Source organism: Oryzias latipes, chromosome 14 (assembly GCF_002234675.1).
Source record: "Oryzias latipes chromosome 14, ASM223467v1".
NCBI lineage: Eukaryota > Metazoa > Chordata > Actinopteri > Beloniformes > Adrianichthyidae > Oryzias > Oryzias latipes.
The window spans coordinates 14,793,161-15,010,414 of NC_019872.2; the positions used below are offsets into that span (position 1 = coordinate 14,793,161).

A 217,254-nucleotide genomic window follows, 5' to 3' on the forward strand; every position below is an offset into this window, starting at 1 on the left:
AGAGTGTGAGTCATCAAAATAAAAATTGAAGTCACCAATAAGGAGGATAGATGGTGATATGGCAGAGAGTTGGGTCACAAAATCAGTCAGATCAGAGAGGAAAGTGGCATTTGGTTTGGGAGGTCGATAGATTACAGCAGTGACAAGGGGGGCAGGGCCAGGTAGTTTAAAGACTGTATGTTCAAAGGAGTCTGTTGTTGGCAAGGAGATAGCCGCTATCTTAATGTCCTTTTTATAAATGAGAGCGGTACCCCCACCACGGCCATCCGTGCGGGCATTTTCAATGTAGGTGTATCCTGAAGGAGTGGCTTGGTTGAGGCAGAAGTAATCCAGAGGTTTGTGCCAGGTTTCAGTTAAACAGAGAAAATCAAGTTTTTTGTCCGTGATACATTCATTTAAGATGACAGCCTTTTTGTTGAGGGAGCGGGTGTTGAGAAGAAAGAGTTTAACAGAACGCTGCTTTGTGATTGGCTGAGAGTGGCGAGGGAGGGGACGCAGATTGCCAAGATTCCTCTGCCTTTTGTTGTGATGACATTGTGGGGAAATCTGTGGACGGCGACATGACCAGAGAGATGGGATACTATTTGGGGATGCCAGACTGTGGGAAAATGAACGTCCAGACCCGCGGTGTTGAAGAGGGCGATGTGAAACAGTTTCATGAGAAAGCGGGCGGCAGTTGTTCCAAGAGAGAGCAGAGGTGGAGCATGGCTGCAGAAACATGCTCGTCTGGTAGACTGGAGCTAGCACTGGGCTAACGCTGGCCGTAAAACAGGGTGTATTTAGGAGTCCGTGTAAAATTCAGATAGTCTGTGGAAAAGTTGTCCAGATGAAGAGCAGTGAGACAGCAGGATAAATCCCCGGCATATAAGGCATAGCAGCCTTAAAGACCAAGAGGATCCGCAGAGAGATGGCTAAGGAAGCTGCACCGGCAAAGTTAACTCACTGAAGTTAGATGGTAGCTAACTGGGCAGGCACTGAGATATTGCCCTGAGCTGTGAACACTGGAATGGATTAATCCCAGGAAAACACAATCCATACGGGTTGAGGCGTGCAGATGGTTTCAGTGAGGGAGTGTCCCGATTGACGAGGGAGAAAAGAGCAGGAGGAGGCCAAAAGGTGGGTCGAGCTGAGATCTTCAGATGCAAATGGATGTTCCAAGTTTGACTAAAGCTTAGACAAAACTATAAAACTGAAGTCTTAATATTCCACAAAGTAGGCTTCCAGAGAGCAATAGAGAAACTTAGATCCAGCAAAAATCCAGTAAATTCAGTAAAAACAGTTAAATCCAGATCAGGAGCGGCAGCCAGTGTGTGCCAGCATCCACCATCTGGATATAACTTGATATATTGATATAAAATATAAAATAAATGGGAAAGAATTAAAAGGTATCAGACCGGACCTAATTTGATGTTACTCAAGACCATCCTATATACTGTACATACTGTACCGCTAATACTACAAATCCCAAAATTCTTTGCCAGTATGTTGGCAAGCAGTCAAAACCGGCAAGCGCTCCTTTTTGTTGACAGTCATTAACAGCCATGCTCCAGTCACATCAGACAAATTAATTTCACCCTCCACAAAAATGGCCAAACGATAGATGGACAACAGCACCTTTGAAGACAGGGAGGCAGATTATCTGTTCACGAATATAAAGGACAGACCTGTTCGACCTGTGTGCGGAGCTAACGTGGTTGTAACAAAAGAACACAACATAGGAAGACACTATATCAAAAGGTTAAACATTATAGTTGTAGTAATTTTTTGATAAATATTGAGTTTGGCCCTTGACTTTACTTCACTGCTTAATTTTGGCCCACTGTGAATTTGATTTTGACACCCCTGTCTTACACTATTGCTATCCATGACTACTTTATAAAGTCTACCACTGACATTTAAAGTTGGTGCCACTGAAACCCCCTAATAAAGTTTATTTTTTGTTAAGAAAGTAACATAAAATCTGAAACCCTCCGTCTTCTGCCCCTTTTCTTCCCTTTGGGTCCATATATGCGCTTGAAAGAGTCATCATAGTTTCCGGGTGGCTCCATCCCAGCTCCAGTCTCCTTGTTCTTGACATACTGATGAAGGTTGGCCCTAAGCCACAATCGCAATGTCTCTTGTTGCCTGAGGTGAGCCGATAGCCAACTCTGATCTTGTCATTGATACACACTTGACTCATCCCATTCATTGTCCAGAAAGATAACACCCTCAATCCTGATGTCAACCAAAGATGTGATGCCATAACTTGTCTTTGTTGGAAGCATCTTCCGCCCAATTCAGTTCCAGTCCTCACTTGTAAGGCCAACCCCCTTGCCAAGATCAGTTCTAGCTCCTGATAACTGCTCATCCTGTTTTTGCAGCCAAACTGAATGCAGCCTAATCAGTTTGGCTGCATTCACCTGGATCTGCGCTGACAGCATGTCTCTGAACACCTCAGAATTCTCTGGGCTGCTTCTGTCCAGTGTCACGTCATCAATAAACACTAGTGTCCCAGTGCCACTAGCAGCAATGCATGCCTTGGCCATCACACTGCCTCCACAGTGTTTTACTGATGATGTAGTGTGCTTTGGATAATGAGCTTCTCCACATCTTCTTCATACTTTTCTCTTGCCATCATTCTGCTAAAGGTTGATTTTGGTTTCATCTGTCCAAAGAATGTTTTTCCAGAACTGTGCTGCCTTTTTTAGATGCTTTTTAGCAAAGTCCAATCTAGTCTTCCTATTCTTGAGGCTTATGTGTGACTTGCATCTTGCAGTGTACCATCTGTATCTACTTTCATGCACATTTGTTTTTTTTGTAGTCTTGGATATTGATACACCTACCTCCTGGATCCTGGATTTTTAGATGCTTCTTAGCAAAGTCCAATCTAGCCTTCCTATTCTTGAGGCTTATGAGTGACTTGCATCTTGCAGTGTACCCTCTGTATGTACTTTCATGCACTCTTCTTTTTCTTGTAGTCTTGTATATTGATACGCCTACCTCCTGGAGAGTGTTATTCACTTGGTTGGCTGTTGTGAACGGGTTCTTCTTCACCATGGAAATGATTCTGCCATCATCCACCACTGTTGTCTTCCGTGGACGTCCAGGTCTTTTTGTGTTGCTGAGTTCACCAGTGCTTTCTTTCTTTCTCAGGATGTGCCACACCTTTTGATTTTGCCACTCCTAATACTGTAGCAATTTCTGGCATGTTTTTTTTTCTGTTTTCTCAGCTTAACGATGGCTCCTTCCACCTGCATGGAGAGCTCCTTTGACCACATGTTGTCTGTTCACAGCAAAATCTTCAAAATACAAGCACGAGTCCTCTAATCAACTCCAGGCCTTTTATCTGCTTCACTCATAATGACATAACAAGGGAATTGCTCACACCTGCCTATGCAATAGCATGGAAATCAATTGTCCAATTACTTACGAGCCCATGAAATGAAGGGATTGTGTTTAAAAAATGCTTTAGTTTTTCACATTTTTATGCATTCTTTCTGTTCAACCCATGGAATAAAAGCTGAAAGTCTGCACTTCAATGGCATCTGAGTTGTTTTATTTCAAATTCACTGTGGTAACATACAGAAACTAAATTAGAAAGAATGTGTCTCTGTCCAAATATTTATGGTCCTGACTGTATCAGTTTGTCCCTGTGTAATGGGAAAGGCTGAAAGGTCTGGCCAACCATAAAACAGTAAAGTGTTTTTTTCTAACTGCATTGGCCGCTCAGGTGAGCCAATGAAATCATAGGGTTGCTAGACATGTCATTTCATTTAAAAATGGTGAACTATGGCGTTTCATGGCTGCCATTAATTGAACAAGCACAACGATAACTGAGCGAGTGTATTCAGAAACTGAGTGAGCAAACCTTACAACTTGATGGCAGCTTTTAACTGATACTTATGGGCTGCAAAATCAAAGATAGGAAAAAGTGAGATGACACACCATTTTGCAAAAATTGCAAAATGCAAAAATAATTTTGAAAGCAAAAAAATAGAAAGCAAAAAATAAGTTTTTGAAAGAAAAAATAAATAAATGTGAAAGTTAAAAAAAATTTAAAGCAAAAAAGAAATTGAAAGCAAATATTTAAAATTGTCATTTCCATGTAGAAAATTTTGTGTGCAACGTGGTGGCATAAATATCACTCCATAGACGCTCCTGCAGCCTCCTGCGCGCTCGATGGGTTTGAGAGCAGTGTTCAGGGGGGGTGTTTGTCACTTGGGGGCGGTAACCTTTCTGGTTGATCTGATTGGCTGAAATTTAAACTCTTAGAGGCTTTAATAGAAAAAAACAGCTGATGTAACGTGAATTCAAACGTTAACGAATGGGCATAAAGACCAAGGTAAGAAAGTGCAGGGGGTTTTTTTTTTCTGTGCTTTAAGTTTTTTCATTTGAAAATCACTTTATTAGGTAAATATACATGTACAGTTTAGTTACCCCGAGACAGCGCTACAACACAACTCAAAAGTACAGGAAGCGTGTGGTGAAAAAATGCTAACAATGGAGCAGCATCTCACTGTTGCTGATCTAATGTTGATCTATTATCCTTCATTACATAAGCTTTACCTCTTTCGGGTCTGTCATTTCAAGACAAAGGAAGATGATCGGAAATCAAAAGTTAAGTAAGACACCTATGTAACTAACGAACAAACAGATATAACTGTATTTAAAAACAATCAGGAATTAAAAAATAATAATAAATGAAACAACTTTAAAACCATTTATTAAAAATTAAGCAGTTAAACGAAGACTCATTTTATACTACAAGGGTGAGATGCCACTCAATTAGCATTGCACTTGCGCAGTTGTAAGGTTCGCTTACTCAGTTCCTGAATGCACCTGCTTAGTTATCTTAGCGCTTGTTCAATTAATGGCAGCCAGGAAACGCCATAATGAACAAGCTTACTGGTTTTGTAAAGAAGATGCAGCTTTTTCTGGCAGAACAGTGAAGAGTTTAGTTCAAGTCACTGACCATCAGAAGATCATCTTACACCACATGTGTCAAACTCAGCCCCCAAGATCATATCAAATGTGCATTAGAGCTGACCCGCTGTACATACTGTACCGCTAATACTACAAATCCCAAAACTCTTTGCTAGTATGTTGGCACGCAGACGAAACCGGCAAGCACTCCTTTTTGTTGACAGTCATTGACAGCCATGCTCCAGTCATATCAGACAAATTAATTTCACCCTCCACAAAAATGGCCAAACGATAGATGGACAACAGCACCTTTGAAGACAGGGAGGCAGATTATCTGTTCACGAATATAAAGGACAGACCTGTTTGACTTGTGTGCGGAGCCAACGTGGCTGTAACGAAATAATATAACATAGGAAGACACTATATTTAAAGGTTAATTACACATTACAGTTGCAGTAATTTTTTAATAAATATTGAGTTTGGCCCTTGACTTTACTTGCCTGCTTAATTTTGGCCCACTTTGAATTTGAGTTTGACACCCTGTCTTACACTATTGCTATTCATGACTTCTTTATAAAGTCTCCTACTGACATTTTATAAAGTTGGTGCCACTGAAACCCCCTAAAAAAGTTTTATTTTTGTTAAGAAAGTAATATAAAATCTGAAACCCTTTATAGGTTCCGGGTGGCTCCATCCCGGCTCCAGTCTCCTATTCTTGACTTGCTGATGAAGGTTGGCCCTAAGCCACAACCGCAATGTCTCTTGTTGCCTGAGGTGAGCCGATAGCCAACTCTGATCTTGTCATTGATACACACTTGACTCATCCCATTCATTGTCCAGAAAGATAACACCCTCAATCCTGATGTCAACCAAAGATGTGATGCCAAAACTTGTCTTCGTTGGAAGCCTCTTCCGTTGAATTCAGTTCCAGTCCTCACTTGTAAGGCCAACCCACTTGCCAAGATGAGTTCTAGCTCCTGATAACTGCTCATCCTGTTTTTCTACCATCTTAAAGTTTATAAGCTATCAAAGCTTTGACAACTTGACTTATTGATTGGTGTACTGATTTCATTCTTGGTACTTTTTTTAAACTGTTAAGTTGTGTTTGAATAGAAGTGAAATCTTAATATATGAGTTTCCATCTAGCTTTTTTCCTTAGGCTGCCCATATTACTACATTCCCACTTCTATGCTTTACATAGTTAAACATTTCTTCCTGCATATATTCCTAACCATCCTCACAACTAACAAAATTCATCTGACTGGAAAAGATTCTTTTTTTTTCACTGTTTACCAAAGAATGTGCTCAATACTGCTCGCAATTTTTTGAGTGTTCTTTAGTCAGATTGCTTGACAACCTCCAGGTTCACAATAGCAGCTTGATGTGGATGAGCTTTTATCACCACTAAAGTCTATATAATGCACTCCACTGACATCTTCTGTTCTTTTTTTGCTTTCATTTTTGCAGGTGGGTTTTTATTTCAGTTTGGAGAATTTGTATGTCTTTTTATAAGGAGACTTAAAACAAATATGCATCAATATGCACTTGATTTTTTTAACTTAAAAGAATCTTCCTGATCAGAACCGGATTACAAAAAACTATGTAAAACTATAGAAGGGATTAACTCAGTAGAGGTGAGATTAAATAAGATCCCCGATTGAATTCAATTTTATTATTTATTTTATGGCAGTCCTCTCAATGGGCTTCGTACCGGTAATAGTAAAGTGAACATAAAATCATAAGGATGATGAATACAAAGAAATTCAATAAAAAATTCTAAACTGAACTAGCTAAACAGACTTAGCTAAACTAAACACTCCTTTTCAAGCAATAGATCAAGATCAGCAAGTCTTTAGTTACTACATATAATTAAACAAATGTGATTTAAGTGTTTTTTTGTCCTGTTTTCTGTTTTTTTATCTATGCATTTCATCGTTTCTGTAATGACTTTGATAAATCTATGTGAATTCTATAAGCTTTGACTACAATGCTTGAAATCAATCAATCAATCAATAAAAGCAACTCCTCATACCACTTTCAAAATTGTTATTATGCTACATTTTGGGCTCATTCTAAAATAGCATTTGGATAATTAATTGTAGTCTTTGGATTTGCACATGTTCATGTATCTTTTCAATGAAACAAATGCTGAGATCTTAAAATCTATTTAGTTTGCATTTGTCGTAAATTTTGAAAGCAGCAAGAAGAGCGAGTTTGTGCTTGTTTGAGTCACTTTTCTTCTTAAGATATTTCTTCAGATGAATGCATAAAAACAATAAATCCACCTTTGTGGAATAGTTCAAGCAGTGGCGGAACTAGAACATTCAACCCTTGTGCTATCTTAGATGACCCCACCCTTATTTTGACGTGTTATTCCTACCATGACAAAGGTGGATAAAGGTGAAAAGATTTCATGTAATCCATGGACACCAGTGAAGATCACAAATCATTGAAGAAAAAAGGTTCAGAGCACTGTCTAGTGGGTCTAGATGACCCAACTCCCAACTTTAAAGTGCCTAGGATAGCACAAGGGTTAATAAAGGGGCAGGAGGGGGGCAGAAGACTTTGGGAGGGTAGCAAATAAGAATAGCAGAGTGGAAAGCCATTACAAAGGAAAGGATCAAGAATACATATTTCAAAGTTTTATTTATTTAACGCTCAAAGAAGCTTGTATTGATGATTTCTTCATCTTTGTCAACGATGATACTAATATGGACTCAAAAACTGTGGGGCAAGTTGGGGTCAAAGCTTTTTGCTGGGGGGCAGCTGCCCCCTCATAGCTCCGCCTTTAAGTTTAGGTCTTTTTACATATTTGAAACTTTAAGCAGATCTTTCTATATAGAAACTGTTTTCAGTCAAGCTTAGGAACAGAAGCTGGTCTTCTGTTTGGGAGCTGCATTGTAGCAGGTATGCTGCCTTTTGAGATCTTTAACAACTGGACACATCAAATGTTCTTCACTAAGCACTTTTAATAGCTTACAGTAATAACACAAACTACTTTACAGAATAAAAATATCTTTCAAACATAAAAACCTATAATTAACACACAGAATTTCACATAACGCCCTCCAGCCCCTGACCCCCAGACTACCATCACAGTCAAGCATAACATTACCTAAAAAAGAAATAATATAGAGAAAGGAATCTGGCCTGATGCTGTACAGTAAAACTCATTGAAAGGTCTCTGATGTGAGTTTGACAAAAGTTTGCTCCTTGAACTGTTCATCAAATAATTCTTTAATTTACAAAATGGAGGGGGGGGGGGGTAAGACAACAATGGCAGATCTGAGTGGCAGTAAGCTGAAAGCAAGAGGTGACTCGTTCACCAACTTTAATGTCTGAACTGCCACACCTCATTATTAAATCTTAGGCAAATTACGGAAAACATGATAGCACTTCTTCCTGAGAAGTATTTAAGGTCTTAACATTGTATTAGATCTGGCTTGTATAAATTACCCTCCTGTTGTATTTATGTAATGATAAGTGGGTAATAACGAAAGCCAGGATTTTTTTATGTTTTTTTTTTCCTTGAGGTCAAAAAAATAATAAGAATTCAATTGAAATTAGCATTAACCGCTGAATTTCAGGACAAGTATTTTCTGTTGGCATAAACTCTATCGAAGTTAAACTTTTAAACCCTGGGAACTCGCAATCTGTTTCACAAGATCTGACAAAAACATTGTGAGCCCTTTAAAGACCTTTTGACGGAGGAGAACAAAATATTGAAGCTTTAGAGCACAAACACGGGTGGAGCAGAGTCTGATGATGTATTTCTGGCCGCTAGCCATAAACCCCTCCAGTATTTTGCAGCTGTAACCCTTGTGCCATCCTAGGCACTTTAACATTGGGAGGTTGGGTCATCTAGACCCACTAGACAGTGTGCTTTTCACTGGTATTTCCCCAATGGAGCACAATTGAGTGTTGAAAGAAATGGCAGTATTTACATGAATGCATCATTGCATGCTTGGATGTGCTCCAACCTGCTTCCTTTTTCTAAAAGTCGTCTTGTTTTAGGGAAAAATGGATTCCTATATTTGCCAAAAAATACACAACATTTAGAATAATCACTCTCTTTTAAAAAGTAGTAAAATGAAATAAAGAACATTATTGATGGTGTTTATCAGAAGTTTAAATCCCAGAACACAGTAGGACAGATACTTCTTTCAAATACTCAGTCATAAATAAAAATGTATTTCAGTATCATTTATTGTAAATCGTTAAAGCTTTTTTTATGAAATGCAAGAAAAAAAACAATAATGATTCAAACAAAACAGTCTTGATTCAAAATGAACAAATACATTTAAGATGCTTTAGTGTTTTGTTAAAGAGACATGCAGTATCAGTTCAAACAAGGTACGTGAAGTCCAAATGAAGCAGCTAGAAAAAAATACAAAGACTGAAAACAATCAAAGCACTGTTTAAATTGTGCAGCAAGAAGGGTAAGTATATCAGGTTGGAGCAGTCTGCAGGGATATCGCAAGAAAAACAAAAAGGAAAGACAAACTGACATCCCTGTTTTCACTAATCTACAGTAATGAAAACATGTGTAGTTGAATTACTTTGAACATGTCTTTTTCTTCTTTTCCCTTCAGCTTTTCCCTTCAGGGGTCGCCACAGCAAATCAGCTTCCTCCATCCAAACCTCTCGTCTGATCCACATTTCTAAGCCATCTATATGAGTCCAAAGAAGCTACTAAACACTTCACCTTGTAAGTCAACCAAATAAAAAAAAATACGTTTCAAAAAAATTAAATAAATCGACAATCTGGTTGCATCTTTTTAAAAATGGATGACAGCATTTGTTGCTTTGAAGACTTTAGGTAAGGAGGGAAATAGTGAAGTATTGATTTGGCAAACATGACATTTCATTCAAAGGGATTCTTCACCAAAGTGAAAAGTACTGGTTTAACTTTGACTACTAAACTATTTTGGCAAATAATAACCTAGGGAAGACTAGCAAAAGATTGATGAAGGTGAATGTGTGGTAAACACATCATAGTGAAAAGAAAACAGTTTTATCAATTGAAGAAAAAAGTTTCTTCTGTTTTGAATCGTAGTAGCTGGCAATATTTGACTAGTTTTTGAGTGAACACTAGTTCTTTCTCTTTGAAAGATTTTCGGTCTAAATATATTGGTGAAATCCCATAATTGGGCTTTTGTTATGCTCACTGAGCAGCTGGGTAGATGTGTGAATATTTTATCTTTCAATGATCGTGCAGTTCACTGTGCGATCATTTCTGCTGTCATTTAATTTTTTGTTTTTTAAGAAAAGGCAGACCCAAAAGAAAGGCTAAGATGTTTTATTTTTAATCTAAAAAATGTCGGTTTGTTTGAGGGTTTTCCTTCTCGTTATGTGGACTCCTCTCTGTCATCACAACACCAGAACCCTTTGAGGAAGCTACAAGTTCAGGAGAAGCTGTCGATCCCAGCCACAACCTCTGCTTTGCTCTGAACAGTGAAATGCATAGATCTGACATTTACATTAACTATTTTTATTAATTTGTTGGCTTGTTATGATCATAGTGTAATGTCAAGTGAAGTTGAGGGCCTCAAACAAGTCACCAGTTAACCACAGGAGCACACAGAGACAGATAAGGGAACAAACACATGCATGATTACACCTCCTGCTAACCCAGAAGGCCTTAAATCACATGTGTCAAACTCAAGGCCCGGGGGCCAAATGTGGCCTTCTATGTCATTTTATGTGGCCCCCGAGAGCATAAATGTTTTTAATTTCTTAAAATAAAAATTGGTGTGTCTTTATTCATATCTAGGGGGAATTGTACTTGAAATATCAGATTGGGCAACTATACATTAGGACTTAAACACTGTCAATATAACTTAACCTGAAAGAATCAAATGTAAAAGGATTTATGCTAGAGTAACGAACAAACATTTGTTTTCTATGCAACTGTAATTGTCATTTCAAAAAGTTATAATATACTAAATACATTTAGTTACATGTATAAGTTACATATGGCCCTTTGAGGACAACCACTATGCTGATGTGGTCCTCTGTGAAAATGAGTATGACACCCCTGCCTTAATGACACCCCTGCCTAAGACCCCATCCTGTATTAAATCAACCGGACAGAACACTACGCTCACAAAATGCAGGACAGTTTGTGGTTACCAGAATTTGTAAAAGTACATTTGGAGGTAGAGCGCTTTAGCCACCAAGCCCCCGCTCATGTAGGAGAGGCCCATTCCCCTGCTTAGATAAATACTATAGTGTATCAATATTTTTATCCTAAAAGTGTAGGTTTTCTACTATTATTATTATTATTATTATTATTATTATTGTTATTATTATTATTATTATTATTATTCTCATCTGCTATAAGTCCCATAGTGCATGCCACTTACTATTAACATGTACGTGGAGCTAAAAAACTGTTGGAGAAACTTGCGTAGCGATGTGTGAACTTGACCGTTTTGGAAGTGGCCATTGGGTGCTCCCCAGGGCAGTCTGAACATAGATTTTGAGATCACAACTACTGTACAACAAAAAAATCAATCCGCCTCGCAATATCTGGGATTGTGACCAGTTTATGGCTGTTCACTGCTTGTGGTTTTTAAAAAATATATAATTTTCCTCCAGCATGTGCTTAATTTATAGAAGCACAACTTTAAAAAAAAAACAGTTTGATTGAGTGGATAACCAAAAAAAAAAAGACATACAACAATAATTGATCAGTGAGGATAAAATCATGGAATTGTACACATCAAAAGCAGAACCTTTTTAAAGAAATGAGGTTTACAAGTCATGAAGGCCATGTTATGCATCTGTCCAACTCCCAAGTTTAACGTTCCAGTTCATCATCAATGATTATTGATGCAGATCACCTGATCCTGTGACCTTTTACCTAATTAACACATTCACCACACCTGCTCACTTGTCTTGGTTTTGAAGATGGAAGAATCAAGTTTTTTAATCAACTTCTCCCTCATCATTGGGTGAGTTGCTGTCATTACACACAAGTCAAAAGATCCAAAATTTCACCTCTCACGTCATATCCACTATTGAAATGTTTGACTAATTTACAAATGGAGTCCTCCACCAATGCTCACTTAAATACTTCATACACTTTGAATTTATCACTTGATTGCAAAAACTACAAATTCCAACGAAATTGCAATATATGTATATATATTTAATGAAAAAAACAAAACTTCTTTCAGATGAATTTCAGTCACTTTAATTGTGGTTAGTAGATGGTAACAAAATTTCACAACAAGTGAATATATGTCATATTTAAATACTGTAAAAAAAACACACCACCATCCGTCAGCAAATTTGTTTTTTTCTTTGTATCTCTCTAGTATAATGGAAAAAAAATAACTACAAATATAAAAGCTTAAAAACTGATAAAGGTAAGCTCAAAATGGAAATTTACATCCATCGAAACAGTGAAGCTATTATGTCCAAGTAATAGCTACAAATTCCAAAAAGAAAGTATATTAAAAAACATTGTTATTAGCTGAGGCATTTTAGCTTGTATTGCAAAGTAGTCAAAGTTACAGTTTAAGTTATAGAAACCGTTTTTGCAGCTTGTTTAGACTTAAAAAAACAACAATAAAAGACGAGGTTTTGGCCTGAAAACACTGGTACACCCGTCTGATTTGCAGCTTGTAACCATTTCGGCTTAAATCTACCTCTGCATCCACAAATACTTAAACATTTTAGTTGCACTTAAAAGTGCAATAATGACATTTGACAAAACACAGATTCTTCCACCATTCATAAAACACTTCAACTTTTAGATGAAAAAAAATATGAGTGTATTTGGTGATCTATAACTGGCAAGAGTTGAGGCAACAAAGTAAACAACTACAAAAGCATGATGTATAAAATTATTATAAAAATATGGAATATATAGGTAGTGTAAAGTATTATAGTTCTATAAAATAAAAAGAACAAAAAATTGGCAAGCTGTGTTGCAATTTGTGAAACATCAGTACAAAAGTTTTCAATGGATAACTGACTGTAAAATGAGTACAACAGGTGAAAACCAACTTCGGAGTCAAATGGCAAGACTGTGACTGTGGAGTGTCCTCCAAAAGTGGTTCACACAAACCATACAAAAGTTTGTAAATTCAAGCATTTCTGTAATATTATGTAAAAAAAAAAAAGAAACTCCTGGCATTTTTGAGTAGTAACATCTTAGTACATGTTATAGCTAAAACTTGAAAACCAAGCAGTGCAGCAGGTGTTCTTAGATTTGGCAGATGTTCTCACATTAGACATCTGGGATAACACGCGTAGAGCTCTTGGTGAAAAGATTGGTCAGCACGGAGTCCAGCTTCTTCTCTTGTTTTGAGTTTCTCCTGCAATGGAAACCAACTTTGAACTTAATGCACTTTGAATTAGAATAATTTTTACTATGCAGAGTTTTTAGTTTGCATGTACTGACTCACATTTTGATCATTGCCCACACACACAGAGGCAGCATCAACATGGCGATCATGGCAGCAGCAGCGCACAAGTACACAGGAACCCTGTACGGCTCAGGGGGAACTTCGGTTTTCTCTAAAGATAAAACACAAAACAGGCTTTATTTTACACATGCCTTACAATGCAGAAATATCTAGCCATGATCAATCATTACAGGAATCCAAAAGCATAGGAAATTAAATAAAGAAAGAAGGATCATGGTCGCCTAATACCGCAATAGGATTTTTCCCTCAAAATTTTGACATTAATCTCAGAATAATAAATCACTTTGATTTCTGAGCAATCAAAACTATGTCAGATGTTTCCCCCCTAAGTTTTTCTATTTCAATTCTAGATTTTTTTAACAATAAAACCCTAATTATGATGAACTCTGTGACTTTAATTTTAGAATTTGGATCCCACAGTACTGACTCTAATAACGACTCTAATCTTAAAGACTTTACCTTTTCTTGGATTAAAACTATAAACTCAGATATCAACTATTTTTGGACCTCTGTTTACAATAATTTACATTTTTCATTTTGTATCAACATTTAAAAATATTTTTTTTCTTTTTCAAACTAAAAGCTGGAGTTACTCTCAAAATTGGGACTTTACGTAAAAAATTTGATTCAAGCACAATGCTTTTTAAAATTCTAACACTAAATACAGAGTTGTTTGATAATATATTTTTATTAATTTACTTGAAATATGGGGAAAGTTCCCCCAGTGGACTTAAATACTTCTTGCAAAACAAACTGTATTTTTGTGACTCTTACCAAGATTTTATTTGCTTTACCAAAATTCAAATATTCAAATAATAAATAGCAAAAGGAACAAACGTTTACCCGCAAATAAATCTTATATTTGGTAAGATGTTTTTTATACATGTAAAAAAAAGGAACTTCGGAAAAACACTTGTTTTTTGTAATTGAGTAAATGACTGCAATTGAATGCACTGTTTTGTCATTTGCAACAGAAAACAAACTGCATTTGTGTTTCAAACATTTATTGAGTTTCAAAAATATGACAATCAAATGACATTAAATATATCAAGTGAAGGCACTGATATAACATCTGAAATCATGCAATTACTCAGGGAATCTGGATAAATTGATTCAAATCTTGATGAAAGATTTGCTCTGTGCATAAAAAATAAATATCCAGAATGCAACATATTTATAAATAAAATAAAAAAGTTTCCCACAAGTTGTGATCAATAATTTGACTAAATAATTATTAAACATTTTTGTTATTACTATTCACATTTGAATATTTGCTTCCTCTTGACACAAACGTTCCAGTACGTTAAAGCTGTTGCTTCACTGTTGCTTTCATGGATCTATAGGATGAAATCTACAGCGGTACCTTTTTACTTAACAACTCCCAGCAGTCAGACAGCCTTACAACCTCATAAAAAGTGAATCAGGTTAGTACATGCTGTACTGCTGTGACTGCACACATAAGGGGTTGTCATCAAAGGTGTCATCTCCTTGCTATTTTTCTAGAATTATGTTAATGGAATAGACACAAGCCGTCTGCACGGATGCTTTAAAAGCATATCTGAAGAACAAGCAGACACACAGGAGGTGTGGAACAAGCATGATTCGGCAAAGACTGCTCACACACCTGAAAACGCTTAATTATTGGATTTAAGGATTGTGGTAAGGACATATTCTTACACTGCCTCTATTAATTTTCTTCTTTTGTTGTCATGAGGTAAGTACTCTCTGTAACCTTCAAGGGGGAGGCCCAACACTGTACAGCATGGAAAAAATTGACTGACAGCTTTGCTTTTTGGTTCATTTCTGTTACAATCATTTAGTCTTACTATTTCTCTCTCCTGAATGTGAATCATTCAACACAACTAAGACTGAGGGCAAACCACTATATATTCAAACAAATAGAAAAAGAAAACTGAATTCAGTCACTAGGCTATTAGGAAGACCATAATACTAAGGGAAACCACCGTGAAAATAAGAAGAGCCATAATAAGCTTTGGGGGGATTCCGGCTGGATACAGCTGGTACGCACAAACATTTGGATTTACAAGAGACTCAGCACCAAGTCATCACTATATAAGGGCCTCCACTCGATTCACATGGAGCCCTTAAAGTCCCACTCTGATGAAACTTGTGTTGGAGGAAATTAAGGAAATTAAGCTTATTAGTATTTCTTTATCCAAATCATTGTGAATCAAGGGCGTTTGAAAAAGCGTATTTGTTACGCTGGGCAGGCCACAAGCTCCCTGCTCGGCTCTGTAACAGGGAAAGGGAAGGGTCCCGCAGAGGCGAATTTCTGATATATTTCTAGTGAACTACTGCCACTGCAAAAACCGTGTCCTAAAATACAACACAAGTTTTTTGTTTGTTTTTTTCCCAAAAAAACAGCATAAAGGAAAACCACTGGGAATGCTTTTAAAATAGGTCAAAAGATGACCGGAGTGGGTCTTTATTGATGTCTGGTAGGTCATGGACAGGCAAAAGGATACTTCTTTCCATCCATTTTCCAAACCCACTTAATGGGTTCGCCTTGGACAGGTCGCCAGTCTGTTGCAAAGTTACTTCCATGTGAATTGTCATAATTACTTGCCTCCCCATTAGTTTTGGCTCAGTGAAGCTCTATTGTTCCTGTCTGATGAGGCATCACAGCATCCTGTTGAACTAATCCAAAAGGCATTTGTATGCAGTCTCATCCTTAATACTATACTCCAAACAGTTTACCTAAGATGGCTCATTAAATAACAAACGTAATATGAAGATGAAACTTCCATCCTTCCTTCATATGAATCTGCCTGTTATATATTATGGAGAAAATACACAATAGTTAACACAATTAATGTATGAATGTTAATATATTAAGTCCTATGTTTTTTCCTTTTGGTGGTGCTACAAGTTTTCATTTAAAGTTCAAAGAAAAGTAAAGAAATGAACAAACATAAAAATGAATTATGACAACTTACTATTCATAATCATCCAGGTCTTGGTGGAAATGAGAAAAACGTTACAATTACTCATGTCTTATTGATGTGACTTTAAATGAAAAATTTTCTTTGCAGCTTAGCTTTTTCTCAAATACAGAAAGTACATTCAAAAGACCAAAAATACACTGGCTGCAGTTACAATCTTTAGCCATTTAAAATGACACACTCAATAACATGAGAGATAATTGATCCATTCAAACCAAGAAAACTCTTTTTCCATCTTTGAGAATGAGCTGGGAAGAAAATCAAAGCGAGTCATGACTACCTGGATGGCACACTTGATGACTCCAGTCACTCCAGAAGCCTTTATCCACACAGTACTTGCTCATTTTGGATCGAACTCTGAAGCAGTTTTTCTTAACAGTTGTACTCAACGGGAAGGCCAGACTGGTGTCTTCTACCAGAGTCTCATCCTGTCAAAAAATAAAAAATAATAAAAAACATTGTATTTGGGCCATTGAAAAAAAGTTATGACTTCACAAAGATGGATTTTGACAAATGTATTTTGCTTGAAAATGATTGCAAGCAGTGCATGTTAAAACAAGTAAAACAAGTGACTGTCTTTCTGTCTACTTTATCATTAAAAATAAAAAAAAACCCACACCAACCCTTCAGTAGAAGGAAATGACAGTAGCTGCAGCCAGGACCCCTCAGACACTGGCGTGGAGAAGCAGATCGAAGGAGTCTATCTCCTTGGCAACCCAATACCAGTCACCCATGTCAGAGTTAGAAAGACTGCCGCAAGATCAACCCTTGGAGAACCCAAGACCCAGGCCATCACAACCCAGGAGTCTTGAGCATCTCTTGGACCCTCCCAACGCATGCATCAAAGTACAGTCAACTACCCACCCGCCCTGTGGAAAGTCTACCAGGATGCCTGGCAGGAGCTAATTCCTAGGACCGCTGAAACTGCTGGGGTTTTTACCTGTTAGTTTATGATGTGTACTTTTACTACCATTTTTACCACTATTTTTATTCTTACTCTTGCCATTTGTTTTTCTAACTGTTGCATTTCTTGTTTGGCTGCTGTAACATAATTTTCCCTCTAAGGATCAATAAAGTCTTATCTTATCTTATCTTCCTCCAGCAAGAGGCAGCATTCTGTTCACCAACAATACATTTCTGTATTTTAATTTAATAGACTGTTAAATGTTTAAAACTGTTCAATGCTCTGCAGTAAAAAAGATGATGCCTTACTGAGAGCTTTTCAAAACTTTAGCAATTATAAAGGAAAAATATTAAAAGCCGGGTTGGTGAGTTTAAAATACAGTACCGAATTTTCCACACTATAAGTCGCTTTTGAGTATAAGTCACACTTTTTGGAAAAAGTGTGATGTTTCAGAACAACTTTGCCAAGCCTGGCATAATGCTGCATTCACACTGAATGCAATTCACATGTCAAATTCATGTCCACCGCCTCTCTGCTTTATGAGATACTATAAAAGGCTTTTGGCCTCATCGCTACATGAAAGCATTGGCTGTATATCTCATTTACAATGCACAGAAGACACTAATGATATTGAGACATCAGGTTTATTTATTTTAAAGAGCTCTACAAAAGCATCGGTAATCATGTCTCCATGACTGGGTTCATGAGATCATTCAGAGATTCTCCTCATATGTTGAGGTTCAGTCATCTACTGCAGGAGCTGATTCCATAGGACGGCCGCTTCCGGCGGTACTTCTGTCTCTCTGTGACCAAGTTTGACGACTTGCTGTCCCGCATTAGTCAGAGGACAAAAAATAAATAAAGATAAGAATAAAATTAGAGGATCTTTTCTTGTCTCTATGCAAGTAATTAAACTATCACAAACGTCAGGAGAAGAACAACCCGATTCTCCTCCATGTTGGTTTTGGACTCCACCCGCTGATCAAACTGAGCTGGGCTTTTTCTTCTGCACTGCTATTGATAGCAAACACTGACAAACACACCTACAGTGCCCTCTACTGGTTGTTAGTGGGAAGATAAACATATGAGCCTATTTTTTGTAACCCTTGTGCTATCCTAGGCACTTTAACATTGGGAGTTGGGTCATCTAGACCCACTAGACAGTGCGCTGAACTTTTTTCTTCAATGATTTGTGATCTTCACTGGTGTCCATGGATTACATGAAATCTTTCCACCTTTATCCACCTTTGTCAAGGTAGGAATAACACGTCAATGGAAGGGTGGGGTAATCTAAGATAGCACAAGGGTTAATCACATATAAATCACACCCACGGCCAAACTATGCAAAAAAACAAAACTTATACTCTGATAAATAAAAAATTTATTGAAAAGCTGCACGCTTGCCTTTGATATTTTGCCATTGGGACCTTCTTGATTATGCTCCACTTGCCACTCCAGGCACTGCCCAGGTACTGACCCTGCAGGGTTCTCCCATTGCAGCTCCAGCTTATCACCACCAGCCTGCAGATAAAGCTTCTCTGTTGCTGCAGGCTTCACTGTGAAGACATGAAAACATCATAACAAAACAGGGTGGAAACAGATTTACAGAAAGACAGATCAGGAAGATAACAGGACAAGATAGACCAGAACAGTGACGTGCGGTCAGGTGAGGCAGAGCCTCACCTGTCAAAATCGTGATAAAATAGAAAAAGGTAAATTAAGTGAATATTATTTTCCACTTATCTGTGTTAAATATACATTTTTAGTCAACTCAACATTTCTTCCACAGTTTCTGAGGGTAAAATCGCTGAATTTGAGTGTTGCGCGATTACAGACGGAGCAAAAACTACGGGTAAGGCTCTGAGGCGCTGCGCCTCATGTCTGACGGCAGGACTCAATGTTACCAGAGACATGCGCTGAAAATGCTGCTGTAGGCCCGCAGGAAAGGCTTTAGGTGAGGCAAGCTTCACCAGCAGGGGACGTGAGCTGTCCGCTGCTTTGTAGCTACACTGGTGCCGTAGAAACAGAAAACTCGAATAAAATAAAAGAAAATATGGAAGACTTTTCCAACAGATCATAGAGCTTTTTGTGGAGAAGGATCGGCGGTCAGACTCAAAAAGTAAGGCCAAACATGTTTTTCAATGTTTGTTTTTTAAAAATAACATGGGAGTAAGTGGATAGAAATGTAAGTAAAATCATTTATTTTATTTTTATGATCATTTTCACAGACAACATTTGATAACACTAATTAAAGCACCAGAATTTGAAGTTGGAAAAATACCAGAAATAGTTACTATTTGTTTACAGTATATATGAATAATTTATACACAAGAAGAGTGTTCTATCTATGAAATAAATATTTTCTGTAAGACAAATATGATCTGGTGTGTATTTTATAAGCTGTCAGCTGCTTTTGGATGAATGGTGAAATATTTAGTTCTTTCATAGTAAATCTGACTCCAGAGGGCTGAGTGCCTCACCAGTCATCAACCTCAATGCACGTCACTGGACCAGAACATCTTTTGAATCAAAATAACAAAGAACTTATGTGGTACTTTTTTTGTGCAGAGAAGCAATAGTACACCTAAGAGCTAAAATTTTCCATCAGTGAACATGTCTGTACCTTGATTTTGGATCTTTAAGGAAGTAAAAGTTGTCTTCAATGGTCCTTCAGGCGAGGAGCCGTTTACACAAAAAATGACATCCATGAAGTTTGGAAGTGATTTCTTTGAGAAGTTGCATCCAATCCTGACTCCATCTAAAAAAACATAGTTTGGGCATTCCTTTGCCAGTTCCAAAGATTTATACCTGTAGAGGAGACACACCAAAGATCATGTCTTTCTTTCTCATTCATACAATCTTTGTTTGTCATAACCTCACTTTTGCACAGGTCATTGGCTGGTTTGTTTATCTCACATTTTTAGATGTCAGATACATGTAGATAGTAAAGCATATTCCACCTTAATTCCGCAGACTTGTTTACACCCTTATCCTAAACTACAAGTCCTCACTGTTCTGCATTTGCCTCTCTAGTTCTCAGAGGAGCAAATGTAGAATAACATTCTTCCTTGGGTCACTGATTATCCTACCAAAGGATGCTGATTTAATGAAACATGTGTTAAACCATTAAAAGTTTCCATTACAAAGTCTGGCAGACCACAGCTCAGACCGCTCAGAGCTTTTTGCCTTATGCTTCCAGACCTACCAGTAATAGAGATTCTGCTTTGAGTTGGCGGGCGTCTTTGGACCTCTTCTCCACTCGCACTCCACGTATTCCATGTTATGGAAGACACAGGTAAAATCCTGGATTTCGGTACCAGTAACACCTGAATGTAAATACAGTTTCAACAAAGGTCGGTCAGTCATTTTCTACAAAAGAAAAAAAAAATCATTATTTGAATTGTAAATCTGCAGCACTTGAAAACTTACCGGTGTTAGGAGGATTCTGAATCAGTTCGGTGTAGTTTTTACTTTTAATCACGGTGTTGTTGGTGCACGGCCCATCCAGCAAGGTGTACACCCTTACTTCTACATTCTTCATTAGATCAAACTGAGTGGTGTAGGTTCTCCTACTGGTTCTTACAGCCTAAAAAAGACAGTGAAACATGCCATTACATGTCAGTCACAGCACTCCACATTCATTAAAAATAGACAAGCTCTTTATTTTCCAAAAAGTAAGTTTCATTCATCTTCTTAACCGTTTATTCCCTTTCGGGGTCACGGGGTTGCCGGAGCCTATCCCGGCCACTTGGGCGTAGGCAAGGGATACCCTGGACTGGTCGCCAGTCTGTCGCAGGGAAAGTAAGTTTCCTCAATATTAAATATCCAGTCACCTTATCAAAAGGCCGGTGTAAAGGATCTACATTGAGAGTTAACTGATTCACTGGCTAGGCTGATAAGTTGGTCAGTATTTGGTATTTTTGTGTACATTGATGTCTGCCTTTTAATGAATCTAGTGAGCCAATAGGAGGTCAATTTCAAACGTGATTATTATGGCTCAGATGAAGACGCGGAGGGGCGTGACTCCATCATTATCGTAGTCACTGCTCCATCTGATTGATTATTCAAGCTACAAAAAGGGTAAGAGCCAATCAAAAGCAAAAGCTACATGATTAAGGGTAATGGAGTTGGAAGTGGGGTCCTCGTTCATTGAGAAGCAGAACTTTTTAAGCTTGGAGAAACTGTAGAACAGTCACATAATATGTTGGAAATACGTAAATACAGTAAAAACTTTCCACAAAATACACATCGATATAGGAGCTATGTCTAAAACTTGAAGATACTAAGCTACTTAGGTGTGCAACGTCAAATAAACTGTTGTTTTCCTGTACAACGAGCAAAATGAAAGTCTTTGCACTCCGATCCAATTTCCAGATAATAGTTGATTTTATTGATATTGTCAACACAGAATCTAATTTCATTCATATATTTCTAACCGCAACAACTTTTTGTCCTTCTGGCAGAAACACACCTGCCTGGGGTCAACTCATTAACCTGTATCTTTGACTGCCATCAAAGATGACATGGCGACACCAACAGGATAAAATGATTCGATTTGGCTCCTACAGTCAGTCTTCTGACTCGCATCCACTAGTGACAATACTTACTGTGAGCAGAAAACTGTAACCTTATACGGTAAGCATTAGCGGCAGCTACGCTAACTTGCAGCATCTCTATTCATAAAACAATGATGCTGACGATACAGTTATGAAAATAGATATGTGTGGTGGAGATTGTTTACAAACAGCAATTCGGTCTTTTTTTTGTATAAAAACGTACGCTAAAGTGGACTATGTTAAAAAGGTAGCAAGGTAGAATGGTAATCTTTGTGAATCAGGAGCAGATGAAAAAACGCTGTTTGAAAAACCTTGTCGCTGTGACGTAGTTGTTACAATGGGCGGGCCACAACCTCGCTGTCTGTTCCATTTCGATGCAGCCACTTGCAGACAAACAGATCCATGTACGTCTTTATTTACCCTCATCCTAGCTGGTAGCTGGCTCAAAACGGTACGGCTGGATAGCTCCGATATTACTCATCATTTTTGTTGCACCACTAATGTTAGATTGGGGCTGTAAGGGGTTGTAAGCTAGCAGGAGAACTTTTAAACAAATGGATAATGGGAAATGGGGGCAGGCTTACACTACACCAATAGTCCCCCCCACAACTCAGAGGCAAATTTCTAACAAACTTCTGCCGCTCTGAAAAAGCTATGTCCTAGAAAACTACACAGGTTTTTGGATTTAGGCTAAAAACGGCATCATCATCATTTCAAAGACTACTGGAAATGCTGTTACAGTAGATCAAAGATGATCGGTAAGGAAATTTAATAAATTAGGCACCACACTACCTTTGTGGTTTTTCAATTTGACCTCTTCTCAGTGGAGATCTTGCTTGTACAAAATGCCTCACATCCTACCTTCAAAATTGTTTTTGTCCAAAAGGGTTAGTCATTGGGTGATTGTGAAAGAGCTGGTCATCACTGTCACGCTCACGTTCAGCAGCAGTTGTGCAATTAACAGTTAACACAGACAAAGAAAAGGTTCTTAACATTGCTTGGGAACGCCTCATGAAGTCCTTTTGTTCCTTTTCTGTGTGTGACTCAGAATTTTATTGACGCAATATAATTAAGAGTGTGAAATACTTCAGAATGTACTGTGGGTACTGAAAACATGAAATCCCTGTCAAAAATGATTTATAAATGTTGCTAATTATTACCCCTCAGGAGCAAGAAGTCTACTTTGAAAGGATTTTTTTGACACCAATTAGATTTTGTATTGCTTAATGCGTATTAGAAATGTCATATATTGAATTCAAATGGTCGAACTGTTCACGTAAATAGGGGTTAAAAATGTATGGAGCTCTTTGCTTTAGGTATTTAAAAACTTTTATTTTGTTAAAAAAGAAAAAAAAATCAGTAAATGTTCTGTTTTTGTCTATGTTCCGACTATTAACTCATATGCATTTTATGCTATACAATATGTGTTGTTACATGGTCATTTGACCATTTAAGAGAGTTGAACCTCATTCTGAACAGTGACACAGACTCACACTCCATCTGTTCTTGTAGGTGTTGAAGTACTCCAGATGATAGGTCACTGAGCACTCTGCCATGTCAGTTAAGCCTTTTGGAGGGTCCCAGGTAATCTCTAGCTGTCCAAGATGACCAGGGTCTGTCACAGAGATGCTCTCAGGGGGGTTAACTGTAAATTAAAAGGCTGCTCTTAAATTCTTGTGATAAAAAATATATTTTGTTGCACAAGTTAAATATATACAGAAACTAAACCTATGACACACAAATTCAGCAATCTGAAGCATCCAAATGTTATTTTTCCCCCTAAATGACTATATATATTCCCTCTGTGTTATTTATACCTACAAATATGTTATTATGTCTACAAGAGAAACACACCTTAAAATAAACTAATAATATACCAAATCAAACAACTGACCTGTGAATCCATTGCATTGCATGCTTTCATTCCAGATTATGAGCAGCAGCAGTACAGGAGGGTCAAGCAGCCAACATTTAGTCGCCATCATCAGTCTTGTGCGTTAATCGAGGCTGGGTCAAATAAAAGGCGAAACTAAATTAAGCAAATTTTGGAATAAAAATGTGATTAAAACAGAGAGATTATACGAGATATATAGATCGGTTAAAAAAAAACTTTAACAAAACACAGACGCGAACTCACTAAGAATGAGAGAAGCGTGTTCCTTCCTTCTGCTCGAGGTTCAGGGGAAATTATGCGGCAGGCTTGTCGTAGGAGGACTTTATAGGAAGCCGAAGTCAGCTTCCGATTTGGAGTTTCCCGTTTACTTCCCAGGTAAAATGCTCCAGGGAAAGATTAGTCTCGATTAAAAAAAAATAAAAAAGCTGCGCACAACATAGAAATCCCATTACAGCACTTATATTGAATTTATAATGAAACCTGTTTCTGTCTTAAAACAAACGGGAAAATAGGACTTAGCAGACTTTTTGCTTGTTAAACTCTGGTGACACAAATCATGCGCTCCAGATAATTCGTTATAAAAATACAATATTCATATTGATTTGTTTTTTGTTGTTGCTGGATCTAATTTAATCAAAATTAACAAATCAGATACTGACTTCATCCACATGCTTTTAAACGCTTCTGGTTGCTGATGTCTTTGATCAAATCTCTGATGTGATGTGAAGATGTGAGGAGGGAAACGCTCCTCAGGGTCTCCCGGTGGAGCGGGAGGAAGTGGCCGGGGTGAGGGAAGTCTGGGCATCTTTACTTAGACTGCTGCCCCCACCACTCGGTCCCGGATAAGCGGAGGAAGGTGGATGGATTACATTCAGAGACTCTGCAGTTAAAATGCTGTCACAACCTCATAACTCTTTAGCTAAACTAGAAAACAGTATAAGTGTGTGTTGGCTTTACAAACCAACAAATGGCTGTTCTGGTGGTCAGATGTTATGCCTTTCTTCAGTTTTCTTGCCTCAAAAATGTTCATTTTTGGTAGCACTGCAGCAGTCCAGCCACCATTTGACATGTTTAGCTTCGTAACCATTTGCTTTGCCTGAGGAAATTTGACCCCATTCAAATACGAGACAATTTAAAGCAGTAATATAGCGTACATCCGCACTGTCTGCTATGCAATTTTCCCACTGTGACACCAACAATCCTTGAGGATATTGAGAGTGTAAACCCACAATTTCCACCCACAGTTTTTGCACTTTTTTTTTTTTGCATGGCCAAGTCAGATGTCCTTGCCTACAGTAAAAACGATGAAGGCTCCATTAGCCTTATTTTTTTAGTTGCATGTTCCTGAGAAATTCTCATGTAAAACATCTACAGGAAATTTCAGAAAAAAAGGAAGAAAACCATTTAAATTGTAAATGAAGTATGTGTTGTGCATTATTCATTATTTTAAATAGACCATGTACTATAACTATCAGGAATATCTTGACTGTGGGACAATTAAAGGCATTATTTACAGTACGAAGCCCATTGAGACGACTGTTGTTGTGAATTTGGGCTATACAAATAAAATTCAATTGAATTGAATTATTTAATTAGTGATCAAAGCACGCAGTCTTTCTGAAAATTTGGATACACCACCACTATTTTTGAATAAAAGCGTGTATGCAAACGTTTTGCATGTACCTACTGTAGAAACCTGCGTATTTATTTTTATGATAGATTCTCTGATAAACTCTCTCACTTCAGTTGTGTGATGCAACATAAAAAACTGCAAAAAATAATAATAATTTGTTAAAAACAATAAAACAGAAGCTTTAAAGCTCTCTTGAGACTGCGGCTTAGCAAAATAAAACAATCTATATGTGTGTGTAAAATTAGGGCTGTTTTTCAAAGGAATTCATAAATCAAAGCACACAAATATTTCCTAATATTTCCACATTTTGAAAACTTATCACCTGACATGCATGCATCAGCCACACCATTATGACTGCACATAGCCCTAGGGTTTTTGGGGGGAAACCCATTTATCATCGAGCTTTAGCCATCAGCAGTGACTTGTGCTGTCAGGTCATTTATTACCAGCATTCCTAGGAGCTCTTTTGAGTTGCTTGTTGGTTTTTGAAAGTGTTAAAACTGGTTATCCCAAAGTCTTTTTCTGTGTGTGAACTGTTGATGTTGACTTTCAGGTTGACAGCGTAGAGAGCCGTTCACAGTGACACACCCAAGGCAAGATTCATCATTTTCAACATGGGGCTGTTGGGAACGCCTCCGCTGTGTGGGTGCTGTGAAGCACTGTGAAGTGTGAGAATGATCAAATCAGGGGTTTCTTCATCTGTTTTGGTTTTTTCCCCATATACTATGAATAGTTTGTTTTTCTTCTGTAGTTGTTTCTCTCACCTGTTTGGAATGAGGATTCTTGTCATTGATATGAATGTCTTGCACTGTCTTCAGAATGATGCTGTCATTATGTGCTTCCAGTATGACATTCTTTCTCTTTGGTAAACAAATTTACAGTCAAACAGTAGTTTATGTTTCGGCAGGAAGCATGAGTGGGGCAGTAGATTTTGTGAAGTGTGATTTATACCTCTGATGCTACAAAACTCAGCTGTATGCCCTTCAACAGGACCAGAAAGAAGGAGCACATTGCTGAAAACTATTTGCACTGGGTACCGGTTAGCTTTAGGATGGCTTTAAAGGTTCTTTTATTGGTCTAATATGGAAGCGATTCTGTAGCATAAATAAAAAGAAAAGTCAAGATCAGAAATGCTTTTTCATTTTCAAAATGAACCTGCATTTTGTGACTCAAAATTAAAATTAAAAAGCAATCCACCAAAATGCTTTTTCATTTCCTTCCTCAACACTGCTTATTCTGTCACTTAATTTAAATGATAATGAAAATAGTATTTGAAATTTCATTTTCAAAATTTTCGCTGCTAAATATGTAGCATAATTCATTAAGAAATGTGTAATTTGACAATTACAATGGTTTAATAGAAATTCTTTTTAATTTTCGAAATGAACCTGCATTTTTTGACTCAAGATTAAAATGACAAAGCAATACTTCAAAATGCTTTTTTATTTCCTTCCTCAACACTGCTTATTCTGTCACTTAATTTAAATGATAATGAAAATGGTATTTGACATTTCATTTTCAAAAAGTTATCTGGTAAATGTGTAGCAAAATCCATTTATAAATGTCTAATTTGACAATTAAAATGGATTAACAGAAATGCTTTTTAATTTTCAAAATGAAGCTGCATCAAATGACTCAAAATTAAAATGAAAAAGCAATATTTCAAAATGCTTTTTCGTTTTATACTTAAAACCGCTTATTGTGTGTCATAATTAAAACAAAAATGCAAAGAGGGGATTGTATTTGCATCATCATGATCGCCAAAGGCGGAAATGCTGTTTCTGAGAAACCATCATATGAATTTGTGTTTCCAGTGATGTCCAGAACAAAAATAAAGACTAATGTAATTCCCACATATTTACAAATTTATTTCCAGCTTTGCGCTGAATTTGCTGTTTGATGACAGCCCATCAACAGATAGCAGATTTCACCATGCTAAACATTTGCTGGTTGGACCAAAAACACTCACTCAGCGCAAAGCTGCAGGAGACTATCTTCATAATGTGCTTTTATTACAGTTATGATTATATTTATGGACCTGCTCTGCTCGATCATATGTTTTTATTTTTATTTTTTTTATTTTTTTTACTTTTCCTGTCCAACAGCTGGGCAGGCAGATGAGAGCTGACGGCCTCTTGTGTTGGACATATTTTACTTTAACAACAGGGGTTATTAATCTTCAGACAAAGCAAAGGTATGTCTGAATAAACCCCTTTTGTAATCGAGGCCAAACTTTATTAATTTCAATCATGTTTGAAAATCTTTGGTGTTGGACCGGACGGACAAGGAAAGAAGCGAAGAAGAGAGAGGGATGTAAGAGAGAGGGGGGGGGGGTAAGAGGGTGATAATAGTGGGGGGGGGGGGGGGATAAGACCATGAAGCAGCATAAAGCAACAAGTTTACTGGTTGTTTATCATTACGGTAAGGTTCAAATGTAGTACAAAAAGGGCGGGCCTGTCCATACAGACACTCAAATGTTATTATCAACACACCTGCTGGCTGAAAAAAATGTCCACATGTCAACATATACACAAAACCGATAGTGTTCACACACGCATGCTTATGCCTTTAAACCAACTAGTGTGAAATATTTCAGTCATTCAATCATGCAAACTCTTAGTGCAAAGGTGAGCTAACACCTGTGCTCAGGTGAGTGTTTATGTTTTTCTAAAATGGACGGTGGAATATGAAAAGAAGGAAGGAGGGTGCCCAGCTATCCCCACACCAAGACCCCTGCCGCAGCAGCAGCGGCAGCCGGAACCCCCAACGCCACACGGGAGCAGGCAGGGAACAACCCAGCCCGCCACCCAGGCCAGGGCCAGCAGGGCCGCCGCGAGACCCCCAGAGCCAGAGAGCAGGGAGGCACGGAGGGAAAGGGAGCGCCACCCCAGCCCAACCAGGAGAACAGCCCCCCCCGCCGCGCCGGGAGAGCCAGCGCAGGGCCCCACCCGAGAAGGGCGCCCACAGCCCCAGACGAGCAGCCCATCACCCCCCAGGAGTTCCGGGCATCCCCCCGCCCCAACCCCAGGTACGAGCCAGGTTCGAGCATATGTTTTTAAATCGGTGCGGTCAGACGACGCTGAAGTTGGCTTGCGATTCACAGCTTCTGACTCGAGAGGGCACTAAAGCAGTGTTTTTCAACTTTTTTTGAGCCACGGCACACTTTGCCCTTGAGAAAAATCCCGCGGCACACCAGCATCCCAAAAAAAAAAAAAAAGCAGAAACTCAGTCTGTTTTGATCTACAGCCCCCCCCCCCCCCCCCCCGGCAATCTGACGTCCATTTTTGTGATAATTGTGGCAGAAAAAGCAGGAAGTTGCAGATGTTTTTTCTAAAAGATGTAATAAAAGTTAAGTTACATACAAACTGTATGTTCGTTGTGGTTTCAAGACGTGTAAGGACGACTTATTGTACGCTGAGGCGCTGTCCCTTTAAGCTAATGCATCATGGGAGATGTAGTGTAAAAACTGCGACAAAAAGGCAGAAAGACTCGCGTCTCTGAGCTTCATGGTTTTGTTCACTTGTTCCAGTCTGATACCTGATTCTGTGGATAGCTACACCGCTAAAGACGAGCTTTAGCCGGTGTTTTTGTTGGAACTGTGTGAGTTATGAGCTAAATTGGAACAAGGAAGTGAATACTTTAAACACTTCTGATTGGTCAGACTGATGACATGTGATTAAGCCTCAAGAATGATTGGTGGAGTCGTGGAGACAGTAAAAGCTGCGGGACTTTTCATAAAACAGTTATAGTTGCAGCTAAATCGCGTTACCGTCATTCTTATAAAAATGTCTTTAATAGAATCAAATAAACACAAAGAAAAAAGTATTTTGTGATCTTTCATATTCCTAACTACTCAGTGTTTTATCAGGACCTGTTTGGATGAACAAAGAGCTGATTTCCTGGAGATGGGAAATGTTTTTAGATCAGTGAATGAGGGCAATTTTCCACGGCACACTTGACCATCTCCCATGGCACACTAGTGTGCCGCGGGACACTGGTTGAAAAACACTGCACTAAAGGAACATTCCGCTGCATTTTTCACATTAAGATCACCTAAAACCGGGTCCTGTTCACAAACCGCTGGACCTGGACTGCTCATACCTGGATTCCTGGATCTTAATGCGAAAAATGCAGTGGAATGTTCCTTTAGTGCCCTCGCGAATCAGAAGCTGTGAATCGCAAGCCAACTTCAGCCGGACAGACGGAGAAAGCAGTGACGTCATCGCCCCGCCTCCTCGCTGGAAATGCTTTTTCTAAATGAATATTGAAACAAAGTTCGCAGGGCGGATGTGAAAATGCAAATGCAATGCCCTCTTTGCATTTTCGCTTTAATTATGACACAGAATAAGCGGTTTTAAGTATAAAATAAAAAAGCATTTGGAAATATTGGTTTTTCATTTTAATTTTGAGTCATTTGATGCAGTTACATTTTGAAAATAAAAAAGCATTTTGAAATATTGGTTTTTCATTTTAATTTTGAGTCATTTGATGCAGTTACATTTTGAAAATTAAAAAGCATTTCTATTAATCCATTTTAATTGTCAAATTAGAAAATTTCTAAATGAATTATGCTACACATTTACCTGATGACTTTTTGAAAATGAAATGTCAAATACTATTTTCATTATCATTTTAATTAAGTGACAGAATAAGCAGTGTTGAGGAAGGAAATGAAAAAAGCATTGGTGGATTGCTTTTTCATTTTAATTTTGATTCAAAAAATGCAGGTTCATTTTGAAAATGAAAAAGCATTTCTGGTTTTGACTTTTCTTTTTATTTATGCTACACAATCGCTTCCATAGTCTAAATGGTCTAAATGGAATTAGACCTTAATTTTTTTACTTCTAGTTTATGGCCCTCCCAGAGCCCTCAGGTCCTGGGGTGCAGGTCTGCTTGTGATACAAAAAAAGTCAGCACACAAAAAACCACGGCGAGGCCACATTTCAGCAAAGTCTGCATGAAAATGTGAGGGCTTCATCCACTGTGGAGGTTTTTAAGAAAAAAATCATCTTTTTATCTTAGCTTTCATAGATTTTACATGTCCGCATATTTTAATTTGATTTTATGGACGGATTGTTTTTGTGCGATGTGTTTGCATTTTGGATTTTTTTTAAATTATGATTGCCATTTTTGAACTACTCTTTTTATTATTATTTAATATGTGAATCACTTTGAGGGGTTCTGTAGCAGAAAAAGCGCTTTAGAAAAAAAAGTTGAATTTGCTTTTATGAGAGTCTTCATAGACATTTGCTTTTATGGTTAACAACAATAGTGAAAACAGAAGCAGGTCTGCCAAAGACCTTTCCACACAGACTGCCAAATGCCTGTCTGTTTTTAAATGATTACATTACTACTTTCAGCTGACTAGTTGATGCAATGTGGGTTTTCTTTTTAAATTATTTTTTACTTCTGTCAGATTTCTGTCATGGCATACAACGCGTTGAACATTAACGCGTTGAATGTTCAACTGGTTAAACATGTTCACGCATAATCGCAGCAACACGACGCTGCGACCAATCAGGGACTCGGATTTAGTTGTGACATGTGGGTAGCTTCCTTTTCAAAACACGGCAGTGCCAACCGCTGTAAACATGATCACGAAGGAGAAATTAATAATTGGGGTTAGTGCCCGGTCGGATTAATATGACGCCTAGACAGGACATTTATAGGAACAGAGCTGGGAAAATAAAAAAGCTAGAGCAAGATTTGCAGCGCTTTGACTTTGTGCACTGATGATGGAAGACATTTAAAAGGAACATTAAGCTCAATTTTGCATTTCTAAATATTTGCTTATTCAAACTGTGAATACTATTTCTAACAGTCCTACCCACAACTAAGAAGCAAATTTCTAATAAACTCCTGTAGCCCTGCAGAAGTTATATCCTGTAAAACTACAAAGGTGTTTGTTTTTAATAAAAACTAATGCAATCTTTCAGGGTTTTTTTGTTTTGTTCTCAGTTTGTTCTTTTCTGTGCAGGCTGGCTGGTGCTTTCCTCAGAAGGTTCCGCCAGCTCACCTGCCAATCACCAAGGAGTGGCACACAGCTGTCTGCACTTTAAATGAATTAGTTTGTGTTCGATTAAGGCTCCTCTTTTTCTGTGCTCTGTGTCTTAGTGTCTTTTCTTTCTAGAATACGTCCTCTTCTCTGCTCTATGGCCTGGTTTGTTGCCATGAGGATGTTGAGTTTTATTTCTGTTAATATTTCCCACTTTGAGTGGCACCTTCTGTTCAGTAAGATTATTATCACTCCACTTTGACTGTTCATTCCTATATCTAGGTCATACCGATGCATTAAAACCAAAAGGGCATAATCATAGTTAAAAGACCTCTGGGAAGGCTTTGAAAATAGATCAAAAGCTGATAGGAGTGGGTCTTTAAGTATGGGCAGTTCAGTTATGGATGTTAATGCACACTTACCGATTGGCTGAACGCTAACAAGCAGCACTTTCTTGAATTTATTTGGAGGATTTTTGCACTTTTCCATTCAGCTTTTTTCCAGTTTCCAGGGCTCTCACTATTTGGAAAACATTATTTGATTTTATGAATGTGTTACCTCATCTAATTGGCACTACAGGAGTCTTCATTCTTGTAATGTCTGTCATTTTAATGGGTGACAATACTGTTGTTTGGTGACATAATGTGCACTACACTCGAACATGGATGAGAAGGTTATAATTTCCTCAAGAGGTAAAGCAGAAAATCAGGGATTATGTTGAAGGTAAAGACTGTAAAACCACTTCTAAGCAGCCTGCTGCTTGAAGACCACATATTATTCAGATCTTCATGGCCACAGGACCTTAACCAGATCCCACAATGCTTTGCTAGTATGTTAGGACACAGTCAAAACGGGCAAGCGCTGCTTTTTTCTGTTGACAGTCATTGACAGCCATGCTCCAGTCACATCAGACAAATTAATTTCACCCTCCACAAAAATGGCCAAACGAGAGATGGACAACAGAATTCAAGACAGGTGGGAAGCAGATTATCTGTTCAGGAATATAAATGACAGAGCTGTTTGACTTGTGTGCGGAGCTAACGTGGCTGTAACAAAAGAATATAACATAGGAAGACACTATATGAAAAGGTTAAAGATTATATATCAGTTGCAGTTAATTTTTTAATAAATATTCAGTATGGTCCGTGACTTTACTTCACTGCTTAATTTTGGCCCACTGTGAATTTGAGTTCACACCCCTGCTTTAAAGGTTAACTTCAAGTGAATATCCGTGTCAGATTTCACCATCTGTCGCAGTTTGAGTCAAAGTGGAGGCAGAAAACCAAGGAAGATAACGTTGTTGAAAGTAAATCATGAAAAAGAGAACTAGAATTTCCACATTAGTCTTGAGCAAAACAGAAAGCTTTTGGGTGGATGACCTGTTAACAGAGGAGAAAAAGAAACTGGCGTTTGTGGGCACATCCACTCTGTGTTCACTGATTCAAAAATGCATATCAAGAAAAGAAAATAATTCCTCAGGAATTGCTTATGAACAATGGCACCACAACATAAACCTTGTTGCTTCACAATAGTGGAATTACTAGAAAGGTTTTAAAGTCCCACTCTGATTATCTTTTCATCGATTTGTAAAAGCATTCTTAGTGGTCTTTTAATTCTGATTATTGGTTCCTGCCTTGGTTCCTATGTGTAAAAGTGTTCTTGGGCAAGACACTGAACCCCACATTGCTCCTATTGGTGCTGGTTTCAGAATTAAGCAGCAAGGCCGCTGTAGTTACCATAACCATTTGGCCTGCAACAACCCTTCGGGGTCCTTCGACGAGTGTGACGTCACATTATGTGATTGGCTGTCCGTTGTCAGATAGTGATTGGTCTGGACAAATTACGATACTACCTGAGAAGAAATTTTATGCGGTCCGGTATAAACAAACAGAGCTCCGACACGGAGCGAAATTATCTTCTAAACGTGCTTTTATTGTTATGAACATCATGAAATGCATTGCATCTGAAAGGACTGTGGAACCCTTCTCCGGACCGCACACTATTACAAAGCACCTTCCCTGCCTGGGAACACGAAGACTCCAGCTGCTCTGCTCAGAGACAACGGTTCTCTTGTGTGGAGCAGCCGGTTCATTCTAACAGCCACAGATCTTTTTTACAAAGGGTGTTGTGGCAAAATCTATGTATAAACATTACAAAGAATAATGTCAGACACAAGGTATGAAGGAAAAAACTTCAGGTTATAAAAAGTAAACTTGAAATGAAAATATGTAGAGCCCGAGCACATCTCCACGCTACGTAGTTTGTCTAAGTGGGGTTACCGTAGTGTGACGTTACCTTCAGTCGAAAGGACTCCGAACGGTATTTGCAAGCCAAATGGTTATGGTACCTACACCGCCATCAGTATGTGAATGTGTGTGGGGGAATGGGACTGTAACTCTAAAGTGCCTTGGGCATTTAGGTAAGGTTAAAAAAAGCACTATACAAGTACACACCATTTACCCAGTATTTTAAACTTATAGTTTCTTTGATCTGAAGTGTTATAACAGAACGTTTCCAAAGAAATACGACCTTTTTATTCAACAGTTTTACTGTCATGAATCATGTCTGAAAGGCAGTTGTGCTGTTCAGAGCTTGTAAAAACAAAAACAGATATAACCGTATGAGGTGGAAACAGTTGTTCTTTATTTTCTATTGACAGTTGTTTGTTATGAAACCTTGGATTTTGTACAATTTATATTTACAGAAAGTCTGCAGATGCACCAGACTAGCTTGGAAAAACAAGGTTTTTAACATAACCTTAAATTGTTTTGGCAGTGTTGTACCAAGATATGAGTCACTGCATGATGTGGAGATTAACTGACTCACTAAAAAAGCATAACCAAACCCAGATACGTAGCCCAGGAGGAGGATGTACACATTTAATTATTAATGGTTTCTATTTTAGATTGCAGTAGATTTTGCTGAATACGGTACTTTTTAAAGGGTGCTACTACCCAGCCATGGAAACCTGCCCTGAAGCTCCCAAAGTGTTTATTGGTTAGTCAGAACGGGACAGCTTAACAAAATATAGGAAGTATATGTTAACATACCGAAATATTCTTCCCTTTAGCACTTTTTGTTATTTGCAGCCTCTCCAAATTTCCAATGAGGGAAATGATTTAGATTCTGAGTTGTAAATTAAGACCTGGCAACTTCCAAGTCAAGAATCAGCATAAAGAGGCCTTATAACAAATGTGTCCCACAAAGATGAAATGTTTCCATTTTTTCAAAGATAGAAAGAAAAGCATCTCTTTTGAAGTGTTGAAAAATTACTCCTGACAACACATGTGGGAGTCATTCCTTCAAATATGAAGCCCTGTTGACATGTTTGACATGTTTTCAGAGAACTTCTTGAGGGCTGCACGGTGGAGAAATGGGTAGTACCCTTGCCCCAGTTCAAGTTCTGGCTGGGGGACCCGAAACAGAACACCAATGGGGTCCCTGTGCATGCGTGGGTTTAGAAGATGAAAAAATGCATGAAAATCCTTATTATTCTTTGCTCAACTACTTGGAGGCATTTTCCAAAACAAGAGTTACATTTTTTCCCCAAAACTAAAACTGTTTTCTTTTTGAAATAGCTGCTGATGTTGGACTAAAAGGGTGAGATAAATACAATGTGTCTGAAACAGATTACTAATGTGGTCTTTGACTTCATTTCAGAAATCTATGTATATATTCTCTCAGCACATATCAACATACAGTGGACTTTGAGTGGAGTTGCCCAAAGCTTGCACGAACATGACAAAAGGGTCTTTTCAAGAGTTTGTATATCAGTTCATCCATTAACAATTTGAAGGCCTTAGTGTGGTGAAAAACAAGATGTCCTGCCTTTCTGAACTTAGCTAAAGCAGCGGTAAAGATGACTGGGTTTAAAAACTAATGCACATCACAAATGAACCAAATCAACAGGTGTATCTTTGCCTGATAATCTTTGGCATGCCTGTGCAGACAGACATTGATGTTTCTAAAGAATGAAACCAGGCAGAGATTCTCTTTTGAAACTCCTCAGGAAAAAAGACACACCTTAAAAACAGTGTGTACTGATGTAAAGCACATACACCTTCATGTTTTCGCTGTTTTACCTGCAGGTCCACAGCTGCAAGCTGTCATGAGACTATTTGACCTTCGAGCAGGAATAAAAGCTCCCCAGTTGTGTGAAAGTGTCCATTCATCATCAACGGCTAAAAGTGATTGATGATTACTCCTTCAATATCAGCCACACGCATGTTCATGTTTGTCCTTTTTTCAGCAGAATTTCTGACTTAGCTTCTTTTTTTCAGCTGAGAAGAAGCTGCCTTCTCCTCTTGCAGAATCCGCCTTATCTGTAAATCCAGAACAGCCCAGCGTTTAAGAAGAAGTCACAAAATATCCCAGATCCATGTTTAAAGTTGTTCCAAAATTTGCTATACTAATTTGATTCATGTTTTCTCTTGATTTACCTGCAGGCAGAAAAAAAAATTCCTTTTTACTTTGGGAGTGTCAAGAAGAGACAAAACCATCAAATGATTTTTCCAGTCTAGTCATTATTAGCACAGTCAGTTAGAAAAATGCATTTCCACATAAATGACTCAAAAACAAGAGGCAGCAGCATGTTCTCTGGCAAAACCCAACACAAGTGACAAAAGCTGTCATTGAACCCACCAGTTAATCACAAGAATAAGGTTCAAGTAAAGCCTCCAAAGTTTAACACAACAGGCCAGAGGTAGGTTTGTAGGTTTGCTCACTTCCAACTGCAAATCTGCGTTTCCATCTGCAATTTATTTTTCAGGTCGGCACCAGCTGCTGCCTACAAATAAACTTTATTTCAGTCTACATCATAAGTCATTCATGTTGTTTATACTCCTGCTTTCTTGGTGGACAAATGAACTGCAGAGGACAATCTAACCAGTTTAAGTAAATATGGAATTTTCTTCACAAGATAAACTGAGACCTGAGACTGTGGTTCTTTCTGCATATTTGATCCTCAAAGTACAAACTGGAAAGTTTGTGTCTCTTCTCTGGTATACAGTAAGTACAGCCTGTTTTGGCAAAGTATGTGCTATCGTGACTGGAGCACTTTGCAATGCATATAAAGGTTTTGTAGCATGAGAAGCTGAGCAGCAACAAAGGCAAAATTGATAAAATTCTCCTAATAGACTTTGAACAGATGATACACACAGACATAAAGCGTGTATTGGCCATGTTCCATCACGCAATTGGCATTTTTTTATGCAGTTCCAGATGTAGCTTTTAAGAACAACCTCTTCTGCTTAATCCCAAACCCTTAAATGGAAAATAAACACATGCAAGAGAACAGAACCGACAAACAATATGTAACTGTGAAGCTGTACGCAATTCAAACAAGGCAGAATCTCTGCAATGCATCAGAAGTGAAGAGCTTCATATAACAATGATGCAAAGTTTCCTGGAAAAAACAAAAAACTATTGAACTCATCAAAAAAGAAAAGAAAAAACTTTTCAAGGCACGTTTTTGAATGTTTTCAATGCTGTGATTCTGCAGAACATTTGGACTGACTTTTTATGTTGAAATGATGCCAGGTCTTGATACAACCAATTATTAACTCCTCTAACCTTTAGAATTGGTTCATTCGAACCTAAACTGAAACTTGGCTGATTTCAAATTTGATCCTAAATTAGGTTAATGAAATGCAAAGGCATATATTTTTCATCTCTATAAAATAAATCATTCAACAGAGAAATATTTTGACCAGCATTGCTGCCATCCTCAATTTTACAACTAATGCATAGTTTAACTTGATTGCTTTATCTAGACTAGAGCAAGCTCCCAATTCTTCAAATCCAATAAATCACTCAGTTCGCACTCTAATAAATCCGTCTAATGTTGTTCATGTTGTAACCGCCCCTTACACTTTGCATGGTTCATTCCTGGGAATACTTTGATCTCAATGGGTCTACACATGGCTGGAAAAGGAAAATTCTTGTGCAATAGTCTGAGTCCCAAACTCTTATCAAAACAAAAAAATTACATTTTTTCATATCAACTACAAAAACAAGTGCATGAGTCCTGGCTGCTTCCACTGATTGATACTTTTTTCCATTTTTGGTGCTGGGAGATGTTTTCCCAATTGGATTACAGCTGATTTATTTGAAGTTTGTCCTGTCCTGGTCCTGCACACAGAGCTGGGGGACACCAGAACAGTCTAAGCGGCTCCTAGGTTTTAACGACTTGGCAATACCAAAATGCAACACATGGGATAAGTAAATAAATAAATACATAAAAACGTCCGATTCCATGAAATGATCAAGTGTGTCTGACGCGTTTAGAGCAGACCAGTCTGGATGTAAAATGAGCTCATTTGGAGGTTTGCACCAATAGTTGCAGCAAAGAAGCTACTATTCCTCCCCTGTCATAAAACTCCAACTACATGTTCCAAACTGAGGTTATCACAGTGGTCAAACATCACAGTCCCAGCTGAGAGCGGGTTAGTGACAGAGTAGTACATGATTGGAGCACCAGCTGAAAGATGCTGAAACCACATCAGAAATTCAGCACAGAAAGTTAGCTGAACAGCACCAAAGTTGACACCAGCCATAAAAAAACAGACAATGACAGTGAATGTGTGTCTCTTATGCAGCAGCCTTGGCTTTCAAAGTACCATAAAGGCATTAAGAACTCCATCAAAAAACAAAAACACAGATCAGAAAAAGTTTGGAAGACTCCAAATAAAGAAGGGACTGATTCTGACTTTAAATTTGTTTTAATTGCAGATACAATGAAATATAAATCATTTTAGCCTTTTCTTTTATGTTAATATAATTTATTTGTGCTCCTTCAAGGCAGCAAGTTAGACTGTTTTTTTATAGAGTTGAATAATTAAAAAACTCACTTTTAAAATGCAATAAATGCAGTTGGACCTGTGGAGACAACTGTCCACTTGATATTGTATTTAAAAACTAATGCATCAAATCAATTTATCAGTTTCATTGCTTCATTTTAATTAGCCCAATCCAGTTGAATCAGCTGGTCAAAAAAACTTTAGTTTTGTTTTTTTTGACACTTGGTAACATAATCACTTTAGTAATATAGCAATTTCACAGATTTTGAACTATTTCTCTCAGTAGTGTCTTCATGTGATTTTAAAAAGAAAGTTGATGCAGAGCATCAGAGGAATGTGAATTAACCAGTGTTGGTCTCTGGCTCTTTTCATTGGCAGTTGGTTGAACCAACAGGTTGAGTCAACTAAAGCCTCCCTTTAGTTTGCACTGTCCACTTATCCTCTTTTGTTGAGTTGAGTGGAATAAACTCTAGTCAGCCCCACTTTAGGCTTCATTTTGGCCGATCAGAATCTTAAGCCTTAAGCCTTAGTTATAAGGCCTGATACAACTACACCCGATACATACAGGCTGTCTGTGGGAGAAAAAATGGGCAAACCTGTCCAAAGCAATGCAGGTGCAAGTGTCATGGTTGTGATCAATTAGTGAGCCCGTAGAGAAAAACTGTTCACGTTGATTTTTTCTGCAGGCATGCCCCAGGCGACAGATTGTAGTGAATACAACGCACAGGGGTAAAGTAAGGGTGCAGTGGGTGTGACGCAAGCATGTCATTTTTTTAACCAAAACCTGCAGACTGAGCAATGACCCCGTCAGTGCTGTTCGCATGATAAGAACGCACTCCTTATGTGAACCCTGACTGTTAAAAATGAGGAAATTAGACAATCAGATCATTAATTTGTGTCGGCAATCCATCTGCGGCCTACAGGCACTTATTTATTACAGTCAGAAATAGGCCGGTACTCACACATTACTAACAACTAGAGGGAGGCGTAAAGGTTCGTTTGTGTGCAACTTACGTTTGCCTTACAGACATACAATACACCTAAAACAGGCATGTCAATTGTATGTTCCATTTTCAAGTCTGGGTCCCCCTGTGCCGGCCCCAGTCCGGATACAATACAAGGTTGCGTCAGGAAGGGCATTGGTGTAAAATTCTTTACCAAGACACCTGTGTGGAACAGTGAAAGCTGATTTCTGTGATGACTCCTTAAGGGATATGCTGAAAGGTGAAACAAACCTGTACAGGTAAACCCTCCGTACAGATGCATGTGACTAAGGACTTAACCCTTGTGCTACCCTAGGCACTTTAAAATTCGGAGTGGGGGTCATCTAGACCCCACAAGACAGTGCGCTGAACTTTTTTTCTTCAATGATTTGTGATCTTCACTGGTGTCCATGGATAACATGAAATCCTCTTCACCTTTATCCACCTTTGTCATGGTAGGGAGAACACGTCAATAGTCATCTTGACCCCATAGGATAGCACAAGGGTTAATGGAAGACATCAAAGATGGCTTGTCAAGTAAGTGTAAGTCTACGCTACAGTGAAGTAGTTTGCAGATGATGCTGCCCTTTTGGCTTCATCACGCCACCTCTACAGTGTGGAGCTTTTCAGATTAAAAAAACGGTGGAATGTCGCTTCCTGGTAAAGACTGGATGAAGAGTAAGATTGACTGACAGATCAGCACTCTGTTCCAGAGACCGAGCATTGGATTGCTCAGAGACCCATCCTTGTAAAATCCAGTTACGGCTAAACGACATGTCCTTGCTTGAAATCTGCTAGATTATAAACTCTGTTTACACATGTTACGACTTAATTTGACAATTTTGACAAAACATGAAATATCTTTTATTAAAGTCAGTCCCAGAGGGTTTTTGAACTTCGCCAACTTCTTCTGATTTGTGCAAACAGAAAAATAATAAGAGAGCAGAACATCGCTGCAGGACAGCAGAGTTTACTTCAATAATAAATTGAATAGTCTGTCATCATATTTCCTCCATTGCGTGCAATACTAGCACAGGCATGCCGTCAGTGCTGCATTTAAAGAATAATCCCTCATGTGTAGAACATTCTGCCACCTTCATAAGACTTTTGTCCTTAGGGCTCTGCAAACGTACGTGAAAAGTGAGCAGTACAACCCTCATTACGAAAAGATGATGGTCACGAACTGGATACTTGCTGACGTCATGAAAGAAGACATTTTCCTTTTCTCCTTTTTCGGTCAGGCAGAAGCAGACTCTCATTGGGTCCTCGCCCCCTGTGGAGTTCTCTGGTCCCTGGAAATGCGATGTAAGTCTGGGCTTATGCTTGGCTAAAACATTCATTACGACTTGTGTCAAACAGAGGACAGATGTGGGGACTTTGACATCGGCAGGTCCAGTAGAGCCTGAATGGTCACGCCCACCTTCACCAGACCGCGCTCTTCTAGGATGTGATGCGGCAGACACAGCTTGTCCTAAATTGATGTAAAGACATCTTGTCACTTAGTGATTCATTTATCAAATAAGGAAAAGTTTGGTCCACAGTGACCTTGGCGTCAGTGCTCTCTTAAGCTACGTTCACACCACTCTCAGCAACGTGCATTCAAGTGGCCACTTCCATTGGATAGTCTATGTAAACGCACGTAATTATCCGTTCCAGGCTTCTGCATTCAAAACTCTTGCTTTGGCACGTTCGCTTCGCAAATTTCAATGACTATGTTTTCGTACTCTATGTACAAAACGCATGTTAAAAATTAAAACAGGTTGGATTTTTACCAATCAAGGACTCAGATTTGATGATAATGCATGGATGGCGTCCTTTTTTAAGTCACAAAAGTGTAAACCGTATCAAAACCGGTTTGTGCCCAGCCAGAATAGAATGACAGAGAGTCTTTCAGAATAGAGCTGTAAAAGAAAAAGCCTGGAGCAAGATTCGAGAGATTTGCATCATTTTAGCATTTCAAACCAAATCTCTTCCAACTAGATGGACAAGCGCCAGTAAACAGTAGAAAAAGAAAAAGAAAAAACCTTCCCTGCTTGTCCTGTGTGAATAGCATATGTTGAACCAATTTTTGAACACCCCTCGTGTGAACGTAGCATTAGAGCAATTTCCCATCACAAACAAAATAAAAAATCACAAAAAACTTTTGGAAAAAGCACCATAAAGTGTTTCAAAAGCGTTTTTATAAAAGAGTAGAAATCCTCTTGCAGCAAACAGACATAAACACGAATTCACAGAAATGTGAAGGAAAGATGTTAAACATACCTGAGGGACACCAAGCCTCTTACAAGCATCCAAGAAGTTCTCAACGTTCCGCCTGCATTTCGCCATGCTTAACTTTGGCTAAAAGGCAAAACATGAAGTGTAATAATCCATTAGGCATAACAAGTACAATAACTCAGCACAAATAACTGAAATTATCTGGCAATAAAATATATGTTAAAATAGCTCTTCTTTTTTTTTTCTTACCACAGCAGGTGATGGTACGTGAATGCTGCACACAGAGCGAGGAGAAATATGGTTGGCCAAATGGCAAAGGACCACTCCATCCATCAGAGCAGCTCCAACATCGTCTGGAAGCAACACCTTCAGTCTGGATTCAATGTTCTGCACACACATCAAAAATGACTTTGTTTTATCATTATGATGACAAAAGGTTCATCTAGACTCAATTACTTTTGAGATAAACCTGCACATTGTTGACTGAACTTGTCTTTTTCAGATGATGATATAATAATTACATATTTCTACTAATTTCCAAAAACAGGCCCCTTAGAAACAAGTGAACATTTTTTACCCCACTGGCAGATTTGCTTAAAATAAGCAAAAAAAATCTGTCGACAGGGCAAGAAAAACGATTTTACCAAGAATTTTTCTTCTAAGAACAAAATTCTTATCAATACGACATGCTTTGAAGTTAAAGTTGAAGTTTATTTGGTTCTATAAATGTAACATTTTACAACTTTTAAATGATAAATCAACAATAACCAAAAAGGAATGGGCTGAAGCATCATGCTTATCAAAGCCCATCCAAATTAAGATCAATTTGCTGCTAGAAAAGTTCTTGGTAAGATTACTGTATTTTAGTTGGAAGACAGAAAAAAAGCTTTTTTTTGTATTTATTTCTTCTGATCATTCCTGCTCCATGTGTTTTTCATGCAAATACCTTATGACAATTATTTTTATGAGCCGGAATAAACGTTCTAGTGCGTGTTGGGTAAAACTCGCTTAAGGGAGTTATCGGCTAAAACAAAGTGAGCATCTGCAGGCTGTTCTGTCAAGCAAGACTTCCCATGATTCCTGCCAAATATCTGAAAAATAACCTACTTCAATTGAAGGAAAAATAAAACAGTACATAAGTACATCTGAGGATGAATGCAACCCCACATAACATGTGTTTCCTGTGCCCCTCCCACGTCCAGGTAAAAGTAGAGTGTTGTGTCAGGAAGGGCACCTGACATGACACCAAATTTATATCAGTTTTGCAAATCACAAACATCCATTCAACCATTTTTTAACTCGCTATATTTGGGGTCACAGGATTGTCGGAGCTAACCCGGCTAGTGTTGGCCGAAGGCTGAGGTACAACCTGGTCAAGTGACCAGTCTGTCGCAGGGCATACCAGCACTCCCACACTCTCACATGCACACCTAGGGAGACTTTAGAGTGACCAATTACCTTATGAAGCATGTTTTTGGACTGTGGGAGGAAACTGGAATGTCCGAGAAAACCCATGTATGCACACAGAACGGTCAAAGCCGGGAATTGAACTAGGGCTAACCACTGCTCCACCGTGGAGCCCTCGAATCACAAACAGAACTTTGATGTTGGATAGTGTTAATAACAAGTATTACTGGTGCTGTTGACCTGAAGGGTCTTAGTGGAAATTGGACACCTCTTGGTTGAGTCATTGTTGAAGGAAAGGAGGAAGGCGTGTTTGTTGGCAGAAAGAGAAAAGCAAAGTCGTGGGACTTTGGAAAGGACAGGCGCCATGATAAAAAAAAGAACGCTGGATGTCCTGTGTGTTCAAGAGACCAGATGGAAAGAGAACAAGGCTCATAGTTTGGGAGAAGGTTCAAACTGTTGTATCAAGGTATGGATGGAAAGAGGAACAAAATTGGAGTGTCCCTGAAGGAGGAGTTTGCAAAAAATGTTCAATAGGTGAAGCGTGTCAGAGAGGGTGATGAGTCTGAAGCTAGTGGCTGAAGATGTGTTGTTGAACGTTGTCAGTGGTTATACCCCACAGGTAGGATGTGGGCCATAAGTAAAGAAGAATTTCTGAAGGGAGATGGATGAGGTGATGACATGACGGGGTGAAGTCATGTGAAGGTAACATAAGTCACAAAGTGATGGATGTGTTTGATGTTTGAACAGGAAAACAGAAGGAAAGATGGTGGTAGACTTTGCCAAAAAAAAAAAAGAGATGGTAGTGGGAACACGTTTTTCCAGAACAGAGAAAAGCATGGAGTGACATATAAGGGTGGAGGAAGGAGCACACAAGTTTATCTCATCTTGTTCAGATTTTATTATCTGAAAAGAGATCAATGACTACAAATCTGTGACTGGGGAGAGTGTAGCCTGTCAGTATAAGATCCTGGATGTAGGATGAGACTGATGGTGAGGAAAAAGGCAGAGCAAAAGTGCTGTGTGATTTTTAGAGAACAGTTGGAATAGACTCCAGGGGGTTCTCCCATGAGACTACAGCCACAGCCAAACCGATCAGGCAGACTGGGAGGAGGGTACTTGGGGTGTCATCTGGAATCAGAAAAGCAGGTAAGAAGACTTGGAGGCTGAATAAAGAAGTTCAGGAGTGGGTTACGAGGGTTAGCTAAGAAAAACTGAAGACACTGGGATGACAGAAGACAGAAGGACAAAGAGATACAGGCGATGAGGGAGATGGAGGTGGCAAAAGCCGGACAAGGGAAGCATGAGATGGAAAGGGTGTGCAGCAGGTGAGGTTGATCAAAGACAGTAATGAAAAGATGTTAAAAAGTTTCACAAGTGTGATGGAAAGATGGAATGAGAACAATAAAGAGCTGATGAATGAGCAAAATATTAGAGAGCACAGAGTAGAAAAAAGATGTCTAGCTGTGTAGCCACAGTCTGGGTCCCCCTGTGCAGGTGAAGAAGGTGAAGAACTTTAAGTTCTTATGGTCAACAGTTCAGAACAGAGTGTGAAAATGAAGTGAAGATGTGTGTGGAAGCAAGTTAGAACAAGGAGAGGAAGGTTTCAAGTGTGTTGTTTGACAGAATAGTGTCAGCAAGAATGATAGAAAAGGTGCAGAAGACTGTGGCGAGAGCCGCCATGTTGTTGGTTTAGAGACAGAGGCAGAAGTGTTATGTTGAGGACCTCTTTGGGAGTGACGAGGATGGTTAGGATTGGGAATGAAAACATCATGTTTGATGCTTTGGAGATAAATGAGCGAAAGCAGATTCAGACGGTTTGGTCACGTTGGGAGGAGAGACAGTGATAATGTTGGTAAAAGAAAGCTTAGGTTAAAGGTAAAACAAAAACAAAGAAGAGGTTCACTGATGGAGTCCAGAAGGACATGAAGATAGTTGTTAAAGGTAAGGAGGATGCAGAAAATAGGATTAGATTGAGACCGCTGTAAGGCAAATGATAAGATATGTTCTGAGGATGAGGATTCCCTTTCACTTTTTCATAATCAGATTAGTCATTTCAGCAGAAACATAAAACTTCCAGTAAGGTGTGGTTTATCTCGGCCCATTCAGTCATGACTGAAAACTTGACTGTTTTGACGCCAAAAGAAAAAATGTCTTACTTGAACATCAACATTTAAACTGCACTACTTTGTTTTTTTTACTTAACTTTACTCAAAAGAGCATTTTAAGCATTTACACAATGAAACATTCTGAAAATGTCCCAAAGTCTTTACTCTGGATCTTTGAGTCATAATCAAAAAGCGTGTCAAATTCTCATTTATTTTGTGCTCAAATATAGTCAAAGTTAATAGAGAAAAAGGAAAAAGAGAAGAGAAGAGATAAAAAATAAATCAGTGACATGTAAATTTAAAAATATAAAAAGAACTAATAGATTCCTCGCAATTCAAACCTCAAATTGTGCATCCTGTAACAACATAAAAATTGTTTCATTATAAATATGTAAAAAGCATTTTGGTATTTAGTTAGTTGTTTAATTCATCCAATAAATGTTGACTTTATAAATCACGAATGACTTTAAATTAACTTGTCAAAATTAATTTTTACAAATATGCAATAAGCTTTAATCTTTTTTCGATAGTAAAACCTTAAATATTAGACATATGTTGAATCAAGTTATTCCTACTATCAGCCCAGAGCAGGCTGAAGCGGTAGAAGTGGAGGCATCCATAGAAACCTCTGTAACATTAGACTGCTTCACTGCTGTGGATCAAGCAGAAATAGCATCAATTATTACGTCCTCCAAATCCTCAATTTGTTTGTTAGACCCAATTCCCACTGGACTTTTTAAAGAAACCTTTCCCCTAATTAATGATTCCATAGTAACGATGATAAATACTTCTCTGGAAACGGGTTACGTGCCACAGTCTTTTAAATATGCAGTTGTTAAACCTCTTCTGAAAAAGCCCAGTTTGGATCCTAGTAACTTGGCCAACTATAGACCAATAACAAATCTCCCCTTTATTTCTAAAATCCTGGAAAGAGTTGTAGCTAAGCAGCTTTACCGCCACCTACAGGACAACAGCCACTTTGAAGACTTTCAGTCGGGGTTTAGACTTCACCACAGCACGGAAACTGCTCTAGTTAGAGTCTCTAATGACTTGTTATTGGCCTCAGAAAAGGGACTACTTTCTATTCTGGTCCTGTTAGACCTCAGTGCAGCCTTTGACACCATCGACCACCAAAGATTAGAGCATGACATAGGGATCAGAGGATCTGCTCTTTAGTGGTTTAGATATCAGTTCGTTAATGTAAATGGACATTCCTCTCAGTGCACTCGAGTTAACTATGGAGTCCCACAGGGCTCAGTTTTAGGACCCATCATCTTTATGCTTTATATGCTACCCTTAGGAAACATAATCACGAAACACAGCATTAATTTTCATTGATTTCCCGACGATACGCAGTTGTATTTATCCATGAAACCTGACCAGAATGACAATATAGAGAAACTGAACGCCTGCATCAGAGACATCAAGACCTGGATGACAATTAATTACCTCCTCTTGAACCCAGAAAAAACAGAGGTCATTATACTAGGTCCTAAAAACCTCAGAGATGCTCTGTCTGATCAGATAGTCTCCCTGGACGGCATAAGTATAGCCCCCAATTCCACAGTTAGAAACCTTGGGGTTTTATTTGACCAGGATTTATCATTTAAGGCTCACATATCTCAGGCGTGTAGAACTGCCTTTTTTCACCTGCAGAATATTGCTAAGATCAGAAATATACTTTCTAAGAGTGATGCTGAAAAACTCATCCATGCATTTGTTACATCTAGACTGGATTACTGTTATTCTTTGTTAGCAGAGTGTCCTAAGAGTTCCTTAAGAAGTCTCCAGCTTGTTCAGAATGCAGAAGCTAGATTGTTAGCAGGAACTAGCAGAAGAGATAACATCACTCCTGTGTTGGTTTCGCTCCATTGGCTCCCAGTTGATTCTAGAATCAAGTTCAAAATCCTCCTGCTAACCTATGAGGCCTTACATGGCATGGCCCCGTCCTACATTAAGGACCTCATAGTCTGTTACCACCAAAACATAACACCTCGCTCACAAAATGCAGGACTGCTTGTGGTTCCTAGAATTAGTAAAAGTACGGTTGGAGGTAGAGCGTTTAGCCACCAAGCCCCTGTTTTATGGAATAAACTCCCAGCTCTACATTCAAAGTTAGACTGAAAACATTCCTGTTTGGACAGGCTTATTATCAGACTAGTTAGTATTCAGAGATTATTTAACTTAATGTTAATGTGTTTAAATTAAAATTAATAACAATAACAATTTGTTTTTAGTAGGCTGCTAGAAGTTGAAGCTGGAGTAACTATGGTGCTCTGGGGTCTGTCCTCTATTCTCATCTACTTCTACCCTTCCTCTCTTCTCTATTCTTGATCATTATTCATCATTCAGATCTCCATGCCTCTGTTTGGTGCAGTGCGATTCATGTACTGTCCCTCTTTCCCTCTCCCCTCCTGGGGAGTGGGAGTGCTTCCAGACTCCAGTTGGCCGTGTACCTAGTCTTTGCTCCTGCTCCTACTCCTGGCTGTGGATCCTTCCTCTGGCTCGTCTCTGCTCTATACCTGCCAGTGTACCTCGTCTCTGCTTCTGCTCTGACACCTGGCTGTGGATCCTGTCTCCGGCTTGACTCGCGCCCCCGACTGTACCCCCAACTCCGGCTGGATGAAGCTCGTCTGCTGGACTTTAAATATGTAGTTGTAGGGTTAGATAAGTTAATTCTTCTCTAAGAGTTCTTAGTTTATCGCCTGTCCGTCCTGGGGGAGGATCCCTCCTTCATGTGGGCACCAAAGAGCTTTCTTTGTTTTTTCCGGAATCCGTTTCTTTAGGAGTTTTTTCTTACCGCGAAGGGGGGTCTAAGGGCAGGGATGCCAGTATAGCTTAGTCAGTTTGTTAGTTCATTTTAGTATTTTCCTATTGAACTCTATGTATTCATGATCCTTTTGACTTTATGTTTCACTTTTTCAATTACCGATACGAAGCCCATCGAGACGACTGTTGTTGTGAATTTGGGCTATACAAATAAAATTGAATTGAATTGAATTGAAATGAATTGAATTGAATGGGTAAAGATACAGTAGTCATACTTAAAAGTCTAATTCTAAACGTTTCTCAGAGAGTATGAGGTGCTCTTATTTTCCAACATACAGTATTGCATAATTGTTATTATTTACAGTCTAGCATTTTAAGTACGTGGATAGGAGGGGATTTTTTAAAGTTCTCATGGGCCCAAAATGCTGAGATTTGTTTACCGAGACTTTATAATCAATTTAGACATAAAAATCTGGTGTGAAGTAAAAGATCACTTCCATCAGCTATGACAATTACTCCATTGAAAGCCATGAGAACCATAGAAATTAGACGTGGACAAGCACTGCTCTGTTCCAAAGATCATAAATTCCAGTGAATATCAATCTGGCTCTTTCTCTGCGTAGCTGACCGGATCAAACCCAACTGTAAGGCTTCTCTCATCCAAGATCACAGATATGACCTTGGTTGTTTTTTTGGAAAGCAGCGTCCTGGGAGGTTTTCCTTCCAAACACGATCATCCAATGGTTTTAATCATTTGTTTTTCCATGGAGTCAAAATCTGTTATAGCGTAAGTCTGCACAATTCGCTAAGCTTGTTTTCAGTAGAAGTAAAGCAGGTTTACAGGAAAATTAGATTATCGACTTCCCCTGGGTAAGATCCTGAGCCTTTGCCTTCATCATAAATAAACACAAAGCAGTCCTGCATGATTTTCTTTGCATTTTTTATGTATGATTTAACCAAAGTTAGCTAATCTCTGGCAATATACAAAAAGGCACTCGTGCTTGCCTTGAGTGCCTTCAACAAAGAATGACTAGCTCACATGATTAACTAACATTTTGTAAATGATTAGATGCACTCAAAAGTGATGAAAAAAAACAATTGCAATTAGTTACATTCTTAACCTGTGCAGAACATAGTTATAAAAAAAAATATTATAAAGAATATGAAATATGCACTCCAAAAGAAAAAAAAAATGGTTTTAAAGAGTTTCTGAATGACAGCATGTGTTCATAAATTGACAGCTGTTTGAATTGACAGCTTTCTCACGTTCCCAGCTTAGTGAGACACCGCAACCCATGCATGACGTTCCTTTTTGTTTTTGTTTTTACAAGATGTCACACCTTCAAAAGTAGTAAGAAAGCATGAATTTAATGACGTCTCTCCTGGATTAGATAACGTGTTCTCGAAATGCCAAAAGTTTGGTATACCCGTACTGGAACTTACTTTCAGAATGGAAAAGCATACTTTTTTTTATGACTTTGTGTCTGCTGGGGTAGATTACATCTTTCTGTTGCCCCTCCCCCGACTTTCTTAACTGTTTTACATAAAGAAGAAAAAACGTTTTTTCAGATGTAACAATTTGTTCACCAAAAATGTCAACATTTTAATTCAAATTGTATAGTGGTGAACTGGGATATTTGACAGAAAGGCAACAAAACAGCATATAGTATCTCATTGGCTCAATTGCCAGAAAGATTTTTACCTCGATCAAGAGTCAAAAGTTGCCACAAATAAAAATAATGGCAAAAATGTACAACTTCTGCAGATTTTGTTTAAGCATAAGAGATGATCCTTTTCATAATGTTGCACTTTCAACACTTGATACGTGTTATTTGGTGATATAAAAAGGAACTTTGTGATGTTTGCTTACACGATATTCAGCTTTTTTTTAACATCATAACAACATCTCAACTTTCCCGTATGAGTTCTGGACATGAGGTCACACCTACTGATAGATGATAAACAGGGCAGCTTTCCAGCATAGTGAGACTTCTCTCCGGTTTAACCTTTTTGTTGTAAGTGGGTGACTCAGACAACGCATTGTCTGAACATGTAGCTCTGATCATTTGTCTTGAATAAGCAAACAGCGGGCCGCCTTTTTGACCTCTCAATGACTTCTTTAGGGCTTGAGCAAAAACAAAAGTGTACAAATAGGCTGGAAACGCATCTGACCTGCCGTAAGAGGCCTATCTGCTCCATTTCTTCCCTCAGGTGTTCCATCTTCCTCCTTATGGTGAAGCTGGGGTCTGTTGAGCTGTACTCCTGACGGTTTCCTCTGGTGAAAGCTGAAATCATACAATCAAATGATGTGTTTCAAAGGACTATCTAAAGGCTTCTTGATTTTCCATTTTCTGCTTTTCTGCTTGCTTAAGACATTCCCAAAGGCAAAACTTTTTTATTCAAAGTCAAAAAGAAAAAAGAAATCATGTGGAAATGAATTATTATTCACATCAAAAAGTATGCAGTAAACAAACAAGAAAACTACGTGATGGACGCAAGCAAGGAATCCTCTTTAACTGTCTACAGAACAAACCTAGATTTTTGTAATTTAATACTTAATGAACACTGTGGGAGCCTTAATTCGCCTGTCAAAGCTTAATTTGTGGTTTGTGTTGATTTACACTTGCAAGTTGGTGGAATAGGTTCCAACATGAAGCAGCCATGACCTAATTTAGCCGTGAAAAATGTTGGTTTACAAGCCTTCATCAGAACTTCATTGTCTGGCTGTTATAGAAGTGAGTAAACACAGGTTTGCTCTGAGAACTTTAAGCAATTACAGAGGCATGTGTGGTACGTGATCAAATCTAACTTCATACCGGACACACAGCCTCTTTATGTCCTGTGCAGACTTAGACCTTGTTCTTCAATCCCATAACTACGTCTTATGTCTGGAAATATTCAAACTGACTGTATTTAATGTTGTAAAGCCACAAACATTGTACTTTTGAGATATTCTTAAAAAACGAACATATTTATTGTCAACAAACTAAATTCAAATAAATTAAGTGCAATAGCAGCAAAACATCCACTTATTTGCTTGTTCGCGTAAGAAAAAAAGTCATAATTTCTAAAGCTAAAAACTTTTTATTAAATTTTGTATTGTGAAAATCTTATATTTCTTTTATTTTAAGTGATGTTTTTCATGCAAAAGCAGTACTCATTTTAAATTGTTTAGTGTTTTAAAGCTTTACTGAAGCAAGGATAGTTCCATGTTATTCCCTCACTGCAGACATCTGTTGCCTTTTTGTCATGACGTGTGTGAAATCTTCTGAGGAAGACTGCATATCCTCCCCTTTAGTCTGACAAAAACAAAACAAAGCACCCTCTATATGGAGGACGAAAAAACGTAATTTCTCTACCTGATCAAATTTAAATTCAGCATTTAAAGCTTCTTTACTAATATATATATTCATATTGAAATTTTACTATTTAAATAGATTTTATTGCCATCTATCAGACAGTTTCTAATTCTTGTGTTCCGAAATTGTAAATGATTTTTTTTTTTTTATTTAAATTCACGGAGTTTCACATATAAGACTATTTTTTTTATCTACAAACAGTCTACCGTTTGTTAAATGTGATTGCATTCTTGTATTTTAAGCAGTGGCGTGTGCAGAAACCTTTCATCAGTAAGAATTATGTAGGCCTCAGAGCTAATGGGAGGTGGATGTAATAAATCAAACCTCTATCACCAAGTTGATCAAAAAATATGCAGAGTTCAAGTCTTTGCTTTGGTTAAACTGTTGCACAATTGAACCACTGTTGAATGCTAAGAGTTTGTATTTCTTTTCTGTTTGGGTGCAAATCCTGCAATAATTCTGCAAACCTTTTTCTGATCAATGTCAGTGTTTGTTGTGCAGAAAACAATTAAAAAGATTGCCATACATGCTCAAAGTTACATGCTGTCATACATGCTCAAAGTTGTAGCCATTGTGACTTTTTTGTTTAAAGTCCCCTTTTGATCTATTCTAAGTGTTCCCAGTGGTCCTTCTAATTACAATTATGCTGCTTTCGGGTAAAATAAAAAAAAACTGTGTCATTTTCTAGGACATAGTTTCTGCAGAGCGGCAGTAGTTGTAGGCAGGACAACGGCGGAGTGAGCCTGCCTCCCTTCCCAACATCCTTCTGTTCACACTCTCTCCCGCTAGCTTACAGCTCTTCCCAATACTAAACTAAAGGCCATTTCGTACAGCCACTACGTAACATTTTGCACATTTTTCACATATGAAATTTTAGTCTTTCGTGATACATGCATGATATACGAAATTGATCAGGGTTAATTGCGTTCATCATCCATTAATGTGCACAAATGTCTGTCAAGGGTTTCGGCTGTGAATTTGTGATCTCAGTTTTGAGCTGTTCAAAATTTTTGGTCGGTTGAGAATCACGAGGTTTACGAGTATTTTACATAGTTTATGCACAATTATTGCATAAATCTTATGCAATTGTGTGTCATTTTTTGTGAGATGCATACACAAATTTGTGGCTTTCCACAACCGTTCCGCGTACGTCTAACTGACTCATACCACTAAATTACAACTTTTAAATCGCGTATACGGTGCCCTTATCGTGTTAAAATTACGTAAGTGACGCATGAATCACTAATGAATTTCATATAAACAGCACAATAATCACGCGTAGTTCATGTTCAACCTTTATTTACGTGTTCTCTGTGTGGTTTATTCATACTTCTTCCGTGGTTTTAAGATGGTTTATTCGTAATATATCTGTGAAAATTTCATGCAAAGACCACAACTTTTCTCACTTTTTCCACGTATATTCACGTCTGACCAATATTCATCCATGCAATATGCACAAAATGTACAAAGTGCCTGTGGGAGGGCAAAAGGGCAAGCAATATCTGAGCTATCCAGCCGTATAGTTCTAAGCCAAATGTCAGCTCAGGTGATGAAAATGAAGACGTGCATGGATCTATTTGCCTGCTAGTGGATGTATCAGAACTGGGCAGGGAGCTTGTAGCCCACCCATTGTATATTCTATGTAACAGCCTTTTTACAACCATTTGAATGCATACCCTCCATCAGCAGACAAGTGACACATTTATTGAAGTGGATCTTTAAGATTACGAATCGTACATCAGTAAATGTCACCACATAATTTTGGTTACATCGTGTTGAATCAACAGTTCTAGTTACAGTTTCTAGTGCTTAATTAAGCTATGTCTTATTTCAGTGTTTAGAATTGTTGTTTAATCCTGTTTTATGTTATTTTAAGTATTTTTATGGATGTTTTAATAGTTTGTATCAACCTGTCTTCTGGTCTTCCATCTTTGAGTCATCTATGACTATCAATTCTCAGCTTTCATTGCTCAAAAAGCTTTCGAGATCAGAATTTTTGTAGATTTACTTTTGGATTACTTTGTCCTCTACTTGTTGCAGCCTTGTCTATCTCTAAAAAAAAAAATTGTCAAGAGATAAATCATAACATTGATTAAGGGCATACTGCCATATCTTGTACAATAAATACTATGGCTTGATGCAGTCCCTAAACACACAGCCACGTTTTCATGCAGGCACGTGTTAAAAGCAGCACACTTCTGTCATTGTGCATCACTGCACAACCATTCTCCGGGAAGTATTGAATGCCACATGTCAAACAACAACCCTTTAGTGTCCTGAGTACTTGATCATTATGACTATGATCACAATTTTTGAAGAATGCATTAAAAATTACTTGCCTAAGTCACGCTCTCTTATTTGGCTTTAATATCATATGAAGCAAATCACTAAGCAGATAAACTACCTTACACTTTACAACTGAGTTCAAATGAGCTTGTTCCACAGAAATCCCTCCCCTTTTCCAGGGAAAGCCTGCCTGTTCTGCAGATATGAAGCTGAACATGAACATTACCAGATTGCGTGTGTATTTCTACAGTAAAAGTGCACTGATTCTTTTTTTCGTGTTTACTGGCATGCCAATGGATGTGTTTTTTGTTTGTTTTTTTGCCATACAGAAAATAAAAGCAGTTGATTCCTTTTCATGTATGTGTTCTTCTCATGAAATCCTTCCAAAAACATCCAGAACATAAAAGCAGTCTTGGAAAGATTTCATGTTTTTTGTTTGTTTGGCTTGACTTATCATTCCAACTATCAAAAGTTATGTCACATAAATGGTGACCAATTCATTTCATAAACCTACCTTGTGTCTGCTCATAAAAAAGTTGGGATAAGATTTTTAGATACCAGACAGAGAATGAGATGAAAAGAAGTCAATGTGCAAATAAAGACAAGCATTAAAAGTTTAAAAAAACTGAACCATTTAAGATCAGTTCATGGTGCCAGAAGAAATGATGGATGTTTATTGTATGAAGACAAGGGGATGAAATATTTTAATGTTTTAAATGTCAATCATTGAGTATGAAAAAAAGGTGAAAACATCTGTCACAGTCTGCATTTGTGTCTTACCTGACCTTGGCTTTAACCCGAACACTGATAGTGTAGGGCTGACATCAGAATTGCGCAAACCCTCCTGGTGACAAAGCATGCATTATCCTCAGACAAGGATACTATCACATTTATTTTAGAAGATATGAAAGTAATTTGTTTGCATTCTCATTCCACATGAATGATTGTCACACCTACCTCGCTTTCATCATTCCCGTCTGAGTTTTTACGAGAACTTTGACAGTTGTACTGAGAGAAAAGACAAATATTTTATTAGGATGTTTGTTTCGTGTCATTTTTTGTTGCTGTTTTCTTAAGTGGATAGTTGCTTGACAGCAAGTGGAAACCTGAGGAGACATGCAACGTTTCTGATGAAAAACAGTTCCTTGAAGTCAGGTTACATTATGAGAAGTCCTTGTCTTTTGAATCCGTTTAAAGTCCAGCAGTTAATACTCTTTACCCATAATTCATGCTTCTATTAAAGAGCAGCAGTTTGTTACGCCTAAAAATACATTTTCATTTAGGTTTCTAGATGTGTGTTGTGCTATTAATCCATTACAAAAGAGTTGTGTAAAGACTGAGTTGGAAAAAAGCCCAGCGGTGGACTTTCCAGGTGGGAAAATTTCCTTGGTAACTCCAGGACATCCGCAGACCACTTGGTGATGAGGTTTTCCAGAAATTAGCCAATGTAGTTTTTCAAATGACCTCAACAGTTGCTTACAAAATATTTTTTGACTTTACACTCACTGGCCACTTTCTTAAGCAAACCTATCCAACTGCTTGCTAATGTACATTTCTAATTAGCCAATTACATTTCAGCAACTCAATGCATTCAAGCAGGTAGACATTTTCAAGATTTAAGTGATTTTGAACATAGCATGGTTGTTGGGGCCAGACAAGAATTTCAGAAACTGCTGATCTACTGGGATTTTCACCCACAACCATCTCTAGGGTTTACAGAAAATTGTCACAAAAAAGAGAAAATATCCAGCAAGCGGCTCTTCTGTGGGCAGAAATGCCTCATTAATGCCAGACGTCAGAGGAAAATGGCCAGACTGGTTCCAGCTGATAGAAAGTAACTCAAATAACCGAGGTCTGCAAAAGAGCATCTCTGAATGCACAACACGTCCACTTTGTGGCACATTGGCTACAGCAGAAGAAGACCACACAGCATGCCTCCCCTGTCAGCTAAGAACAGGAAACTGAAACTACAACTCACACAGGACATGGACAATAGAAGGTTAGAAAACATTGTCTGGTCTGTTGAATCTCCATTCTTGCTGTGACATTCAGATGCTACGGTCAGAATTTAGCATCAACAACATGAAAGCATGGATCCATCTTGCCTTGTATCAACAGTTCAGGCTGCTGGTGGTGTAATGACATGGGGGATATTTTCTTGGCACACTTTGGGTCCCTAAGTACCAATTGAGCAGTGTTACAACACCACAGCCCACCTGAGTATTGTTGCTGACCATGTTCATCCCTTTATGACCACAGTCTACCCATATTCTGATGGCTACTTCCTGCAGGATAACACACCATGTCATAAACCTGGAATCATCTCAGACTGACATGACAATGGGTTCACTGTCCTCAAATAGCCTCCACAGTCACCAGATCTCAACCCAATAGAGGACCTTTGGGATGTGGTGGAACCGGAGATTGCCACCATGGATGTGCAGCCGACAAATCTGCATCAACTGCTAAGATGCTATCACGCTAATATGGACCAAACTCTCTGAGGAATGTTTCTAGTACCTTGTTGAATCTATGCCACCAAGGATTGAGGCAGTTCTGAAGGCAAAATGGAATCAAACCCGGTACTAGCAAGGTGTGCCAAGTAAAGTGGGCACTGAGTGTACATTACTCAGTCCGTTAAAGAATAAAAGTCAAAACAGACAACACAGCTTGGTGATGTTTTATGCTAAATGTAGTTGGTTTACAGGGAACAAAATGCACTCCTGTACCTTCAGATAATCTTTCCTCAGATACTTATTCCGCCTTCGTTCTTCATTCTGATTAAAGACAGGTGGAACTTCAGGCCACTTTGGCTCTGAATCTGACTGACTTGTCTTCAAGCTGCCATCAAAGGAAGAGGATGTGGATGGCTGCGTGTACAAACAATGGGATTAAGAAAATACAGACATACACATATTTGTTTTAAATGTCAAAGCCTTTGTACCTGCCCAATCAGCAGAGACGCTCCACTGCTTCCTTCATCCAGAGAGGCACTAAAACAAAGACGTGAATAATATCAGACGAATTTGCTTACGTTGAATCCTTTTGTGGAATAAACAAGGGTACATCATGCTTCGTAATCTAAATCGAACACCACAGGTGTTTAATTGTGTGGGTTTGAGTTTACGGTTACACTGTGTTGGAGTAATAATATTTTATTATTGAACTGAATAAGCAGATCTTGTGGTAAACCCTAGTTACAAAAATCTGACAAAGATTTTCTTTCTTTAAAGTTGCCTTGCGGCCATTCTCACATAGGGGAGTTTTTTGCTGTGCAGACGCAGGAAGCTGCAGTATTAGGAGCAAAAAAGAAAAGTTTCTTTGCAGATAAAAATCATCTGTGTTGTTTGTTCTCAAAGAAAACTGAGCCCCAGTGTTTCCAGTCAGTCATTAAAACCAAATGGCCACTAAACGGGCTCCAGTTATTCTGCTCCAAGTCAGTTTTTTTTACTTAACTCGTTTCGCTTTGCAGCCAACAAACCAGTGATGCATTTTTCTGCTTCCGGCTGACTGATAACAGAAAGAAATTGTTTGTGATTTTGATTTGTGTGTGTGTGTGTGTGTGCAATACTTAATGAGCATGAACGATAAATAAATAGTACAGTAAATAAAATTGTAGAGATTGTGCAAAGATGAACATTTACCTGCGAGCGGTCTGGGGTGGGAGTTTGGGTTTGCTGCTAGAGCTTCCAGAGTGACTCAAGAATCTGCAGACAGAGGATGGTGAAGGTTTATCTGAATTTCACTTTAAAAAGCTGTTAATTCTTATTTACTTGTTTGTACAACTGTTTTATTTATTCTAGATCATCTTGCAGTGCAGGTAATCTGAAAAAACATCATCTGCACTGTTCAGTACCCAGGTATTTATTTCTGAGTCACACTGGTTGAAAGATGTCCTCAATCGATTTTAGGTCAGTGAATCGGATCAATCAAAATGAACCAATATAGACTGAATCGTATCAGCAACCACAAATTGTGATTTGAATTGAAATATTGTTAAAATGAATCCTCAGTAAAAAACATTTATACCTGTGTGCACGACCTGTCACCCTCCGCCTGTGAATAAGACTCTCTGCTCTGCAAATCAAGGAGCGTCGTCTGGAAGGTGCACATCACAGGTGTAGAGCAAGGGCAGAACCAAAAGAGAGGGAAGAAGGGGAAAGTACATTGTTAGAGGTTTGCAAAAGGAAAAGTAGAGGGGAAGGCACACTTTATACACCAATAAGGAAACCAGTGAGGGAGAAGGAGGTAACAGAAAGCTTTACTTAACAACTATCTGAAGTTTTGACCAAAAGAGAAAGGAGGGTTAAAAAGCGGAGAAGAGCATCCACAGGATAAGGCCTGCCCACCTATTCTGCTGCTCCTGCTGCAAGAGCTGCACAGCAATCTTCCTGAGGTCCACCACTTCTTTCAGTTCATCATCATCTTCGTCAGCTAAATGCTCCTTATCAGATCTGACAAAACATAAAAGTCAAAATAAAACTGACACTTACAAAATGTGCACCACATAAAACACATTTCATCAAACTGAAGACAGACAAATTGACAAAACCCTTCACACCTGCATCGCAGAAGTATTTTGGAATGTTTTGGAAACCAGGATGGCAGGTGGTTTGGATTCTATTCTTAGTAGTATAATTTTTTATGGGACAGTGTTGTGAAGATAAGATTCATGAACAAATGCAAAGGTTGCCAAGACACTCTTGCTTTACGCAAAGGGAGCCAAACCTCTCCATCAATCAAGGCTGAGTGCACAGAGTAGACATACGTAACACATAACTGAGGAAATTGAGGCATAGCTGCACGCACTCCTAAGTCCTGGAGAGAATAATTACATGCAAGACTGGCACTATATTATAAAGACAATATTTCCTTTTCGTTCACAGGCATTTTTATTTCCAGCTGCAAAAACAATAAAAAGGTTAAAAGAATTCTTCACAACATTTTCCAGAAACGCTGAGATAAAAAAAAAAGCCACTAAGTGACTTTGTGTGGTTTTCTTAGGCTTTAATGTGAAGTAATTTTGTCCACAAGTTCAAATATACAAAAAAGGAAAACTATTGGAACATTGTTTTATGTATTTACAGCATTTACAGCAATGCGTTCTTATTTAATGAATTACACCCAACACATCGTGACTGGGCGTGACTTGATTGGACTTCCCAGCAATCCCAGTTTCCTTTTTTTGCACTTCCACTGTCACGCAGCTCCACCCCGAAATAGGATGATCTGCTTTCTCAGTGCTTGTTTGACTTTGATCAGTTAAAAGGTCACCCTCTACAAGGCTCCCATCCTTTATTTACAAACACAGAAACAAGCTGTAGATACAGTATTCATTGAATAAGCTGTTAAAACGGATTTTAAAATGGGTCAGACAAGTGGACAGAAGAATGGTTATTTAGCATATATAATATGTTCCCTATAGTTGAGAAAGATTTTCCATGAATTAACCATTAAATAATTATTATTCTTACACCCATCCCCAAAAAAACTAAAGGAAAAGGTAATTCCCCACTTCCTTAGCAAACTTGCTTGTTTTTTTCTTAATACATTTAAATTGGTTTCTGTTTTGAAATGTAAAAGCATTTGTGTGAAAGACAATGGTTATATAGGGCTTCTCATATTAGGCTATGATGATTAACAACACATCAAAATAATCCAAACAGAACATTATTAGAACATTCTACCACACTGTTTGGTCACATGTCTTTGTTAAATTCAAAGTGATGGCACACATTGGACTGGAATGATGGTCGATCAGTTTTTGCTGCCATCACACATGTGTTATCTGCTGTGATACACTTGGTCAGTTTACATTATAATAAATAAACCTACTGTGCCTCAATCCAAATGGTATTTTCCAATATCAATATAATTAATTTATTTTATTATAATTTTATTTTATAATGGCATAGGTTGATTCTAACACAGATACATCTGACTGGATCGTAGGAATATAAATCGATCAATTAATTAAATTGATTAATCGCTATATCCTTTGTTCAGTCGCACAATGCCAAAACTCATACACAAGTGGCAAAATGTTTTTCTATTTAAAAAAAACTACAAACCTTTGTATTACGTCATGTTATGTCATGTTTTTATCGTTGTGCAAGCTTCTTCTAAGTATTTGGCAAGTGTTTTGTCCAAAAAATAAGTAAAGGAAGTTTTTATTTTGGAAAGAATGTAATTCTATTTACAAAATGTCAAGAGTGTTTTTGGAGCAAGCATCTTTTATGAGGAAGGCATTAAGAAAATCAAGCCTAAATCCAAATAAAGGAAGGGAATCATTATGTATTACTTTAAACAGAGCAGCAGCTGCACAGCGCCTCTCAGTAACATCACGTTTACTCCACAGTGTTTTTCTGAGAACTCACCCTGACTCTTCCTTCCAGTTGTCTTTATCTTTGCAATGCTGAGACATGTTAAGAACCTTTTCCAGCTCCTAAAACACAACCGCACACAAAGACGTTGCTAGTCACTATTTTCCATCATTTCCACACACATTCCACACACTTTCCTAAATTAGAGGCGGTCCAGCGTAGAGATACATATAGATTGATAATACCTTTATACAAGCCACATGGCTGCCTTGCTGCCCGTCGCACTCTGACAGAGCAGGATCCTCATCGGGGTTGGGCTCTATAAAGTCATAGAGATCCTGATCTGATAGAGGGAGGAAGCACCCGCGTTCATCATATAGCTGTCACATTTTAGGCACTTCTGTCAAGATGCCCGTGGCTCTGTTTATTGCTTTCATAGGGATTGTGTGAAACTTATTGTCTGTAACCTTTGCAAGAGTCCATTTTGGAGAGAAGAGATAGGGCATCAGCACGAGCTATCTCTGAAACCTGTGAGTGGAGGCTGACAGTGTCATCGTCTGAAGGCTGTGGTGGGAAAAACAGAGAATGAAAAAGACTTTACGGGGATGCCACAATTCTTTGAGATTACAATCCAGCCCGGTTATGATGTTGGTATATGACAGAGTGTCTGAAGATCACACATGCACAGTCTAACAAATGAGGAAAAACTTGGTTGTGTGATTCACCCACAGGATTCCGTCCGATTCATAAAGGTGCTAGTTTTACAAGCTACAAGCTTTTGCTTTAATGGTTTGCACTCACCGGCCACTTTATTAGGCACACCTGTCCAACTGCTCATTTATGCAGATTTCTAATCATCCAATCATATGGCAGCAATTCAAAGCCTTTAGGCATGTAGACGTGGTGAAGATGATGTGCTGAAGCAAATATTATTATATTATTATTATATTATTATAATATTATTAAACTAAGTATCAGAATGGGGAAGAAAGATGATTGAAGTGACTTTGAACGTGGTTGTTGGTGCCAGACAGACTGGTCTGAGTATTTCAGAAACTTCTGATCTACTGGGATTTTCACCCACAACCATCTCTAGGGTTTACAGAGAATGGTCCAAAAAAGAGAAAAATATCCAGTTAGCGGCTGTTCTGTGGGCAGGAATTCCTTGTTGATGCCAAACGTCAGAGGAGAATGGCCAGCCTTGTCCAAGCTGCTCGAAAGGCAACAGGAGCTCAAAGAGGCACTGGTTACAACCGATGTCTGCAGGAAAGCATCTCTGAATGCACAACACATCCAACCTTGACGCACTTTGGCTACTGCAGCAGAATACCACACCGGGTGCTGCTCCTGTCATCTAATAACAGGAAACTGAAGCTACAACTCACACAGGACATGGACAATAGAAGGTTAGAAAAACATTGTCTGGTCTGTTGAATCTCCATTCTTGCTGTGACGTACTTCCAGCAGGATAACACGCCATGTCATAAAGCTGGAATCATCTCAGATTGGTTTCTTGAACATGACAATGAGTTAACTGTCCTCAAATAGCCTCCACAGTCACCAGATCTCAGCCCAATAGAGCACCTTTGGGATGTGGTGGAACTGGAGATTGCCACCATGGATGTGCAGCCGACAAATCTGCATCAACTGCTAAGATGCTATCACGCTAATATGGACCAAACTATGTTTCAACCTTGTTGAATCTATGCCACCAAGGATTAAGACAGTTGTGAAGGCAAAAGGGGGTCCAACACGGTACTAGTAAGGTGTACCTATTAAAGAGGCTGGAGAGTGTATGTAATTATATATATATATATATATATATATATATATATATATATATATATATATATATATATATATATATATATATATATATATATATATATATATATATATATATATATATATATATATATATATATATATATATTTACATAAACATATGTTAATGATGCAGTAGAAAAAGAAATGTTTTTCTAAAGAACCTGTTTCCACTTCATGATTAAAGAGCAGCTGGGCCTCAAGATGTCTGTCATATTAAGGGTGTAATATTAAAAGCCAATTACTGTGACAAAAGTTACAGCTCAAGGCATCATGTCTGCCTGCATAACTAGTTTTGCTTGGGTCTGAAGGCACCGCAGCTGTGAGATCTGCAATGATTTTTGGCAGCTTTATCGGAAAAAAAAAGCACCACTGTTTTTTTCTTCTAACCACACCTCTCAGCTTTGATCACATGCCCATTGTTTGTTTGTTTATCAGACGTCACTCTCAACTGGAAAAAAAAGGATTTAATTACTTACTTTCTGTATATCTTTATGAAGGATTCCTTTGTTTATTTATCTATCAGTTCTTCTACCCTTTGGCATGCACATCTGCTGTGAGCGCCAGCTTTTTTCTGAATAATGTGAGTCAGAATTTAACCGTCTGTTTTTACAACTAATTTCCAGGTAATTTTGATCAATTTCCGTTTTTCAATAAATATTTCAATAACTTGGTCTACTTTTTTTGCATTGAATCATCAGAAACAGCAACTAAACTAAAAGAACAGCTGTTTTATAATGAAGAACAATAATGAAACTGTTTAAAACACATACTGTGGATCCTATCATCTATAATTAAAATAAAAGGATTAAATAAAATTAAATTTATTTAAATGTATAGTTTTAAACCCCCAAATTTGAATTGACTTAAAAATTTTGTGTCCTATCTGAGTTTAGATTAAAATTTATTTTCTGATTCTTTATGGTGCCTATTTTGTAACTTTACGCTTCAAGTATTTTAAACACTACTTGCTTCATCCAAGAAAAAAAAATTCACTTAAAATCCTGAGTAAACTGAGAATGCAGTGAGAGGTTGAATTGAAACTGAGTGTTTAAGAAGGTTAGTGTGCCCGAATATGTCGTCTAAGCAGGACCCATCAGATCACACGTCTCTTTAAAGGTAACAGAATCTGCACATAATCTTTTATGGAGAATACTAAGCGCAACTTCTGCAGCCGTTTGTAAAGAACGTCCTGTGCTCAATCCGGCTGCTTCTGAGAGGTTTGTCTGATGTGGCACATCAGTCTGGTGTGACCACAATGGAACACTGTGTCCATGCTTTTACAGGAGTGTGTTTGAACTCTAACCTCTGTGGTAGAGAGCCTCTTGTCACCATTATCACTGCCGATTCCAGAGTCCGGGCCGGGGTTTTTATTAGGATAGAAATCTTCCATGCTGGAATCACGCAAGAGAAGTTCTGAATGACATTATGAAAAAACATCATGCAGACACTGGATGTGTTGTATACGAGTTTAAGCATCAGTTTAATCAAAACATAAACTTGATTAAAGCAGCCCTCACCTGTCTGTCAGGAAGGGCTGTGGGAGACAACGTTTTCCAAGAGTTGGGAGGTCCAGAGAGTCTGGCTTCTTTTCTATCCTGCAGGCTTGGATGTTTAGATACTTGAATATGTGAACTTTTCCCTTTAGGCAAATCTGAGCATACAAACACACAGAGGGAATGTCCACAAGCTGAGCTCTTGCAATTGCTACAGAACAAAGTGCATCTTTTTATCCACTAGATGGCACCAGAGTTATTTCTATCTGGGACATGATTTAAAGTCATATTCCTTACAGTGGCTTGTTGCAGCCCTTTAAAACAGTAATAACTGGTTTTAAAGCATTTTTGCAACAGTTTGAAAGCACAAACAGAATCCTATAGTGAATCCACATACCTGTGCTGGTGGAGACTGCATAGGATTGTTGTCTAGGATGATGGTCTGCAGCTGACTGAGCTTCCTGTAAGCTGGAGGGATCTCTGTGATCTTATTGCAAGAGAAGTCCAGTCTGATGAGGGGCAGGTCGGCCAACTCTGATGAATATAAAGTAATAACTTTAGATTATTTGAGAGGCTTAAGACTCTGTGTAGAGCAGACAAAATGCCCACACATGAGCTCAGAACAATCAACCTACAACAAGAAGGTTTTGGTATTTCTGTGGAAGGATGTTGAAGCATATGGAGACCAAAGCACCAAAAACCAGATCTCATCACTAGGAGGCCTCAGTTCTAACCTCTTCAACATTTACGTCACTTAGCAGAACAGGTGACAAATATGAGGAACAACAATTAATTGTTAAATCTTATATAAAAAAGGAATGATATTAAAATTCCTTTCCTGAAAGGGATCCAATCACACGTAAGTCTCCACAAAACAAGTTTAACTGTAGGTATTTAATGGATCTTCTCATAAAAAAATCTCACAGTTTAACAAAGTTATACTCTCATAAGTTTCAAGGATCAAAACATTGTTTAGGAGATGGTTGTTCCTCCTACTGAGTTACAGCCACACTGTCTCACCATTTTGTTTCTAACATACATTAATAATCCCAGAGGGTAAATTTAAAAATGTAGTGGCTCATTTTGTGGCCTTCTTCATACAGTGATTGTGGAGGATATCTGTGGGCTCTCTCATAGACATCAGAATTACAGCAGTTTGGAAGAAACCTCTGACTGAACTGTTGTTGAGTTACTGTGTTATGAAGAGAATGATAAATGCTGTCCATAATGGTTTCCTCTTTCCAAGCATCAGTCTTTGAGCAATCACCTTTAGAGGCTATAGAGCAGAACACAGAACAGAGCCAGGCTTCATTATCGGTTTGTAAAGTCATTTGTTCAGATACTATGAGGTAAAAAAATGCTCTCTCTTGTATTGATATGTGTCAGAAATCAGTATTAAGTTTTTGTTATTAAAGACTGCCTTGCTGAAATAATTTGGATAAAATTGGCCAACTTTGGTTGAATTAAAAAAAATGGATGAGCTAAAAACCCACTTGTGAATTCTTTGAGACTTATTTGATAAGCCTTTCAGAAACAATATTTTTAACATCCTTTTTGATATTGAAGACTTCTCAGTCATTTAGGTGACTGATCTGGTGAGGAAAGATCAGAGATCAAGACAACAATACTTTGCACTGAGCAAGGCTCAGTGCGAAGTATTGACTTCCAGAATTTTCAATCTCATTGGGCTGCAAGTACGCCTGCCCTTCAATATGCAAGCTCTCTTGTCAGCAACACCTGCACCAAAACCCTGGGATCACTGTGGTGATTGCTTCACCAGTAGAATGACATGTTTGGAAGCAGTATAATGGTGTGGGATGGCATCCCTTTCCCTAGAAAAACAAGGCTTTTCATCAATGGAGGCAATCTCAATAAAAATAGATACTTAGATGACAAAAAAGCAAATTCATGAGGGACTATCCTAAACATTTGGAAACAGAGATGAGATGATCTACCCACAGAACTGACCTCAGCTCCATTCAACACTTGTGATCTTCTTGACTTTGTATGATGCTTCTACTCTCGTTCTACTACTTGTTTGTTAAATTAATAAATTGCCAATGGTCAAATAAGCTATTTGGCATTGGTAAAGAAAATCTGTCAAGTTCTTTATGATAGCTAGCAACCCCCATACCCCTCTTTGCTGCTCATTCCACAAATGCATGCTCCTGATGGATGTACCATCCTTCAAAAGGTCAACCAACAGGCTTTCTCACATAACATTTACTGCTAACAAGAAGAAAATTAATCTTCCAAACACATTATTGTGTTCGAACATTCAAGCATCAAAGGGTTTGTTTAGTATAGGAACACAAACTTTTAGCCTGTTATTTTTACAATAAATAACTAGGATAGAAATTGTGCAGCCTTTAAGATGGTCTAGGTTTGCTTTTTTAAACATGCTAGCACATTCTTAGATTATAATCTTTCTTTCAAATTTCTAATTTATCCAATAAGTTTTTAACCGTCACCCTCTTCACCTGTATCTCAATTTTGGCACCATGCACAAAGAAAACTTTGTTATTTTTTATAGATGCCAATCAAATTGTCTTGTTAAATCATAACAACATATTGTCGTGTAATGTTTTATTTTTATAGACTGCAAGAAAAGTCAACACAACTTAATTGATCTACTTTGGTGGTTTTGGCAGTGTCAGGTTTGGCGTGCCTGCCAAAAGTTTCATTTATAGTGCATGATTATGCTTCAGCAGACAGTGAAAGGCAAAAATTAGCTTGGTGATTGATGGACTGACCCTCAGGCAGCATGTGAAGACAATTCTTCCTGATGTTCAGTTCTCGTAAGGCTTGCAGCCTCCCCACCTGAGTGGGCAGGATCTGGATCTCATTGCAGCTTACATCCTGCAAGGGGAGACAAACGTGTAGGACATAGGAGAGAATATGGCTTTCAATCCACAGAAGGTTGTGTACAGGGAGGCAATCCCCATCCTCACCAGTTCCATCAGCTCTTTAGACCTGCCAATCTCCTCCGGGATGGAAACCAGCTTGTTGTTGCTCACGAGCAAAACCTTCAGCGGAAGGTTGAACAGGTATTTGGGCAGAACTGACAGAAGATTTCGACTGTGGAGAAAGATGAAAGACTGACCCACTTTTAAAACTGCAAAGAGAGGCATCGGGAGTCGAGCCTCGGCAAAACAGGAAATGTCTCTTTCAAGTGAACTTGCTGCTGTTGTTAGTGCAGTGAAAAAAAACAGGAACAAGGAACTCTTTGCAGGCATGAGGCTGCAAGCGTATAAATACATGAAACAAAACTGAAAGCACATTGCCCGCAAAGCCTCACCTGATGTCAAGGTAGGTCAGCATCTGGAGATTGATGATAGCCTCTGGGATGCATTTGATGCAGTTGTGGTAGAGGTTGAGAGACTCAAGGGGGGCGAAAAGACACAGCTCCGGGGGAATTTCTGTGAGACGATTCTTGGACAAATCTGTAAGAATTGACAACAGAAAAGGAATGTAGAAACGAAAGACCCCTACAGAGGCTTTGAGTTTATTGTAACTATAACAGGGTTGACAGAACGGTCAATACATGCACAACACAGCATGGGATAACATTTCTCCTCATCAAATAAAGCTGGGATATTTCATCTCAGTCCACACCTCTTAATATCACTCCATGTTGGAAATTCCTTTTTAGAGCTTTGTAAGCCATCTGAATAAATACACTCAGTCCTTTGGGGTGTATAATCACTGATTTTACTATAAAAAGTGAATGCATATGCTTTTATCACCTCACCTTTTGTTAGAATTACAATGCTTTAGTTAGACATTTATCAAAAAAAACCTCCCAGTATTAAAAGAGGGAAGCTTTGTAGACCGAAATGCAATCTGATTTCAAGGTTATCAACGTGTCAGACTCAATCTCTGCTTAGAAAACGCCTTAATGCACCTACAACCCACCAAAAGCAGTGATCGGCTTATTGAATTTAAGATAACAGGAAAAACTATGGAGCTCTTGTCAGTATTCTGACAGCTTTTAAATCAGTGGATCAAGAATAGAACAACCACCATCTCTGGTGAACTGTGTAAATAGACTACTGAATGATTTAAAAATAAAAAAAACTAGACACATTTCATTGAGAAGATGTTTAAGTATTCCCTCTAGAATGATGAGAGACCAATCCCTGAGCAAACTCTGCTGTATTTACTGTCATGTACCCCAGTGTTTTACATCTTGATAGGTCCCCCATCAGTAACCCCCAGCCCTTAATAAAAGTTTAATACACCTCATAAGATTTGAAAATTATTTTATATAAGCCAACAAACAACAACTCCTTCACATACAAATGGCGAAAGCCTCAGATTTTTTTACATTTATTACTTTAATTTAATCAATAATTTAAACAAATCCGATTAGGATTCCCAGTCTATGTCTTTCAACTTAAAATGTGTTATTATCAGCAGATTAATACCTCAAAAACTATCAATGTTATGACATTATATGACTTTGAAAATGCAAGCTCAGACATCTGTCCATCCATTTTCCTAACCCCGGATATATTGCCAAAGTCTGTCCCGGCACACCGTGGGTACGCCCTGGACAGGTCGCCAGTCTGTCACAGGGAAGGTCAGACAAATCAAAGGTCAGATCAAATCATAGTTCAGTACTTCTCACTTTAATGTTGAATAAATATATGATAGCTTATTGAAAGGTTTTGTGCACTTTTTCTATCTAAACATTTACCTTCCTGCTGGTATTTTAGTCACGTTTATTTCTTAACTTATACTTTAGAAAATAATTCAACATTCAAATAGATGAATATGGCATGATTGCTAAATAAACAAGATGCTTAAAAAAGTTAGGAGAATATTAGCAACGTTTCTACAAGTTATAAGGAGATCTGATTGACAGCTGAGGATCCTGAGAAGAAGAGTTTGGATCTGCATCTGTAATACACGCTTAGGACAGGTTTCTTACTGCATATAAAAACAAAGTGTTTTGAATGAAGTTCAGTGTCAGGCAGATAGGTAGTGTAATATGCAGCACAGACCAATTAAAGTCCCCAAAAAAAAGACATCTGCTAATTATGGAATCCTGCCCCCAAGAAGATTCACCAAACATCTTTAGGTGATTGGGAAGCATCCTACAAAACTGAAAATTGGTCTAGAAAATCAGAAAGAAAACCTGTGAAAAGGCTTGAATTAGTTTTCCCTGTCAAGGCACAAAGCTGCATATACCTCGAATTCTGCAACAGAGCATTCCTGCATCCCTAAATAGCCCATGAAAGCTCTGCACAAGTACAACTAAAGGTCTAAAAAGAAAAAGAAAAAAACAGTTAGAAGTCTTGAAACTGCATCGCTGCCACAGCTCAGACTGCAAGCTTCTCTCTGCCTGTTACAGCCATTGTTCATTAAGATCCAAACAATTTTTCAGTTAAATCAATGACCAGGCCTTCTCTACAGTAGCCTTTAAGAGTGATCAGTGCCTTTACAATTATGTGTTACCAAAATAAACGTGTTTCCGCCCAAAGCCTATCTCCAGAGGTTGCATTTGAAACCATCTTAATCTGACCGTCATCTATTTTACCATGCTCTGATTCAATCTAAGAATTACTTTGCTCCAGAGCCAACATCAGTTACGTTGTAGAGATGTTTTTATTCAGCAGAAATAAAATGAACCAAACCTTTCTCACAATCAATAAAGGTGTGTGCAGCTTCAGCCTCTTATAATGAAATATTTACTCCCACACAAACATCAAAGTAAAAGGGCCAGCGTGAGCTTCTATCACGTCTAAAGTTGTTCCTGAAATGTTCCTGGTCATTCGACAGAATGTGGACCCTTTTTTATCTTATTTTATTTCACAGCCTTACCTTATAATAAAAAAAATTTAAAAAATGCTTAATCAATTATTGAAAAGGTTTAAATTGATTGATTTCTAATAATATTACTTCATTTGCTCCAAAAATAGAAAAATGGATTCATGATTTTTCCTAATGTAATTTTGCACATATTTTAACTTTGATACTTCAGCATTTATTGCTATGAAGATTTTTGAAACAGTGTTCTGTTTATTTTATCGATATAGTATTATTTTTTAATAATATAAATGACTTTTATAAGTAACATAATCTGCATATTTTTCAGATAACTGATCTGCATTTGCCATGTTGATTTCTATGGGATTATATAAATTCGCTTCCTTCCACTCCCTTTCAAGCAATATTTATTTATATGTCTAATTATCCTCAGTTTGATAGGTCATTGTATGAATGTATAACTGATGATTATATTGTTTTTGTGTACTATTCTTATTTAATTGCTTGAAATAAACCATTTCAAATAAAAAAAATTAAGTTTCTTCCTATTTCTAACACTAATATCTACAAATGTGGTCAAATATTTTCTGATTGTGACCTCCATTCAGAACAAAGGTTTTCTTAGTAGAAAAAACACTTTTGTTGGAAAAAATAGACAAAAACTGGATCTGGTGGTAAGATGTCTTTAGAACATACTGAATAAACTTGATATTTACCTCAAAGGCTTCCAGAATATTCAAATATAAAAGCAAAAGTTACAAATTACATCAGTTTTTGAATTGACTACTAATTTGTAAGAGCAGTTGAATAATTCATGTTCTTGTTTGTTTCATCTGTTTCATTTGTTGTCTTACAGTTAGACTTGTCCTTTATTTGTTCATTATTAGTTCATTAACATTGATTATATACTGATTATATTATTCTACTTTTTTGTTTTGTGGTTTTTGTAAAGAGCTATAGAAATAACATTTGATTGATTAGTTGGTTGAAAAACATTAAAAGTTAAGTGAATGGTAAGATCATAACTCTATGCAATTACCACATTTTCTTTCTCTTTTGGCTTTTTCCATCAGAGGTCGCCACAGTGAAGCAACCTGTCTTTCGAGGATGAGTCACATGGTTAACTTGGCAATGTTTTACGCCAGATGCACTTCCCTTCCTAACCCTCTCAATTTATCCGGGCTTGGGACCAGCACAGAAGCAGAGAAGGGAATAGGGAGCAGCCCGGATTTGAACCCTGGTTTCACGGACAGAAGGCGCCGCAAACCAGCACGAGCTAAACTGGCTCCCCATGCAATTACCACATATAGATTTAAAAATTGTTTTATTACTATGCCATATTTTTATTCAACCTTTTCAAATCTAGTATTAAAAAAGGTCCTTTCAGGTCTTTATTTTTCATTGGAAAACATATTTTTGATTAATTTAGAATCTTTAATAGTAAATACAACATAATGTAACTTTTTACTCCTTAAAAGGGTTTCTTTCGTATTTTCTTTTTTTTCTTGTTTGCACAATGTCAATCAGTGCAAGTGGGAGGGACCTGCTCACCCATTGGCTAAACCTTTGGCTTTCTAAGACACCAACTCATTGTTGTTCAGTGTGTCACCATTTAGAATGTGCAAGGTCAGAGGTCATTTAGAATGGCAAACTGCAGCTAACCTCACGTAGCTTTAAAACTTTAGATGAACCACAGACAGTTTGTTAACAAAATAGGCTTTACGTAATTTTAATCAAATGTTAGAAAATGCTTGATGCAGCTTTTGACCATGTAACAGAATTTCAAAGATGAAGTAATCCTGCACACTATGACACAGACTTTCTGGAAAAAGAAGAAGGATGTAAAAAAAAAAGAAAATTGAAGAAAAATGAATTAAGAATTAAATGATTAAAGACATTTGATAATGTGAAATATTGAGGTCATCTATTTATTAAATCAGAAGGAAACATTTTAATTAAAATCAAGATATCTTTTTAAAAGTTAGTGTGGTCTTAACTCAAAAAATATTCCCCAGATAAGTGTTTGTCAAAAATCATAAGCATAAACTTATTTTTTAATTTATTTTTTCATGTGTTTCATGTGAAAAAAGACATTTTCTGCAGTCTGTCACCGCTGAGGCTGATATATCAAATATCCAGGACGTTTAAATAAACTGTAATGTGATTACACACACTGTGCTTCCTTGACCATTGGTAAAGCCTGACATTAGCTACATTTTTACAAAACAAAGCAAAAACACACACTTTGCACTGTATTCACCTTCAAAACTATTATAGATTCGGCCTGCAAATGTGTGTGGGCGTTTATGCGTGAACAATCCCATTCTCTGAATTATGTCCAGCTGACAAGATAATTAGAGATCTCTTGAGGGGCTGCACAGCCCAAGATAAACACAAGGCTTTCATGAGACCTCATTGAGGAGCCCCCTTCCTCTTTGTTTGAAAAGCAAACGCATCTGCTTCTTAAAAGCAATTACATGTGGCTAAGGCTCTTTATTAAACAATTGCCGCATGGATAGCCACTCTATGACCTGTGGAGGCCACAGAAGAAAGAACAGACACCAATTTGTTTTTTGTTTTTATTAATTATGGACAAATGACTACTAGTTGTTGAAGCTAAAAGATTAGCAGAAATGGGTCCCTGGGCTTCTGTTTTTAAATGCAAACGGAAGTGGATTGACAGGCCTTCCCTCTGCAGCCTCAACTGTCAGCGCTTCACAAGCAGAAGTGAGAAGCAGACGATCAGACAGTCAGTGGCACAAAGGGGAAAGCACATCAGGAGGTTAAAGGGAAACAGAAATGACTGAAGGACAAAGACCAAAGCTGAGGTCGTGGGGTGTGCACGCTCTCCATTACTGACGCCGCTCCCTCAGGCTTGGCTCCTGATGATGGAACCCAGCTGCAGACACACAGACAGTTCCATCCATCCAACCCCCCCTTTCTCTCCCCACAACTGGGAATTTGGTCTACAGCGCTGAAGTTGTGATGGTTAATGATAGAGGGATGAAGAAAGGGCAGAAGGGTGGGGGGGGGGGGGGTCTTCATCCTTCCTCCTCCTCCTCAAAGTGAGCACCATCTGCAGAAGGTCTTTAATCCACCTGCTGGTTGCCTGCAGCTCCCACTGGACAAGGCGGGCGAGCAGCCCATCAATGCTTCACTTCACTGCGCTCGAACACTAAAGCAGCAATCTATTCATTTAAGTGCAGATGATGCCTGGGCTTTTTGTGACACAGCAATATCTGATTTGATAGACATCCTGGTGCATCCTGAGCACAGAAAGAGTTTTCTTGACATGGAGTTACTATCAATCGATCGTTTTTCTGATTTTGCCGTATATCATTTTTCATTTGAATGTTGCATCGCAATGATTGCGTGTCAATGACACTTTTTTTTTTTACAACAAAATGTGGTTATTTGAGTCTAGCTAGTAGATTTTAGGCTAATTCCTAGATGATTGTTCTTCTTTTCAAACAAAATTATGGTGAGTCTTAAAATAAATTGAGATTTCTGCTGATTGAAAAAGTTTGGTGTGTTCACCAGACTAACAGGAGGCCGTCTAAAGTTACTCGTTATGACAGATCTTAACTGTATCAATAGATTGAAGCGGAAGCTTCACTTCCCCGAAAAGACATACCCTTTAACGTATGTGTCAGGTGCAAATTCACACATAGTTGTCTAAAAGTATGTTATGGTGGATGTTATTCACTTCTTCCTGCTCTTGGTGCTTTTTAAAAAAAAGACACAAAACTTAAAACGACTTTTTTCCATCAGTCCACACAAATCGTGGCTGAATGAAATGAAATCCCCCACCACTTGCTCTAAAATAAAAAAGCAGAAGTCAAACACGACACCTCATCTGCACAGACACGCAGGATCACTTCAACAAAACTAGTGGTGCAAGTTTCAATTGTCTGTTCCTGAGTTAATGTTGCTTTACTCAGCCTGGATATAACTGCTTCACTGCCTTTTTTCCAGGCTTGCTTACCGGGCAGCTGTAATCATCATGAATAGTTTTACCCTTATAATTAAAGGTGTGTGTGGTCTGTGGATAGTAGCTTTTTCAGCTGTTGTTCACTCTATTAAATCAGTTAAAGAAGACACCTGCAACTATTTTTTTGTTTTGTTTTGGCATTTTTAGCCTGCAACAAAAAATGTTTTGTGACAAAAAAAATCGAATACGGTAATTTAGAAGTTATTTCCAAACTGCGACAGACTGGCAACCTGTCCAGGATGTCCCCAGCCTTCGCCTGCAAGTGGCCGGGATAGACTCTGTCAGTCCCGTGACCCCGAAAGGGACAAAACGGATTAGAAGATGAATGAATGAAGGAATGAATGAATGAATGAATGAATGAATGAATGAATGAATGAATGAATGAATGAATGAATGAATGAATGAATGAATGAATGAATGAATGAATGAATGAAAGAAGTTATTTCCAAACCTTCTGCACATATGTAAAGAAAGACAACAGGTTGATGTTATAGAGTCGCTGTGGATATCGTCTCTGACTCTGACTATAATTTTTAAGGTCAGATTTTGTGTTTATTTTGCTGAAGATTTTTAATCATACAATCCTTACAGCTAATAAAATGTGATTACTTTTATTATTAGCTTTTACATTTGTTGCATTGCTCTTATTCATGTATCAATAAAATTAAAAAGAACCGCAAAAGCTCTCATTATTTTTTTAGAAGCATTTGCATTAAAGAAATACAATGTAATGTTTTGGCATTGTTAAAATGTTTAAATGCAAATTCGATCTCCATATTAAAATAATGTATATGGCTTGTTTGCACGTGTTTAAACAACCCTATAGGAGCAAACAACTCCTGCAATGTGAGGCATTTTGAACAGACTTTAGCTGTTATTTGTTTTACTTTGATTGCATTTAAAAATAAATGCTTTTTTTATGTATCATATTTATATATTATGGCGTTTTGCATGTGCAAAAGCTGTGATCAACGGTAGGCTCTTGTCCCTCCCTGCACTGCCTGCTATACTGGGCCAGTAAGTCATTAAACTAACCAACAAGGAGGATCAACTTCAAATAGAAGAATTCTAAATGCAAAAAAAGAATAAAAATGTTAAATATAAATCCTTGTCTAAACTCTTCCAAATCGTATGATGTGATTTATTTAATATTGAAACTATTAAAAGCCTTTGCTGAGTTAATTCCATTTTAAAAGGTAAAATCTCAAAATCAGGATTCCACATCTCAAAATGGTTTTGTGTCTTTACAGCACACATACACACATGTGGGTTTTTGTGGCGGATCTTTGAGAGCGTCTTGGATAGAGGAAACCTTTTTAAAGCTTGCTTCTCTCTTAAAAGCAGTGGCCCCTCACAGTGTTTACCCTGGTTGATTATTTAGTCCATGAATACCAGCTTGATGCTTGTCCTTGTGAGGAGGCAGTTTGTTCAGAGATAAACGTCTGAGGAATGTCACCCAGTGAGGTTGGTTTTCTTTAAGAAGCAGAAAATAAAACAGAAGTTCTACATGTAGTCATCAGTTGTGTTATATTTTAAAAGTTGATTTGTGCTACGATACTACTGTTGCTTTCCTGTGTTAATGTTTGTGTTACAGTGCTATTTGAAGACAAAACACAACAAATTTGGAGTAAGATGAATTAAAATCACAGTTCCATTTTCTGAAATATTAGTTTATCTCCAAAAAGCTCAATATCAGCTGTTCCACGCGCTATCAGAACACAAGTTTGACACACGAACAACAGGGGAAAAATCTCATAATCTAATGTGTGTAGACCTCCAGGTGAAGTAAGAGCATGCTGGGATATGAACCTGAACATCTGTCCTGGTTAGTGAGCTGCTGCTCGATCTCAGTGCACAAGGTCAGACCAGAATCACACGTTCTCATGAGGAAAGAAACGGACTGGAGACAAACTGTCAGATTTACAATGTAAATAAACACTGTCATGTTGGTTGGCCTTTTTCAGCAGTCAGGCAATTCTTTTCCCCCCTAAATTTTCAGTGCTAGTTGTCTCAGCATAACCTTTGTAGATTGTCTTAACTCCAGAGAAAAAAAACTAAAGGAAATTTGAAAACAGTTTTTATAACAAGAGTCAAATAAACTTTATTGAGCCCATTCTATCATTACATTTGATAGATTGTAATGAGTGAACCTCAAGGAGTGAATGCAAAGTTTGCACCACAACACTTTCCCTTCACAGCTGAGATTGCGAGCGTTAAAACAGATGGAGGTGGTGTTGACTTGTCAAAGTGTGAATTCCCTCCAGCACACGCTCCACACTCTCCTTTGTTGAAAATCTTTTATAATGTAGGATAGATGAGGAGAAATGGGAGCTTCCACAACGTCTGGAAAAGCTTCAAACTATTTCAAGGAATTAAAGGTGCAAAAGTCTGTTAAACAGCCTTTTCCAAAGATTCTTTAAATATACTATTGGTTTTCTCGACAAATACTTTTTTTGTTCATTTCATTTGATAAAAGTTTAAGATTTTTTTTCCCCCCAAGAGCTTACAGGAACATTCAAGTGGCATATAGCTTGAATCATTTTGGATAAATAAAAATCAGCTAAAAAAGATGATAAGTTATCAGCAACATTTAGCAATATATACATGTATGTATATGTGTTTAATCCTAATAAGTAAAACTGCATTTTTAACCCCAATTATAAGACTAGAGTCACCTTCATCTGTTATTCAGCATCTATTATGCACAGATAATGAGCCATTTGTGTTGCAGTTAATTAGTTCAAATCCCAGAATGTCAAACAAACCTTCCTGGATAAACAGCCTGAGGTACAACACCCTCAAACTGTTCAGAGGCTTGTCGGGAGCTGCACGTGATGAAGTACCATTTGGCACATGGACTCGTCTGAGGGGGAGACTTCAGCATCTTCTATGTCATTGAGAAATAGTCTCAGCATAATATCTCAATCAGACTTGGATGATTGAGATCACAGTTACAAAAATCAAAAACTGTCTATTCAAACCATTGCTCCATTTTCTAAGACTGTCCAGTTGATAATAAAGGCCTGGACAGCTGAGAAGGTCACCCTTTGGAGAACCCATTAAAGTACAAGTCCCAAGAGGAGCACACATGAAACCAAATCAGAGCCGCCTCTTCCCCGCTTCCTCCCTGGAGGGCTGTAAACTACATGTGCGCACAGCCAAAGCAGCCACATCACAGGGTGAGGCTGCAAGTGTGCGCAGCATCTTTTGTCTGTGAATCTGAACGAAAACGGGATCATCTCCACAAAAGGAAATCAACCGACTGCAGGTTCATTCATGTTTTGTACTGCTCAATCAGCCACAGCTCGCAGTTTCAGGCAGAGCAGAGCGCAGCGCCCGGTGGGTGCGTCTGCGTCTCATTCATGTCTCTAGAAGAGGGGGAAGCGGGGGTTGGGTGGGGGGTTCTAAAGCCTGCTTGCACTGGTCAAAGCTGCAGCCAAGCCTTCCCGCGTAACAGAGCTGACAGAATCTCTAACCAGGTTGAGATGCATGAACAGAATTTAGAGCGCGGTCACGCGTTCCTGCGCCCCCAGAAGCACAATGCGAGCATGCACCACAAAGGAACCGGCGCGCTTCTGCAGGAGGAACACGCCGGCGATTTCCTGCATCCCACCTGCTTGTGTGGTGTCGGTCAGGTCGTAGTTGGTGCCAGGATACTCCCTCAGCTTTCTGCCACTCAGGTTTAGTATTCCCGAACACACGGCATCCTCCAGAGCCCGCTCCAGGCTGCGGGCCGTGTGGTGCTGCTGCTGCTGCTGCTGCTGCTGGTACTGGTTGATGCCCGTGCTCCAGTGGGGTCCGCTGGGGATGTGATTGTTCTGTATAGTGACAGCTCCCACGCTTCCCTGACTGGACGCCATTTTCGTCAAAAGAAATAACTCTTACAGTAATAAGAGCGCACAGCCGCTGCCTCTCCGCCCATGCGCATACAAGGGTGCGTTCCCGGGACGGACGCTAGGGGATGGGCTTCTGAGGTGGTGATGATGATGATGATGATGCTGGAGATGGTGATGATGGGGAGGGCATGGGAGCCATTTTAGGCTTTTGCCCCTTTTTTTCGCCTGGTAATAGACACTTCGTTGCGGTGGGCAGCACAACGCAACAATATATAATATATTGCAACAATAAAGGTGATAAAGTTTACATTGGCTGTTTGCCCTAATGATTATGGAGAAGGTAGGGTTTTCTACAGGTGACCTAACCTCAGAACAAAACTGGATCGTTACTTTGCAGGTGGTGTTTATATGGTGTTTATATAGGAATTTTTCTCGCATTCTTTTCCCTTTTCCTTACATTTGTGATGTCATGTAGGTTCCAAAACAAACCAGTTTTATTCCTATTTCTTACAGAAATAGTCTATTTGAAGCACTTCTTTGGTGAACATGGTGTCATTAAAAACAAATCACATTTATTTGAGCTTATTTTCAAGAATGCTCTACCCAATGAAATCTTGGATAAAAACGTACATATATATGTTGTTTTCACCCCGAAATCAACAGTAGATGCCCGTCCTCCTGACCCAACCCTCTGGATTTATCCGCACTTCATGGGACTCGTTCGGTACATGCGCACAGTGGAAAGCGCCCCCACGTGGTCACAGTGGGTTAAAGCACTGTACAAATGTGTGATTTTTTTTTTTTTACAATTTACATCTCTTTTTAAAATAGCATTCAATAAAATCATTCCACTATATGAAGCACACTTTTCAAAAATTCGCACTGCAATATTATGAAAAAGATATTCTATGAATGCCAAACTTTAAAAAGTTCTGAATTGTTTTCATTAATATGTTTGTAATAAAGCCAACATTAACGTGCTTATCTGTCAAAAAGAAAGATGTAAAGTCCACTATTGTCATATTAAATATATGCCATTGATGTGGGAAACAATGTGTTCATGGAAAATATGTAGACATTTCAAAAAGTTATCTAAATGAAAGCCAATAATAAATGTATTAGCTTTATAATTTGTTCGACTATTATAAGTTTATCTGTGTAAACATCCACTGGGGTAAGTTAGGCTAATTTCCGTCTGTGTTTCCATAGCAACAGCAAGGCCTTGCCCACAGATGCGCCTGTCTGTTAATTCATTTTTAACATTACTGATTTAAACATAAATACATATAATTTTTAAAAGATCGGTCGAGTAAATTTTGTTTTAAATACTTATTCACCTCCTTGCGTACACAAATGTCGCACACTTTGTATTTTTCTCGCACTGTTCATTGAAAAAAGAAAGAAAAATTTAAGTAAATGAGAAATGAAAATTAAAATAAAAATAATAATAAAGCCATCTACCACATGAAAATTAAAGGGGAATGCAGTTGTAGTTGGTGACCAGCTATATGTGGCTACAAATCAATTCAGTGTGATGACTGCAGCGGGTGACGGAGTCTCATTCAGGAGGAGCTGATCTGGAGCCTGTTCTCACCGAGGAGCGCTCCGTACCCTTCTGGTAATTCGTTTAGTCACAAAAACACATGTGTCCACAAATGCAACAGCGATAAGCGCACACCGTTCCAGCCCAGGTATGGAGCAGCGTGCACGCAGAGCAGTGCAACGTCTGTGCTACACACCCAGCAGCCACTGTGATGTTCTGTTTGTTAGCTTGCTAAAGTGAGCGTTGCATTTGGATGTTGACTGGGCAGACCCCAGACTCCTTTACACTTTGTATGTGCAAAGTAGCTGCAGCGGTGGGTTGAGGCGATAGCACATCGCTGCAATAGTCGCCTTAAGGCGGAGGATAGCTTCCCTTTTTCCAGGTGTCCAACGACAGGTAGCTATGCTAAACATTAATGTTAGCTAATGCTAGCTAACATCGCGAGCTGATTGCTTGCATTCAGTTCAGGCCTGTTAACACCGCTTCCAAGAAAACAAATGGTAAAGCTCTTATTCTTGTTTGGGGAGGTAACATATTTATATAGTGCTATAATGGTGGTTTATAAACTTTTTTTGCTGTGATTGGTTTTGTTTTTAGCAGCCCTTTAGTCGAGTTGCTGCATGCAAGCGTCACCAGTTAGTTAGCAAAATGTAATCGTGGTTTAGTTTATTCCCCTTTTCCTTCATTCCTGTGTTAGGATGAACATAAAATACAACATGTTGAATTCATGGGAGCTGCTATGGCTTTAAGCTTTTCTGACCCAATAGCCCCCAAAATGTTGCAACAGTTCCCAGCATTACATGAATATAATAATAGACCTCAACCTTATGGCCACAACATTTTCTTTATTGATTCTTGGTCAAATATGACAAATAAGTGAACAAAGATGGTCAACATTTTTTTAAAATGTTAAGTAAACTTTTGCAGGAAGTAATTCAGGAGGAGTTCATTAAAACTATATTTAAGAAAAAAACATAATAATTTTTCAATTATATATATATATATTGCCTTTGAATAGTTTGAGATTAACAGTGTATTACTGCAGTATAAGAATACTGTCAGTCTTTTTATAATATCATAAATGCAGAAATGTCTGGTGTTTATTTTTGGTAACTTTTGTTTTGCCTTTGTCTTTGTTTACAGTTTGAAAATGGCTGACAAAAAGGGAAAAATTGCCACTCCAGTCAAAGTGCTGACAAAAAAAGAACAAGAACAGCTAAAGAAAAAGGTATAGAAAAAGTATTTGCTTTGTGGTTCTATAAAAAAATGCGTTGTTATTATGAGAGGATACTTTTTTCTCTCCCTTTAGAATACATAATAACCAGCTTATTTTAATTACAATGAAAAATGGGTTCAGGTAAAGGGATCATATTGAGATGCTTTTTAATTTTTGAATATTTTTACTTTATTAAAGGAGGAAGAGAAGGCAGCTGAGGTGTTTGAAGAATTTTTGGCATCATTTGAGAGCAATGATGATAGAAAAGTGAAGACTTTTGTCCGTGGAGGAATTGTTAATGCAACTAAAGGTAAGTTTGTGGGTCCATTGCTTCTGCACGGGACTATTTAAGGAGAAATACATGGTGTAGACAGAGCAAAATACGCATCATTAAAAGCTTGGTGCAAGCAAAGAAAATGGACATTTTATGGGATATGGCACATTTATACTTTTCTTTTTTATGCATGTATTAAACTACTTATTAAGGTTAAAATCTATTCATGCTTTTAAATGTAATTATAGTAATGCCAACTTTTTATTTTTTACCCAGTTGATGGTCTATAATTTCAAACGGCTACCAAATAGAAACTGTATTTTAAGGTGACATAGTTTAAGTATTTCATATATTTAATTTTTGTATTTAATCAAATAAATAAAGGTGGGATTTGTTCTGTACTTGACAATAAAACACTCTCAGTATAGTAACAGAATGATATATTTTTTCATTTCATTTGGTGAAGTATTGGTTATGATTCCAGTTTTCTTGTTCCATTTAGTTACCGAACAGAAGTGATATTTGATGGTGTTTTCTACTATGTTATTGTGTTGCTCTGAAAGACATCATGAATGACACACCAATGGGATTCAAGGAATAAGTTGAACCAAACTCTTAATGAACAAAAGCTTTGATTGTGCTTTTTACAGAAGAGGAGGCGGCGGAGGTCAAAAAAAGTAAGCTCTACCGACCAGCAACAAAGTTTTCCCCCGTGACTCATCACGTCTCGGCCTCATCATCTGCCGAAAGCAAAAAAGCTGTGAGTACCGATTATCTTTGAAGTGGACCTCACTCCTGACTCTAGTTGCTCATGACTTCTCACACAGTCGTTGTGAAACTGAACCATTTTAAGTCCCTCTTAATGAGATTTCTGCGTGTTGGATGAACAGGCTTTCAAAAGAAAGGCAGATGAAAAGAGGAAGAGTAACCTGGAGTTGTTCAAAGAAGAACTCAAGCTGTGAGTCTGTTTGCAAACACTTCTGTTCTTTGTTATAGCTTGGTGGTTTTTTTTTTTTTAATAAAAAGCCATTTTTGTGTATGTGAAATAAAAAACAGAATACAAGAGGAGCGTGAGGAAAGACACAAAAGGAAGAAAAATGACGCTGGTGGAGGGGCTGAAGGAGGAACATGTGCAGATTTGGACATTCCACTGTCTGGGAGATCCAGTGAGAGTTTAATTTATGGAAAAAAAAAGGATGCTTTTATTCAATATGTTGCAAACCTCGTCTTCACCTCAGGCCTGTCTTCACCTTTCAGTGTTATATGATGACCTAACAGTGCCGGTCACCACTAACCTCTACATCAACTGCATAAGCCCAAAGGTAAAGACACACCCCGACCTTAACCGCATCCCCACACATCATGTATCTTTTTTATATTTTCTATCTATCTAGATGAACGAGGAGATGCTCTGCAGAGAGTTTTGTAAATATGGCCCCCTGGCAAGTGTAAAGATAATGTGGCCTCGAACAGAGGAGGAGCGAGGCAGGACTTCAAACCGAGCTTTTGTGGCTTTCATGACACGGAAAGATGCAGAGAGAGCCATGGCTGCTCTCGATGGTATAACTGAGTTCTCTTCTCCTCTAATTTTGAAACTATCATGTTATCTCTGTGGCAAAATCTCAGTTTATCATTGATTATGACAGCAGTGATGTCTTCTGCCTTTAGGTAAAGTGATTATGGGCTTTGAAATGAAGCTGGGATGGGGCAAACCAGCCCGCATCCCACCTCAGCCTCTTTACACGCCAATCGGAGTGAGAGCCGCCCCGCCGCCCCCATCCGGACTCCCGTTTAACGCTCAACCAAGGGATCGTTTTCGCAATGACTTCACCAAGCCACTGAGCTCGTCTAAATCAGAGCTGGACAAGGTACAATCCTGTAGAGCTGGTTACGTCCCTCTAGAAGGACTCAGCAGTGTTCTTGATTTAGGATTAAACAGATTTTTTTTTTATTCTTTAGTTTTTTGCTTTAAAAAAAGACACTTTTTTCAGATCTACATTTTGCTGTTAAAAATGTCAAAGATTTGTTGTGAAAGACTTGAATCATATTCTATTGATGTTGGCTCATATGATAGAGTGTGAGTGTTTAGTTTTGATGTTTTAGCCTCTCTAAAGTGAATATGAATGCTGTCACCAGTTTCTATGCTAAATATGTCCTGCAGTACAGGTACTCACTTTTTAATACTCTCACTATTTGATTTGACTTCACAAACAGACTCTGTCCGAAGCCGTAGTCAAAGTGGTTATCCCAACCGAAAGGTACACACACTCTTCTTACTACGACTGACCAGTTGTCACAACACACGTGTCTTAGGACAAAGGGCTGAGCTGCACTTGTATCCACACACATCCCTGAAGGCAGGAGGGACCAGGGTTAGGAGCTGCTCTTGCACATGTGTAGACGCTGCAGTCCTCACACAGTAGGGGTGTGTATCTGTAAGAGTCTGGCGATGCGATATGTATCCCGATACGCGTCCCACGATGCAATACATATCGCGATATTGTACCAGCACACTTTTTTGTTTTTTTAAGAGTATGACTTAGAAAAAAAATCTACCTGAATATTAATGCACCTTTCATTGTAATAAAATTGTAATATTTATTTTATTTATTGATCACAATGTTGGGCACTGCAACTGTATTTCATATATAAGTGGCTTTTACCCAAGCAAATTCATAGTGCTTTTATTTTGGTAACTTAAAATATATAAAGGGAACATTCAGGGCGTTAGAGCAGGTCGTCCAACAACTGAAGGGTTGGCGGATCGATCCCCGCTCTCCCCAGCCAGCTGTCAGCCCCCGAGCACGGCCAGGCTACAGCTCACCGCTCCCTCAGGGGATGGGTCAAAACACAGAGAAGACTTTCCCCATTGTGGGATAAATAAAGTATCAAGTCTCAATTCAACATTGTCTGATTTCCACAAGAAAATAATTTTTAGTATAAGAAAAAAAAATGACATGAATGTGCCTTAACCAATAAGGTTCTAAAAGTATGATTGAGTAAATAAAGTGCTGTTTATTTTCAATATTGCTTAATGTAGCTTATACAGTATTTTTAAATGGTTCAGGAGCCTGAATGGTGCTGCAAAAACAAAGGAGAGAAAAACACAAATTCTTTCCAGAAACAAAGTGTGAGGATGAGGCAGCATGACAGGATGAAGGAAAGTTGCCTTAATGTGGCAAAGATGCTTTGTTTACATGACAGTCTCCACTGCAGCCACGCTTTCTCACCCATGGAAGGAAACTAGTAACGGTCATCGCCATGGTGTCGGCCTGTTTTCAGAGCGTTGGACACATCACTCTGATCCATCAGGTCGCTGAGCTAGAATCTATTGCTGTGAGGTTCTGCAGAACTTTGGCCCGCTTTGTCAAAAACATTTTGGCTGTTGCTGCGTGCATTAGCCGCTGCACTGCTGCAGTGCTTCACTCGTTCCTATCTGAGCTACAAAGCACTGCCATCCGCGTTTTTATATGATACTGGCAGAATATTCAATCCAATCACTGCAAACCGTCTGGCTCCAACATGGCAGCGTCCTTATTGCACAAAAAAATGGCGACTGAATTGACTTCATTTCGTTGGAGCTGAAAGTGAGCTCTTTTCTGTGGGTGACGTCACACACTCGGTCCAGTTCTCACACACACACACACTAAATGCTCCTGGATCAGGTCAAAGTAGGGACACATCTACACAAACATGCATGAATGGACTGATCTGTGATCAGTAAGAAATTACAGAACCACTTTACAGAACTGACGAATGTTTATGGGGCATATTTTCTTTATCACTAAAGCAAATATCGAACAATTGGAATTAATAAAGAAATGGAGACATTTTTCTTAACAGTTAGCATGATTGTGTTTGCCCAAACTTCTAAATGTAAAAACTGAAGGACAGTGAGTGATGCACAGCTGAAAACCAAGTGTCTAGTAGTCTTGTTCTAGATGCTGTTGTGATTGTTTCTGTCAAGATGCCACCTGACAGTCAGACATTTTCTGCAGGCCTTTACCTGATAGTAAAACCACCCCCCAAAAACAATCAAATGCGTTGAGTTAAAAAAAAAAAAAACCCACTCTGATGCACGTCTCTTCGTCCACAGGAATCTATTGTTCCTCATCCACAGGATGATAGAGTTTGTGGTGCGTGAAGGTCCCATGTTTGAAGCCATAATAATGAACAAAGAAAAAAGTAATCCAGACTACAGGTAGGTGGGCTGCTTGTGTTCATGTTCGGTGGGTTTAAGAGAAATGTCTTTTCTCCTGTACTTATTCTTTCCTCTTTTAGGTTTCTATTTGACAACAAGAGTCAAGATCATGTTTATTATCGCTGGAAACTTTTCTCCATTCTGCAGGTGTGTTTTTGAAAAAACTTCAATAAAAAATAATTGTTTTTTTAGATTTAGATCAAGAGTGTATGTCTGTTTTTTTTTTTTTTTTGTCTTCCTGTTAGGGAGAGACTCCCTCAAAGTGGAGGACAGCAGATTTTCGTTTGTTCCGAGGAGGCTCGCTGTGGAGGCCCCCTGTCCTGAACAGCTACAGCGAAAGCATGGAGGTGGAGGATCCGGTTCCTCCTGAGGAGGAACTGAAGAAAGGGCAGCTTAGAGCGGAGTAAGTCCACTCACTCGTTACTATCGTCATTTTGAGTTTTTTTTTTAAGTACTAAAAGATATTCTTCTATCAACAAAACTTAGACACAAACAGAGACTGGAAACACTTCTTAAAGAGCTCACTCCAAGCAGAGAAGACATCGCCAATGCCATGCTGTTCTGTCTTGGCCGGGCAGATGCTGCAGAGGAAGTGGTGGGACTCATAGCCGATTCTTTTTCTTTGCTTCAGACGCCCCTTCAGATAAAGGTTGGTTTGCTGCACCAGACGATGCATAGAAGATGTAAGGTCAAAAATGTGCTCGTGTTGCCTCCTAACCTTTTTTTTTTGTCCTCACCTCCACAGATGGCCAGGTTATATCTTGTGTCAGACGTGTTGCACAACTCATGCGCCAAAGTCGCCGGTGCATCATATTATCGTAAATAGTAAGAGACTCTGCTTCAGATCCACTTCACCGCTGATGCCTTTCTTTTGTCTCATGGCCCTAAATTATTTGTCCTTTCAGTTTTGAAACCAAGTTACCACAGATATTTGGAGACCTTAATGCAGCACACAAAAACATCCAGGCCAGGCTGCAGGCTGAACAGTTTAAGGTAACGTTACTGGTTTGCACCGTAGAAGGACGCTTGCCTAAGAGAGAACAAAAGACCAGGTCAACTGTTTCTTATCTCCACAGCAAAAGGTCATGATTTGTTTTAGGGCGTGGGAAGACTGGGCCATATATCCAGAGCCTTATCTAATTCACCTCCAAAATATCTTTTTGGGCTACGCCAAAGCTGGGGAGGAGGTGACGGAGACCGTGGAGGTGAGCTTATCTCCTCCTTTCAGGCTTCCCTGCCTCACTGTGGCAGTTGGAGGAAGACAGCAAGACAACCAAAGCAAACATGAGCGTTTGTCTGTCTGTTTGTAGGAAGAATCGGCTGAGATTGATGGTGCACCCCTGGACCGAACCGCTCTAGACGGGCTGCCTTTGGGCAGATCTGTGGATGACATCGATGGCTGCCCCTTGGGCTGGGACCCCCTGGATGGAGTCCCAGTTGATGACATTGATGGGGTTCCTTTAGGGGTTTCTAGTGATGACATTGATGGAGTTCCATGTGAGTTCATTATGTAAAATTTAAAGGGGGGGGAAGCACAATTGCAGAATTTGACTTTTTACTTGTTTGTGGTCAAATAAAATGCAGCGTAGCCTCAATAAAATGATTCATACGTCTGCACCGGGCTTGTGTTTTGTTCCCACAGTAGATGAAGGCAATACTCTCTCAAGAATCCCTTTGTCTAAATGGGAGAAGATGGGTGACAGTAAAACTTTTCCTCAAGGTAAGTCAAGTTAGCATTTCCTCCTACTGTAACGGCAGATTTTTCTAATTCTTTTTTCTTTCTCTTTCAGCCAAAACTGAGTCCAAATGGGACACTATTGGGGATCAAGACAGTGAAGATGAAGCAAAGATTCGGTAAGGCTTAAGGGATTCGATTACTGAAGCATTTAGGATTACAGTTGACACTTTCCTTCTTTTCTCTCTCCTGGCAACAGTTCTAACTCGCAGGATGAAAACGAAGGCTCAGAAAGCGACAGCAGTGCCGATTCCTGCAGCTCGCCTAACTATGACAGTGCAGTTTTCCAAAGCTCGCTTCGAAGTTTCCAGATGTCTGAGAGCAAAAGGAAAAAGTTGAGGGAACTGGAGGTAAAATACAGAAACATTTGATCGTCTGACCTGAAGACCATTAAGTTTGGATTCAGGTTCACAAACTCTGTCTATATTATAAGCACGTTAATTAATGTTTACATCTACACGGATGCGACCCAGGTGAAGGTTATGAAGATCCAGGATGAGTTGGAATCTGGCAAAAGGCAGAGGAAACCTGGAATTAGCATCCAAAAGCAAGTGGAGCAGTACAGAAACAAACTTCTGCAGAAGGTGAGCTGACAAGAGCTGTGTGTGGAAAAGTGAACCTCCTTTATTAAACGTATTTGAGGATGGAATTGTCCTTTGTAACCTAGACTATTTTCAAATATTCCTCCAAACTTTAAAGTGTGATCAGGAAACTTTCTCCATTTTTAAATATCAAGTTTTAGTTCTCATAGTCCCACTCCAAAAAACTCTTGATCCATTTTAAAAGCATTCCCAGTCTTTTAACTATGATCGTGCCATTTTTAGCTGTCATTTTTTAGGACCGTTTCTGCAAAGCAGCAGGAGTTCATTAGAAATTCGTTTTTGGCGGCACAGGTGCTGAGCGTTTACATACATGCTCTCCTGCAAGCTTACAGCCCCTCACAATCCTAACCTAACATTACCGCTGCAACACAAAGGGTAAGAACATGGAGGTATGTGTCTGCAGGCAGATGAATCAGAATGAAGCAGAGCAGGGAGCTTGTGGTCAGTGGATCACACACAAGCTTTTTCAAACTGCATGTTTCTGCTCCTGTTCTACAATTTGAATGAAGAAATACTCAGGAAAAAAAAAATCAATATTTTAAACTGAAATTGGCCCCAAAAAAACAAAAAAACACTGGGAATGTTTTTACAATAAAGATGACTTGAGTGGGATTTTAAAAACAATTTTCATGAATGTTTCTTGATTTTGCTGAATTCGCCTCCAGAGATGCTGTAGGAGCCTCCGTGTCACAGTCTGCTCAGGAACCCTACACACTTCAATGACTCCTCTTTTGTCTTTTGCAGGAATTTCAAAAAGATGAAGAAAAGAATGAGAGGTCAAAGGCCAAAGACAAGCCGAGAGAGGACAGAAGAAAGGACAGAAAACGCAGCATTGATCCCGGAGACCGAAAGTCGAGGAGCATTTCTCCTTTAAAGCAAGTGCTTTCATGAAATCACCTGATGTGTTCCTGCATTTGGTAGTGATGTCATCAAACCTGTCATTGTTCTTGCTTACCGTCAGGACAAAGTCCCCCAAACGGTCCAAACGCTCCCGATCACCATCTCCAGATCACAAAGCAAAGAAATCCAGATCCCGCTCGCCACATCGCTCCCACAAAAAGTCAAAGAAGAGCAAACACTGACTTCCAGCAGGGGGCGTCCTCATCCAGGACCGCGCTTCACAAACCAGCTGGTGTCTGCGAGAGGACTTACTGCAACCATCCACCCTAGCTTCACCCTTTTATATAATGACATTAAAACACTGTAACTATGTATATTTTTTTTCATGTTTGTTTTTAAAATTAAAACCAGAAATCCTCCTGCAGACTTCTGACACTAAAAGCTTTCATGGATGAGCATTGGTATTGAAAAAAGAAAAAAGAAAAATATGACATAGTAAAGAACGGAGGCTTGTCCTGCTTTTTGAGGCAAACACAAAGCGACAGTCTAGTTTTTGTGGATGTTTTTTTTAATTGAGCAAAGTACTAGAACATATTTTTGTGCTTACAAAAATCAGTAAATGTCATGAAATGTGCTTTAGGAGAAAGTCATGTGAAGTACTTTAAGAGCCAGTAGTATTTCTGGAAGAAAAAGAAAAAAAAACAGCCCCGATAATAATTAACTGCATCCACATCTGATGAAATATTTTAAAGGAAAGCCTCAGAAGCAGTTAAAAAAAATAGAATTTGAAGGCAAAATACTTTAGAGATTTCATGTCAGTTTTAAACAGCTTTAAATGAAATGTTTTTAAAATATTTGGGGGGGATTTTGATTCTTTGAAACTGTTTTGCTGAAATGTGAAAGCCAAAGAAACAAGTAAGGTGCCCAAAATGCAGCAGGCCTTCCCGCCACTGCATAAATGTTCACTTATGTGAATAGAACTGCTTACATGGCATCTCTGGATATCTAAAAGCAAAATTATTCACAGTCACCTGGTATGAAAGATAAAAAATAGAAACAGAAACGAGGCGTCCCACCTCTAGCTATATAAATGAGTCTGTTTCTCCCATCCATTTCCTTTGAACAATAACCGTTAGATAAATGGATGATCATAGAAGACTCCCGACAAAGTACTCTCAATTCAACAGGACGTCATCTGAGGAGATCAGACCTCCCAAGTGCTCAGTACTTCTTCACATTGATGAAAACCTTGATGGCTCCAGTGAAATCAGCAGACAGAAGAACCTCCGTGTGATCCGTCTTTAGTGCTCCTGCAAGAAAACAAACAAACTGACTTCCAAAAGCAACAACAAAAAAAGCAACATCGTCCAGCTTTGAAGTAAACCACGCTGGCTAACCTGACGGTATGGTTTCAGAGTCTGTGGAGTCCAGGCTCTTGCTGTCTGCTTCTGGCTTCTCTGCTCCAGCTTCCTGTGGAACTATGAGGTTTGGATGGGGGGCAAATATGGCAGAAGTGACCACTGCATTGTGTGCTGTAAGAAAAAAAAAAAGATCCTGCTTTATTACCGGCTCAGATGCAGACAATAATAAAAGGTTAAAGGTCATTAGACCATGAATGCACAAAACATAGTAACCTTTAATCCCTTCCCAGAAGTCATTGCGGTCCCGCCGTACAGATGTGAATTTGCTCAGGTCGTGGTAGGTGCTCCAGACGTACACATATTTATCCTCTGAGCCGCTGACGATGAAGGAGTAGTCATGGCTGTGAGGACAAAGAATAACAGAAATAAAGACAAAAACAATAAAAACTTTTCTGCAAATGTTTTATAACTTGGGGTCAGGGGTCTCAAACTCTGATCACTCAGGGCACCAAAATCCCAAACACGCTGAAGGTTCTGGTACATGGCCTGTCTGTCCTGGGGGAGGATCCCTCCTTCATGTGGACACCCCTGAGGTTTCTTTTTTTTTTTTTTTTAGGAATTTTTCCTTACGGGAAGGAGGGTCTAAGGGCAGGGATGCCCAGTTTAGTTTGTTTAGGGGATCCGTAGCTGATACGTTACCAGTGCTACATTTCGGCGGACAGCGGAAGTGCTGCATCATGGGACTTGTAATGAATGTTATCAGCGCCACATTTCGCAGGGTCATTAAAGACTCTATAAAATGATCTGGCCCACAGAACTTGACTTTGACACGTGCTTCAAGTGATAAACGCTCCACTCACCTGAAGCTGGCCTTAATTTGGCTGCTGCTGTTGACGCAACCCTTGTACTTCATGGACAAAGACAAATCCCTCAGGTCATACAGGCGAATGCGGGAATCGTTCGAAGTCACCAAAATCTAAAGGAGTACAGTATATCTGAAATACAACAGCCCTCACTGTTAAATAAAGTTCTTGTGGAAGGACGGTGTTACCTTGTTTTCTCCTGGCAAAGGTTCAATTCCTGTTATTTTGCGTCCGACTCTGTTCCTGCCTCTGGTGGATCTCACATGGATTTGAGTATGGTATTTTAGACGCTGATAAATGATGAAGAAATGGTATTCCATATTAGAAATGTTTTGTGATGCTTTCATGTGCAGTTCAGAAATACGAAAGCAGTATTTACAGACAGGATACCTCTGTGTCATAGAAGATGCATCGGCCATCATAGGTGCCAATGACGGCGTATTTCCCATTTTGACAGAAGTTAGCAGCCGTGATGAGTCGAGTCTGCCCGTCTACTTCATTCCACAATGCAACTTTTTTGTCCGGAATGTTCCAAAGGCGAAGTTTTCCATCCAGGGAGCCACTTAAAAAGTATCTGTCATCCTAGGAAAAAAAAAAACATTTTAATAAAAGATTTGTACAAATATGAGCAGATTTAAAACGATTCAACTCACCCTGGGGTGGAAAGCGATGGCTGTGACAAAATCAATGTGCTGGAAGCAGCACAGGCACTCCCTCCTGGATATGTGCCATAACCTGACTGTTTTATCCATGGAGGAGGACAGCAGGAAAAAGTTCTGCAGAAGCACAAAAATATGAAAAGTGAGACGAGAAATTGCTTTCTCCTTCCTGAGATTTGAAGGAAAGAAGACCACCTTGGACCAGGAGAGGTCCAGCAGATCAGCCGTGTGGCCTTTGTATTTGCAGAAAGGTATTTGTCGAAAAGGAGCATTTCTGTCTTCACTATCTGGGTCCTCGGGAAAACAACTTGCCTGAAAGACGGAGAGAGTAGTTGGTGAGTAAAACAGGATTAGCTGACATTTTTGAAAACTGATGAACACAAAAAGGAGGTGGTCTTCAACTCACCCCTGGATCAGTGTCAGACTTAGATGAACATAAACTTTCCTGAGAGGGGGAAGGAGAAACTCGACCTGAAAAACGAGCAGAACTCTTAGTGCCGCATTCAATGGTCTTATTACCAAGAATTGGTCAATTGAATCTGGTAGTTATCCCACCTTCAGTGTTGTACTTTATTCTCATGTTGTTGAAATAGTCAAATGCAGTTTTCAGGACCCAGATGCGGACGATGTTATCTTGGCCCGCACTTGCTAACAGTCGCCCACAGTGAGAGAACTTCATGGTCCAAACAGCCCCCTGAGGAGAAGATATTTAAAAATGTGTCAATTCTGGACGACCCGGTGAGTGAACCGCTCAGGGGATCCTACCGTGTGCTCTCCGCTTAAGTCCTGCACAACTTTGATGTGATCAAAGTCAAAAGGGCCCTTGAAGCCATGGGCTGCCTTGAACTTGGCGGGCCGCGTGTAAGGCATACCCTCGTCATCACTGGACGACTGGTCATCCTGATCTGTGTGGAACACTGAGGAAAGACCCGAAAATTATGACAACAGACATTTTGCAAAAAGAAATGAGCAAACCTGATTTTATGTCACTTTTTTATGCAATCAACAGAGGAACACATTAAGATGCCCAAGTTTAGTTCACTCCTGACTTTATTCTTTTCAGTTCTCTTTTGTTCTGACTTAAACATGTTTCCTAGATAAAGTTGCATGGTACATCGTCATTGCTTTCATTTTCTCTTTTTTCCTTCAAACAGCTGTAATTCTATCTTGGATTGTGCAGGTTCTCTCATTTAAAAAGATGACAGAGGCCTGTAATTTTCATCACAGGTAAACCTCAACTATTAGAGACAAAATGGGGGGAAAAAAACATAAAAATCACATTATCTGATTTTTAAAGAATTTATTTGTAAATTATGGTGGAAAATAAGTATTTGGTCAACAAAAGTTCAACTCAATACTTTGTTATATACCCTTTGTTGGCAAAGGGTATATAACTGTTGCTGGTATTTTGGCCCATTCCTTCATGCAGATCTCCTCTAGAGCAGCGATGTTTTGGGGCTGCTGCAGGGCAACATGGACTTTCAACTCCCTCCGAAGATTTTCTGTGGGGTTGAGTTTGAGGTTGTGGACAGGTGTCCTTTATATAGACAACCAGTTCCAACAGGTGCCATTACTACAGGTAACAGGTGGAGGACAGATGATCCTCTTACAGAAGAAGTTACAGGTCTGTGAAAGCCAGAAATCTTGCTTGTTATTGACCAAATAACTATTTTCCACTATGGGTTACAAATAAATTCTTTAAAATGAGACAATGTGATTTTCTGGATTTGTTTGTTCTCTCATAGTTGAGGTTTACCTATGATGAAAACTACAGACCTCTGTCATCTTTTTAAGTGGGAGAACTTGCACAATTGGTGGCTGACTAAATACTTTTTTGCCCCACTGTCTCTGGTCATTTGTAATTCTCTTTTACTTTTTTCTTAGTGGTATTCCTTTTGAAAACTGACATTTTTCACACCATTAAGAATAAAAAGTGATGTTTTTTCTTTTATCAGGGGGGGAGATTACATCAACAATTTCTCATTTCCAACATAGACTTTCTTTTGAAATTAAACCATGAAATCAAGTCAATTAGCTGTTTCCAGGTAAATCCCTAAGAAATTGACCTGAAGATGTTTAAGCTGCCATGTTTTTCTGTACCTTCATCCCGCACGCTCTTCACTTTGTTGACAGCCTTCTCTCCATACTCTTCAGCGAGATGCTTGGCCCTCTTCACAGATTTCCCAAAGAATTTTTTCAACTGAGTTCTGGTTGGAGATCAAAATCAAAAAGCTTTATTTTCCACGCTGCATCATCTTAAGGTAGAAAACCAGAAAAAAAACAATGAATTGTTAAATATTACGTTCTCTGTTTCAGCTTTCCTCCATCGGCTTCGGTCAGCTGAGTCTGTGACTTATCGTCATCATCTGACTGAGCTGCATCATTCCTGAGAGGAAAAAAGAAAGTAAGAGAATAAATCACTTTAAGCACAATTCCCCAATTAAATAAACAGAAATGCACATCTGCTTACGTGATGTACTCTTTGGTCCTTCTCATGATGTGCAGAGTGAGGGGGTTGATCCCTGCAGGAAGTTTCTCTTCTGCCTGAATGAGCGGGATCTCCTCCCCCGTGTCTAAATTCTTGATCATCACACTTGCTAAGATTTCCTACAGAAGGGTAGAAATTAGGGCTCTGACGATAACCGCATCACCGCGGTGATGAGGTCATCACCGCACTTTTTTTTACGCACTTTTGTTTTTATGTTTTGCAAATGGTGCGTGATTGGAACTTTAATAAACACATTAAACACATTCATCTTTGCTGATAATTTCCTTTTTCTGCTAGTCCTGTGTTCAGATTTTCCTTCTTTCTTTCAGACTGTTGTCTCCTTTTCTCCAACCGCGCCCGTCACTCTCTGTCGTAGGTGCGCGCTCTCACCGTCTGCCTCTGCGCTGCACGTGACACGCGGCTCCCTTTACAGTTACACAAACAGGCGCGCGCTTTCAGAAGCACACATCCTCATTCTACAACAGAAGTTTCCATCTCGCGAGGAAACTGCTTTCTAATTATTAATTTCCATTTCCATTGTATTCATTTCCATTACACGCTGCGTGCGTTCTTAAGTGCGCGCCACGGCCGCCCACCGGAGGATTTTGTGTGTGTGTGTGTGTGTGTGGGGGTATTACTGTTCTCCTTCACTCCGTAACACCAAACATGAACGCGAGCTGTTAGATTTCCATGAAAATCACTACATGTTTTGTTTGGGAACTATTTTTTGCAGCGTAACGTTACGTGTCTGTATAAACAAAGGCGGAGCCTCCTGCCCCGCGTTCTTCATGTTTGTCGGGCTTCACAGCTACCGGAAAGGTGACAGTGTCTGCAGTCTGCTTATTACTGGGCAATACATAATATTCTGAGAAGACGTCTGTACCAAAAAGCACAGGTAAAACTTGCGTGCAGCTCCAGAGCGGTCCGCTGCAGAAGAATCCACACCCCCCCCAACACACGTGTGCGCACCTTACTCCTATTCCTACACAAGACGCTCCGCGCTGACACAGTCAATCTACAACACCTATAGTTAGTTCACAAGTTAGATATGTAGTTGTTAGTTGTTACTGTTATTTTTTAATAAAGAATAGTACGTTGTAATTGTATTTGTTTCCGATGCGGCCGCCAGGGGATTTTATGTTTTTTATTTTTTTAGGGGGGGGGGGGGGCTGCGGTTAACTGCGCCCCCTGGTGGTTCATAACCGCGGTGATCAAAAATTCGAAACCGTCACAGCTCTAGTAGAAATGTTACTGTTCAATTATATTGAGAACATGCAGGTGTTCAGACATGATAGAAAACCATTCCAAACAAAGAATGTAGGGGAAACTAAAACCAATAGAGGGGCTCTCACTTCATCTGTCAGTTCTCTTCCAGAGTTGGAGCGTGGACGCTGGGGGCCAGGGGTCTGTCCTCCACCCTGCGATGATGCCTGCTCATCTTCATTTTCCTTCAAAAACAAGAGGCAAAAAAAAAAATGAAATTAAAAACAGTGAACCACTTTCTGACTAAAATAATGTCCATGTTACTAACCTGCGCCGTCACCACTTTGTCCCCACTGGTGGCGCTCGCCAAATCCAAGGAATGCTGCAGCTCTTTACTTAAACTCTTTCCTGTGCTGCAAGGAGACACCAGGCCAGACGGCTCCAGAGAGCCAGAACTGCCTGAACCCACTGCAAAAACTGGAGAGAGAAAAAAAAAAAAAAGAATGCTGACATCTTTTCCAATCTGCTTCACAAACATCTGACAGTTGAAGGGAAAAGTGGCCCCACAGCAGCTGAAGCTTAGTTAAGAAAACAAAAAAGGCTGCAAATTGTCTTGATTTGTAAACACATTGAAAAGAATATTTTTATCCCGGGATGCATGTTGAATACTAGAGTTTTTTCAGTATAACAATGTTCTTGACGTTTTTTTCTGCTTTGTTTTGAGCTCCAAGTGTTAGAGGTGAAAACTCAGCCCATGGTTTATAGTCTTCCCTTGAAACCAAATTTCACAGATGTCAGTTTTTAATAATTGTTATTGTGCAACAGAAGTCACATGGTGAATGATGTCAGTCATTCTGACAAGAACAGACTTGTGTAGGAAAATTCGGAGCAAAACTTTAGAGCATGAAACAGCTTCTGCGCTAAAAACGTTTACTTAACTGAAATAAAAGCATCCATGAATGTGATTTAATCCAATAGGTTTAATTCACCACAAAAACTTTATACAAGAATGCTTGTTTTGGTCCTGTAGCCTACCTTCTAACCCACTGGGCCTTAAGCTTTCCTGTGACTTTTTGGACGGTAAGCTCGGCCAGGCCGGAGGAGGCGGCCTCCGTGGAGGGACCACGCCGGGAGGGGGCGGCCGTGAGGGAGGAGGCTTCTTAGTGCTGGCCACAATATCTGGTTCTACTGTGAACTGCCGTGGAGGCTTCATCGGCCCTGGCGAGTCGGACTGTGCTGGTCTGTCCGTCATAGGAACCTGGTCTAAGATGTCTGCAGGTCTGCAGTCCCGCACACCTTCAGCAGGCACACCAGCCCCATCAGGCTGACTCTGTCCAATAGTTCTGGTGATGTCTGGAGGCTGAACTTGCTCCTGAGATCCATCCGATGGTCCCAGAGCATCCACGGCTTCAGGAGCAGGGGAAGAGTGTTCTCCATTTGCTGCTGCGCCTTTCTCCGGTTCCTCTGGCCTACTGGCGAGTTCTGGTGCAGAAGCCGGTGTTTCCTGCTCCACTCCTTCAGAGTTCTGCTGTTGCCTTGGCTCCGCCTCTGCTCTCAAATCAACGTGGAGATGATCTAAGAGCTGAACTACCTCTCCAACATCTCCTTTCTGACTCTCCTCAATGATGCTGTCGATGATCTGTGAGAAAGAGAAACAAGTTTATTCTACAACAAAAATGGTCAAATATTTGACAAAACATTAAATAAAAGCATCGCAATGAACAAAACCGGGTTTTTATGTGCTAGTAGTAGCTAATCTTAAATGGGAACCAGCGCAAACCTATAATCCACTTGAAAATACAGATACGTTTTAAATACATGCATGATAAGAGATGGAAAGAAAACAAACCTGCAAGGAATCATCTTGCTGAGTTTCAGATGCGGCACATGCAACATCCTGCGCCGCAGCATTACCTGCACCTTGTGAGATCTGCTGAAGAATTCAACGAAAAAAGACAAAAGGAGAAACAACAGATTACGATTGAAGATTTTGATCTGCCACTTAATGCATAATCCAGATCACCCAGTTATTGGCCACATTTTATGTGAAGCTAACCTCGATACTCATGAAAATATCAACCTAAAGTACTGCAGGGGTCTAAAAGGGAAGGATTTTATCCTTTCATAAGGAAAACAAATCTGAATTTACAGAAAGATAAGTAATGCAACACTAAACTATTGATTTTTGTTTTTCATTATTGGTTCAGAACTATGAACATTTAGGTCACAAGAAAAGATAAGCAACTAACTAACTGAAAAAATTGAAACTTGAGTCATTTAGTAACAAGTTCATGACTAACTAAGAATCTAAAACTGATGATTACAAAAAAAGGTAGACAACATTAAACTGTAAGTGGTTTCAAGATTCTTGCATTTATAGGAGTCAACAGAACATAGAACTCATAGGATAAAGGAATAAAAAGCTGAAAAACAATAAGATAAAAAATAGATCGAGTTAGGGATACAAAGAGGACAGATTTCTTGGCCATGGTTACATTTACTTCAAAACAAATGGTTTTAATTTGTATTTTGTTTTTAAATACAATTTACAAAAGCTTTCACCTTTTATTAGTTATTGATGGTAAGTGATATAAAATCTCAAATTGTCAGTTTATTATTTTTACTCAATTGCAACAAAACACAACTAACACATAAGCATTAAAGCGTTGATAAATAAGTTACTTTTATCTATTCTGTCCAACAGCTGCACTCTCTCCGTTTGAAATGCTGGGGATTGGTTTAATAACCCTAACTGGATGTGTTACCTAGCTTTAACCTATGCTTACTAGTATTACAGTACTTTATTTTTTTTAAAAGATTCCGATACTGAAACCATGCCTAAAAATGTATCCATCACCTTTGCTCTGATTCTGCAGGAAAATTTAAATATAAAATAAATTAAAACATACCATATATAAATCTCAAAAAATACAACAAGCAGTACAGTAAACAGTACAGTAAAAGTTTAATCTCTTTAATTGACAACAACTAAAAGCACTGTCTAGACTTGCATTCGGGCACACCTTCATAAAGTAAAATATTTGGGCTTTTTTACATGTTGGTGACCATCAATGCAATTTCAAGCAGCAGTTGCAACATTCACGATAGCATTAGCCTGGATTCAACATTAAAGCTTTAAACAAATATACCTGGGCTGTAGGATAGGCCAACTTCGCAGGCGACCTAAATAGAAACAAGAGACAAAGGTAAAACCACGAATTCAGTGAAGTTCAGAGAATTGATAAGGCGTCATTGATTTGAACTTGGAATCTTTATGAACTTAGTGTTAATAAATAATACTAACAAAGGTGTGGAGTTGTGCAACAAAATTCTGCAGGACATTTTCTTGCAGTGACATTTACATTCTGTTTAGGAAACCTGCGTCCGTTCTGAGTACCACCACCATGTCAGATCATGAATTACCAACGATGTGAGCCAAAAGCTACTTTTCAAACTATTTATTCAATTTCTTTTCGTCTTTTCACAAACATTTCACAATGATTACAAATCTCTTTGCCTTTCTGACGAATTGATTTGGCTTTCAACTCTGGAATTTTCTAGATCTCCTTGATCCAAGTCATTTAACATGTTCACTTTAGCGAAGGAAACAGTTTTTTCAGGAAAATGCTGTGGTGTTTACTGTTTGTACAAGAACCAGCTCCCAGATCACCATAACAGTCCAAGAATGTGATCATGTGACTAAAGTGTCAGGCTTCTTCGTTACGTCTACAAACATTTAGTAAACAAAAATACTAAACAGATCAAAATTTAAGTTTAAATTAAGAAGCAGGTCTGAATGAAACCTTTTCTGTACTCGAATCCAGTTTTTCAAATATCCGGGAAGCTGCTGCTTGACTGGAGGTTTGTGAGCATAGCACCGCCTGTCATTTAGTAAATAATTGAGATACAAAGTGTTGTAGGGAACAATAAGGTATGCTCTTACTCTTTTGGAGATGGTGTAAAAGTTACGTCTTCAGGAGCATCAAAAAACTCCTCGGTGTCGCTTGTATCTGACGCCATGCTAACGCCAAATTAGCTTCCAAGCTAAGGGTCCAACAAATCAGCCAGAGGGCTCCGTAAATCCCCAACCTGTGGGTTTTCAAGTCTTATCCGGGTGTGTTTGTCTTGCCATAAATGTACGTCAATATTAACTATGGAACTCCAGGGACAAAGCCCAGGCGACTTCAAACTTACTCGTCAAACGTCACGGCATAACGTTCCAGCCGTTACTCACAGCTAAAGCTAACGAACTGTCACCTCTTTTAAATGGGTCTACAGCAGAATCTCTTCTGCCATGAAGGCTAAAGCTAAACGGTCCGTTTTGACAACAACGGCAGCTGTTGAGCTAACGGAACTGCGTCGGAAACGATTTACTCATTAGAAAGACAAACATCTTGATGTGATCACTGATATGTTAACATTTAGGCGTAAAGGCGGGGCTGTACAGCTGAGTTGTACTGGCGATCGTAAAAAACAACTGATTTAAGAATGACTGTCCTCTGCTGGTTCGGAGGGAAACGTTGTTTTCCCACGTAAAATATAGTTTCGACACACCCTATTTACTGTAAATAGTTTCCACAATAAGCTTTCTATCTATACAATGTAATGGCATCTAAAAATAAAACTTTTCCTTTCAAATTAATTTGCCAACTTATTTACGTGTGTCTTCATGTGAACATTTGGGGGGGGAATTAACTTATTACTTTTTACCAAAACGACTATTGATTGATTGATTGATTGATTGATTGATTGATTGATTGATTGATTGATTGATTGATTGATTGATTGATTGGTTGGTTGATTGATTATTTATTGATTTATTGTGTTTGTTTGTGTGCATGTTTGTTCATCGAACCACTGGAAACCAAATTGAGACACAACTTTATTATTGTATCTGTTTCTTAAGAATTACAACCACAATAATATACTTACTTTCATTTGAGCTTCAATATGCTTTTTTGAGTAGTTCACAGGTCTAGTGAACTACTAGACAGACAGACAGACAGACAGACAGACAGACAGACAGACAGATAGACAGACAGACAGACAGACAGATAGACAGACAGATAGACAGACAGATAGATAGACAGACAGACAGACAGATAGATAGATAGATAGATAGATAGATAGATAGATAGATAGATAGATAGATAGATAGATAGATAGATAGATAGATAGATAGATAGATAGATAGATAGATAGATAGATAGATAGATAGATAGATAGATAGATAGATAGATAGATAGATAGATAGATAGATACTCTTGCGGAGGATGATTGTATTGTTGACCTTATCTATTAAACTATGTCACCTAATTTAAAAGACTTAAAAAGGTTTATCATTTTATTTTTTTTATCTCAGAATAAAATAAAGATTTTTCCCTAGGGTTTTCTTTGATTGGATGTTTATCTTGCAGGACACTTGTTTGTTGTCCAGTCCTATTGTTCAAAAACCTTGAAGTCAACAACAAATTTTAATCACATCAATGTTTAAGCATAAAAAACCTTCGGGAGATTTCAATTTTAAATTGGGAATATTCTTGTGCAAAACAGGCTTTCTCAACATCTTGAAATGTTATCTTTCTGCATATACATTAGACTGAAAATTACAGCAAAAATGTCTCTTGATTTCAGATTATCTGGGATGTAGAAATGCATGTCATCTCTTTTGGATTACTATTTTTCAAAGCAATAAAATAAAATTGTCATCAAATGTTTTATACACACCCTTAGGTCCTCAATTTTAATACATAAGCCAATAACATTGTATAGTTTTTTAAATTAGAGTTGAACACACACCTTTAGACACAGACAAATGATACAGGGATAAAAAATGTTTTTTTTTTCTCAAACTTTTATTTTGAAGAAGCAGAGTGGACATTTCTCAAAAATGTGAATTTTATACCATCAACACAAGTCTCATGAAACTTCTACAATACTATGATTTTCTTTCTTTCTTTTTTTTCTATCAGAGCATTAAATATGATAAGTTAAGAGCAAAAAACAAAAGACTACAAAGAAAGAAAACACTTAACAAATATCATCTTCCACATTTGTCAGGCATGTTTACATTTCTATATGATTTAAGACCCTGGCTGTAAATGTCCCTGTCTTCTGAAAGGTCAGGTGTTATGTAATGTGATCTACTATTAATATATTACACTCTATAGTGGAAAATATCTGTGTTGTGTTGCTAATACTGAGCTAGTTAAACCAGAACGGTTTTTTTTCTGAATCCTGTTGACCAGCAACACATCCAACCGATTATTTACAAACAAAACAGTTGACTCTTTGCATTTACGATTAAATCTTCATGATATGTATTTGGCTTTAGGATCTACATTTTTTAAAAAGCAGTCACTTGTTGGAGAATACAGGCAATCTCAGGTGATTTCAGAGTACAGGGTGTTCAGCCTCAATGCTCCCCGGGAACAGGTCTCCTCTTAAAACCACTTTATTTAGTAACGGAAGTTTTGAGCCAATGGCTAAAGATTGCCATACTCTACAACCAATCAGAAGTTCGGATGCTCCCGTTCTGCCAGTAAGGAGCGACCCCATTGGATATGGAGTAGCAGGAAAGGCTGTTTCTCTACTCTAAGTGGATTTAAGGGGTTGGGAAGAAGAAGGAGGACGCTTTTTTAACGTTAGTACGTCGTAAAAGGTAAGAAGTCTCTTATTAAAAAGTTTTATTTTAGCATAGCGTGATATATAGAATGACGTTTGTAGCCAAGGAAGCTAAAATGTTAACAAAAGAATGGCAACTAGTCAAAATGCATGTGTTGGTTCATAACCAACCAGACAACTATCTACTAATAACTAAACCAACCAACTCGTGTTCGTTTGATTTTACTCGCTTGGATGCCTCTTTAGAAGTTAGCATAACCAGCGGGTTACACCAGCTGACCGCAGGAGTTTAGAAATGTAACGAAATGACAAATGTAATCCAGCCAATGTGTTAGCAGTAGGTTTAGCTTAGCTAGTTAGCTCGACCCTGGTGCAAGAGGAGAATGTTGTGAACAGCGTGGAGTCAACATGGACAGAAAACGAGCTTCATTTAGCTAGGAGTGCCAACGCTGCGATACCACAGTAGCTTTATCCAGACACGAAACCACCTTGTGTTCCCTAACCGCCCGCCCTCACGTCACCACCTAGCACCGAACTCTCAGCCTAACTCACACAGACAGAGATACAAGTTTGTCCCGACACTAAACTGCAGCACACACCAAGCAGAAGGATCCAGCGTGGCTTCAGTCAGCGTGGGGTGGACAGTGCGTGTTGTAAACTGAGTTCTCTGATGGATATTAACCGAAAAATGTACACTTGTCTCTGTTTACACACTCATTGCTAACCTGAAACTGCGGTGAGGTAAATGAAAGCTGGTTGTAACCGCAAAGAGACTCGAGAGACATCACGTTGACACAATATTTGCCCTAAGTTTTTTTTTTTTTTTTTTTTAATTTATCACTCAGGTGTAAATACATCCATCTGTATGATCAGAAATGTGCTGAAACATGTAATTTAGGCCTGAAGTGTTGAATTCTAAAGTGTGTACTCGTTGTTTTTCCAAAAGTGTGCGTGTATGAGGGTATGGAGCACCCTGCACACCGAGGGGAGACCATGCCCTTAGGACTGCATGACAGGTAACCTTTTAAAAATCACCTTTTAAGTTGTTGCAAAGTTATGCTTTGTCTGGTATTACATTTCCCTTATGAACAAACAAGACCATATTGTTCATTTTGAAGCTCTAAAAACACATTGAGGAACACATCATCAAGCTTCTCTAAAACGGCAGGGTTAACACTTACACCAGGGGGGTATTCCAGAAAGCAGGTTATGCTAGCTCCCACGGTAAGTTTGAGGCTAAGGAAGTTGATAACCTCAGTTTTCGGTTCCAGAAATGGAGGTGTGTTTCAGGGTATGTCAAGTTGCCATAGCAACTCATGCTCTGAACATAACCTGGTCGGAGCAGGTTTAGTTGAAGGTTAGTTTGTTTACAGAGAGGTGAAGCAGCATGGCGTGTCCATTTGAAGATGATTTAGTGGATGAAGAAGCTCAGATAATACTTTTTCCACCGTGAGAGGGTGATAAGACCACATATGGATGTTGGAAAATTCAACTTTTTTACTTTGATCTAACTTAGTTATTTGCTTCAGTTAAGATAAATTATTTTTTTGTTAAGTCAGTTTAAAAATAACACGTAGTTATCAGACAGTTATTTTACTTTCATTCAAATTAATTCAATTAAGTAGTTTGGTGCTGCTGTTAGATCGGCACCGCAAGGGATTGTGGGATACCATTTCCTTTGCCAGTCTGGACGGATTTTGATTTAAGTGTGGGTTTTTGACCAAATTTTTTTAGTTGTTTAGCTGTTTTACTGTGTTTTGCCATGTTTTCCTGAGTTATTTTGTCCTACTGTGCTTATGTCTCTGCACCATGAGTGAGAGTGAAGGAGAGGATGAGTTTATATCACCCCTACCGATCATTAGTGTAATGACAAAGACGGAGAATTCTTTAATGAATTTGAGCGCAATGTGCATTTTTTCCTCGTCCTTTTTATTGTTGTAAAAATGAGCATATCTGCCGGCTCATACTTAGACATATGATAGATCAAGAAATATAATTAATTAAGATGGAAAAAATATTAATTGAATTGGAGTAATATGACATTTAGTTTGATAAATACATACATTTGAGTTGTATAAACAATTATTGAGTTTTATAGACGTAAGAAATTAGGTTGATTAAATTTAACTCAATTATTTGTTACCAATAGAAGTATTTCATTTAAGGTGGCAAAATTGGATAAGTTATATATATGTATGCGTCACAAGGGAAATGGAAATAAGATCAGAAACTTGTGCGTTTACTTTGTCTGTTCTTCTACTACAAGCAGAAACTCTTTCTTTTGACGATGCAGCTGTGTTACTTTTTTGATGGACGTATAATCTTCATACGCCGTCATTAAAATCTCAGACTCCGTCTCACTAAAGTATTGGGCTCTCTTTGGTTCTCCACGCGTTTCCATGGTGACTCCGGAAATCGGCGATCTATTGAGAATGTCTTTATGTACCTTCCGTGCACGAGCATTAACCCAGGGTTACCAAGTCGAGCGTAATTACGCCAACTCGTATCCGGTCTTCTGGAACCGACATACCCAGAGTAAGCGAGTTCAGGCGGATTTCAGCCAGAGTTCAGGCTTAAAGTCAGGCTAGTTTAAACATGCTTCCTGGAATACCCCCAGGGATGTCTCTGTGGATCAGTGGCCAGCAGGACACTTAGGCTTCTTGTTGGTAGAATACCTGATTCAGGCAATCAACTCTAGGTAAGGATTAAAAATAAAAAAAAGGCAAGACAACAGTCCCAAAGAACTGGAATTGGACACTCTAGAGCTGATAAAGAATCTCCACTTGCAAATATACATTGTTTTGAGACTCCAGTGAGAATGTATAGGAACTCTTCACAACGATGAATTTATGCAAGTCTTATTAAACTTTTTTATTTTTTTTAACCTACATGTTCTAAGAAGGTAGTTATTATATTTTCCAAGCATATGACAACAATTGTTATTCCTGTGTTTGACAAAATTCTGCAATCAGTTGAAAAAAATGACACTACCAAAGATCAATGCCTGATTTCCATAGAAATCCACTTTTCTTTTATCACATTTTCCTTCTTTAAAACATTAGTCTGGCATCACATGATTCACATTATTAGTAAAATATGAAATGAAAATATTTAGCAACAATAGGGGATTGTAGATGCCTGAATGCCTTTGTACTTTCAGGTGCTTTTAGACAAACAGTAAAGCTAGTGTGTTGTGTTTAATCATTTGGCTGTCAGCCCCTCTTGTGGTTGTGTTGCGTATGCCCCCCTGAACAGTGATCTCCTGCAAATCAAGGCTTGTGGAAGCAACCGTTATTAAAAAGTGTCTCTTAGAAGATTTAGTTAAACGCTGAACTACTGCACCTTTGGGGGTTCCTTATGCTTTAGAGTCTATTGCATAAAGTTGGCTAATTCGTCACTATGTGACTGAAACCTCTAAGTTGTTTTAAAGATTAACTCTTGACTTATTGCCACAATCCTCGGTGTACAAAGACTGAATGTTTTGTATTTAGCTGAACCTGGCCTTGGTGTGTCAAATAGACTCATCTTTATCAGTAGCTGACCTCCAGTAGGGATTTTTGCTGTAGAGCAAAACCACTATTTACAGACTTCTACTCCTTTTAAAAATGTTAGAAGCAGTTCAAGTGAATGGCGTGCTTGCTTGTAACAGGATTACCATTGTTGTGACACTGGCACAGCATTAAATCCTTTAGTCATCTTAAGGGCTTGTCTTTGGAGGCATCCTGTATGCTGCTGTTGTTGGATTTGTAAAGGTAACACAAATCTTGACGTTAACAAAAAAAAAACTAGTTTTCACGGCATGCAGTGTTCTCAAGTTATGAATTTTAATGTCCAGCTATGATGAAACTGTAATATCCTAGAGATTGTGGGGAAAAAGTGGCTGTGGCCCTTTTTAATAATTGATACTTTATCTATCCCACAATGGGGAAATTCTTCTTTGCATTTTGACCCATCCCCTGGGGGGAGCGGTGAGCTGCAGACTAGCCACGCTTGGGGGGGCCACAGCTGGCTGGGGAGAGCGGGGATCGAACAACCAACCCTTCAGTTGTTGGACGACTGAGTTGTTCTACCGCCTGAGCTAAACTGATTTCTGGGTCGTTGTTGTTTTTGTTTTGTGTTTTCTTTCTTGAACAGGGAAAGAAGGTATGCTGCTAGAAGATTTTTTTTTTTGTTGTTGCATTCATTAGGATGTACGTACGAATAAGAATTAGCCTTAGGGTGTCTATTGTCCAACCCTGTTGTTTGAGGTTGGATTTAGATGACAGTTCTGCTTTGACATAAAATTCTCACAGCTAGTTTCTTACACTGTCAGATGTTTGAGCATTGTTGCATTAAGTAGCCATTCCATTCCTACCTTTTGAGGTGTCTCTGTTGCTTTAAATGCCCAGTTCTGCAACAAAACCTTTATGTTGCATCTCTGATCTGCACCAGAAGCCGTCTTGCAAGCAGAAGAAGTGTGTGACACTTGTGCGACATTGCTGTGAAAGATGGTGATATGAGGACGTTCTGAGATGACACACTTGAATATTTCGTAAGGTTATTGACCTGTATTTTTCTTGGGTTGTTGTTTTTCCATGTTGTGTATAAAACTGCTGGAGAGGAAATTGAAATCTTTCCAACCATCCGTGCCCCTGCAGCTTCTTAACACAAGCACACCTGGTCCAGGTGATCAGCAGCAGGTAGAGCAGGGATAACTGGAAGAACGGTAGGACATGGGCCCTCGAGGACTGGGCTTGAGCAGTCGTGTCTTTAAGAAGTGAACAGAATCACTTTTGCTAGAAACAACAGTTTTTCTGCGGTGCAGCACAGAGACATGAATCACATCTGTTTTCAGACTTTTGTCTTGAGTTCTATCTTGCTTAGAAGCTTATGATCATTGGATGCTCACTGCTGCTAGCTCACACTTACTTTCTCCTTCTAAGGATTTCTAACTGCTGACCATTGTTACAACTTGGTGTTTGCAGTATAAAGTAGATATTAAATGGAAATATAAATATGAAAAATGAATATTGATCAGTTTCCACCAGAATGGTCTCTGTCACTGTAAATGTGACCCCTTTAAAAAAAAAAAAATCACAAAAGTCCTTGACCTTGTAAAATCTATTACTGGTGCATTTATATTTTGCAATAACAACCAATCCCATCGAACCTAAAAATCGATATCTTAACTATGTAAAAGTTGCTGACCAATACTGCAAACCTGGAGAAGGAAATGAGTTCTTCACAAAAATAAACACTCTTGAATCTGACAGCTGTAATGGCACTGGGCTTTCAATATTGATTACAATTTAAGTAAAATTGAGGATTAAAGATGTAGCTCTGAGCCTTTCTACCTTCATAAACGATGGAATGAAAGCAGCCTTTACATTACATGCACTATAATTATAACAGGCTTCAAACCAGGAGGGAGGTGAAAGTGATGGCAAGGTATTATTTGAGGACAGGAGCTGGAAAATGTACTGTTCTGTTTATAGCAGCACTAAAGCTGAAGGGTCAAAAACAACCTCAGAAGCAGCTTAAGTTTTTGCCTTACGGTTTTTTAAAGAATCTTTTTTGGTTGGAAAGTTAGACACATTTTTACCAACATCAGTTTAAATCACAAGCTTTTAAGCTGTAGATTTTTTTGTGTAACACGGAATATTTCAGAATCAAACGTATTAAAGAAAACTTAATGAATTTAACATTTTAAGAACTCGTCTGAAATATTTGCTAATGAAATCACAGATTTTAATTTATATTCAGCAGGTGATTTTAACACATGCGTATTTTTCTGAAGTTTTCCACTGTCGGGTTTAAGCAACAGCAGGAAGAAGGCGACAAGTATTCTACTTTTCTTTGGGGGTGGGGGCCTCCTCAGGCCTGCAAACACTGCACTGATTTAATAAGCGTAATAATAATGGATTCGATTTATCTTTGCTTTTTCTTGGTGCTCAAAGCGCTTACATTTTGTCCATTATTCATTCACTCCTCATTCAAACTTGGTGATGGTAACTACCTCACCTGTCCTGGGGCAGACTGACAGAGGCCTGGCTGCCAGTTTGCGCCTACGGCCCCTCTGACCATCACCGGGATCATTCATATGCGTTCACACACACCAGTGGAGCTGGTGTATCAATTACTTAAGGTGTATCAATTGCTTCTGTATCAATTTCTAATCAATCTTTGTTTGCTGCTCTTTGCGTTTTCACGCCGTCTATGAAATGTTTTGTTTTCCCTCACAAAGGAGTTGTTTCTGTTTTCTTGCTGAAAAACGCCCCAATGAAAAGAGGATAGTCTGTACCAGCTGTAAAATCAAATTCAAACCTGCTGAAAAAACGACAGATTTACTAAAGGGGAGCAGATTAACCAAAAAGTTACCCCCCCCCCCCCCCAGTCTGCATCCAGTTTTTGATACATTTATAAATAAAATTAGAACAAAAACAGCCTAAAAACACAATGTTTTGGATTCTTGCCATTGACCGTCAAGATTCAAAACTCTCACAAGGGGGGTTGGCTCTCCCACACACTTTTCTAGCATGTAGTTGGATCATACACCAGCCATTGATGGATACGCCTCAACTTGAACTGTAATCAGAACAGCAGCACCATGACTGTACTCACTCTGAACCTGTTGACCGCAGAAATGATTACGGTAGTGTCTCTGACTCAGTAGAAGCAACCAGAGTTTGTTGACTGAACTCCTCAGGAAATCCTAGGGGTGTTTTGGTGCTTCCACAAAATATTCATCAAGTTAACTCTGCTAAAATCAATGCAAAATAGACTGATGGAAGGAAGAAAGTGGTTTTTAAAGGGGCACATCAGCATTTTAGGGACTTGTAGGCTTTTGAACATTTTTATATTGGTGGTTTGAATTTGTCTCCCCTAAATATAATTAACTGTTAATTTAATATATAAATTTTTTTTTTTATTACACATTTGTTTAAATAAAGTACATCATTTTACTCTTTTTACGGTTATGTTTTATGATTTGGAGCTATTCCAAAACTGTAATTCTCCTTTTTTCCCAACAAGGTGGCACTGTTGCTCAGCCACCATAGTGAAAGGAGGATGGGAGGGCAGAGTTCCCCCCCCACCTCCTCCTACCATGAGAAAGCTGTGAATGCAGCAGGGTGAGTAGTTGCGCTGGATGCAATCTATTGGCTTCTCGCTGCCGCTGCTGCTAAAGTCGCTACCCTGAGTGTAGCCCGCTCAGCCTTTACAAGTGCGCCTCTGCAGCTGCCGGTGCCACCGCTGCTCTCCCTCCCCCTTTAAATGGTGTGGGCAGAGTGAGATGGAAGACTGCATTGGAAACCTCTTCATGGAAATGGTCTTTGCTGTTGGTACTGCTGTAGCACCATTCTGGTGACAACAACATGCCGTTGAAATGGAAAAGCGGTTCTCCTGTCAGCTGGAAATTCCCAATGCCAGTTCTTAAGACGTCCAGGTCCTCTCCCCTTTCGCCTGCCTACATGTGAGTAAGCGCACGGTGGTTCTGACGATGGGCAATGGCAGTTTATGGATTTTTTATTTTTTTTAAAGATGGTTAGCTTTTTATTTATTGAATTGCTATTTTAAATGAAACTGAATCTTGTAGCGGATTGCGTTCTCCAGCGTGATTGTAGAGGATCCGCAGCAGCGGTTCTTTTCCCAAGCAGAGGGACTCGTTCTAGTCCTGACACGGCGAGCCCCTCATCCCCGACTTTTGCCCTCACGCGTTGGCTATGTTCACGGGGGAGCAAAGCCTCTGCAGCTTGGGAGGAGCCTGCCTTTGTCAGGATGTCTGGCGTGCTCTGGTTTAGAAGCTATTGTCATCTGCTACTGTTCAGGAAGGGGGGGGAAGGGTGGAAAGGGTGTGCTTCACGCCGCCTCTCGCCATCCTCTCTTTACACCTGCAAGCTCCGTTTGACCTTTGAACATTAACACCGCTACCATCCGATGGATCCAGATTTCTGAGGAAAACAGGACTCAACCCAAGATAACTGAGCTGACTGCCCCAAGAAAATTTCCAAGCAACCATGCTTACTCCACCAAATTGGATTTATGCAGTCTCTGGTTCTCCTGGAACTTCACTTAGCAGCTTAGGAGCTTAATTTCCTTTTTTTTTAATTTCATTTTTTAGTCCATAAGTTCCAGAAAATTATGTTCTTACCCTTTTTTTTTGTATATTGTCTGTAAACCCTATTAAAATGGTTTAATCAGGGATTTTTTTTATTGGATATTCTCATTTACAATCTGTTCATAAAATAGCATCAAACTCTATGAATTGGACAGTAAATGCAAAGTTGCAATATTTGAATGTTTGAAAACCATCAAGTGTAAATCCCTGCAGCCCCACAGGCAGGAAGGTGGCTTTTATAGAGGATAAAGACACGATGAATATGTACCTTTTAGTTGGTCTTAGGTTATTAATTAAGAATTTGTTCTGTGCTGCTTCGGCATGAACATCCTGCCTCCCACTGACAAGTTTTTTGCATTGGCACCAGAGGGCTCCTTGCCAGCCTTAGCGGTCCATCTCCCCAGAAGGAGACAGGGTTCAATGCTTCTTCATACAGCAACTTACTAGCTTTAACATTTGTCTGCCAAGAACACATTTTAGAGTGGAAAATCATGGAGTTGATTGAACGTTTTATGCATATCCTCACTGAAAGTACTAGATTCACTTCAGTTGGTCATATTTGTTATTGGTGCTTGCATAAATGCCTTCAAGACATTCAAAAAAAAAAAAGAATTGCTTTGTCGTATTTTTATTTATGCCACTGGGGGGGAAACGTAATTAACCACCAGTTGTTGACAATGTGATGGGTTTGACAGTTTGAAGTTATGTCATTAAAAACCTTTAGAGACTGAAGATTGCAAATGCTGAACATTGACGTCTGTGTGAATGGAGACGTTTTTGAAGTGTGTGTGTGTGTGTGTGGTGAATTGTGCTCTCACTCAAGCAGAATGCTCAGCCATTGCTGCTCCACCTCGCTCTGCTCAGGGTTACCCTGCCCCACCACACCAACTACTATTTTGAAACGTGTGTGTGTGTGTGTGTGTGTATATACTGTGCTGTGTTTTCAGGCAGGCTGATATTGGGTCCCCAATTATAGGATGGTCTGTGGTCAAGGAGAAGTTGCTCTTTACTTAAGACATTTTTAACTTGCTCACTAAGCTGTTGGGAGGATACAGTGTTGTGTATTCTAAGACTGATGGAGCGCACAAAGGAGTGAGTTTTTAGAACGAAAAGGGCAAATCCAAGTCATATTTCCATTTTTATAGTTTTTCATTTAAGTCACAAACAAGTCTACATGTTTATGATTGGATTTTTTTTTTTCTAGGATGAATGTCACGATTTGTAGGAAGTTGAAGCTTTCGGAATACTCTGCTCTGTAAGAGTCGGCTAGGTTTACGTATGTTACTCAAATATGTCTATGAAGACTCTCATTCATCCAGGTTGATTCTATAGTAGGTTTAGGGGCTGTCATTTGGACTTAGTCCAGATGACAGCCCCTAAACCTACTACTATGATGTATTACTCAAAGTTGGAGAGAAAGGACTATCTTGTCTTTACCAATCACTTTGGTGTGGTGCTATTGAGAGCATTTTAGTTTCCCTCTGTTATTGTCTGTCTTTATTTAAAGTCTACTCAAGTCTTTATTTTTATTTTATTTTTTATATTTGCCTTTAGTATAAGACCCTACACCATTTTTAGCAAAGCAGATTTCTATAAACATGTTGGCAGCCTGAGACTGACTTTCTAAAAATGAGAATTAAGCTGACACATTTCCTTTAGAAGTATTTATATATTGTAGCAAGAGAAACGATCTTGTAATCAAAAGAGAATCTGCTCAGATTAGTGAAAAAAGAACAGCTTTGAAAGTTTTTCACTGACAAGTGAAGATGCTTCATTTGTCATGTAATAATGAAATGCATTTGCTGTTGGCGAGGTCTCACTGCTGTGAGATGATACCGTGTTGTGTGTGTGTGTGTGAGTGTGTTGTTTTCTCAGATACATCTCAATATTGCATAATTTCACGTGATTTGCTCTGACTTTCAACAAAAGACATTTTCATGCCTAAAAATACATCAAACTGTGATTATTTTTTATTTATTTATTTTTTTTATCCTCCAAAGTTTCACCACACATCTCACATAATGTGTTAATTGGATTCAGTAAAGGATGTTATATCAGCGATGAGGAGTGAATATGCTAATCACAATCCTTTAAAAAGAGAAGCCGAGTTATCAGAGATTGATGTTGGAATAACGTCTTGCAGATAAGAGGGATTATTGTAAATGATTAATAGGTTCTCAGTGTTTGATGGTTATATTTTCCACTGTTGACATAAGCATGAAAAAGATGAAATATATTTTTCTAAAAGTACTTTTGTCAGTGTTTTTTTTTTTATTATTATTCATTTTTATTTTTATTTATTGTTATATATTTTGTATGGTGGATTATTATTTATTATTCTTTTTTCTTTTTTAATGTGGGTCAGTTTTCCACTTGGAGAATGAAGCTGTGGATGTGTCCTGCTGTAAAAATGGTTTGTATTAGCAGAGGAGCAGTTCCGTCTGACTCGCAGACACTTTCCAGAACAGGAAACGGCCACACAGGGATTGTTTCATTTCATTAAAACGTCTGAGGAGTGGTTGTGGTGGGGGGGGTTAGACACAGGTGGTCTGTCTGGCATAGCAACAAGTGAGTTCACTCTGGTAAAACGGTCATATCTATATTCACCTCCCACATGCACATACCAAGCTACTTAAAGATCACTGATGATGAATTTGGGTCAGGTTTAACTTAAACAGCTTTGTCTATTTTTAGCTGAATAACCACATTTTAAAATTCTCTGAAGAAATCTTTAAGGATGCATTTGAAATGAACACTTGTGCTTCAAATAAGTTGAAACTTTATTTATTTTTGTTTTGTGCATCCTCCCCCTTCTTGCATTTTCCTTCCAGGTAGGAAATATGAGTTCTGAACCCTTCACTAGTCATGTTAAAACTACTTTTGGTGTTTGCGTTCCTTCTGTCTTTTTATGTTTTATTGCTTTGGTCTACCATGGAAGTGACGAGATTCCTTGTTTTGTTTTGTCCTCTTCCGAAGCCTAGGATTTTTTTTTTCCCCCTTTACTTGCATACCTTCACATCCTGAGGCTGTAAATGGTCTTATTCAAAACTGTACCACATCCAAATGTTTACAACAAATGAATATTAAAACAAGCAGTGTTTCTGCTGAACTGGGCTATTGGAGTGAGATCTGCTATTAATCATCTCTTGTGGGACAGTGACGGATTAAGCCCCTTTGTATGCAAAGGCTGCACCTCTCTGCCCATTTGAGTGCAGGCGGAATTCTGCTGACATTTCAGACCTTTATTGCTTTTACTCATATCTTACCTTTTTTTTCTTTTAATTTGTAGTTACGGGTTCATCCCTAAAGTGATTGTCTTCCATTTAGCCTGTAAATGCTGAATCGTTTACCAACTGAACAAAGTTGAGGTCCCTTCGGTCTAACTTTCCTGACAAATTCCTGTGATTCTGCCTTTTAGTTTCACATAACGGGTCTTGCTGGGTCATGTTCCGTCTGCCTGCATTCTTCAAGTTGAGTAAGCATTTAGCACGCTGACAGCATGGCAGCTCTGCTCACAGCATCACAGACAGTTATGATGGTTATTTTTGCTTTCATCCACTTGGTTTCAGTTGAAAATGTGTTTTGGATTTTGGCTGAGTTCTTTTTGATGTACAGTGGCCGTGACTACACGGATTGTATGGCTGGTGAGGGGAATCGGTTGATTTTTTTTTTTTTTTTTTTTTTTTTTTTTCAGCTTGAATAGTCTTTTTAACGCTTACTGGTTCATTAGGCAGTGAGGAATCTGATTATGATTCCGGTCAGTAAACGCATCACTTCATTGTAGTGATGCAGTTGCCACTGGCCAGTAAGCATGTCTTTGTTGTGGGGTGTTTTGGATATATTTTTTTTACCACCAGAACAGACTATAAATGAATATTTTTTTATGAAGAAAATGTGAGCTCAAAAAAAAACAGAAAAATGGATGACTTGGATCCTAATGTTGTACAACTGCTTATGTGCTTCAAAGTCGTCCTAGCTTATTTGGGGTGCATGGATCCATCAGCCCTGATTTCCCTAATTTTTGGTGGATTCTTTGGTGGATGAATTAATAGGCTAGCTTTTTAAAGATCGGTGATCAGCAATGGACCGGAAAAATGTACCCACTCTAATGAAAATAGTGTTTTTGGTGTTTTTAAACATGTTTTTGAAGCTTTCTTTCATGATGCAGGACATAAAGAAAACTAGGCTTGAAACTGTGTTTGAGTATTTCTTTAGTTAAATCGTGGTGAATTGGGAGCAGGCGAAAAAATGCTGTTAGGAAAAGCTTGTAGTTCTGCCACCCTGCTCTGCTCCAGTACAATACATCCACTTACAGACAAATGGATCCATTAACGTCTTTGTTTTCCTCATCTGAGCTGGCATTTGGCTGGATAGCTCCATTATTCCTCTTTGTTGTTTTTTTTTTTTTTTTTTTTTTTGTGCACCGCTAACGTTTGCTTGGGGTTGTAAGCTAGCGGGAGAGAGGCTAAACAGGGATCACTCCCGCAAACATTCCTTCCCATTCCGCTCTGCTGAAACTATGTCCTAAAAATCAATACAGGTTTTTTTCTATTTTGCCTGAAACGGCACAATCACTTTAAAGTAAGTGAAGTAAGTAGATCCATTGTCGCTTCCTAACTTTTCATGTCTGCCTTTTTCTGAAAGCTTTCTTTCTTTAAGGCTTTTAAAATCTTTCTTCGCTCTTTTATGATTGAAAAGACGAACTGTTTTTGGCTTACTGAACGTCACCTGGAGGAAGGATGTTTTCAGGACTTCCACAGACATGAAGCAACTTGACAAACTGTCAGTTTTGTTTCTACATGAATACTTTTCCAACCCTTCACGTTTTCACAGCTTTGTCATGGTTTATTTATATCCACGCCTATAGCTTCAAACTCAGGGAAAATAAAAGCATCAACTGTTACTGTACCATCAAACTCTTTTGGTGGGATGTTGTAAATTCTTAATTTTAATTTGAATAAATTATTTAAAGGCTTAAAAAAAGCAACCCAAGACTCATGCATTAGTAATCTCATCATACGTTTCGTTGGTTGTAGTTTAACCCCTTCCCTTAGGTTTAATGAACAGTCCATATTGAACTCTAATATCTATCTCTAACCCATCTTGGGTTTCTGATTCAACAATAGATTTACTTCATGTTATTTTAGAAACTCTAGCTGTTGTCTTCTGTTTTTCGTTCCGGCAGCCACCAACACACCTTTATAGTTTGGACTACCCATTCTCTCCTGGCTGCCTGTCCGACTTACCGCCTGACAGGGTAAATGTACAAGTGCATTATTGCCTGTGCTCTGTGTCGGTGTGACCGTGACTGCTGTTTTAAGCCATCCATGTTTGGTGGCTATAGCCTTTGATGACTTCTTCTAGATGTAGTCCATGATCATGACCCTGTAGGATGTTTCTTTAGCAGTCCCATTCTCCTTTGTCATTGAAAGTAACATGTAAAAGTTTCTTATTAAAGTTATTGTGAAAGGAACCTTTTAAAATGGGCTGGTTGCATAATAGTTCCCGCTTGCCTCTATTGGTAGATGAAGCTTCCATCTTGTTGTGTCTAGTTCCTTTTTATTGTTTGTGTATTGTGATGTTTTGTTGTTAATGTGTGTTAAATAGTTTAGCATGCCAATGAAATAAGTTGGATAAACTTGAACCTGATCTGATCCTAATTGTTTATTCATCAGATGCCTTAAATGTCTTTGACATATGAAAAACAGTGATTTATTTAAAAACGGCAGAACTGTTTGTTTTGAATGTGAAGAGACATGATCTGTCGGCTGCATATTGCATAAACATATCTGAGGCCTAAAGTGCAGTCTATTTGAAGAATTTAATAAACCCTTCCTTAATACAGTCTTAATTAAAATGTCAAAATCCAGATTCAATGTTTCTAAACATCACTTTCTTGTTTCTTTCAGTTGCATCATATTTCAGAAATACCGCTGACATTTGAGTCTTATAAGATTGTACTTTTTGTTTTTAATTTTAAAAGCCTTCTTTAGAATTGCTGTGGTTTATTTTATTTTTAAAGGATGGGATCTACACTTTGACACTGTATTCCTACATTTACACAAAACCAAACATTACGGCAGTTTTGTTCTAATAAGCATGCTTGTTTCCCTGAGTCTCTCTATTTCTCAAAATAAAATATTTGCTTTAGTTACGATTATAGAAATGCAAATGAGTTATATTGTTTTTAATCATAGGATTTGGGTTGTTGTTTTGTTTTAAATATAAATTAGATTACGGTAAATTTTGTAACTTTGTGTGCAGCTTAGATGTTCAGGTTTTCTACAACTATAACACTCAAAATGATTTTAGATGTTTTTCAAAATTGTGATGGTTTTAGATGACATGCCATCAAAGGTATAGCTGGCCTTAACTGCATGTAAAATGTGAGTCTAGTTATATTTAATATGTCCCTTCAAAATACAGACAACCTGCATTTGTAAAACCACACTGAAATCAAGTGTTCAGTCAGGCAAGGGCCTGGGTTAGTTCATTATTTACATACTCCCATTTAAAAACCATTAGTTCTCCCCATCTGATGTGCTCTGCCGTCTGGTGGGCCTGTTTGAAGACACTGTCGCTGCTTAGCTGAGCCAGACGTTGGCGTAAGAGAAACCGTGATCAGAACTGGGCCAATCATTGAATGAAAAATGATTACTTGTTATACCTTCAAGGCTCCATTGACGGTTCTGTCATCTCTGAACACTCCAGAGAGATTAGAAACCTTCTCTACCGTGCGCTTTGACATAATCCTGTGATACCTAAACTTGTGGGTGTCATGTCGAAGTGACTCGCCTGTGATTATTTTTTATTTTTTTTCCCCCATTACACTTTCATCTGATGCGGTCAAGCCAGGAAACATTTATGCATTGCTGTAAACAGAAAAAGATATTTATTGAAACATCACTTGCTTTAACTATGATTTATCTATCAACATTTAAAACATGCAGGATCTACCACCATCTTAACACCATAGAGAAGACTTAATAACAATAAAAAACTGTTATGACAAGTTAACATGATTTAAAAACTTTTAAAATTATTTTAAAGCCTGGAACGTAGTGTGTCTTTAGTTAGATGCCATCTTCACTGTTAAACTGTGTCATTAAATCTTCACAAGGACATGTAGAGAGATCGTTTTCTAGCTGCTTTCATTTACTGCTGCTTCACAACCACTGGACCTTGAAAACCTATTAAGAATTTTACATCTTTTGATCAGATCAAATTATAAGAAACATACGACCATTGACTATCAGTTCAGGCACAGATTCACACCCAAGTCTATTCACTGTTATGTAGTTAAAGACTTTGTAACTTCTACCACATGTGCCTTTTGTTGGCATCTGAATTTTAGTTTATCTAGTTTTATTTCCAGTTGTCAACACATTCAAAAGCACTAATGTGGAAATCTTATTTGGTTTTTCTGCACAAACCAAACTAAAGTATTTGATTTTACAAAAATCCTACCAATCTCATGTAACACTTGTTTGATATTTAAAACAAAATTCCTCTTCTTTTTTGGCGGTTTGTGTCAAGTTTTTATTGATATAACTCGCTATGCTTGAATATTGGATGGAGTATTGAAACCCGAAATATCAGAACTTGGACTGTCCTTTTCCTTCTGTATTAATAGCCTTTCCATTATGTTGCATGTGAGTTGTGTGAAAAATGCAACTTCTCGAACTGCAATAATTTACCACAAAGCTCCTTTTAATTTTGCTGTAAGAACAAAACGTAACATTTGATTCTGTAATGGTTGGAAACACTGTCTCTTGGAGGTTTTGCAGTGGTTAAATTTGGTAACTATGGTAAAGGAGTCTCATCAATTTCAGACTTTATGAAACATTCATTTCCATGATGGAACTATTGTTGAAAATTTGAAATGTATTTTTTGCATGATTGACTATGAATGGATTTGGAAGAGGTTTAAAGCTTGTTTTTTGTGATGTGAAATGTTTTTTTTTTTCTTTTTTTCCTTCTTCCTTTTAGAGTTTAAAAAATGTCAGCAGTAAAAGCTTCACATTAATGGATTTGTAGGAAGTTTCATTTTCCTCAATGGGGCTTGGATTTCATAACTGTCCACAATTTATGTCTAGAATTCCCAATAATCAATAAAAACAATCTTTTGGGATGAAAAAAAAGAATCTTAGGGCTCCATGTGTGATCTTTTTTTACTTGAGCTTGCCAAAAGACATTTAAGGATCTTGGTGAAATGCCTTTTTGTTATCTCCAGCTTTTTCAGTCTTGCAGTTGGTTTGTCCAACAACTAGGTTACTAAAACGTCCTTTTATGGAGTGTCACTTTGAGAACTTATGTCCTAATTTTTAAACCTAAAATTAGATATAAACCAAAATGCTTGCAACCTTACTTTGAAGTGGGGGAAAAAAAACTTTGGTCTTTTTTTCTTTTTTTTCTTAATAGATCCCTTGTGGAGGACGACGACGCACACATGAAAGTCGCTCTTGGTTATGGTGATATGGGCATTTCTGCTCATCTTCAGGCATCAAAGACTGGAAACACTCGGTTCTTCACAAGCAACACTCACAGCTCAGTGGTTCTCCAGGTGAGACTTCACATCAATGGCACCGTTTCTTTTCAACATTTCAATATTTTCATTGTTAACACAGGTCTAACTGTAATTTTACCCCTCATCTGTTTCTTTGTTCTGCATGTTCACGTGTAGGCGTTAATGACGAACAATATTTTTACAAAGCAAGAAATATTTAACAATTAAGTGGCAGATCTTTCCAACAGAAAAAATCTATTGCCATATTCTGGGCACAGCATAAAAAATGTTTTTATAAAGAATATAAGTGTTGTGTTTTTTTTTTTTTTTTTTATGCTTTTAGTTACCGTATTTTCTTTCTGTTTACTTCCCTGGAGTCACTAAAATATTTACGGTAAATGTTTTTTTTTTTTTTTTACTGATTTGTGGGAAGTTCTACAAGTAAAGGCTACCTATTTTCCTGCCATATTAGGTGACATGACCTTAAAAACTGGGAAAAATTGATTTAAACAAATCATGTCCCTTGTTTACTGTATCTTTATGCTGGTAGATGTCTCCATTCAATATGATTCATTAGGTGCAGAAGGAGGCATCTGTTACACTATTCATTGATGCAATGTGACTATATCTTATTGGGATTTAAATAACTTGTGGAAAATGTTTTATTTTTTGAAACCACAGGACAAGAAGTAGGGAAAAGGGATGTTTAGGGAGAAGGACCAAGATTGGTCCTATAAATGTGTGTTATGAATCCACATACACAGATGCATAGTAACCGACTCTGAGGCTAATCCCTCAGTGGCATTTCATCAGCTCTAATCCTAGGAAATCATTGACATGATGACCATAAAAGGAAAGGTTGTGCGGTCACATTGTGCTGGTTTGAAGTCAGTTTTTCAGCTCCATCGGTTGTACTCCCTTGATTGGCCAGTATTGCAAAACATTTTTTTTAATTGGTCAATAAGTGGTACAAAAAAAAATCTTAAGCCCCTAATGTCAGCCAAAATCAATTGGCATGGATTTAGAATCTATCCACAAAGGTACCAACAATTTCTAATCTAAAGTTGAACCTCTTTACTATCTATTGAACTGGTACTCCCTTGATGTGTATCAAGTCACCCAGGATCATGGTGGAGCTGACCTGGCTCCTGTTATTTCTGCTCTCAAACATGCCTCAGATCAGAAAGAAAAGGTTTGTCCTTTGTTTGTAATGCTACTACATCGATGTACTAGATTATCAAACCTCAATGTTAAGTTCACTCAGGTAATTAAGAGTCAAATCGTATCTGATAACCTGAAGCATCTACAATTTGTGTTGCTGATTTGACAGCCGTTTCTGGCATTGGACTCAGTCCTGCAGTGCTAGTTATCCTTGGTCACCAGCTCCTTTGGCCGCTCATTAATCCTTTGTTGTCACAGCACAGTAAAAGAATGATAACTACTGCTCTCTAGCCTATCTGAGCCAACACACAGAGGGTAGAATCTGCTGTTCTGCATGGGGTTATGTGTTTGCAGGCAGACTTTTCTCAGTGATCATTACTGTTTTAGTTGTTGCTACAGTGTCAGCTTGACTTTTTGCATCCTGGGCGTTTGTGCTAGCTGTCATATCTCTAGTTTCATTAGGTGTAAAAAGCAGCATTTGCCCTGAGGAGATGAAGTTGTTTGAACTGAAGTGTACTTCATGGATTGAAATGATCTTTTTTAAATTTCCTTTTTACAAAAAAATCAACTCTTTCTTCCCTGTCTTCTATTAGGGATTTGACCAGCTTAGGATAGAAGGTTTGCTCTGTGATGTCACACTGGTGGCAGGAGATGGTGATGAAGCTTTTCCTGTTCATCGCGCTATGATGGCCTCCTCCTCAGACTACTTCAAAGCCATGTTCACAGGTTAGTCAGTCTTTCTAGGCTCATCAGGGTAATAGTCTGGGAAGGAAGATAAGTTATGCACATTCACTGTATTCCCTGCAGAAGCTGTGGGAAACTTTAAATGTTATTACTGCTGCTCTGTTTTCATGTGTTTCTTCTACACTAGTCCTGTGACTGTAAACTCAACTTTCCTTTGAATTAATTTTGCCCATCATGTGTGTTTTTGTAAAATGGTGCAACATAGAAAAGTCACAAAAGTAAGTTTAATTATTTAAATGGTTGTTCTTGCTTGAGACCTGAATTTAAGTCATTTTTCTTGAAGTCTTGTAGTTTATTAGTGTTACATTTAGGGTTAAAATATGTGTAGGCAACAGAGCAATGTGCATTTTGGTCGCACATATTACGTGTCGCCAACATTAATTTCCATCAGTTTTGGTGTTTGGCTGCATGTCATTCTGTCCAAATAACATCAGCCTATCCTAAAACCTCATCATTTCAAGTATTAGTTTTTTAAATAGTGTACCGGTATGTTGGCGCAATATGTGGATGTTCCCTTTTTGCTCACTGTTTTTGACCATAGCTGTCTTTTTTTTCTTTCATCTCTTTGTCCTGATTCAGGTGGAATGAAGGAACAGGATTTAATGTGCATCAAGCTTCATGGAGTAAACAGAATAGGCCTAAAGAAGATCATAGACTTTATCTACACAGCAAAGCTGTCTCTCAATATGGAGAATCTTCAGGACACACTTGAAGCAGCCAGTTTTTTACAAATCCTTCCTGTGCTGGACTTCTGCAAGGTTTTTCTCATTTCTGGGGTGAGAAGCCAGGCGCACAAACCACAACTTTCCAACATTAAAAAAAACATCTTTCCCATTGTCCAATCCTAAATTTAGCAAGAGATTTTAGAAGAAGGCAAAATCTAACAGACATTTTTATGGTTATCTTGCAACACAACAAATGATTTGAACTGCATTTCATTTTTAATGTTCACATTTTTGAATGAGGCATTCCTCTGGTTTCTTATCTTACACAAATATATTTCTGCACAAGTTTAATTCAGTTCTTTTCCTTCCATCTTTTTTTTTTAAGGTGTCTCTGGATAACTGTGTAGAAGTGGGGCGCATTGCAAACACTTATAATCTGACAGAGGTGGACAAATATGTGAATAACTTCATCCTGAAGAACTTCCCCTCTTTGCTGGGCACAGGAGAGTTTGTAAAGCTCCCGTTTGAGCGGCTGGCTTTTGTTCTGTCCAGTAATAGTTTAAAGCACTGCACTGAATTGGACCTGTTCAAGGCCGCATGTCGCTGGCTGCGCTACGAAGAAGGTCGAATGGACTACGCTTCAAAGCTCATGAAGAATATTCGCTTTCCCCTCATGAACCCACAGGAGCTCATCAATCATGTGCAGACGGTGGACTTCATGCGCACAGACAACACCTGTGTGAACCTTTTACTGGAAGCTAGCAATTACCAAATGATGCCCTACATGCAGCCGGTCATGCAGTCAGAACGGACAGCCATTCGCTCCGATAGCGCCCACCTGGTCACGTTGGGCGGCGTTCTGCGGCAGCAGCTGGTTGTGAGTAAGGAGTTGCGCCTCTTTGATGAAAAGGCTCATGAGTGGAAGGCGCTGGCACCTATGGACGCCCCTCGTTACCAACACGGCATCGCAGTCATCGGCAATTTCCTATACGTTGTGGGCGGCCAAAGCAACTATGACACCAAAGGAAAAACGGCAGTGGACACGGTGTTCCGGTACGACCCTCGCTACAACAAGTGGATGCAGGTGGCATGCCTTAATGAGAAACGCACCTTCTTCCACCTCAGCGCCCTCAAGGGACATCTGTACGCTGTGGGTGGAAGGAACGCTGCCGGTGAACTTGGTAAGGTCACGTCCTCACTTTTTGTTCTTTTGGAAATACAACAGTCTATTTTTACCCTTTTAATATCAAGCTACACACTTTCAGAAGACTGAACAAATGAAGCTCCAGTACATGCAAAAAATACTCTCTGTAATGCAATGCAACACAAACATTTGAACACATTCTGAGGTAATGACAGGGTTGTGGCTGGATACAGAGCTATGGGAGATAAAGCTGTTGGTGCCGGTTCATATCTGCGTCATTAGGACAATCAAAAGAGGCATACAGATATGTAGATCCATTTCTAGTTCATCCAATGACTAGTTCATAATCCATTTCTTCTAAATAACTGAAACCATATTTGTCTGGATTAACATCCCTCTGTTTACGGCTTTTGTCAACAGATGCTTTTATTTCTGAGATACTTATAGCTTTACTGTTGATCCTGACTAACCAATCTGGAATCCCTGCACCCATAACTGCAGACCACAAAGAGGTGCCACCCAGTACTTAAACTCGGCCATATAACTTCCACAGACAGTCGGAGGAGCCGTTCTCTTCTGGGTTATTATTAGACCAAAGAACAAAGCCCCAGTTCACCGACCGTCTACACGGCTGCCTCTCAGCTTCACGTTCCTCTTCACCACGTGTTATTCAGTCCTGTGCTTTTTAGATGGGCTTGGTGTTTGTTTACTTTGGAGGGGTTTCATGGGTGTGGTTATGCTTTTGCTTTCAAGTGTCCAGATGTAAAAGGAAATGCTCAGAGTGTTGGCATGGATATTTGTAGGGCTTTCAGTCTGCAGGAGAAAGCACTATACTTAATTTGTTGCTACTTTTTTTTGTCAGGTTTTACTTTACTTTTTTTTAAGTCATTAAATAATCTTTTGAAGGGAATTTAAAATAAGTATTTTAAAACTTTAATTAATTTCCTTTAAACATTAATTGTGTAAAGGGCCAGCTAAATGGTGTGCTTCCAGAGAAATTGAATACATTTACATTTCTATTTAATAATTTTTGTTTACTCTTTCATTCAACTGCACTTTCGTGGCATTCTCCAACGCTTGGCTCCTACTGTTTTTGAGGAACTTTTAATCATATTAGTTTTAGCTTTGGCAGCATAAGCATTGACATCTCGTGACATAAAAAAAAAAACGACGTGCATTTAACCCTAATATTTAAGAGGCTGACAAACGAACTCAGGATAAATTGCATTTTGCCCCAAAAAGTACAAATGTGACCCTATTTGACACCTAAATCAGCAAATTCTGTCTATATTTTTCATGTTTTAGCAGGTAAGTGAGATGAGTTGTGCATAAGCCAATGGGGTCTCATGGCTGTCAGTGATTGGATACTGTCACTTCTCATATGTGTTGTGTTGGATTTTTACTCCTTTTGCAAAAAGTCTTCAGACACCTAGATTTGTGTTTATATTTTAGTACTTATTATTTCCTGCAGTTGGTGCATTCTGATATTTAAATCTGTGTTTGAGCTCCCACACTGAGCCCCCCCCCACCCCCCCATGCGTCATTTGCTGCTATTTGTCCTCTTTAGTTGTCTTGACCTACTTTCTGCTAATATATTATTTTCTTCCCCCATTTTTCCCCCCTTAAATTTTTTTTAACCCCGGCTTTAAGCTACTGTGGAGTGCTACAACCCAAGGACGAATGAATGGACGTACGTTGCCAAAATGAATGAGCCACATTATGGACATGCTGGAACGGTCTATGGAGGCTATATGTATATATCAGGTAAGCTGCTGCATTAAATTAAAACTTCACTGTTTTTTTTTAACTATTATAGCAAAGTAGAAAATAATTCAAATCAGAATACAGACATTGCTGTATTTAATTCCATCGTGGATAAGACAGATCCAGAACATTCCGATAAGAATGTGGTTTGCTAAATTTGTATAGCTCTCTGTATCTTAAAAAAATATTGTTGTATTACTTGCAGACATGAGCAAAATTTCTCTACGCGTTGTGGTTTAATTTGTGCTTTGCATACGTTTAAATGCTGTAAGGATTTTGTGCTTCAAGCACCATCTAGATATGAAGAATGGGTGGACCTTTGGGCAGTTTGTTCTTGTTCTTTAAAGGAAGCATCAGCTTCCCCCCCCCTCCACTTCCTGCTATTGACAAAATAATACTGCAGTATGGAGATGAGCCCTAGTTTCTCAGTGTGACTAATCCAGAGCGATGCTACAAAAGAAGGGAAGATTGGTGGCAGAGAGGAATTTGGAAGGATGGTGCAAAGTAGAGGACAGAAGCCTGTGTAGGAGGTGTAACACAGAACGTACACTGGTAATCCCTCCTGGCCATGGGTGCAATAATCCTTCTGCAACACACCAGCAATAAACAGAGGTGTTGGAAAAGCATGGGCTAAAGCTGAAGCTTGTAAGTCTCCATCAGAGGAAGGAAACTACAATAGCAGTTTATTGTACCGTGCTGCAATTTTCAGAACTCAATAGAACAGAGCAGAGTTTTGCAAGAGGGCGGGACTGATCAGAGGGTCTTGCTTTCATCAGCATTCAGGTGTGATCTGAGCTGAACTGATGAAGCTCAGAATAAACCGCCCCACATTGAATGTGTGACTATCATTGTGACCGAGCTTTCCCTTTTGTGTTTACAGATTTATCACTGTGACCCCTTTCTGTTGGGTCATTTCACACACTGTAAACGTTCAAAACCCATCCTGTCTGTATGAATGATGCCTGTATGCGCATGCAAGATTTTTGTCTTTAGAAAACGCTTGAAAGGCTTTATTGAACTAGAATTCACCGTTCTACGTTAATGTACTTGATTTAATGCATCATTCTGGGTTTCTAAAGGGTGGTTTGTTTTTGAGATCTTGTACTGAATCATCAATGCTATCCTTATTGTACTGAATCTTAGCAAGCTGACCTGAAACCAGGAAGTATTGAACAACCTCCCAGAGACTAGTAATGTTCTGCTTTTGACTTTTGACTACATCAATGTGTAGCAACATCTTCATATCAAGCTCAAATTCGGATCATTTGGGTCCAATCAGACACTTATCTAAAGGTGTATTCAGACTGAAAAAATCCTTTATTCCGTATCGAGTACCGAACCTTGTGTTCAGTGGCGCAAAAAGTGGACATGCGGCATATGCGTCGGATAGGGGCCCCGGCCAAAGGGGGCGCCAAACCGAAGTTGTGAAAATTATTTATAGAATTTAATAATAATTTAATTTAAAGAATTTCTTTAACTAGATGTACAAAACACTGAAAAGGTTTTTATCCTAAGACTGAAACGGCACTAAATGATGATAAAGCTGTTCCTATGGGCAGGAGTAGAGAGAAGTACCGGTATGTGTGATGGTGGGTAAGTTGGTGTTTTTTTTGTTGTTTTTTTTTTATTGTTAAAAGTTTGGATAATTATTTTTTATGAGTGACTATTTAGTTTACAGCCTTTTGCTTTAAATATCACTTCGACTGAACGACATTTTGGATTTTAGTTGAACATTTGGAGATGTTTACCAACAATAAAAAATATTCTATTCTAGTACACAACTAACTTATCCAACAAAAATATAGTTTAAAATTAAAAATTTCTCTAATTTTACTTATAGTTTAGTCACTGTATGCTTTGAAAATCTTCCTAACAATGTTTATATGATATAGCTATGAGGATAAGAGAAAGATGAGAAAAGAGAAAAAGAATCAGAACAGATGGAGGAAAGAACCAGGTTGGTCTTATGGTCGAGGGCAAAGCCAGTTAGTACCAAGTATGTCATTTCAAATAGTATTCTTACTAAAAAACATGCATTAGCAAGATGTTTAATTTATTTAAAACATGAAATAATTGTTGCTTGGCCACATGATTTCTGATGACAAAGAGAGCAGAGATGACTTCAGGTAGGAATAATTAAACTATTAATTCACAAAAACCTAGATGCTCATTCTAGTTTAAACTTCTGCTGACCACCTGTTCACTTATTTTGGGGAAATAAGTGCAGACATACATGACAAGTCAGTGCCAACAGAAGAATGAGGAGAGATGTTTAGCTGATGATTAAGAGGGAGAAGAACAGAGAGGTACAGAGGTGGCCGCATACCCCTATGAAATGAGGTAGTTGCGCCCCTGCTTGTTTGGTCTGTACTCAGACTGGCATCAAGCGGCCCATTCTGTTACCGACCAAAGCTTGTGAACTAAACCACGTGACCAAAAATCTCTTCAGTCATTAGCCAGGAACTGTGCTGCGCTTTACAGATCTTATCAGGACAGTTCACTTATTAAAACTCTATATATCAATTACCAGTTTTGAACGTCAGGAACAAACTTTTCTTGTTACTTTGGTACGGTGAAGGCATGCTGCAAGCGGTTACTGGAAAGGAGACGTGCTGTGTTTGCTTTAACTCACAGGATGCTAGCAACTGCAGGGATGAGGGGACAACGGGGAAATGTTTAGGACACATAGATTGTCGGGGAAACGGTGTGAGAAGCAGTGTGTCACGTTAAAATTTGTTTAAATGACCCTACAATTATCAGATCACATGTCAATGAGTTGCTGTGTCTCATTGTTGAGGTTTTATGACATTATTTAGAAGAGAAGGAACTACAAGGTACCTGTTGGGGTGACGCCACGGGCGCGTGCTGCGTAACGAGACACAGAAAAGCATGCAAGAAGCTTTTTCAGAGGTGTTAAAATAAACATTCTAAAAAATTGGAACCATTTTTTTCTGTTTGATAACTTAATATTTGTCTGCAGCTCAAATGTTGCTTCATTCCTACTCGGTTTCCGTCGGCTGCGGTGGCTGTTTAGGTTCAGTTGTTCCGCTCCAAGGATGGACTGTATTCAAACTGAACAATCTTAAAGCGAACCAAGGCTCAGTCCGATTGGAAACGAATCGAGACCACCTCCAAAGATAAGACCGAGAGCGGTTCCTGGTCCCTGATTAGAGTTTATTTGGGTGTATTCAGACTGAATATTTGTTCCGGGTTATCAGGGAAACAAACTCTGGTTCACTTAAAGCAGACCAAATGGGTCCAGTCTGAATACACCCTAAAACTGTAAAATCAGACACTTATTTTCTAAGTTTTGTTTTCATTAAATGCATTTTATGAAATTAACTATGGTTAAGAAAAGTTGAATTATTTTGATTAAACCAGAAAGTTTGTTTCTTTGCTCTAACAGTGTGTTGAATAAGTTTAAGATGTCTATAATGTTCTGTTCTTGGACCAATCCTTGTTTTAAAACAACCGAGATTTAATTTTTTATGCAAGTATTGAAGCTGCCCGTTTTCAAAGCTTGAAAATTCTGTCAAAGTGACACAAAGTGACGCCTTCATATCCTGTCTGAACTACTGAAGTGCAATTCTTTGAAAAAGAACAAATACAGACATTTAAAAACTTTATTTACCTAAATCTTCATAGTTCAGGCTCAAGGCTACCTTAAAAATGTGATCACTTACTTTAACCTCACAACATTTCTGCGCTTTCAGATATGAGCCTTAATTCTTCGTCCCAGTATAAAATAAAAAGCTTTAGTTGTCAGCCTTTTTCCAGAGGAGCCAAGATGCACCATAGTCCAAGTGACTCTACTAATTGAAGCACATCCCAAAACATAGTTTCAAAAAAATGTTGTTTAAACTTCCCTTTTATTTATTAATTGCATGATTACCTATACAGTTGATAACATTTATATATTTGTGTTCTTGACTAATCTGTTACATTTTAATTGTAAAAGGGGAAAAGTTGAAATAAGCTGTTTGATAATCATTTTTAATCTGAGACACAAGGTTTTTTTTCCCTAAAATCAGCCTGCTGTGGCTTCTCTCCATTATTGCTGTAAAGCAGATTACACCCTGGTTTGTTTACATCTGGATTTTATAAACGTATAAGAAAAGGGCTTTTTATTTCAACTCATGCTTAAGCTTTTTGCTGTTTGGGTTTATTTTCATATTGTCCTTTGAACCAATGTGTTCACTGGGTTTCCACTTCAAGTACTTAACCCTGATATATGACGAAATTCTGTAAATTATTATTGCTTGTGATGAGAAAAAACTGCATAGATGCAGTTAATTACGAAAAGAAAAGCTTCAAGAAATGGCAGAATTGAAGAAGTTGACTATAGTCACGAGCCGAGTTAATCTGCCAGCTGTTATTTTATCTTCAGGCTGAGGTGTGCAGTTCTTGGTTTTACTGCTCTCTTTTTATATTTGCATTTCTGCTGAGGATGGCTTATTACGCGTCGGTGATCCAGGTCAAAAGCTTGGTACGTTTAATTTTTTTTTATTTTTTTTTTTACGCTGCACATGTGCAGTCTAAAAATGCACAGTCTGTAGATAAACGATCTGTTACCGCTTTAGATTAATGCATGCGGCCGTCAGTGATCGAAATGTCAGAGCTCAGAGAAGAGTTTAAAGATTATTATGCAGGTAGGCGGTCACTTCTCATCAGAGGAGCTTTGTTGCTGCAAGGGGTTCATTGGAGCACTGCGAGTCCCAGGGGTTACAGTCTCGCTGTGCAAGGTGACCCATGCTGGAGAGCGCCTCTGTCACAGCACATTAGGTCACTTTCTGCGGCTGCACGGCTTTGCTGCCTGAAGGTATTCTGTCAGCTGGATGAACCTGACAAATGTACTCAGCTAGCAGACCATCACAGCTGAAGTGTTGTGTCAGAGATCAGACACGAGCGCTAAACCAGCGCAGTGCCACAGAGATAAAGACCCGCAGTCTGAACTTTATTTAAAGCTTTTTAGGAAACTTTTGAGCCCTTCACTCTAATTTGTCCATCAGGATTAGATTGCTTTCACCCTGAACCCACGAAATAGGATTTTTTTTTTGCGAGCTTTGCTGGCTGAATTACCTTTGGCAGCTGTTGCAGCCTCCTGTCCTTTTGGCGAGACGTGACATGACAAGCCTCGCACACCTGGGCCGGAAGGGTGGACCCGCTCCTCCGTGCTGATCCGCTTGAGCTCTAGCAGTTGAGGTGAGAGCTGTCGCTTGGCAGCCGTTTCCAGGTCTCTTCATGTTTGCTGGATTGGGTTTGAGCTCTTACTCTGCCTGGACTTCTCAAGGACATTTCTCTGCTTTAGGACAGACGACTGAATGTTTTGTCAAGCCGTTAAAAGTTCATTCACAGGAAATGAGGCTTTTAAAAATGTGGACATAGACCTTTGACCAAAGACCAAACTTAAAATTCTTAAATCTTTGCTGCAAAATGTTAAAGAATAAGGTTTTAGACAAAGAAAAGTATAGAAAGTCTAGAAGAATTTTAGAAAGAAAGGTATAACGTTATGAACCCCCTGCACAGAGTGTTGGTAATATCCCCTAATGCTTCCATTCCACTTGTACACAGAACACTGATCCATAATTCTCTGTAGTGATTGAACGACTCCAATCTCTGCTTGTTTCCCTGCTCTGGAATGTTCTAATTGGCTGGACACACCTGTTCCAGGTTATCAGCCGTTAGTCGGTCCCGGATCTCTGGAAAACATGCAGACACACACGGCTCTCGGAGCCACCCTTTGGTTACACAAACTATTACGTTTCCTCCCAGGGAACAGTCGAATTTTTGATAGACTTATGCCAGTTCAAGATCTTTTCTACCTCTAACTAAGAGGCAACTGGGACCAATTTAAGCAGCCTCCATGACGCTATGGGTGTGTTTCTTGATTTGAATTGGGTTCAAGTGATCTGGATATCTGTCTTCCACATTTCAATAGGAAAATTTCCGTTGTAAGTTGAGAAAGTCGTATATACGTTTAATATGGGGACCGACAAAGAGAACACCAGTCCAACTGCTGATGGTGTATTTTGGTCAAGTTGTTGGATCGGAGCTTTATTTTTTCTGAATAGTGCCCTCAAACATCTTTGTGAAGGATAACAGCAGCTGTACCTAATGGAAAGAGCGCTTTTAAAAAGCCTTTTAGTTTATGGATAAATGACATCAAAGTAGCGTCATCACACCTTAACCCCTTAGGACAGAGTTGAACTCTTCTAGAAGATATTTGAGTGTCAGGTTTTAGTTTGTGCTCTGTAACCCTAACATCCTTTATTAGATGAGGTGATTGAGATCCAGACGCTTCATATTTAGGCTTGTTTGCTTCTTCGTGGGGTTTTCTCCACGTTTCAAAAAACTGCTCTGTGGATTTTGCCACTTTATTTAACCAAAAAAAAAAAACATGAGGGAGGAAGCTTTCTTGCCAATTCCTGCATAAAGATAACAATTTTTGCACATAGAATCGCTGCTGCGTTTATGCATGTGTGAGTTTGCACCAGAGAGACCAAATCCTCCAGACATCCTTTGGTGTTTATGTGAAAACGGTCTGCAGGAAAGTTTATTTTTTTCTTTCGCGCTCTAAAAGGTGTGAATTCATCATTTATACTGAACTGCTGTGATGTTCATGATGGCCTGTATGCTCCCCTAGTATAAGGGATCAATACTCTGTGGTCGTAACATCAGGCACGACTGCTGATCCTTAATGGGACGACGTGTTCACAGAATATCAACTCTTAATTATGGGGCATTTGTTAGAAACTGCTGAGCTCCTGTTTACCTCTAACCCGAGTGTCGGTTTTTCATCTTTTCAGGTCCCATGTGGGCCAACACTAATTTAACCGGGTCTCCGGTCGTACAGGCCAACTGCAGCTCATTACACATTAGCGTGTGGAATCAAATAAAACCAAAAATTTATCTTGCCGTGATGTCACCGGATGCATCACATGATCCTTTTTTTTTTTTTTTTCCAATTCTCGCTCTGATTGCGTGTTGTATTACTGGGATGCTGATCAGACATCTTTATTTCAGAGGCGGGTTAAAGCCCTTGAGCCGAGTCAGTGTATCAGTGGGGCCTCCTGGGAGGCATTACAAAGCCGTTTTGCTTTTTTAACTCTAGTTTTAGGACTTGCTCTGAACTGGTTTATAATCAGGCCGTCTCTGAGTTTGATCAGCTCCAGGACAGATGTGACGGTACAGATGTGACGGTACAGATGGCAGGCTCCAACAATGAACATGCACCCAAATCTAGGGGCAGCAGCAATGGAGGGATCCTGCCTGTAAATAGGCATGCGCTGCAAATCTTCACTACATTTGCTCCCAGTCACTTTGCCTGGGGTGGGGGGGCTGGCTGCCGTCCAATTGCATGCTGGGATTGTGTTCCTCTTTATTTTAAGCTTTCCCTGTAGACATGTCCTGTTTTCCCCCCCTCTTTCCTCCCAGTTTTTGCCCAGCTTTTGTGTCCCGGTGTCTACAGTCTGTTTGTGCATATGTTAACGGGGGCTTTGTAATTGTGTTCCGCTTTGTACTGACGGCGCAGAATCAACACAATATCACACCACAGGGGGGAGTCCAAACAACTAATGATGCGACTCTGGTTTCTTTAATTAGTGTTTTAATCTGTGTTCTCATGTTTGATGTGGTTTGAAACGAGGATCAGGAAAAGATTAGTCGTTAATGTATGAAACCCTCGTATTTTTCCTCTTGTCAGATTATTCCAGGGTTATGGCTGCTGCCATGCTGCCCTACTTAAAAGGAAATGACTGATGTGATTGACGTGAAGTGTTTTGGGGTTTTATTAATACATTTTCCTGTCCCACCCCATCTCTGCAGGAGGAATCACTCATGACACCTTTCAGAAGGAGCTTATGTGCTTTGACCCAGATGCGGACAAATGGACTCAGAAAGCCCCCATGACGACGGTGCGGGGCCTGCACTGCATGTGCACGGTGGGCGACCGGCTTTACGTGATCGGGGGCAATCATTTCCGCGGCACCAGCGACTACGACGACGTGCTCAGCTGCGAGTACTACTCGCCGGCGCTGGACTTGTGGACGCCCATCGCCGCCATGCTGCGAGGGCAGAGCGACGTGGGAGTGGCCGTGTTCGAAAACAAGATCTACGTGGTGGGCGGCTACTCGTGGAATAATCGCTGCATGGTAGAAATAGTTCAGAAATACGACCCGGAGAAAGACGAATGGCAAAAAGTGTTTGACTTGCCCGAGTCGCTCGGTGGGATTCGGGCCTGCACGCTGACAGTTTTCCCCCCTGAGGACATGTCGGGCTCGCCCTCTAGAGAATCCCCCCTCTCTGCACCTTGATGAGTAAAGAAGTGGGGGGGGCGAGGGTCCTCCTGTTTTGCCTATACCCCTCCCTAGAACCTGCTCTACCAACACACCTGATGGGACGTCGTTTGCACTTGCTCTTTGGAGACCTGTACCTGTACTGCATCCACGAGAATCCTGAGGTCCACGTCCATTGCAGCTGTGCAGAAACTCCTTCCTGACTGAATAAACCGACATCATAACGCGGTTTGGCAACCTAATTACACTTTACTGTTGCTCCCTTTTGACAGAATATACCTTGACTTGAAACTTTGCAAATCAACTTTTCTACCTGATGTCTTTGAGGTTTTCTTATGTCTCGTTTCCTCGGTGATCTACCTTGAGACGCTGACTACCGTCTGACCTACTTCTAGTCTATGCCAGGTTAATGCAGGTGATCTAAGAGAGCAGCCAGGAGAACGGATGAGCTCTGAAATGGATGGTTTTTAACTCAGGGGTTGGCCCAGGCCCCGTCTGCGTCTCTCACAGTTTCAGCGTTGCTATGAAGCTGTTAACAAAATGTTTTCTAAATTTAATAAACATGGTTTTGAAATTAATTCAAAATGTCATCATTGAGTGAGAGAATCAATGAAGCTTGAAGTCTGCATCTGTTGAATTTGTGACAAGTTTTCCTGCAGCTTCCCACGTTTGCACCAGCTTGGTTTGGTTTTGCCAAACCGTCTTCCAGATAATTGGATTCCAGCCGCCGTTGATCCCAGCGAACGCTCCTGACCAAAGTTCCCGATGCGTGCTCATTAATCAGCAGTGAGACTGAGGTCTGCTTCCTTGACCTGTGTTTGTGAAGCATCTCTGTAATGAATGAGCTGTGGAGGTGAGTCTAAATCAATCCGTGTAAGCAAGTTTGTTTAACTGTTACAAACAATGCAGCGTTCAATAAGCACCAACATTAACCATTTATTTAAAACAAAATCTATGTCTTTGGTCAAAGCTCAGTTCTGAGTGCTGATGCCAGCCGCGGGGAACCGGCGGCACAAGGAACTTCTCTGCGTTGACGCCGGCTTGCTGCAGGTCCGTCCGCCGCAGTCGCCTTTCCTCCCGTCCTCTTGGCAGACGGCGACATCGCCCACAGTCTGCCCACCGGCGATGATGAAAGCCTTTACATGCAGCATATGGCGTCAGAGGCGTCTCTCCTTCTCAGTAACCAGACATGAAAGGTTTGTAACCATCAGGTGAGATCAGGCTGAAGATGTAAATCCTCATTATATTCCTATTGTAGCCGGTTAATGAGCTGTTGCAGCAGGGTTTGATTTTTAGACTTCAAACGCTGGTTTCTGTGTTCCTGAAGACTAGTTTGCATAATGCTTTTTTATTTTTATCAGTATTGTTCGTTTTTTTTATTAGACTTGTCTTGTCTCGACACCCCCCACCCCCACCCCACCCCCATTGCTATTCATCTTTCAAAGAAAGTTTTCGTCTCTAGTCACCAAATTCTATGATTGCCACAAAAGATTGGGGGGGGGGGGGGTAATTCAGCTTAATTTGTTGACTAGCTTTTGAAGAGTTTACCTTTTTGACAGGATTAGGAAATATTCTGATTAAAAGAGACATTTTAGTTTTTTTCTTTGGTTTTTGTGTCCGATCATCTTTTGATTTAGAGGACCGTAATCATGATGATGCAGTTTTTAGGCTAAATCCAAAACCCTGTGTCATTTTCTAGTAGTTTATTAGAAATTCACCTCTGAGTTATGGGGGAGATTGTTGGGGTGGAGTAAGCCTGCCCTGACTTCCCATCATCCCTTTGTTTACACTCTCTGGCGAGCAATATTGGAGCTATCCAGCCGTATATTTTTTTTTCTGCCACTCAGACGAGGAAAACAAAGATTTTCTGCATGTGGACGGACCAGAATGGGGACAAAACAAGATGATTATACCATCTGCTTTGGCACAATTCAAGTGAATAATAAAGTAGTTGAGTTCATTTCTTTTTTTTTGTGTGTGTCTCAGAGAACCTTGTTAAGCTGCAGTGACCTAATGTCTCCTGAATCTGCTTGGATTGAGCTGCTTCACCTGCTGGGCTGTAGTCATACTCCATTATCTACTTTGTTGAGAAAAACATATTGAAATAAAAGGGTTTAATCAGCTTTCATGGAGAGTCTAACCTATTTTGGATCTTGTGAATAAAAAAAAGCCAGATTTTCCTTTTTTTTTGGGGGGGGGGGGGGGGGGGGGGGTAAGATTTCACATAAGGTTTCAGAGCAAAGGTTCAACTCTTGCCTTATGCTTTATGTGCCAGGATTCCATCTTGATTATTGTGAAGGGTCGGTGTCAAAAGTGTGCAACCTTTAGATATTCATGAACAGTAGCACCCCAGACCCCTAAAGGCACGGAGAACTGGAGCAAAAAGAAATTCAAGCCCCGCCCCTCACCTTTACCCCCCCTTCCAGCTTCACAACCTGAGTTCCTTATATTGCCGCGATTGGTGTTGCAGATAGGAGGGTGGATTACGGCCCGACTGCTGACACGTTTTAGCGTCGAGGTGGGTCTCCAGACGACAACTCCTCTCAGCTCATCGCATCCAGGAAGTGACCCAGTTTCTTCAGGCTGCTGGATATGTTTACACACGCAGAACACTGACGCCATTGTCAGTCAGCAAGCGTCTCTGTCAGCAGTGAGGAGCTGGAGGCTGGAACTGTAACTAAAGTTCCAACGTGCACTCTCCATCATGATGAAACGGTCTGCGCAGCATCACTGCTGTCCTCCAGCTCCACAGATATTGATCCTTCCTGTCTGGCAGACGGCCAACACATCCTGATGTTTTTACACTAGATACAGTTATTTTAGTGCGGAAACACAGACAGGTTTATGTTATCTGACTAAATAGAAAGGAAAAAAAAAATCCCTGCATCTCTTCTCACCTTTTGCCATGAATATTCAGACGAGGTCAGCTCCTGGCTGCCCTTGTGAGCTAACAATCCCCCATGGCTGTGTCCTGAATAATCTGCCCTGATTCGTCTCCTGCTTCACAGCTTTTTCCTGCCATGCCAGATGTGGGAGAGGGGAGATCTAATTGGGATTTGTTTTGTTCAACATCTGGTTATTCACCAGTCCTAGTTTTTAGGTGACAGATCAATGCGTTGCATCTTTCATTTAGGCATGCTCTGTGTGCAGATTTCTACTGTGGATCCATAATTATCTTCCTTTTGGCCTAAAAACAGGACGCATGCTAGACTGCATCTTGTGATTAATTAGTTCCCAGTTCGAAGTTGTCAAACTGTTCCAACCGATGTTGATAAAGATGAGCCGACTTTCAGTTTTAGAACTTTTTTTTTGTTTGGGCGCAGCTGGAGTTTCTTCCACCTTTTTCATGAAAGTTTCCTCCCCTGTTCAAAGTGCATGGCAGACTTTACAGACAGGAAGGCTGTCAAAGGTGTATATCTGCCTTCAATTCAATGCATGATGGGATATGCTTCAATGCCTCCCTGACAAGGAAAGGGAGAAGAGGAAAGAATATCAATTGAAAGAAAGTATGAGGAGAGCAATGCAGTCTGTACACTGAGGGGCCTCCAGCCGAGAAGAAATCCTGTCAGGCTGCTAAAACACATTATGGAGAGTTGATTTTGAATTCATCCATGTACTGCAGATTAGCCTCAAGGAAAGAGCCTCCTCACTTGAAGATGTTAGTGGGGGGGTGCAGGATTGGAGCGAATCAGCTGCTCTGGGAACACGGCTTGACCTTATAGGGTTAAATACAGCTTTTCATCCCCGTTAGGTTTTTTATTTCTAGAAATTCATCTGACCGCTCGGAAGCTGGACTCGCTGGAAACGTCTGCAAACTCGCTAAGAGAACAGGTCGGCAGAACAGCTGGCTTTGACCCGCAGCCAGCGGCTTTGATTCAATAACGTGAAGGAAGAGTTGGAGTGAAAGCAGGTCAAAGCACACACCTGAAAGACCTGATCTGAAATGCTATTAATCATTAAACATTATGATGCATTTAAAGGAAAAGTGCTGCAATGACAGTTCTAAAGAAGACTTGAATTAAGATCCACTTAAGAGAAACGTTACTTTTAAACAAAAGTTATTTAGTGGAAACAAAATAATAAGACAAATGCTGAATAACTGAAAAAGATATGCTGGTATTTTATACCAGGAGCACAAATGTATTCATGGTTTTATTTTGTTTTTTAAATAAAGACCTTCCAAAGCCTGCGGTTGTGCACTGAAATTGTTTTTTTAAGTTTTCTCATCATTACAGGAAATTGTAATGCTGCAGCGAATTTAAAATTAAATTGATAAAAATGCTCCAAAATGAGAAGCATGAATCATTCCAATGTAGCGCAGTGAAATATCCATTCATCAATTATCATGACCCCCTTTGTCCTCTGGAAGATCACAGGGAAATGAACGGAATACCTGACAATAAAAACATTGAGGAATTTTTGAGAAAATCATTAAAAGGAAAGTATTTTTTGTAGCCCTGGACATGACATTCAAAAAATAGTAAATTGTTCCCTCAAATTTATATTTTGTGGAGGCAAATTAGTATTTTAGTATCTTCAATTCCTACTATTGATTGGTTCCCGGATAAGGCAAGTTTCTACAATTTGTGGCTTCAAAATACTAATTAGTAGCAACAAAATGCAAATGTGTGTCCACAAATTGATCTGTGGGAGCATTTTTGGGGGGTTCATGTTCAGTTCTCCGTGAGAAATGAATGTGTAAAAGATATTTTGATGCATTTTTTTAATTAAAAAAAGCCATCAGAAATGACTTTGGTCATGTCATTTCTGATGCCAAAAAGGTTATTTTAAGATAATTAAATGCCTACAATTTTTCTTAAAAATAATTTTTAGCACAAATCAATCTTTCAGTTACATTTGTTACCAGTTTACATTTGCTCATCAGTATCATGTAATCTATAAATAAAGTGAATCATAACTGTGCTTTAACTAATAGCCTAACTATGTCCACAAATAAAAAAAGCAGTTCTCTTACTTTCCTCTCACTTTTAGATCCACCACTGAGTGGATTTGTTTGTTGTTCTGAGAAGAAATGTGAAGAATGAAGCGAGAGCTCCAGTTTGAGTGAGAGTGACAGTGGCGCTGACGCCAAACTGATTTATAAGCTTCCTCTCCAAGCTCAGCTCAGTTTCAGCTCTGTCCTGTGTCATGCCAGGTTGCCATGGTTACTCAAGCTCCTCAACCAGAGAAGTGGATGGGGAGCAGTGATAATTTTTCTCCTGCTTTCCTTCATGAAGTGCGCTTGTGGAGCAGTTCTGGAGAATTTAGATGATTTTTTTCATTTTACTTTATTTTTACTGAAGCAACAATTGACCTGTAGAATCTTGTCAAACTTGTTAAATACAGCTGAGCTGTTTACTTCTCCATACTGTTGATCATCTTTGTTTGAGCTGCTAACTTCCACTGGTACAGATATGAGATGAATGCTGGAGGCTGCTCGACTCCACTGTGTTCTTTGCAAGAATGACCTCTAGTGGTTTATGTGGAAACAAACTGTTCTAAACTAGTCTGTAGTTGCTGAAAATAAAGTTACTTTTTGTTTTGTTTTTCATTTATGATTTGTCTAGAAATCCCCCATCCTTTAAGAGGCTTCGCTTCATTTACATAAAACCTAATTATCCGTCAGGTCTGTAACCTCAGCCCTGCACTTCTTTTTATTTACAAGCTTGTTGAGTGAGGCAGTAGTAAACAGGATGAGACGGGGATGTGTGCAAAGAGAAATGTTTATAAAGCCCCCCACCCACCTAAGTGGAGTGTTTCACCGCTGAGGGTCATCGCACCACACGACCCACAGTTCCTCCACTGTGAGCCACCTGGAACAAGCAGCCCGTCCTCTTCCTCCCTCGGTGAGGAAGGTTTTAATGATTGGCACCTTTTCTCCTTATTTGTTTTTCACCTTAAAATGCTAAAGAAGCGGAACGCTGGCTTAGATTGAAGTGATGTCAGCATGTGCGCTTCCCCTGTGCAGTAGTTGCATTAATGGCCACTAATGGACGTCTGACCTACTTTGAACATTTTTTCTACCCGGTCAAAGCCCTGCCTGGCACCGAGAGGGGCCATTAGAGGACCCTACTGGAAGATCACCATAATTAATCATTTATTTAGAGAAATAATCAATTCCAGTGCCAAATTTAAATACCTTTCTATTCCTAATTAGCTTGGACTCATTGCATTACAATCAGACCAAACACATTGCTTCAATAAAAGTTCAATCCCAGCAAAATTCAACAGTAGATATTATCTTTACACAGATTAAGTTAAGAATTCAGTTTCCTAGTGTATGCAAACAATGAATTCAAAAACAGTTTCTGCCTGGAAGTCCAAATTAAGAAAATAAGGGAGAAGATTAACTGAAAATGTAATTATTACCAACAATAAGTCATTTAAACTGGAATTTATAGATTTTATATTAAGAAATTCCTGGTCACGGATGTTGCATTAAATACAGCTGAATAGATCTATACATATTTAGGAATCGTAATTAAAACATGTCAATAAACTTCCCTTTTAAAACGAGAGGGGAAAAAAACTTTTTTGTTTTTTTAATAATTGCATTCCTTAAAAATAGAAGTTATTCTCAGGAGTAAAAAACTTTCAGATCTTTGTATTGAGGACCTTAAAGTGATGATAAAGGCAGACTGGGTAAGATCTTAAAAAAAAGCCTGCAAAGCTTTAACCCGAATTAAAAATACATAAAAAACATTCTATAAACTCACAGAAATACTTAAAATTAAAACATTAAAATGCTGGTTTTAATTAATATTTTTTCGAATAAATACACTTTAATTGTTTCTCTTGGCTTCATTTCTGTTCAAAAAACACAGTCCCCATGGGAATAAATAAAAATTCCTGATAAATCACTCTTGTATTTGAAAACTGCTTTGTACAAGATATTTATTTTCCCACGTCTTTAAAAAAAACAGTCATAAAATCCTAAAGCATGCCCTAATCCATCATACAGTCTAGATAAACAATGCCTTTTCTCTTAAGGCAGTCTACTTCATTAAATACATAATATTCCCTCAACAGAATCGAAAGACTGTTGAATGATGCGTTTGTAATTGGAAAAAAGAATACTAAAGTAATCCAAATGAGTTCAATCATGGACTGTGTGATCAAACTGAGGTTTCTAGAGGAATGTTTTTGTGGCCTGTCCTTCAGTCAACATATTCATGTTGGTGGTGCTTTTTGCCACAGAGCTCAAATGGATCAGGAAACAGGAAAACCAGATAATCCCCTCAAACTCTTTATGGCTGAAAGCTCCTCTGTCGCTCACGACCGACAGAGGGCGATAAAAGCAAGACCTTAATGAGCCGAAAGCCAGAAAGGAAAACATAACCTCATCAAGACTGGCTGCAACGAAGCTGATGAGGAAAGATTGTGAGAAATAGTCCTGGATTACTCGAATACCTTTTTTTTTTATATATAAAAATACGCCACTCCCCTTCCAAAATGTTCCAAAGCCACAGAACATTTTCTCATGGCCAATTCTGAGTCATTTTTCTTCCGCCCGTTTGCATTTAGCAAATCAATACTTGTGGATAAAATCCTAAACAAAGCATGGCAGACATGGGCTCAGGTACATAAAGGCAGAGTGTTGAGCTGACTCACAGCAGTACGTGCAAGCTACCTGGACATGAGAAGAAAGAAATAACTCTTTGTTTGCCATGCATCCCTGCTGCTGAGTGCAACCAGCAGCCCCATCATGCATCTGACACTCATCTGCACTGCTGGCTGCTTTTCTTTCACTGAAATGGTGGAAAAACAAAAAGCAGAGACTTGTTCCTACTTGCATTCTTCATATTTCATGTTTTTCTCCCTGATGACTTTAGTTCTTACCAACATCAAAAGGCTACAGCTGACCTCTCACCCTGCCAGAGGGCTTGAAGTATAGGTCAAACACTGGAAAAACATATTTTTCCATAAATGCAAAAACCCTAGAGGGTCAATTCTCCTAATGGCTCTCCTGAGCACCAAATGCCCAGACAGGGAGCAGCATCAGCCAATGATGTGCTGCTGATTTAAGAGCCTGTGTGCCAGAAGTCCATCAAATATGGTTTAGTTATAAATCTGTTTCTCTACTGACTTTTCCAAATCTTAAAAGTACATCTGAACATTTAAAAATTCTGTGAGAAAATATGGGAAACCAAACAAAAACATGTGGTCACCTTCCCATCATGATTGCTCCAGCCTAAAGTTTAATTCTTGTTTTACGGTCTGTTTTTCTTTAAAAGTTCAAAAATAAAGTTCTTCCTCTCTCTCTTTTATTTTAATATTATTATTATTTTTCTAATTAAAATCCCAGTGAACACGGCAAAATAAAGCGTTTTTCCCCAAAAATACTGTACTCCAGATTCTTTTAGGAAACCAAATTAAGATTTTAATTCAAAAAAAAGTTTTGTTTTTACCAGAAAATGACCGATTAAAGTGTGTAAAAGGAGCTAAATGGCTTACTTGCCAAGTAAAGGATGACTTTACATAAAATGGTTTTTTTAAGGGTTATTTCTGTTGTAGATTTCTTGATATTCTCTGTGAAATGCTCATCAGTGTTACATTAAAGTTAAGTTACTCTGAGTGTTTTCTTGTTTAGAGTCTAGATTTTTGTTTTGTTGAAATGGAAAGTTGGTACAGATTAGATTTATTTCAGGCTTGTAGTCCAATAAACAAACCATAGAATATATTTAAAATGGCAGAAATAGAATTATGTACAAAATAACAATAAAGGTATTTCCACAGCAACTAAGTTAGCTAAAAAGACAGATGAAAAGGCAGCTCTTCCAGAGTTCCCACGTATCTGACGGTGACGGCAGGACTTAAAACATGACTGCAGGACCTTCAGATGGAGGCTCAAATATGATTTAAATATGAGACTCCTTATCATGGCTGGAAATTTTAAACTAAAAATGGAAAAGTTTGCTTGGACCAACACAGATCCACATCTGGTCAGATTTCTATTGTGACAGCTGGAGGAAGAGGACTGGAAACTGGTTTGCTGCTTCTAGTAATGGAAATCAGACAAACACAATTAACTTTTTTTTAAATTTTCTTTATATTTTTTCTCCCTTAATTGGTGAGAATGTGTAACAGCATATTTGTTCCAAAACAAAAACTCATTTCATGATTTTACAATCCATCACTTTACTGTACATGATGCAACTCTCACAGAGAAATTTAAAAGAAATATTGAAGTAGTCATATCATGAGAAATCGATGTTTTCATAACAATAAAATAAATACTTTTATAAAAAATTGTGCTTAAAGACGATGACAGAGTTAAAAACATAAATCTGGGATCAACTACATACCACTGGGTTTTCGTCGACTTTTCATTTTCTGTCAACTGTTTTATTAATAGAATGTTCAGAAGTTCAGATTATGGAAAGTCTTAAACTACTAAATTACTGGCTACTGCACCAGTAATTGAAAAATAACAGGTTAGCACAAAGCGCAGAGGGCCTGTGGCTCCTGTGGGGCCTCATTATTTCAATATGCTGGAGTTCAGTGTCTGCCGTCTGTGTTCCTCATGGAAACGTGGGCCTCCTGTCTCTTTTGTCTCCTGCTCCTCCACAGCAGGACGGCCAGCAGGAGGAGCAGCAGGAAGCCCAGTCCCCCGCCAATGAGCCCCGCCGTCAGAAGCAGGCTGCTGTCCGTAGGCTGGTACACCATGCAGGACCCCTGACTGTCTCCAGCATCATTCCTGGCCACCACACAGACTTCTGCTTTACGCCTTATCCCGTCCACCGCGCTGCTCCGCTTGTCCCATCCCAGTTCCTGCTTCTCCTGTCCTCCAACTGTCACTACGTAGGCTTTGACGTGGGAGTTGGGGGCACACCACCGAACCACCACCTCTGAGCCGTTCCAGGACACTGTTTTGAGGGTGGGCGCTTCTGGAACCTCATCCTCCTCCGTGAACCACGGGCACAAGCAGCCGGTTGACCTGAGCTCCTCACAGGAGATTTGATCTTCACGACACGGATTGTAGTCGCACAGCTGTGAGGAACGGCCATGTGTGGACGCGGGTGCAGAAGTTTCCTCCTCCAAGTTGTTATAATCCTCTGTGATCAACCTGGAGTGATCCTCTGGGACTCCAGACATTGTAGGCAGAGGACTGGATCCTCTGAGGGGAAGCAGGCCGGAGATTATGACAAGGAAGCACAGATTTCTCATGGCAGATGTTGTCCTGGAGTTCATCAGAGGGTAAATTCCAACAGTTGGCTGGAAAAAAAAAAGGTTTTATGATAAGAAATAACAGTTAAGACACTGGCACTGGTTTCTACCAAAAGAAAGACTTTCTGTATTGTTATTCTCTGCTGACTCTTCAGTTGTTATATGTAAAAAAGAAAATGAACACTCTTGATGAATCAATCCCTCAGAAATATGTATTTTTTTAAGTTTGGAAGTTTGTCACTCCCTGTATTCCTGGTGGAGCTGAAAGCTCAAATCTCTGCAGAATCCTGCATGCTCGGCTGGATGTGGTTACTAGCAAAATACCTCATTCCTATCCATCCAAATGTGACTAAAATACGTGCTGATCAGAGAGGACAAAGAAGCCCATTCAGAAAAATCTCCCTGCGCTGGAGCTTCTTTACTCTCTCTGTAAACTGAACCAGAGCTGCCCCCAAATATCAGTTTACTTGTATTATTTTCCACTCACTGGTTCTCTCACATTCTCCAACTTAAACTCAAGTAAACATTAAAAAAATCAACAACTCTGACTTACCTGTTGCGAAAGTTTTTTTCTTTTTTATCCGTAAGTTCTTATCTTTGTGTTTTCTTTGCTTTTGCCTTATTCCGGTCTTTCTCCCCCATTTATACGGTTCTACTCCTCCTCCTTTCCCTCCCACACCATCTGCAGCAGCTCCACCTCTCTACTCACTTAATGCTTTTGCAATGTGTCCATGACTGAATGGCTGTGCAGGAAAAAAAACCAGCCTGAGCGTCTGCCGTTAGTCAGACCAGCGTTATTTAACCTTGACGAAGTGAACCACATGGATTCCGGGTGCTGCCTCTCACAGCGGACACATTATTCAGCGCGTGTCTCACTTGTTAATAAGCACTTGCTCTTCCTTTGTTGGGTTAGGGAAACTTGAACAGCTCAGTGATTCATTTACACTCATTATTTGGGTGAGAGGTGACCCATCTGACTCATTCCAACCTAAATATAGTAAATTTGTTGACTGGAAGGCCCAAAATGAGACGGAATTTACATGTCATTGCCTTCAGAGAAACTTTGTGTTCCAAAAAAATCAACAAAAGAAAAGTTACAATTATTTTATTTTAGGTAAATGGTTTGTTTTAAAACATCAGCAAGCAAATACCAATTTAGAATATTTTTAGATAAAAAAAATGCAAACTGCTGACAAACTCATGGTTGCAATTTTGACTTTACATATATTCAGAAACAAAACTGATATTGTAAGAAATGTTAAAAAATAGGTAAATTTCAGAAAATAACGGTGGCTAATCTTAAAAGTAAATCGTAAAATACATTTTCTAGTTATTTCTGTTTCAGAAAAATTGAATTTTGCATGAATGAAAAGGTCAAAGAGGTCAAAGTCAAGGAAATGGCAACAAGTCAGATGAAAAGTGAGATTAGCCAGTTTGTTTATTTGTAGAAATGTGAGTTTTGCAGATTGTCGGGTTCCATTTAGCTGTAGGCTCACTACTGCAGGTGTAGTGTGAAGGATGCTAAAGTTGGAACAAAAATGCGATGTTTTACTCCCTTCATGTCCAGTGTAAATAGATCTGCTCGATAAAAACTTGTTCAAAAAGAGGCTTTTTCAATACTGGTGTTCTCTTTGGATTTTTTTATTTAGTTTAATTTTTTCGTTGTTGCTAAAATTAGACATTTTAAACATTTGTTTTGTATGCAAGGAGAAAAGTTAAGTCCAACTGCAGGTCTTCCAGTGGAACATGGCGGTGGGAGTGTAATGCTGTGGGCTATGTAATATACAGAGCTTTTTTTTCTTAGATTTATTGATGTGTCAAAAAAAAAGTTTTACATTTTGATGAATTATTTGAAAAAAATCTAAATGTCCTGGTAATTAAATAATGTAAAATCATATTTATATTAGAACCCCCCCCCCCCCCCCCCATGAAGGATGAACAAAATCCAATTCATGAGTAAATATATGTTTAATATAACTGAACAGAGCTACTGTTTTGCTTGAGGCGCACAAAACATTGTGGGTGTGTTGTGAAAAAGAACGCATATATTTGCATCCCGGATGCGTGTGGGTCCATTTATAATCTAATCTGCATTGTGTTAGTGTGTGGTTCTATATCCTTCCACTGTCATTCTTTCTGTACCCAGGCTGCATTTTGTCTTTGCTCTAACCTTCTATTCATGATGGCGTCAGCATGTGGAGTGAGTCAAACGTGGGTTTCCCCACAATAAAATCCCCCAGCGAAGCATTAAATCCTGTGATCCTTTCATTTCAGAAATTTAAAGACGTGGACAATATGAGCACGAAAGTTATCTGGAAGTGAGGAAAATTCAAACAAATTGACTGTTAGGAGATGTTTGGTAGAAGAACTTGCTGTGCTTCTTGAGTGTCGGTTCTTCCACAGCACTGTCATGAGACCAATTTACTGCTTAGAAATGGAACACATTTTTTTGTTTATATGACTAAACTCTATCTGTAAAGTCGTTTTGGCAGAACTAGATGTTCTTTTGACAAAGTGATACCAGTCTAATGCCATTATCTCTTTCTTTCGTTATATAAGAATTTGACAACTTTTGCCTATAACTCTATAATTGTATAAAAGTAGGCGTTATACCTTTTTTTCCTTCTCAAATTTAAACAGAAATCAAAAACATGGTCTTATTAAAAAAGAAATTAAGTATCTGGAGTTTTTTTTTTTCCTCCATTCTTAGTGGTTGCGAAACTTTCGTCAACTAATGCAAGAAGTCTCAGCATAATTAATACCAGCTGACGGCTGTAATTGTGAGCAATAAAAATTTACAGCATATTTGGTAGGAACTCTGGGCGCAGAGGTTTGGAACTATTTTTTTGTAGTAAAACTATTGTATTCAATCTGTTTGACTTTTTTTCTTGTTTCAGCTTTTTACCAGGCTTAAAGCACAGCCCGCAGTAAACTGGGAATGTGCTTCTTAGTAGCTGTTTATCTACTCTAAAAGGGTCTGCATAAACAAATGGTCACTGCCCTGCATGCACTTTCAACACTGAAGACATTTTTTATTTCCCCCCTCAAATGGCTGCTGCACTGAAATGCACTGTGGTGCAAAAATACCCTGAAATTTGACTGTCAGGTTGACAATCTTTTTTTTTCTTTTCAAAAATGTTATTGTTAGAACAAAGAATAGGCCTCTAAAAATGTGCACCTGCACAAAGCTTTCCATGACATTTACCTTTAAGGTTTGACATGTACTTATAGACCATTGTACATTCAATCATTGTCATAAATTTCCTTGGATTAAATCTATTGGATAGATAATTTAATTTTTTTATTAAGTAATCTTGCACAGTTTTTTTTCAAAATTAAGAACATAAAAATTGAATGGATTCAATTTACAGAAAATATTTGCAAAAAAGAAAAGTATTTTTTTTTGGTTGTAATAACCTCGATACATTAGCCTGTATTGTCTTTGCATATGAAAATAACTTTAAGGAAACGGCTTGGATACATATTTTTTCCTGATAAATAGTTTAGATTTAACATAATTTCAGGGATTATGCGCTACAAATGAACATTTCGTTCCTGTTTTTATTTCTTAAACAAACAATACAATGGATGTTGTTTCAGCGTTATGGTGTGTGTGTATATATATATCTATATATCTATGTGTATATATACATATGTATATATATATATATATATATATATATATATATATATATATATATATATATATATATATATATATAGATATAGATATGTATATATATATATAGATATGTATATATATATAGATATGTATATATACACATAGATATATATATATACACATAGATATATATATACACATAGATATATATATACACATAGATATATATATACACATAGATATATATATATATATATATATTTATATATATATATATATATATATACACATATATATATATACACATAGATATATATATATATATATATATATATATATATATATATATATATATATATATATATATATATATATATATATATACACATAGATATATATATATACACATAGATATCTATATATACATATATATCTATATATACATATATATCTATACAGATATAGATATAGATAGATATATAGATATAGATATATAGATATATAGATAGATATAGATATATATATATATATAGATAGATATAGATATATATATATAGATATAGATATAGATATATATATATATATCTATATATATATATAGATATAGATATAGATAGATATATATAGAGAGAGAGAGATAAAAAAAATTTTGTCAGAGTTGTTTGATATCAAATATTGGGGGGGAATTTAGTAGAAAGGTTACTTGTAAAGTTAATTCCGAATAGGTTCAGACTTTGGTGTTTTCAAGTCTGTACTGAGGGAAAGTGACCCACACAACCGGATGTTTATAGACGTAATATTTACGCGACGGGCCTCCACTGACGGAGATGGGTGAGTCTCCTTTGGTGGTTTTTGAACATTGACGTATTTTGGTCAAAATTGCGGGTTTCGTTTACTGCTGACTCTCTCGTTTGTCCCGCAAAAAACTGCGGTGATTGCGGGAGCTCGGCTCTGACGTCACGTCTGTGGGAAAACGTGCAACGTTTCTGACCGCTGCGTTGCTCCGACGGCTGATGCGGTGAATCAATGTAACCGGACTCGCTCGGCCTCCAAAACCAACCCTTGGGGTCCGAACCTCGACGGTTAGTCCGGTTTGTTGGCTCCGCTGTTAGCTTTAGCATCGTTAGCTCCCGTCCTAAAACAATGACGTCGAGGCGGGCAGGCTTCGGCGCGGACTCCTCTCCCCGCAAACAGAGCATCTCCGACCGTGTCGAGGCGTGTTTCGACCGCAAAGCAGACAAATACCCCCAGAGCAGCGTGACGGTCACGTCGCTGAAATCCCGCCTGGCTCCGACCATCCAGACCGCTATGTCCGCCGCCGTGGACACGCTGCTGGGGGAGGTAGTGGTGGTGCTGAGCGAGACCCAGCAGGAGCTGTTTCACAAGGAGCAGGAGAACGAACGGCTCAAAGTGCGGCTGGAGGTGTCGGAGAGGGAGCTGAAGAACCTGCAGGAGTGTCTCTGCAGCGCTCAGAAGCTGATCGATCAGCTCCAGGTCTCGTTCCCGGGACCTCAGGCCGTCAGTCAGTCCGTTTTCGCGCCTTCCTTGTCCTCCATGGCTTCCATGACCTCAGGCTTGGACCGGGACCAACAGAACCCCAGGGGTGTGAATGGAGCCGGTGTGGATTTGGGTCTGGGGGGCTCCGTGGAGGAATCTCTGCACGGGTTCGAGCACAGAGATGATTTCAAAATGTGCCAGCTCTCCATCCAGCCGGATGGTTCCGTCACCAACCACACTCTGGACTCCTTTGGGTCTCCTCATCTGTGCCCCGACTCCAGCAGACCAGGTAATCCCAAACATTGTCTGCATATTTATTTTGCTCCAACACTTAAAGTAAACTTGAGAGTACTCCATTGTTTTTTTTTCAGAGGAGAGGCAGCCTCAGGGACCAGGGGGACCACATCGATTTGAGATCAAGGAGGAGCAGGGCCCTTCTCCTGGTCAGCCCAGCAAAAGGGAAGCTGGGCTCTCCAGTGAAGGCAGAGATGTGGAAAGGTCATCGTTGACCATGGGGGACATAAATTATGCTCAGGGTGGAGGGACTCACCCACTGCGTCACCAGAGAGCTGTGCGAGGGTGTGGAAGTTCCTTACAGCAGGGCAGACCTGATGGACCGCAGAAACCGCTACCCAGGACTTCTGTAAGCAGGAGCTCGCCAGGCAGAGCGGAGGACTCCGCGGGTCCGTCTGCACCCGACACTGCGGGGGAACCCCCCGGAGACCGTCCCCACCACTGTCTGGAGTGCGGAAAGACCTTCCGCCTGATTTCCAGCCTGAAGAAGCACATCCGGATCCACACCGGAGAGAAGCCCTATCCGTGCGGAGTCTGCGGCCGCCGCTTCCGCGAGTCGGGGGCGCTGAAAACGCACCTGCGCATTCACACGGGCGAGAAACCGTACTCCTGCTCCGAGTGCGGGAACTGCTTCAGGCACCTGGACGGCCTGCGCAAGCACCGGCGCACGCACACGGGGGAGAAGCCCTACGTGTGCGCCATCTGTGGGAAGCGCCTGAGCCGCCTGCAGCACCTCAAGCACCACCAGCTCATCCACACGGGCGAGAGGCCCTGCTGCTGCCCCTTCTGCAACCGCACCTTCAAAGAACCCGCCGCGCTCAGGAAGCACATCCGCACGCACCGAGAGGAAGGAGGCCACATGGGAATCGGTCCCACGGAGGACACGGACCCGGACGCTCTGGATGACATCAACAACCTCCACCCTGCTGCTCCTTCCCCTCAGATGAGGTTTGGAGAGTGGGGCGCCACAGAGGACGACGGCCCGGTTGTGGACTGTGTTTGAGCACCGATCAACATTTTTGGTATAAAATGTTAGGATGTCCTTCTGTCACTAATCTGCAAGTGTAAAAACGAAAGTCTGTCTTTCAACGGTTTGCTGCTCCGGGATGTCTTCCCCCAAAAAAGTCAAATGAAATGCAGAGAATAACTTTAGACTCAAAATATTCTGCTAATACATGAATTAAGAGGGCAAACAGCAGCTCATCAGTTTTAATCTGATTAAACTCCTGTTTGTTACATTTAGGTGTGTTACTAAGGTGACAGACACACTTTTTTCCAATAATGTGCAACTTTTATGTAGATAAAACTTAAAAATTATCGCAGTTCTTAAATCCAGTTGTAAGCATGGTGGCGAAAGTATCATGATTTGGTTTTAAACTCGTTATATCAGAGTATTCTCTGGTTAAATTTGAGGCTTGTTCTTCCATCACGAAACCAAACCTACAAGAACAAGACAAAAAAGTTTAAAAGTGCAAATGCTGTGTGAGACCTTAAGGTCTGTTCCAAAAACCTTTTACAAAATGAAAAAACAATATTTTCCTAGAGAAAAATAACACTGTCTCTGCATTTTGTTTTACTTTTTATTCAACAAAAAAACCACTGTTTCATGTTTTCCTCTTAATTCTTTGTAGAAGGAAATGGTTTTATCTCCTCATTAAAGAATTAAACCGCTTTTTAACAGCAAAGCTTTGTGAATCGTTAAGCAGCAGCATTTTGGAATTGAATGTTGGAGGAATAAAAAGTGCCTTGACACATTTTTTTAAGGCCACAGCTGCTGCTGTGTTCTCACTTTTTTCTATTGGAGGAAGAGAATGAAGGTCCGGCTTGTTCTCCATTAGAAGAGATGAGCTGCACCCCTAATATCTGCTGATCAAATTCTTTAAGGGTAATTAATATTAGAAGTGAGTTTTATTATTATTGTGTTAGTAGTCTTTTTTTTTTTGTAGAAAATGTTTATCATTTACATGTTGCAGCTCTCTGTAGTTGTGGAAAAGAGGGCTTAGTTCAAATATGTTTTAAACTAAGTTCATAAAATGGTTCAGGGTATTATTGTTACCCATTTTTTGTTGTTTTTTATTCTAAAACCTCTGGCCTCAAAAAAACAAAATAATCTTTAATCTTTTTTTATATTTAAATAAAGGTTTTACTGTTTCTATTTTAAAGATTTCTACGTTTTGAGACTTTGGCTGTGTCTGAATTCACTCACTACTCCTCAGTTACTGCACCATATAGGGCCTTAACTATTTTATGTCTGGATCTACGATTTCAAAATCTATTGGCCTGGAAATTTCCCAGAAGTCTCTGCAAAAAAAACTGTGTGCATTTCTGCTCACTTGATTAGCAAATATAAACCACAATGCACTGCGTGTGAAAGATGTGTCATTTGAAACTGAAAACAATTCAGGTTTTTATATTTGCCAAAATAAAAACCTAATAAATACAACAAATGTGAGAATATTCACTAATCCACTGTGTTCTAATGGTGATGTCATACTTGGTGTTTTAAAAAAAAGAGCATATGTCTGAATTGCATTCACTGGATTGTCCAGGACTATACTGTCTCGAGGTTAAAGAGTGGGGAGGGAATTTAAGCACAGCCTTGTTATTTTACTGTGAGTGAAAATATTCTTTTAAACTTTAAATAATCTGTTTTTCTCGGCTGCAGTTCACTTTCTACTCTCTTAAATAGGAAAATATCCATTTAGATCCCACTTTAAAAAGTCATTTTACTCTTTGGGTGGAAGCTAGTCTTTCTGGGATCTATAAGCATCTTTTTTTGTGGAAGATTTATTTAGAACCTGACTGTAAAAACAGAATCAAGTCAGAAAAAAATGCAAAAGTCAGCAGTTCTGCTCAGAGGTTGCTCTTCCTGTCTGCTGAGCCCTCATCTTCCTCACAGTAAGCTTCAGATTTCTGTCTGTCAGTAAATGTAATCCAGATGAAAGGATCTGTCAAACTCTTTCTCCTCCCAAGCTTTTTCTGTTTCAAAATGTGTACTGTTCTTTGTTTTAAAGAACAAATGTGCTGAAAGAAAATTAGCTGGAAAACATGAGTGCATGCACGTGCCCCCCCCCCCCCCCCCCATCTGTACATAATAATGTAGTTTCAGTCTTTTTGGGGGGGTTGCAGCAGTGAATGTGCTTTAAGAACTTAGTGTAAATACAACTGGAAAAGAACCCCCCCCTGCCCCCCCCCTCCCCTCCAATGATGTGCTCTCCTCCACAGCACAAGCCCCCCCCATGCCTGCTGTTTTAAAGTCTCCTGTATTCCTGCTGTAATTCACATAAGGTTTCAGAGCAAAGGTTCAACTCTTGCCTTATGCTTTATGTGCCAGGATTCCATCTTGATTATTGTGAAGGGTCGGTGTCAAAAGTGTGCAACCTTTAGATATTCATGAACAGTAGCACCCCAGACCCCTAAAGGCACGGAGAACTGGAGCAAAAAGAAATTCAAGCCCCGCCCCTCACCTTTACCCCCCCTTCCAGCTTCACAACCTGAGTTCCTTATATTGCCGCGATTGGTGTTGCAGATAGGAGGGTGGATTACGGCCCGACTGCTGACACGTTTTAGCGTCGAGGTGGGTCTCCAGACGACAACTCCTCTCAGCTCATCGCATCCAGGAAGTGACCCAGTTTCTTCAGGCTGCTGGATATGTTTACACACGCAGAACACTGACGCCATTGTCAGTCAGCAAGCGTCTCTGTCAGCAGTGAGGAGCTGGAGGCTGGAACTGTAACTAAAGTTCCAACGTGCACTCTCCATCATGATGAAACGGTCTGCGCAGCATCACTGCTGTCCTCCAGCTCCACAGATATTGATCCTTCCTGTCTGGCAGACGGCCAACACATCCTGATGTTTTTACACTAGATACAGTTATTTTAGTGCGGAAACACAGACAGGTTTATGTTATCTGACTAAATAGAAAGGAAAAAAAAAATCCCTGCATCTCTTCTCACCTTTTGCCATGAATATTCAGACGAGGTCAGCTCCTGGCTGCCCTTGTGAGCTAACAATCCCCCATGGCTGTGTCCTGAATAATCTGCCCTGATTCGTCTCCTGCTTCACAGCTTTTTCCTGCCATGCCAGATGTGGGAGAGGGGAGATCTAATTGGGATTTGTTTTGTTCAACATCTGGTTATTCACCAGTCCTAGTTTTTAGGTGACAGATCAATGCGTTGCATCTTTCATTTAGGCATGCTCTGTGTGCAGATTTCTACTGTGGATCCATAATTATCTTCCTTTTGGCCTAAAAACAGGACGCATGCTAGACTGCATCTTGTGATTAATTAGTTCCCAGTTCGAAGTTGTCAAACTGTTCCAACCGATGTTGATAAAGATGAGCCGACTTTCAGTTTTAGAACTTTTTTTTTGTTTGGGCGCAGCTGGAGTTTCTTCCACCTTTTTCATGAAAGTTTCCTCCCCTGTTCAAAGTGCATGGCAGACTTTACAGACAGGAAGGCTGTCAAAGGTGTATATCTGCCTTCAATTCAATGCATGATGGGATATGCTTCAATGCCTCCCTGACAAGGAAAGGGAGAAGAGGAAAGAATATCAATTGAAAGAAAGTATGAGGAGAGCAATGCAGTCTGTACACTGAGGGGCCTCCAGCCGAGAAGAAATCCTGTCAGGCTGCTAAAACACATTATGGAGAGTTGATTTTGAATTCATCCATGTACTGCAGATTAGCCTCAAGGAAAGAGCCTCCTCACTTGAAGATGTTAGTGGGGGGGTGCAGGATTGGAGCGAATCAGCTGCTCTGGGAACACGGCTTGACCTTATAGGGTTAAATACAGCTTTTCATCCCCGTTAGGTTTTTTATTTCTAGAAATTCATCTGACCGCTCGGAAGCTGGACTCGCTGGAAACGTCTGCAAACTCGCTAAGAGAACAGGTCGGCAGAACAGCTGGCTTTGACCCGCAGCCAGCGGCTTTGATTCAATAACGTGAAGGAAGAGTTGGAGTGAAAGCAGGTCAAAGCACACACCTGAAAGACCTGATCTGAAATGCTATTAATCATTAAACATTATGATGCATTTAAAGGAAAAGTGCTGCAATGACAGTTCTAAAGAAGACTTGAATTAAGATCCACTTAAGAGAAACGTTACTTTTAAACAAAAGTTATTTAGTGGAAACAAAATAATAAGACAAATGCTGAATAACTGAAAAAGATATGCTGGTATTTTATACCAGGAGCACAAATGTATTCATGGTTTTATTTTGTTTTTTAAATAAAGACCTTCCAAAGCCTGCGGTTGTGCACTGAAATTGTTTTTTTAAGTTTTCTCATCATTACAGGAAATTGTAATGCTGCAGCGAATTTAAAATTAAATTGATAAAAATGCTCCAAAATGAGAAGCATGAATCATTCCAATGTAGCGCAGTGAAATATCCATTCATCAATTATCATGACCCCCTTTGTCCTCTGGAAGATCACAGGGAAATGAACGGAATACCTGACAATAAAAACATTGAGGAATTTTTGAGAAAATCATTAAAAGGAAAGTATTTTTTGTAGCCCTGGACATGACATTCAAAAAATAGTAAATTGTTCCCTCAAATTTATATTTTGTGGAGGCAAATTAGTATTTTAGTATCTTCAATTCCTACTATTGATTGGTTCCCGGATAAGGCAAGTTTCTACAATTTGTGGCTTCAAAATACTAATTAGTAGCAACAAAATGCAAATGTGTGTCCACAAATTGATCTGTGGGAGCATTTTTGGGGGGTTCATGTTCAGTTCTCCGTGAGAAATGAATGTGTAAAAGATATTTTGATGCATTTTTTTAATTAAAAAAAGCCATCAGAAATGACTTTGGTCATGTCATTTCTGATGCCAAAAAGGTTATTTTAAGATAATTAAATGCCTACAATTTTTCTTAAAAATAATTTTTAGCACAAATCAATCTTTCAGTTACATTTGTTACCAGTTTACATTTGCTCATCAGTATCATGTAATCTATAAATAAAGTGAATCATAACTGTGCTTTAACTAATAGCCTAACTATGTCCACAAATAAAAAAAGCAGTTCTCTTACTTTCCTCTCACTTTTAGATCCACCACTGAGTGGATTTGTTTGTTGTTCTGAGAAGAAATGTGAAGAATGAAGCGAGAGCTCCAGTTTGAGTGAGAGTGACAGTGGCGCTGACGCCAAACTGATTTATAAGCTTCCTCTCCAAGCTCAGCTCAGTTTCAGCTCTGTCCTGTGTCATGCCAGGTTGCCATGGTTACTCAAGCTCCTCAACCAGAGAAGTGGATGGGGAGCAGTGATAATTTTTCTCCTGCTTTCCTTCATGAAGTGCGCTTGTGGAGCAGTTCTGGAGAATTTAGATGATTTTTTTCATTTTACTTTATTTTTACTGAAGCAACAATTGACCTGTAGAATCTTGTCAAACTTGTTAAATACAGCTGAGCTGTTTACTTCTCCATACTGTTGATCATCTTTGTTTGAGCTGCTAACTTCCACTGGTACAGATATGAGATGAATGCTGGAGGCTGCTCGACTCCACTGTGTTCTTTGCAAGAATGACCTCTAGTGGTTTATGTGGAAACAAACTGTTCTAAACTAGTCTGTAGTTGCTGAAAATAAAGTTACTTTTTGTTTTGTTTTTCATTTATGATTTGTCTAGAAATCCCCCATCCTTTAAGAGGCTTCGCTTCATTTACATAAAACCTAATTATCCGTCAGGTCTGTAACCTCAGCCCTGCACTTCTTTTTATTTACAAGCTTGTTGAGTGAGGCAGTAGTAAACAGGATGAGACGGGGATGTGTGCAAAGAGAAATGTTTATAAAGCCCCCCACCCACCTAAGTGGAGTGTTTCACCGCTGAGGGTCATCGCACCACACGACCCACAGTTCCTCCACTGTGAGCCACCTGGAACAAGCAGCCCGTCCTCTTCCTCCCTCGGTGAGGAAGGTTTTAATGATTGGCACCTTTTCTCCTTATTTGTTTTTCACCTTAAAATGCTAAAGAAGCGGAACGCTGGCTTAGATTGAAGTGATGTCAGCATGTGCGCTTCCCCTGTGCAGTAGTTGCATTAATGGCCACTAATGGACGTCTGACCTACTTTGAACATTTTTTCTACCCGGTCAAAGCCCTGCCTGGCACCGAGAGGGGCCATTAGAGGACCCTACTGGAAGATCACCATAATTAATCATTTATTTAGAGAAATAATCAATTCCAGTGCCAAATTTAAATACCTTTCTATTCCTAATTAGCTTGGACTCATTGCATTACAATCAGACCAAACACATTGCTTCAATAAAAGTTCAATCCCAGCAAAATTCAACAGTAGATATTATCTTTACACAGATTAAGTTAAGAATTCAGTTTCCTAGTGTATGCAAACAATGAATTCAAAAACAGTTTCTGCCTGGAAGTCCAAATTAAGAAAATAAGGGAGAAGATTAACTGAAAATGTAATTATTACCAACAATAAGTCATTTAAACTGGAATTTATAGATTTTATATTAAGAAATTCCTGGTCACGGATGTTGCATTAAATACAGCTGAATAGATCTATACATATTTAGGAATCGTAATTAAAACATGTCAATAAACTTCCCTTTTAAAACGAGAGGGGAAAAAAACTTTTTTGTTTTTTTAATAATTGCATTCCTTAAAAATAGAAGTTATTCTCAGGAGTAAAAAACTTTCAGATCTTTGTATTGAGGACCTTAAAGTGATGATAAAGGCAGACTGGGTAAGATCTTAAAAAAAAGCCTGCAAAGCTTTAACCCGAATTAAAAATACATAAAAAACATTCTATAAACTCACAGAAATACTTAAAATTAAAACATTAAAATGCTGGTTTTAATTAATATTTTTTCGAATAAATACACTTTAATTGTTTCTCTTGGCTTCATTTCTGTTCAAAAAACACAGTCCCCATGGGAATAAATAAAAATTCCTGATAAATCACTCTTGTATTTGAAAACTGCTTTGTACAAGATATTTATTTTCCCACGTCTTTAAAAAAAACAGTCATAAAATCCTAAAGCATGCCCTAATCCATCATACAGTCTAGATAAACAATGCCTTTTCTCTTAAGGCAGTCTACTTCATTAAATACATAATATTCCCTCAACAGAATCGAAAGACTGTTGAATGATGCGTTTGTAATTGGAAAAAAGAATACTAAAGTAATCCAAATGAGTTCAATCATGGACTGTGTGATCAAACTGAGGTTTCTAGAGGAATGTTTTTGTGGCCTGTCCTTCAGTCAACATATTCATGTTGGTGGTGCTTTTTGCCACAGAGCTCAAATGGATCAGGAAACAGGAAAACCAGATAATCCCCTCAAACTCTTTATGGCTGAAAGCTCCTCTGTCGCTCACGACCGACAGAGGGCGATAAAAGCAAGACCTTAATGAGCCGAAAGCCAGAAAGGAAAACATAACCTCATCAAGACTGGCTGCAACGAAGCTGATGAGGAAAGATTGTGAGAAATAGTCCTGGATTACTCGAATACCTTTTTTTTTTATATATAAAAATACGCCACTCCCCTTCCAAAATGTTCCAAAGCCACAGAACATTTTCTCATGGCCAATTCTGAGTCATTTTTCTTCCGCCCGTTTGCATTTAGCAAATCAATACTTGTGGATAAAATCCTAAACAAAGCATGGCAGACATGGGCTCAGGTACATAAAGGCAGAGTGTTGAGCTGACTCACAGCAGTACGTGCAAGCTACCTGGACATGAGAAGAAAGAAATAACTCTTTGTTTGCCATGCATCCCTGCTGCTGAGTGCAACCAGCAGCCCCATCATGCATCTGACACTCATCTGCACTGCTGGCTGCTTTTCTTTCACTGAAATGGTGGAAAAACAAAAAGCAGAGACTTGTTCCTACTTGCATTCTTCATATTTCATGTTTTTCTCCCTGATGACTTTAGTTCTTACCAACATCAAAAGGCTACAGCTGACCTCTCACCCTGCCAGAGGGCTTGAAGTATAGGTCAAACACTGGAAAAACATATTTTTCCATAAATGCAAAAACCCTAGAGGGTCAATTCTCCTAATGGCTCTCCTGAGCACCAAATGCCCAGACAGGGAGCAGCATCAGCCAATGATGTGCTGCTGATTTAAGAGCCTGTGTGCCAGAAGTCCATCAAATATGGTTTAGTTATAAATCTGTTTCTCTACTGACTTTTCCAAATCTTAAAAGTACATCTGAACATTTAAAAATTCTGTGAGAAAATATGGGAAACCAAACAAAAACATGTGGTCACCTTCCCATCATGATTGCTCCAGCCTAAAGTTTAATTCTTGTTTTACGGTCTGTTTTTCTTTAAAAGTTCAAAAATAAAGTTCTTCCTCTCTCTCTTTTATTTTAATATTATTATTATTTTTCTAATTAAAATCCCAGTGAACACGGCAAAATAAAGCGTTTTTCCCCAAAAATACTGTACTCCAGATTCTTTTAGGAAACCAAATTAAGATTTTAATTCAAAAAAAAGTTTTGTTTTTACCAGAAAATGACCGATTAAAGTGTGTAAAAGGAGCTAAATGGCTTACTTGCCAAGTAAAGGATGACTTTACATAAAATGGTTTTTTTAAGGGTTATTTCTGTTGTAGATTTCTTGATATTCTCTGTGAAATGCTCATCAGTGTTACATTAAAGTTAAGTTACTCTGAGTGTTTTCTTGTTTAGAGTCTAGATTTTTGTTTTGTTGAAATGGAAAGTTGGTACAGATTAGATTTATTTCAGGCTTGTAGTCCAATAAACAAACCATAGAATATATTTAAAATGGCAGAAATAGAATTATGTACAAAATAACAATAAAGGTATTTCCACAGCAACTAAGTTAGCTAAAAAGACAGATGAAAAGGCAGCTCTTCCAGAGTTCCCACGTATCTGACGGTGACGGCAGGACTTAAAACATGACTGCAGGACCTTCAGATGGAGGCTCAAATATGATTTAAATATGAGACTCCTTATCATGGCTGGAAATTTTAAACTAAAAATGGAAAAGTTTGCTTGGACCAACACAGATCCACATCTGGTCAGATTTCTATTGTGACAGCTGGAGGAAGAGGACTGGAAACTGGTTTGCTGCTTCTAGTAATGGAAATCAGACAAACACAATTAACTTTTTTTTTAAATTTTCTTTATATTTTTTCTCCCTTAATTGGTGAGAATGTGTAACAGCATATTTGTTCCAAAACAAAAACTCATTTCATGATTTTACAATCCATCACTTTACTGTACATGATGCAACTCTCACAGAGAAATTTAAAAGAAATATTGAAGTAGTCATATCATGAGAAATCGATGTTTTCATAACAATAAAATAAATACTTTTATAAAAAATTGTGCTTAAAGACGATGACAGAGTTAAAAACATAAATCTGGGATCAACTACATACCACTGGGTTTTCGTCGACTTTTCATTTTCTGTCAACTGTTTTATTAATAGAATGTTCAGAAGTTCAGATTATGGAAAGTCTTAAACTACTAAATTACTGGCTACTGCACCAGTAATTGAAAAATAACAGGTTAGCACAAAGCGCAGAGGGCCTGTGGCTCCTGTGGGGCCTCATTATTTCAATATGCTGGAGTTCAGTGTCTGCCGTCTGTGTTCCTCATGGAAACGTGGGCCTCCTGTCTCTTTTGTCTCCTGCTCCTCCACAGCAGGACGGCCAGCAGGAGGAGCAGCAGGAAGCCCAGTCCCCCGCCAATGAGCCCCGCCGTCAGAAGCAGGCTGCTGTCCGTAGGCTGGTACACCATGCAGGACCCCTGACTGTCTCCAGCATCATTCCTGGCCACCACACAGACTTCTGCTTTACGCCTTATCCCGTCCACCGCGCTGCTCCGCTTGTCCCATCCCAGTTCCTGCTTCTCCTGTCCTCCAACTGTCACTACGTAGGCTTTGACGTGGGAGTTGGGGGCACACCACCGAACCACCACCTCTGAGCCGTTCCAGGACACTGTTTTGAGGGTGGGCGCTTCTGGAACCTCATCCTCCTCCGTGAACCACGGGCACAAGCAGCCGGTTGACCTGAGCTCCTCACAGGAGATTTGATCTTCACGACACGGATTGTAGTCGCACAGCTGTGAGGAACGGCCATGTGTGGACGCGGGTGCAGAAGTTTCCTCCTCCAAGTTGTTATAATCCTCTGTGATCAACCTGGAGTGATCCTCTGGGACTCCAGACATTGTAGGCAGAGGACTGGATCCTCTGAGGGGAAGCAGGCCGGAGATTATGACAAGGAAGCACAGATTTCTCATGGCAGATGTTGTCCTGGAGTTCATCAGAGGGTAAATTCCAACAGTTGGCTGGAAAAAAAAAAGGTTTTATGATAAGAAATAACAGTTAAGACACTGGCACTGGTTTCTACCAAAAGAAAGACTTTCTGTATTGTTATTCTCTGCTGACTCTTCAGTTGTTATATGTAAAAAAGAAAATGAACACTCTTGATGAATCAATCCCTCAGAAATATGTATTTTTTTAAGTTTGGAAGTTTGTCACTCCCTGTATTCCTGGTGGAGCTGAAAGCTCAAATCTCTGCAGAATCCTGCATGCTCGGCTGGATGTGGTTACTAGCAAAATACCTCATTCCTATCCATCCAAATGTGACTAAAATACGTGCTGATCAGAGAGGACAAAGAAGCCCATTCAGAAAAATCTCCCTGCGCTGGAGCTTCTTTACTCTCTCTGTAAACTGAACCAGAGCTGCCCCCAAATATCAGTTTACTTGTATTATTTTCCACTCACTGGTTCTCTCACATTCTCCAACTTAAACTCAAGTAAACATTAAAAAAATCAACAACTCTGACTTACCTGTTGCGAAAGTTTTTTTCTTTTTTATCCGTAAGTTCTTATCTTTGTGTTTTCTTTGCTTTTGCCTTATTCCGGTCTTTCTCCCCCATTTATACGGTTCTACTCCTCCTCCTTTCCCTCCCACACCATCTGCAGCAGCTCCACCTCTCTACTCACTTAATGCTTTTGCAATGTGTCCATGACTGAATGGCTGTGCAGGAAAAAAAAACAGCCTGAGCGTCTGCCGTTAGTCAGACCAGCGTTATTTAACCTTGACGAAGTGAACCACATGGATTCCGGGTGCTGCCTCTCACAGCGGACACATTATTCAGCGCGTGTCTCACTTGTTAATAAGCACTTGCTCTTCCTTTGTTGGGTTAGGGAAACTTGAACAGCTCAGTGATTCATTTACACTCATTATTTGGGTGAGAGGTGACCCATCTGACTCATTCCAACCTAAATATAGTAAATTTGTTGACTGGAAGGCCCAAAATGAGACGGAATTTACATGTCATTGCCTTCAGAGAAACTTTGTGTTCCAAAAAAATCAACAAAAGAAAAGTTACAATTATTTTATTTTAGGTAAATGGTTTGTTTTAAAACATCAGCAAGCAAATACCAATTTAGAATATTTTTAGATAAAAAAAATGCAAACTGCTGACAAACTCATGGTTGCAATTTTGACTTTACATATATTCAGAAACAAAACTGATATTGTAAGAAATGTTAAAAAATAGGTAAATTTCAGAAAATAACGGTGGCTAATCTTAAAAGTAAATCGTAAAATACATTTTCTAGTTATTTCTGTTTCAGAAAAATTGAATTTTGCATGAATGAAAAGGTCAAAGAGGTCAAAGTCAAGGAAATGGCAACAAGTCAGATGAAAAGTGAGATTAGCCAGTTTGTTTATTTGTAGAAATGTGAGTTTTGCAGATTGTCGGGTTCCATTTAGCTGTAGGCTCACTACTGCAGGTGTAGTGTGAAGGATGCTAAAGTTGGAACAAAAATGCGATGTTTTACTCCCTTCATGTCCAGTGTAAATAGATCTGCTCGATAAAAACTTGTTCAAAAAGAGGCTTTTTCAATACTGGTGTTCTCTTTGGATTTTTTTATTTAGTTTAATTTTTTCGTTGTTGCTAAAATTAGACATTTTAAACATTTGTTTTGTATGCAAGGAGAAAAGTTAAGTCCAACTGCAGGTCTTCCAGTGGAACATGGCGGTGGGAGTGTAATGCTGTGGGCTATGTAATATACAGAGCTTTTTTTTCTTAGATTTATTGATGTGTCAAAAAAAAAGTTTTACATTTTGATGAATTATTTGAAAAAAATCTAAATGTCCTGGTAATTAAATAATGTAAAATCATATTTATATTAGAACCCCCCCCCCCCCCCCCCCATGAAGGATGAACAAAATCCAATTCATGAGTAAATATATGTTTAATATAACTGAACAGAGCTACTGTTTTGCTTGAGGCGCACAAAACATTGTGGGTGTGTTGTGAAAAAGAACGCATATATTTGCATCCCGGATGCGTGTGGGTCCATTTATAATCTAATCTGCATTGTGTTAGTGTGTGGTTCTATATCCTTCCACTGTCATTCTTTCTGTACCCAGGCTGCATTTTGTCTTTGCTCTAACCTTCTATTCATGATGGCGTCAGCATGTGGAGTGAGTCAAACGTGGGTTTCCCCACAATAAAATCCCCCAGCGAAGCATTAAATCCTGTGATCCTTTCATTTCAGAAATTTAAAGACGTGGACAATATGAGCACGAAAGTTATCTGGAAGTGAGGAAAATTCAAACAAATTGACTGTTAGGAGATGTTTGGTAGAAGAACTTGCTGTGCTTCTTGAGTGTCGGTTCTTCCACAGCACTGTCATGAGACCAATTTACTGCTTAGAAATGGAACACATTTTTTTGTTTATATGACTAAACTCTATCTGTAAAGTCGTTTTGGCAGAACTAGATGTTCTTTTGACAAAGTGATACCAGTCTAATGCCATTATCTCTTTCTTTCGTTATATAAGAATTTGACAACTTTTGCCTATAACTCTATAATTGTATAAAAGTAGGCGTTATACCTTTTTTTCCTTCTCAAATTTAAACAGAAATCAAAAACATGGTCTTATTAAAAAAGAAATTAAGTATCTGGAGTTTTTTTTTTTCCTCCATTCTTAGTGGTTGCGAAACTTTCGTCAACTAATGCAAGAAGTCTCAGCATAATTAATACCAGCTGACGGCTGTAATTGTGAGCAATAAAAATTTACAGCATATTTGGTAGGAACTCTGGGCGCAGAGGTTTGGAACTATTTTTTTGTAGTAAAACTATTGTATTCAATCTGTTTGACTTTTTTTCTTGTTTCAGCTTTTTACCAGGCTTAAAGCACAGCCCGCAGTAAACTGGGAATGTGCTTCTTAGTAGCTGTTTATCTACTCTAAAAGGGTCTGCATAAACAAATGGTCACTGCCCTGCATGCACTTTCAACACTGAAGACATTTTTTATTTCCCCCCTCAAATGGCTGCTGCACTGAAATGCACTGTGGTGCAAAAATACCCTGAAATTTGACTGTCAGGTTGACAATCTTTTTTTTTCTTTTCAAAAATGTTATTGTTAGAACAAAGAATAGGCCTCTAAAAATGTGCACCTGCACAAAGCTTTCCATGACATTTACCTTTAAGGTTTGACATGTACTTATAGACCATTGTACATTCAATCATTGTCATAAATTTCCTTGGATTAAATCTATTGGATAGATAATTTAATTTTTTTATTAAGTAATCTTGCACAGTTTTTTTTCAAAATTAAGAACATAAAAATTGAATGGATTCAATTTACAGAAAATATTTGCAAAAAAGAAAAGTATTTTTTTTTGGTTGTAATAACCTCGATACATTAGCCTGTATTGTCTTTGCATATGAAAATAACTTTAAGGAAACGGCTTGGATACATATTTTTTCCTGATAAATAGTTTAGATTTAACATAATTTCAGGGATTATGCGCTACAAATGAACATTTCGTTCCTGTTTTTATTTCTTAAACAAACAATACAATGGATGTTGTTTCAGCGTTATGGTGTGTGTGTATATATATATCTATATATCTATGTGTATATATACATATGTATATATATATATATATATATATATATATATATATATATATATATATATATATATATATATATATATAGATATAGATATGTATATATATATATAGATATGTATATATATATAGATATGTATATATACACATAGATATATATATATACACATAGATATATATATACACATAGATATATATATACACATAGATATATATATACACATAGATATATATATATATATATATATTTATATATATATATATATATATATACACATATATATATATACACATAGATATATATATATATATATATATATATATATATATATATATATATATATATATATATATATATATATATATACACATAGATATATATATATACACATAGATATCTATATATACATATATATCTATATATACATATATATCTATACAGATATAGATATAGATAGATATATAGATATAGATATATAGATATATAGATAGATATAGATATATATATATATATAGATAGATATAGATATATATATATAGATATAGATATAGATATAGATATATATATATATATCTATATATATATATAGATATAGATATAGATAGATATATATAGAGAGAGAGAGATAAAAAAAATTTTGTCAGAGTTGTTTGATATCAAATATTGGGGGGGAATTTAGTAGAAAGGTTACTTGTAAAGTTAATTCCGAATAGGTTCAGACTTTGGTGTTTTCAAGTCTGTACTGAGGGAAAGTGACCCACACAACCGGATGTTTATAGACGTAATATTTACGCGACGGGCCTCCACTGACGGAGATGGGTGAGTCTCCTTTGGTGGTTTTTGAACATTGACGTATTTTGGTCAAAATTGCGGGTTTCGTTTACTGCTGACTCTCTCGTTTGTCCCGCAAAAAACTGCGGTGATTGCGGGAGCTCGGCTCTGACGTCACGTCTGTGGGAAAACGTGCAACGTTTCTGACCGCTGCGTTGCTCCGACGGCTGATGCGGTGAATCAATGTAACCGGACTCGCTCGGCCTCCAAAACCAACCCTTGGGGTCCGAACCTCGACGGTTAGTCCGGTTTGTTGGCTCCGCTGTTAGCTTTAGCATCGTTAGCTCCCGTCCTAAAACAATGACGTCGAGGCGGGCAGGCTTCGGCGCGGACTCCTCTCCCCGCAAACAGAGCATCTCCGACCGTGTCGAGGCGTGTTTCGACCGCAAAGCAGACAAATACCCCCAGAGCAGCGTGACGGTCACGTCGCTGAAATCCCGCCTGGCTCCGACCATCCAGACCGCTATGTCCGCCGCCGTGGACACGCTGCTGGGGGAGGTAGTGGTGGTGCTGAGCGAGACCCAGCAGGAGCTGTTTCACAAGGAGCAGGAGAACGAACGGCTCAAAGTGCGGCTGGAGGTGTCGGAGAGGGAGCTGAAGAACCTGCAGGAGTGTCTCTGCAGCGCTCAGAAGCTGATCGATCAGCTCCAGGTCTCGTTCCCGGGACCTCAGGCCGTCAGTCAGTCCGTTTTCGCGCCTTCCTTGTCCTCCATGGCTTCCATGACCTCAGGCTTGGACCGGGACCAACAGAACCCCAGGGGTGTGAATGGAGCCGGTGTGGATTTGGGTCTGGGGGGCTCCGTGGAGGAATCTCTGCACGGGTTCGAGCACAGAGATGATTTCAAAATGTGCCAGCTCTCCATCCAGCCGGATGGTTCCGTCACCAACCACACTCTGGACTCCTTTGGGTCTCCTCATCTGTGCCCCGACTCCAGCAGACCAGGTAATCCCAAACATTGTCTGCATATTTATTTTGCTCCAACACTTAAAGTAAACTTGAGAGTACTCCATTGTTTTTTTTTCAGAGGAGAGGCAGCCTCAGGGACCAGGGGGACCACATCGATTTGAGATCAAGGAGGAGCAGGGCCCTTCTCCTGGTCAGCCCAGCAAAAGGGAAGCTGGGCTCTCCAGTGAAGGCAGAGATGTGGAAAGGTCATCGTTGACCATGGGGGACATAAATTATGCTCAGGGTGGAGGGACTCACCCACTGCGTCACCAGAGAGCTGTGCGAGGGTGTGGAAGTTCCTTACAGCAGGGCAGACCTGATGGACCGCAGAAACCGCTACCCAGGACTTCTGTAAGCAGGAGCTCGCCAGGCAGAGCGGAGGACTCCGCGGGTCCGTCTGCACCCGACACTGCGGGGGAACCCCCCGGAGACCGTCCCCACCACTGTCTGGAGTGCGGAAAGACCTTCCGCCTGATTTCCAGCCTGAAGAAGCACATCCGGATCCACACCGGAGAGAAGCCCTATCCGTGCGGAGTCTGCGGCCGCCGCTTCCGCGAGTCGGGGGCGCTGAAAACGCACCTGCGCATTCACACGGGCGAGAAACCGTACTCCTGCTCCGAGTGCGGGAACTGCTTCAGGCACCTGGACGGCCTGCGCAAGCACCGGCGCACGCACACGGGGGAGAAGCCCTACGTGTGCGCCATCTGTGGGAAGCGCCTGAGCCGCCTGCAGCACCTCAAGCACCACCAGCTCATCCACACGGGCGAGAGGCCCTGCTGCTGCCCCTTCTGCAACCGCACCTTCAAAGAACCCGCCGCGCTCAGGAAGCACATCCGCACGCACCGAGAGGAAGGAGGCCACATGGGAATCGGTCCCACGGAGGACACGGACCCGGACGCTCTGGATGACATCAACAACCTCCACCCTGCTGCTCCTTCCCCTCAGATGAGGTTTGGAGAGTGGGGCGCCACAGAGGACGACGGCCCGGTTGTGGACTGTGTTTGAGCACCGATCAACATTTTTGGTATAAAATGTTAGGATGTCCTTCTGTCACTAATCTGCAAGTGTAAAAACGAAAGTCTGTCTTTCAACGGTTTGCTGCTCCGGGATGTCTTCCCCCAAAAAAGTCAAATGAAATGCAGAGAATAACTTTAGACTCAAAATATTCTGCTAATACATGAATTAAGAGGGCAAACAGCAGCTCATCAGTTTTAATCTGATTAAACTCCTGTTTGTTACATTTAGGTGTGTTACTAAGGTGACAGACACACTTTTTTCCAATAATGTGCAACTTTTATGTAGATAAAACTTAAAAATTATCGCAGTTCTTAAATCCAGTTGTAAGCATGGTGGCGAAAGTATCATGATTTGGTTTTAAACTCGTTATATCAGAGTATTCTCTGGTTAAATTTGAGGCTTGTTCTTCCATCACGAAACCAAACCTACAAGAACAAGACAAAAAAGTTTAAAAGTGCAAATGCTGTGTGAGACCTTAAGGTCTGTTCCAAAAACCTTTTACAAAATGAAAAAACAATATTTTCCTAGAGAAAAATAACACTGTCTCTGCATTTTGTTTTACTTTTTATTCAACAAAAAAACCACTGTTTCATGTTTTCCTCTTAATTCTTTGTAGAAGGAAATGGTTTTATCTCCTCATTAAAGAATTAAACCGCTTTTTAACAGCAAAGCTTTGTGAATCGTTAAGCAGCAGCATTTTGGAATTGAATGTTGGAGGAATAAAAAGTGCCTTGACACATTTTTTTAAGGCCACAGCTGCTGCTGTGTTCTCACTTTTTTCTATTGGAGGAAGAGAATGAAGGTCCGGCTTGTTCTCCATTAGAAGAGATGAGCTGCACCCCTAATATCTGCTGATCAAATTCTTTAAGGGTAATTAATATTAGAAGTGAGTTTTATTATTATTGTGTTAGTAGTCTTTTTTTTTTTGTAGAAAATGTTTATCATTTACATGTTGCAGCTCTCTGTAGTTGTGGAAAAGAGGGCTTAGTTCAAATATGTTTTAAACTAAGTTCATAAAATGGTTCAGGGTATTATTGTTACCCATTTTTTGTTGTTTTTTATTCTAAAACCTCTGGCCTCAAAAAAACAAAATAATCTTTAATCTTTTTTTATATTTAAATAAAGGTTTTACTGTTTCTATTTTAAAGATTTCTACGTTTTGAGACTTTGGCTGTGTCTGAATTCACTCACTACTCCTCAGTTACTGCACCATATAGGGCCTTAACTATTTTATGTCTGGATCTACGATTTCAAAATCTATTGGCCTGGAAATTTCCCAGAAGTCTCTGCAAAAAAAACTGTGTGCATTTCTGCTCACTTGATTAGCAAATATAAACCACAATGCACTGCGTGTGAAAGATGTGTCATTTGAAACTGAAAACAATTCAGGTTTTTATATTTGCCAAAATAAAAACCTAATAAATACAACAAATGTGAGAATATTCACTAATCCACTGTGTTCTAATGGTGATGTCATACTTGGTGTTTTAAAAAAAAGAGCATATGTCTGAATTGCATTCACTGGATTGTCCAGGACTATACTGTCTCGAGGTTAAAGAGTGGGGAGGGAATTTAAGCACAGCCTTGTTATTTTACTGTGAGTGAAAATATTCTTTTAAACTTTAAATAATCTGTTTTTCTCGGCTGCAGTTCACTTTCTACTCTCTTAAATAGGAAAATATCCATTTAGATCCCACTTTAAAAAGTCATTTTACTCTTTGGGTGGAAGCTAGTCTTTCTGGGATCTATAAGCATCTTTTTTTGTGGAAGATTTATTTAGAACCTGACTGTAAAAACAGAATCAAGTCAGAAAAAAATGCAAAAGTCAGCAGTTCTGCTCAGAGGTTGCTCTTCCTGTCTGCTGAGCCCTCATCTTCCTCACAGTAAGCTTCAGATTTCTGTCTGTCAGTAAATGTAATCCAGATGAAAGGATCTGTCAAACTCTTTCTCCTCCCAAGCTTTTTCTGTTTCAAAATGTGTACTGTTCTTTGTTTTAAAGAACAAATGTGCTGAAAGAAAATTAGCTGGAAAACATGAGTGCATGCACGTGCCCCCCCCCCCCCCCCCATCTGTACATAATAATGTAGTTTCAGTCTTTTTGGGGGGGTTGCAGCAGTGAATGTGCTTTAAGAACTTAGTGTAAATACAACTGGAAAAGAACCCCCCCCTGCCCCCCCCCTCCCCTCCAATGATGTGCTCTCCTCCACAGCACAAGCCCCCCCCATGCCTGCTGTTTTAAAGTCTCCTGTATTCCTGCTGTAATTATGAGCCTCGTCACTGAAACACTGTCATGTGACACTCGACTTTTCTGTTCCTGTATGTTTAGAATGTGAACTTCCAGAATTTTCTTTGCTCCTGATAAATCATATGTATGACTTTTTATTATTGTCATCCCTTTTTAAATAAAACTGCATGTATGTTCCAACAAAAGTACTCTTCTTATTAGTCAAAAAGAATCCTTTTAATGATTTACTCTGGAAAATATACCGTATTTTCCGGACTATAAGTCGCACTTTTTTTCATAGTTTGGCAAGGGCTGCGACTTATACTCCGCAGCGACTTATATTAGAAATAAATTGAAATAAATACATTGTTAACCCTCCTGTTATGTTCATTTGTGAGGAACAGAGATGATGTTTCTGGGTCAATTTGTTGTATGAGGTATGTTAAGTGTTAAGAGTATGTTAAGTGACTCAGAGAATCAGCAAACTTTTTTTTACAGTAAGATCTTGAAGGCTAACAACATAATATTCTATTTTCCAATTATTTCATAGATTCAGAAATGCAATAAAAGTGAAAACTGTTTCTACAAATACAGGATGAAAACAGAGTATTAGTTGGCCAATGATGCTTCATGAAAGGAATAAATAATTAAGTAAGAGAAAGAATTACTGTGAAATTATTAGATAAACAGTCTGCTATGATTGTGTCATATAAGGTTGTGAAAGTTAAAATGCAACTTATAGTCCAGTGCGACTTATCTGTGTTTTTTTCTACTTTATAATGAATTTTTGGGCTGGTGCGACTTATACTCCGGTGCGACTTATAGTCCGGAAAATACGGTACTCATTTAATGTTACTATATTAAAGGGCATTGATTATATGTCATCTTTGGCTCTTATTTGGTTGTTTTGTTTTGTTTTTGTTTTCTAAAAAAAATCCCCTTTTTCTAAAGGAGAATGTTTCCTAACCGACTGTAGATGTCCAGGGGGGTATTCCAGAAAGCAGGTTATGCTAGCTCCCACGATAAGTTTGAGGCTAAGGAAGTTGATAACCTCAGCTTTCGGTTCCGGAAATGGAGGTATGTTTCAGGGTAGGTCAAGTTGCCATGGCAACTCATGCTCTGAACATAACCTGGTCCGGAGCAGGTTTAGTTGAAGATTAGTTTGTTTACAGAGAGGTGAAGCAGCATGGCGTGTCCATTTGAAGATGATTTAGTGGATGAAAAAGCTCAGATAATACTTTTTACACCATGAGAGGCTGATAAGACCACATATGGATGTTGGAAAGATAAACTTTTTTACTTTGATCTAACTTAATTATTTCCTTCAGTTAAGATAAATCATTTTTTTGTTAGGTCACTTTAAAAATAACACATAGTTTTCAGACAATTATTTTCCTTTTATTCAAATTAATTCAATTAAGTAGGTGTAACTTTGATGCTGTGCTGTTAAATCGGCACCGCGAGGGATTCTGGGATATCATTCCCTTTGCCTGTCTGGACGGATTTGGGTTTAAGTGTGGGTTTTTTACAAAATGTGTTTAGTTGTATAGCTGTTTTACTGTGTTTCACCGTGTTTGGCCGAGCTTTTTGTCCTACTATGCTTATGTCTCTGCACCATGAGTGAGAGTAAAGTAGAGGATGATGAGTTTATATAGCACCTCTACCACCCAAACCTGTTATGTCAGTAATGGAATATTCTGTGATGAATTTTTGCACACCGTGCATTTTTTTTCCGTTCTTTTTATTGTTAAAAAATGAGCATATCTGCCGGCTTTACATAGCCTTCGAATGTAAAGATACTGACTGCTAAAGTTAATAAAAGACAAGTCCTGAATATTGTTATTCCTATTCGACCCTAAACTACAATATCAGCTGTCTGACAACAGACCAGCCAGTTGCCCAAATGCCGACATACATGATCAGAGAGCTCTGCGGCGGAGCTAGTAGTAACCTAGCAGGAGCTATCGTTTGACAAAGCAGCCTAGTTATCATAAATCTTTTGATATTTTTCTTATATTCATTGAGACGGTAATAAAGTGATCATTTTTGTTTTTCATGTTCCTTTTTTGAACGAATATGGGTCACAGAGACACGGAAGTTACCGCTGAAAGCGGCTTTTGCCGGCGTACAGAGAGCATATCCGCGTGAATGACTTATGACGTGAATAATTATTGCGTTCGAACGGATTAATTATTGCGTTCAAACGACATAATTATTGCGTTCGCACGAGTTAATCATTTCGAGGGAACGGAATAGTATTTTGAGGGAACGCAATAGTATCTTGTGGGAACGGAATAGTATCTTGTGGGAACGGAATAGTATTTCGTGCGAACGACATAATAACCTGTGGGAACAAGATATTAATCTGTGGGAACAAGATATATTTTTATATCTTAATGTCAGGACACGGGCTCCGTACGTCCCTTATTGTAACCTAAAGTTATTTTCCCTCATAAATTGGCTCTGACAATATTCTTTGTATTTTTTATAAAGACGTGTTGCCACAATCCGCTTGTTATTCCAGTTTAACTTAAGTTCAGCCGTGGCTGAAAATGTTGTCAGCACGGCTAAATGTTGTTCTTCCGGGTCCGTTCTGCCAATAATAAAGCAGTGGGCGCACGGATAAAAAAAACTATAAGCGAACATGCATTTAACAATAATTATAACAATAATAAAGGCACGCTTGTTTACAACAGACTTCATGATATTTTCTTCTATGGTTGGATCGTAATTTGTCCAGACCAATCACTATCTGACACGTCATCGGACCAATGTACAGGCAATCACATAATGTGACGTCAGCATTAGTTCCAGGAGCCCGAACGGAAGTTCCAGGCCGAACGGTTATGGTATCTACAAGGGTTCGAACGGTCGTGTGCCACAGTGGATGACGCAGAACAGAAAACGGGATTAAAAATGTCCATTATGGATACATTTCTGCTATGAAACACCTCCCCTGGTGGTGGCGCTAAAGGATCACAAATGTTCCTCTGTATGTCATCCGTGCTCACAAAAATCAGAAAGAACTGAAAAAAAGTAGAATTAAAATGACCCCAGCTTATCAACACTAGATAGATGCTTTTTTTTTATTGACACATATACAGTTACATTTATCAGTGCATCATTCATCATAAAAGTAAACTTTCAACTAATAAAAAAGCATAATTTAGTCATTAATATACAAATAAATAATAAAGTACATTAATTGGTGATTAATTTACTAATGATATCTACAAAAAAGTGCATCATTTATCCATTAATTTACCAAAAAAAGTGCATTGTTGGGCGATTAATTTAAAAACACAAAGTTTGTCATTTGGCCATTAATATACAAATAATAAATTGCAAAACTGTGTTAATTGGTGAGTAATTTACAAATCATAAATAAAACAAAAGTCTAACATATTGTCATTCAAAAACAAGAAATAACAAATTACTTAAAGGTACCTAAATCCTAAATAACAAAAAGTTGAAAAGTAATGCTAAAATGGTTAAAACAAGCAGTTTTTAATGTTTACAAAGTTAAAGTTACAAAACTCCGGACCCATCATGGGAGAATAGCTTTTCTAGAAAGGATACATTTTAATAAATGTGAAGACAACAATGGGTAGCAGGCAACTGATGATTGAGTCCTTTCATTTACTCAAAGATGCAGAAAAGTCTAAATATATCCATTCCCACCATCAAACACAATAAATCCAGCCTTAATGAGGATGTGTTTCACCATCAGCTCCATGTTAACTTGTTTGTAAAAATGACAAAGATGACAAAGGAAATGTCTCAGCAGGGGCAAAGCTAACAGGATTTCACAAAGATTAAATCCTTTTCTCTGGTTGCTCTTGTTTTTGCAGAGGAAAAGAGAAACCTGCAGAAACGAGGGATGCATGGCTCACAGAACATCTGGTCTTCAACTTCGGCTCCAGGAAAAAAAAAAAAAGAAAATTACACTCAGTGGGACTGAGTGTTATTATTTATGTCCAGGCCTTCCTGCTGCACCTTATCAGCTTTAATTTAAAAAATTTTTTTTCAAGTTCTCCATGTGCGTTTCTTTGTGTTTTCTTTCATTATTAGCCTTTGATTGGCAGCATTTTCAGACGAGCTCTAATTACATTGAACTAATAAATAGTCTGGGTGGCTCTGATGTGACCCACAGCGTGTTTACATTGTGTGTGCATGTGCGTGTGTGCAGCCAATAGGCAGCGTGTGAAGTGCAGGCTCATGCGGTCACTTCCTCAGCGACTGAAAGCAAAGAGCTTTTGCAGAGGAATTCACTCGGCCCTTTCTCTTGACCTCCCTCTTCGCCCTTGTGACCTCTCGCACCGACCCCTCTCAACCTTCCACTAAGGCGCCCTCGCATTTGTATTTCGGTTGAAACCGAACGTTGTAGTTTGATTGAAGAGGAAAGAGCTGTATTAAAAATAGAAGATGAAATATTGCTGGGTTTCAAGCAAGACCCCCCCTCCCTCCCCCCCACCTTTTGTTTGGGAACTTGAGCCAGGAAGTGCTAAATGCTGCAGTTCCTGAAACCACCACTGTTGATGGGTTTCAAAAGAGAGAATTTTCCTTTGACACTCTAAATCCTAAAATTTTGTCTCCCTCAAATCAATTTTAGACTTATTTTAAAATTGTTTTTTGGTGGTCTTTTAGTAATGATGATGTCATTTTTAGGCAAAATAGTAATCACAAAAAAACTGTTGTTTACTAGGATGTAGTTTCTGTAGAGCGTCAGGGGTTCACTAGAAAATTCATCACAGATTTATGGGCGGGACTGTTGGCACAGAGCAAGCCCACCCTCATTTCCTGTCATCCATCTGTTGACATGCTCCCCTGTTAGCTTATGGCCCCTCACACCCGCAAACTAACATTATGGGTGCATCAGAAATGGCTACACTCATTGGAGAGAGTTTTGATTTAATTGGCAATGACATCTGGCCTTTTTCTTGGGCGTGTTGTTTTGATTGGCAGGTGGGTGGACCCCAAACAGCTTTGAACTCTACTTTGTCCCGCCTGGATGCTGATTTTTGGAACATTGTTGAGTCCGGCATTGTAAGCTGCAGTAAATATAGCCGTCCCACTTCCGGCACTATTTATAATAGATGAAAAACTCCATTGATGTTTCAAAAAAGTAGGGATTTATCCAAAGCTTGAATGTTGGATATCCAGCTTGATTTCTTGGGAGGGGGCAGCATAAAAGAAAATAGAAAATGAAAGAACGCCAAAGTATGTGAAGTTATTTTGAGATTGAGAAGAGATATTCACAATAATAAGAGGAGAGGCTTGATGCGTTTTGCTTTTTTTAAAGTCTGGACTCGTGGTTTTGTCTGTGACGGCAACAAATCTGATTTATTAGATTTACATCTCAAGAAATTAGGATTTTTTTTTTTGAAAAACAACCCAATTCCATCATGAAACTATTTGTCTTGCACATTTTTCCAGGTTAAACCCAGAGCTTGGGTTTACACTGATAGATTCATTGGGAAAAGCATGTGATCCATGTCACTTTTCATTCCCTGGTAATAATAATAATTGCAACCCTGAAAAAATAATACTTGAAACATATCAGTTTATACACAAAATGTTTTTTGACTAAATTTCTGAGATAAATATATAAAATTGGTCAAATTCTGATTTATTGTGAGTCACATTGAAGGCCCTTTTAATAGATTAAAAGATTTCTAGAAAGGAAGCAACGTCTAAATTAGGTCTTTTTTTCAAATCCTGAAACAATGTGGTACTGGTTTTAAACTACTGTTTTCTAGTTTATGCACTTTCTAATTCAGAAGATTTATTGTTTGAAACCACACTACAATAAAAAAAAGTGGGTTTAGAAGGAACAAGCTCATGACGTCATGCTGAGGTTCACCCACAGTAGTAAACGTTTCTTTTTGTTTTAGGACAAAGATTTTATGAACAGAACAGAAGTTCACCAGTGATAAATCAACTGCATGAGACAATAAAAGACCCACGGGAAAGAAAAAAGAATCAAAGTGGAAACAATATTATGACATATTCCCATTTAGGAACATAAATGCAAATAAAGACAATTGAAGAAAAATACCAATGAAAGCTTTGAGAAGAAAGATGAAGCAATATCATATCTATAATCATAGCTCGGTTGGTAAGGTAGAGGGCTGCCACAGGAATCCAGGGTTTGATTCCGGGAGGGGAATAAACAATGGTACTGGGGGCAATTACCATATCAATGGCGAGCAATAACATCACCCAGTGAGGGTCCTTGGGCAAGACCCTTAACGCTGCTGTCTCCCGACCGTGGTTCAGCTGCAGCTCAGCGCTCCCCCAGGGGATGGGTCAAATGCGGAGAAGAATTTCCCCATTGTGGGATAAATAAAGTATCAATTATTTATTATTATTATTAACCACCCTCCTATCCCCCCCCTTAACGTCCCTCTTTCTTCTTCCCTCCTTTCCTTTTTCGTCTGGTCCAACACCAAAGATTTTCAAATGTGATTAAAATTAATAAAGTTCGGCCTCGATTACAAAAGGGGTTTATTCAGACATACCTCTGGTTTGTCAGAAGATTCATAACCACTGTTGTTAAAGTAAAATATGTCCAACACAAGAGGCCTTCAGTTCTCATCTGTTTGCCCAGCTGTTGGACAGGACAAGTTAAAAAAAAAGACATATGAAGCAAATAAAATAGAATTCAACGGATTATGACTACAATAAAGCAGACAGTAAATGAAAAGAGAAACACAGAAGATGAATGAAAAATAAATGGAAAGAAAGTCAGAGGAAGTGTCTATACAGTGATCCCTCGCTATATCACGGTTTACTTTTCACGGTTTCGCTACTTCACGGATTTGCTTCGTGCATTGTGTTCTGCATTCTGATTGGCTAAAAAAGTCACTCCGCTTCTTCTCTACATGCGCGTCAATAATGTTGCAGTTTAATATGTACACGTACGTAAATCAGCTTTCCAAATTACGTACATGCAAATCATCTTGCAATTTCAAGTTTCTCTAAAACCCATAGAAAAAGAGCGACAACAACTGTCAGTCACTATATTCTTCTCCTGAACAAACACAGCTGCACCGCGGGCTTGAGAAGGAGAAAACACTGCAGCTTCTCAGACTGAAGAGCATTGAAATACACCTGAGCCACTATTTGTCCGTTTGTACTTTGTATTTTTTTCATGATCATTTTAAATTTTCTCCCGTTTAATCCAATTCTTCGGGTCGCGGTGGGCGGGGCTAATCTCCGCGATTTGAAGCCTTCTGTTCACATTGATGATTAAAATTATTATTTGACAGTACAGTACAGAAGTTATTTGTTGAAAAAAAAAGTTTCTAAAGTACTTTGATTTGTGAAACAAATGTTTGAGCCTGTAAAATGGTTTGTTCTTTCTTTTCAATGTAATAGAGAATTTAATTGTATAATAATTGTTAAAAAAAATAGAGGTTTCTACTTCACAGATTTTGCCTATCACGGGTTCTTTTTGGAACGGAACCCCCGCGATAAACAAGGGTTTACTGTATATGATCTGTTTTCTCTTATATTTCATTTTATTTTATGTTTTTACAATTTTCATTCTCTGGTTGAGGTACATGATGGCGTTTAAAGATCCACTCTGATTCAAATGGTGTTTTAACATGCTTTTGTGGAATTTCTCAGATTCCACAAAAAATAAGACAATTTAGCTTAAAATTGCATTTCTGAGTTTTTCCTCATTCAAATCATTGTGAATCAGGAGCAGACGAAAAACTACAGTTGGAAAAAGAGTATATATGTTATGTAAAATATACAATCAGCAGGTCAGGAGCTTCCTGCGCCGCTCCATTCTGATGCATCCACTTTTAGACGAATATATCTATGTACGTCTTTGTTTTCCTCGTCTGAGCTGGCATCTAGGTCAAAACTGTACGGCTGTATTGTTCTCCTTATTTGTTGCACTGTTAGGTTGGGTGTAGAGCATGTAAACAGAGAGCTCTCAGCAACAAGGAGGGGAAGGGGGGTGGGATTTTTCATACCAACAGTCCGGCCTCAACTCAGAGTCAAATTTTGAATAAACTCCTGTTGCTCTGCAGAAATTATGTCATAGAAAACGACACAGATTTTTTTCATTTTGGCTAAAAATGGCATCATCATAATTCAAAGACCCCTGGCAAATCAGTTTATAATAGATCAAAGGATGATCAGAGTGGGAATTTAATCTTAAAATCCATCAATAATCCTGAAATAGTTTAGTCATTTACATCATAATGAAATTTAAACACTTGCATTCATTCTTTCTAAAGTTAAAAATCTCCAGAGGCTGAGCAAAGTTTGATATTTCAGTCATCACAATTCACTCAATTAATCAACCAAGTCCAATCCCGCACTAAAGGTAAAGTCCAGCTTTTGTGTGAAATGCTGTCAGCTGTCTGGGCAGCATGGAGGAAGGGGCCCTTCTGGGGCCTGAGCCTCGGTCCCTGCTCCCTCAGCTCCGCTCCTGCGCCGCCCGGCTGGCCTGCAGCCAGCTCCTCCAAAGAGGGCTGGCTCTCACCTCTCCTCTTCTCCTCCCTTCTTTCTCTCCCAAAGCCACAACAGTCTCTCTGCAGCAGCAGGCGAGAAAAGGAAGAGAAAAGCGACTAAATTTAGTTCAGGAACTTTTTGGAGAGGGAGCGGACAAACTTCCAGGATGAATAAGGAGGCGCTTTCTCAGCTGGATTACTGGAGGACGCAGGGAAAGTGATTTTTTTCGAAAACAGAAGTGGGAGGCAGTTATTATTTCTTCTTCTTCTAGTTCTTCCACCGCATGAGACGTGAAGGATTTCCATCGGTGAACAAAGCAGGCGCCTCTGAGCTGGAGCCGAACCCCGGAGCCTTGGCTCCCATGCACTCGGATCTCTGCGGCGGACAGTGAAGGATGCGAGGATGTCCTCCCTGATCCCTCGTCTGCTCGTCATCTGGCTGAGCGTGCACAGGCTGGTGTGGTGCGCGGAGCGCCCCTCTGCGCGCGAGCGCATCAAGGTGGTCATCGCGCCGCTCATCTGCAAGCGGATCTGCCTGAAGGGCCAGTGCCACGACACGTGCGAGCAGGGCAACAACACCACGCTGATCGCGGAGAACGGCCAGGGCGCAGACACGCTGATAGGACAGGGCTTCAGGGTCGGTGAGTGACAGGAGAAGAAGTCTGCTGACCCCAGAGGACCACAGGCTTCAGAGGGGCCTGTGGGCTCTGCTCATAAAAGAACTTTCTTTGGGCAATAATTAAGCTCCAATTCCAACACAGGACCTCCACAAAGTCCCTAATTTGACCAAAAGATAATCAAAGTCTGCCGAGATTTAATGGTACTAATAGAAAGGAATGGAAAAAGTGTTCTTTGAGGTGTGCACAAAGCAGTGTCAGCTACACAAAACGTTGCAAAGCCCAAAAACCACATATTACAGGGTTAAAGAAAGAAAAAACATGTTAAAATAGAAGTAATGTCAGTGGGATGTATATTTTCCCCCAGAATGGATTAAAAATAGTAACTTGAGTAAAAATGGAGCATCATTAAAAGTATTTATCCTAATGTTCATATAAAGAACATTCCTGGAGTGTGTGAAAGTCAGACTTCTGAACTTAGTTTCTGGAGCACAGGAATGGCTAAAGTCAAGTAAGGTTAAACTTTCTTAAATTATGTCTATTGTTACTTACACAAATACCTGTGGATCAAAGAAGCAGGAAAACGTGTGTTAAAAAGCTACTTACCGCCACATTTGTGCATTACAAAAATAACGCCATATAAAGAAAAAGATTGCTTTTTAATAGCAAGGAACTGTTTAAAAAAAAAAGTTGGAATGTTGGAAAGTTAATTGGAGGACCACAAATTGCTCATTGTTGCTTTCATCAGTGCAATCATCACAAGAAAATATCTGTTGAAACATTCTAATCTATAGAGAATGTAAAACATAGAAGTTTTTATTAACAATTTTCTTATTTATAAGTGGAACAAATAAGAAAATTGTTGTTTCTATATGAGTAAATAATATTAATCATATTTTCTGTCCCATGCTTCAAAACCGAGGCTTTAAAGCCTGCATCTGAAATCCCACACTGCATGTGCTCCATCAGTGGCAGGAGTTTTTTGTGCAGGGGTTGTTTACAAAAGCTAGAAGATCATTTGTCATCATTCTATAATCATATGTGAAGCCAAGTGAGAGCAGTCTAAGCAAAGAGCTCATTCTGAGGGATTTTAGGAAAGATGTGCACTAAAAGCAACTTAATAAAGCTGTTTGTAACAGAAATGTTGATCATTCCAGAGAATGATTAAGTCAAATGGAAATAGTTTAAGTTTTACTTACTGAAAATAGATCCAAACAATTTTGGCAGAGATTTGTTTTAAGCTTTATTGAGAAAACAGCATTTTTTTTACATGAAGACATGAATACACTGCCATTAGAGAAAGTGTATGCATGTGTGTATGTTTTTACACATCCACACATACATAAAAAACTTTCACAGACCATCAAGCCACCCGTAAGATTTATGTTTTGCATCATTTCTCTTTGTCACGACTTCAAACGTAGTACGACTCCACAACTCTGTTCTGCTCATAAATACCTGGTTATGATGGGGTGAGGTCTCACTGTTGGGTCTAAAAAAAGACTCCCTAAGGTTGCACATTAGTTAATAAGACGTGGCTCATTATGAATGTTCTGTTAAGATCTCTGCCGCCTGATTCGGGGGTCTGGATGGGTTTTTGGGTCGTATCAGATCGGTTGTGGTAAGACTGGAGCCTTGCAGTCTACGACAATCTCTAGACCCACAATGGATTTCACTGATGCTCTGTGCTCTTTGTATGACTCACAGGAGAGAAAAACATGTGTAGTAAGAAGAAGAAAAAAAAACTCCACACATTCATGTTTTTAATAGTTTGTGTCTTTTTTTAGTCAAGATAATTTAGTACTGGCTCTGTTTTGATCAGAGATTATAATCCAAAACTTCTTTTTCAAGCTGTTATTTGAGAAGATGATCAAGCACAGCTTTATATTGGCTCCAGTTTCACCTTCATTCCATTTGAAAACATATTGTTTCATCATCCAACCCAGCTTGTCCCTCAACATTTTTACTATGATTTTATCCAGAACAGAATTTATTTAAAAAAACTAACTTGTTTAAAAGAAATAAATCAATCCCAGATATAGTCCAGTTTGTCTTGTAAGTAATCTGTGTTCCAGATTCCAGTTTTCCCTCTTTTTTTCCCCTTCATTTCCATGTGCTGCTTCACGGTTTGGAGCTTCCATGACAAATAATTCAAGAGTGACACATTAGATTCCTGGGATACTTCACACATTCAGTCAGAACCTACCAGGCATCACCTGTGTCCGCTTTTTCATGGAGAATCTGAAAGGTTGGACTTCAGTGAAGCAAGAGGTGCGTGTTGTTCCTTTGTAAGTCCTGGAATGTGCTGTGGACAAGTGGAAATTTCTCTCTTCCATGTTAAATAAGACATGGTTTTGAGGGAGACAATAAAACAGTTTTCCATATTTGAGAAGTTATGATGTGAACAGAGTTAGGCCAGGAACCTTTGCACCGTAAAGGATTTTTTCTGTTTGTTAGAAGATAGCCATAAAACGCTTCGGTATAGGTTATAGAATATCAGCGAGCAAAACATAGTTTTTCTTGGCAGATATTCTATGAAGGCAATTCATAGTATCTCTACCTTTTCTTTTAAACAAAATGCCCTGAAAAGAGGATTGAGAACATTAGTATGGTGAACATCTTAGTTTGAGCAGCTGGAGAACACATTAATTTGTGCTTCCAGTTAGCCATGCTGTAAGTTGTTTCTTCTGTGGGAAATCCTGAAAAAATACGTTTTTTAGTGTCAAACAGTAAAAGTTCAGTTTTTTCTAGAGGTATGGCTCTGTGATGTTGGTTATCCCTGCCTGCTAAAACTCCACAGTGGCTGCTGGTGGGTTTTGGTGATCAGCCTTTAAAGCTCTTAAGGCCAAAATCTGAATTTTAAAATGTTTCTGAGTTTAATTTTGTGATAGTTTCTCCCCACCACATCACCTTTTGTTTGGACTGTTTGCACATTTCTTCTGGAGGACGTTGAACCATCTGCTTTATGTCTTCGAAAAACAAAAACGTCACCTTTTAAGATTGGTTGAGATGATCCCAGATAGAGGTGGATGCAGTTTATTTTTCACAAACACAAACACAGCTGTGAAGGGCTGAGTTTGTACTATTTTACGGAAGTCAGGTTACCCTTCAAAATATACTTAGTTCTGGTTTTAATAAATTTCCCTAGACTAGACCCCATCTAAACTTTTTTTTGTGCGTTCATCGACCCACCGTGTTTTCAAGCTCGTAGTCCATAAGAAATAAGACATCAAGAGTTTGCCTCAATAAGGACCTTTAAGCCTTGATTACTTTTTAACCTCATCAAACCTGTATAGGGGTGGCCATGGCGCAGAGTTAGAGTGATTGACCTATATGTTTGTGTACATTCAGGCTATGTGACCGTTAAGTACTTTGGGGGCTAAATGAAGGTGGAGAATGGCCATATAAGTTTACACAATTCATTTAGACAAGAAATGATGTCTGTTTCCAGGAAGTCCATGTGTCATTTGCTCTGCACCTTCTGGATCTGATGAAAGCACAGAATTCCTTGCCAGAAAGATTGATTGATGTAAACTTATTTAAGGGCTCCACAGGAAGGGTGAAGTGTGTTTTTAAGGCAACAAAAGGTTCAAATGTGTGCTTTTTGATATTTAGGGGATTTTTTCTTTATAATGTAGATCAGACAAGAAGAAATCAGGGAGCAAGCAATCATTGCCAGGTGATTTTCTCCAAAAACTGCCTAGCAGCTAAATCTAAATCAAGTGCTTTTTCAACAAGAATTTCTTTGAATCTATTTTTTCTTGCCGGTGCTTTCAAAGAAGCATCCCATATTTCAGGCACGCTGCCTGCAGCTGCTCAAACCCCAGACCGCCCTGGTAGCCTCGCCTCCTCTGTCCATCTCTGCAACATCTCTTTATACAGATCTCTAAGCTTCCCCAGATTCTGCCTGTCTCAGAACACGGGCCTCGTGTTGCACGGGAAGCGCTGTTATCATATCCCAGCCCAGGCTTGTCTGCTTCTAAATTGGGCATCATGACGAGTAATATTTTAGGATTTCCCACGTGGTTTTGTATTTGAAGCAACGTGACATTTGTAGCCTTGTGGTTTGTTTTGGTTTTTCCCTGGCACAGGTCAGAGGTCCATGAGAGCCTAAGAATGAAGAGTAGTCAGGTTCAACGCTTAACGCTAGTTTGGTTCTGCTTTTTCTCTAGTAGTTTATTTTAATGCCAAAGATCTCTACTTTGCTGCCCACACATGTATTTTACTCACGCCAAACTTTGGAGAAGGCGGTCCATTGCCAAACAAAAACCTGAAGCGCTGCAAATGTTTGGCCACAGGTTGGACAGAAGTCAGAGTGGAAGCTCTGCACGTTTCCCATGCTCACACCCTGTCATGGATTCTTCATTGGCAGCTTTTTAATAGGGAAAGCTCTTACCTGAGGCCGGGTGTGCCTGGTGTGGGTCTGCGGCCCGATCAACTCTTGTCAAGGCTGAATTTTAACAAGCATGGGTGCACATTCTGTCACCTCTCTGTCTATTTCTGCTTGTCAGAAAAGCCCCACATGGGGTTATTTGTAGATCCTGAAACACATGCAGTGTTCAAATGAATTTATACTTCACAGTGAATGTTTTGCCACCCAAAGATGATTTTTAAGCACAAAATGCACCTTCATACCCTCTCTGTTTTTACTTTTGTTAGTATTGCGACACATTGCTTAGTCAGGGCCTAAATCCACATAATCTCAGCAGGAGTTTCCAATGAATTTAACCTCTTGAATGTCACTAGATTCTCTAAAAACAATTCTTTCATTGTGAACGTTTAGGAAAGAATCACTTTCATGACGCTTGGAAAAAAAGAGTTGCAATTTTTTTAATCATCAGAGGAGAACAGTTTGTATATTTGCTTGTGACTGTGCCGGCCGGGGTAGAGGTGTACTGAGCCCATCTCAAACAAACAACCCTCTTTTCCATCTTTAACATTCTCCTCCCATTTGCGTGGCAAGGGGGAGAAACGCAACAGTTATTTAAAGCCAGTTGGAGGAATGCGAGTCCTGGGGACTGCATGCGTGGTGTGCAGGAGCTTGTAGCTGAAGAGATTACTCAGGGTAAACAGAAAAACGAAGGCAGGAGCAGCCTAAGCAGCCTACAGGCATTACCTGCCCCGCTCCTCATTAAGATACACTACACGTCAGGCCGGCGTTTGATATGATCCCATACCTGCCTGCTCTGCAGCTGAGGTTTCCAGATAGTCATTAAATGACATCACCTGCACCAGTGCCCAGATTCTGCCTGACTCTCCCTCCACAAACATCTCTACCAGATGGGGGAGGGACAGGGCTGGATCTCTGCCCAATCAAGAGCTCTGTTAAACACATCGTGTGGATGTAAAAATAATCTCATCATATCAGATGGAGTGGGATTTGGGTAACTGCAAGGTTTCCAAGTCAAATCTGTCCTGATGTGTCTCTGTTGGGAGCCTTTTGATGGGCCCCTCTCATTCATGCTAACAGTCTCACATTGACTGGAGTTGAATGACTGCCTCAGAAGACAGCATGTGGCACTGCGGGGCAGAAACGGTGTTTGTGAAACTAAAGCCAAGGGAGCTTGAGGGTATCTGGATGTGGACAGAGAAAGCGTGTTTGTAAAGCGTCTCTCTTATGTCATTTTCCACAACTTCTGGCTCGGTGGCAGAGCTCTGACCAACGCCCCTCAGTTGGTGTGGTATGTGGTCTCACAGTGCCAGTTGATGGTAGGTGTATTTAGGATGTGGTTTCCTGTTTTTGGAGCTGTCGGTGAAGGAAAACACAAAGTGCAATGACAGCCATTCTCCAGCTAATGCTGTTTAGTCACTGCTTTGAAAGGTCTTTAAAGTGGAACAGTACTACAGGGAGGAATATTCTCTTAAACAGTTTTTTTTCCATAATGACCGGGAAAGTGGAGGTCAGTGTGGCTTCATTTAATGGAAGGTTGCACCTATTAGTGAAGCTGCAGCAGTTAGTTTAATTTAGCCAAAATTATGTTGTTGTGGTAGCAATTAAACACTTAATAATTTTTTTGGGAATAAAACAGCTTTAAAAGTCCCACTCTGATCCTCTTTTTAATTATGACTATACCGTTTTTAGGCAATTTTTAGCCTAAAAAGATATAGTTGGAGCCGCAGGAGTTCAATAGAAATTTGCCTTTGAGTTATGGGCAAAATCTTTAGTGTTGAGCAACCCCGCCCCCCTTTCCCTCCCAATTACTGAGTGCTCTCTGTTCAAAGGTCTCTCTTCTCACACTAGCTTACAGCTCCTCACACCCCCAACATAACGTTAGTGGTGCAACAAAAATGGCGAGAAATATCGGAGCTATCCAGCCGTACACTTTTGATCCAGATACCAGCTAGGATGAGGAAAATAAAGATCATCTACAAGTGGATGCATCAGATTGGGGCGGAGCAGGACGCTTTTGGCCTGCCCAGCGTATTTTCTATGTAACAAATACAATCTTTTTCCGTCTGTCACACCTTTATTTACCTCTTGACATTTGTATTATAACCTTGTAAAAGCCATCACCCCACAAACTCAGTCCTTTGACTTCACCAACATGATCTCTTTTATAAAAAAAGATGTATTTCTGCTTTCATGAATTTAAATGATTGAGTCCTACATGCAGCAAAACAATCTGAGATACAGATATGTATTTTTTACCAAATGTTATGGTTTTCTTGTCAATGGCTAATCAAACTTAATCATGTCGTTCCCAAAAAGCTGTACAATGTTTGTTTCACTCACACATCATACACATAAAGTGAGCATGGCATTTCTATGAAAGCTTTTTAAGGTTTATTTGAGCTTTTCCACAGTGAAGTCTAACTTGGTAAAGTTAAACAAAAATGTAAACACGACATCTTCATTTAAAATGTAGATTTCAATTTTCTTTTATTGTTCTGTATAAACATTTCTGGCACAGTCAAGCCGTTTTTTGAATTGTCAAGTTTGTCTATGCTTCAGATTACACAACTGTCATGAAAATGACAAAAACTGCAATGTTGCATCTGGAGTATTTTGCGGTCTTTCCTCTGAACTTGTTTGTAAAGGGTGTGTGTATGAAGTGCTAAAACCCTTTTTTATGAACCTAAATTTGCTTTTATTGTTGCAGATTCTAAAAACTCTGTAACTAATTGTAGGCTGTGTGTTCTGGACCAGAAGACATTAGACCAAATTCAGTACTTTTTATTGCTTGAAAAGATGTGCATAAACCAGCACACAAATCATTTTCTTCAGTTTTGTCATCTCATAATCGTCTGGGAATGTCTGACAGCAGAAGTCAGTCTGCTTGTCCTCATGCGGAAAGGTCATGGAAGTGACCACACGTTGACCAGTGAACGCATCCAGTTTTAGATGTCTGAGTGGGTTGGTTCAGGCGGGAGCTGAATCATAGTGAGAGCGTCATCAGGGTACTGTGTGGGAATCCTGTAGACTTGCTATTATAGAGCAGACTCTAAGGACGGGGTAGATGAGGTGGCTGGATCCTTGGTGTGTTTGGAGCTCATGTCTGCTGTAACTTCCAGTTAGCGAGCCCTGGAGAACTGTAATTTGTTGTTTTTGTGCTTGGAGGGTGCAGCTGCAGCTGGAAGGACGTTGTGGATGGAGGCACTGGCAATGCGTCATCTCCAGACAGACAGGAGGGTGTGGCTTTTCTTCTTTTTTTTTCAGGGCATTCAGGGGGCAACTCCCAGACTTTGTACTCTGAATTTTTCATTATCACACACATTTTTCTGTTGGTAATGGATATCTCATTATTTCTGACGTGTAATTAGTTGAAACATTTCAAAAATGTTGAGTATGCCTGTGTGCATTTTCATATAGACATACATGGAGTCTTTATCAGTGTCCTGTTAGTCCCAAACAGATCACTTACTTAAACCCTAGCAGCTTAGCAGTAGCTGCAGATTTGTCGGCTGCACATCTATGACGTCAATCTCCCGTTCCACCACATCCACAAATGTGATCTATTGGGTTGAGATCTGGTGAATGTAGAGGCCATTATAGCCTCAGATCCTGTTCTTAGCTAACAGGAGTAGCACCCGGTGTGGTCTGCTGCTTTAGCCCATCTGCATCAAGGTTGGACGTGTTGTGTTTTCAGAGATGCTCTTCTGCAGACCTCGATTGTAACCAGTGGTTCTTTGACCCTCTGTTGCCTTTCTATCAGCTGGCCATTCTCCTCTAACCTCTGTCATCAACAAGGCATTTCCGCCCACAGAACAGCTGTTCACTGGATATTTTCTCTTTTTTGTGACCATTCTCTGTAAACCCAGAGACGGTTCTGGGTGAAAATCCAACTAGATCAGCAGTTTCTGAAATACTCAGACCAGTCTGTCTGGCACCAACAACCACGTTCAAGGTCACTTCAATCATCTTTCTTCCCCATTCTGATGCTTAGTTTGACTTCAGCATATCGTCTTGACCATGTCTACATGGCTAAAGGCTTTGAATTGCTGCCATGTGATTGGCTGATCAGAAATTTGCATTAATGAGCAGTTGGACAGGTGTGGCTAATAGAGTGGCCGGTGAGTATCGTTGTGTGGAGGTTCGCCTGTTTTTTTAAATACATTGCTTCGACCTCATTATTGCTTTGTTTTTTGTACGTTTACATTTTTATTTTAACTATACACAATTGCTATTAAACAAAAACAGTTTAATCTCAATTTTTGCAGAATAAAATGGCGACATTACCTACTCATAATTTAGTATTTTTGTAAAGTTTCAGGTTTACAAAGGTTGAACTAAAAAATGGATATTAAATATTTCCACAAAAAACAGTTTTAAAGGCAAATAGTTTTGAAAAAAGAAAAAAATGCTCAAAAAGGCCATGGACTACTAAGGGTTAAGTAGTTAAGGAATGGATTGTGTGAATTTCTCTTGAAGGGAAACATCTTTATGGACAAGGTGATTCTACAAAAACACAAGATGTGCACAGAAACCAGTTTCATTTTCGTTTTGGTTCCAAATATAACACAAGAAACCCTTTTGTTCTTTGAGAAGATATTCTGTTGAAATTAACAGAAGGTCAGAACTGAAGAGACTCCTGCCTCTGTCCCCTTCTTGTTTATTATAATAACATTTCCTGGACTTCACCTGTAAGCAGGCAGTCTCTGGTAAACTAATCGGTAAACTTGGAATATTTTTGAAATATTTTGAAAAGTATGATCCTCAATTTCTTCTATGTTTGAATTTAGTCAAAACAGAGATGATTGTTTTTGGCCCTGAGACCATATACTTACTCTGGATGACATTGCAGATGGAATTACTTAGAACTGCCTCTCAAAGAAAGTTTCCAACCACTAAAGTCCCCCACCCCCCACCCCCCATATTTGCAGTGCCAAAGATTAGGCTGAGAATGGATGATTTTGATCTCTTTATCAATTCATCTTTTCTACTTTTATTTCATTATTCAGTAATATTTTCCTATCTTTTTTTCATTGCTGGTGTCCTGCTGCATTCTCAAATCTCCATTTTTTTTCTTTTTCTACAAAACCTGTGGAAATTATCATTTATGATGGTTTTTGCTGCTTTAGCCCTACCACTGCTGCTGCTCTGCTCATACCTCACATTCACTTAGAGCACTAAATAACTTTCAGACACGTATGATTATATATTTTTTTTAATAACACGCCACTTCTAGACTCAGGAATGTGTTAGATCTGCAACGCTAGAAGGTGTGGTTCAAACCTGAGCTATAACTGAGAGTACCTGACAGAAGCAGTCACAGACGTTCATAAATTACGAGATAAGGAGGAAAATACTCATGATCTCAACCTTACAGCTTTGTGCTGCTTTTAGCGTGTGATGTGACTCAGTCAGCTAACCACAACGGCTCTCCAGGAGATGAGACGCCCTGCACTTAAACAGCACACACAAACAGAGAGGAAGATTCCCTTTATGTGATTACAAAACATAAATCCATCACAGTACTTGACAGATCATTATAGCAAAATTATTAAAAAGTGAGTGTGATGGCTGACAGCTGAAGTGTGTCACTGAAGATGCTGCATTCTGCCGAAGCAATACAGGATATTGTAGAAGGCACAAAAATGTTTAGGACACTGGAGGTCAATGGCTAAATTCACTGCACACAGTCAAAACAGAAGAAAGCTAATTAATTAAAAAAAAACTGCTGACCTGAAGATTGGAAGGTGAAGGAGATTTAGAAAAAGTGCTAAATTGTTGCAAAAGTTTAAAGTATTGTGCATAGAGCTACAAATTTTAATAAATGCTCAGTATAGTATATTGGTATATTATTTTGAATAGGTACACAAAAATAGGAAGTTTTGCAAATTTTCAAAAATGTACTTTTAAATATTATAATTTGTAAAATTATAATTAAAAAAAGAAAAAAAAAGTCAAGCAGAAAACATCAAGGTAATTACTAGGGATGCCACAATACTTGGTTTTGAATTGTGGGGGAAGTGTATAGTTGTATACCGTGAGATCTTTGTTAAAAGTGTCAAAATTGTGCAAAATGTAAGAAAGATTTCTTATTTATTGTTTTATTACAGTACACCAGGCCTGGTATAAACCAAATGAATAACGTTTTCTTCAATGTTACTTGCTTGTTAATTAATTTAAAAAGAATTACTTCGGATATTTTTTTTTTTGCAATTCACAAATCAAATTTTAACCTGAAACAAAACTGTGACCCAAAAATTTAGGTTTGAACCAAATCATGATATCACGTTGGTTTAATAGTAGTTTTTTTCTTGTAAAGAGCTTGACAGAGTTTTTGTATCATATGTGCATTTTTTTTTGTACAAAGCTACATTTTTCTACTTGACCCCTGGTTATGTTATTATTGTGACTTGGTTGGTGTGGACATTTACTGCTCACCTACACCTTTAAACACACTAAAGTTTGACTACCGTGGGGAAGTTAAATGAATCTTTCATCTTAATACACTCACACAGATTTTTTTCAGATTTTTTTTTATCCCTGTCAGTTGCCTTGTTTTATGCTTTTTTTCCCACCCCTCCTGTTGTAATTCATCCTTATATTAGGAAAGATCAACATCATTACTCTGTTTTACTTGTTGTGATGGTACAGTGGAAAAAAGTGTTTTGTCGGTATTAATCTGAGCAGTTGCGAAAGCTGGTGAAGTGTAGATTCAATGTACAATCCTCTCCTGTTATCATCATTATCATCATTATCATCATTATCTTGCCTATACCTATAATTTTATTCTGCATAAAGACTGATTTGTGTCTCTTATTAGGTGCTTCTTTCAGGACATTGGCTCCTGTTGGTGGTATGATGCAGTTTTCTGCACGTTAACTGTAACACAACTAAACATGGCAAATGGGCAGGGTAAAGTCAGGTTTAAAGCTCCGTTGGGTCCACTCACTTGGCAGTCACACTCCTAAATCAGACACAATTGTATTCTAACAGTATTAAAGTGACTGATTTAACGAAGTTCCTCTTCCCACAGTTACCATGAATAGATCTTAAGGTGTAATCATATACAAAGCCCTTGAAACCAGACTGTAAATACATTATTGGAGGTTTAAAATCTGACTTTTGACCCGGGAGTCAAACTGACAATTCTAAGTTTTTTAACCCGCATCCAGTGGTCTTTTTAGGAACTACAGCTCTTTACATTGGGAACTACAAAAGGTGGAGGGTTAAGCACAAAGCAAAGTTTGACGGGGCAGCGGTGGTGCAGAGGTAGAGCGTTCAACCTCTGATTGGAAGGTTTGGCTCCTGCCTTGCTCACCCATGTGTCAAAGTGTCCTTGGGCAAGACACCGAACCCCAAATTGCTTCTGTTGATTATAGGTTGGCTCCAGTGTTTGGCAGCGGAGCCGCCATCTCTGTGTGTGGATGACTGTAAAGCCTTCTGGGTCTTCTAAGAAGGTTGTAAAGCTATCTATGAATATACGCAATTTACTATTACATTTTTTTTTCAAAGAATTAGAGTGGATACTAAAATTCTGTGGACGAATTTTTATAATTGAAAATATTGGTTTGCTGTGTAAAGATACAGCTCAAGTCACAACCAATGACTGTATAAATTAGCAACTCAGCAATTAGCGGGAACACCTACACCATGGCTGTCAGTCTAGACATGTATTCATCATTTCAATCTCCATTAGAAAAGTACATTATGAAGTTCATGAAAGTGCAGATATTTTAGAAATTTGACTGAAAATGTATTTAAAAAAAAGATTTGAGCCAGATTGTCTATTTATAGCTAAAAGAACCAATTTTAAAGTCAGTGATTTGATCTGAACTCTATCATGCTGGCCTCAATCTGTGACATCTAAAAGGGTTTTATTCACTGGACCTGCACCACCCAGGAAATGTGACCCCTAGTATGAAACACAACTCCCCTTTTTCCTTTGTGTTCATTAGTGTAGCACAAGATACACCAGAGCTCCCAGTCTCTGTCTCAGACACATTCCCAGCCAGCTGGAGCCTTGGTTCAGACTGCCTGCAGTTTGTCATCTTCTCCGTCTCTTGGTTTAGATTGTTTAATAACATTTGGAAGGAGCTGCTTGTGCTTTCTTCTTCCCATGTCTGCAATCTCACTTTTTCAACCGCCACATCTTTCCTAGTTTCCTCTCTAAACCCATGACGGAGAGAAACTCTGAAGCTGGGAAAGTGGTGTCAAACCTGCAACAACTGGCAATCCCCAGCCCGTTTTTTCTGCAAGGTGACCCTCCTGCTTTAGCTCTGCATGTTGCTTTCTAACTGTGGTTAAGTACAACTGTTAAATGTTTGAATTATTGCACTGTGAGAAAGAAATGTCTCATTGAACTGATTTTTTATTGTTTTACCAGACTTAAGGACGTCCCCACTGAGTTTTAAACGATCAAGTCCGATAACTGTGCTGCAGTCCAGGATCCTTGGCAATCCTCACCTAATTACTTCCATGTGTGCAGAACTCCTCTCCTGTTCTCCACATTCATTTGATTTAAAAAAAAAAAGCATGAATTTCGGAGTACTGGAAAATGGAAAAAAGCACAGATAGTGGAAAGGCTTCAACATGATTTGTTAGCTGCTGGATTTGATGTGAACATACACAAACACTTTCAACTTCAGAATTCCTTTTAAAAGGCCTCATTTTAACTGAGGATACATACGAAACTGAACTAACAAAACAATCCCACTTTAAAAAATGATCTTAGGAAAATCTTTATCTAAACCTTTTCTTGTGAGAATTTGATTAATGTTTAATAACTGTCTAACAGAGAAAAATAACTGGGTACAGTTTTCATACTAAAAAATGTAACTCTTAAACACTTATTTATAGTATTTTGTGCTTAAAACCCTTCAAACACTGACATGGCCTGTTGAACCATCCACCTGGTTCCATCCACCATAAACCCAACAATGCTGGGATAGGCTCCAGCAACGCAGTGACCCCAACAGGGATTAAGTGAGTTTGGAAAATGGATGGATCACTTCAAGTTGAAAGGTTAATTTCAGGTTTGTTGTCTTAAAGATTTAATGTGAGTGCAAAAAAAACATATTTGAATAATTCTAACAAAGTCCATAAGACAGGGTTATTACTAAAACAATTTAAAAAGATTTTTACAATTTTTTTTACATCCATGTTTTAAATAGCAGTCAGACAGGCTTCTTGGAAAATGATCAGCTAAATTATGGATAATGCATGGGGTAAACATTTTCTGAAGTCAGATGGATAGAATTTTCTTCCCACCTGTCTCAGCCTTTCGGGGACTGCTTTTTGTCAGTTGCACCTCTCCATCTTAGTGGTTTAGCAAACAAGTGTCCACCCTGAGACTGGGGGGTTGTGGGGTCGATTTAATTGGGGCTTAAGCCCCCCTATAGGTTGGATTTGAGGGTTAAACTGCCAAGTCCTACTGGAGCACAGCTGTGACTACAAACTCCTAGCTTCTTTAGGAAACAAGAAAAACATGATAAATGAAAGTCACACAGGAAGGTGACAAAAAGTTTACTTAAAGCCACAAAAACACACGGCAACACACTGTTTTTAGAGTCTGGAGGCTGTAAGGTCTTCTTTTGTTGTTGCTTCATGTATTTAGGAAAAAAATGTATTGATACCAAATTTCTGAAAGTCACAAGTTAGTACCATGACACACATTAACATTGTTCAAATGCAAATTCAACATCATTTGTATAGCACCTTTCTTGCTACAAATCATCTCGAAGTGCTTTCCATGATAAAATAGATAATAGTAAAATAAAAAAAAGATGTTAAAGTAGCAAACACAGTAACAAATAAATCAATCAAGACCCAACATATACACATCCCACAAGTACAATTAAAATAAATCATATTAATTGTTTATAACATTTATTAAAATCAAATGAAAACATGTTGGCATGTAAAAACGATGTACAGGCCTTACTAAAAATATGAGTTTTAGGTTTTTTCTTATAAACCTCGACAGCGGATGAAGTCGTCACGTCCTCAAATCCGAGGCTCACAGTGCTGAAATGTGGCTTCGCCATGGGTTTTATATTTGATGAACTGTTTAATTCTTTTCAAATATATCCTTATGTATTTGAAGACACCTCTTCATATCTCCTTTGGTTGAACTTCCTTTATAAATGAGAGAAAGCTCGAGAGGATGCAACAAACCAGAATGTTTTGGCCTGATGGAGAGCCTGCACCAGGCTCAGCCATGGAGTCATGGTTCCTTCCAAAAGGTCAAACTCTTTGAGGTTGCATTGTACTCAGGCTGTGGGTGGAGTCATAGATTGAGCCACTCTGAATGAAGTCCAGCATGAACAGTGGAGTAGGACCACGGCTCTCTTTTGAGTTGGTTTAGTGGCAGCAGGAGAGAAGAAGCCGCTCAAGAAGGATTAGTGGACCAGTGACTTATCACTCCCTCATCGAGATGAGATATACTCAAGATGCCTTCTTTAATGGGCCAGAAGATGAGGGGTGACCCCATTCACCCAGGACACTCAATGCACTGCAGCCTTCCCTGCAGCCTTGAGTCTTCTGTATTCTGGACAGATGCATCATATGCAATAACTGATCTTCACTTTTATACAACAAAAAGAATGTCACTATTTCTCTTACAGGGCTTTATCCTATTTTTCTTGTTTTTTAACAGTATTGTTCAGCTGCTATTTCTGAACACATTTTTGCTGTATCTTATCAGTAATGATAACTTAAAAACGTCTTTTGTTCAGATGCTTATTTGTTCCTGGGGAATAAAAGTGAGTTAAACTTGGTCTCTATGTTTAGAGTACGTCTTTATATAGACACTGTTTATCCCTTCTTTTTCTTATTTATAGAAGTGTTTTGACTGTGGTTTTAAAGGAGGCCATATCTAATCTTGTCTGGAATAGTTGCCTTCTGAGGACAGAACTAACACTTTGTGCCAAAACACATCAAAGATCATCAGCTTTTATTATTCATTTTTTGTGATTTAACGTTGTTGCTCTGTTAGTCCAGTTTTTAATGAGGGATATGAGAATGAGCAGTTCAAAAGTCAGACATAAAAGTAAACACTGGTGTGAAACGTGAAGAAAGGACATGGGGGGAGCGGTAAGAGGATGATGAAGTGTTTATATGTCTGGCTCCAGAGGAGAAACTGTTTTTGTGCCGTGAGATTGCTGTGATTGAACACAGTCTCATTGCCAGGAGGAATGTTGTGAAAAGTCCTGGGGGAGAGCAGTAAGTTGTGATCTTCCCTGTTTGTTTAACAATCCGAGCCATTGACTGCTCCTCCAAGCAGGGGAGATGGCAGCAGATCGGTTTCTGGTGTTTCTGTTTCTGCTCTCAGTATCCCACCAGTGATGGAAGAGTCAGTGATGGAGGTGTGGGATCATTTCTATCAGCATCTTCTTCAGTCGCTGCAGGAACTGTTGGGATAGATGGTTCCCGTTTGACGTAAAGAGTGATGATGATCAGCTGGTTCTGATGATCCAGGTATCGACAAAACCAGCCCTACCAGCGGGCTTTAATCAGAAACAGACAGTTTGTGATCCCCTCACAGATGGAGACATGCAAACTCAACTGAGAGGGTTGATTACTTTGAAGGCAGAGCTGAAATCTGCAAACAGGATAAAGCAGGGGTTCTTCAGGAGTCCAGAAGCTGGAGAACATAGAATGTGTGATTCTGACAAATGATGTCATGACTGTGGGCTTGGTCGGGTTCTAAAGATGTCTGTGAGCACAGGAGATGACTGATCAGTGCAGTGCCTTTGTATGTCTGTCTCATGGAGAGTCTGAATCTGCTCTGGTTTTGTAGGAATTCTGTCTCTGAGCCCGTTACCACACATCTCCATGGTAGTGATCGTGATCCTACCCCCACTATGAGGTTTGCAGTGCACTGTATGAAAAAATTATTAAAATTATTTACTGAACTGGAAGGCTAAACCTTTTGGACTCTTTAAATGTTAAAATTTTAAAAGTGAAGCCTGAAACTGTAAAAGTCAGGTGGAAACCTCAGTCTTATCCTGCATGTCACACGCGTCTGGTTCGTGTCTTTGAGGTTTATGACATGAAGACTCATTATTTGCAAGATAATATTGGTTTTTATTGCTATAAACATCTTTTTTGTGGAATATTGTCTTAGTACTGCTGTTAATTTAATCAATTCTTCAGTTGATTCCTCTGTTTTTTTAAAACTCTATGGCAAGGGTCCCCAAACCTTTTCCAGTGAGGGCCACTTGACATTTCCATTCTCTGATCGGGGGCCAGGGTCAGTTTGAAAAAGTGTGACAGTCGCAGGGTTGCCTAAATGCAAATATTTATTGTTTCCCAGAAAGCCACACATAACCAAACATAAATAACCCGATCTGATATCAAATAATCCTTTCTGGGTTCTCCACCAAAAAAAAGAAAATAATAAGAATCAGCAAACATATAATAACTTAATTGCTTAATAGCTATAATAGCTTTGAGAGTTTGTCATATTTGTCTTTGTGACGGGATTCATAATGTCAGAAGATTGTCTTCTTTGAACACCACCACCGTCTATTGGCAGATGAGACAAACAGCCTTTTTTATGTTGAACAAAAAACCACTTGTTTGTCCACCACAGGTTAAATACCCTGCATTCTGGATCAAATTTTCTCTTCCCTAACCTTTTTGTCATTTTTCTGCTCTGACGGGGTCTGTCCCAGTCGCCTGGGCAGAGAGCCATTTGGCAGTTCTATGACTGGGTCAAAGTGGGCCTGCAGTAGCAACATTTTTAGGTTGGCTGACATTTCAATTCAAATAAGCTTTATTGATGTGAGGAAACAATTCCAGGGACTCCGTTGGGGAGGCCCAGTTCACCAGGCTTCACTTTTCCCTGCTTCCGTGAGTCTCGATCATGTGGCCATGCTAAAAAAAAAAAAAAAAAAAGCCACAAAAAGAAAAGAAAAAGGATGGTTTCATTCAGGGGGCAGGGTCAAATGCATGGGCGGGCCGGGTCCGGCCCCTGGGCCGCAGTTTGGGGACCCCTGCTCTGTGGTGTGAACTGATTAACTCTTACATTTTATCTACCTACCTTAATTAAACATTTGTGTCTTCTATTGGGCCTAAAGGAGATCTCTCTTTGGTTTGACTCATTCGTGCACTGAACAGAAAGACTTCTGCCTGGACTCCCCTGAGACTTGCAATAAAAGCTTTAGGTTGTACCTGTTGGCGTATTCCAGTCCATTCTTTTATCTACTGGCAAATGTAGGAGGATTTGCTCTGATAACCGTGAACCGCAGAGATGTAGCCTCTTAGGTTGTGTTAATCTGCTCTTGCGTGGAGGCCACCGGTTTTCACCGTTCTGGAGCAGCTGGGTGGTCTGAGGTTAAACAGGTCTGTTTTTGGTGGATTGTAAACACTGCCAATGTACAGATAACTGTTTTAAGGTCTGGAGTTTTGTGAGTGAAAAGGGAGACGCACACAAATTTAAATGTATGATACCAAGAATGATTTTGCTCTGGAACTGAGTAAATTGAAGGCTGTGTTACATAGCCACTACATTTTGCATATATTGCACGAATGAAAATTGGTCATACTTGACTATACTTGGAAAAAGTGAGAAAAGTTGTGGTCTTTATGTGAAATTCTCACAGATGCATCACGAATGAACCACGGAAAGAACACGTAAATAAAGGTAGAACATGATCTGTGCGTTACTATTGCTCTGTTTAAATGCAATTCATTACTGATTTAATTTTAATGTGATGGGTGCGGCATATCCGCGACATAAAAGTTATACATCAGTGGTACATGCGTCATAAATGTGTTAGTTATACTTGGACATACGTAGAACTAATTTGTGGATTTCCACAAATTTGCGTTTGCATCTTGCAGAAATTGCAGACAATTGCGTAATTGTAATAATTGTTTATAAACTATGTAAAATACACTTATAACATGGATGGAGATCTGTGCACATCGATAAATGACGAATGCAAGATAGACTAATGAATTACATGTATTGCACATCAAAGATCAAAGTGTCATTCATGAAAAAATGGGCAAAATGTACGTGGTGGCCGTGTTCATGAGCCCTGCAGAGACATCAGGAATGTGGTTTTGGTGCCACTTCACTTTGATTTCATTGATTTTTACGTCATTTTTTTTATAATATTAATCCATTTTCTTTTAGTGATGACTCGAATATGATGAGCCAAATCCAGAAAACAACAAGCACATTTGACTCTAAGTGGACTACACTTGTCTATCTATCAGTACTTAAAGTGCTTTCACACTGCTTCACATCTTGCTTACAGTAAAGTGTGTAACCTAACCTACCAGAGGCAGCTTAACATGTGACTGGGGCAGCTAGGCATTGAACCACCAGGTCTCACTTTGACCTGAGTTACAACTTTGAGTGGTGAGTGGTCTATAAACAGCCACTGGCTGTGAGAGGATAGCAGACCCAAATAGAAGATTTCTTCATGGAATTGAACCTGTAAAACCATTCAATTCTGTCATTATTTCTGTTTTGATTTTTTAGGGAGCCAAGAAACAATATATTTTTTAGATTTTTGGTGTCATGTAACAATTGTTCATCCATTATTAACAGATTTATTTGGACTAATTTCAAGCCTTGTTCCAATTTGTTTCATTCATTTATCGTTAAAACTGTTTTTGTGGCAATGCTTTATATATATCTTTTAGTACAACCTCAGCTTATTATTTTTTCAAATATATATTTTGATTATATTACACTATAATTCCACAACAAACCTGAAACTGTCCAAAAATCTCAATATTGAGTGGTAAATTTAATAAGTTTTTATCTAGAAAAATCACAATACATGAGGTCAAAGATGTTTTACAACAAAAGATCAAACATGTAGAGACAAAACCATGTAAAAAAGAAATGTTTAAAAAAACAAACAAAGCTCCCCCATTTAGCTAAAAAGTTCTAAGGATTTCTCCCAAGCATCATAATTATGTGTCATAATTCTTGTTGTGTTTGTTTTGAACCAAAAATGTCAAAGCTAATCCCTATTTGAAACTCTTACATTACAGTTTTTAATAGAAACTATGCTTATGGGGAGTTGGTTCCATTCCTGAGTCATTTTAAACAGTTGATGTGATTGGTATAAGGATGGTGCTACAAGGGCGACTTTATAGAACTGTGCTGTTTCAACACAATTTCTTTATTTATTCTCCTCTGAATTGTTTTTCAGTTGTTCCTTCACTGGGAATTAACAATAACTGAAGTATGAAGTATTGTTCTCCCTCTGCCTACAGTCGTGTGCCCCCTGACTTGCATGAATGGCGGCGTTTGCAGTTCCAGGAAGCACTGCCTCTGCCCTCCCGGCTTCACCGGCCAGCTCTGCCAGTTTCCACTTCAGCGTTCTCGCCAGGCTCAGGCAGCCCGCGGCAACAAGCAGCCTGTATACTCTGTTCCTCTGAAGTCTGATGGCCCGAAGCTGATGGAGCAGTCCGGTCTGGGCCGCACACAACTGGCTCAAACACACTCATTCTTTACCCTGCCCTTCTCACAGGGAGGGCATCACTCATCTGAAGGTATCAGATTAATGCCGCGTCCCCCTGGAGTTCATAAAGTCCTGTTTCAATAACATCTGCCACCTTTTTCTTCAGTGCATGTACGAGTTCATCACACACCAGACACCTCTGTGGTCATTCACTCTCTCGACCAATCAGATGCCAGGTCTCCTCACAAAATCGGGCCACTTCCAGTCCCTTCAAGACACAAACCAAAGGGGCGATGCTTCCAAGAGACCACACCCAAACAGGCTGTGAGTTTAGTCCAGACAGTGTCTTTCAGCCTCATGTGCATTCTCACTGACAGGAACCTCTGTCAATCTACAGTGCAACAGCACACCACTTCCTGTTCTGACCAACCAGGAGGACTGCTGTGGCAGTGTGGGAAACTCATGGGGACAAAACAAGTGTTATCAGTGCCCCAAACTACCAAGTAAGTCACGCAGTATGGTTTCCGTTCAGAAAAGTATAATTTGTCCTTTCTTGCTGTGATTCGTCTGCCAGTGGAGGCAAAGAGATTGAAATGTCAATGTAATAGAGGGGAACTGGAAAAGTTATTCTTACTTTGTAAATTGCTTTTTTGGTCAATTTGAACCTGGTGACGCTTTTTCAAAGAACCACTCCAATGAATATGTTGTTTTTGGTGTTTTTAACATGTTCTTGTGGCTTTTTTGGAGGATGAAGGACACATCTAAAGAAAATTAAGCTAAAAATTGCATTTCTGAGTATTTCTTTATTCAAAATGTTTTAAATCAGAAGCAGACAAAAAAAAAGACGTTTGAAAAAGATCATATTTGTTTTGTGGAAAATACGCTGGGGGAGGTACAAACTCCCTGCTCCAAGCTCACAGCACCAGGGAGGGTGAAGAGGGGACGGGCTTACCCTGCACCAAGGGTCCCGCCCACAACTCAGAGGTGAATTTCAAATGAACTCCTGACGCTCTGCAGAAACGATGTCCTAGAAAACAACATATGTTTTTATATTTTGGCCAATAACGGCATAATCATATTTAAAAAACCACTGGAAACACCTTTAAAATAGATCAAACAATGTGGGACTTTAAATAACTGCTCTGCTGCAAAACTCAATAGACACCTTATGATGTTTAGACGTAATTTATTCGGGTCCTAAAGCTGAGACCAGGCCATCACTCTCATGCCATGCCACCATATTTTAGAGCTTTTGTTCTTGCATCAGCTCTATCACGAATGTAAAAAGATCTGAAAAATTCAACTTTTACTTTATCAGTTCTTTTTTTTTTTTTTGTCATTGTGAGACTTTACCATACAAAATCCTTTTTTGAGCTTTTAACTGGATTATAATGTTCAATCCTCACGAAAAGAAACCCCAAAGCCGTATTTTGATCCATTCAAGCATTTCTGAGTGTTCATTCCTCTAAAAAAACCTGTGCTCTGAGCACCAGGCCATCCCAACCCACGAAAACAAGCGGGTTCTCACAAGCTGTCATACGTGATACGTGCTAACAGCCCCTTCCTGGAAGAGTCTACGCTGAGCACCGCCCCCAGGCTAACCCCCCCACACACACACTTTTTCCACGGAGCTAGCGGGGATCAGCGAAAAGTATTTTCTTTTATATGCACAATGTGCACATCCATCTTTGGAAAAGTTCAGATGTTGTTTGTTTTCGTGGGCGAGATGCAGACACGCCTCAGAGGCCGACTCTAGGATGACGTCATAAAAAAGGGGGGCCACCCACAAGGAACAAAAGCCGTTGCCTCAGAGATCGAGTCATCTTACTTCTGGGATGGAAAGGAACTCATATTTAATTTAAAAAATTGTTCTTTTGTGTGCCAAAGGTAATATATTATCATATGCATAGATATCTTTTTTACTATAATAAGGCTTAAGAATAGCATGATATAGTCCTGAACTCTCACAGGATTGCCATCAAAGTACAGTTCTTTTCTTTTCTTTTTTTTAAATCTTGACCTTAAGTTAGTAAATCCAATTGGTTCTGTTCTGATTTTTTACATTAGTTGTATTCTTGGTGTCATTTTGGCAGCTGATCAGATCAGTTACTGATTTAAATTTTCTCCATTCCCCTATTCCTATTAAGACAAAAAAAATCTAAATTAAATTTATTGTGATTTAGGAAAATGTTTTTTTTTTAAACTAGACAGATCTAACCAGATCACTCCCTTCAATAATCTTTTTAAAAGCTTCAAGTAATATTACCATTTGTTTGATGGTCTGAGTTATGTAAGTGTTTCCAACAGCAAATGAAAAAGAAAAGTGAGAAGGGGCTTTTTTTAAAATGATAAATACATTACCATAAAAATAATCAACAATCTAGTATAAATGTTCATAAGAGTTATTAAGTTTCTTAAAAAATGAACCTAAAGGAAAGAGATTCTGAGCACTTCATGCAGACATGGAGACAGGAAAACAGAGAGTGGAAAATAAGGCCTCAGCTTCAGCTTGTTCCGATGAGCCTGCCCAGCGCAGGACTGTCATCACCCTCCTGCAGATTGAATTTCAAGAATATCTTGGCTACTCCAATTTTTCCACTCCACTATTATTCCATTCCTCAGCTCTGCCTCAGACATTGCCGCCTTTGAAAGGGAACCAATACTGTACCTCTAGTTGGCCTGAAGATGACTGGGTTCAGTCCCACACGGTTGTCAGTTCTGACATGCCCATGTCCATTATGAAGCTCCTCCCTCTCTCTATAAAACAGTGAACTGGCCTCTCCGTTTCAATATGGCTTCAGAACGTACACTTTTCCCACTCATAAAAGTTCCTCACATGTTTCCACTCTCACAGAGAACAGAGCTCTCCTCTGATTTAGGGGTTGGGAGTAAAACAAAGGACTGAATTTCACAAGTTTAAACCTCATCAAAGGCGTGCTCAGACTCAAAGTCTTTATTAAAACAGACTTTAAAAAATAAAAGCAATATTGGTTTACTAAAAGAAAGAGCATCTGAGTTCAGCAGGAAGATGGTTCTGTCTGAGTGATGCATAGAAGCTTCAAGCAGCTTCGTTCTGGGAAGGTTCTGCCAGCTGATTGCCTACTGCAGATCTCTGAGCTCTGCTGGGTTTTGTTAACCACAAGTAGATCTGACAAGTGTTTGAGTCCCACACCATTAAGTGATTTTACAAACTACCAGCAGTACTTATACTGTGAGGACTTGTGAACAGGAGTGATTAGTTCTTGTGGTTCCGGCTTAAAAGCCTGGCAGCAGCGTTCTGTATGAGCTCCAGCTTTCTAACGGTCTTTTTTTGGAAAAGCAGACGTCCAGCATGCAGGAGATGAAGACATCTTTAAATGTTGATCTCTCAGCTTCACTAACTGGTTGAGATGGTTAAAAGCTGCTACAGTCAGGGTCTTCATGTCAACACTGAAACTTTGATCTGAGTCCATAAAGTTCCACTTTGATCATCCTTTGATCCACTGTAAAAGCGTTCCCAGTGGTCTCTTACTAATGATTTCACCATTTTAAACCTAAATCTAAAAACCTGTGTCATTTTCTAGGAAATAGTTTCTGCAGAGCGGCAGTAGTTCATCAGAAATTTGGGTGGGACTGTTGGCGCAGTGCAACCCCTTTCCCTCCCTGTTGTGGGGCAGAATAGGGAGCTTGTGACCCTTCCAGTGTATTTTCTACGTCAAAAGTAAGCTCTTTTTCCAAGGGCATTTTTTTGTCTGCTCCCTATTCACAATGCTTTGTAAAATGCTCTTGTGTTTGTTTCAGAAATTGAAGCTTATTTTTCTAGATATGTGTCTTTCATAATGATACAAAGGCCACGCGAACATGTTAAAAACACCAAAAACACATTTCACTTGGATTTTTAGAAATGACGTACGTTTTTCCAAATGTTTCTTTATTCTTTTGTTTTTTTTATTTCTATTTTTCTATTAGATGTTGTTTTTGGAATTTTGTTTTGTTTTCTAAAATGTTATGTTCCATTTTTTAATAATTTCTTTTGCTTTTTTATTTATCATTGACATCTTTAATATGTTTTAGCATTGAGTGATTTGATGATGTGATTTTCACTTCAGGGTCACTGTTGAAAAAAAAAAAAGATCCAGTAAATAATTTTTCCCTTATTGCAGCAGATATTTAGAATTTTGCTAAAAAAAAGAAGAAAGAAAGATGTTTAAACATTAATATCAAATGCTGCTAGAACAATGCAATGTAGGTTGTTTTCATTCAAACATGCTGTATTGAGTGTGTACATAGTCATGAGATATTTTTAGTTATGTTTATTCTTATTTTAATGATTTTAACAATTTTTATTGGTTGTAAATTCTTTCTTTTAATGGAAAAATGATGCAGTGATTAGAAAGCACTCTTTGTTGTGCTTGTGACAATAAGAATTACGTATCTAGCTATAAGCCGTGTCACATAGCCACATGTACATTTCGCGCAATTCCCACATGTGACATTTTAATCTTTCGTGATACATGCATGATATACGCATTTCATTAGTGTTTCTTGCGTTTGTCAGCCAACGGGTCTTTACACAGTTAATCCGTCTTTTACATGGTTTATGCGCAATTATGACGTAAATTTTATGCAATTGTGCTGGATTTTTCCGGGATGCATACGCAAATTTTTGGCTTTCCACGACCGTTCCACATATTTCCACGTATGTCTAACACACTTTTCACGCATGTACCACCACTATTAACTTTTATATCGCGTATACAGTGCACATATCACGTTCAAATTGCGTAATTGATGCATGAATCAATATTGAATTGCATATGAATTACATATAGCTGGGTAGCTCGGTTGGTAAGATGAAGGAATGACGTGCAGGAAACCAGGGTTCGAATGAACAAGCAAGCAACTGAATTGGTGAGCAGTTAACACCACCCAGTGAGGGCCCTTGGGCAAGACCCTTAACGCTACTGCCTACCAGCATGAATGTGCATGAATGGTGTTGGTCCCGGTGTTGGTCAGAGGAACCGTGGACACGCTTCTACAATCACCAAGTATGAATGAAGAGTGAATGAATAATGGACACATTGTAAGCACTTTAAGCGATAAATACAATCCATTATATACACAGTGCAATAATTCACGGAAAGTTCATATTCTACCTTGATTTACATGTTTTGTGCATGGTTTATTTGTACTTCTGTGGTTTTAACATGGTTCATTCGTGATACATCTGTCAAAATGTCATGTAAAGACCACAACTTTTCTCACTTTTTCCACGTATATTCACGATTGACCAATATTCATCCGTGCAAAATGCGCAAAATGTACCTTTGACATGGCCTTATCCCAAGATAAGATTTCACCCAACCATGAACTAGATTAGATAAATTGACCAACTTTTCCAACCTGTCAAGAGTGATTTCATGGTCCACTGTATCAAAGCTTTACCAGTCAGTGTTGACGTGGTCATCATTTTGCACTTTAAGAAGAGGACTTCACTAAAAAAATAACTTTCAGTTTCTGCTGAGACTTTCAGCAATTGTGAAAAAATAATAGTTTAGTTGGCAAATAGCAGGTTGATGAGTTTTTATTTTGCTGAATGAATGTCCTTGAGTGTTATTAACACTGATTTCAGTGAATTATTTTACTTTGAATCAGAAAGTTTGCTTGCAGTGTAAGAAATATTTTCACAATATATTCAAAAACACAATAGTCAAACATGTGATGTGCAAAAGATGAATATTTAACCTACTTTATGCTCAGGTCAGTGTAGTTCATGCAACTCTAACAAATCAATAAATACATTAGATTTTATAAAGTTGCATGTGTAAAGTAATGTCACAAGGAGAGAAAATTCTACTTTAGTTGTTTAAGGAACTTTCTTTCTTTGGTGCAGAACAAAGGAGGAGAGCTTGAAAAGGTTTTGGTTAGATCTCGCAATAGTTTCCTGATTTCCTGTAGATGAGCATTTTTCTTGCAGGCTCTTATTCATTTAGATGTCTTCTTTTAGCCTGTAAGGGCTATTTTATGTCTCGTCCCATCATTTTTGTATGCATCTATCACCCTTTTACATTCAGAAAGAGCTGTGGACTACACTGTATAAAAGCCTTTAAGTACAGTTGGACCTCTTAGACTCAAGACAGAAACACCTTGCCGTTTTCTTCCCTTCTGGCTTTGTGCATTGATGTGTTAATAGTAACATGCTTCTTTGGGAACTCTTGGCAAGAGCAGCTTGGGCCCCTTTTTTATTTAAAGAAAAGCAAGTGTTATATTACACTAGGATGTCCAAATCAAAATGTTCCACTTCTTTTCAGTCTTTTCCCATAAACTCAGAGTCTCAGTTGCTCAAGCTTAAAGAGTGTGTGCAAAAAGATGACATTTCTTTGGTAGAACTTCATCCTCACTGCTAACTCCTAAATATTACCTAAGGTAGGAATTAAATAATAGAAACATGTTTTGTATTTTTTGTCATTTACCTACAGTCCTCTCAATTTGTCTTTGTTGTCTCTTTTGTCAGATGCATCAGTCAAACATACTATTGTAGAAGATTACGGCTCTGCGTGCCCACAAGGCTACAAACGATACAACAGCACTCACTGTCAAGGTAACATCAAACAGCATGTTACCGTTTAGAGTGTTTTAAGGGGATTTTCAATATTTTTGTTCTCTTTTGAACCAGATGAAACTGCAGTATGATGCCTTAATCATGAGGAAAACCTTGTGTTTCTTTTGTTTTTCTGTCATAATCATAAAGACATCAATGAGTGCTCCATGCAGGGTGTCTGTCAAAACGGGGACTGTCTCAACACTCTAGGCAGTTTCAAATGTTCCTGCAACTCTGGCTTTATCCTAGAGCGGAACCGATGTGTCGGTGAGCACTGGTGTCCACTGGATGGACAGCAATGTTTTCTTACCCAATCCAATTTATTTTTGTTTTTCTAAATCAGGATATATCATTTCTTAATACATTGCTGTTGTGTCCAACGTTAGATTCTCCAGCTGAGCAGGCTCAGTGCTTCCTGTTGGCATCCGAGTCCAAGGGCTGTGAGCATCCTCTGTCGACGCAGATCACCCAGGAGATGTGCTGCTGCACGGTGGGCAAAGCCTGGGGACGCAACTGTGAGAGGTGTCCTCATGTGGGTACAGGTGAGTGACTTTTATTAAACTACGTCTTACGGGTGGATATGGGCCGTCTGTCGGCGAAACTTGGGCAAAACTGTATGGGACAGGCAGTCAGCCCACAGGAAATATCAAAGTAGTAGACTGCTCATTGTTCATGCACAATTTTCTACGGCCATGCTGGATGAGACTCGGGCACCTTGTACGGATTTTTCAAGATGCAGCCGCTCCTCTCTAACCTTCAACAGACCCACACAACCCAAAAACACGAGCCACACAGGTACATGTCACTAAAACTTAGCATGGTGACAAACACAAGAGCATTTCACAATAAAAGCAGAATCGGCAAATCTTTAAATACCATTTAAAGTTTGGTTATTTATTAGGGTCTGTCTATACATCAAGTGTTGATTGCAATGGAGGGACAAACTCTTTTTTTATCTTTGCACTTTGCTACACTTTGCACCAGATTTTATGAATGGCAAATTAATACTTCTTTAGAACAGTTGTGACGTTCTGTATTTATAATAGACAAAAAATTCAACCTGTTAACATTCTGGATACTTTCACTCCATTTCCCATTAACTACATCTACTCTACCCCCCAAAAAAATGAAAAGCTGGTGCAATTTTAGGCACAGACACTGCTGCTAGACATACAGAACTGTATTTATTTTCTAATTTTCTTAAGAAGCTAACAAGTCATGCTCTCACAGGTCTTTAAAAAAAGTGAAATACCAACTCAATGCAGCTCAGTCTATGTGATCATAGACTCAAACCCTTAATGTTTTTTTTATACAAGTCAACTAAAGTGATAACTATCAATTATTATTTGTCAAACAGGTAAATAACAATAAGATTTAAAATTCTTACTTAATGTGAAACAAGGTCCTGCAAGATTTCTGTGCTTCTTTGATGCTGCCTAATACAGTTATTTAAAGAAAACGCCCTTTTTTAAAACCCAATTTCTCTTCTTAGAAGTTTCTAATCTAGTTTGCAGCATAGTTGATCAAAGGAAGGGCAGTGGCCTAAAATTAACAATAGATCCTTCCTTTCTTTCTTCACATGATTCCAGTGGCTTTTAGTAAGATCTGTCCAGCTGGGAAAGGGTACCTTCTTCAAAGTATAACAGAGACTGTGGCCTTACCTCCCTTTTTCTTACCTCCCAAACCGCCAAAGGAGGGTAAGTCCCTGAATTTTTAAGCCTCAAAGCCCCTGACCCATCTTTGTTTGAACATTTTCTGACCTGATGTCACTTTGTAACTTTTCTTTTCAGAACAAGAGCGAGTGGTACGTTGGGATTTTACTTGTCTATTCAGCAAATGAATAAGGTGATAGTTTTTGTTGTTTTAAAACTTTTTCTTTTCTTCTAAGCCTGCAAACACAACCCCTGTACAGCAGATTTCCACCAGCACCAGCGGTCCTCGTGTTCCTGGTAAATGCACCTTTTAGAAACCCCCCACAAGTAATGAAACATTGAGTGCAATTTGTAGCATTTGAAAAATTACATCAACTGACACACTGAGTGGAATGCTTATTTGTTGCTGCTAACTGATGGAATAGTGTGGAGAAACACTGTATAAAGAAGGAAAAGGACTAAAGTTCAACATGTCATAGTTCCTTCTAAAGTCTGTCAGCTTCATCTTTTCCCTTTGTTGGATCCACAGTTGTTAAACCCACTCCTCCGACAATCATCCGATTGAACCCGGGCAATGACCCCCTCGAAACAGAGATAAAAGTCTCCCGTGAGTTTCACACAAAGCTTTTCATCACCTTTATGAAATGCTGGTTCATGCACCTCCAAAATGAAGAATCCTACTTGCAGCTTTCCTCACTGAGAGTAGATGTGGAGAGCTTGGGGTCCAGCCCCACAAATGACATGTTGACTTTCCCCATGCAGTTAAAATGTTTAACACTGATTGCCATAGAGTTTGCCTCACATATATAACTTCAATGATGATCTATTAGAAAAAGAACTATAGTAGCCTAACCAAAGGTAGTTTGTTGTGCATGATTTGCTTTTGCAGTTCATTGATTTTGCATGTTTTTAACAACCAACAATAAAAGCGTGAACCCGCATTACGGCTTTGTTCACGCTTTCTCTGTTTTTGGAATATTCCATTGTAAGTTTATACATTTATAGCCGTTTTGGACAACATGTTTCTATAGTGTACCATCCATTCCATCACTTCCTCCTGGCTGTTTTACATTAAAAATTCAACAGTATCAAAAAACCTCTATTAGTGTCAGCATTGTTAAGGATTGGTGAATGATGACATTTTTTGGAAGTAGTATTGAAACTTTGCATTGTCATGTGAAAAAAAAATGAAAGGACTCTTCCTTTTAGCTGAATAGTTTTACTTCTATTCATGAAAAAATCATTTGGTCCTTGCTCCGTCTTACATCTTGTTTAAAAAATCGTTTGTTACAAAATAAATTCATGACATTTTTATAGCCAAAATTATAAATAAAAAATACATTATAACAAACCATTTCAGTGTTAACAGCTAATAGCAGCTATCAGACATGGGGGTGGAAGGGTGACGATTTGGGCTTTTTCTGCAGCCTGAGAATTCCTAAAGACGACAAGAATATAAAAGCGAAATGTTGCAATGATGTAACCCAGTGTTTTTCAACCGGTGTGCCGCGGCACACTAGTGCTGATAATATTTTTTCTTTTCGTTTATTTGATTCTATTAAAGACATTTTGATAAAAATGGCAGTACTGCGATTTACCCACAGCTTCAGCTCTGTTTTTGGAAAAGTCCCGCCCCTTCAACTGTCTCCACCAATAATTCTTGGAGGCTTAATCACATGTCATCGGTCTGACCAATCAGAAGTGGTTAAAGTCTTCACTTCCTTGTTACGATTCAGCTTATAAAGTCTCTCAGTTCCAACAAAAATAACAGCTAAAGCTCGTCTTTGCTGTGGAGCTTTCCATAGAATCCAGTATCAGACCGTCGAACAAGTGAACAAAACAAGAAGCTCAGAGAAGTGAGTCTGTCTGCGTTTGGCGGCTTTTGCACTACATCTCCCACGATGACTTGGGTTAAAGTGACAGCGTCTCAGCGCACAATGAGCCTTACTTTGTTAAACGTCTTGAAACCACTACGTACACACATCAAACAGTTTTGAAATCTTCCAACTTAACTTTTATTACATCTTTTGGAAAAAAAACAGCTGCAGCTTCCAGCTTTTTCTGCCACAATTATCACAAAAATGCATGTGAGATTACGGAGGGGCTGTAGATCAATACAGACTATGAGTTTCTCCTTTTTTAAAATTTTTGTATTCTGGTGTGCCGCGGGATTTTTGTAAAGGTTAAAGTGTGCCGTGGCTCAAAAAAGGTTGAAAAACACTGATCTAACCAAAGTGCAAACCTGTATGAACAAGAGTTACTTTGTTTCAGAGAGCGTGATATGGTTAATCCACAACAGTTAGAGACTGATGATTGCACAAAGAAAACGATCATTTAGAGCAATCGCTGTTAAACTCTTTAAACATGAAGTTCTTTATCAATAGTAATTTGAGGAACTGTGATGAACCAAATGATTTTTAAGCCCTGATGCCTGAAGTGAAGAGAAGGGCACTTCCCTTTTCACATGACTGTATATATGTGACACTTGTCCCGTGTTTACCCCTCCTTAAAGCAGAGTCAGATGAATGTAGGCTGAGCAGAAATATTTGTGGTCATGGAGAGTGTGAGAACAGCCCAAATGGCCACATCTGTCACTGTTACCCTGGCTACCATCTCAGCCCACAGAGGAACATCTGTGAGGGTAAGAGCCAGTAGTAGAGAAAAGAGACATTTCGGGCATAGGCTACTTTTTTTTTAATGTGTAAAGGTCACTTTAAAAGCAGAAATTTAGATTTCATTTTGGTATGAGGACTTTTTTGAAAAAGAAAATCTAACATGAATGCTATTTTCCTCAACTTATTTAAAGCTGTCATCATTTTTCCTCTTGGATTAAAGCAACAGCTACACCTAATGTATTTAAAAAAAACAACCTTTTGACTGGGAATGAAACTCAGTTGCTAAATCCTGTCACTACTTTGATTCATGCAACATAAAAGATTACTTTACGTTTATTCTGTTGGTTTTTTTCTACAAAAAGAAACACAGATTTTACTCAATGTTAGCAACAAACACATTCTATTTTTATAACTAAGGTCTAAGCAGTGTCCTATAGATCATTTATAGATATATTTACTGCAGTAAATAGCCTTTATGATTAAGAGTGATGCAAGAGTCACGGGCCCAACACCTTCTGGACGAAAAGAACTTTGCACATCGGAAATCCTCATTTCTGTTCCCATGTTCTTCCCACTACTTTCTGTCACCCAGACGAAAACGAATGCGAGTTGGAGCCGTGCAGCCAGGGCAGAGGCCGCTGTGTCAACACAGAAGGAACGTACAAATGCATCTGTAGCCTGGGATTTAAACACAAGGTGGAGCATGGGGGCCTAAGATGTAAAGGTAAGTTAGCCTGACCCATTGCCTGATATAAAATCACTGTTTCCTTGAAACTACCATATGCGATAGCGGGAATAATATGGCTCCTTCTCAGATATTGATGAATGCCTGAAACCAGACATCTGTGGCGTTGGAGGCCTCTGCGTGAACCTGCCAGGTTCCTATAAATGTGAATGTCACAGCGGCTTCAGGAGCAAGTCCCCCCGATATCCATTCTGTGAAGGTCAGAAGACTCTGCAATAAAATCTAAACTGCTGTGCTCATCATTTATTAAAGCGTATATGGATCTGAACATATGAAAATGTGAACCTTTGACCTTCATTCCAGACATCAATGAGTGTTTGAATCCTGATACCTGTCCCAATGAGCAGTGTGAAAACACACTGGGCTCCTACGAGTGCACTCCCTGCATGCCCGGTTATGAAGCCCACGCTGGCAAATGTTATGGTGAGTGTAATTCTGCCAAACAAAAAATTTATTAGGAACACTTTTACAAATATATTTGTCCATTAAACGAAAACAGCAAAAATCAATAGTATCAAAAAATACATATACAGTATCCCCCCCTGATTCGTGGGGATTAGGGACAAGAGAATGTGCCGAATCCGCAAATGCGGAGACCCCCCCCCCCCACCCCAGAGGCCGAAGAATGTCTGTTCCTGATCCTTACTCATCAAAAAAGGATAAGTAAAACATTTCTGAAGCTTTGTAAAACATTTATTAAAGGACACTAAAATATTGCTCAACATAAAGAGATTTTTTTCCATTCAGAGCAATAGACTTTACCATAGTGTACTTTATATCGTACATTAGGAGTGTCAGTCTGTGTCCCAAAACCAGGAACCCGTGCTTCCTCCTTCATCAGTTAAGTGCGAGAGGGCAGCTTCTTCTAGAAGAAGTCACTTTTATCCATCATTCATTCATCCGGTTGATAATTACCCAGCTAGCAAAGCCAAGTGGGCCATATGGTTTAGAAGTGGGCCGACAATGTGGGCCCCACATGGGTTTTTTCCAGTTTCCGTGGTGGCCCCACCTGTGTTTGCCCAAATTGGCTTAAATGGGCACTTAGTAGGCTGGCTCGCTACACTAGCAGCTGCCCAGTGGACAGCTACGTTCCATCCAGCAACCTAAGATTTAATGGAGCGGAGCTCCTTGCTATCCACCCAGTGTGGGCACTAACTTTTATTGGTAGCGATTCAGGAACCAGTGAAAATAGCTGTGAAATATGCAAGCTCTTCGTCTCCGCTCCCCTCCTCCCTTGCAGCACGTCCTTCGGACGCAAAAGTCTCAGACAATCGTCTTGAGCTGAGTTTTTGTGATGAACCGGAAGAGTCTCTTTTGTTTGACTGGGAATACGTGAAACTGAGAATAGTGAGACGAAAACAAGCAGGGGAACACTGTATCAAACAGGCTTATAAATTGTGATCATTTGTAAGAATAAATACGGGCATTCTTGCAGTTCAGAAATGTGTCCTGTTGGAGTTCTACAAAGAATCATGAAGAGGAAAAGAAAACAAATGACCACCAAAGTTCAAACAAGATGGTTACTAAAGCAGAAAAAAAAACAACTAAGTACCGTATTTTCTGGAGTATAAGTCGCACTGATATCGGTCGCAGGAGCCAAAAAAAAAGGCATTATAAAGAATAAAAAAACATACAAAAGCCACTCCGGAGTATGAGTCATACTTTTGAGAGAAAAGTGCAACGATTCTGAGCAAATCCACCAGGCCCAGAATATTATTATGGTCACTACAGATTCCTGCGTCAAATTTGCATCTGCTGCCTCTTTTTTGACATGCATCAATTTTTATGCTTAATGTCGGTACAAAAATTTGCCTTTATGTTTGTTTTGGATGGAACTTTTTCTTCTGCGTTGCTGTCAGTAGAAAATACTGATGCAAATACCTATAGTGGCGTCTACTGGTTGTTACTAAGTTGTTAGTGGGAAACAACCACTAGTGGGAAAATGGAAAATAATGAACATATGAGCTTATTTGTGTTTGAAACAATTCAAAAATAGGTTGCTCCTGAGTATAAGTCACACCCCTAGGCAAACTATGAAAAAAAAAGCGAATCACTTTTTATTTGTCTAATAAAGAGTAAGAAAAATGCTGCATTAAAACATAGATATCTTTTTTGGGAAATTGTGTTTTTGCTTAGATATTTTCAATGTAATTTTTTGTGGTAATAAACAGTCTCAATCCAAAAGTACTGCAACAACCACACTACCCTTCCCTTTATATTACCAGACATTAACGAGTGTCAGAATCTGGGAATCTGCCCTAATGGGCTGTGTGAAAACCTCCCTGGAACTTACCGGTGCCTGTGTCTGGACGGCTTCCTCCACTCTGCAGATGGTAAAAGTTGCAATGGTAAGTACTGCCCATATATTGTATTTCACCATGTGCCTTTTTCCGCTAACCTTTAAATTGAAATTTCTCTACTTAGATATAGATGAGTGTGCCGATGTTCGACTCTGTGCTAACGGCCGCTGCATCAATACGGATGGGTCTTTTCAGTGTCAGTGCTACGCAGGATACCAGCGCACACAGGAGGGCAGCCATTGTGAAGGTAAAATGGCAAACTCTTAGTTTGGACTCTTAAAAATGATTATCTTATTTTCACAAGAGGACTATATACAGGCTTAGATCAGTATGCTTACCGGTAACTTACCCAACTGTAGATGCATCGGGTAGGTGAAACACCATTTTTTTTTGGTTTCAGTTTGTATGTCTAAATATTTGATTGTGTTTTTTTTTGCTTACTGAACAAAAGTAGCTTGCATAACCAATACCCTTTTCAGTATAAAGTGGTTTGAACTGTATTATTTCAAAATAAAAGCATATACTTTATACTACATATATATATATATGCCATAAATGTTTTTTTTAATGCAGATATTGATGAGTGTAAAAGGTCCTCGAATTGTCTGAGGGGTCGCTGTATAAACAACATGGGCTCCTACCACTGTGAGTGCCAGAGGGGATACATGCTGGTTGGAGGGAAGGAATGCCAAGGTCAGTGTTTTCACTTTGTTTTTTATGTTCAAATTTTGATTTAAAAAAAATACAAATTTCCTAAAGATTTTGTTTTTCTGAAGCATTTTAATACTGGCATGTTCTTTGTGACCCACTTTTTGCGTTTCCTGTTTTTTTTGTCTGCTTGATCTGTTTGTGTGGGAGCGGTAGAGTTATACTGGAGTTAGAACAAACATACAGACAACTAAAGATTTCCTTATTTACTTTTTAAATAAATACTCTCTGCCGCCTGTGTGACTTCCCTTCCAGACATTGACGAATGTGCCTCAGACAGAAACCTTTGCCAGCCCCACGGCTACTGTGAAAACCGGCTGGGCTCATATGTGTGCATCTGCAATCATGGTTACATCCCCTCAGAGGACAAACAGAGCTGCGAGGGTACACTTGCATCGTTTTATTTTTACGGTGCCTTCATCACAATCTATTGACATTTTTTCTAGTCAATACTAGTCAAATGTTCATCAATGTGCATGAATGTGTTGATCGAGGCCAAACCTGAAAGTTTGGGTCATTTTTTATACCTGTTTGCTCTTGCAGTGGTTCGAGTGGCAACAGATGAGAAGAAAGAGTGCTACATGAACCTAGAAGATACTGTGTTCTGCGACAGTGTTCTCGCCACCAACGTCACCAAGCAGGAATGCTGCTGCTCCATCGGAATGGGTTGGGGAGATCATTGTGAGATTTATCCCTGCCCTGTCTCCCACTCCGGTATACAGTCTTTGTAATCTGCATGCAAATGTAATCTGTACTACTTTTAGATTTACAGCCGCAGTTTATTTAAAACATATCCTTTTTTCTAGCTGAGTTCCACATGCTGTGCCCGAATGGCCAAGGCCTCTACTATGATGAAGATCTCCACTACAGCCTCCCTGCCTACCTTGGTACAACAGTTTTGTTGAAACTTGTGATTTTTCGGGATTCATTTTTATTTTTTACTAATGCTAGTTGAAAACTTGGTTTTGTGCCTTTTTGTTCTTCCCAGATATCGATGAGTGCTCGCTGTTTGCTGAGGAAATCTGTAAGAAGGGCCGCTGTCATAATACGCAGCCAGGTTATGAGTGCTACTGCCAGCAAGGCTTCTACTATGACAGCAACCTCCTTGTGTGCATTGGTAATTGCTTTTAGATCTAGCGCAGAACAGCATCTTACAGAAGTGTCAAGATTTTTCGTGATCTTCTCCAGACGTGAACGAATGCCATGATGAATCTCTGTGCGCAAACGGCCACTGCGTTAACACAGAAGGATCCTTCTACTGCGACTGCAACTCACCCTGGATACCAGACACCAACAAGAAAAAGTGTGTGATGGCGACAGTGTCAGGTGAGGGGAATTCTCTTAAACCGACTCAAACTGCAAAAACTGCTGGAGGCAAAATCTTGATGTCTGTCATTTGTGCTGCACAGGCATGAATCAGTGTGATGACCCAGAAATTTGTAAGAATGGCCTCTGCGTGAAAACGCAGAGCTCGCACTACTGTAGTTGCACATTACCCTTGATACTGGCCATTGACAGGAACAGCTGTGTGACTCCAGAGGAGCAGGCTGGTAAGTGCAGAAAGGCTTGGCTGTGGGTGTGAGGGCTGTAAGCTAGCGGGAGAGCGCATAAACAGATAGCTCAGTTATGGGTGACGGGAACAGGGGGCGGGGTTGCTCCATGCCAACAGTCCCGCCCACAACTCAGAGGTGAATTTCTAATGAACTTCTGCCGCTCTGCAGAAACTGTCCTAGAAAACAAGACAGATTTTTGTATTTTGCCTAAAAACTGCTTAATCATAAATAAAAGACCACGGGGAACAAAAATAGATCAAAAGAGTATCAGAGTGGGACTTTAACAAATGTTAAAGCACCAAGTTAGCCTTTCTGGAACGTGCATTTTTGTAAAATTGCCCCACACTTGATTCAGGTCTTAATTTTTCCCCACAGCAGAACCTAATGGTTTTCAGCAAATATTTAAACGTATTCTTTTTTGGTTTCACCATCAAAGGAAACTGGAAATGTAGCATAAAACCATATAAGAGGCTTATAAATCTGTGAGATCTTATCAGTCTTTTCAAAAAGAATTCTAATAATTTATTCTATTCATTCAAATCCATTTTCATTATTACTTTAACTGCATTTTCAGCCAAACATTGTACCATTCAAACACAAATAAAGGAATGCTATTACAATGTGAATACAATGTAAATTGAAGCTGAATTGAAGTCAAACGTCTGTTAAACCGACAATATCAGGAGTCAATTTGAAAAATGGTGTGTTCAAAAGAAATCTTTGTTCTTCTGTGGATTAAAGGCTGTTTTTTTTAGCAGAAAGATGGGAGATTCTAAAAGAAGACAGCTCCATTGTAAAAGAAACACTAACAAAGCACTTCAGAATTCCCTCTGTCAAGCTCAGATTGACACTGTATGTATGTATGACTCAGAAATAAACAATACAATAGAAATAAAAGCATATCCAAACATTAAAAAATAATGGTAATGAAACAATAATTGTTTTGCAGTGGGGAACTATGGACGACCAGCTCTGAGCTCAAGTCTAAAACATGCTGCACTTGTTGTGGCCATGTCCGATTTGGGCTTATTAGTGCACAAATGTCAGGAAAAACCGCAGGAGGCATCGCATTGTGTAGAATTTTATTGGATGATCTGTATTTTTGTGTAACTGTGTCAAGGTTTTGTTGTTCTGATTCCAGAAAGAACCCAGATAGATGTTCATCTTCTGACCAGATTCTGTGGATTATTTGCAGATGTGGACGAGTGCCAGGACCCTTCCTACTGTAAGAATGGGAGGTGTGAGAACACGCCAGGCTCCTTTTATTGTTTTTGCGACCCTCCCCTCACCTTTAGTGCTTTGCTGAAACAGTGCGTCTATGATGGTGGGTAAAACTTATCTGTATTTGTTTTAATGCTTTTCTCATACTTTTGTGCTGCTCTTCTGGTCTGTCAGTTAGTGTCTCATTTGTCCTGTAATTATGTATATCATTTCCCTTTTCTCCTAACTTTGAAGGATTCATTTTGAAAATAAATTAAAGTTTAAATACGTAGTTTTTACCTTATAAAGCACAAGGGTTTATGTGGCGCAGATTTCTGTTTTTGAAGGTGTTTAAACAAAACCCGCTCATCCCTGCAACTGTTGTTCAGTCACATGTAAAACCATGGAGATTATTTTCTGTTTCTTGTCAAACTCAGATTGCATTTTATTTTGTGCATCATTTTCATCTTGATAGAGATTCACAGCACTCATTTAAAATTTCTAGTTGTATCACGAATTTTGAAGTATCACGAAAACATGTTATGTGCCAAGAGAAATGGAAAAATAAATATTACCCTGTTAGTTGGAGTTTTGTATAATAGGATGGAGTTTAAGGCCACCAAAAAAAGTACAATTACAAGATTTAAAGTCGTACATTCACGAGAAAACTCACAAGTTTACTAGATTTAAAGATGTCAATTTATGAGTTTTGTCTTGTAATTAAACAGTAATGACTTTTTTTCTTGTACATTTACGACTTTAAAGTTGTAAATTTAAAAAATATATATTTTTGTTTACAAATTGGCCCTAAAACTCCATCGTAGTTTTAGATGTTTAAATGAGGTAAATGAGGGTTATATTCTGACATTATCGTGCTTATTAGTAAATTTTTCTTTAGAATGCTTTAGCATTAGATTGCTTTTATTCTATTAAGGTTTATTGGCTATATCATTCTAGATTATACAAAATCAGGCCCAGACCATGATGCTGCCATAACTATGCATGCATGGTTTTGTGTTCTTGTTTGTTTTCGTTTTTTGTGAGATATTGTAAATATTCTGATTTTGGACGCTAAAAAAAGTATAACTGATGTTTGAAAACTGAGGGGAAAAGGCCAATTTTACTTTAGGAAACTTGGACTTTGTGATTAAAGAAGCATATGATTTTAATTTCTGATAGTTTTACTGTTTATAAGATTTTTTTGTAATCCTTTTCCTGGTCTTCCTTTCCTTTTTTCTGTGACATAGATCGTACTGCAGCTTACAAGGACGTGTGTTTCGAGCAGGTTGACGAGGACCTCATCTGCAGCCGGCCTCTTCAGAGTTTGGTGGTGACTTACCCAGAGTGCTGCTGCCACTTTGGCCGTGGCTGGGGCCCCGAGTGCAACACGTGCCCACCAAGAAACTCAGGTACATCTACCACAAAGTCCTCTTCATCCTCTAGTCACACACTTTGCTTTAACCTGTTGATGGAAATATGCTTTTCTTGTATTCAGAGATGTTCAATCGTCTTTGTGAAATCCATCTTGATACTGAGTCTGATGGGGAGCAGGATTTTCTGGCAGCTTTTGTTAACTATAAGCCAGGTAAAACAGCAATGCGTCGCTCTATGGGATACGTTTTCACGGCTGGATTCCTGCTTAACACCTCCGTTCATCCGTCTGCTTTCAAAAAGGTGATAGTTCAGAAGAGGACTCAGACGAATGCAGTTGTGAAAACGGCCACTGTGTCCGTTCCTATCTGAGCACCATGTGCAAATGCAACCCAGGCTATAGGCTGGACCACTCCCGTGCACGCTGTATAGGTTTGTGTTGAAATATACATACATATCTATCTATTAAATATATCTTAAAAGATCCTAAAAGCATCTTCAGAAGACATTTATATTTATGTAATTTCTGTGCGTTTTGTTTGCAGACATCGATGAGTGTGCAGAGCGAGCCCCCCGTGTCAGCCCCTGTAAGAACGCTCGCTGTGTGAACACGTCGGGTTCATATAAATGCTACTGCAATCACGGCTTTGGGCCCACGCGCAGGCCAAACATATGTGTCCGTCGCAGGACCCGGTAACATCTGAACGCACATTTTTTTTTGTTCCCTTTGTGTGCAACATGCACAGCACAGACGGGCTAAATGCACACACGGCTCTACCAGCACAAACATACATGCTGTGTGGGGACGCAGTGCACCCAAAAACTTTGATCTCATCTGGAGTTTTATCGCAGTTATGGCTCAATGAAATGGACACATCTTATTATTTGTTTCCTTATTCAGCATAAAATCTAACTGAAATACACAATTGCTCCATTTTTTTAATTATTGTTTAATTATTTTTCTTTGGTTTAAAAGTTTTTAACTGTACATTGTTGTGACTTTGTTGCTCTTTCTGCTGCGTTAGTTCTTTGGTTTAAAAAAAGGTCAGCCTTCTAAAAAATAAATGCTCTTTTTGGACCGATATGACATTGATTTTATCGTTTTCAAGAGGATAGATACAAAGAAAATGACAAGATTTCCTCTCCCCTTTCATTCCTTTTTGAATCCACAACATGTCTGAATCTAAAATGTATTTTTTTAAAACATTTATCATGTAAACTCACTTTGCTTCATTGTACAGTTTGTTCAGTTAAGCAGTCCCTGTGTTTTTTGTTTATTTGTTGGTGTACATTTCTTGTGTTATCATTTGACATGTGCACATAAGTGGACTTACTAGAAAGAAAGAATAAGAAATTGATGCACTAAGCGCTGAATACTGATGAAATACTTGCCAAATGTAGCTTCATCTGGAAATTCAAGAAGGTTTACAATCAGCTTATTGAGAATCCCAAAGATGATGTTACAACGAGACAAATTTATTAAAAAATATTTGAAATAAAAAAACATGAGTTAGTTTTCTGTGTGCCTAACAGCTTTACTTTTTTATATAACGCCGTATTATTTTTAACCCTTGTGCTATCCTAGGCACTATGACATTGGGAGTTGGGTCATCTAGACCCACTAGACAGTGCGCTGAACCTTTTTTCTTCAGTGATTTGTGATCTTCACTGGTGTCCATGGATTACATTAAATCTTTCCACCTTTATCCACCTTTGTCATGGTAGGGAGAACACGTCAATGGTCATATGATAGCACAAGGGTTACGGTGTTTATGTGGTAACCAAACTTAATGTACGTAAATTAATCAAAAACCTTAAAAAACTGAATGTTATATGACAGATTGAGAAGATAATGTGGAAATATCAGACTTAAAGCTACCACTGCTTAGGATTTCACTTTTTCCACTCACTTTAGTTCTTGTTTTGTTATTATTTAAACACCTAAAAAAGTGTAATATGTGCTCTTTAGGTAAGGATATTTTTCAGATCTGATCAGTACTTTAGTCATTTACTTTGAAGTCTTAATCCTTTAGGTCTAAAATATTTATTCTCATGCATAATTTTCCATACATTTCAGGCATGATCCATTGTTTATTATTATTTGTTTATTTTTAGTACAGGACTATGCAATATAAAAACCATCCTTTTTATTTTTTTGATTTTTTATCTTTTGATCAAGTTTTTAAATCCAATTCCAATTGTTTTTCCATTGCTGCTGCTTAAATAAGCAAGGAAATTAGCTAAGATTTCAATATCTTTAGATGGAGTTTTGGGTTAAGATGTTTAAATTTTAATGTAGGTTAAAATTGTTTAACAATTCAAGTCTTGTCTCTTTTTTTGGTTTGAAATTGTAGGACAATGAACCAATAATACTGTTAGATACTTGATAAACACAGTCATTTGGTGGATTTGTTTTGCCTGGAGAATTCCATAAATAATCTTACTGAACACATGCAGTAGTCTTGATGTTGCTGTTAAAACCATGTTTTCAACATCACCTTTGAAAAGAAAAAGACTTTTTCTCATGAGTGCAAAGAACTAAAGATGTTCTTAAAACTTGTGAGCTGATTGTGTTGATGTTCTCAGTTCGATTTTAGATAGATTTCTTTTGCTCAACTCCAATCAAAAACTAAAAGGTAATCATATTTATTTTCTAGCCTACCATATATTTGTTCACTGTATACCGGTCTTAATGTATTTTGGTTTTAAAATGAATTTGAAAAATAAATTAAAACTGATGAAGATAATTAGAAAACAAGAATAAAAATAAGAAACTGAAGAAATAGCTTATATATTAAAAGAGATATGAAAAGTCATTTAAAAATATTTTAGTTATCCCAGAATCAACAATCATGAAATAACTTTTATTTGTTCTTCTGTTGTCTTTTTTTCTGCCTGCTGGTGACACATTTCCTAAACTAAATGTTTATACTATAGGATTATATTCACTTTAGTAAATAAAATGTCAAGAAGAGCTTCCTTTATTTAGAAAACAAAAACTTTGAAATCCGTCCACCAGAGGGAGCTCCTGAGACATTTAAAGGATGAGGAAGCTTTGCTCGTGTGATCCAAAGCTTTCTCCATCAAAGAAATATAAAATGTGTACATGTGCATGTAAATCTTACATATAACTTACACTAAACATATAAAATAGAGATGTGATTTATTTTATGTCATGTACTATCAGAAATAATCATGATGTTTAAATTGGTTTACACATCAGATTTTAATTTCTTTAATACATAAATCCCAGCATTATGACAGTTTACCACCCCATTTTATGGGGAGCATATATAATTGCACACGTATTCTGTTACACTGATAATTCTCTTGACACAGAGATGGTTTTGCTCCTGTGGCCTCCGTTCATCACATCGCTGTCCTGGTTTTATTCTGTCTAATAATTATTTAATTCTAAAGTAGAACAGCAGGGTGACCTCCAACTACAAGTTTAGGTGGGACAGAGTTAAGAAACAGGGACAGGAGAGGAAGGATCCAAAACAGAAATAGCACAGTTCTCTGTGGGCGATGGCTCCAAAAAAAAAAAAAAAAAAAGTGTGCTGAGCATAAATTTATTTTTAAAGTAGATCACACTGACCGGACTGTAACCCACTGCTGGCTGTAGACGGAATTTACCAAACTTGGTTGGTTTGATACAACTGTGGGACATATATGACACAGCAAAATTATTGAGATATTTCTTTTTTTTGCAAAATGCTGCATCATTG

General features: G+C 38.9%; 10 protein-coding genes across 25 annotated transcripts; 5 read left to right on the top strand and 5 right to left on the bottom strand.

Moving 5' to 3' along the window:
• Positions 1 to 12,082: 12,082 nt before the first annotated feature.
• On the bottom strand, positions 12,083 to 24,042 carry LOC101157238 (interleukin-13 receptor subunit alpha-2). 2 transcript variants are annotated; one of them, XM_020708903.2, is made up of 10 exons: positions 23,901 to 24,042; positions 23,658 to 23,792; positions 23,257 to 23,408; positions 20,637 to 20,793; positions 20,413 to 20,533; positions 19,831 to 20,015; positions 18,612 to 18,763; positions 16,584 to 16,731; positions 13,320 to 13,431; positions 12,083 to 13,229 (listed from the first exon to the last, which is right to left on the bottom strand). In XM_020708903.2, exons 2-10 carry the CDS (start codon positions 23,746 to 23,748, stop codon positions 13,142 to 13,144), a joined length of 1,206 nt encoding a protein of 401 aa, XP_020564562.1. In that variant the 5' UTR covers positions 23,749 to 23,792; positions 23,901 to 24,042; the 3' UTR covers positions 12,083 to 13,141. The 2 variants fall into 2 exon arrangements, with proteins under 2 accessions (XP_020564562.1, XP_020564561.1); XM_020708902.2 differs by having other exon boundaries at positions 23,658 to 23,770; positions 23,901 to 24,040.
• A 15,863-nt stretch (positions 24,043 to 39,905) lies between these two features.
• Positions 39,906 to 76,586, bottom strand: lrch2 (leucine rich repeats and calponin homology domain containing 2). 2 transcript variants are annotated; one of them, XM_011483441.3, is made up of 21 exons: positions 76,228 to 76,586; positions 66,150 to 66,294; positions 65,803 to 65,929; positions 65,605 to 65,710; positions 63,249 to 63,385; positions 62,876 to 63,009; positions 62,662 to 62,749; positions 59,999 to 60,095; positions 59,777 to 59,874; positions 59,586 to 59,653; positions 57,558 to 57,662; positions 57,238 to 57,306; positions 56,853 to 56,915; positions 56,153 to 56,201; positions 55,938 to 56,078; positions 54,166 to 54,216; positions 53,989 to 54,052; positions 49,736 to 49,848; positions 41,532 to 41,669; positions 41,328 to 41,405; positions 39,906 to 40,536 (listed from the first exon to the last, which is right to left on the bottom strand). In XM_011483441.3, the coding sequence occupies exons 1-21, from the start codon at positions 76,472 to 76,474 to the stop codon at positions 40,417 to 40,419; spliced, it is 2,238 nt and encodes a 745-aa protein (XP_011481743.1). In that variant the 5' UTR covers positions 76,475 to 76,586; the 3' UTR covers positions 39,906 to 40,416. The 2 variants fall into 2 exon arrangements, with proteins under 2 accessions (XP_011481743.1, XP_011481744.1); XM_011483442.3 differs by lacking the exon at positions 55,938 to 56,078.
• A 1,364-nt stretch (positions 76,587 to 77,950) lies between these two features.
• LOC101156759 (U2 snRNP-associated SURP motif-containing protein) lies at positions 77,951 to 87,287 on the top strand. 3 transcript variants are annotated; one of them, XM_023962915.1, is made up of 24 exons: positions 77,951 to 78,068; positions 79,137 to 79,221; positions 79,408 to 79,519; positions 80,134 to 80,243; positions 80,374 to 80,441; positions 80,540 to 80,649; positions 80,741 to 80,805; positions 80,878 to 81,043; positions 81,152 to 81,351; positions 81,698 to 81,741; positions 83,580 to 83,684; positions 83,765 to 83,831; positions 83,930 to 84,087; positions 84,171 to 84,333; positions 84,430 to 84,509; positions 84,590 to 84,677; positions 84,761 to 84,889; positions 84,995 to 85,181; positions 85,327 to 85,404; positions 85,475 to 85,538; positions 85,619 to 85,769; positions 85,893 to 86,003; positions 86,766 to 86,896; positions 86,983 to 87,287. In XM_023962915.1, exons 2-24 carry the CDS (start codon positions 79,144 to 79,146, stop codon positions 87,101 to 87,103), a joined length of 2,586 nt encoding a protein of 861 aa, XP_023818683.1. In that variant the 5' UTR covers positions 77,951 to 78,068; positions 79,137 to 79,143; the 3' UTR covers positions 87,104 to 87,287. The 3 variants fall into 3 exon arrangements, with proteins under 3 accessions (XP_023818683.1, XP_023818681.1, XP_023818682.1); XM_023962913.1 differs by having other exon boundaries at positions 77,996 to 78,141; XM_023962914.1 differs by lacking the exon at positions 77,951 to 78,068 and adding an exon at positions 78,190 to 78,493.
• Positions 87,288 to 87,408: 121 nt separating this feature from the next.
• On the bottom strand, positions 87,409 to 97,893 carry wdr44 (WD repeat domain 44). Of its 3 annotated transcripts, XM_023962911.1 has the most exons (21): positions 97,630 to 97,893; positions 97,379 to 97,524; positions 96,585 to 96,618; positions 95,285 to 95,368; positions 94,471 to 95,074; positions 93,764 to 93,912; positions 93,585 to 93,680; positions 92,215 to 92,351; positions 92,047 to 92,130; positions 91,845 to 91,951; positions 90,510 to 90,661; positions 90,300 to 90,438; positions 90,151 to 90,215; positions 89,940 to 90,056; positions 89,739 to 89,861; positions 89,476 to 89,667; positions 89,274 to 89,375; positions 89,083 to 89,198; positions 88,496 to 88,623; positions 88,259 to 88,393; positions 87,409 to 88,171 (listed from the first exon to the last, which is right to left on the bottom strand). In XM_023962911.1, exons 2-21 carry the CDS (start codon positions 97,453 to 97,455, stop codon positions 88,083 to 88,085), a joined length of 2,730 nt encoding a protein of 909 aa, XP_023818679.1. In that variant the 5' UTR covers positions 97,456 to 97,524; positions 97,630 to 97,893; the 3' UTR covers positions 87,409 to 88,082. The 3 variants fall into 3 exon arrangements, with proteins under 3 accessions (XP_023818679.1, XP_023818680.1, XP_023818678.1); XM_023962912.1 differs by having other exon boundaries at positions 95,285 to 95,365; positions 97,379 to 97,893; XM_023962910.1 differs by having other exon boundaries at positions 97,379 to 97,893.
• Positions 97,894 to 99,702: 1,809 nt separating this feature from the next.
• On the top strand, positions 99,703 to 131,010 carry klhl13 (kelch like family member 13). 4 transcript variants are annotated; one of them, XM_020708907.2, is made up of 9 exons: positions 99,887 to 100,096; positions 101,006 to 101,075; positions 113,340 to 113,411; positions 116,576 to 116,717; positions 118,415 to 118,547; positions 119,145 to 119,341; positions 119,616 to 120,411; positions 122,025 to 122,138; positions 129,963 to 130,450. In XM_020708907.2, the coding sequence occupies exons 2-9, from the start codon at positions 101,023 to 101,025 to the stop codon at positions 130,448 to 130,450; spliced, it is 1,995 nt and encodes a 664-aa protein (XP_020564566.1). In that variant the 5' UTR covers positions 99,887 to 100,096; positions 101,006 to 101,022. The 4 variants fall into 4 exon arrangements, with proteins under 4 accessions (XP_004076388.1, XP_020564566.1, XP_011481739.1 ...); XM_004076340.3 differs by lacking the exon at positions 113,340 to 113,411 and having other exon boundaries at positions 99,703 to 100,096; XM_020708906.1 differs by lacking the exons at positions 99,887 to 100,096; positions 101,006 to 101,075 and adding an exon at positions 107,184 to 107,509 and having other exon boundaries at positions 129,963 to 131,010.
• An 8,517-nt stretch (positions 131,011 to 139,527) lies between these two features.
• On the bottom strand, positions 139,528 to 141,729 carry LOC111948663 (LRRN4 C-terminal-like protein). The gene is made up of 2 exons (XM_023962678.1): positions 141,153 to 141,729; positions 139,528 to 140,647 (listed from the first exon to the last, which is right to left on the bottom strand). Exon 2 carries the CDS (start codon positions 140,621 to 140,623, stop codon positions 139,931 to 139,933), a length of 693 nt encoding a protein of 230 aa, XP_023818446.1. The 5' UTR covers positions 140,624 to 140,647; positions 141,153 to 141,729; the 3' UTR covers positions 139,528 to 139,930.
• Positions 141,730 to 144,970: 3,241 nt separating this feature from the next.
• On the top strand, positions 144,971 to 147,783 carry LOC101156271 (zinc finger protein with KRAB and SCAN domains 8). The gene is made up of 2 exons (XM_004076403.4): positions 144,971 to 146,007; positions 146,090 to 147,783. The coding sequence occupies exons 1-2, from the start codon at positions 145,365 to 145,367 to the stop codon at positions 147,013 to 147,015; spliced, it is 1,569 nt and encodes a 522-aa protein (XP_004076451.1). The 5' UTR covers positions 144,971 to 145,364; the 3' UTR covers positions 147,016 to 147,783.
• Positions 147,784 to 156,101: 8,318 nt separating this feature from the next.
• Positions 156,102 to 158,369, bottom strand: LOC101156519 (LRRN4 C-terminal-like protein). Its single transcript, XM_004076404.4, has 2 exons — positions 157,793 to 158,369; positions 156,102 to 157,287 (listed from the first exon to the last, which is right to left on the bottom strand). Exon 2 carries the CDS (start codon positions 157,261 to 157,263, stop codon positions 156,571 to 156,573), a length of 693 nt encoding a protein of 230 aa, XP_004076452.1. The 5' UTR covers positions 157,264 to 157,287; positions 157,793 to 158,369; the 3' UTR covers positions 156,102 to 156,570.
• A 3,246-nt stretch (positions 158,370 to 161,615) lies between these two features.
• On the top strand, positions 161,616 to 166,094 carry LOC111948662 (zinc finger protein with KRAB and SCAN domains 8-like). The gene is made up of 2 exons (XM_023962677.1): positions 161,616 to 162,652; positions 162,735 to 166,094. Exons 1-2 carry the CDS (start codon positions 162,010 to 162,012, stop codon positions 163,658 to 163,660), a joined length of 1,569 nt encoding a protein of 522 aa, XP_023818445.1. The 5' UTR covers positions 161,616 to 162,009; the 3' UTR covers positions 163,661 to 166,094.
• A 7,938-nt stretch (positions 166,095 to 174,032) lies between these two features.
• Positions 174,033 to 215,030, top strand: ltbp3 (latent transforming growth factor beta binding protein 3). Of its 7 annotated transcripts, none has more exons than XM_011483431.3 (29): positions 174,383 to 175,008; positions 194,615 to 194,893; positions 194,969 to 195,126; positions 195,200 to 195,305; positions 201,296 to 201,382; positions 201,533 to 201,649; positions 201,769 to 201,924; positions 202,972 to 203,079; positions 203,173 to 203,186; positions 203,271 to 203,331; positions 203,564 to 203,641; positions 205,547 to 205,675; positions 206,242 to 206,373; positions 206,465 to 206,593; positions 206,698 to 206,817; positions 208,620 to 208,742; positions 208,819 to 208,941; positions 209,268 to 209,387; positions 209,658 to 209,786; positions 209,946 to 210,116; positions 210,209 to 210,289; positions 210,391 to 210,519; positions 210,591 to 210,728; positions 210,812 to 210,952; positions 212,151 to 212,279; positions 213,403 to 213,564; positions 213,651 to 213,740; positions 213,830 to 213,958; positions 214,072 to 215,030. In XM_011483431.3, exons 1-29 carry the CDS (start codon positions 174,771 to 174,773, stop codon positions 214,221 to 214,223), a joined length of 3,729 nt encoding a protein of 1,242 aa, XP_011481733.1. In that variant the 5' UTR covers positions 174,383 to 174,770; the 3' UTR covers positions 214,224 to 215,030. The 7 variants fall into 7 exon arrangements, with proteins under 7 accessions (XP_011481736.1, XP_011481733.1, XP_011481734.1 ...); XM_011483432.3 differs by having other exon boundaries at positions 174,384 to 175,008; positions 205,550 to 205,675; XM_011483434.3 differs by lacking the exon at positions 210,812 to 210,952 and having other exon boundaries at positions 174,033 to 175,008.
• Positions 215,031 to 217,254: the final 2,224 nt, after the last annotated feature.

Excerpts from the sequence above, each read along its gene's own strand:
- LOC101156271 (XM_004076403.4), top strand. The coding sequence starts at position 145,365 with ATGACGTCGAGGCGGGCAGGCTTCGGCGCGGACTCCTCTCCCCGCAAA. Across the intron at positions 146,008-146,089 it reads CCCCGACTCCAGCAGACCAG|AGGAGAGGCAGCCTCAGGGA; the intron begins GTAATCCCAAAC and ends TTTTTTTTTCAG.
- LOC111948663 (XM_023962678.1), bottom strand. The coding sequence starts at position 140,623 with ATGAACTCCAGGACAACATCTGCCATGAGAAATCTGTGCTTCCTTGTC.
- LOC101156759 (XM_023962915.1), top strand. The coding sequence starts at position 79,144 with ATGGCTGACAAAAAGGGAAAAATTGCCACTCCAGTCAAAGTGCTGACA. Across the intron at positions 79,520-80,133 it reads AATTGTTAATGCAACTAAAG|AAGAGGAGGCGGCGGAGGTC; the intron begins GTAAGTTTGTGG and ends TGCTTTTTACAG. Across the intron at positions 85,770-85,892 it reads AAAAGTTGAGGGAACTGGAG|GTGAAGGTTATGAAGATCCA; the intron begins GTAAAATACAGA and ends GATGCGACCCAG.
- LOC101156519 (XM_004076404.4), bottom strand. The coding sequence starts at position 157,263 with ATGAACTCCAGGACAACATCTGCCATGAGAAATCTGTGCTTCCTTGTC.
- klhl13 (XM_020708906.1), top strand. The coding sequence starts at position 107,412 with ATGCCGTTGAAATGGAAAAGCGGTTCTCCTGTCAGCTGGAAATTCCCA. Across the intron at positions 118,548-119,144 it reads CTTCAAAGCCATGTTCACAG|GTGGAATGAAGGAACAGGAT; the intron begins GTTAGTCAGTCT and ends GTCCTGATTCAG. Across the intron at positions 120,412-122,024 it reads GAACGCTGCCGGTGAACTTG|CTACTGTGGAGTGCTACAAC; the intron begins GTAAGGTCACGT and ends CCCGGCTTTAAG.
- LOC111948662 (XM_023962677.1), top strand. The coding sequence starts at position 162,010 with ATGACGTCGAGGCGGGCAGGCTTCGGCGCGGACTCCTCTCCCCGCAAA. Across the intron at positions 162,653-162,734 it reads CCCCGACTCCAGCAGACCAG|AGGAGAGGCAGCCTCAGGGA; the intron begins GTAATCCCAAAC and ends TTTTTTTTTCAG.
- ltbp3 (XM_011483431.3), top strand. The coding sequence starts at position 174,771 with ATGTCCTCCCTGATCCCTCGTCTGCTCGTCATCTGGCTGAGCGTGCAC. Across the intron at positions 210,729-210,811 it reads TGTGATGGCGACAGTGTCAG|GCATGAATCAGTGTGATGAC; the intron begins GTGAGGGGAATT and ends TGTGCTGCACAG. Across the intron at positions 212,280-213,402 it reads GAAACAGTGCGTCTATGATG|ATCGTACTGCAGCTTACAAG; the intron begins GTGGGTAAAACT and ends TCTGTGACATAG.
- lrch2 (XM_011483441.3), bottom strand. The coding sequence starts at position 76,474 with ATGGCGTCCAGTCAGGGAAGCGTGGGAGCTGTCACTATACAGAACAAT. Across the intron at positions 66,295-76,227 it reads GACCGACACCACACAAGCAG|ATTTGTCCAAGAATCGTCTC; the intron begins GTGGGATGCAGG and ends CAATTCTTACAG. Across the intron at positions 49,849-53,988 it reads CGGGTTAAAGCCAAGGTCAG|CTTTCACCAGAGGAAACCGT; the intron begins GTAAGACACAAA and ends GTATGATTTCAG.
- wdr44 (XM_023962911.1), bottom strand. The coding sequence starts at position 97,455 with ATGGCGTCAGATACAAGCGACACCGAGGAGTTTTTTGATGCTCCTGAA. Across the intron at positions 90,216-90,299 it reads AATAAAGTACAACACTGAAG|GTCGAGTTTCTCCTTCCCCC; the intron begins GTGGGATAACTA and ends CTCGTTTTTCAG. Across the intron at positions 88,172-88,258 it reads CTCTGAAACCATACCGTCAG|GAGCACTAAAGACGGATCAC; the intron begins GTTAGCCAGCGT and ends GTTTTCTTGCAG.
- LOC101157238 (XM_020708903.2), bottom strand. The coding sequence starts at position 23,748 with ATGATGGCGACTAAATGTTGGCTGCTTGACCCTCCTGTACTGCTGCTG. Across the intron at positions 20,534-20,636 it reads TCAGAATCCTCCTAACACCG|GTGTTACTGGTACCGAAATC; the intron begins GTAAGTTTTCAA and ends ATTTACATTCAG. Across the intron at positions 16,732-18,611 it reads CCAATGGCAAAATATCAAAG|GATGAGACTCTGGTAGAAGA; the intron begins GCAAGCGTGCAG and ends ATTTTTTGACAG.